Source organism: Notamacropus eugenii, chromosome 1 (assembly GCF_028372415.1).
Source record: "Notamacropus eugenii isolate mMacEug1 chromosome 1, mMacEug1.pri_v2, whole genome shotgun sequence".
In the NCBI taxonomy this organism is placed as follows: Eukaryota; Metazoa; Chordata; class Mammalia; order Diprotodontia; family Macropodidae; genus Notamacropus; species Notamacropus eugenii.
Genome location: NC_092872.1, coordinates 431,415,246 through 431,656,850, shown reverse-complemented (window position 1 = coordinate 431,656,850; position 241,605 = coordinate 431,415,246). Strand labels below are relative to the sequence as shown.

The window sequence follows — 241,605 nt, the reverse complement described above, 5'->3', positions numbered from 1 at the left end:
GTCTTCTGTTATCCAATTCTCTGTGTGCTGTACCCTCTGATGCCCTTGAGCTGAATGGCCATTCCCCTCTCTACCACTATTTCTTTGCCAGGAGAATAAGAAGAATATTTGCCAATGATTGATGTGATGAGAGTTAGTATTTTCTCATTCCTCTGAAAGGATCTGCAAGACTTGAGTAAAGAGGAAGGGCTTGTCTGCCTTTCCCAGATAAAGACAGACACACACACGGGAAAGGCGGGAACAGGAATTTGGCCAAAAAGCTGAGCCTCCATCCCTAGGGACTCAAGAAGAGGGAGTTCCAGGACTGCTGCTATGCTGATGGCAAAGAACACCTGTTGGAAGATTAGCACTGAAAACGAGGACTCCTTCGATGTGGATTGTGGGAGAGCCTGTACTTACTTTATTCTTGTACTCACCCCTGGCACGACCTCTTCCCAAGGGAGGTAACAGTAACCGATCCCTCAGAGGGGCCCCTCCCTTAGGATTACAACCAACAAATCCAGAAGTAGGACTTGAAACATGGCAAAAAAGGGGACCTGAGCTGTTTCTTTGAGGCCTGGATGAGAGAATGACTGGAGGGATCCTGGATTCTGGGGAAGCGGCCTCTGGAGGAGCACTGGGTCAGGTGGCTGGCACAGGGCTCACATAGGGTTATGGTCTATGAGTTCCAGATGTGGGGCTAGCTGAAAGGGACCCAGAGGTATCACCCAGGAATCCTGAAGTATAAAGTCAGCCCCTGAAGCCAAGGCCTTTTTCTGTTGGTACCCCTAGTGCTTAGTATGTAGTGGGTGCTCGACATGCTGCCCAGACTGGATGTCCTCTGCCCACTCTTGGAGTTGGTATCAGTCTATGACTAGAACTTACTTGGGTGTTGGGAGCCTGGCATGATATAAGACCATTGCAAAGTAGGAAGAGCATTAGACTGAGTCAAAGACCTGGGGTCAATCCAACAAGCATGCTCTAGACACTGGGGGTACAAATACAAAATCTAATTAGTCCTTGCCTTTCAGGAGCATATCTTCTACTGGATTCATGACCTAGCGTTAGCTATCTAGCTGTATGATTGTGAAGACGTCACTTGCCCTCTCTGGGCCTCAGATTCCTGGTCCTGCCAACTCTGGTCTCCACCACCCCCCCCCCCCCCATCCTGCTGCTTCATGCCAAGTTGAGGAATCTCTTGGCCAGGAGTGACAAACCCTGGAATGAGACGAACAACAGTTAATGTCCTCCTGGGCCCCTCTCTTCAAGGAGGTAGATAAGGAAAGGAGCCAGACCCCCAACAAATCCCCAGCCTCTGTTACCCACCCCCACCCCAGCAGCAGCCCCCCAAGATACCTCAGTCTGCCAGAACAAACATTCAGCAGAGAGTGCTGCCTTGGCAGCTTGGCCTGGCTCTGGTTGTCCATCCACAAAAGCCGTATTGAAACAGCTCTGCCCCACGCCGGCTGCGGCTGCTCTAAGCGGCGCCTCGCATTCTGCCATCTAATGACCCCTTGCAGCCTCCCCCAGATGTTTTCTATGACTTCCAGCCCAGCTTCCAGCAGGCCTGTCCGCAGGAACAAGGGAGGCCACTTTAATTCTAATTAAATACCTCCAGCTAAGCAAACAGTGTGGAGCAGGCCAGGCCAGGCCCAGCCTGGAAGCCCAGCCCACAGAGTCTCTGAGTCTAGACTCCAGATGTGATTTCACCAGCCTCCAATGTCCCATGGAAAAATGACACTCAGGCCAGGAAGGGCCGTAAATGCTGAGGAAGATGGGAAAGGAAGGGGGGAAGGCTGCAGAGAGCAGCCATGACCCACAGCAGCTTGCTTAGGGTGCCCAGTGGCCTTTTAGAGTACCAGGCAAGGGATGGTATACAGACTATAGGGCATCTAAGCAGCCCCATCTTTACCAGCTACTGGGGTCCTAGGAAACATTTGGGGTAGAGGTATCTTTGGGAATATTCAGCCATAACTTCCTCTTCCTTCCCCACCTAATGGCAGGCTGAGTCAGGGAAAAGGAGTTCATGACAGTGCCTTCTGGTAGCTGTGTGGGTATATACCTTACCATCTCTGGACCTCCTCATTTTCCTTTTCTGTAAAATAGGAATAATGCTTGTCCAGTCTACCTTGTAAGGGGGGGGGGGGGGGCAGAGAGAAGTGCTTAGTAATCTATAAAGCCTGGAGAGAGCAATATGAACTGTTATGTTCATTGGAATCTGTGTCTTCCCCTCTGCTTTCTACATCTACCTACCTAGGCTTCCTGTTCCTCCTTCCTTCATCCAGTCCACAATGACTGTCCCTAAAAAGGGCCTCTTACTGCCCTTATGTACCATTTGTATTTACTGTACAGTAAAGGCTATGGCAGAAGTCAGAGGGAGGAAGCATCATCTGCCTTCTTGGGATAGAGACCTGGGAGGTAGGAGGGGTGGGGAGGCTATGCCAGACCAAGGGTAAATTCTGTTGGATTCTGTCAGACTGGAAAAACTTCAAGCCTGGGACAACTCGAGGGATTGTGCATTTTGCCCTGTGCCCTGACCTCCAAGAATCATCCTAGCCAAATCCAAAGGAAGCTCATTGCCAAAAGGTTGCCTGCTACAATACTGACATTTTTTAATCCAGTGATTTATGAAGAGAGTCTGTAGAAGAACTGGGAACTGTGGCAGAGGACAGAGTAATCACTTGGATAAAGGTCTGGGTCCTTAAAGGATCAGCCTTGCCCTACAACACACATCTTGCCAGGCCCTTGCACAGCTGTTCTACAGAATTGGGTCACGCTGCCCCACCACTGCCACCAGAATGGAGAGTGAGCTTCCAGGTCACAGCTCCAACATCACCTAGCTAATCTTCCCTCATCCTTCCCCCTACGACCTCTTTCTGCTGCCCAACTATCCCTCCACTCCAGAGATTCTTAACCTTTTTTGTGTCCTGCATTGCTTTTGGTTAGGTGGATAGAACCTTCTCAGAATAATCTTTATAAGTGCATAAAATGCAAAGAAAGTTATCTTGAAATAATTATGAAATTTTTTTTTTGAAATATCAAATTTAGGCTATAGGCTATAATCTAACTGGATCCCAGATTAAGAACCCCCACTATGTCTCAGCCTGGCTAGGAATCAGATGACAAGATTCTATTCTGACTTTGCTTTTGAAAGATAACATACCTTTGGGCAAGTCGTTCCCACCTTTGGTTTCCAATAGATGACCTCCTCAGCTGTTCTTTCAGTGGTGCAGGGAACTAGCCCATGGTGAGGAGCATCTGTCAAAGCAGGCTAGGACCTTCTTTTTGATTTGCTGTCTTAGAGACCTGCTTCAGGTCCCACAGCCACTATATATTAGACAGGACTTGAACCAGGCTCTTCCTGATGGACACCAGCTCAGCTGCACCACAGATGCATCCTCTAATTGATGATAATAAGAGTACGTTAATAATACCTAATTTATGTTGCACATTTATGGTTTCTCCAAGTGCTTTTCCTATAGTTGATAGAACCAACTGTGAGATAAGTGCAATAGGCATTCTTCTCCCCATTTTACAGATGAGGAAACCGAGACACAAACTGAATGACTTGCCATAGTCAGTTTCAGAGATGGAATTCAAATCTGAATCACAGCTCCCAAGGCAATTACTATCTGCTACCTCACACTTGCCTTTTAACGATCTAAGGTCTTTTCTAGCTCTGACATTCTATGTTCTGAGAGTTCACCAAGAGGGCATAGTGTATTAATTTACACTCCTATGCTTTTGGGCAAGATAGACCTTCTTTTCCACTTCAAATCCTATCCTCTCCTTCCAGATACATTTAACATCCTGTCTTATGTTGAACAGATTCCCCTGATCCCAACTCACAGTGCTCGTTCCTTTCACTTAGTTCCTACAGTTTCATGCTACGCTGAAGGAGATGTCTTCACTCTGACTTGGCATGGAAGCCTGGAAATGACCCCTGCAAGAAGGTAAGGCTGTGGGTCTGAGTAATCCATTCCAAGATGGCTCCTCATCCCCTACCTCGCCACAGCCAGCTCCTTCAGCCCTCCGATTTTGGTCCTTGGTCACAGTCTTGTATTGGTCACTCTTTTCCTATGAAAGAGGTTTGTCTTACCCCAAGCCAGTGAGCTCTCTTTTTGCAGTAAGAGCTTGTTGATCAAGTGACCTAAGAGGAGACAATCAGCATCTGGAGATTTCTCTTTGTGTAGCACCCAACACAATGGAATGAAGTTCTTCAACCATGCTGAGTTCCCCTACAGAACCCCAGAGAAGTGCTTTTACCAAGAACACAGCTAAAAAAGATTTGATGCTGAGCGTGCACTGTGGGTACCCACACAGAGACATGGCCTGTAAGGATTATACTAAATAATCACTAAGGTCTCTTCTAGCTTTGGTCTTCTGTATTCCAAGGTCCTTTCCAGCTTTGCCACTCTGTTCTCAGTCCCCTTCCTGTTCTGACATTCTGTATGCAGGTAATCAATCTGGGACTGGGAGGATTTCTGGATTTGAATGGTTTGATGCATCACATCCCAGCTCTGTCATTCACTAGCTATGTGACCTTGGATATGTCACTGAAATTCTTCTTGAATCTCAGTTTCCTCATCTGTAAAACTGATTTAAAAAACAACCCTCCTACCAAGGTAGTTTTGGGGAAAGATGGTAAAGCCCAAAAGCTCTAAAAAAGGGCTCCAGCAGCTCGGACTCTCCTCGTGCCCAATAACCACCACTCCTCCGGGAAGGAGGTTGAGGGAAGGGGGAAGGTCAAGGGTTGAATTGCCCCCCAGCCCTCGGACCTTATCGACAAAAACTTGCCCAGTTCCTGAGCGAGTCTTGCGGGGAAACCGGCTGTATCCTGCCCTTGGGGAGGGGAGGGACAGGATGGGATAGGACTGGGCGAGGCGAGGTTCAGGAACCCGAGGAGATGTCCTGCAAAAGAAACGAAAGCCGCCTCCCCCAGCCGGAGCCCCCTGCTCTGCCCCGGCTTCCTTTCCCCACCGCAGCCGCACACCTGGCCTCCTTACAGGCGGCGCGGCGCCCCCTCCTCCCCTTCCCGCCCCCGCCCCAGCCTGGCTCCAGTGAGTCTGGGCAGCTGCGGGGACCGCCTTCCTTCGCCCCGTGGGGTCCGCCAGATGGGAAAGCCGGCGGGCTGGGGAGGAAGCTGCCCAGCGCCTCGTGCAGGAAATCTCGGGGTGGCCCTGCCGGCAGCGAGGAATGCGGCCCCGCCAGAGGAGGGGAGCGGGCCAGAGGCCGCCGCGAGGCCCCCCCTTCTTAGAACGTGCGGGAGAATGGCAGAGCACGAAAAGAATGTGTCCTGGGACGCCGCGCCGGAGGAAGGGCAGTCCGGCCGACGTCTGGCACACCATCTCCTTGGGGCCCTCTCCCCCTCGCCTCCGAGCTAGCGCCCGCCGCTGTGGGCGTTTGCGTGCCCCTAACTGTGAGCCCCTTGAGGCCAGCAGCTCTATTTGTGTTTCTTTCCTTCCCAAAGCCCCGAAGTACCGGGCTGTGCGCATGGGCTCACTTGATGAATAGTTGTTCCACGGCATTAGAAGGTGCCCTAGAAGCCAGGATGGCAGAGCAGGGGGGTGCCCGTCTCGTTCAACCCTCTCATTCTCCAGTTGGAGAGGAAGGCCCACAGCCAAACGGAAAATTAATGACAGCTGAGACTAGGCACCAACTCTCCTGCCAGCCCATCTTTCTCTCCACCGTATCCCAGCAGCATCTAGCATTTGGACTTTCTCCGGGAAGTGGGAAGACACCAGGCCCTCATCCCTTCTGGCTCTTTGGACTTGACACCAACCTGGGCCTCCCTATTCTCAAGTCTCCCTGCCCCCTCACCTTCCCTTTCAGTTCTTTGTCTCCCCCCCCAACCCCATAAGTAGTAGCATCATGTTATAACGATCCCTTACATGTATGCAGGGCCTCATACAGTTTTCAGGACCTTATGGTACAACGGAAAAGCCAGCTGGCCCTGGAGTCGGAGAGGGAGTGGGTTCAAACCCTGACTGCCATTTACTATCTGGGTAACTTTGGACAAAGCACTGTGCCTCAGTTTCCACATTTGTAACATATGAAGGTTGAACCAGAAGGCTTTATAGCTCCCTTCCAGCTCTAAATCTAGGACTAATGACTGTTTAATCTTCACATCACTTCTGTGAGGTAGGAATGGCAGAAATTCTCATCCCTATCTAGCAGAGGAAGAAGCTAGGATCCAGAAAAGGGCAATGACTACCCACAGTTGGTGTTTTACAGTGTCCACCAGGACTGGAGCCAAGGGCTTCTGCTCCGCAATGGCAGGTTTGTGAGAAAATCATGGCCCTTGTGTCAATTTCTCCCCTTCCTTCTTTTATCTGTTGCCTTGGATCCATTTCTCAACTTGCATTTGGAAGCTTATGACCAGGCTGGTGGCCTCTCAGGACACTAGTGGCTGATGGCACCAATGTGCCCAGAGGACTCTGGCTGGGCCAGGAGTCTTCCACCCACCCTTCAGGTGGCTGCTCACTCAGTAAACACCTATTTGGCCTCCTGCATGCCTGTCCTGAGCTAGGTGCTAGAGGAGACAGTTGTAAGCAACATCTTACTCCTACCCATACAAAGCTGTCTAGTTGGAGAAGCAACATGTACCCAGAGTATTCTACTACAATAAAAATATAATTTAAAAAATCTGAATTTGAATCAAATTTCTGCCACTTATTACTACCAGGGTGACTGGTAGTCTGTCACTAATCTGAGTCGCTAGTTTCTTCTTCCTTAAAATAAGAAGTTTTCATATTTTAAACACTTTAATTATCTGAAGGCTATGTAGTTTCCAAGGTTCCTTCCAGCTCAAAATCCTATGATCCTAAGAAATGTCTACTGAGTGACAGAAAATTGGAAATATTGATTTGTTGGATAACGATCTTCCCAGTCACTGAAGTGTTCAGGCAGAGGCTGGTTGGTAGTTTCAACAAACACTGTCGATACAGAACACTAACCTATTTTCTTTTGCAAGAAGCTTTTCCCAGTCTTCCTTAAGTCTAGTGTCTTCCTTCTTGTAATTAGCCCCAATTTGTCATATACAGATCTTGTTAATACATAGTTGTTTGCATTATCTCCTCAGTAACTGTGATCTCTGAGAGCAGGGGCTAGTTTTTTGCCTTTCATTGTATCCCTAGTCTGAGCACCTAACAGGTAAGTGCAATAAGTACAATTTGACTGAATGACTAGACTGACTAGACTTACAAAAACACAAATTAAAACAGTCTTCCCTCAAGGAGCTTATTCTTTTTTTTTTTTTTTTTTTAACATTTTCGTAGCTATCCATTGTTTTTCTATCCCCTACATTTCTGAAGATATCTCTCTTTCCTCTATCCAGTGATCCATACTACCACATCAAGAGAGTGATGATATTCCATACCCACAGTCCCATCTACCTCTGCAAAGAAGATGGAATAGGACATTTTCTCAATTCTTTGGGGTCAAGCTTGGTCCTCCAGCATTCAGTTTATTTTTTGTTGTTATTTCCTTTCACCATTGTCACTGTGAATATTGTTTTCCTGGTTCTGCTTCCTTCACTCTGCATCAGTCCTTATAAATCTTCTCTTGCTTCTTGGAATTCTTAGTATTCATTCCTTCTTACAGTCTGGTAATAATTCCATTCCATTCATATACCACAACTTTAACCATCCCACAATGGGTGGACATCTACTTTTATTTCCAGTTTTTGCTCTCAGAAAAACTGTAGCTTGCATTGTATTGTTCAGGACCTGTAGAAAGAGTCCTTTATTGTGAACCAGGTGACCTAGCTTCAGATGTCTTCCATTTATGACATATTTAGTTCAAATTCTAGCTTAGCTACATAATTGCGATCATAGATCCAGAGCCAGATGAGATCTCAGAAGCCATCTAATTGAATCACCTCATTTTACAGATGATGATACTGAGACTTATGCTGGGTAAGTGACTTGTCCTTGGTAATGGTGGGATTTGAACCAGATGCTCTAAACACTGTATCACACTACCTTCTTCCAGATACAGCTCCTGTGATTCACAGTCCTTTGAAAAGCAGATTCCTATATGACATGCGAGTTTGGACTAAAAAACAGTGACCTCTTCCAACCCTGACAGTCCATATCCTTAAAGTTCCTTCCAGTTCTAACATCCTATGTTCTAAATCCCCTTGCATCTCTGACATGCTGTATTGTATTATACTGTGATCTCTCTTGCTTTCAGGATCTTTTAGTCTGGTACCAGGGATGAAGATTCGTGGCCGCCAAGGCCAGGGGGGGACCAGAGTAGAAGCAGCCTGCTATATGAGAAAGCCTGAATTTCAAACTAGGAGACCTGAGTTCTATTTCCAGCTCTGCTACTTGTCAGAGCCATAACTAGGAATTTTTTTCCACTGGGATGTGAGGCAGTACGAAAGATAGTCTGACCGTAGTACAACCATCCCAGGAGAGTCTGGCCCACAGTTCCAGTGGGGGTAGAGGAGGCATGCTGTGTGGAGAAATAAGGCCTTAGGAAAGGGCTACTATGACAGAAGACCTCTGGGGGATGCTGGTCTGGGGCCAAGCCAATAGAAACATGTCTTGCCCCAAACATAAACTATCAAAAGACTGGGCAGTATGAGGGTAGAGGTCTTTGGACCACCACAACTAGGAGGCCTGCTTCTCCTGCCACAATGAACAAAGCCCAGTTCTAGTCCTGGTCTCCTCACCTATAAAACGACAGGGTTAAACTCTCTACTGTCTAGGGTAGCCATGCTTGATCTTCTGATTCTCAGGGCAGAAGATACTTAAAAACACTCCTCAGAGCCTCCTGGGTCGGAGCACACTAGAAAGGTAGTTTAGTATTGGGCAAGGAGAGCCCTAGAAAGGCAGGCAGCTGAAAGAACTGATTCTAGCTCTGTCTCCACCCCTGCTACCCTGAATGACCTTGGGCACATCCCTTTCATTATTTATAAACTGTAAAGTGCCAGGAAACCGTGAACTATTATTACTAAAAATCAGTGCTCATACTTTGAAAACTCCCTTTTACCTCCCAGGCCCTCAGCCTCTACATAGGGTTCCTGCCAGTTTGACCTTGAGCATAGCCCTCAGAAGGAAAACTCCAGCCCCTAACCCAGTCCTCTAGGAGAATGGCGGGGAAAGGCTAGAGTGGACACAAGGTGTTTGGAGTCCATGCCTGAGTCCTATCTCCCTTCCCTTCCAGCAAACCAAGGATCCCCTGTAGGGTGGAAACAAGGTTAGGAGACCCAGACCAGGTCAGAGCTGACAGCTAGCCCAAGGAAGAACAGGGAGCTGCCTTTAATCTCAGGAAGGGCAGAACGGCTCCAGTCAGTCTGGGCAGAGGGAGCCCAGAGGAAGGGAAAGGGAAGTTAACTTGAGAAAAGGGTGGTCAAGAGGGTGAGGAATGGGGGGTTGGGGGGAGAAGAGAAGAAGGGCCCCCTCCCTCATCCTTCTGCCTCTGTCCCTTTCAATCTTCCAAGTAGCCCCAGGAGGCTGGGCCTAGTTTGGGGACCCGGCTTTGTGCTTGGCCTGATTACCAAGGGTATTCAAGGGTATATAGCAATCCACCGAACTATTATTGTCCTCATTTTACATAGGAAGAAATAGAGACCAAAGGAAGAGTGACTTGCTCAAGGTCTCACATCAAGTTAGTGCCCCACCTTAGACTAGAACTCAAGCCAACTTCCAGGTCAGTGTTATTTGATCTATTCTGCACTGACTTGCATACCCTGAGGGCAGCTAGGTGATGCAGTGGTTAGAGGACCAGTACAGGAGTCAGGAGGACCTGAGTTCACCTCACCTCAGACACTTGACACTAGCTGTGTGACCTTGGGCAAGTGACTTAACCCCAATTGCCTTATACTGGGTCATCTGCAGTCATCCTGATGAATATCTGGTGACTGGATTCAGATGGCTGTGGAGGAGAAGTGAGGATGGTGACCTGCACAGCCCTTCCTCGCTCCAAACAAAGTCAAGTGCAATAAATGTCATCATTTCTCTGATGACATGGCCTTCTTCGGCAACAAAGAACGAACACACACGCGCGCGCGCACACACACACACACACACACACACACACACACCTACTGTTATGTATCCTTGTTTCCTCTGGAAAAAAAAAAGATCGATTGTTCTACAGAGGAATCCCCACCTCCCTATCAGTCCCCAACAGAGGAAGAGAGTCATGACCTTCTCTCACCCTCAGTTTCCTCATCTCTGAAATGGGGACAAAACTACTGCACTTCCACCGGCCAAAAATTGTTTTCAGGAAAGTGCTTGGAAACATTCAAATTCTGTACTAAAAGGAAATGTTATTATTATCATCCTTCTTTAATGATGGGGACGCATTCAGGTCATGATCGACCAAGGAATACAGATTAGGCCAAGTTCAAGACTCACCTCTTCCTCAAGCAAAATATGTCCCTCTGTGGATATGGGGCAGGAACAAGGTGGCAGGGAGCTTGCTGAGACCAAGTCTGTGTCCGGTTTGCTAAGGCCGAGGACAGAGGGCCCTGTGCTCAGTTTATTCAGAACCCAGGGAGGGCTACTGCCTGTAGCAAGAAGGGGTGGGGCTCAGCACCCCTGGGCTCTCCTCTTCCCAAGCCTAGGTTCTTCTAAGGCAGCAGGAAAAAAGGGTGAGTTTAGAACACTGCCCCCACCCCAGCCTCAGTGTCACATTCTGCACAGACACGAAGACCTAGAGGCCCCCAGAGCTCACCAAACCCACCCTTCCCCTAGGATGGGGGAAGCATCACCTCCCAAGGCAACCCATTCTACACTGGGATAGTGAGTAGTGGGGAGGAAGGCTTTCCTAATACAGAGCTGGAATCTGTTTCCTTGTAAGTTTTCCCTCATTAGTCCCAGCTCTGCCCTCTGAAGGCCTCTGAAGACACACTTTCCCTCAGATACAAATGGCTCTAGTCTTGTCTTCTTTTGTCTGAAGGCCTTCAGTCCGGAGGCTCAGGAAGCCTTCTCTCCAGACCTCTCTCTGTCCTGTCTACCCTCCTGTAGCTCATGTTCTCCAGCTTGTTAGAGCCCCTCCTAAAACATAGTGTCCTGAACTGGACAGTCTGACCCAAACATGGCTGGGGGAGCGGCATTGTAGGGTAGATGGAGCTATTCCCATCATCATTTCAGATGGTCTACCTACACAGACACAAATCTGTATATGCTGTGACACAAGAAGCTCCAGAGGCAGGGATATGGAGGAAGATGCTCATATTTACATCTGTGTAAATTAATCCACAGACATGCCTGCACCAACAGTCAGCATAATCGCCCCTTGCCCCCCAGCCTGGAGCCTTACAGACCTGAGAGCTGACTGGGCATTTGCAGATACACAGGCAGAGTTACATACACACACATACACACACACACACACACACACACGAACCAACTGAACTGCTCCTGAGCAGCTCTGACACCCAGGAAGCTACCTTTATCAGGATTCCCCTCCCCCCAATCCCTTGCTGGAAAAAAGGAAGTGGGGCCTCCCTTACCTCTGTTCCTTCACAAAAGGAAGGAGGGAAGGATGATGTCCCTCAAGCTTTGTCATGCTAAGGGCTGCTGGAAAAACAGACCCAAAAGCGACATCTGCATGAGAAGGAATCTCCACATCTGAGCATGATTCCCTCCCCCTCCCCCCCCAGCCCCTTCCTTTCCTGTCTTCCTTGGGATTAACTGTGAGAGGGGGTTTTCCAGAGCTGATCCAAAGGGACCCAGGCTCCCCTCTCCCTCTCACAAGCACAGGCCCCCTCCCCGCCAAGGTGGACAGTTATGGGCATGGCTGTCAGAATCATGGAACATAAGGGGCTGTAAGGCTAGAAAAGTGACTGGCCCTGAATAACATGGGAAATCAGTGACTCTCTCAGATCTCCCAAATCCTTTCCACTACCCCTTGGCAGCTTCCCAGTAACCAAGACACAGATCTCTTGTCTCCCAGGCTCAGAGAACCTCTCACTACAACAAACAGCTGGAATGTGTGGATGATTTAGCCTGTCCCCATTGCTGGAGATATGGCACCCCAGGTACATATTCTGAGGGTGCACCAGGAGTATTTCAGCTCAACAAATATTAATTAAGCCTATCATATGTGTTGGAAGCTGTGCTGTGAGCAGCAGGAGAGATTTTAAATTTCAATTCTGCCTCTGCACAATGTGATGGGGTTGGACCCTAGGCCTCTCCCAGCTCCAGCGTTCCATGTTGTCCCAGGTTCTGAGGTCCCTTGTGGGCCCTGACACTCCTCCAGTTTCAAGATTCTTTGCAGCCCTGATATTCTAAATTCCAAGATCCCTATCAGGTGTGCCATTTTGAGTTCTAAGTACTCCCTGGGACCAGTTTGGAGGAAGAGACTGGAAACTGTCAAAAAAAAAAAATAGATCATTTGAAGGAAATGAAGTTGTTTAGCCTGGAGAAGAAAAGACTTCTGGAAGCACAGGATGAGCTGTCTTCAGGTCTTTAAAAAGCTGTCCTGTGGAAGAGGGATTACATTTGTTCAGCTTAACCTGAGGGCAGAGCCAGGATCTGGCTGGAAAGGGCCTGAGAAGTAAACTTCTGCTCACCTCAACAACAAGCCTCCCTACATTAGGGCTTCCCCAGAGTGGAATGGACTATCTGGGAGTATCTGGCGCTGCCCACAGCTGGAAGGTTTCAGGCCTCTCACTGAGCAGTCCATTACTTGGGGTGGTATGAGTTCTGAGCAGATACGAGCAGACATAGATCTTAAGGGAGATGTTTAAAGTGCTTAGCACATAGTAGGCCTGTAATAAATGCTTATTCCCTCCGAGGGTTCTTCTGATTCTAAAGCTTATCGATTTTATGGCTAACCCCTGTGTTTGCTGCTGTGGAGGATGGCAGAGTTGGAGACCAGCTCCCTGACCAGGGGAAACCTCTGGGTAGCTTGAGAGACACACAGAAACCGAAATCAGGGGAGGCCAGAATATGAAGTTCAGACAGAGGGGCAGAGAGTGCCAGCCTTGTGTGGGCTAAGGGAGCTGGGGAAAACTCCCCTGGAGCGGGAGTCCCTGATTGGGAAGCTGAAGGAACTTGAAACATAAGGACTATTGGTGATAGAGACAGTTGTGATAAAGTCACAAGCAACCATAGGCTGGTAAATGTTTAACAGGCCCACCCAAAAAGTATGTAAGACACTTTTAAATTTAACCTGCATTATTAACATTTTCTCTTTCACCTTAAATCTAGCTAACAAAACAATAAAACAAGCCCTGATTTGTAGTGTTTGCAGATCTCCAAGGTATAAATGCTTACACTGAAAATTTAACAAACAGCTATGGAACTGGTTCCTAGAAGTCCCAGACATAAGGGATAATAAGAAGTAGTTAGATGGTCCAGTGGTTACAGCACGAGGCCTGGAGTAAGGAAGGTCTGAGTTCAAATCCAGCCCTCAGACACTAATAGCTGTGTGACTTGGAACAAGCACCTTCCTCCCAGATCCCTCCTGAGAATCCAATGAGATGATAACTGTAAACTGCTTAGCATAGTACCTGGCACACAGTGTTAAACAAATGTTAGCTCTTATCATTACCCCTGAAGTAAGACACTCTTGGCTGAGAAATAAACAGTAAGAGCGGCAGATCCATGTTAACAGTTACAGGCCAAGCCTTAAAGGTGGGGCAGCCTAGTTTGACAGACGAGGAAACTGAGGCCTTGCCATGTTTTTCCCTATTTGTGGCTTTATCTCCGGTGTCTCTCATTTTGTCTGCCCCTCAGATGATTTTTTTTCTCATCTGTTTTTATCTCCCTGTGACTCTTCCTATCAGTCTTCAATCTCTGTCTCGTCTCTCTGTCTTCTTTCTCTCTTGCTTTCTCTGTGGCTGTGTCTCTGTTTCCTGCTCTCCCAGCTGTTCTCAACTTCTTCACCTCCGAAGCCCATTCAAGCCTCCTGACTTGTCTCCCCCAGGCCCCAGGGCAACCCTGGAGTTGGGGAGCACAGCCTCCCTTCCCTCTAGGGTTCTCAAAGGACCATAGCCCTGGGTTGAACGAGGGAGACCACAGGCAAGCTGTGCCCCAAGGTCCCTGTGTGGTCTGCTGGGCCCTGGGAACCCTCTGTAGTCCCAGCCTGGCCCCTTTGATATCAGGGAGAGCGGCTCCCAGCCACTCAAAGGGGCTACTCAGCCTGTGCCCCCCGCCCAGCTTAGCCCCAGCCACAGCACCATATGGCTGCGACAGTGTTACCGGTCTGGCCTCTCCTTTCCCAGAATTCACATGGTAATGAAGGCATTTGTCTTGGCCAGAGACACCAAAGCCTGGGCCAGTCCAAGCTTCAGAGAAGGAGCAGGGATCCTGCCATCCGCGCCCCCCCTACTTTGCCACACAATGGTCCCCAAAGTACAACCACCTGTTTGATTATCCCACGGACAATAATGGAGAGCAAAGGGAATTCAGTGCTCTCCCCAACCCCAGCCCTTTTCTCCTGCTGGCCTCCTGGCTTGCATTGGCTTTGAAGCCCCCCAGGGAGAGAGGTGGGGTGGGAGGACATGGGACAGACAAGAGATTCTAGATCCTATGGCAGGCAGGATTAGATTCCGCCCTTCTTTCCCCATTAATCTCACCCCTCTGCTCTAGCAAACCCAACCCAGACTTGGAATTGCAGAACCTGGGTTCAGGATCCTGGTTTAAGAGAAATAACTTGCCTGCCCGACTAGGAAGGGGAGCTCTGAGTCTTTTCTTTGCACTCTCCCATGATCCTCCTTGGTTCCTACTTCAAACCCACCACACAAGGAATTTCGAATGTCTATAGTGAAAATGACTTCGGTTGGGTAGCAGGAGACTTAGGAGCTGCTGCTGGTTCTGTGACCTTGGGCACATCCCCTGCTACCCTCCCTGGTACTCTACTGCCTCATCTGTAAAAAGAGAAGTTTAGGTAAGAGGGCGATACTCCCAGTTCTGTTTTGGTATAGTTTTGTAACAGGGACCCTTCCTAAGGAACCTCCAGGGAGTTAAGAAGAGTATGGCCCCTGGGCTGGCAAACTGATCCCAGTGGGGAGAGGGCCCCTTAGGGGATGACCTATGGCCTCAGGGTCATGAGCTTTGACCTTGGGCGAATGAGAGCTTTCGGAGGACTCAGACCCAAGGAAAGCTAAGTGGAGCCTGAGCTGAGCTAGGACTTGAGTTGTGTCCCCTTCCCCCTCCTTTCCTCTTAGCTTATCCTACACTGAAAGACATTCCTATGTACAATCTCCCTGCCTAACCAACCTCAAAAGAGGGCCAGCCCCCGCCCATTGGACAGCAGATGGGGCCCACTTGCTGCTGCTTCCCAGCTCGTGGGAACGGGAGGGGCATCCACTCTCTGCTGCCCAGGCTAGGGGGTTGGGGCTGGAGACTGAGAATAGCCACCAAGGGCTGCTCACCCTGGGAACAGCCCCTGGGAATGGTGTGGACAGATGGGATGGGGCCAGCAGATGGGTGCAGGGGGCCAGGCCCCAGGCAGGAATATAGCTCCAACCAGATGTTCATGGCCAGATGTTCATGAGAAGAGGGGGAATTGCTCTGGGGGGGGAAAAAAACATTCCTCCCTTACCCCTGAGGCTGCCTAGGAGTGCCCAGTATCACAGACTCCCAGGAGTAGATGGGGCACATCAGGGTCCTGAGAAGGGTGAAGCAGGTATGAATACCATCAAGGGCTGGGGCTTTCACAGTGGTCAGGGCATCATTTCCCAGAGGTCTCCAATGTCTCAGTAAAAATGAATCTGAAGCAGTAGGGAGAGCACAGAATTAAGAATCCTAAAGTTGGAGGAGGACCTGGCTCTCCAGGAACCCTTGGGACTGAGGGGCTAAGTGAGAACTGAATTAGCTCCCTTACCCGCCAGACAAAGTGAGGCGGGTAGAATTAGAAAAAGGAAGGGAGAAAGAAGCAGAGAAAGAATAAGGGAGGAGTAGAGGGAGAAAGGAGAGAAGAGAGGGAAGGAGAGAGAGAAGGAAAAAGAAAGAGTGGATGTCATGAGGGAGTGGGGGGCGGATAAAAGAGGAGGGGTGGAAGAGGAGCTGCAGAGAAAGGGTGGTTAGACTAAGTAACCTTCAGGAAGTGGGTCAAACTCTTCCCCTGGCATTCCCCCAGCCTGGCCCAAGGCTGCATAGGTCCATCCCTCAGCACACCTGTTTGGCCCAGCTCCGCCCCCAGCCCTGGGCCAGGGTAGGACTGGCTGCTCTTTTGGGTGAGGAAGAATTGGGTAATGAAGAAAGCTCCTGCTCTCCAGCCCTGGCCAGGAGACTTCCCTGAAGGGAGCTTACCACCGACATGCCCAGAGATGTGGCATGTCACCCACTCACCCTCAGGCCTCCTCTCCTCTCTCCTCCTTCCCCCCAGCCCCACCCCCAGCTTTCCTTCTTGATAAAAGTAGAACACTCAGTGCAAATGTGTACACCACAGGCAGTGTGGGATAGTGGAAGGAGCACAAGGCTGGTATTTGGTTATCTGTTCAGTCATTTAAGTCGTGACATGACTTCTTGGGGTTTTCTGGGCAAAGATATTGAAGTGGTTTGCCGTTTCCTTCTCCAGCTCATTTTACAGATGAGGAAATAAGACAAACAGGGTTTGTGAAGTGACTTGCCCAAGGTCATACCACTAGTGTCTGAGACCACATTTGAACTCAGGTCTTTCTGACTCCAGGGATTTTGGAGGTCACATTCTAGCCTAAGCTGTCCTACTAACTAATTCTACAACACTGGGACTCAGTTTCCCTATCTGTGAAACAAATGACTTGGACTAGATGATAAGCTCCTTCCATCTCTGACCCTCCAGCTCTCACATTGTATGAGTCCAGGATACGTGTGTAAAGGGGGACTGGCCAACGTCCCCTCCCCACCAGCCTTAGAGCACATGTATATCTGTCTGTATATATATTTGTGGCCAACAAGGAAGAGAAGTCAGGGTGACAGGGGCATGTTGGCACTGTGGGGAGAAGGTGTAAGGAGACTGAGGTGTGACCTGAGACAGCAGGGATAGTGGGGGTGGTTGGGGAGAGGAGGAGGAGAGGGTGTGGGCTGGTCCCAGAGGGGTGCTGGCCTGAGGCAGGGACTTGGGTGGTGCTGGTGAGAGCTACAGAATCATCCAGTTCCCCAGATTTCTAGAGCCCCCAGGGCAGGTGGAAGCCAGGTGTGGGGAGGCCTGTGAATCAGGCCAGTGGAGGAGGCTGTATCTTGAAGCTCTGGAGGGATAGGCCAGGGGCTGGGAGCCAGGTGGGAGGTGGAGGAGGCTGGGAGGAAAAGTGCTCTGGGAAGGAGAATTATTACAGAATAGCAGGTCTAGGAGGGGCCACTTAGTCCAATCCTGTCATTTTACAGGAAGAGGAAAACTCAGTCCAGGGAAAGGAAGTAACTTTGTCCAAGAAAACACAGTGAGTGATAGGGAGGGCCAGAACTTGAACCCAGATCTCTTGACTCCCATGGGGCCCAGCACCCTTTTCATGGCTCCAGAGGCTTCCAGGCTCACTCCCAGTTCTACCATTCCATATTCTAAGGAATGGCCTGCTAGGTTCTAAGGTTCTTCTCAAACATCCTATGTTTTGAATGACCTATTTGCTGAAAATGAGGGAACTGGAGCTAGGAGGAAAGGCTGAGTTGGGAAGGGGGATGCTATCCATCTGGTCACTCCCTCACCATTTGTGAAAGCAGAGGCTGCGCCTGGTCTGCTGGGCCATCAGGGAGGGCCTAAGAAGAACAATGGGAGATCAGTGCAGGGGCTTGTGGGAGGGAGGGCCCGGCTGGAGCCCGGCTGTCTAGGACTCCCCAGCCCAACCTACCCCTGGCTTTGTTCAGCTGCCGAGGCTATCAATACTTCCTGTGTCGGCCAACAATACCTCTGCACAGCTGGGGCCACTGCCTGCAGAGGGGTTACCAGGCCACACAGCCAGGGGAGGGGGAGGGGGAGAGGGAGTTTGCTTCTGGTCCCAGGCGCCTTGGCTCCCTTTCCTCACAGGCCAGAAGTAAGGAGAGCAGCTAGGGGCTGGGGAAGCAAGAGAGGGCCTGGCTGTGGGCCTTAAAGTTGGGGTGGGAGAGAAGGATATCAGGCCTAGGTTCCCCAGGACTGGGCAGATCCCTGGCCTGCCTTTGCACCCACCTGGGCTGATAAGGGGAGGGGAGTAGAGTGGAGGTGAAGATGGGGGGAAATCAAGGTGGGGAGAAGATTAAAATAGAAAGGGGGGTGCCTTTGCATGCAAAGGCCCAATTCACTAACACATACAATCCAGCTGAGCAGCTGTGAAAAGTTCTGTAAGGTTCAGCTCTGGACCCGGCTCTAGATTCTGGTGACCTTGTGTAAATCACTTAAACCACTCTACCCCTCACTTTCTTCGTAAAATAAGGCTGGAGGAGCTATCCTCGAAGTTCTTTTCCTGCTATTACTGAACATGTACACATACTACGCCTATGCTACCAACACATACCCTATAAAGTCACACGGGTCTCTAATACACACATAGGCCAACACACATCCCCAACAAGTCACATACTGACACTGTCTATAAACAGGACACAGTCATAATAATAACTGAGATTTATCTAGAACTTGAAAGTTGTCCAAGTACTCTAGCTAGCAGTATAATCCAAGGCTCACAACAACCCTGCAGTGAAGGTGCTGTGGGCTTATTACAAACAGGCACACAGTGGTAACACGAAAAACCTAGTCAACACCCAAACACAACTTCCACATCCAACCACCCTCTACAAAGTATAATAACATCTGAACTTTACACAGGAAGTCAAATAGAGACTATTGATCACTTACTGTGTGCCAGGCACTGTGCTAAGAGCTAAGGATGCAAAGAAAGGCAAAAGACAATCCCTTACCATCAAGGAGCTCCCAGGCCAATAGGGGAGATATGCAAAAACTGATGTACAAACAAGCCAGCCCCCCACCACCATATATCTTTATGAGATAGAGGGAATTTGCTCGAATTAAGGGGGTCAGAAGAGGCTCTTCACAGAAGATAAGACTTAAAGTTAGCAAAGCCTCTACTGAATTTGATTTGAGCCATACTTAAACAGCTAGGTGTTAACAGTGGATAGAACTCCAAGCCTAGGATCAGGAGTCAGAACCTGAGTTAAAGATCTAACCTCAGACATTTACTAGCTCGGTGACCCTGGGCAAGTCACTTAACTTCTGTCTGTCAACTGTCAAATGCAGATTATAATAGCACCCACCTCCCAGAGGTGTTACAAAAATCAGATGGGGTATCTTAGTATTGTGGCTGGCACATAGTAGGTGTTTATAAATGCTTTATTTCCTTGTATGAACTAGTTTTTAAAAGTATGAGTGGACCCATTTTACAAATAAGAAAACTGAGGCTCAATCACACAACTAGGTAGTGTTGGAGGTGTGTAGAACTGCTATCCAGCCCTCTGTCTAATTCTTCATGCTGCCAGCCCAAAACGCATTTACCTGGACCTGGATTCATACACATACGCACACACCACACACTTTCACACAGGTATCCCAAGGTCCAGATTAGAATTGGAGACCATGAGTATCCTGCAGCTCAAAGTTCCCACACAGGGAGTGAGTGAATTCCTGCATGACAGAGTGAGCCATGACTGGTCCCTTCAGAGGCTCTCCAGAAACATCAGGGCCAGGCCCAGGCTAGTGAGTGTTAAGTGTGTGTGACTGCATATTCGAGGTTAAGTGTAGTTCTGCATGACTCGAGGGGAAGGGGGCGGGGAAGGGAGGTGAGGAGGGAGTGAACTATATTCCATATGTGTGTGAGAGCTGAGTCTAATTCTCTGTGACTCTGTGTGTAACTATGTAAGGGGTGAGTGCAGATGTCTATGACTGTGGGAGTCAGGGAATAAGTGTGATTCTAGGTGACTGTATATAATACACAGACATACATCACTCACAACCAACACACATACATGAACAGCCAATATATAGGGTGTTCCAGAAGTCTCAGTGAATGAAGTTTTAGGTTTTAAGTTATTAAAATTTAAAACTTTACTAAGAAATCTGGGATACCCTGTATATACAACCAAGCAGGGTGAGTGTCGGTTGGGAAGTTGTAAGAAGAGCCTGCCCACTGGTTTCTGCCCCTAACTCCCTGGTGGCCACTGAATAAGATCCAGGGGGCCTCTTCCCCAAAGCCCTGTTGGTCAGCAGCTGGCCCCAGGCCTTGAGGCGCCTGCTGGGCGGGTGAAAGAAGATGTGCTGCCCTAGAAATGTTGGCACATCTGGGGAACAGCTGGAAGTAGAGAGCTGTGTTACAGAAAGTCACGTGGGTACTGAATGGCCCCTTCAAAGACTTAAAGACATAGTTCCTCTAGGGTTATCAAGAGCAGGGGCTGTTAGAAAAGTGGATTGGGGATGGAGCATGGGGGGCAGAAGGGACAGTACTCTCTACCTACTACTGATTGCTGAGAGTTTGGTGGCTTTAAGTAAGATGCAAATTCCCCAAACCACACAAATATCCAATACTACACACACATGCCCAAAGTAACATAGGGTCTTCCCTCAACTTCCATGCACACACGTTGACATGCATTGGTATGTAAGCACCCCCATCCACAATGAATAACAGTTCATATTTCTATCATGCTTTAAGATTTACAAAGGGCTTTCCTCAGGACAAACCACCCTAAGAGGAATGGAATACAAGTATTTTTATCCCCATCTTATAGATGGTGAATTTGATGGTCAATGAGATCCTACAGATAATAAGCTGAAGAAACCATGATTCAAATCTAAGTCTATTCTGACTCCAAGTTCAGTACTATTTCTAAACACACACACACACATATTGCTTAATGGGGTTCAGACAGCCAGGAGTCAAATCCTGAAGGAATCCTCCCATTGGAATGAGTCTTAAGTCTTAGGTTTGATTTACGGCTCTCCCACTTACCACCTGTGACACTAGGCAAATCCTGTTCCACCTTGGAACTTCAGTTTCCCCATTTGTAAAAGAAGTGTATTGCAGGCCCTTTTGTCTCCCTTCAGTCTGTAAAGATCCATCTTTGAGACAGGATCAGGATCCTATCAGTCACCTAGTTCCATTCACTCATTCTACAGATGAAGAAACTCATGAAGAAACTGAGGCCCAGAGAGTAGTTACTTGCCTGAGGTCACACAGTAGGGCCAAGACTCAACCTCAGGTTTTCTGACTCTGAAATACAGTGCTCATGCTATGTACCACATTGACTTTATATTCTCCCCAGTAGGAACCAAAGCTATTGGGTTGAGATCCATCCATATGTATTTTGTGAGTGTTTGTGTTCCTTAATACTTCAAAGGATCCATGATCTTATCAATAGTACATCCACAAATTCCTACCCTATGCAACTCTAGGTAGTTAGGTGGCTCAGTGGATAGAGTGCTGGATGTGGGGTCAAGAAGACTCAAGTTCAAATCCAGCCTCAAACACTTACTAGCTGTGTGACCCAGGGCAAGTCATTTAACCTCTTAGAGAAGGAAATGGCAAACTACTCCAGCATCTTTGCCAAGAAACACCCCCCACTCCCGACACTGTTAGCGTGCTATGGCCCCCAAGGTCACAAAGAATAGGGTAGGAATGTACAACAACACACAATTCTTTTTCATGTCCTCCTGTAAATTTCTTTCTAGTGATGTCTATTCAACTTGCTGACATATCAAACTGAAAATGTCCCTCTCCTCATCTGTTAAGAGCTCACCATCTATTCAGTTCCCCACACTTCTAACATGGTGCCATCCTTGACTTCTCTGTCACACGTACCCTACATATCTAATCTGTTGCCAAGTTTTGTCTTTTCTACCTCCACAACATTTCTTAAACATGTCCTCCTCACTCCTACAGCTGCTGTCCTCTGGGATGGGACCCTGTCATCTCTCACCTGGACTACCGCAAGAGCCTTCTAACTGGTCTCCCGACCTCAGGTCTCATCCCACTCCAATCCATCTTCCATTCGGCTGTCAAAGTGATTCTTCTCAATCTTCTTAAGTTCTGATGGTGTTGCCCCCACCTCACTCAATACACTCCAGTGGCTCCCGATTATGTCCAGGGTAAAATGAAAATCAAGCCTAGGTTTAATTATTAAAGTCTTTCACAACCTGACCCTTTCCTACATTTTCCAGTCTTTATTCCCCCTCCACATATAAAAATACAGTGACACTGAGCTTCTTGCAATTCCTTGAGTGCCATACTCCATTCCCAGTTTCATGTCTTTTCATCTTCATTCATTCTCCATGCCTGGAAGGCTCTCTTCTCTTCTGCCTCTTGGCTTCCCTGGCCTTCTTCAAGGCTTCACTCATATTCACTTCACCTTCTACAGGACAAGACCTGTCCCAATCCATCGTGCTCATGCCTTCTCTCTGAAATTACCTTCGACCTAGACTGGTCAACAAACGTTGATCCCTTACTTCATGCCAAGTACTGTGCTAAATACTGGGGATACAAAGAAAGTCCCCCCCAATATCCCTGCCCTCAAATAGCTCACAATCTAATTGTGAGACAACATGTAAACAACTATGTACAATACTCTCTCTCTGCATGTATATATATACATGTGTACAACTATCTCTCTATAGATATATCTGTATATATATATATACAGTATATGCATAACTATATAGCTATCTAACTACATCTATCGCTTCCTCTATATACATACATGTACACACATACACACGTTATATATGTCTATATCTTTATATGTGGATATATAAAGATACATACATACACACACTTAGAGAAAAGAGTAAAAGGATTGGAAAGGTAAGGAAGGGCCCAGGTGATAGGTAAAGAGTTTTCATGTTGTCTTCTCTATTAGAATGCGATGACTTTGAAGGTGGGGGCCATGTTCTCGCCTTTCTTTGTATCCCCAAACAGTGCCTAGCACATAGTGAGCACTTAATACTTATTGACTGACTATGGGAGGGGAGGGGTGTGTTCAGGGAGGCATTTCCATTCATTTACCATGCATTCATAAAGTGAAATAGTGCCTCCCCTAAAGAAACTTACATTCTATTAAGAGAGACAGCACACACGTCTATGTATGCATGTACGTATGTATATATGCACATATATATTCATGCAGACACGTACACATGCATGTGTGCATCCATACATAGATATGCATGCCTATGTGCCCCATGATAACATATATAAAATGGATTCTTATTCTGCAATGTATGCATGCAGAGTGCACACACATACATGTACATGTGTGCATGCATACACGTACATGTATACAGACACACAGGCATATACAACACATATATACAAAATGACTTCAGTGTAATCTGAGAGAGATGGCCCTGGTATCCAGGAGAACCAGTCAAGGGTTCATGTAGAAGATGGTGCCTGAGTTGAGTCTTGAAGGAAACCAGGCATTCCCAGGGACTGAGGTGCCTTCCAGGCATGGAGGACAGGACAGGCAATGGCCTGAGTTGGGAGAGCTATAGATTTCTTGACATTACCTGGATATCAGTGGAGCATGTCAGCTGTCCATTGGTGATTCCACCTCCTTGTGCCAGGATCAGTCTGCTTTTCCTTTTTGCTGGCTGTACAATTCTCCAACAATACCTTATCCACGTTTTTCCTGTGCACATTTCACTTCTAATAGCCTGCAGCCTGCTCATGCCCACTATGCTTTTCTGCTTTGCATTCTGGGTGACTCAAAATTTTTAATTCTTCAGAACCTGGTGTTGCATGACTGGAAGCTGAAGAGCAGCCCTGGAAGAATACTGATATTTACAAGATGTGCATGTTTGGGGGAGGGACAGGTGGGACAAATGTCTAGTGCCCAAGAGGATACCACCCTAAGAATGACTACCCTGAAGGGCACGCCAGCAAATGTTTGAGCCTCACAGAAGGGGTGGCTGAAGAAAGCCTCACTCTGCCTGGTAACTGGGCCATTTATTGGCAAGGACTCAGTTCCTTCGGGTTGCCCCAGTATATTCTGCCAGCAATCAAGTAATGATGGTCAGAGGTCCTACTTCATCAGAAGGTAGGTGTCCTGGGTTCTACTCTGCTGACTTTGTGAATGTGGGGGTGCCACTCTACACTTCAGACTTTTGTCTGCCTTATTAGTAAAATGGGAAAAAATATCTTACCAAAAGTGGACACATGGCTAAAACTCACTTTCCCAGGCTTTGCTCCTGGAGCCTAGTGATGACTAGAGGTTGAAATTTAGAATACAGAATATTGTTACCAGAAGAAGCCTTGGAAAACAGGGTGTAAGCGCAGGATACCAGTTCATGTTCCCAGTGGCCTTTCCCTCCCCCACACCTTTCTTCTATGACCTGAGATCCCCAAGCTTAGGCGTATGTGTAGAGTTTGAGGATTGATGCTACTCATCCTTCATTCTCAAAGGGAACCAACGACATCAAGAGAGTAGTATCTTGACTTGCAAGTAAATTAGATTTAAGTGAGGCAGGCTGTGCAAAGACATCAGCCTTACTTTCTCCTCCAGAGTCATCCAGGTCCAGTGGCAAGACATGGGTCAGGACAATTGGCAATGGCCCAGGATATAATGGGAGAGCCTGGCCTTTTTAAGCTAAGGTCCTTCCCAGCTCTCTGCTTATCTGAGGCAACATCCATTCAGTGATTAAGGCTAGGTAAGTATTGAGGCAAAACATGGCCTATTTGACTTCCCAAAAGAATAAGCCTGAGTGAGGAAGACCCTCAGATTTTCTGGCCAGAACAGAGTTTGGGGATGGGGAGGCTCTAGAGCATGTAGGCCTCCCCAAAGGCCCCAGCCCCATCTTCTAACCCTGACGTATTTTGCCAAGAAATTTGCACTGGGGTCAACCAGAGGCTGGAGAGAGTTGAAAACATTGAATCATCTACAACTGCAAGAAGAAAGACGAAAATGCCCCCAGCCTACAAAAAGATAAACAGTGTCTCTGTATTTAAAATCCCTGTAATGCCCCCAAAATGCAGTAGATAAAACCAGGGAATGTAAAAATGTGATCAGAGAATGAGCCTGTGCGTTAATTGATGAAGAGATTCTGCTGTCTTGGGTCCTCCCAAAACATTTCAGTAGCGTGTGTGTGTGTGTGTGTGTGTGTGTGTGTGTGTGTGTGTGTGAGAGAGAGAGAGAGAGAGAGAGAGAGAGAGAGAGAGAGAGGGAAAGAGAGAGAGAGAGAGAGAGGGAAAGAGAGAGAGATTTCAAGGAGAGGAGCTGCAGCTCTGGGAAATTGATTTGAGGGTAAAATGACGTTTGGAGTCCTTCTCCAGGGGTAGGGAATTTATGGGCTCAGGCCACATGTGGCCCTCTAGGTCCCCAAGTTCAGCCCTTTGACTGAATCCAAACTCTGAAGAACAAATCCCCACCCCTGTTCCATCCCACAGCATCCATTTGGGACCTCCCAGATAGATAGGTGTGAGAACCTTCATCCTCTCCCTTAAGAAGAAAAAGGTCCAAGGCCCAATCAATCAAGATTCTACAGGTATATTTTATTTTTTTTGTTCATTTATTTGGTTTCACTTTTCTACAATCACTTCCATAAGTCTTAGATTTTCTCCCCCTCCCTCCCCCCTCCTGAATCTACAGGTATATTGTCCCTGGCCACATGCATTCTCCTATTAACACTCACAAAACAAACTGAAGGGAAAAGGCATGAAGAACACAACCTTGGGCTAGGAGTCCAGTAGATCTGGGTTCCTGCCCTGGCTGTCCTCTGCCTCTTTAATTCCTAATTATCTTTTAAAAGTACAAGTAAAATACTGCCTCCCCCAAGCAGCCTTTCCTGATCCCTCCGGGGGTAATAACCTTACCTGTGTACTTCACATGTACATATGGGCTTCACAAATATCTACAAATGTACAATGCTGCCGAGCACAGTGTCTAGCAGGTGCTTCATAAACGCTTAACTGACATAGAACTTTGTTTGCCCTTTCCTAATGTACTTAATGTAATGTAACACCGAGTGAAATGGCTGTCTGTGTATCTCACCTAAACATTGGTGTCTGGTCCAGCACTCTGCACAGGCATATCTCTCTCAATACTTTTCAGTAGATCCACGGTCTCATAGGAGTGGCTCTTGTCTCCATGGAAGCACAGCCACATCCCACATTTTCTCATCCTGCGCAATGTACTTACTGTCATAGAATCATAAATAATCGGTTAGAGCTGGATGGAATAGGAGAGGTCATTTAGTCCATGCCCCTCATTTTACAGATTTGTTCATTCATTCACTTAACTAGTACATGCCTACATGGTGCCAGGCACTGTGCCACATAGGGAGAATACAACGACAGAAAAAGACCCTGCCCTTGTGGAGCTCAAATCCTATTGGACAGAAACACCACAGACCCAGCAGAACAAATATAATATATATACACAGTAATTTGGGGGCAGCAGGCAACAGCTTTGGGGGCAAGGGATAGGGGGGAAAGGGAAATCAGGATGGGATTCCTGTAAAAGGTGGATGACCTTTGAAGGAAGTGAGATTCAAAGAGTTGAAGGTGAAGAAGTACATTTCAAACATGAAGGACTGCCTGTGCAAAGACAGATAAATAAATAGATGAGGAAGAAGAAGAAACTACTGTGTGTCAGGCACTTTACAACTATTATCTCATCTGATCCTCAAAATATCCCTGGGAGACAGGTGCTTGTTATTACGATACACATGTTACAGCTGGAAAAAACTGAGGCAGACAGAGGTTATATGACTTGGTCAGGATCACACAGCTTGTTCATCTAAGGCCAAATTTGAACTCAGGTCTTCCTGGGTGTAGGTCTAGTTCTCTAACCACTGCACCACCTAGTTGCCTCATGAGTGGATAAAGACAGATAGAGAATTTCTTAAGAGTTTACTATGCTGCAGTCATAGTGCTAAACACTAGGAATACAAATATAAATAAATAAGCCCTTTCCCCTCAAGGAGATTACACTCTAAAATGGGGAAAGAATGCACATAAAAAGAAACTGGAAAGCGGATAGATACCCACCAAGTAAGCAGAGAGGCTAGTGAGGAGAAGTCTGGTAAGTAGAGGCAGGAGTGAGGTGAAGTATGGAGGAGCCAGTTTGTTAAACCTCCCCCGCCTCTTTCCAGGGTAGTAGCATTGACCTTATCTCTCAACCTCTACATGCCACTCAGGGTAATAGGATCATAGATTTAGAGTTGGAAGGGGCCTTTGAGGTCATCTAGTCCAACCCCTTGAATTTTATAAAGACAAGGAAAACAAGGCCCAGAGAGTATAAGGGATTTGTTCAAAGTCAAAGGGATTCTCTGTGGCAGAGCCACATCTGCGCCCAGACTGTCTATGTCCAATCCCCATTCCACCATGTCACACAGTTCATTGAGGTCACACCATTTCTCAATGATGTTGACTATACAACTTTCTGAGTGAAAATCATCACTGGCAATATTCTGTGACCTATTATATCCATCATGTGTCTCTGCATTGTCCTTTGAGTCCTCTCTAATGAGAACCTGTAAGTCATTTAGCTGAAAAATACATTCTGGTTTATTTGTTGTAATTTCAAGAATATTGACATCTATAAGGTTCAGTTCTTCTAATAGACCAAATAATTAATCACAGGAGAAACATCTCACATTTAGAGGACCTACAGCATCCTATACCCCCCTTTTTTTGCCATTCCACTACTGCATAGGACTGAAGGCCATTAACAGTTTTTCCTTGCATTAATGGATTACTATGACCAAAAATTCATCTCCACATAGATGCCAAAGTGATTTTCCAAAAGCACAGTTCTATGCCATCCTTTTGTTCAATGAACTCTAGAGGCTCCCTATTACCTCTAAAGTTGAACTCCTTTTTGGCATTTAAAGTCCTTTACAACCTGGCTTCCAACCTAACTTTCCACCCTTGTTATACATTACTCTCTTCTGGTCTCCAAGTCTTTGTACAGATGGTCCCCCATCCCTGGAATGCACTCACTCTTCTTGCCTTTTAGAATTCCTAATATCCTTTAAAGCTCAATTCCGATACTACTTTCTAAATGTCTCCTTTCCTGGTTCAACAATGTATAGCCAAAAAGACCTGGTTTCAAATTATGACATTGGCTGTGTGACCCTGGACAAGTCCCAAGCTCTCAGTGCCTCAGAAAACTGTCTTAGACTACATAAGAGAAGATACACACAGTGCTTTGGGAAGCCAGAGCTCCCTCCATCCAAAGAAATCACTGTTCCAATTCCTATCTCTATACTTACAGCAATAGGTGTTACCTTCTCCTATAGAACGTCCCATCAGATTTTCTAGTATCATAGAATTTGCCAAAGCTTACAGGCTTCCCACACAAGGTAACCTTCTACAATCCAGAGTCAGGCATCTGTACTCCACAATGGAGCATCTAACACTCCCCGCACAGTAGGCATTTAATAAATACTGTTGAACTGAAATGGCTTTACCTGTAACCTCAGGTTACTTCCCCTTTCAGGGCCTCAGTCTCCAACATTTTCAAAATGAAGAATCATAGTTATAGAGCTGTCAAGAGAAAAAATTTTATTTCTTTTTAATTAATCTTCATTGTTTTAATTTTCTTACAATAGAGCTAGAAGGGCGTTTAGAGGTCATCTAAGTCCAGCCCTTCCATTTTTACAGGTACGAAACTGAGACCCAAAGAGACCCAAAATCACAGCCAAGAAGGGACACAATGGAGAGATCGCGGAGATCTGCTCTAACACTTTAGGTGCTGAGGTCCCTTCTGGACCTTTCTATGAACTAGGAGTTGCTTCTACCCCCAAAGAGATCAAAGAGGAAAAGGACCCGTACGTACAAAAAAAATTCATAGCTCATATGGTAGGGGCAAAGAACTGGAAAAGGAGCCCACGGTATGAACAGTGCTCTTGGGCTCCCAGCTGGCATTCAGCAGTGTTTCTGCGCCCCTTTCTCTCCCCCTCCCCTCGCCCTGGAAGAAGTGGTTTACAGCTTCCCCCCAACTTTGCAGGGAAGTCTGGGGCTCTAGGGGCACGCCGCGGCGGCCGGCGGGGACCGGGGCTGAGCCGGGCTGAGCAGAGCCGAAGCCGGAGGAGGGCTACGGCGGGGCAGCGGCACATCTGCAGGTGCGAGATGTAGCTAATCTCCACTCCGGAGTGGTAAGGTGATAAATGACTGGCTGGCTCCGCGCTGAGCCCCTGCCTTTGCACTTCTGCAGGTGACTAACAGGGAGAGAGTGTGTGAGTGTTTGGAGCGGCCGGGGGAGAGGGAAAGGCGCGCGAGCCCCTGTTTGCGGTCTCCATGGCGACCGCCCGCGCGGCGCCAGCCTGACAGCCCGTCCGGGTTTTATGAATGGGTGACGTCACGGGACTGGCGTCTAACGGTCTGAGCCGCTTGTTTAGACACTGACACAGGGCTGGGCCCGCCAAGGGGGTCGGGGAAAGCTGGAGGAGGGGGAGGGAGGGCAGCGGCTGGCTGGGAGTGGAAGCTGGGGACCCCTCAATCAAGATCTGGGGTACGGGGTGCTTAGAATTCCCCTCAGGAAACACAGCCAAGGAATATGCACGGATTGGCGACAGCCCCCGGGGGGCGACCTTAGAAGTCGGCAGCTAGAGATTGGGGTGCGAGGGACCAGAATCTGCAGTGGGAAGCCCACACCCTGGAGGGAATCCCCGAGGCAGTAGCTGCATGAGGCTTCTGCCGGAGGAATGGACACAGTCCCTCCCAGCTCCCCAATCCCCTCGGCCTGAGGTCCTCGCCTAGCCTCAGCAGTACCGAGAAGCCCCGAATCCAGGGGTGCAAAGACACCCAAGGAGAGGAAGACTTGAAACTCCCGACGTTACACCTAGGCTGTCTGAGCTGTCACTAAACCACTTAAAGAAGTTGTCACATTCCTGCAGTCCTTCCCCCCCAACCCAGTTTCTCTAAACCCCCGGATTCCCGTCCCGTGGGGGCCTTGGCTCCTTTAACTCCCTTTACGCTATGCCGCACGTGGGGAACAGGGGGCGTGTCCCTAACAAGGCGGCAGGCCCACCCCCGGTCTATCATTGGCTGCTTTTGAACGTTCTGGCTCCGCCTCTCCCTGGCTCCCACTGGTATATAAATAAGAAATCAGGCCGAGGACTTTGCACAATTGCGTGTTTCTTTCTTTGCTACAAATTTACCTGTTGTCCTCGCACTTTTCCTTCCTCCCCCCCCCCCCGCCTCGCGGACCCAGCTCTCACCCAGGTCTCGGCTCTTACTTGGTTCCTTGTTCGACTGCTGAACCATGAAGGTTGCGAGTGGTAGCTCCACCGCCGCTGGCCCCAGTTGCGCGCTCAAGGCCGGAAAGGTGGCTGGAGGTGCCGGGGAAGTGGTGCGCTGCCTGTCGGAACAGAGCGTCGCCATCTCGCGCTGCGGCGGGGCTGGCACCCGGCTCCCTGCTTTGTTGGACGAGCAGCAGGTGAACGTGCTGCTCTACGACATGAACGGGTGCTACTCGCGCCTCAAGGAGCTGGTGCCTACGCTGCCCCAGAACCGCAAGGTCAGCAAGGTAGAGATCCTGCAGCACGTCATTGACTACATCTGGGACTTGCAGCTGGAGCTGGACTCTCAGGCCGCCGGCACCCCCGGGAGCCGGGGTCTCCCTGCCCGGGCGCCCCTCAGCACCCTCAACGGCGAGATGAGTGCTCTCGCGGCCGAGGTGAGTTCGCTTCCCTGGTTTTTGGACTCTCTGCTCATAGTAGAAGAGGCGCCTGCCCTGGGTGGGTGGTGGGAAAGGCTGATTGGGAAGTTTGGGGGGGGGGGGGTCCTTTTTAGTACCTCTCACTTCGGGCTCTGTTAGAAGGGGCGAATCGTACGTATTTGACCCTTCTTTTCAGTGCTGGGGCGCATTGAAGCTTGTCGCGGTTCTTGGGGATTTGAACAGCCAACTCATCACCTCCCCTCTTCCTCTCTTTCTCTTAGGCTGCCTGCGTTGGTGCAGATGATCGTATACTGTGCCGCTGAAACGTGCGTCAGACCACCACGGAACTCTGGAAGCTGGGGCGAGGGGAAATAGCGCCCGTGGGTTTCCCAGATTTCCCCATTCCCCTCGCGTCCTCGTGAGGAAATGGGCTGTCGGGAGACTTGCTGTCCTGCATAGGAGAGTGACCTCCCACGAACTCCGTGGGATGAGCTGGCCCATCCCATCCCAGCGCCCGGTCGGGGCTAGGGGGCATGGAGTCGCTGCAGCCCTAGGGGCCAGAAACCTCCGGGCCCCAGTGAGACTCTTGACTTCTCTGTGATCGGGGGAGACTTTTTTATTATTTTTTTAAAGACACTCCTTGAAAAAAATGTAATTTGTTTTTTGCTTCTCAGATTTCTGAGAAAATAATTGCCTGTATTGTATATTACAATGATTTATTGAGAATATTGTTTTTTACAATAGTGTGTGGGGCGTTTTGTTATTAAACAAATAATTGATAAATTGGAGTCTTCTTGCCTGGTTTTGGGATGGAGCCTTGGTGAATAAGAATCAGTCCCTTGGGCTTAGAAGGGGGGACATTGACAGCCTGCGGTTTTGACACTATCTTGAGTTGTGAGCCCTTGAATGTTAACCCTTATCAGACTCAACCTTCCTGGATCTTTAAAAGTCCTCCCTCCCCTTTTCCTCCTCCCTCCCCTTTTCCTCCTCCCCCCAGCATAATACTTCAGCTCTGCCCTTTTACCCAAGCCAACTCATGACCCAGCTGGCCTGGAACAGTCCAGAGTCGGGGGAGGCAGGACCTTAGTACATAGCCTGGAAAGAGCCCTAGGTTGAAGAGTCAGGAGACCTGGGCTTCTTTAGCTCACCAGCTGTGTGACCTTGGGCAAGTTAACTTGGCCTCCCTGGGCTTCCCCATCTGTAAAATGAGGGGTCTGGCCTGGACAGTCTGATCACTAAGTTTACAACCAACTCTGATGTCTGCCAAAATCATCAGAGTGGCCTTGGGCAAGTAGGTTCCACTGGAAACCTGTTTCTCTAATTGTAAAAGGAATGACGTACTAGATCTCTAATTTCCCTTGCAGCTCTGGCATTGTGATAGCATTCTGCCATCAATCTGCTATGTGCCAATTCTCAGTTTTGTTAACTAAAATGAAGAGGCTGGACTGGTTCTCTTCTAAAGCCCCTTCCCTTCCCGCCCCCCTCCCCCATGAAAGGGGTACAGCAGCCTCATGAGAACAAGAGGATGCTGAATAAAAAGCTCAACCTGCAGTATGGGCAAGAGGGTTGGAAAGGGTGGGTGGGTGTTCCCACCTGCAGCCCTACCCTGCCCTGCCCATCCCACACACACCTGCCCAGAGCCTTGGTCTGTTGGGGAAGGGGGATGGTGCAGCAAACTGGAGGTGGTTTTATCTGGCCTTGGTGGCCAGGCCTGTGGGGGCCATGGAGGCAGGGTGAGCCTGTTCAGAGTTGGCATGCAGCCTAGCAGCTGACTCCTTCCTGCCCCTGCCTTGCCCTGTCAGCCACCCCACTGCCCACTGGTCTCAGCTGCACCAGCCACCACCTGCCTAGGAGTTAAGAGATAGGTCCTTTTCCTGGTCTCCAGGCTTCACCCCTGGGGCCAGTGCTCCCAGCTAGGGACAGGGGGTTGGGGGCAGGCACACACTGGGTTCATATGTGGGAGGAGGAGGATTTGGCTGGGAGAGCCAAGAAATAGGGAGTGGAGGCAGAAAACTAAATGCCCAAAGAGAAGTCCTAAAACCAGGGATCTGGTCTAGACCCTAGACTGAGGAAAAACCCTGATGTGTATACCCTTGTATATTTAGGAATGTTTTATTATGGGATAGATATGTGATTGTACACGTGTGTAAAGATTTGTTAACTATAATATGCCTAAAAGTATATGGGAATATGCATATTACCATGTGTCTACTAGACATCTGTATAGGTAGATGTATGTATGTACATGTGATTCTTTGATTATATTTGTATGTATTTACATGGTCTCATAATGGTTCATAGGTCACATTTCTATAGTACTTTACAGTCTGCAAAGTATTTTCCTCAGTTCCCCTATTAGAATTAGTGCAGGTATTTTATCCCCATTTTACAGATGGTAGATAGAGGTTTAGTGAAAGTGAATAGCTCAAAGTCACATAGCCAGGAAGTGATAAACTGAGTGCTCCAACCCAGAACTAAATCTCAGGCCAGTGTTCTTTTCACTCTATCAGATGTCTCTTTCCAGTGTATGAAAAGCCAATGACTGTCGCATATAGCTAGAAGGAAACCTGGGGGTCATCAAGTCCAACCCACTCCTTTAACAGATGGAAAATCTGAGGTCTAGAGAGGAAAAATGACATGTCCACAGTTTGACAGCTAGTAAATGGTACAGTCAGGATTTGAACTTTCATCCCAGTCCTCTCTCCTATACTACATTGTTCTTTTGTTAGAGGTGTACATATGCACACATACAGATGTGTGTAAAAGTATATATGTAGATAGAGATATACATACATATATGTCTATGTATATACATGGACATGGCAACACTGTCTCAATATGTATATATTCATGTACATATATCCATGTAGAGGTCAGTGTAATAGGATTTTGGAATCTAAAGGGTTCTTAGATATTATCTACTCCACCCTACCCCCTTCATCTATAAAAGTAGATGAGGAAACTGAGACCCAGAGAGGAGATGCCACTACCCCAGCATCACCCAGCTGGGATCAAAACTCAGGACTTCTGACTTGCATTTCAGGGCTAGTGCTCTTTCCACTATACTATCCTGCAGATATAAATGTGCATGCACATATGACGTGTCTCTGTGTGCATGTCTGTATATATACGTATGTATACATGTGGTGTGGTCTTTTACAAGTCCCCCTAATTCTGGGAGGGAGGGGTGGAGGTGGGGGTCCCTGGACCGCGGACCCTCCCTACACAGCTCAGCCCGCCCGAGCAGAGCTGCTCAGAAATCTCTCTGTTTCTCTCTTTTCCCTTTTGGCTGGGCCCCAGCCCATCTGGAGCCTGGCGCAGCCGGCCTGTTTGTGAATGTTTCAATCAGCTGGGTGCAGAAGAATGTGTAGTCATTTAACCTGAACATCCCCAGGTGTACAGAGGCGCCTCTCTGTCTGGGGCTGGGAGGCCTTCCCAGGCAGCCGGCAGCCTGCCTTTGGCACCAGTGTATTAGACAAACATGACTCCCTCCCACCCTCCCTCCCTTTTCCCCTCCTACCCTCCCGCCCTTCCACACTGCCTGCTGGAGCTAACCACCTCTTCCACAGCTGCATCTCCGGCCTGGGAACTGTAGCCCAAGAATTGCACAAGAGACTCAGAGAAAGAGAAGGGGGGTGGAGGGAGAGAAAGAGAGAGAGACAGCCCCTTTTCTTTTTTTTCAAAGCACACAAAACCCTTCTCCTTTCAACCATGGCTTGGGAAATCATTAGAAAGTTAACCCTTTCTGGGCTGGCTCTTTGGGAATAGGAGCTTGTCTTGGAAGAAGGGAGCTCTGAGGGTCCAGTCTCCTGAGTCCTTTCCCTAGCAGCCAGTATCTCTAGACCAAAAGTGGAACCTCCCCTCCCCCTATTCAGGGGGAAAGGGTGAATGGAAACCTGCAGGCAGAATGTTGGGGAGGATAGGATAGTTTGTTTGTCTGGGCAGAGTTTCCTGGGACAAATCGATGGGTCTCTGAGTCCCTTGGGTGCTACTTCGGGATTGTGGATATAGAATGATTTACTAAACCCTCTGGTGAAGATAAAATCCCAGACTCCAAATTCCAGTGCAAGAAGGGGCCTTGGAACTTAGAAAACAGACTCTTAGGGATGTAAGAGCACTTAGCAGGAGAAATATTAAAGCTCATCTAACATTAGATCATCTAGGATTCTCAAGCCCTTCATTTGACAGATGGGGCAAAGAAGGCCTAGGAAGGAAAATGAGATTTCACAGCCTAAGATCTCACAGAAACAAATGGAATTACCAAACATGGGATCCAGGACCCTTTCTACTACTCCCCACTATAGGGATCCATTTTCTTATTTGTAAGGTATGAACAGGTAGTGCTTTTTAAAACAGTTCCTTTCCAAAAGCAGCTGCACCCAACAATGAAGTGAATTGAACCTGGAGGCAAAAGAGGTTCTCATTCCCCTGTGCTGACACTCCCTCCCCCATACACATATTTCTGTGTCATCCATTGTAATAGCTTATCAACAAGCCTGGGAAAAACCTTTAAGAATTCAAGGAAACAGCTATCATCCAGTCCAGGGGTTCTTAACCTAGAGTCCATGAACTTGGCTTTTCATTTATAATTAAATTTTAACATAACATAAATACAGGTTTTCCTTGTACTCCGTGTATTTTGTAAGTTAAGAACCCCTGCTCTGGTCCAGCTGCTTCATTCTGGAGCTGAGGAAACTGAGGCCTAGAAAGCTGGTCCAGTGCTACACAGCCAAAGGGAACAAGATTAGGACCTCTACTTCAGTTTACTAACTGCAGTTCCAGGCTCTTCCTCCACCTGAGGGCCCTTCCCCAGCACAGTGGGGGTACTCTGGTTACTGATCCTTGGTGGGGACAGCAGCAGGGTTCTGCACTCTCGCTCCCGTTCCCTACCTAAGGTCCAGGACGTGAGATGGAGGAGGAGGCAGCAGTTCCTGGAATTGGGGTGTAGGGCCTAGCTGGAGCCCAGGCTCGTCCCGCCCCCCAGTTGGGAGGCGGGGCTGGGGAGGGACGCCCTACTCCTCCTTCTCCAGGAGGGAGCAGCCCCAGAGCCTCCCTCTTGCCCAACTCCCCAGCTGGGGAGGCTCCAGTTCCAGGGGTGGAGTAAGGGAGGGTGGTGAAAAGGAGTGACTCAGGACCCAAGGTCCCATCCGGGAAAGGGACAGGACCCGAGGAGGGAAGGGGCCGGGCCGGGCCGGGCGGGGCGGCCCAGGGGAGGGGGTGCTCTTATCTCTCTGGGAACCCAGCGTCGCATTTCCTGCTGGCCAAGTTGCAAAACTCATCAGAGGCTCAATGCGGGGGATTCTGGACTCCCGCGCGGGCCCCCCGCTTTGTGCACTATAGGGGTGAAGGGGCGCCCAACGAGGACCCTTCTGGGTCCCCTCCCATTCCCGAGGCTTCCCGCGGACTCCTTATAAATACAGAGAATGGTCCAACTAGCAGTGACCCTCGGGATCGATCACCTGATGGGCCAGTTTCCTCATTTTACAGAAGGGGAAACTGAGGCCCAGAGAAAGGAAATGACTTGCCCAAAGTCACACACAGAGCTAGTGACAGAGCTGCGACTAGATACCCATGTCTGAGTCCAGGGATCTTTGGGGAAGGGAACGAAGGACTCCTGAATTAATGGGGGGGAAAGAGCTGTTAGCTCGGTTCGAATCCTGGAGCCTGAGGAAGAGGAGGAAGGATGTTGAAATCCCTGCTTGTCCACGCTTAAAGCATAGGCCTGGAGCCCTATTTAAAGAAAAAAAATGTGGAAACTGGCCCAGAGGTGTGGCTGCTTCTGGAGGCCCCGCCTCCTAGGTCTCACAGCCAGAGACGCTACAGTGATGCTCCTGACCCGGTGCCCCTTAGATAATCCCCCTTCAGAAGGCACCTCCTGAAAGCGCCCTTCTCCAGGGAAAAAATCCCCTGTACTGGCCTGACAGAACCTGGCCAGGCAGCCCAAGCTGGTGACTTGGTGTCCCCTGGTGGACAGTGTTAGCTGTGCAGCCCTGACGTCTCTGGTCTGAATGGGATGAGAATGGGAGGGAGCAAAGGGAAGGAGGTTGAAATCCCCATCTCAGGGACAGAAGCGTTTGTTATCTCTGCTATCCCTGATGCAGGGATCCTCTCCTCTTGGACACTTCTTGTGACATAGGCCTTTCTTTATCTGAAAAATTAGAGGGTTGGACCAGATGGCCTTGAAGGTATACAGCCCACATTTCTCTGGAACAGGGTTTCTTAACTTGACGTCCACGGGTCCTCATCTGTGACCTTACAAGGAAAAAAATTACATCGTTATTTTCACTTATCTCAAACTGAAACTTAGCATTTCCTTCGATTATTTAAAAATCATTCTTCTGAACAGGGAGTCTGTAGGCTTCACCAGAATGTCATAGGGGTCCATCCTTACACAAAAAGAGGAAACAACTTCCATAGTACTGTGCCATTTACAAAATACTTTTTTCTACAGCCCTGGGACAGAGAGGGTCCATTGACAGATGAGGAAACTGAAATTCAGCCAGATGAAGTAAATTTCCCAACTACTTCAGATAGTGGACTAAAAGGGAGGTTTTCTCACTGGTTTGATGTTCCTTTCACATAACTGGCTGATCCTTAAACTTCTGGCTTTACCATTCTATATTGTACGCTCCCTTCTAATTCTAACATTCCAAGTTCAGTGGTCTCTTTTACCTCTAACATTCTATATTCAGAGCTCCCTTCTAACTCTAATATTGTTCAGAGAGGTTCTGTCCATCCCTCTTTGTACCCCTAAATGCCTAGCACAGTGCCTGGCAAGCCAAGAAATGATCACTTGGCTGACTGCTTGAAGCTTCAATGTCTCTTTGAGCCTCAATCATTATATTTCACCCCCCTTTCACCTCTACTACTCACTAGCATTGTCCTCTTCTGGGGTTCTGGTCTAGATCAGGAACAGTGGCTTGTAGAGCAAAAAAGAACAGGAAAAGGAGAAGCTTCGGAAGTGTATTTTAGACTAAAAACACCCAGAAAACAGACTGGAGGGCACAAGATCTGTTTTTGTGAGAAACAGATGTAAAATGAATGTTTCTTCTGTGCAGGAAAATGAAGCCCTTGCACAGGGATGGGTTCTGACTCAAAGGAACTTGGACATGGCTGTTGGGAAAATTCTTCAGAGGCCTCAGCACTCCCCTTGAGTGCTAGGGGCACCAGGCAGAGCTCAGCCTGCCTTCTCCTAAGATTCTCCTTAACATATAGACCCACAGCCCTAAGAGTCCCAGCTGCCCACTGGTACCTGGTTTTTAGGTAAATGGGTCCCCAAAGAGGAAAACCCACAGGAATGGACTACAGAAGAGGAAGCTGTCCATATATCTGGCAGAGTCATTCTCTGGCAATACCCTATAGCATTCAGTTGAGTGAGCTTCCTTTCATACTCACCCAGCTTCCAGCCCTTCCTCTTGGAGCAGCTAGGTGGCACAGTGCACTGTGAGCACTGGGCAGTCAGGAAGACCAGAGTTAAAATCCAACCTCCGACACTTAGTTATGTGACCCTGGTCAAGCCACTTAACTAACTTCTGTTTGTCTCAGATTCCTCAACTCTAAAAAGAGGATGATAACAGCACATACCTGGAAGGGTTGCTGTGAGTATCAAATAAGGTAATACAGTAAAGCATTTAGAACAATGCCTGGCATTTAGTAGGTGTTTATTCCCTTCCCTTGTCCCCTGCTCCTAGAATCTACCTTCTCTGCCACCCAATAGTCCCCTTTCCTCCTTTAAATCTTGGTTTCAAATCCACACTTGTGTTTTACAAACACACACACACACACACACACAAGACACACCATAAGTTTTCCTTTCATCCCTAAGACACTTTCCACTTTAGAACAAAGGTAGAGCCAGACCTCCCCTAGATTCTCCCTAGTCCTACGGACCCTTTTTGTTGCTTAACCAACAGCATTTGAAAGGAGAAAGAACAATGACTGTCCGTCAGAACTCTTGTGCTTAACCCCAGTCTCTGCTATAGACAACCTAGAAGGATTTGGAAAGGTCGCGTTAGTCCAATACAACAACCAGCTATTAAACACCTTCTCCGTACCAGGCACTGTGCTAGGCTCTAGGGCTTCAAAGACAAATCAAACACCAGTCCCTCCCCTCCAGGAACTTTTCAGATCTAAATTCTACAAAGTCCCATGACTCTTCTTCTACCTCAGATCAATTCAACAAGCAAGTTTTAAACACCTACTTATAGGCAAGACTCTGTGCCAAGTGGTAAGGATACAAAGATGACTGAATGAAATGGCATTTATTTAGTGCTTACTTTATGCAAATACACTATGCTAAGCTCTGGGGATGCAATAGAATAGGAAGATAGTTCCTGCTCTCAAGGAGCTAATTTTCTTTAAAAAAAAAAACTTTTCTTTTAAAAATGTATATAATATTTTATTTTTTCCAATTACATATAAAGACAATTTTCAACATTCATTTTAATAATCTCCCTCCCTCCCTAAAACAGCAAGCAATTTGATATAGGTTATACATGTGGCGTCATGTAAAACGTATTTCCATATTATTCATGTTGTGAAAAAAGAAACAAAACGAAAGGAAAAACCATCAAAAAAAAAAAAGTGAAAATAGTATGATTTGACCTGCATTCAGACTCCATCAGTTCTTTCTCTGGCTGTTGAGCATTTTCCCTCATGAGTGTTTTGGAACTGTCTTGGATTATTGCAGCAGTGCTGAGAAGAGCTAAGTCAGTCATAGCTGATCATCACGCAGTGTTGCTGTTACTGTGGACAAGGTTCTCCTGGTTCTGCTCACTTCACTTTATATCAGTTCATGTAAATCTAGGTTTTTCTGAAATCTTCCCACTCATCTTTTCTTATAGCACAAGAGTATTTCATTACATTCATGTATCACAACTTGTACGACCATTCCCCAGTTGATAGGCATCCCCTCGGTTTCCAGTTCTTGGGCACCACAAAGAGAGCTGCTATAAATATTTTTGTACGTGTAGATCCTTTTCTCTTTTTTATAATCTCACTGGGGTATAGACCTAGTGGTGGTGTTGTCTTAGAAAGGGTATGCACATTTTTATAGCCCATTAGGTATAGTAAGAAGCTAAATTTCTAATGGGAGAAATAATACATATGGAAGGTTTCAGCTACAAGTCAGAGGAAACAGTCCCAAGGTGCTTTGGGTTTAGTGGCAAAGTAGATGGTAATATATCTTCTTTTGCGCTGTTTCCATTAATAAAATATCTCTTTCTGACGTAGAACCATTGGAAACATTGCAACTATTTCAAAGTGCCAAAGACTTTGTTGACAAGAGCTTTCTTTTCCACTGAAAGGCAATTTAGCAGAAATTGAGTATGTAGACCAATATCTCACACCTGCATGCTGGCATAAATTCAAAATGGTGCATAGATATAAAAAAATCACATCCTAAACAAACTAAAGGAGCAAGGAAGAAATTACCTTTCAGATCTACGGACTTCAGAGCTATATTTATGGCTAAACAAGTAAGAGAGAGGGTCACTGAAAATAAAATGGACAATTTTGCTTTTATAAAATTGAAAAGTTTTTCACAAACAAGTCTAATATAAAGTGAGAAGGAAAATGGGTAACCAGGAAAAATCACTGTAATAGGTTTCTCTGATAAAAGTCATATTTAAGATATGTAAGAAATTGATTCAATTTTATGACTTATGAGCCATTCTCCACTTAGATAAATGATCAAAGGAGGTGAGCAGGCAGTTTGCAAAGGATAGCGAAGCTATCAAGTATGAAACAATCACTAATAAGTACTAACGAAAAAATAACCAAAAAATACTAACAAAAAGTTACTTTTACAGACTTCTACCTCTTATCTATCATACTCACAAAGATGACAAAAGAGGAAAATGACGAATGTTGGAGAGGCTGTGAGAAAACAGGCACACTAGTATTTTGCTGGCAGAGCTCTGAATTGGTCTGACCATTCTGGAAACAATTGGGAACTATGTTACCCATATTACTAAACTGTGCATACACTTTGACCCAATGATACCACTTTTATTGTTGTGTCCAACTCTTCATGACCACATTTGGGGTTTTCTTAGCAAAGATACTGGAGTGGTTTGCCTTTTCCTTCTCCAGCCCATTTGACAGATGAGGAAACTGAGGCAAACAGGGGTAAGTAACTTTCCCAGGGTCACAGACCAAATTTTAACCCAAGAAGATGAGTCTTCCTAACATCAGGCTGGCGCTCTATCTAGTGCACAACCTACCTATGTGATACCACTACTACATCTCTACCCCAAAGAGATAAAAGAAAGAGCAAAAGGACCCATATGTCCAATAATATTTATAGGAGCTCCAAACTAGAAACTAAAGGGGTGTTCACCTATTGGAGAATGCCCAAACAAATTATGGTGTTATGAATGTAACGGAATGTTATTGTGCCATACTAAATGATGAAATGGACCGTTTCAGAGGAAGTGGAGGGAACTTTTATTAAGTGATGCCAAGTGACATGATCAGAATTAAGCTAACAATTTACACAATGACAAAAAAAATTACAGATAAAAATAACTGAAATTCCTTAGGACTGATGAATGAAACCACGTCTAGAAGAACAAATATGAATTATACCACCCACCTCCTACCAGATAAGTTATGGACTTAAAATCCAAAGTGAGACATGTATTTTTTGATATGGCCAATATGAGAATTTGCTTGTTGGACTATGTATGTTTATTATGTGGGTGTTTTTTTTAATTTTTATTTATTCAGTGTGGTAGGGGAAGCAGTGAGAGGGGAAGATATGGAGAAAAAGAGCATTTTCTGGGTCTTCAGGAGGTATGGCTTCTGAGGAGACGGGGCTAGAGCAGATACAGAAGTTGCCAGATCACATCTCCCAAAGATGCTTCCTAGGATAATAGCTGAGGGACTGGCCTGGAAGCAGGAAGTCCAGAGTCACTGACCAAGATAGAACACTTCCTCCTTAAAATGGCAGCCTCTTTGTGGTCCCCTTCTTCAGTGCCTAAAGCTGGCTTGTGCTCTGTTAGGTTATGAAAAAGGCAGAGAAGAAGGAAGTTCATACCCTACTCCCACTGAACTCAAACAAGATTCACATGAAGGAAACTATGACTTCTACAGCACGGCAATAGTAAGTATATCCATCACTCCCCCCCACCTTCCTCCCAATGGAACCTGTGATTTCACTGCTGTAGACTGGTCTCTATCAATGTAAACTGGCTGCAACCACCTGAAGACCTGCAAAATGTTTCCTCACTGATAACATCCCTATTAGCCAGTTAGTAAGGCTGATTGGGGGGGGGAGGGGGGTTGGTTTTTTGGTTTTGTTTTTTAAATGGATCAGACCTGTGGTTTCTTGGGTATAGGAAGTTCATGTTCAGAAACTCCCTCTCGTTGCACAGACCAGTAAAGTGTGGGATCCTGCATCTTGTCGAGTTTCCTGAGGCACTAAGAAATTGTAACTTGCCCCTGGTCACAGAGGACCTAGTTGAGGCAGTTCCACATGTGTAGGGAAGTGGGCTAGTCTGAGAGGGAAGCAGTATAACTATTACAGGGAACTGAGGCTTAACAAGAATAAATGACTTGACCAAGGTCACAGATTTAGAGATTTGAACAAGCCTACTGATTCCAAACCCAATTATTCTTTACATTTCACTAGACTATCTCTGCATACAATAACACTTAGTACTGCCAAGGGAAAGGTCCTGGGGATACAAGGCCAAAAAAGTGAATGAATTCCCTTCATGAAGGCAAAGAAACAGATTAGATAATCCTTGGAGATTCCTTCCAAATCTAATGTTGGTGATGGAATTAAAGTGGTTTTTAAAAATACGTATATTTTTAATTTTTGTGGTTACATATCCCTCTTTATTGATGTAATGAGTGAGTAGATGAGACAAAATGGGAAGAGGTACAGGGGCAGCTGAGAGAAGAGTAAATTATAAGGCAGAAGTAGAAGAGAAAGACTCTAGAAATGCCTATGACTGGCAATACTCCTGACAGGGGGGACAGGGAGAGAGATGGGAAGTGGGGGGCCTGAGCACTGGATGCCTCCACCTTATGGTTTAACTCCACCCTTGACCTCATTCATTCATTCAATGACCGTTTAAATACCTACTATGTAGAGAGCCACTATTGTGCTAGATAATAAAGGAAACTTTCTGCCAAAGATGGCTTCCTAAAGCAGAAGGTGCATTGTGAGCTCCCCCATACCAACTCAAGCAAAAACCTAAAGTTTGCATCAGACCAAATAATAATTTTAAAATCCAATGAAAAACTCCATGTAGTAAGTGATTTTTTTTTTATCCTAGGACTGTGCAAGAGATCTGAGAGAAGCCTGAGTGAAACATGAAAGAATGCAACCAACAAAGCCAAGGTCAGTGAAACATGACCTACCAGCTTGGCCAGAGATAGGCTAGAGTTATGGGGAGCCTGCAAGAGGCCTCTGTATCTGAAAGCAGCAAGAGCAAAGGTCAGAGAAAGACCCAGGGTGACAATATTGGGAATCCTAGGGAGTAGTGAATGGCAAGGATCAGCATGATATCTGGGACAGTTCTAGATGCCCAGGGGCTCTGAGATTCCCTAACATTCTGTCTTGGAAAATGAAATAAAAGTTCTGGACAATAGAATTAGAAGGAGAAGAAATAGTTTAGAAGATAAAATGGTCAACTTTATCCAAAAAATGGACTCTCTGAAAACTAAAATAGACCAAATAGAAATCAATGACTTCATGAGACAGCAAGAAATAAACCAGAACAAAATCAAGAGCTTGAAAAAAATGGAAGACAATGTAAGATATGTGATACCAAACACGACTGACCTAGAAAGCAGGTCAGGGAGAACTAATTTATGAATCTCTGTACTTCATGAAAACCATGATAGATGCAAAGGGAGAGACACGGTCCTTGCTATCACCAAGTTCACAGTCTAGTAAAGGCTTCATAAGCCCCCAATACAGAGAGGTATAACAGCAATATTACCCAGTGAATGAAACTGGCCTCAACTACCCCCTCATCTTTCCCCTCCCCTTCCATCACCTCTAAACTCACTTCTCTTCTAAACTTTCCCATTTCTGTTGAAGGTACCATATCCTTGACTTTCCCCTTTCCCTCATCACCCATTTCCAATCAGTTAACAAATTCTGTTAATTCTACTTCCACAATAATTTTTGCATCTGTTCCCTTCTCTCCAAGCCCACAGCCTCTTACCTAGTTCATTACCTCATTACTTTTTGCTTTAGACCAAGATAATGCCAGTATGGCAGTAGGCATAATAGAAAATATGCTGATCTTAAAGACAAGAAAGCCATAGGTTCATTCCTGCTGTTAGCAATGTGAGCCTGTGAGAGTTACCCTGAGCCTCTACTTTCTTATGTGTAAAATGGGAATGTGTAGTAGCATCCTTGACTACTGGTATCTGCAGTAGCTGTCCCATAGGCTTGTTGTGAAAATCCAATGAACTAATATGCCAACTGTTATTATATCTCCCGGTTGGTTTGGAAGTCTCCAAACAAGTCTGATCATATCGTTTTCCTGCTCAAAAACCCTTAGTGGCTCCTCATTGCCTCTAGGACAAAATAAGATTACTCACTCTGACACCTCAGGCCCTCCATCAACTTTCCTGACTTTCTACCTACCTGCCTTACGTATTTTTCTTGACTTGGTTCATATTATTCCCCATTCCAGCTAAGATGGACTACTCTTCTGTTCCTCATTCTTAGCATTTCATCTCCAGCCTCCATGACTTCCCACAAGCTGTCTCTCCAATCAGCCCTATACCTACACCACCACCACCACTACCACCACCACCACTCTCCCAACACCCATGCCTGGAACCACCGACTGCTTCTTCATCTCCACCCATCTGAAACATCATGTGCATTTTCTGTGATTCATCCCAGGTCGGTGCTTATCCTCTATGTCCTTAAATATTCTGTTTCCTCATTGTCTTTGGGTACTGTCTCCCCACCAGAAGAGAAGCACTCTAAGGACAGGGGCCATTTCATTTTTATTTTTGTATCCTAAGGGCCTAGAACAATGCTTTACACTCAGTAAGAGAGAGGCAAAGAAAAGTGTTATTTGAGGTTGAAAGAGAAAGATTGTTACCGTGGGACTTTGGGAAGTATTGGGTCAGAGAAAGCTTTCTGGAGAAGGTAACATTGAGCTGGGCTGTAAAGGATGAGATGAGAACAGGAAGGAAGAACATTCCAGACATAGGAGGTGGTAGGAAGTATGATATGCTCCAGGTGCACAGTTGTTGGAATGCTGAAATAGTGGAAAGAAATCACAAGAGATAATAAAGACTGGAACAACAGAGAAGTGCCAGATTGTAGAAGGCATTGAATGCCAAGAAAAGTAAAGCTTGAACTTTACTTGTTAGGCAATAATAAAGTCAATGAAGGATTTTGTGTTGAGCGATATGACCAGACCAGCAACTAAGGAACAATCTAGCAACATGTGATGGACAGATTGAAGAGGGCAGAGAATGACATTAGGAAGACCTTTATTGGAAGACTGATTTACCTGGAGGGGCCAGAGCTAAAGTTCACTCATATATCCAGCTCACTCTCCTCACTTTTCTTTAGCTCAGCCTCTCTTTCACTTCCCCATTATTACTTCCTATCTTTACAGACCATTCCTCTACTTCCCCTTCCTCAGCATTACTCTATATAACCCAAGAGTGAGAGAACAGACTCCTGCTCCCTCTCTGAAACAGCCTACGGTAAGGAGAAGGGGAAACTCCAGCTGAGCCCAGGGGCCAGGGCTGGGGCCTCTTGTGGGTATGTCTGGGTATGTGTGTATCTGTCTGTGAAGGGTGAAGGGTGGGGAGAGAGGGCAGCAATGCCTTCCTGATCAAGGTCAAGCTGCAACCAATAGCAGATGGTGGGTGGGAAGTAGAAAGCTAGCCAAGGTTGGGGAGAGAAAGCTACACTCAGCCAAATAGAAGCAGGAAAAGTGCTTTGGGATCCTCATGGGTAGTTTGGATAGGAAGGGAATTCTATAAGTGGTTTAATACTTGACCGTTTAGCTCAGTCTTCTTCCTGGAATCCTCTTTGTGCTGGGCTGGCAGAGATTAATCCTAGGGGTAGAGTCTGGTCTAAGTTCCCCCCAGGGCATGACCCAGACACAGGCAGAGGGCCCTGTGAAGGACTTCAAAGCACTCTCATACCTGCACTGTCAATGAATGTTGGTGAAGGTGGAGACACAACATTCAATGCTCAGAGAGAAAAAGACTTCAACCAAATTCAATAAGCATTTATTAAGCACTTTCTGTGTGAGGGCCCTGTGCATGGAACTACAGTAGACACAAAGGTATCTCCTTGAATAGTGTTACACAAACCATGCCCTGGGTCATAACAGCTCTCATTTCTGCACAATAACAAGGTCTTTAAGATTTTACAAAGTACTTTCCTTACAGAAGAAATCTGTGAGGGAGAGAGTCCACAGATTGTTATCCTCATTTTATAGATGAGAAAACTGAAGCTCAGGAAGAGAAATGACTTTCTTAAGGTCACTAGAAAATAAGTAAAAGAAGTGCAACTAGGCCTCTCAGCTCTTTGGAATCCAAGGTGAGGACTTTGATCCAGCTAGGCATGTACATAGATGAACATTGAATGAGTTAGAATAAAAAAAAAGAAGTCAAGCAGAGATGTTTGAATAAAAAAATTAAGGAAGGATGGACCATTTGTATCTGTGAACCTAGGGTGAGAGCTTTCCACCCCTCATCCCACTCAGTAGAACTCATGCTCCCTGAGAACTGAGACTGTCTTTTTATCTCTAGATCCTAGTATAGAGGCTGACACATAGTAGGTACTTAATAAATGCTTTTTGATTGAGTAATTGATGGATTAAAGGAAGGGGAGAGTTTTCAAGAGAAATATAGAATAGAACTGGGGTAGAAGTCAGGTGCGGGTAAGGACAAGGGAGAGATGGATGAGAACAGGGGACAAAGCAGTCCAATTTGACTGAAGCATATGAAGGGAATGATGGGAAACATAGCTAAAAAGGTAAGGCATAAAGGACTTTGGATAATAGGTTCACTCTAAAAGGGGGTTACAAAACAGAGTATATGTGAAGGACTGTGGACCTGTCAGTCTGGGGGGTGGGGATGTCCCTGAACATTTCTTGCATTTTCCCACCTCCAGTCTTTGTTCAGGCTGTACCCCTCAGCCTAGAAATGCTTTTCTTTCCTCACCAAATCCCTCCCACCCTTCAAGACCCAGCTCACATCTTATTTCTTTCCCTGTCCATCTTAGGACAGTGTCCTGCTCTCTTCCATCAATGGAAGGACATGCTTCCTATATCCAATTATGACTCTGTACTCAGCTAGGCTAGCCATGTGACAGCCCATTGCTGGGCTATGCGCAACAGCTTTCCAGCTTGGTGGGATCTACCAAAGGTCTCACTCTACTGACAACTTTGAGAGCCCAGGGTCACTTCACAAAATACATCAATGTTTGTTGATTAACTGACAGATGGAGAGAAAAGAAGTCATCCCACCCCATTTGCTCATGTTCAACCCTTCCCTCCTCAGGGCCTGGAGAAACCTTAAGATGCTGTGGTTCCTAGTGGTGTTGTTGGGGGTAGGAATGGAGGCAAGAACTCCTGGAATAAAGATGAAGATCACCCAGAAGGGCCTGGATTATGGTTAGTGCTCCATAATGGGTGCGGAGGTTGTGGTGCTGGGGAGGGGAAGTAGAGGTGATGGTCCTGTTGTTCTTTGTTGCAGGGAAGCAGGTTGGGATGGAGTTTCTGACGTCTGCTCTACTGCAGCTGCCCATCCCAGACTTCCGGGGCTCCTATTCAATCCCCCTGGTGGGCCACGTGGAGTACGCAATGACAGGGTAAGAGAGATGAAAATCAAGGGTCTTCCCATCACCTCAGCCCACCAGGTGACGCCCTTCCCTCCTGACCTCCAGCCCTCTCCTTCACTCCACTCAGATCCCTCCATGGACCTCTGATTTTGCTCTCAGTTACCTTGCTTCCCCCCACCTCCTACTTCCCTCCCAAACCCCTCCAACTCAGGCTTTCATTACAGACTCAGAAAATGTCCCAGCTGGAAGAAATGTTTGAACAGACAAGTTCAGACAAGTGGTGTGAACAGGAAACTGCTGAAATTAGAGTTGGGGACACCAGCCTCCTACACTTATTTGTGTGAACAGGGGCAAGTTACGTAACCTCTCAGAGCCTCAGTTTTCTTATCTGTAAAATAACCATAACAAGATAAGTGCTCCCTAGGGTTATTGGGAAGAGAGTGCTTTGCAGACCTTAAAGTACCATATAAAGAGGAGTTATTACCTTCTAGTCTAATTCTTCTTCCCCCCTTCATTTTACAAATGAGGAAACTGAGGTCATCAGAAAGCAAGAAAGCAAGCTTTCTACTACACCAAGAATAGGATTTTGAAATCTCCAAGTCTTAGGTGTCAAAATTAAATGAGATAATATTTGTGAAGTGCTTAGAACAGTACCTGGTACATAGTAGGCATTATATAACTGCTTCTTCCCCATTCCTCTTCCCCTACCAAGACACCTGGATTATACTCCATTATGTGGCATATAAAGTGCCATTAACTAGCTTTATATCCCTTCCTCTCTCTGGGTCTCGGTTTCCTCAACTATGAAATGGGAGTTTGGCTTAGATAATCTCTAGAGTTCCTTCTAGTTCCAATATTCTATGTTCCCTAGTCTAAGCACTCTTTCGATTTTCCTTGTTCCATAACAGCTCAGGATACTTAATGGCCTCAAACTCTCTCCCCAGGGATTGTCTCAAGCAGGGGTCTGTTAGTGTTTGAGGAGACTTCCAACTTGGAAATAATGGGGGCTGGGTAACGGGGAGACCCTTGAGGGTGGCTGGGCCGAGAAAGTGAGCTTCACTTGGTACTTTCCTACAGGTTCCAGGTAAAGACTATAAATTTGGGGGAGTCTTTGGTTGCATTTGTTCCCAGCTCCAGGATCAAACTGTCCATGGGACCTTCGGAGGCCCAAGTCAACGGTCACTGGTCTGTGAAGGTATCCTTAATGTAAGGATTTTGGAGGGATGTTGGAAAGGCACAGCTAAGCCACCCCAATCCCCCCTCCCACTTTGATCCTTGGGTCCCTCCTTTTCCTGATAACAGACACATGCCTAACTTCCCCATCAGAGCCTTCCAGATCCTCAAAGAACAGAGACTTTTAATACTGTGGACTAAGAACCATCTTTTCCAATCCCCTGCCCCCCCATTTAAGAGATGAGCAGGTGAGGTAATAGAGGCCTAAGGAGGAGAGACATTACTAAGGTCACACCTTAAATAAGTGGATCCAATATTTTAACACAGGTATTCTGTGCCCTTCTTGTGCCCTGGGACCTCAAATTCCTAAACTTCCCAAGCCCAGCCTTTTGAAGGTATCCCCTGCTTCTACATTCTCTGTAGGGCTCTGGAGCTGGGTTCACAGTTTCATAGGATTAAGAGCTGGAAGACATTAGAAATCCTCTGATTCAGTCCCATCACTTTACAAAGAAAGGCCAGAGGACCGTCAAACATGAGTGTTTTAAATGACTTTTTACTAGCTTTGGCCAAATTCAGTCCAGCCTTCGAGGTCCAGCTCATGCTTCACCACGTCTTAATGGAAGCCCTCTCTGGGCACTCCAGTTATCAGTGAGGGTTGCTACAACACAGTCTGGCCAGAGATCCTGCAGAGTGGTTCCTGTGAGAATCTGGCCACCCCAAAATTGGGTGAAAGCCATTAGTTAGCTGACTCAGTGGGCAGCTGCTGCTCTCTGGTGGCCATGGGTGGTACTGCTCCCAAACTATTTGTACCTATGGGTGGCCTCCTTGCCCTCTCCCGTACCATCCACTCTACAGACATGACAGCGGAACCTTCAAACTGAGTGTGGGGGACATGATGTTGACCATGCTAATAGAGGTGGGCTGGGATGGCGCTGGCCGTCTGTCCGTGAGCCCTGCAGGCTGTAGCTGCCACATTGGGCACTTGGATGTCACCTTCCATGGAGGAGCCAGGTAAGGACAATGTTGGGGGGCTGTCTCAGGGCAGAGAGAGGGTGTCAGACTCACACATCCCTGTCCTCCCTCCCCTAGCTGGCTCTATAACATCTTCACTGGAGCCCTGGAGGATCCCATTCAGCGGGAATTGAACAGCAAGGTGAGGTTCTACTTCCTAGGTCCCTACCCCACAACAATAACCATCCCAAGCTCTTCCTCCTCCCCACCCCTTCAACCACCCGCCCTCTTTCCCCTCTCATCTCTAGACCTCTGCCCCCTTTTTGTTTTCTCCTCATCTAGGTGCCCCCTTCTTTTTCCTCCCTTTTCAATCCTGTCCCCTCTCTAAACCCTGTTCCATCTCCCAAGCCTCACCCAGCCCCTTCAGACTCCCTCTTAGCTCTAGGCCCTCCCACCTCTGAGCTCCTCATCCCTCTAACAACCAGAGGGCATTCTAATATACATATCAATGGCTTGTTATGTCAGTATTGTGAGGTCCTTGATATCATGACACTAACAGCACGGATCATGAGCCAGGTTCTGGGGCTTTTGGCATACTGGATGGTTGGTGCTGAAACTCAGAATCTACCCAGACACCCTGAGTATGCCTCAGAAATATCTTTTGTTCTTGTTACCCCCAAGGAAAGACAGTCAGTACAAAGGCTAGTTTTGTCAATTAATAATTGGTACTCTTGGTCAAATCACTTAACCTCCCTGGGCCTGTGTCTGCCTTTATAAAATCAACAATTCAATTGAACAAACATTCGTTCAGCAAAGTCCTGTGCTGGGCAAATGGGGAGATGGAGACAAAAAAGGCAACAGCCCTTGGCCTCTTGGCACTTACTTTCTGGAAGAGGTAGGGAGGCTAGAGAAGAGACTGCTATATGGTTACATAGAAGTAACCACATAGCATATACCCAGGAATACACAGAGACAGAGACAGAGGGAGACACACAGAAAGAGAGCGGACACAGACAGCCAGAGAGAGAGAGAGAGAAAAGAAGAAGATGGAGGAGGGGGGTGAGGAGGAGGAGGGAGACAGAGACACAGACATAGACAAACAGATAGAGAAGGCACAGAAAGGCAGAGAGATGGAGACAGAAGGGAAGATCAAATAAGACAAAGTATATAAAGTATTTTGTTAAGGCAAGAGAGTAATATTCATTTATGTTTATTATATTGCGCTTTTATTTTTATTGTATATTATATTATATATATTTATTATTATTCCTTGACAAACAGTCAGGCCACACCCTCTCCCTCCCCAGTGATCACATGTGGAAGCCTCCCCACTACTCTCTCCCATCCCTCTCAACCACCCCCCCTCCCTCCAATCTCCCACCCCAGACAAGGGAGATGATGTATGGAAGAAAAGACTGAATGGAAAAACTCATGGCTCAGAGCTCTGGAGATGGTATTCTGGGGACAGGAGGGATCAGAGCAAGGAGACAGAATGGTATCCTGGCACAGACTGATGCCAGGGAGGGGTGGAGTCAGTGAAACTACTTCACAGTCACCCTCCTTAAGATGCCCCTATTCCCTGACTCTCTGGACCTTTCTCCTTGTCCAGGTTTGTGAAAAGATCCAGAATGCAGTACAAGCTCTAGAACGAATATTACAGACCATCCCAGGTCAGGAGGTGACACCAAGAGCCTGGATCTGGGAGGGAGACATGAGCTGTGTGGAAGTCCTAAGGTGGGTTGGGGTCTGGGCTCACAGGCGCTCCCTCTGAGGACAAGTAGCTCTTATTGCTCTGGTCCCCAGAATCCAGCCACATAAGCTCCATTGCAGACTTGAACTATTCTCTGGTGGCAGCACCCCTGATTACAGAGCAAAGCATTGAAGTGGACCTTAAGGTAATTTCCCTTCTCATACTCCTTGCTATCTTTCCTTCCTACATCCTCCTCATTCTTTTCATCCTTCTCCATCCTCCTTCTGCCTCCCCTTCCTCACTCTCCCCATCTTCAGTTGATCATTAACATCTTCCTCCCTCCTCCCAACCCTTGGTTTTTTTTCTTCCTCCTCATTCCCTTCCTGCTAAGCATCACGCTTCCCTACACCCTTTCTCTGAGAGTCCAAGGAAATTGTCATTCCCATTTTGCAGATGAGAAGCCAGACAGAACCAAGGGACTAAGGCAAGGTCCCACAGCAGATCTGTGGTATATCTGGGTCTCCTTGGCCATTTGTTTCTCTTCTGAGCGTTCTTTTCCCAAGGAGGCCTTTTATCACACCATCAAAAAGCACATGAATACTTGCTTTAGTTGACTTAAGTACTCTAAGACCCTAGTTTTATTAACTATAAAATAAGGGGGCTGGATTAAAGTCCCTTTCAGCTCTGGTCTTCTATATTCTATGTCCTAAGGTCTCTCCCAGATCTAACATTGCAGAATTCTATTAACTATTAACCCCTTATGCACTGTCCAAGCAAAGGCTGAATGACCCACAATCAAGAAAGCTTGTAGAGATTTCTGCGTGGGGTGGGTGATAGGGGTGGGATTTGGTGCCTGCTCTGGTCCCTTCCAGCTCCAAGAGTCTATGAATCTTAAGCACTTTGCATTTTCTCCATCTGTTAATGCTGTTTGGGTTTCATGATTGCAAGGTCAGGGATAATTAGCATTATTTTATTGAGAAGAAAAATGATGCCAAGAAAGAAGACACACAGCAAAAGAATGGCCCATCTGGGACTAGACCGTCCTCGAAGAGGGCTTGATTGGGCACTTTGAGGGTTCCTGACTCAGTTTCCCTGTCCTGTCCTTCCTTTCTCCTCCCCATAACTCTCTCCCACCCCAGGGTGAATTTTACAGCCGGGACGGCCACAGAGAAGCCCTAGTACCCCCTACTCCATTCTCGCTCTGGGAACAGAACGACCGCATGCTGCTCTTGGGTGTCTCGGACTTTGTGGCCAATTCAGCTGCCTCCGTATACTATAGGGCAGGAGCCTTGTCCTGGAACGTCACGGATAGCACGGTAAGGGGGCGGAGCCTGGTGCAAGGGGCGGGGCCTGAATGCATGGGGCGGGGCAGAGCCAGGAGAGGAGGGGCTAGAGAGGCTTGCATGGCAGCTAGAAGAGCTGGGGGGTGGAGCTAAGGATTATTGAGAAGAACATGAGTGACACATAGGGTCTGGGGGTAGAGCCAGAGCAGCATCTTACTGGTACTGGAGCTAGGACTGGGAAGAGGGGTGGGACCAAGGAGTGAGGCTAGAAGAAAATAAATGCCAGCCAACTGAGGGCGGGGCTAAGACTGGAGGCAGGACCAGGCTGTAATAGGCGGATGAGTGACAGCCAAGTAAGGTGAGGGCCAAGACTGGAGAAGGAAACAGGCAGACAGTAACAGTCAACATTTATTGAGGGTCTTCTATATGCCAGACACAGAGCTAAGCGCTGGCGATACAAAGAAAACCGGTCTCTGCCCTCAAGGTGGTGGTCGTTTACCCTTCATTCTCCAAGAGGGCCATGGCATCAGGAAGGAGCTTGTAGTCCAAGGATGAGAACCACTATAGACAAACAGGAGACGTACAGGATAAACTGGGGGTGGTTTCTGAGGGAAGGCTCCAAGATTAAGGAGGACTGGGACAGGTTTCTTGCAGAAGGTGGGACTCTAACTGGGACTTGAAAGAAGACAGGAGAGGTTAAGGGAATCTAAATGGCATCTAGCTAACCCTGGGCTCAGAAGGCTAGAGGGTTGCCTTGCTTGTGAAAGGGGAGGGCTGGGTAAGGCTGAACAGGGGACCTTCCTCTGTCATTCCAGATATCCAAGAAGTTTCCCATACATATCAACACCAAGATCTTCAAAGGCTTTGTGCCTGAGGTAAGGGTCATCAATTTTGCCTTTCAGGCTGGAAACTGCCTGCCCACATCCGCTTGCTCTCTGTAGTCTCACTTAGGTCCAAATATGTAAGTCTGTACCACATACACAATTCTCTGTTAATTCTCCCAAAAATCCTGTTTTGTTTTGTTGTGATGCAGACAGGAAAAACCAAGTACTGTACCTGGCACATAGTAAGCACTTAATGGGAAATAAAGAAAGGGGGAAAAACTTTTCCTGCTCTCAAGAGCTCACAGTCTAATGGGGGAGAAAATATACCAATAACAATTTATAAGCACAAACTGATAAATAGAAGTATGTATAGAATGGTTTTACATATATATATATACATATATACATACATATTTGTGTCTAATGGTAGCCATCTCTAGAGTGGGGATGGGGTAGGGAACAAGAAGAAGAAAAAGAAAATGACATGATAACTTGATTATATATTTAAAAGGAACAGCAGGTTGTACATAATAGATTGTAGTTTCATGTACAATCATCTATGTTATTGAAATGCTTGTTTATTTCTTAAGTTCAGAATAAAATAAAATTTAAAAATATACAAACAAGATATATAATACTGGATAAACTGTAGATAATTACAGCAGAAAGGTGCTAAGATTAAGAAAGATAAGGAAAGGCTTCTTGCAGAAGGTGAGATTTTAACTGGAACTTGAAGGAAGCCAAGGAAGCGAGGAGGTAGAGATGAGGAGGGAGATGAGGAGGGAGCCGTGGATGATGGGTAATGGAAATTCCCAGAGGAGGGAGATGGAATATCTTGTTTAAGGGACTCAGTAAGGCCAGTATCACTGGATTGAAAAATATATGAGAAAGAGTAAAGTATAGAAAGAATAGATAGGAAAAAGGTCAAGTCATAAAAGACTTTAAAAGACAGAAGTGAAAGGAACTTTAGAGACCATCTTCTCCTACCACCTCTTTTTTAAAAGAGGAAACTGAGGTCCTGGAATTCCCTGAAGTCAAATAGTAAGTGTCAGAACCAGTCTTGAACCCTGTTTTTCCTGTCTAGGGTACTCTTTGCTAATCACACACTTCCCTTTATTTGACAGAGAAGGAAACTGAAGTTCAGAGAAAGGAACTAACTTGTCCAAGGTTTGAGAATCATGCCATATAAGGTTTGGTTGAGGGAACTGGGACCTGAGAGAGAGAATTTTAGGGAATATGAAAACTGGCTTCAGGTGTTTGAAGGGCTTTATTTTTTTTTAATTTCAAGGCTATTTAATTTTAAAACAATGTATAGTTTAGCAATTAAAGTAATTTAGCTCAATACTTCTGGAGAATTAAGTTTATTCTCTCTCAGATATTCCATTGCCATATGAAGCTCAGCATGTCCAAAACAGAACGCATTATATATCCTTTTTTTCCATCTTTATTCTTTTATTACTGTTTCCTTCCTATTTTTCTCAATTACATGTAAAAAAAATAACATGCTTTTAAAAAAAAAATCTAAATTCTAAGTTCTCTCCCTCCCTCCCTGCCCCCTCCTTGAGAAGGCAAGCAATTTGAGAAAGGTTATATGTGCACAGTCATGCAAAACATATTTCCATATTAGGCATGCTGTAAAAAAAAAACAAACAGACAAAAAACCCCAAGAAAAATAAAAAAAATTTAAAAAAAAAAGGAAAAAGTATTCTTTGATCTGTGTTCAGACTCCATCAGTTCTTTTTCTGGATGTGGATAGCATTTTTCATCAAAAATCCTTCAGAATTATCTTGGATCATTGCATTGCTGGAAATAGCTACTCACAGTTGGTCATCATAGAATATTGCTATTACTAGGTACAATGATCTGGAACTACTTCACTTTGCAGCACTTCATATAAGTCTTCCTATATTTTTCTGAAAGCATCCTGCTTGTTATTTCTTATAGCACAATAGTGCTTCATCACAATCATATTCCACAACTTGTTCAGCCATTCTCTGATTGATGGGCATCCTTTCAATTTCTAGTTCTTTACCATCACAAAAAGAGCTGCTATAAATATTTTTGCATATATAGGTCCTTTTCCCTTTTTTAAAAATTCTCTTTGGGATATAGCTCTAGTAGTGCAATTCCTGGGTCAAAGTTTTAGAACCTTTTGGGTATAGTTCCAGATTCCTCTCCAGAATGGTTGAAGTGGTTCATAATTTTATCAACAATGTTTTCCAGTATTTCCAGATCCTCGCCAATGTTGGTCATTTTCCTTTTCTGCCATATTAGCCAATCTGATAGGTATGAGGTGGTACCTCAGAGCTGTTTTAATTTCTATTTCTCTAATCAATAGTGATTTAGAGCATTTTTCATATGGCTATAGATAACTGATTTTTTTTCTTCTGAAAATTGCCTATTCATATTCTTTGGCCACTTATCAATTGGGGAATGACACAGATTCTTATAAATTTGACCCAGTTCTCTATATATTTGAGAAATGAAGCCTTTATCAGAAAAATGTATAAAAAATATTTTCCTCCCAATTTTCTGCTTTTCTTCTAATCTTGTCAGCACTGGTTTTGTTTGTTCTCTTTATCTCTTATTTGGTCATAAATTCTTCCCTTATCCATAGATCTGATAGGTATATTTTTTCCATACTCTCCTAATTTTTTTATGATATCACTCTTTATGTCCAAATCATGTCCTCATTTTGACCTTATCTTGGCATATGGTGTGAGATATTGATCTATGCCTAGTTTCTGCCAAATTGCTTTCCAGTTTTCCCAGAAATTTTTGTCAAATAGTATGTTCTTATCCCAAAAGCTCTGGGTTTATCAAACACTAGATTACCATACTGTGTATTGTGTGTCTATTTACTGACCTACCACTCTATTTCTTAGCCAGTACTAGATTGTTTTGATTATTGCCACTTTATAATACAGTTTGAGATCTGGTATAAGCCACCTTCCTTCACATGTTTTTTCATTAATTCCTTTCTATTTTGTTCTTCCAAATGAATTTTATTATTCTTTCTAGCTCTTTAAAATAATTTTTTGGGAGTTTGGTTGGTATGGCACTGAGTAAGTAAATTAATGTAGGTAGGATTGTAATTTTTATTGTATTGGCTCTGCCCACCCATGAGCAATAATATTCTCAGTTATTTAGATCTAACATTAAAGTGTTTTGTAATTGTCTTCATTTAGTTCCTAGGTTTGTCTTGACAGGTAACCTCTCAAGTATTTTATATTAGCTCCAGTTATTTCAAATGGAATTTCTCTTTTCTAAATCTTTTTGCTGAACTTTGTTAGTAATATATAGAAGTGTAGATGATTCTTAAAGGTCTTTAAAGAGGAATAGTGGTTAGATCTGTTGTTTGTTGGGGGTGGAGGGGTGAAGAAAGGGAAAGAGATTGTTATAGAGAGGCAGATTTCTCTTCCATGGAAGAAGTGGAAAATTTCCTATCAATTACAGCTATTCAGAATTACTCAGAATTGAAATGGGCTGCCTCAGGAGATCATGGGTTTTCTCTTCAAGCAGAGTCTGGATGACCACTCAGGTGTGCTATAAAGGGGATTCTTGTTCAAGGAGGCTACATGGCCTCCAAGGTCCTTGTCAACTTGGAGATGCTACACACAGTAAGTCAGTGTGTTAGTAGGGCCTGGGTCTCTTGGCTCCTAGTAAAGTCATCTTTCCACTGTCCCCATGAGTCAAGATTATAAATTTTTTAATAATTCATCTGTACTAATAGAGGTTATTCATTTGCTTCAGTTGTGTCCATCTCTTCGTGACCACATTTGAGGTTTTCTTGGCAGAGATATTGGAATGGCTTGTCATTTCCTTCTCTAACTCATTTTACAGATAAAGAACTGAGGCAAACAGGGTTAAATTATTTGTCCAGAGTGACATGGCTAGTAAATGTTTGAGACTGGGTTTGAGCTCAGGTCTTTCTGACTTCAGGCTTGGTACTCCATCCACTGTACCACCTAGCTGTCAACAGTAATATATATTTGCCACTAAAATTGGCCTGTATGTCTGTTCTACCCCTCAAGCCACAGCTAAAAAAATCTCATTTTCAAGAAGACTTTTCTTATCTTCCTTAATCTTAGCACATTTCCTCTATGATTATCTCCAATTTATCCTGCATTATTTCAAAATTTTTGTATAAAATTTGTATAAAATTTTGATAATTTACATAAATATTACAAATGGGCATCCCATAGAATAATAGTGCAACAGGGAGGCATGTGTCAGGAGAAATAGAGGAAGGCCTCTGACACATTGGGTGGAGCCCCTTATGGCAGACCTTTGGGAGGCATGGACAAGAGTCGTACAGCCTGGGCAGGAATGTATGGGATGTGATAAGTTGGAGAGAACTCTCAAATCTCTCTGTTCCATTTGAGTATTTGAGTATCTGAGTAATTAATTATCTGAGATATTAATAGTTCACATGTATGGAGTGCTTTAAGGTTTACACTTTATGTATACAATCTCATTTGTGCCTCACAATTCCATGAGGTTTGAACGCCAGGCCCTGGACTAGCTGTATGACCCTAGGCAAGTCAATTAACCTCTCTGTACCTCAGTTTTCTTATATGTAATGAGGACAATCATAATATCTATCTCATGTGACCCTCTAGGTTCTCAGTGCAGCCCTTTGACTGAATCCAAACTTCACAGAACAAATCCCTTTAATAAAAGGATTTGTTCTGTAAAAACTTGGACTCAATCAAAAGGCCACAACCAAGGGAAGGAAAGAACCCCTTGCCCTGGCAGGACCTGCAGGTGACCAGAATAAAGCAATGCCCCACCCCTAGCCTAACAATGACATTCAAATGGTATGTAAACCATTTAGAAGAGTTATGACATTTGAACCTCATAACAGTCTTGTGATGTAGGTATTATAAACATTATTAGCATTGCCATTTTACAGATGAGTAAACTGAGACTCAAGCCAAAGAATTTACCCAAGGTTTCAAAGCTAGTGTCAGAGGTGGGATTAGAATTCAGGTCTTCCTGACACCAAGTCCAGATCTGTATCTATTCCACAATGTCTTTAAGTGAAGCCAGAGGGAGGAATTTACCTGACACTGTTTAAGGGACTCTGGAAAGTGCTTCCCTGAAGTCAAATCTCAGGCTCCAACTATTAGAGCTTTATGCTTTTGGATCATAGCATCACAAAATTTAGAGCTAGAAGGGACCTAAAAATCATCTAGTCTGACCCCTTCATTTTACAAATGAGGAAACTGAGGTCTAGGGAGGTGAAGTTATTTGCCCAAGGTCACACAGCCAGTAAGAAGTGGAGCTGAGATTGGAAGTGAGTTTAGAGCTTTCCCAACCAAGATGAGGTTAAGAGCAGCACCTTGAGGACCATGTGCCCCTATGTGAACCCCAGGAGGTTCATTCACTCCTCCTGGGCCAGGAGTGGGAAGATTGGGGGCACCAAAGACAAACTTGACCTGTAAGGGCTGTCCCACCCCCCACTCCCCACCAATGACTTCCTACCCTTCTGGGACCTAGTCTGATAATTCCCCATTCAGCTCCCATTCCCCTACCCCCACCCCCAGACAGTGTAGAAGGGGAAGGAAAGGGTCACTATGACCTCCCTTCCTGTGTGTCTTTCTAAATGTCAAAATTTATTAACCTGCTTATCTCCCTTCTTCCATCTCTGTACCCCTGCTCCAGCTCCAGAGGAGATTCCCGGATACACCTATGGCCCTGCAGATCTTCGCTCGACTTCCCCCCAGCCTCCAAACTCAGCCAGCCACTTTGCAGCTTCTGTTGCCTGGGGCAGTGCAGGCCTTTGTTCTGCCCAATGGAACCTCACCTGTACCAGTCTTCCTACTGCATGCTGTGAGTGGGCAGCTCCACCCTCTCTAGGCATGGCCTCCCTTTTACAAATTGACCCCAAGTATTGGTTTCATTCTCTGCTTAGGCAGGCTTTAGATTACTCTTTGAGTTATGGTCCCTGCTTTGGGCTCATGGGTACCAAGGGCTGGCGCTCCCTTACCCCGGTTAACTCCCAGACTCTGAACCAGTGCTCTGTAGCAACCTGGAGGTTCAAGTCAGATATCAAGCCTAGGGAACTGTTCTGTGCCCTAAGTCCTAGCTGCAGGAGATCCAGGCCAGAGGACCAGACTCCCTTCCCTAGGACCATGTTCTGCCAGTGACAAGTGACAAGATTGTGGAAGGCTCTGCACAGAAGGGAGTGCAGCAATGCCTGTCCACTATGATTTTCTGAGCCCCCGCAGTGTACCTAGACAAGCTATCTATTGACTTAACAAACATTTATTGGCTGACATCAGAATGGGGGCCTGAATATAGAAACAGAAAGCACCACATACCTTAGAACATTAGAACTCGGGGGAACTTTGACCATGCAATGTCAGTGATAACAAGGATCTTAGAACGTCCAACAGAGTGTGAGAACTAGAAGGGTTTTAGAGAATATCTAGTCCAATCTTCTCATTTTACAGATTTTACAGATGAAAAAACTTCCAGAGGGGGAAGTGACATACAGCTTTCCCCATTACAATGGATCATAGACCAGACGGTGATCTCAAAGGGTCCTTGGAAATCACCTGGTCAAACACCTTCATTTTACAGATAAGAAAAGTGAGGCCCAAGGAGGTTTAAGTGACTTGTATATGGTCATACACAAGTAGTTAGTATGGACAGGATTTGAATCCAGATCCAGTACTCTTTTCAGTGTATCATACTGCCTCCCTATTTCTCTGTCCAGGATATTTTCCACAGCACAGATTAATTGGGACAACAAGATTCACACAAAGGAAATGAGGCAAAAACAAGGCAGAATAGAGAGGAGGCATAGAAAGGTTCAGGCTATAAGAGCTATAGGAACTCTGCAAAGAGCTTCCTGAGACCTTGACTGGTCCTCCCTCCTGGATGAGGTGGAATGGGAGTCTGGGGCCTGAAGTCTGGTTATCTGTGAAGAGGCAGAGAGGAGAGGGCAGGGAATTTCTTGTGGGATGAGAAGAATGTTTGGAAAGGCCTAGCTGTAACTGAGGGTCAATGGAGGGAAGAATTTGGTTTCTCCTGTCTTGCCCCCAGGCCAATCCTCCATTCCTGGTTTGGGCTAAATCCCTAGAGTAGAGGTTCTTAACCTCAGTTCCATGAACTTTAAAAAAAAAAAATTGATAGCTGTATTTCAAAACATCAGTCCTGTATATTTCATTTTAAGTGTCTTCCTTCACCAGATTGTCAGAGGGGTCCAGTGACAGGAAAAAATTAAGAAACCCTGCTCTAGAGGAACTCCATTTCCACTGAGTTCATGCCCCTGTGGAACCCACTTGACTGGGGTGGAAGGGGCAGGGGCTAGGGATGCTTGGGGAGGGGCCAGGCTTTGAAATAGGTTCTTCTTACCAGGATACCAAAGCCTCAGCCCAGATCTTTACTTCTGGAAAGAATATTGGGGCCTCTCTGAAACTGACTAAGTGAGTCCTCTCTACTTCCCCTATCTCTAGTTGCTTCCCCCATTTTTGAAGGGGATGGTTCCAGGTTTGGGGGGAGGGTGGGAGAAAAGAATAGGTTGGTTTGGGGTTGGGAAGCAGAGGGTACCCACCCTACCCCCTTGCCCTCTTGCCTTCCCTCAAGGGGGCCCTCATAACCCTTTAAATCTAGGATATAGGGCAGCTCTCACCCATGCCCTCTTCCTACAGCTTCAGCCTGACCCTGGCTCATTCAGCAGTGGGGCCCTTCCAGGTAAGTGCCCTATGTCTCTGAGTCAGAGAATCAGGATGAGGATCTATGGTTACTCCACTTGATTTCTCAGGGTCCAGCAGCCACTCATACACTGTCCCATATCCCACCCTCTCTGGGCAATTTCTCCCCAGGCAAGTAGGGAAAGATTATGTTTCTGAAGGGAGGGAACTGGGGCAGTGTGAGGCCTGGTGTGCTAAGGGTAGGGACATGGCAAGACCTATAAGACCCACTTAAACCCCTTCCTTCCTCTCCTGCTTCTCTGCTTTCCCCTCTTTCTCCCTTCTTCCTAGACTCATAGGTCAGAGCTGGAAGGGACCACTGACAAGCCCAGCCCATTGCTCTTACATTCTACTCTCTGTCCTCCTCCACTTCTCATCCCATCCTTTGGTTTCTCCCCTATGGCCTCTCCCATCTCCTCCCCAGGTTGATAAATTGGAGACTCTGCTGAATGTCACTCTGAAGTCAGCCATAATGCCTAGGATCAACCGTGAGTTTTCACCACCCCTAACCTCTCCCCCCCTTCTAGGAAAATGTTAGTAAATAATAATAAAAATAATATCGAACCACATCTGAAATTCCCTGGAGACAGAAAGGCAAGGGACTGGAATAAATCTTCACATCTGTCCTCATCCTCGCAATCCTGGGAGGGAGGCCAGTCAGAGTTTATCATTAATTCCATTTTACAGATGAGATGGAAAGAGAAGTGACTTGCTTGGTGAAACTTGGTGGCTCAGTGGCTGAACTGGGATTTTTGCCCAGGTCACTTTTCTTGCAGGAGGTTTCCAGGGAGCAGGAGTGGAGGGAGATTAGGGATGGAGAGATGGAGGATCACTGAAGACTAAGCAAAAGAAGAGAGAGGACGAAAGCTGGATGGGGAAATAAGAGTCCCTAAATATACCTGATTAGAAGTATAGCTCTCTCAGTACAGAGAACCTTCTCCTTGTATCCTCATACCAGGGGAAGCCCCCTGAGAAGCCACTGGGGCTGGGAACTCCATAGGTAGGTGGCAGAACTCAAGTATATATCAATTAGGTGCCAGGCTCTGGGTTGAGGATGGAGAGGTGAACTCAACTCATAGCCTTTCCCCAGGAAAACTCAAGGAAGGCTTCCCTCTGCCCACTCTGCCCAAGACCAGCTTTCAAGATACAGTCATCAAAATCCAAGAGGTGGGTGTAGTCTTAATTTCTTTATAGGAACCCAATTCCTGTATCATGGGGACTAACAACTTGTTCCCAGAGCACTGCCTCATCATCTCCTACCTCCCCTGCCCTTAGGTTTTCAGCAGTATTCCTCCATCCCCTTGCCCCATGTCCCCTCCCTCTTCAGTCTCCAGTGCACTGTATAGTAAAGAACTGATCCCTTTATTTGCTGCCTCCCATTCTTGCCTAGCCCTTCTTCTGTTTTGGGGTAAGTGTCTTGTCCTTTCTGGGCTTCCTTTTCCCCATCTGGGAAATGAGAAGGTTTCGATCACATCTCTAAGTACCCTTTGGCTTCTGGCACCCTTGCCCTCTGTTCTAAATCTCCCTCCAATGCTGTTTTCAGGTCTCTCCAGTTCTGATGATACTCCGCGTTCACCATTCAAAGACCCCTTCCAGTTGTAACATTCTCTGTTTGATTCCAAAGTTCCCTTCTAGCTTTGATATGCTGCCAGCTTGGAGTACGAGGTTCTCTTCTCTCTCACACATTCTGGCTCTCCCATACAGAAAGAACAGAGAACAAGAGTGAGACCTCTAGGAACAAGAGGAGGTCTATTCTTGTCATCAAGCTCTAGGGAGACCTTGATAAATAAGCAACCCTTCTAATGGCATGCTTAGCACAAGAAGTACGCAGTTCCTTGCTATGGGAAATTTTCAAGTGGACGCTGGGTGATCCCACCCCCATCCTCGTCCTTGCCTAGTACGGCTGTAGAGAGCCAGCCCTGGGGGAAGAGGGTGGAGGCTACAACTCCCCGAGGGTATTTTCTGCTTCTGGTAAGAAGAGCCAAGGAAAGTGCTGTTCCCTTGAATGACCACAGAGTAGCACTGTGACCACCCTACTGAGAGCTAGAGCTGGGAGAGCCCTTAGAGATCATCTCATTCAACCCTTTGATTTTACAGAAAAGGAAACCGAGGTTCTGTGAGGTTAGGTCACTAGCCCAAAGTCACACAGGCATCCATCCAATCTTCAGGAAACTGAGACCCTAAGAGGGGAAATAGCTTGCCTAATCTCATGTTGTTGTTCAGTCATTTGTCGTGTCTGGCTCTTCATGAGTCCATTTGGGGTTTTCTTGGCAAAGATACTGCAGTAGTTTGCCATTTTCTTCTCTGGCTCATTTTAGAGATGAGGAAACTGAGGCAAACAGGGTTAAATGGCTTGCCCAAGGTCACTCAACTAGTAACTAAGGCCTGATTTGAATTCAGGTCCAGGGCAGCTAGGTGACACAGTAGATGGAGTGCTAGGCCTGGAGTCAGGAGGACCTGAGTTCATATCTGGCCTTGGACACTAACTGGCTGTATGGCTGTGGGCAAGTCCCTTAACCCTGTTTGCCTCAGTTTCCTCATCTGTAAAATGAGCTAGAGTTGGAGATGGCAAACCACTCCAATATCTTTGCCAAGAAAACCCCAAAACAGGATCATGGAAAGTTGGATACGACTGAAACAACTCAGCAGCAATTTTCTGACTCCAGTATCTCACAGGGATTCAAACTCAGGTCTTCTGACTCTAAATCGGATCCTCTTCCAGGGTGTTTTCTACTCAACCCTTTCAGTATAACTTAGCCTAGGACCTGTGTGTCCCTCAGAAAATTGGCTGGTGAATCTGGAAGCACTTAGAACTTCAACGACTAAAGAACTTTTGTTTCTTCAGGGCTTTTTGGCCATTGCCACAGATATCCAGTATGGAGCCTGAACCAGGCCTGCTGCATGCTCTGGAAGACCCATCCCCAAGTGGCCCCTGCGTGTGCTTGGTCCCTATCCACCTTCAGCTGTGCCTGGTCCCCTCCCTCTTTCATAGGGTATCTGATTCCTACAGAAGCCAACTTTCAGGGCTGGAGGTGGGAGAGGTTATGGGGGCCTCAGGCTTTACTCCAGGCAGTTCCCCATCTGGAGTTCATGCCCTCAGTTATCTATCAGTTGCTGCTCTTGGAAATAAACATCTCACCAAACTGCTGTTCTCCTTGAACTCTTAATTTAAACTCTTAAGGGGCCATTATGATACTGGCAACCTTGTGTTTGGGTGTCTGGAAGAGGATATTCTGGAATGCTCATGGCCATCAGCCTGAAAAGGACTCTAGGGTTCATACTTGGGACAGCAACTATCAATCCATTGACCAGTCACCATGTGACTGAGTACCTAGCTCTATGTTAGATCATATCAAGGATATGAAAAAGTGTATGACCCAGTTCACTCCACCATGAAACCTTCCTTCTCCCAACCCAAAGGGATACCTCTCCATAGTCCTCTGTCCTCCTCCTAAGCACAGTGTTCCTGTGCTATGTCCCTGATCTTTGTTTTATTTAAATTATCCCTTAGTGATCTCATCTACTCATGAAGCTTCAATTATCACTCTTAGGAAGATGACTCGATCTAAGAATCACTCCTCTGAGCTCTAGTCCCATATCTTCAATTGAATATGTTTGGAAGGTCTGCCAGTAGCATATACAACATATCCAAGTGGAAACTCATTATATCCTCAATCCCCAAATCCACCCCTTCTTCTAATTTCGCTATTTCTTCCATCTCCTCAAACTTATCCTATATCTTGTCTTCGTTTCTGTTTCTCACTTCCCCCTTACTCCTGAAACTTCTCTTTTCAAGGTACCAGTGATCTTCTAAATCCCCTCTTCTTTTCTCAGTCAGCATCCTTATTGTGCTGCCCCACCTCTCCATAGGTTTTTATGATTCTCCTCTTACCTTTCTGACGGATGTTTTTCAGTTTCCTTTACTGGATCATCATTCATGTCCTGTCGTCCATCTTCTATAGGTAACTAGGTAGAGCAGTGAATAAGAATGATAGACCTGGAGTCAGGAAGTTATTCTTAAGTCATTTTGCAGTCATGTCTGACTCTCTGGAAGTGGTTTGCTATTTCCTTCTCCAGCTCATTTTACACATGAGGAACAGGGTTAAGTGACTTGCTCAGAGTCACACAGCTAATAAGAGTCTGGGGCTGGATTGAACTCAGAAAGATGAGCCTTCCTGATTCCAAGCTCAGTGCTTTATCCACTAAGCCACTTAGCTGTCCAGAGTCAGAAAGACTTGAGTTCAAATCCTGCCTCAGACACTAGCTATATGACCTTAGGTAAGTCATTTAACCTCTGTCAAGTAAGTTTTCTCATCTGTGAAATAGGGATAATAATAACAGGGCTGCTGTGAGGATAAAATGAGATCTTATTTGTAAAACCAACCTTAAAGAATCATACAAATACTAACTATCATTATTAATATTTCCTTTCTGTAGGGACACTCTAGAAATCTATCCTAGGTCCTCCTCTCTCACTACAATAACTTTCTTTCAACTTTCATAGGTTCAGTTATCATCTCTATGCAAATGACTTTCACATCTTTAAAATACATCTTAGCTCTTACAGAGTTGCTCTTACAGAAGACCTTTCCTGATCTCTTCATAACATTTATTTGCACATGATCCCTTAATTATAAGCTTTGTGAGAGCAGGGACTGAGTCTTATTCTTCTCCAGACTTACCTTAATAGCCATAGTTAGAGTTTAAATAGCACATTAACACTTGCAAAATATATATTATCTCAAACCTCAAAACAACCCAGTGAGATGTCATTATCATTCCCATTTTAGAGATGGGGAAATTGAAGCTGAGAAGGGTTAAGTAATTTACCCAGGGTCAAATAGCTAGTAAGTGTCTGAGACAGTGTGTCTTCCTAGTTCTGAATCTAGCAGTCCACTATTCCATAGCTGCTTTCTCTCATGTGCTCAGGCCTCTGCTCAGCAGCCTTGGGAGAGACAACACAATTCCAAAAATATTAAGTTCTAGGCACTGGGTTCTCTGTGGGAGATATAAAGATTGAGAAAAAATCTAATATTTGCCCTTTGGGAACTTATATTCTAATAGTCAAATAAGTGTTCTGTAGACTTAAATGTTTGGTATACATAACTGTTGAATACTTGGGCACAAAGCAGATGTCAATCAACACTTCACTGGAGTGAGTAACCTTCTCCACTTACTACGTAGTGTCAATGAGTTGTTGTAGCTGAAAAAATTCATTGCCCAGTAGCCAACAAATTGTTGAGCTTTTCTGAACTTAGCCTGGTCCTTGAATAACAGACATATAGTCCACCCTGGCTTGTATTTAAAGTCTTTCCAGCTTGATAGGACCTGACTTGGCTTGTGCTTGACTGACATGTTCTTTAGGAACCCAGGACCTTATGGGAAAAAAGTGACTAAAATATCCATATACTTTGACCTAGAGATCCCTATGCTAAGCACATAACCAAAGGAGGTCAGAGGCAGAAAGAAAAGTCCCACATACATAAAATATTCATTCAACAAAAAGAAAAAGCATCTATTAAATGCATTGTTATTAAGTACTTATGTACTGTGCTAAGTGCAGAGAACATAAATATAAGCAAAAAGAAAAACAGTCCCTATTCTCAAGGACTTTACATTGTAATAGAAGAAAATACACAGAAAAGGAAATTGAAAAGGGGGGTAGGCAGGGAGAGAGAAGTTACCTTCAGAGGCATGATGGAGAAGACCTAGAGAGTTGGGAGTGGAGACAAAGAGGAATGAAGATGTGAATGGTCTGGACATTTTCCTCAAATGGAGATTTGGGAAGAACCAACCAATCCGGTAAGATGAAGTAGCAAAGAAGTAAACTGCTGGGATGAGCACTTTTTGTAACAGCAAAGAATTAGAAACAAAGTGGATGTCCATTTATTGGAGAATGACTAAATGAAATGTTGCAAATGAAAAGAGTATAATTGCATGGTAAGAAATGATGCATATGATGAATTCAGAGAGGCATAGGAAGATTTATGTGAACTGATACAAAGTGAAGGGAACAGAACCAGAAAAACAATTATATAGAAAGACTACAGATGATAACAACAAAACAAAAACAAATTGTGAGCTCCTCAGGCAGGGACTATCTTTTGTCTTTCTTTGTATCCCCTGCACTTAGCACAATATCTGGCACATAGTAGGCACTTAATAAGTGTTTATTGATTGACTGTTGGCTAAAATGAAATGTTGTGACATTATAATAACTAACTGTAGTGTCAAAGAAGACATGTGAGAAGGTACCTAGCTCTCTTCTGTATAGAGGTAGAGACTGTGGGTATGGAATATTTGACTTTTTGATGTGGTTGATTAGTTTTGCTGGACTTCCTTCAGTCCCCTTTTTCTGCTCCTTACTGAGAGGAATGATTCTTGTTTGTCTGTGTTTGTCCTTTGTTTCCAAAGAAGACCATGCCATCAGAGAAATGATGACATGACTTGCACTTGACTTTGTTTTGAGTGAGGGAGGGCTGTGCAGGTCACCAGCCTCACTTCTCCTCCAGAGCCATCTGAATCCAGTGACCAGATATTCATCAGGATGACTGGAGAAGGCCCAGGATGCAATGGGTTTAATGAGCAAAAGAAAAAAATAAGTAAATCAAGCTGGGAGGGAAAGAGCTACAGTTCCTATTGATAATCCGAATCCTAGTCTGCTATGAATTAGCTGCATGATTTGGGGCAAGTTCATTTTCCCTCTCTAGATCTTATTTCCTTATCTGAATGATGAAGGGGTTGGTCAGGTTGACTTTATGGTCCTTTTAGCCCTAATCCAAACAGTCAAAGGGCCACACTTGAGGACCTAGAGGGCCACATGTGACCCCAAACCCACAGGTACCTCACCCCTGCCCTTACAGTCAGGGTAAGGACTAGGAACCAATTCTCTTGTCTCTCCATTCAATGACACTGCAGGTCCCCTGCACCATCAGCCCAGTGGTTTCAATTGCTCTTCAGCTTATATATGACTGAACAATCCTCTGGCCCTTATAACCTAGTTAAAGAACATGCAAGGGAGGAAAGAGCAGTAGGGAAGGCCCTGCCTTCAGGACCAGAGCAAGAGACTACTACTTTTCCTTCCTCCTCTACCACTCCCTTTACATGTGAAAATGCTAGAAGGAAGGAAGGGACAAAGGGAGTGAGGGAAAAAAGGAAGGAAAGAGGAAGGGAAAGAAGGAAAGGAAGAAGAGAGGGAGGGAAAGAAGGAAGAAAAGAAAGAAAGAGGGAAGGAAGAAGTGAAGGAAGAGAAATAAGGATGATGAGGCAGGGAGAGACACAGAAAGAGGGTGAAGGAGAAATAGAGAGACAGAAGCAGAGATGGAAAGCAAGTCAGAGATTCAGTGAAAGAAAACAAGTCCTCCTGGTCCAGCCTGTCCCCATCAGAAGGAAGCCCAGGCCCAGCTCTGCCAAACCCACCAGCTAGCAGAAGGCCTGGAGAATAAACATTTCACAGTGAGCAAAGCCACCAAGGAGTCAAGAACCACCAGAGGCCTGTAAACAGTCTCTCCTCTCTTGGCAACAGGGTGGGGGCCCACCTCACTCAGGCTGGGAATTAGCAGTTTGTCTGCCATAAATAAAGGGCAGCTTGAGACTTGGGGAAAAGAGGAGGAGGAGTGGATAGGGGTAGGAGGAGGGAGAGGAAAGGAGGAAGATGGGAGGGGAGGTTGAGAAGAGAGAGGACAGGAGCCAAGGGTCTCCATCCCAGCCCTGGGGGCTGTGCCTTGGTGGGTTTTTTGGGAGGTAAAAGGAAGATAGATATATTGGGAAATATAGATGAAGTTAAAAAAAAAAGATAAAAATTTATTTAAAAAAAAAAAAAAGAGTTTTCGGCTTTTTTCCCAAGCTCAGTGCCAGGACCTGTTGCTGTAGTTGCATTCCTGAAACAAGATGGTAAAGGTTGGAGTCAATGGATTTTGCCATATTGATGCCTGGTGACCAGGGCTGCATTCACCTTAAGTGGAGTAGACATTGTGGCCATCAATGACCCCTTCATTGACCTCAACTACATGGTTTATATATTTCAATAAGACTCCACCATGGCAAGTTCAAGAGCACTGTCAAGACTGAGAATGGGAAGCTGGTGATCAATGGAAAAGCCATTACCATCTTCCAGGAGCAGGATCCCCACCAATATTAAATGGGGAGATGCTGGAGCTGAGCATGTTGTAGAGTCCACTAACGTCTTTACCATCATGGAAAAGGCTGGGGCTCACTTGAAGGATGGAGCCAAATGGCTCATCATTTCTGCCCCTTCTGCTGATGCCCCAATATTCATGATGGGAGTGAACCATGAGAAATATGATAATACCCTTAAGATTGTCAGTAATGCTTCTTACACTACCAACTGCTTGGCCCCCTTGGCCATGGTCATTCATGACAATTTTGGCATTGTGGAAGGACCCATGACTGCAGTCCATGTCATTACTCCTCCCCAGAAGACAGTAGATGGCCCCTCTGGTAAACTGTGACATGATGGGCATGGTGCTGTCCAGAATATCATCCCTGCTTTCACTAGTGCTGCTAAGGCCATAAGCAAGATCATACCTGAGCTGAATGCGAGGCTTACAGGCATGGCCTTCCGTGTTTCTATTCGCAGTGTATCTGTTGTGCATCTGACCTGCCACCTAGAGAAACCTGCCAAATATGATGACATCAAGAAAGTGGTGAAGCAGGTATCAAAGGAACCCCTTGAAGGGCTGCACTGAGGACCAGGTAATAAATATCCTGTAACTTTAACAGCAACACTCACTCTTCCACTTTTGATGCAGGTGCTGATATTGACCTCAATGGTCATTTTGTCAAGCTCATTTCTTGGTATGACAATGAGTATGGTTATAGCAACCGTGTAGTAGACCTCATAATCTACATGACCTCCAGAGAATAAAGTGGAAATCCATGTACTTCATCCCCAGCCAAAAAGAGGAGATCCACCACTGGGGAGCCTACATTCCTAATCTACATTCCTATAATGGAAATCTCATGTCCCATTCATATCCTTGTCCCAAAACACCCCTGTAGTAGGGGGAAGAAGCCACACAACAATGGAGTGGAGGAGACTTCTGTTCCAGAGAGACCTGAAAAACCAATGCCAAGGGTCTATCACGCACTGGACCAGAGCAGAGCCCAGCCCTGCCTTGGCCGTGTGGCACCAAGAGGAGCAGATCCAAGCAGGCTTCAGGGACAGAATCTCCAGCAGCCACGCAGGTCCCTCCACCCACAGGCACCAAAGGTCAGGGAGAGGGTCTTTTCAGCTTGCTGAGAGGGGAGCGGGGTGTCCCCATAATTCAGGCCCCCTCGGGAGGCAGCAGCAGAGGCAGCAGCAGACAAGGGCTCCCAAAGCAGGCAGGAGCCCAGATCCATTGTCGAAGGTCTCCACACAAACTCCCTGAGGGAACTGAGCCCCATGTGGTGGCCCTGCCCCCACCTGAGCACCTGAACTTAATCTCACACTGAATAGCAGCCCTGCCCCCGCTGAAAGCTCTGAGGCTGGGAAGCAGCATTTGAATCTCAGCCCCCAAGCGCTAGCTGGAACAAATTGGAGTCGAGGTGGGTGTGGAGAAGAAACTCAGAAGTCAAGTAACTGGCTGGGAAAATGCCCAGAAAAGGGGGAAAAAAAATAAGACCATAGAAGGTTACTTTCTTGGGGAACAGGTGTCTCCTCCCATCCCTTCAGATGAGGAAAAACGAGGCATACTGTCAGAGGAAGTCAAGGACCCTCCCTCCAAAGAGGACTTAAACTTGGCTCAGGCAATAGAAGACCTTAAAAATCAAGTTGGCAGCTTACTAAAGGAGAACCAAAAAAACGCTGAGGAAAATAGCAGCTTTAAAAAGAGGCAACTGGAAAAAGAGGTCCAAACAGCCAACAAGAAGAAGGAGGTTTTAAAAAGCAGAATTAGCCAAATGGAGAAGGTTCAAAAGCTCACTGAAGAAAATAGTTCTTTCAAAATTCGAATGCAACAGATGGAAGCTAATGACTTTATGAGAAACCAAGAAATCACAAAACAAAACCAAAAGAATGAAAAAATGGAAGATAATGTGAAATATCTCATTGGAGAAACAACTGACCTGGAAAATAGATCCAGGAGAAATAATTTAAAAATTATTGGACTACCTGAAAGCCATGATCAAAAAAAGAGCCTAGACACTATCTTCCATGAAATTATCAAGGAAAACTGCCCTGATGTTATAGAATCAGAGGGCAAAATGGATATTGAAAAAATTCATTGCTCACTCCCGAAAGAAACCTGAACAGAGAAACTCCTAGGAATATTGTGGCCAAATTTCAGAGTTCCCAGATCAAGGAGAAAATACTGCAAGCAGCTAGAAAGAAACAATTTGAGTACTGTGGAAATACAATCAGGATAATACAGGATCTGGCAGCTTTAATATTAAATGATCGAAGGGATTGGAGTAGGATATTTCAGAAGTCAAAGGAACTGGGATTGAAGCCAAGAATCACCTGCCCAGCAAATCTGAATATAATACTTCAAGGGAGAAAATGGACATTCAGTAATAGAGACAAATTTGAAGATTTCATGTAGAGGAAAAGACCAGATCTGTATTTAAATATTTGACTTTGCAAGACAAGAATCAAGAGAAGCATGAAAAGGTAAACAGGGGAAAAGAAAAGAAAAATCATAAAAGACTCTCTAAAGCTGAACTGTATACATTGCTACATGGAAAGAAAATATTTTTAACTCTTGGATCTTTTCTCAGTATTTGGGTAGTTGGAGAGATTGTATACACACACTCACACACATACACATAGATAGATAGAGAGTACAGGGTGTGTTATATCAGAAGAGATGATATCCACATACACACACACACAAAATAAAATAAAATAAAATAAAATAAAAATTAAGGGGTGAAGGAGAAAAATTCTGGGAAGAGAAAGAGAGTAATGAAACGGGGCAGGCTATAACTCATAAAAGAGATAAGAAAAATCTTATTCAATGGAGGAGATGAGGGAGAGGGGAAGGGGGGAATAAAGCTGCTCTCCCTGCATGTAGCTGAAGGAAGGAATAACATGCTCACTAAATTTAATATGAAAGTTTATATCACACCACAGGAAAGTAGGAGAGGAGGCAACAAATGGAGTGAAGGGAATGTTAGAAGTGAGGGCAAATGGGAGAACAGAGTCACTAGAAATAAACACTTTCGAGAAGGGACAAGGTCAATTGTAGGGGGGAAAAATAAGGGGGATAGGGTAGGTCAGAGGGCAATATAATTAGTATTACACAGCATGATTACTATGGAAGCTTTTTGCAAAACAAAACATGTTTAGTCTGCATTAAATTGCTTCCCTTCTTAGAGGGGCTGGGGAGAGAGGGTGGGAGGGAGAGAAGTTGGAATTCAAAGTAGTAGAAATGAATGTTGAGAATTTTTACTGCATATAATCAGGAAATAAGAATTACAGGGATAGGGGTATGTCAATTTATCTTACTCTACAAGAAAAGAGAGAAGATGGGGATAGGACAGGGGTGGGGTGTGATTGAGGGGAGGGTACACTGAGGGAAGGAGCAACCAGAATGCAAGCTATTAGGAAGTGGGGGGAGGAGGTGATGGGGAGAAAAATTGGTCATGTTACAAAGTGAGGTAAAAGCAATTAGTATTAAAACAATAGACTGAATTAATTACTGAGAATAAATCAATGACATCTTTTGTTTGGAGAAAAGAATTTCAGTCTAACTTTCCAAGAGAACGGTAACCTTGGATAAAACTTGGCTTTGATGGAAAAGTCAAGGTTTTAATGGTAAATTTGATTTTATGATTGCCATTTAACCAGCAACTAGAACATGTATAGAAAGACATGTAAGCCACTTAAGACTTGCCTCAAAAGATGTTCCTTAGCCAAAGTGAAACTATAATCATATTTGAAACCTGGTTATAGGAACTTGCCATTTTTAGATGCTATGGGACTATTAAGTGACTGTTCTTTTGAGTCTAACTCCAGGTATGGGAAGCAAGAAAGCCGGTCTGAGCCTCCATTACATGATGCCAGTAAGCTCATGAGATGCTGGTATGAACTGCATAGGTGATCTCAAGGGAAGGGTGGGAGAGCAGCTGTTCAGCATGGGCTGAGGTGGGATTCTCCTGACTCAATTTCCCCACTGACACCTGGTAGACTTTAAGCCTGACTGAATGCAAGTGGACAATCTAATCCTTCCTGGATTTGACATGAAGTTGGGGAGATGTTGTTTCCCTGCAATGTCCCTACTCTTGGTGGCAATTTTCTATAGTCAAAAGGTTTGTAAGCTTAATACCAGATCTATTAAATTGTAGATTATGGGTAGAGGAACATCCGAGGCTGTCTAAAATTAAGCTATTAGGCATAGGACTTTAGACCAACAATATTAAGTTAGGGTCCTTTTATTCTTAGTAATACTGTGGAGACAATTAGGTCAAGAGCCTGTGAAGTTAGCAACATAAATATTATCTGTGTCTCAGTTTATGTTTAAAAAAAAATTCTTTTTGTGGTCCATATTGTAAATGCTTTAAAAAGATGTATTACCTGACCAAAAGTTTGAATTGCTTTATCTGTTATAAACTGTGTTAAAAATTTAAAAAAGAGAGAAAATTAAGAAAAAAGAAAAAAAAGAAATAGGGAACAGGCAGAATGGAATTATCAGTGTCATGATACATTCAACTGGCTTGGTGGAAAGTTCTCCTGTTGAGGATGTAGGAGCTCTGAGTTCTGATGCCAGTTCTTGTTGTAAATTTTGATTAATATTTTCTTTCCCCCCAATTACATGTAAAGATAATTTTTAACATTCATTTTTTGAAAATTTCAAATTCCAAATTTTCTCCCTCCTTCACCTCTCTCCTCCCTGAGACAGTAAACCATGTGATATAGGTTATACATATTTAATCATGCAAAACATATTAGTCATGTTGTGAAAGAAGATACAAACCCAAGGGAAAAAACAAAAACAAAAAAAATAGAGTGGGAAAATAGTATGCTTTGATCTGCATTCAGACTCCATTAGTCTTTTCTCTGAAGGTGGATAGCATTTTTCATCATGAGTTTTTTGGAATTATCTTGGATCATTGTTTTGCTGAGAAAGTCAAATCATTCACAGCTGATTGTGTGATGACACAATGTTGCTATTACTATGGAAAATGTCTCCTGGTTCTGTCACTTCACTTTTCATCAGTTCTGGTAAGTCTTTCCAGGTTTTTCTGAGAGCATCCTCCTCATCATTTCTTATAGCACAATAGTATTCTATCAGAATCATATACCACAGCTTGTTCAGCAATTCCCCAGTCAATGGGCACCTGATGCCAGCTCTAATTAGAGTTATCTCTATGTTCTTGGACAAACCACCTTTCCTCACTAGAACTCTAGACTTTCACCAAATGAGGAGTTTAGATTAGATGATCTCTAAGGTCACTTCTACCTCTAGCCTTCTAAGTTCTAAGACCCAGTTATTTCACCTTTGAGATTCTATGCATAAGGACTCTTCCTAATCTAATATTCTTTGTTCTAAGGGTCCTTCCTGCTCTAACATTCTATGTTCTAAGGCCCCTTCCAATGCTAACATTCTATTATCTAAGGCCCCTCCATTTAACATTCTATGAGCTAAGGCCTCTTCCATCCAACATCACACATCCTAAGGCTCCTTCCAACGTTAACATTCCATGTTCAAGGCCCCTTTTCTACTTTCATATTCTGTGTTCTCTAATCCTTTCCAGTTCTGAAATTCTGTAAGGTCTGCTATGGCTTTATCCCAGATCCTCAAAGGCCTTGGCTCATCCTCTCCCCGACGTCTCCACTTAGTATACTGGGGAATGGGGGTGGGGAAGTGCTTACAGGCCTAGGAAGAGTGGGTAGGAAATGTGGACTGACCACTACTCCTGCCTCGGAATGTCCATACAAAACTCTGTCACTCCCACAGCCCCTGCCCCAAGCTCGTTCCCACGTGGGGGAGGGATGGGAAGCTCTGTCAGAGTAGAGTTCTGGGACTTGTCCCTGACACAGAGGAGTAGGAGGATGGGGTGGGGTGGGGGGAGAGAGGGAGGGATAGAGAGAGAAGAGACTGGTCTCTAGTTTTTGTTATACCCGCCTCCAGGAGCAGCTGCTCTTCACCTCTATCTCTCCCTGGGCGAGTAAGCTGAGGGGTCCTGCCCTGATGCCAAAAGTGGTGAGTTCAGAGCCCAGCTATGCACAATTTGGGGGGTGAGGAGAAAGGAGGTAGAAAGGGAGACCAGTCACCTAATCCCAGGATGGAGGTAGTGGGAATTATGGGTTTCTTCTCTCCAACTAAAGATGGCTAACCTTTCTATTTCTAGATGTTAAGAACTGTTCCTAGCACCCAGACATGGAGACCCTCTCCTAGTCCCTGGAAATGAGTCTTTCTGTCCACAGATGTGGGCATTTCACCTAGACCCCTAGAAGTAACAGATATGATAGCTCCTCCTGACCCCCCAAGTAGAGGGAGCCCTTTTTATCCCTTTTGAGAAGACCTGTAGAATGAGGAGGACCTAAAAATGGTTTGGGTTTGGGCAAGCTTGAGAGCTTCTTTCTGGGTACCAGGACGTGTATGTGTGTGTGTGTGTGTGTGTGTGTGTGTGTGTGTGTGTGTGTGTGTGTGTGTGCGCTCTGAAAAGATCTGCTAAGCCCAATAAATGTCCCCCTCCTCTCCCATGCTGCATTAAGCACGTAAACTGACAATTACCAAGGACCTGCAGGACCAGAGACAGAACAGATGCTGGGAGCTCAGTGGTGGGGGAGGGGTCACGAGCCATCCCTGGGTCTGGGAGTTGGGCATCCAGGCCCAGGCAAGCACCTCCCATACTCAAAACCTATTCCAGATAGGAGTCAGATTCTTAGAATATTAAAGATAGAAAGGCTCTTAGGGACCATCTAATTTAATTCTCTCTTTTTAGAGGGAAGTATGCTGAGGCTGAGTGGGGAAAAGGACTTGCTTAAGCTCACATGAGTAACTGGTATCAAGAGGCATAAAACTCAGATCACTGAACATTCTGTCCCATGTACTTTCCCATCATACCTGGTTACCTCAACTACTCTCCTGGAGTCAGGACTCTACCTATTTAAAAGAGGGGAAACTGAGACCAAGAAAAAGAGAGCACATCTTTTAAGAACCAATCTGTGGGGAACCTTGTGTCAAATTTAAGAAAGCAAGGGAAATTTTGGTGGGAGAGATAATTAAAGAGCCTTAGCTCTTGGAAGGACTGAGATGGGATGAGGAGCCTCTCCCCTACAAAGACTTCTTTGACTAGCAGGGAGTAAGACAAAAGAAAGGTGGTCTGTCCCTAGAAGGTATGACAGGTGCTTGGAGTCCCTGGGCTTCAGAATGGATTTTCATAAGCTCAGAGCCCTGCTGCTCCTTCCCCTAGGTCACAGATGGGAGAGCATTCCAATTGTGGGGAGGGGTGCCTCTTTTCAGGTGTGTCTCCATGGGGAACAAGCCCTGGAGTAGACATTCCTAGGTCTGTGTCTCCTCCCTTACCCCCTATCTTCCTTCCCACAGATGCTCACTCTGCCCTACTGTTCCTGGATCACTTTGGTGAGGAGAGGAACCATGGGGATCCAAAGTATCCGGCAGGCCCATGGCTCAGGGGATACTGGTAAGGTCCACATCAGCCATCCCACAGATGGTACCCGGGGTCCCCTCCTCCGGGGGCAGGGAGGGACCATGATGAAGACAAAGAGAGATTTAAAGGGATAGACTGAGGGTTAGAGTTTGACAGAGAAGTTTGAGGTAATGCAGTTGAGGCCACGTCTGTCTAGACTTTCAGACTTCATTCTCTCCCTCTGGCCCTTCCCTCCATTCCTCCTTCCCCCTTCCCATGGGGCCCCTAAACTTGAAAAGTTCAGTTCCCAGGGCCATGAAAGCAAGATCAAAAAGCTGAGTTCCTACAGGAAATGGACAGTGCTGTGCAGTGGACTTGGGAAAGTGTCAGCCTCAGATATCTTGATCTTATTTGTACCCAGATGTCTTGGCCACCATTTTGGTCACAGGGTTATGCCAAGTCACTGGACCTGAGGTTGTGGGAATCTCACTTAGCCTGTCACCTGTTTCCAGCACTTAGTATGGTGCCTGGTACCTAGGAGGCACTTCACAAATAAATGCCTGTTGACTTGCCCAGGAGAAGGGCATCTGGGGTTGGCATAGCCCAGATGAGCTGAAGGGAGGCGACCTTTTGAGCACACTATAGTGAGCCAAGAAGTTGGAACCTGAGTCCTTTTTTTCTGGGACTCAATAGGAGGAAGGAGGCACCTTTCTGGTTGTCTTTCTCCACATCCATGGAGGGACAAGAGGAGGGGGCTTGCGTGAAAGCAGGATAGGTCTTCATTCACATACTGATTCTTAGCATTATTAGGACTGAGGAGGTCATGGAGTATTTCTCCCAAAGAGAGGCTAGAGATAGCAGCACTTTGTCCTGAAGGATACAAGTATTTCCTGAAGGCATGACCCTAGACCAAAGGAGCTCTCATGGTTCCTTCTTGGGGATGCTTAAGCATCCACAGGAAACCTTACTGGAGTGAGGAGGTGACACATCCAGGGGGCATCTCAGAGATCAACCAAGGGGTAGGGCCAATTTTCTCCTTGTCTCAGAATCTCTTCTACTATACAGTGACTCAAACAGGTGCTTATTAAGCACTTATTATGTGCAAGGTATTGTAAAAAGTAAAACATTTTTCCTCTTGAGGAGCTAACTTTCTAATGGGGGAGACAATATGGGCATACATAGGTACTTACAAAACAGGTGCATGGTAACCAGTGGGGGGAGAGGCTCAAGCAGTGAAAGAGACCAGGAAAGGCCTCATGCAGAAAATAGCACTTGGGCTGAATCTTGAAGGAAACCAGAGATTCCAAGGGGTAGAGGTGAAGAGAAGCTGTCTTCCAGGCTTGGGAGACACCTGGGGTAGAGGCTGAGAGACAAGAGATGGAGGGTGTGGATGAGGAACAGGAATAAGGCCAGTAGATCTGGGCCACAGAGTATGGGAAGTAGGGTAACAGATAATGAAAAGCTGGTGAAGTTAGGGGAGGTTGGGAAGAGCTTAAAATAAACAGAAAACTATAGAATCACAAAATATAAAACTTGGAAAAGATCTTAGAGGTCATCTAGTTCAGTTATTCATTGTAGAAACAGGGCCCAGGGAAGTGATTTCTCTAAGGTCACATTGCAAATTAGAAACAGAAACAGGCCTAGAGCCCAGAGAGCCTGACTGCTAGATGCTTTGTACTACACAATCTTTCAAGAAATATTTGCTGAGCACTGATGGTGTCCCAGGTTTCATGGAAAATAATAATAATAGCAATAATAATAAAAAAGAATACTTAAAAAGCTCTCTTTTCTACACTGCTTTCCAGTTTGCAAAGCCCTTTCCTCAGAACCACCACCAGCACTGTTAGTTTCGAGAGAGATCTTTGTACCAATTGTCCTAACTAGACCTTAGTAAATACACAATTCTAAAGTTCTAAAACCTAATTAGGTCTGGTTGACTAATTGATATCAACTGATAATCATGGGTGAGAGCTCTGGAACTACAGCAAGAGTGAATGTCATGGAGAGAGTATTTGATGAAGAGGAAAGAAGATTGGCTCTGACATCAGTAGACCAAGGTCCAAGTTCTGGTTCAGATATTTACCAGCTGTGTGATACTGGGTATATCGCTTCATTTTTCTAGTCCCAGTCTGTTTTCTCACATATAAAATAGGTATAATAATCTTTGTTCTACCTTCTTCTTAGAGTTATTGGGAAGAACTTACTTTGCAAACTGTAGAGTGATACAGAAACATGAATTATCAGTATTGTTATGTGTGAGAATGGTAGAAGACAAAGGATTCCACAGACCTGGAGTTGTCAGTGAAGGCTTTTTAGGAGAGTTGGGACACAAGGTAGGATTTATATGCAGAGACAGAATGGTGGAGAAAGAGAACCAGGAGGGGAAGGATCATAGGATTCATAACCTGAAACATAGAACACAGAATGTCAAAGCTAAAAAGGACCTTAGGACAAAGAATGTTAGACCTAAATGAAACCTTAGAACACAGAATGTTAGAGCTGTACAGGACCCTAGAACACAGGATGTTGGAGCCGGACAGGACCTTAGAACACAGAATGTTGGAGCTGGACGGGACCTTGGAACACAGAATGTTGAAGTTAAAAGGGGCCTCAGAACTTCAATATCAGGACTGGGAGAAACTTTAGAACATAGAATGCCAAAACTGAAAGGGGCCTTAGAATTTAGAACAATGTTAGAGCTGGAAGGGACCTTAAAGACTTTCTAGTCTAGACCACTGAGCGATAATGTGACCTAGGAGAAAGCACCCTGGACAGCATCAGGCAAGGTATGGTGAGATAAGGTTCTGGTTTTATTCAAACATAAGCAAGATATTTCAGTCTCTAGGAGTTTTATCTGTATAGTTGGGACAGTAAATGTGTGTATCCTTTCCTTAACTCACAAGGCTGCAGTGAGGAAGGCATTTTGTAAACCTCCAAGTGCTATAGAAATGCTGGCTACTATTAGTGCAAAGTACTCATTTTGTAGATGAAGAGACTGAAACTAAAGGGGTGAGGGTCTGAACTAAGATGAGGAAGGAGGAGTGGGTTTGGGGGGCAAGGAGGTGGGAGAGAGAGGGCAGGAGATGTAAAGGCTCCAATGATCAAAGGCCTCTGAGGGTCTAATGTTATGGATAGGTGGGGAGCAGGGCTCTGAGTCTTGTTGCCCCTAGAAATAAGGCTCTGGGAGGGGATGGGACTTCTGTATATGAAAGGAAAGCTGGGGCAGACTCCTCCTCCCCTGCAGCTCAGCCTCCTTTTGGCCCTAGCCTGCAGCCAGAAGATGCCTCCTTACACAAACTACCACGCAGAGCGCAATTACCCCATGCCAGATGAGCCCTTCTGCAGTGAGCTGAGCCCCCAGCAGCAGGCGCTGAAGGAAAAGGAGAAAGGGCCATGGAAGCAGCTTACAGATGCTGAGAAAGTGGCCCGTAAGTTCATGGAGGGGTGGGAGTGTGGGATCTGCCTGGAAGGGGTGAGAGAGGAGTGAGAGAACCGGGCCTCGTGGGATGGAGGTATTGGCTTAGAGCTGAGTATGGTGCTGAGCCCAGAAGCTCATCAATGGCGTGGGAGAGTGTTGGTTGGCAGAGATTAGGGTGGGCCTGGAAACAGCTCTTCTCTCTATATATGAAGTTGAAAGCTCTTTTTGGGACAGAAGAGAAAACTCCATTCCCCTGCTGGGATGAAGGGAGTAGGAGTGGTGGATGGCAGTGTGGAAATGAACAGTGCTAGGAGCCAGGTGCCAGGAGTCATGGAAAGCACACAGTGAGAAGAGCTCAACTGGAATTCTGCATCAGCCACTTAAAATCTGTGTAGATTTGGACAAATCATTTTCCCTCATTGGGGCCTTAGATTCCTCCCAGAAAATAATGAGGTGGGATGGGGTGGATTAAGTGGTTTCTAAGGTCCTATGGTTTCTAAAGTCTATGATTCTGTCTGTTCACAGTAATATTCCAAAATAATAGCAGCTCTCATTTCTATGACACTCTAAGGTTTACGAAATGCTTTCCTTACAACATGGCTGGAAAACCCAGGAATTATTTTGCCCATGTTACAAGGGAGCAAACTGAGGCCCAGAAGGGAAACGATTTGCCTAAGGTCACACAGCTACAAGCATCAGAGCTGGGCCTTCAGATTCCAGGCTACCTGCACTGTCCATTATGTGATCATAGACTTAGAACTAGATGGGGGCTGAGAGATCATGTAGTCCAACCCCCTCACTTTACAGAAGAGGAAACTGAGGCCCAGAGAGGCAGTGACTTTCCCAAATAAGCAGTAAATAGTACAGTTGGGATTCCAACCTAGGTCCTCCTCTGACTCCAAATCCAGTCATCTTTCTCCTACAGCTCTATCATTCCAGAATGGCTACCTGGACCCAGCCCTCTGTCTAATCTTTGCCATCAGAGAGGAGACAGGGGAATAGAGTTGGAAATTAGGAAATCTACACTTAGAGTTGAATGAGATGATCAGGAGTGGGGAACTTGCAGTCTTGAGGCCACATATGGCCTTCTAGGTCCTTGGGTGCCGCCCTTTGACCAAGTCCAAGTTTTATAGAACCAATTCTTTTATTAAGGTGACTTGTTCTATGAAGTTTGGATTCAGTCGAAGGGCCGCACTTAAGGACCTAGAGGGATACATATGACCTTGAGACTGAAGATTCCCTACCCCTGGTAGACAGTGACAGCTGTAGGAGCTGCAGGGAAGACAGATCCTCTTGGGCTTGGGTAGTCAGGGAAGGCTTCTTAGGGGAGGCAGATTGTAAACCTTGAAGGATGGGGAGGGTTTGAAGGTAAAGAGTGAAGAAGTAGTATATCGTGTTTGAGAGATTGAGAAAAATGGAGAAGACAGGCAGAGGTACCTACTTGCCTTAGGGGCTCCCCCTGGATAACTCAGAGAAGAGGGGAACAGAAGGAGCCATGGTGGAGGCTCCCTGACCTCTACTCCCTTGGCCATGGGTTGGAGGAGTGGTCTTCAGGGTATGCAGAGCCCTGAGAACTCAACCCCCCTTACCCTTTTGGTCCCAGTTTATCGAATGCAGTTCCATCAGACCTTTGCAGAGATGAACCGACCATCCAATGAATGGAAGACGGTGTTGGGGGGAGTCTTCTTTTTCTTTGGTTTCACTGGACTCCTGATATGGTGGCAGCGGCTATATGGTGAGTGGTTGGTTAGACAGGGACACAGTGTAGTGAATGACAGTTTTTACTTTCCTGGTACTGGAGATTTTTGGGACCTTCTTTCAGGCCAGCAAGGAAGGCAAAGCTATGGGGAGGTTTGGGGAGCTTATCTATGAAAATAGGGATTTATTCTTAGACATTAGAGAAGTATTTTACAAGGGCCTTAACCCATTCCCTTCCCCTTGCCCAAAAAGCAGTTTAATTCCTAGGGTTTAGAGATGGGTGGATAAGTCATTGGTTCATAGTACTGATGGAAGAGTTCTTAGAACATAGAATGTTAAACTTGGAAAGAATTTGAGGAAGGAAAGGAACAAGCATCTATTAAAACGCCTACTGTGTCAGGCAGGCACTGTGCTAAGTGCTGAACAAGTACTGTCTCATGTGATCCTCACAACAACTCTGAAACTTAGTCACTATTATTATCCCCATTTTACAGTGGAGGAAACTGAGGCAGAGGTTAAATGGTCACAGAGTTAAGTGCCCGAGGCTAAATTTGAACTAAGGTCTTCCTGACTCCAGGTCCGGCACTCTATCCACTGTGCCACTTAAATGCCACCTTCTCAAGTATGAGGACTCTTTTTTAATGTCCAAAAAATATCGTGCATCCCCACATGATAGTAATCCCATTAATTCCACTGATTAAGAAAATACATGATAAAAAAGCATAATATAAAGATGAATAAAAATCAGTAGCAATTTAAATCAATTTGTATTTTATTTAATATGCCGATAACAGACACTTGGAAAATAACCATGTTTGAAATATTCAGCCTACGGAAGGCATAGCCATTATTTACGTATTTGCAGACCCCCTGCGGTTAACTCCAATTGCCAACGATCGGGGCCTTTGAACACAGAATACCCACACTGGATAGACCCGTAGAACACAGAATATTAGAGCTAGTAGGTGTACTACTAGAGCTAGGAGTTAGCGCTCAGGTTTCTGAAATCCCAGTCCACTGCTTTTTTCTTCTCATGGTAAGAAGAGGGAAAGGGAAATATTCCGGAAACACATGTGACCGGTCAAGGGGCTGGAGAGAGCGATAGGCAGATGTAGAGAAACCCGCTCCTCCCCCCATCTTACTCCTAACCCCATTTGAAGTCAAGTCTGGAACTTTCTTGGAGAGCTCCCAGCTCATTTCCCACCTCAGTCAATACTGTACGGCCCTGGCCCTAGGGTGGCTGAGGTAGGAGGTTCAGGTAAGGATGGTCCCTCAGCAATAATACCAACTACTTCTCCCCTTTGCAGTATTTCCGGAGAAGCCCATCACACTGTCTGAGGACTGGAAGTCAAAACAGTTGCAGCGGGTTCTGGACATGAAGGGAAATCCAATTCAAGGCTTGGCTTCCCGGTGGGACTATGCTCAGAAGGGGTGGAAGAAGTGACTTTCCAGCCTGAACTGTCCTGGCTCATCCTTTCCAAGATGACAAGCCCGTCCCCACCTAAACCCATTCTTGGGCTAGCTCCCACTGGAAGCTTTTCTTTATTCCCTTCACTCCCTTTCCTTTCCTTCCTTTTCTCTATCTGCATCTCTCTTCCTGAAACCTTTTCCTTTCAATAAAGAAATATCAATCCCGGTACCTGGCTTTCTTAAAGTACAATTTAATTAATGGAGACGACACATATGCAAGATAACCAAATTGGCTGGATCTGAGGTTCATGGAGAGAAAAAGAATCTTAGGGGCTCAGTGACCTCAGACAAATTACTTCTCCCTCAGTTTCCTCCTTTGTAAAATGAGGGCGTTGGACTGACTTGCATGGTCTCTTAAGACTCTCAGGTATTCAGATCTGTTGATGGGCCTAATCTGTTGAATGGAAAATGGAATAAGATGGCATGAAGACAGGTTGATGAATGAAACGTGGCATTTGCCTCAGTTCATTCCAGCAAGAGGGCCTAGTTGAGAAGGCTCATCAGTTCAGAATTAGGGATTTTTAGAGATCAACAAATCTAAACCTTTCATTTTTACAGATGAAGAAAGTGAGGCGGAGAGAAGTCGTGACTTGCTTAGCTAAGGCCACACAAGTAGCTAGTAGGAGAATCAGAATTCAATGCCAGGTACTTTGGTTCTCAATTTTAGCACTCTTTTCACTACATCATACTATTTCAAGTTTGTGCAAAGGCAATGAATGGGCTGAAGGAGGAAGGCTGAGGTCCAGTAGGTCTGGATGACAGTTCCAACAGTACCCACAAGAGGGCAGCTGAATCTTATCCCAGACAGAAATGTGAGTAGGGACTGGACATTAAGGTTCGAATTAGGAGATAGGGATCAAACCCAAAGGGGAGTGAGTCTCCCCTTAACCTCCAAAACATTCCAGAAAAGAGAATTATGCTATGAAAGGCCCATCCCCATGGCCCTGGGAGTGAGATGGTAGAAGGGAAAATGCTTGGTTCCCACTGCCATTGTCTCCCCAACCCTGGACCTCCCTTTCAGACCTCCCCCCATTACACAAAAAGCACTCACTAAAAGCAAATCAAACACAGTTTATTAGTTGAACTGCACTTCCACCATCACACAGACTACTTCAAAGAGCCAGGATATGGGAGAGGGAAGACCCCCTAGGCCTGGGCTGGGGAGTAATCAGTCTCCCCTGCCCCTAGGGGCACTGACGAGGGAGGGTGGGGTTAAATGGGGGAGGGGGAACCATCTCCCCAAGCGTTCACCACACGGCAGCCCTGCAGAGCCTCACATAAATACAGACACGCTTAACAAAAATAGTATATCATCTTCACAAGGAATAAAAACTAATCTCAAATATATACAGCAAAGACAAGACTATAATACAGGGGCAAGGTGGCGCTTGGAGGGTCAAGGGGTGGCAATGGTGAGAAACTGGCTGATCCATCAACTGGGATAACGAAAGCATTTTTAACGGTAGGGTGGTGCCACTTACATGAGAGACTCAGATCCATGAGAGGTCACAGGTTGGCAGGCTGTGGGAAGGGACAAACAGCCTGGCCTGGCTAAGCAGTCAGCACCCCGAATATGAATTCTGAAAGCTCAGGGAGGAAGGAGTTTTGGGGTATGGCCTGAGAATTAAGTTAGTGTGGTGGAGTCAAATATTTCTCAGACTAATCTCCCTTTTCCCACCCTCACCTTTTCTAGTCTCCAAACAGTCAGGCTCTCAGAGATCAGCAAGTCCATCCCCTCATTTGACAGAAGAGAAAACTGAGGCTTAGAGAAGAGATTTGCTTAAGGTCACAGCTCCTTAGGGGTGAAGTTCAGATTTGGGCCCAGGTTTTCTAAGTCTGAGATACAGCACTTACTCCACTAGAACATGCCACTTTAAATGGGCCCTGAGAGCCCCTGTAAGCACCCCCAGGTATTGCTAGGCATCCTGGGGGCCCCCTTCACCTTTGGGTCTAAGTTCCATTTGTTTATCTGGGCAGTGGTTGAAAATGATTCGGGAGAAAGGCAGGTCCACATTCTCCTGGGATCTCCAAGAACTAAGATGACTAAGGAATACAGCTGTAAACAGCTCTCAGCTGCTACTTTTCCTGGGTCTCTCCCTGTACCTCCTGTTTTCTCTTGATGTGCAGGAGCTAAATGGGAGAGGGGGAGGGGTGCTACTCAGCAATTCTAGGACTCAGATATGGTGCTGAACTGATAGCCTTTCTCCTGCAAATTTACTAACTCCAGCAAGAAATATTGGTCCAATTGACCTGCCAAGACAGTCAAAGCCAGGGCAGGTCATTTTCCTGAGACACTTTGGGTCACCTGTATGACTGGATTCCTAGGCTACTTCTAAAGGTGGTGGGTGGGGCATGGTTTGGAGTTATCAGAAGGAGCAGTATGTTTGGAGAGGTGCCTGAGGCTGGCCAAACCTGGTGATCTGGAACCTGTGACAACTAACTACAAGGTTACACAAGCAAGCCACCCACCCCCTGCTTCAAGCAGGAAGTTCTCAGGGAAAATCTGTCCTTAGTAATAATGTAGAGGCCTGGATCTGAGAATACCTTTTCTTGGCCCTTCCCAACATTAGGAACTGCAAGGGGAGTAAAATTATCCATTCTCATAACACAAGAATAAAAATGAAGTTGATTTATTCTTTTTTTTTCCTGGAAAATTCTATGGGTGTTTTTAATAAGCTTTTTTTTTTTTTTTGATACTTCTTGATTTGGTCAGGTTGGGGGAAGGGCTCAGCTCTAGGAAGTCTGAGGGAGGACAGAGGTCATGACTAGGCAGCCAGCATCCCCAGTGTGGCAGAGGTTCAAGAAGTTGCATGTTTTTGTGTTTTTGTTTCTGGAGGACTTAGAGATTGAAAAGAAAAAGGGCCTAAGGGTCTCAGACTGCATACTTGGAGGTGGGAAGGGGATTAGGACCATAGGAGAAGGCTTGGTTTAGTCCCATGTAATAGACGTCAGCTCCATGTAGTGGATTTCCTCTGTATCGGGACAGAATACAGGCCAAGATGAGTTGGAGTGGGTGGATGAGAGAGGTTCCAAGGTAGATTCAGTGTACGGTCACTTCCGGCTGAATAGGGATCCCAGCAGGACTACGCCAGCCACTGTCATGCCAGTCAGTAGCCATCGGTTGAAGCGTTCCTGGCCCTTCCGACTCTCTGCAGCTGCATCGTTCCCATAAAGCTCCACGAAGGTGTCCTACAGGAGAGAAAGGACTTGTTGGAGGCAGTTGCAACTAGTAGTCAACAGAAAACTGACCCAGACAAGAGCCTAAAGCACTATCTGGGAAAAAGGAGAAAGACTAAGGACTTTCTTGCTACACAAATATAGGATTTCTGGCCAGTCTTCAATAAGGTCCATTTTTATTTTCCAATCCCAACCCACAAAATTAACTATCACCAGTAGCAAAGTGAAGAAATGCAACCAAGTTGTTCCTGCAACACCAAACTGAGGATAAAGGCCCAGGGGGTTATTTTCTAAAGGCCAGGAAGGACATCACTCAATTATTAATCATGAAACACAGTGTAGAATCCTAAAAGGAACACTGGACTGGATAAACTGGGTTCTGCCATCTACTAAGTGTGACTCTGGGCAAGTCATTTAACCTCTGTGTTGGTATCCTCATTTCACCGAATGCTAGAACAAGAAGGTCCTTAGAACATGTTGGCACAAAGAACACAGAATATCAAAACTAAAGAGGAACTTTAGGACACTAAATAGAATAAGAGCTAGAGGGGACCATAGAAGAGAAGGAGTAGAGAAAGGAGAATATTGGAAATTGTCATAGAACACACAGAATGTTAAGAGTGCTGCTGAAGAGCTGAAATGGATGTCAGACCCTAAACATAGAACAGAAAATGTCTAAGTTAGAAACAACCTTTGAGAACATATAGTCCGACACCCTCATTTTACAGATGGTAAAACTGAAGTTCCAAACTGGCAGAATGACTTGCTTAATGCTACAATGAGGTAGACAGGAGAACCTAGTTCACCACTACTAATTTTACTCTTCTAAGCTGTCCTTCTCTTTAAAAATGGGATAATAATCCTGTCCCACCTCCCCTGAAGGTAGAGTCGTGAGATGGACTGCACAGTGCAATACAAATCCAAGAATTCAAGGAGGCACTGTGTGGTGCTCCTTCCTTCTCATTCTTGAAGAGGACCAAAATGACATCACTATGCTAGAGTTAAGTTTCAGTGTGTCTGACTGTGGCTGATCAGACCAATATGGAATGCTCTACCACAGGTTGGGCACAAATAGTCCGTGTGAACATTTGTGGTAGATTCTCTAAATCTGCATATCCTGCATTTCCTTTGAGCTGTTCAATTCTGCTTTGCTCATAGAGCACAGCACCTTTTCTGATGTGGGCACACCATGCTGAGCAGTCCTGCGCCACTGTCTCCCATGTCACACAATCAATTCCAAAGTTCTTAAGAGAGACCTTGAAAGTGTCCCTGTATTGCTTCTTCTGACCACCATGAGAATGCTTGTCTTGTGTGAGTTCTCCATAAAATAGTCTTTTTGGCAAGTGCATGTTTTGCACTGTGGCCAGTCCATTGGAGTTGTGCTCTCTGAAGCAGAGTTTGAATGCTTCCATGCCAGGAAATGGAATCGCTTCCATTTGAAATATCTTAGGAAGATTCTGAAGATCACCTGGCAGGGTAAGGTACCAGACACTGAGGTCCTTACTCGAACTAAACTGTCACACATTCAAACTCTGCTTCAGAGAGTGCAAAATGGACCTTAGGTGGAGGAGGAAAGAGGAGGAAGAGAATGGAAGGGCTGTGTAAGGCCAGGAAAATAGGGCTGGAGATCCATGGGGGGAGTAGGGAGTGTGCCCAGGAGAAGACAACTGTTTGGTGGTTCTGCTGATGGATGTACTCTCGAGGAAGGCATGTGTGATAGGGTGGGAAGGCATACAATTCACCAGGTTTAGAGGCACAGTTATGACAGAGCACGGTTTGCTTTGCTCCAAGGGAAAAAGCAGACTGTCACTATACTAGTTAGTAACTAGTCAATAACCCTATCCTAGTCAATGACACCAACCTCCTCCTCTAGCACAACTCCAAATAGCCTGAACTCTAAGGATCTGGGCAGGGGCTCCTCCTCCTCAATCTATTTCTTGCACTTTCTTAAATCTAGCTCAACACACATTCAATAAGTCTTCTAGGACTGGCCTCCCCAAAAGTATCTTTGTTGAATCCCATCCCAGCACTTAATCAATTTACACTAATCTACACTTGTACCTATCTGCCTCAGAAATTTATTAAAGCATTTTTCCAAAGCTATTGGATGACAGGGTCCATAACTTGGCTCTCCTCTTATCCCCATCATATATACTCACAGGATGATTGGATGTGAAGGGATGGAAAGGATCCGAGAAATCATTTGAAAAAGGAAGAAACTGAGGCCTGAAAAGGGGACATGATTTGCCCAAGATCACACAGGCAGAAAGTAGCAGAGGCAAAAATTGAACTCAAGTCTTCTGATTCCAAACCCAGTGTTTGAGCTCTCAAATGTGGACATCACATGGAGGCTTGGATTAAGAAACTAAGGTCCCTTCTAATTTTTAGATTTCAAGTTAAGAGGGCACAGCAGACTGACTATCCATGTCCAAGAATCTCTTTCTACAGGATGACACAATGTTAGACCTGGAAGGAACTTTAAAAAGCATCTAGTTCAATGCTGTCTTATAGAGAAGGAAACTGAGGTTAACAAAGGGGAGGAGACTGTTCAATCATACAGTGAATCAGTGGTGAAGCAACAACAGGATTCCTTGTCTCCTGATTCTCAGTCTCACTGACTCTTTTAATATAGATCCTAGACCAGTAGGCACATTGAGCAGCTTGGGGCCAGGTTTCAAGCTGATCTATTGAGACTGAGCCTACACATCACCAACAAGCGTTTATAGAGCCCTACTATATGCACTGCCCTCTATTTGGTGCTGTAAGATAAACAAAGATATAAAAGATACATTCCCTAATCAAAGCATTTATAAGGTACCTGGAGACACAGGATATACATGGAAAGAGCAAGAGACTTGGAGTCAGAGGATCTGGGTTTCAAAGCCCAGTTCTGCCAATTACTACCTATCTGCATACTCCTGAGGAAATCATTTAATCTCTCTGGGTCTCAGTTTCCTTCTCTGTAAAATGAAAGTACTAAGATCCTTTCTAGTTCTTAAAGCCATTTCATCATAGTGTAGTGGAAAGAACACTAGGATGAAATCCTCCCTCTGCCATTTATTGTTACCTATGTGACCTTGGGCAAGTGACTTAATTTCTTCAGGTTACGTGATCCACTTAGGAACCCTAAGGGTCTCAAACTCCAATCCTTCCTAGCTAGAGGGAGGCAAAAAAAAATATCAAGTACAGATAGGCAGGAAAGGTTACTGGATCAAAACCTAGTTATGTGGTGGGGGCAGAGGAGAGTACCCAATATCCCAGTGAAGGTTATTTCCTAACCAGAGGAAGAGATGCCTAGGTTCCTAGTAGGGCCCAGAACTGAGCTGGGAACCATAGGGAATTTTAGGTCTTTGCTGGGGCCTAATGAGTAAATAGGCTCTTGTCCCCACAGAGACACAAAGCACATACTGTCCAGAACAGCCACTCAAAGAGAGCAGAGAACAGTAGCTTTGATGCAACAACAAACAAAGCTCACATATTTTCCTCTCTCCTTCCCTGACTTGCTCCCCACTCCACTCCCACCCTTCAAGCTCTGGTGCATTCCTGTTCAGCTTCTGGGGAGGTGGATAACAGGAATTCATTCCTGGTAAAATATGCCAAGTTCTCCCTGGAATTTGGATTCTGGGCATAGGTCTATACCCAGAAAGATGGGCTGTTTTTCTAATGCAGCAGAGAGGCAGTGGGGTGTGGGTATATTTAGCCACTGGTTCATAACCCCCTTGGAAATAACCACAGCCATTTTCTCTGCTGGCCCAGATAAACAAACAGGGCTGCCAGTCTGGAAAAGCAGAGATAAGCCCTGACCTGCCCCCTTCCCCCCAGGCCTCCCTCATCACCAATAGCTTAGGTGCTATGTTATATTAGAGTTAGGCTTATGTTTGCGGGTGAGGGTTCTGAAGTCACAGGGACAATGAGAATATTAAGGTTTCTGGAAAGCTCCTAGTGAGGAGGCCTTTGGCTTAGTCCAGAACAGAAGAGGGACACTGCTAAGCTAATGGTAATAGTTGCTATGGGGAAGTATTCGGGGCTTCTACTTCCCCCTAGCAACAGAGTAATGGAGGTCGTCCTTTGCCAAAAGCTTCCAATTGGGCCACCCTGAAGACAGGTTACAGTATAACAGAATAGTAGGGCTGGGAAAACTTTAGAACGTGGAATGTTAAAACATATCATTGCACATACAATGTCAGGGCTGTTAAGAAACTCAGATCATCTAGTCTGATCCCTTCATTTGAAAGAGGAAGAAAAAAGAACCTGAGCACTTGCTAGAAGCAGAGCTTAGCCTCGAATCCAGTTCTCTGGGCTGCTAAGCCAATATCTACCTAAACCCTCTGCTCCTGCAAGACTGGTCTAACTTATGGATCCTCAATTCCTGCCTTTATAGCTTTCCTCACATCTTTCTTCCTCCTCTCTACTTAGTCAAATCCAGCTCATCCTTGAAATCACAGGTTCTTCAGGAAGTCTTTCTTGGGTATGCCAGCTCAGACATCTCTTCCTTAGAACTCCTGATGTTCTTCCTGCATGTGCCACTCACTAAGTCCTTGGCATAGACTCCTTGGAACTGTCAGTGATTTAGCTCTCTAGCTAGACTCTGTTGCTCTGCAAGGCTTGTGTTTTGTTCCTTTATCTATTCTTAACATCACGCAGCCAGTGTCTTTCCAACTAAACTCACAGTAAGTCTCCAATAACACAGGGTGGAGTGTGGTACTTACTATATAGTGAAAAATGCAATCAACGTGGAGGGAGAAGCTGGGCTTAAGTTCTGATTCCAACATATTCTAGCTATGTAATTCTAAAGCCACTTCAACTGTGAGCCTCAATTTCTGCCACTGTAAATGATAATAAAACCTGCACTATCTACACCTCACACATGGTTGTTTTGGTTAAGCATTTTGTAAGCCTTCAAGATCTACAGAAACATGATTTAATCTTAACCTTTTCCTGCAGGAAAGAGTGTAATGCTCTTGAGTGTGCAATGCCAATGAATAAGAGCTGCACTTGAGCCAGCTACAGCAGCCTGGCAGGGATGTCAATGAGCGGACCAATGTTCAACTGTCCCAGCTTAGACACTGAACTAGAACTGCTTCCTGAATTATTTTCCATTTTTCAAGGTCCTGATGAAGGCCCACTTCATTGATGAAGCTTTCCCTAACCACCCAAACCCAAGGTCAACTGTATATACCTCTTCTGGCCTCTTACAGCCCTGCAGACACAGAAACACAAGGAATAATCCCAACTTCAAAAGAATGTGTGCCTTTATCCTGTCTTCCCAACCAAACTGTAAACTCCTTAAGGATAAAGGCTATGTCTTGTATCTTGAATGTATTCCATGTAGCTCTGAACACAGGACTAGGTACACAAGTTAGATATGAAATAGCCACTTGATAGAACATACTTACACTAGCTAAAGGTAGGAAGAACAAGCGACAGATCCCAGACTCCATTAAATAGGAAAGTGGTGAGGAAGGAAGGCTTGTTGCTATTCATGGACTACACTGCCCATGGAGTATTTTGGACAAAGATCCTGGAGTGATTTGCCATTTCCTTCTCCAATGAATTACAGTAAACAGAAGTTAAGTGACTTGCAAACGGTCACACAGGTGGTAAGTGTCTGAGGTCAGGTTTGAACTCAAGTCTTTCTGACTCCAGGCCCAGTGCTCTATCCATTGTGTCACCTAGCTGCTCTTCGTAGGAAGGGTAGAAGTGATAAATAGTTAGATTTCAAAGTGGTTACGGGATCTAGAGCAAGAGATCCTACAGACTACCAAGCCCAGCTCCTCCATTTTACAGATGAGGCCCAGGAGAAATGATTTGCCTATGGTCATACAGGTGCTAAGCTCCTCTTCTTATCTGCTTCCCTTTCCCTCTCTCTCCATTTTTATAGCACACATTTCTGTAACTTTACAGAGTGTTATACATACATCCATGCATGTATGAATACATGTGTGTGTGCCAATCCTCAAAAAGCCCTGTGAAGTAGAGGTATAAGATTATCCCTGTTTTAGAAACAGGAAAACTGAGGCATAGAGAGAAGTAATTTACTGTAAGTCACCCAGTTGGTGAGTGGATGAGTCAGAAATCCAACTCCAATCTCATCTACAGTCCAAGGCTCTTTGCAGAACCATTGAGTATGGGACTTTCCTTACCTGGACCAACACCTGCTTTGTTAGTGGGGATGATGAAAAACAAACAACTTATCTGGTAGGCCTCATGATCTGTTGAATGTGGTATGTTCTCCTGGTATCAAGGCTCAAAGTAAAGTCAGGCTGGTGATAGTAGGAACAAAGTTGATTGACTAAGCCTCAGTAGGCAGGGAGAGAATGGATGACATAGAAAAATACATAATACAGTAATGAAGAGGGAAAATAAAACGCTGCCTTCTCCATGTCACTGTCAGGGAACAAACTCCCTCACCAAACCCAACCTGCCCTTCCTTGTGGGTGGTTCCAGAGGGGGCTGGGTCCACTGCTTCCTTCCGAATTATTTTAGGAATAGGAACAGTATGGGGGAGGCAGGGAGCAGGCACAAAGCTCCCCCACACCCTTCTAATCTTAAGTCCAACATGAAGGCTGTGTCACTGACTGAGTCATTTCCCCTTTCTGTGCTTCAGTTTCTCCTCTGAACAAAGGAATGATAATGTCCTTTGGCTTTAAGAACAAGACTATGTTAGGAGAGTCTTGGGAGACAGCAGGAAGAGAGTGGAAATGGGGGAAATGAAGTGTCTAATACTCCTGGCAAATTAAAAGGTCAGGGATTTCACCAACTGACTCACTGATTCAAGAGCTGTTGGAAGGGACCCTCGACACCATTTCGTTCAATATGATCATCATTTTACAAATGAGAAAACTGGAGCTCAGAGAGAGGACAGGACCTATTTGAGTTCACATAGCTAGCGAGAAGGAGAACTGGTACTCCAATCCTGGTTGGTAAAACCCCAAGTTCAGGGCATTTCCCACTACACACACACATCTCTGAGTCTCCTTGTTTCCTCTTTCTTCAAGTGAACACACCAACTTCCATATCCCAGTAGGACTAGAAGTTTGGGGGTTTTCTGGAGGTGGGGAGGAGAGAAAAGGAGTTAGAGAGAAGGGAGAAGCTTTTCTCCAGAGGACTGTTATCGAGTTGAAGATAAAAAAAAGAGATTTTGAGGAAAGGGTTCACAGAGATTACTATGGAAACTAGGGCAAACAGTACCTGGAGAACATGAATAGGTGGGTTTCTTGATATTGGAAAGTAATGAGACAGGTCTCCTCTATGGCTATCTTTCCCTAGCTCTGAGGTTAGCAGCTACCCTCCCTTCCCCCTACCTCAACCCAATTAATTCTGAGAAGCCACCCACACTTGGCACTCTCATTTCTTGGAAAAGGAAATGGGGGAGGGGACAGGGAAGAGAAAATACAGAGCTACCAGGCACTACAAACTGCTCCGAATCTGCAATAGGTTTTCAAGGCTAGCTTGACAATCTTAGGGTCTTACTCCTACTCATTCCAGATCCACATTTGTCATTGTCCAACTCAGGAAGTAGAATTAAAGAAGGGCACCCTGGCTTGGGAGACACAGGGCAAGCAAGTTATGATGACATGGTATGAGGGCCTGACCGGATGGATGATAAAAATGGTTTCCTCTCTGGCCTTGTTTCTTCATCTATACAATGAGGTAGCTGGATTAGACATTCTCTAAGGCCCCTCCCAGCTGAGGCATTTTACGTTCTAAAAACAAAGTGATTTGCATTAAAGTAAGAATTACTTTTGTCCTTCTTGGGTCCCTTCTATGGCATAGACAAGGGCTCACTCTTATTAGTACTTAACAGGCAGCATGTAGTAGGATGAGCACTGAATCTAGAGGCAGAGGATCCGAGTTCAAATCCTCACTCTGATACTTATTGCTTGTCTGACACTGGACACTAATTGTTTCTCCTCTAGGCTCTGTTTCATCAACTATAAAATGAGGGATTTTAATCAGATTATACCTAGGATCCATTCCAGCTCTAAATCCTATGATCCTGTCAATTCACTACTTTAGTTTCTCATGTATCTTGTTTCCTCAATTTGAGAAGGACTTGGTCTTAAGCATACTTCCCACAATAAAAAGACCTGTTCTTTCTCTCTTCAGTTCTACATTCCACCAAACCACCTTGCCAACTTGGGAAAGGTAAGAAGCCCAGAGATAACCGTAAACTCATGTTCTTAGCAAGATTTCTAGACAACCAACAGGTAAGGAAGAAAAAATGGTACTTTCTCACCTTTCCTTTTTAGGCATCTCTCACTCCTGGGGTCTTCTTACCTTACCACCCAGGGATCCAGGGGCAATCAAAGTGATTCTAAGGCTGGCTAGGGCATCCTCTGTGCTATTGCCTCTCCCTGGTTTAACCTTTTCCCAATCCCTGCTCCAACTCTCCTTCCCTTACTCCATTTTTATTATAGTTGATCTTCACTGTTTGTAACAAGGTAAAACAGAAGACTAGCTGATATGACCTTGAACCAGTCCTCTCGAGGTCTCAATTTCCTCATCCCGAAAATAAGTGGACTGCAGACCTCCAAGGTGCCCTTCTTCCAGTTCTAAATTCTATAATCTCTGGTTCTGAGTCCTAGTTCCAGATCTATGATTAACTAACTCCCTGTGTAACTTTGGGCAAGTTGCCTCCCTTTTCTGGGTCTCAGTTTCCTTCTCTGCAAAATGAAGGAGGCAGACTAGTTGATTCTTTTAGCTCGAATATTCTAAAATTTTGTTTAAAGTGTTTCACGCTAAGGTATGAATGACTAATAAATGGCCTAAAGCTTCCCAAGGGCTCTTGGTAATCCCAAAATAAAAGAAGATTCATTAATTAATGAAATGCATGGAAGAATACATCTGTCCTGCTTTTCTGTTCTGCTTTCTCTCCACGCCCCAGCAAAATGAATGTCTTATATTTGGCAAACCCTTCCCCACCCCACAAAGGTTCATTATAACCATTTAATGTTAGAGTTGCAAGGGACCTTAGGAGAGACAGTACTGAATAATGAGAAACTGGGTGGTCTGGTGGAAAGAGCACTGAATCTGGGATCAGAAGATTGGAGTTTTAGTTAAAAATCCTAGCTCTGATACTTAGAAGGTATGCTGCTTTGGGCAAATTATAGTCTCCCTGGGTCGTTTCCTCATTTATAAAATGCTGATGTGGGACCAGATGGTTTCTAAAAGTTCCTTCTGACTCCATCCTAGTATTCTTGTGAGATTCACCAGTGTCTAGTCTAATCCCTCCTTTACAGATGAGTAAACCTGAGGCTCAGAGTTGAAGTGACTAGTAAGTGGCAAAGCAGGGCTCAGAATGCAGGACTCCCTATTCAAGAAATTACAAGTACTATTTCCTGGAGTCTGAAGCAGGTCGTGGGAAGTTGCACTTCTCTACACAGGCTGTACATGAGGCTCCCCAGGGTGCTCTGGACAGACGCCTGGCTTGCCTGTGTCACTGAGACCTTTCTGCCCCAGCACTAGTTCAGACTAGTCCAGGCAAGTCCAGATATTTTCAGGAATCTTTATCTGATAGAAAATGTTTGGAATTCGTGAGCTGATGGCAACAGCCTAGACCCTCCAGATACCAGCAAATCTCTGTAACATCCCTTTCTCCCCAACCCCAAGCATTTCTCTTGCCAAACAAACAAAAAACCCCTCAAAATTAGGGGCCTTGAGAGAGGCTCAAAGTATTGCATTTCCTACATTCCAGTCTATCAACCTTCTGTGTTCCCTCCCCTATGGTCAGTCTCTTCCCTAAAGATACAGAAACCAAAATGTCTAAGATAAAAAGGAAAATCCCCTGTCCATCAAGAGCTTGCATAATCAGTATCCTGAAGCCAACCAGAGTGAAGTTCACTGTTTACAGACCATCAGCAAAAAGAACAACTTGTTGATGGTTTTCCAAGGCTATCTTACAAGCTCCCTGGTCATGCATGGTATCCCACTGTACCCCATGGGTTGACACAGAAATGAGAGATCAATTTGGATTTACAGATGAGGAAGCTGAGGCACAAAACTGTTCAGGAATTGGGGGAGATCAGGGAAAGCTTCCTGACAATGAGAATATTTAAATTAGGTCTTGAAGAATAGTCTTAATGGAAAATTACTAGGTCATAAAATTTAGATTCTACTTTCATCTCCACCTCTGAGTGAAATGACCAAATGACCTTGGACAAGTCATTTCAGCTATTCCAACTCCAGATTACTCACCAGTAAAACAGATGTAAAATACTTCTCAGGAAAGACTTTCTTGGTTTTTTTTGCCTTTGTATCTCTCCAATCTCATGACATTGCCTGGCACACAGTCAGAGAGCTCGCTCAGTAAATGTTTGTTGAACTCACATGTACAAAAATATTTATAGCAGCTGTTTTTGTGGTGGCAAAGAATTGGAAATTGAGGGGATGCCCATCAACTGGGGAACGGCTAAATAAGTTGCGGTAGATGATTGTAATGGAATATTATTGTGCTATAAGAAATGATGAACAGGTGGACTTCAGAAAAACCTAGAAGGACTTATATGAACTGATGCTGAGTGAGGTGAGCAGAGAACCAAGGAAACATTGTACAGTTACTGCCACATTGTGAGATGACTAACTGATAGACTTAGCTCTTTCTCAGCAATGCAAGGATCTGAGACAACTCCAAAAGACTCATGAGGGAAAATGCTGTCCACATCCAGAAAAAGAAGCGTGGAATCTGAATGCAGATTGAAGGCATACTATTGCTCTCTCTCTCTTTTATTGTTTTGCTTCTTCTTTCTCAAGGTTCATCCCATTGGTTCTAATTCTTCTTTACAACATGATTAATGTGAAAATATGTTTAATATGAATGTATATGTAGAGCCTGTATCAGATTGCATGCCATCCTAGGAAAGAGAAAAGGGAGGCAGAGAAAATTTAAAACTCAAAAGCTTGGGGAACTGAATGTTGAAAACTAAAAATAAATAAATTAATTAAAAATTTTAAAAATGTTTGTTGAATTGATCATAATGGATCATAATGGTGAGGTGGAAAAAATACTTAAACCAGAAACCAAGAAAACCTGGCTTTAGCCTCAGTTCTGTTACTAGACTCTCTACTTAGCTAACTTTGTAAACCTGAATAAGTCATTTTTCTCTGCATCTACATTTCCTTTTTGGCAAAAAAAGAAAAAAAAAAGGGATTAGGAGTAGCTCATTTCTAAAGAATATTCTAACTTTAACAATCTATGACTGTATGACAGTGATGGATGGTGGAAAGGAACCAAGGATTTCTGATTTCCAATCAAATTTGAAATCTACAAGCCCCAGGTATTTACTCTTCTTTGTTGCACATAGAAAATATTGGCTTCCCATACGTCTAAAGAAGGTGGTAAAATTTGGGTCAAATTATGAAAGTGAGAAGTTGATGGCAACACAGCAGCAAGTGATCCTCTACTGTCTTGCCTAGCCCGGAAATACAGAGCTACTCACAGGCCCAATTTTGCTGGGATGGCAAAGGAGCTTTGACCTGCTCCATTTCTGAACTGGATTGATTTTGTTCCTCCTTAAACTACCCGATGGCTCCCAACACCAGAGGCTGACTACATTAATGGGGAATTTAGTGCAGACACCTATCAGCTTAATTCACTGCTGCTCAGAACTCCAAAACTCAAGAAACTGGCCAGCTTCCCCAGCAGCAATTTTATATTACATCTTCATTCATCAGGGTACACTTCATGCCTCTTGCATGGACTAATGCAATAGTTTAATAAATGACCTCCATGAACCCAGTGTCTCTCTTCTCCAATCCATCATCCTCACAGCTGACCAACAGATATTTGTAAAGCAGAGATCCAATCACGTCGCTCCTTGTACGTGCCATGCCCAAGGGTAGCAATGTACCCCTTCCACTGCACGTCATGGAATCCTTGCATTATTAAAAGCTCTACTTGGGTGTCACTTCCTCTAGAAAGCCTATCCTGAACTCCTACAGTAGACAATCATGGTACTTCTTCTTTACAAATTATTTGATATTCAGTTGTTTGTGCACATTATTTCTCCCCTGATGAAATATAAGCTCCCTGAGAGCAATTATTATTTCTCTTTGCCTGTGTGTTAAACCAACAAATGCCAGTTGAATGGATTGTGCAGATGTTTTAAAATTCTTCATTCTAAAGGGTCCTCTGGCTTTGATACTCTTTCAGGTCCAACATTCTATGAAGCTGAAGGTACACTGAACACAACAGGTGACAAATGCAGGTAACCCTAGTGCATATGAAAGTGGTGACTTTTAGCATGTAGTGACAACATATTTTCACTCAATTCCCACACTTTCCCTGCCTTTTTCCACGATATTCAGACCAACTCTAAGGTAAGTCACTGATTGTCTTTCTCAGAAAGCAAACAATAGAGGGTAAGGCTATTAGCTATCCCTTCTGGGACAGGAATTTGCCCTTAGCTGGTCCTGTCTATGGAGTCACAGGAAGGATTATGCAAGCTGCACTGCTTGGTTTTCAGACATTTCCTCACAGCCCCAGCAAACTATGGAACATACAACAACACAATTCCTATTAGCTTCATGATGGCAAAAAAACAACTTGCCAGCTATGCTTCAAAGTCACCAAAGAAAAGAAAGGATCTAGCAGGCAAGGGGACAGCAAAGATTCATCTAAGACATAGCCGACCCCTTTGATGGTTCTCCACCATAGGGCTCACAAACTCCTACATAGGTTTATCCTGATTGTAAAATTTAAAGGCTGGAAAGTCTTTAGAAATAACCTAATAATAACTCTTTTGACTCTCTCCACACACACATTTTCTCCTTTAACCTGATTCATGAGAAACAAAAGAGAACTCTCCTGGTGGGGATATGTGGGTTAAGTGACAAGGAACCTAAGGGGCTGATAATGCCCTCCTCCAAGCTAGGCAAGGAGCCAGGGGCATCACCAGAAAGAACAAAAGCCTGCCGAATTAGTACACCAGGACTGCTGAGTCCTATGAGGCTCCTGTTGTGTGGGACGGGCATGCACAAACCTGCAGGTGAAGTCCTGGGAGGCCAGACAGCTGAGAGCAGAAATGAAAACAGAGTTGATCCCAAAGGAAACCATCTTCCATCCCATAAACACTAGAGAGTTGTAGAGGGATGGGTATGGGGGGGTTAGATTTGGCCCAGAAGGGGTAAGGAGGAACGGAAAGAGTCCACAGGGAGAAGGACTAGCCCTACATAAGGATTTCCTGTCTATCTGCCACTGAGCAGCGTCCAGGAACCCGCCTGGTTTCTCCCAGTTCACTCAGATGGCTCTGACTACAGCTGACAGGCAAGTCTACCTTTGCAGTTATAGGTATATTGGTTAAAGTTACCAACTGGAAGCAGAAAAGCCTAAATATACCATCTTCAACAATAGTCCAGACATTCTAGAGGGTCTCTTGTACCTCTCTGTCCCATGGCAGAGAAATCAGATTCTTGCCTATTCCTGATAACCATCTGCCTGCTTGACCCTTTCTTTGGTTGCTTAGTACAGAGGCAGTGTCTCCCATGGGTTTTAGCCTATGTTGCTGCAGGTGTGGAGGGTTATTAAGTTGGAGTAGTTATAACTGTCATGCCCACAATGGATGACTTCTAACTCCACAGTTGACTAACTACAAAGATAAATATCAGGGATTTCAGTTTCCTTTTCCTCAGTACCTCAGCCCCCAGGGAAGGTTGGGATATTTAACAATCCTAGAACAAATGTAATAGCAAAGAAGCTGAGCTAGGTTTCCACCTGGAGGAGGGGGTAGAGTAGGTAACCCAATGACCAACTTAGAAAAACTGACAACTTCCTATTTTTTCCTTGCTTTAGGGGACTTCCTCATTAAAGAGGCCCACTGATTGGGGAATTGCTAAACAGGTTGTAGTATAAGGGGGAAGGGAAAAGACATACAGCACCTACTAGTTGCTAGGAACTGTGCTAAGTACTTTATAAATATTATCTTATTTAATACTCACAACAACCCTGGGAGGTACTATTCTCTTTTTGTAGTTGAGGAATCTGAGGCAAAGAGAAGTTAAGTGACTTGCTCAGGGTCACAGAGCTAGTAGTAGACCTATTTTGAACTCAGGTCTTCCTGACTCCAGGCCCAGAGCTCTATGCACTGTATCATTGGCTACCTTGAAGTAAAGGAATGTAAAGGAATATTACTATAAGAAACAGTGAATGTGATGAATACAGAATATGATATGAACTGATGCAAAGTGAAATAAGAAGAGCCAGAAAAACAATTTACATGATGACAACAACATAGATGGAAAGAATAAAAATATCAAAAATGAGTATTGTGAAATTATCATAACCAAATTTGGCTCCAAAGACATATGAGAAGGAAGCTTTGTCTCCTCTTTTCAGATGGAGGACTATGGGTGCGGAGCACGGCAAATAAGGTTAGAGTTTTACAAATTGCTTGGGGGGGAAGGCACAGGGCCTCTTATGACCCACAGATGATACCATGAGAAGTATGTGCCTACAGCACATGTACGGAAGATAGAAGAAAGCAGGATGAATAGAGGAGGTGTGTGTGTGTGTGTGTGTGTGTGTGTGTGTGTGTGTGTGTGTGTGTGTGTGTGTGTGTGTGTGTGTAAAAAGTGGATGGAAGAAGGGACAGGACAATATCATGGGGGGAAGGGGAGAATGAAATGAAAATACCAGATAATGGAGAATACATACCTACTTGACTCATTTTGCTACTTATTTTCTTTACCAAGAATAATCTTTGAACTGGAGAAAGGTGAAAACAAAAATGGATAACAGTGTTGAAAACCAAAATAAGCTGGAAGAGCAAATACTGTCCCAATTTTCAAAAATGGGAAAAGAATGGAATCTATAAAACTGAGGAGTTGCACTTTGCTTCTAGGTACAATTATAAAGCATATTGTTAAAGAAGTGGTTCACATATATACAGAAAAGGAAATGATCAGAGTCAGAAAAAACTTCATCAAGAACAAGTTAGGTCAGACTAGCCTCATTTCCTTTTTGACCAGATTATTAGACTAATAAATCAGAGGAATGACACGGCAATCTTTACCTAGATTTTAGCAGAGCATTTGAAAAAAAAAATCACAAAATATCACTGGAGAAAAGATAGAGACAGGGACTAGAAAACAGTAGAGACGATTCAGAGCTATTTGAATGGGGAGTGAGGGGAAGTCATTAATCCAGTCATAAATGTTATCTTGGCAGGGAGCAGTTAAGTGGAAGGCTCCAGGGTAGCCTGGGCTGAATGCAGTTGGGCATTTTTATCAATGACCTGCACAAAACACAGATTACATGCCTATCAAATTTGCAAATAACTCAAAACTGGAGATAAGTCACCATGTAGTTTTATAAAAATGGCTACAACTAGGAATTTCAACAACTTGAGCAAATTTCAGTTGAGCAGAGCAGGTTTAAGAGATCGTGAGATTAAGGAAATTGTAGGCCAGAATGTTCAAAAGGAGAAGGGATTGGGGTAGAGAAGACAACTGAGAACCAGGTGCTAAATTTATTATGAAGGGAGGAGAAGAAACCTGAAGCCTACAGATGAAAGCACTGAGAATATTAATAGAGAGAGTACACTTTAAAAGAGGTGGTTATTGAATGACAGTGGCACAGATAGGGTATGAAAGCAGCAGTGGGAAACAGGGAGTATGCCAACTCCTCTTCTTGGCCTTGGGTTTCAGGGAATAAGAAAGGAGAAGCCAGCTTTTGAAATGGTGCCAAGAAATGTAGTATCTTCAGAAGCTGGGTTTCAGTGAGCACCACAAGATGAAGGGAATGTGAGAGGAAGTGAACCAGTATCCAATGATAACAGAGGTTTCCAAAGGAAGAATAGAATGGGTTAAAGCTAAATTTACTTTATACATATTTGTCTGTGCATTGTAAGGGAAGAGATTTGTGCAGCAGCACCTGGTGTTCACTACCTTTTCTGATAATCCCTGGCATCCTTCCTTCTATACCAGGTGGTATGTTGGGGGTAATCCTGGGGGATGGTAGCCTGGAGGCCAGGTAAGGGAGTAGGACAGTAAGATTTCTCCACGCTGGGGGATGGAGTGCAGAGAGGAGGGAGGAAATACACTCAACAGATGTCATCATGTGGGACAAAATCCTGGCTGCACTGTTCTGGCTCTGTCCAAAAATTATCTTTCCAATCTAGATTTGGACCAAATTTAGTAAGATGAAATTTAATGTAGACAAATGCAAGCAAGGTCTTGCATTTGGATCCAAAAAGTCAACTTTACAAGAAAAAAAATAGTGGAGTTGTGACTAGATAGCATTTCATCTTAAAAAGAGAGGGTTTAATGATTTAGTTCAGTATGAGTCAACAGTGCATTGAGAGGTATAATATTCAGGCTCAGATTGGGACTGTCCTATAAGTTGCCCTGGTCAGACCCCATCTAGAATACTCTGTTCAGTGTAGGGTATCACACTTTCGGTAAGACCTTAAAGTTCAGGAGTATTAAAAAGAGAGCAAGAGGATGGTAAAGATCCTTTCTGTCTTATGAGAATGGTCAAAAGACTTGAAGGCCTTGGGTGATCAGTGTCTTCAAGTGTCTGAAAGACTATTATATAAAAGGCTTGTTAGACCCTGTAGTGCAGAACTAGAAATAATGGGTAAAAGCTGCAGAAAGGTTTTCTGTAAGGAAAAACTTCCTAATGACTGGAGCTAATCCAAAGTAAAGTGGGCTGCCTTAGAAGCAAATGGGTTCCCACTCACTACAGGTCTTCAAGCAAAGTCTAAACTTGTCAGGAATACAACAGAGACAATTCTTGTGCAGGTGAGGGTTGCACACTGTGACCTATGTGGTCCTATCCAACTCAGATTTTCAGCTCTGTAGGAAAGGTGCTCTAGACAGCAAACCTTTAGATTATATCTACAGTAGGTGCACACAAGAAGTGCTCTGAGAACTTCTACAATCCCACCTCCATCAGGTGGGTCAGCTGCCAGGTAAAGAAGGAAGTTTCCTAACCTCTCTGGGCTACCCATTCCATGGAGCACTTGGCTTCCTACAGTGCTACCAATACCAGTTGCCTTTCTTGAACTTGCCTGTGAATGGATACTCCCCCCCTCCTTTCCAGTTCAAGGTCAACCCCCTAGAGATGATGATGATAATGTCACCTCATTCCTCAATAATTTAGAAATAACTACCTCATCATGTCCCACATTCCATGATTCTGAAACCTAAGCTGTCACTATTCAAACCCAATTTTGTCCCCTCACTACCCAATCTCTTATTCTCATCTCCTTCAATTTCCACTTCTCCTCATACTGTCTCACTCTAAAACTGCCCACTCCTTTCCCTGTGCACTGTGCCATGCTTTACCTGTGCCTGCTCCACAGGTAAAGAATTTGCTTGCATCTTGAACTTTGTCCTTTCTCACTGTTTTGTCTTCTTCCATTCACTAAGAGCTGGCTCCCTCCTGATGGACGACATAACTTTCCCGGTAGCGGTTTCTGGCACTGGTTGCTTCTTCACCCACTCTTCCCCACACTAGTCCTGGAGGAGGAGTTGAAATACTCCTTCCTTTCTATAACTACTTCCAGGCTCTCCCTCTACCACCATCATTCAGTAACCACCCCTCCTTAGAGATTCATTCAATCCATACTTATTACTCAATCAAGACTGATCTTTGGGTCACTCCCTTTTCTTCCTCAATGAGTATGTGGCTCACAAGCTTTCTCTCCTTTCCAACTCCTGACTTCATACTAGAGGTCTTTAATGATACTCCTTCAAATCCCTCCACCTCCTAGTTCCTCAACTTATTCATTTACCAACAACCTCTGTGAGAAGTAGTAGGAGCTGCCCCACTGGGGACACAACTGCAACCTAATAGCTGGGTCACACACCTGTCTGTCTGTCTCTCTTTTGATCCCTGAATCCTCATATACCTTAGGGTTTACACAGGCTAAACTTCTTTCTTAAGGACCATGCCTTAAATCCAGATCATTCCGGGGTGCTCACTGGTTGGTCAACAATAAGTCCTAATGATCAATACAAGCCCTATTTGGTCATTGTTTGGACCTGATTGGCTCAGAGTGCATAGAAATAGCAATTGCTTCTGTTTTGGTCAGAAACCCTGAACGTCTTCCCCTCCCAGACTGATTTTTTTTTTTGACTATGTAAAAGAGGCCTTTCTCTTCCCTCATTTTTTACCTAGTCTAAATCAAGGATTGGGCACTGCATCAATCAAACTGAGACTGGGGAAAAAGCTTAGCTTAAAAAGGCACCCAGGCCATCTCCAATCATCCTGATCTATATCAGGTCACTGGACCCAGATGGCTCTGGAGGAGAAAGTGAGGCTGGTGACTTTGCACAACCCTCCCTCACTTAAATCCAATTCACTTGCATGTCTTGGTATCATTTCCTTGACGTCATGGTTGGCTTTAAGAATGAAGGACAAACAACTACTCCTTCTTCCATAACCGGGCAGCTAAGTGGCACAGTGGATAGAGTGCCAGGCCTGGAATCAGGAAGACTCCTCTTCATAAGTTCAAATCTGGTCTCAGACACTTTCTAGCTGTGTGACCCTGGACAAGTCACTTACCCTGTTTGCCTCAGTTTATAAAATGAGCTGGAGAAGGAAATGTCAAACCATTCCAGTATCTGCCAAAAGAAAACCTCATATGGGGTCATGAAGAGTTGGAAATGACTGAACAACAACTCCTCCACACCACTTCAGCTACACGATAGGATCATAACCTTTACTTTGCCATCACCCCAAAGCGTTCCCCTTCCCAGTTCATGAACTCTGAAATTTCTTTCTGATCACAAACTTGTCATTCCACCTTTTCCTTTGACTTGCAATCAACCCTTAACCCTGTTATCAGTCCTTACCAAGCCTTCCAATCTTTTCATCTCTCAGTTCCTTCCCTGCGCTAGCTACACTCTCCTTCTTTCCCCATTCTGACCCCTTGGTGAACCAGTTCAACTCCAGAATGTTCTCTTCTCCAGTCCCCTGCCCCTTATCCTACTGCCAATCTTGCCCTTTCAAGCCTCACCTTTGGATTACTACTCCCACCATCTGCTGCCTTCACTCCTTAACAATATGCTGCTGCACAGAGCTAGAAAAAAATCATGAAAATCACTAGGTCTACCTCAAAATTATATAATCTCACCTGGATCCTCACCATAGCAAGGCAATCCTTTTACATTTTCCTGACTGACTCACTACATCCTACTCACCATAGCAGCTTTTCAAACCTTCCCTTCCCTCCCCAAACTGCCTACGGCTCTGTTCCTCTCATTTAACTCAGAACCTTGCCTCATATTCAACTGAAAAAAACCTAAGCCATTTGTAGAGAGCTCCCTCTTCTCTCCTCAACTCATATCACTTGGATGCCTCTGCCAGTATCTCCTCCTTTACCCCATCTCACATGAAGTGGCCCTTCCCCTTGCCAAGGCTAACCCCTCTACAGTCATCCCACTCCATCTTGTCTTCTCTTGCAGACTGTCCCTTTTACCACTCCTCACTCCCTCACCTGTTCTCAATCTCTCCCTGTCTACTGACTGTTTTCCAGCTACCAACAAAATGCCTATGTCTCTCCATCCTCTCAAAAAACCCTTACTTGATTCCAGCCATTCCACTAATTATTGCCCTGTATCTCTCCTCTCTTCTCCTTGAGAAGGCCATCTGACAAATGATGTCATCAGTTCCTTTCCTTTCCCTTATCTTTATCTTCATCTTTCTTGACCTCTCCTCCCTAGGGTTTTGCAACACCACCCTGTCCAGATTCTCCTTCCTTTCTCAATGTTCCTTCTCAATCTCCTTTGCTGGATCTTCATCCTGGCCACACCAGATAATCATGCATCTCTCCCCTAAGGCTCTGTCCTTAGTCTCTTCTCTTCTATATGTTATTTTGTTTGGTGATCACATCAGTTTCCATGGATTCAATAATTATCTCTATGCAGATGATTTTCAGATCTACTTAACTAGCTCTTAAATTCTCTCTAGATCTCTGGTCTCACACCTCCAAATGCCTACTGGACATCTTGAACTGAGTGTCCACTATACATCTTAAAACTCCCAAACTAAACTCCTCCTTATTGTTTTCCTAAGTCCCCTTCTTTCCCCAACTTTCCTATTACTGAAGAGGGCAACACTATCCTCTCTGTCATCCAAGCTTCCAACCTAGGTATTATCCTCACTCTCACATTCCATATCTAATCTGTTGCCGAAGTCTGTTGTTTCTACCTTCAAAACTGCTCTCACATATTCTCCCTTCTCTTCTTCAACACTACCACCACTCTTGTGTAGGGCCTCATTATCACACACTTGGACTACTTCAATAGCCTGCTTCTCTCTCTCTCTCAGTTCTTTAAGTCTCTCCCCATTCCAATCCATCCTCCATTCCGCTGGCAAGCTGACTTTTCTTAAAGCATGGATCTGACCACATCACCCTTTACTGAATAAACTCGAGTGGCTCCCTATTACCTCTAGGGTCAAATATAAAATTTTTGTTTGGATTTTAAAGCCCTTCGTAATTTCTTGGTCTTCTTACATTGTACTTTCCTCCATGTATTCTTCTGTAACACTGGCTTCCTTGCTTTTCCTCACACATAACACACCATCTCCCAACTCTGGGAATTTTCACCAGTTATCTCCTGGAACTTTCTCCAGGAACTTTTCTTCAAATCTGTGTCTCCTGGCTTCCTTCAAGTCCCAGATAAAACTCCACTTTTTATGGGAAGGATCTCCTGATCTCCCTTAATTCTAATGCCCTCCCTCTGTGATGAACTATTTGTCTGATACATATCTTATTTGTACAGTCATTTGCATGTTGTCTCTCCCATCAGACTCCTTGAAAACAGGCCATTTTTTTTAGTCTTTCTTTGTATCCTTAGCACCTGGCACAGTGCCTGGCACATGGAAAGTGCTTAATAAGTGCTTCAGTTGAGTTACCATGGTAACTTTATTGTTGGAGTTGTTACCCCCATCAATCAAGAAATTAAGTCTAAACTCTTTGGCCAGAGGTGCAAGACCTTATAAACCCTTGTAGACTTATCTCTCAGCTCTCCCATAAACATTTTTATATTCTGGTCAAATGAACCAGATGAACCACTGTCTTCCAATATGTATGAATTTTCTTCCCTCCTTGTCTTTGCACATGCTATCTTTTCCAACCTATAGTCTTTTCTGTTCATTTTAGGATTAGATTTTACAGCTAGAGGGGACCTTACAGATCATCTAGTCCAGAAGGTCCCAGAAATGAAATGAACTGCCCGAAGTTATTCAGCTAGCAATCCCTTAAGTCTGAGATCAAATGCCACCTTCTCCACAAAGTCTTCCCTGATCCCCCTAACTAGAGGTATCGATTTATTTTCCAAATACTCTAACACTCTGTTTAGATTTGTCCTGCACTATTTGTGTTCATGTTTTGTTTTCTTACTAACTCATGCACTCCTCAAGAAAAGGATCTATATCTAATTCATCTTTGTATTTGCTTCACTATAAGAATGTGGCCCTAAGCATCTCAATATTTGCTGAATTATCTCTTTGGGGATATGGACTGTTACTGCTGCTGAGCTCTAAAGGGTTAAATCTACCTCTTCCTTCAAACAAAACAAAACCCAGCAGCTGGAGCACAGGGGGAACCCTTGGCTGTGGATAGATCTGATCTGGATCAAGCTCAAACTCTAGGCAGCAGGCCCCCTGAAGAGCCTCTGGACAGGTGGAACCTACACACCAATTAACCTTTGGTGAACCACAGCTGGCTACTAGGCATAGGGGAAGGTTTTGTCCAAGGTTTAAGAAATGGGTCCCCCAATGGGTCTTGCCTAGTCCTCCCCATAGAAATGGGGAGCAGACTATAGCTCTGGCATAAAACAGGAACAGTAGGATTAGCACCTGCCGGGAATGGGATTAGGATTCCTGGGACGAGCCCTTTTAATGCTCCCCAAATGCTGTCTTGCTACAGCTTTTCTCTGCCCAACAGATGGTGTCTGAGCTGCAGGGAAGAGAAGAGTGGGTTTGCTTGGGGGATGGGAGCTCTGATAGTCTGGAAACTTAAGTAGTATTGGGAGACAGGAAAGAACTGGACTGAAGGAACCAGAAATCTTGCCTGGGTCCTTCTATCTCTCTTATTCACTGAGGATGGGTTCAATGTCCCTTTATTATAACAAAATGTCCTAGATATCACATGCAGGGTCACAGGAATTGGAACAGCAGGATGCTGAAGTGAAGCGGATGGAGTTCCGTTAGAAGGCATAGACCATCTCCTCATATAATGGGAAAAAATATGGCATTGGGGAAAAAACACTGGCACTGAAAGTGGGAAACCTGATTCCAAAGTCTGATTCCAACTCTGCCAATAACAAGGTGTAATCTCTGGAAAGTTACTTCCTTCCTCTGAGCCTCAGTTTCCTCATCTGTAAAATGAGTTTGAGATAGATGTTTTCTAAGGTCTCTTCCAGCTTACGTTCTATATTTTAAGGACCCTGCCATCTCTGACCTTCAATGAATGATCTAAGGTCTTTTCTAGCCCTAACATTCTACATTCTAAAATCCCTCCTAGCTCTTAACATTCTTTATTCTAAGAGCCAGTTCTGGAATTTTGAGTCTAATATCTCATGACATTTGTAAAGAAAGGATACTACTGTTCATGAGCTCAGTTTGCTTGATCTTATAAGCAATTTCCCCTGAGTCTTTGCTCCTGTCAGTTTCTCCTGAACTCTAGCCTTCTCTCTTACCTTCTCTAGCTCCAACTCATTCTTGAAAGTCTATTTCAAACCCTATCTCCTATGGGAAGCTTTGCCTGATTCCTCCCCCCTCCCCCATTTCCCTGAACTAGACTGTAACATCCTCAAGGACACCAACCACACATTATACTTCTTGCTACTTCACAGAGTGCTTGATACACAGCAGGTACTCAGGAAGTTTATTAACTGATCTCACCACACAGGCTCCAAAGAAAATGAAAGCTTTATAGCTCTTGGAATTTGAAGGGAGTTCAAGCGGCAATCTAGTCCAATCCCCTGCTTTAAATAAGCAAAATACTGTAATCCTATTTTATAATGAGGCACTGAAGATTAGAGAAGCAAATGTAGAATTGTCTTACAGTTGTCTAACATTGTAGACACTGCCTACAAAACATCTTACAGTAACAGTGGTGTGGCAGCGGAGAAATAGAAGGTAAGTCTTTCTTCTGGTGTAGTACTCCTATTATATTATTCTGCTTCTCCTACAGAACCCTTCAAGCCTAGAGTTTCCCTTCCCAGGCTAAGCTGAGTCTCCAAATTTAGCAACTAATATGATGGTATAATACAAAGAACACAGGCCTGGAAATCAGACCTGGGTTCAAATGCTTGTTCCAGGCAGTGGCAAATTACTTACCTAAGTCACCTAAGTCTTTGTTTTCTCATCAATAAAATGGGATGGAGATAAAAAAAAAAAATCTGTATTTTCTACCCCAGAGAGTTGTTCCATAAATTATAAAGCACTACAAAAAAGAAAAGTTACTAGGATGGGGGAGATGTGTCGAACAAATGCAGCAGGCTTCCTCTTCTCCAACTTTTGAGGAGAGAGGGTAAGAGAGATTGCTTTCTATTCCTGTTAGTCAGCAGTACAATGATGTTAATTCAGCTCCATGATGTCACTTTCCACAAAATTATGACTAGCAGCTGAGGGGCTGGGGGTGGGGGGAAGGAAGGAAGCTGTGCTCTACAAGATGAGCCTGAACATGCCTGTGGAAAGATACTAGGGTAACTGAGTAGTGTCTGGGTAACCCTTGCTGGAATCAAGGATCATACTCCTACATAGAGTCTCCTCTACTTTACTTTAGGCCATGGACTTAAGAGTTAGGGAACAGGAACAAAGTGGTAGGCTCTGCAATCCCAGCCTAAATTAGATGCTATAAAAATGACACAGACTTTCAGAACTGATTATAGTCAATGTTACTCCAAGGTGCTTCCCTAACCCATGCCCCTTTCCCCTAGTTTCTTTCTTCAAAGCAAGTATTTTAAGGCATTTAACCAATAGTATCTCAGGGAACATATAAAGGGCCATTTCCATTTAACAACTATGGTATAAGTGAAAAAGCACTGAACTTGGAATCACAAGACCTGGTTTGAGTTCCAGCCCCATCACTAACTCCTGGGTGGCCATGGCTAAGTCGTTTAACCTTTCTAAGCTTTAGTTTCCTGTCTATCACACATAGGGAATGGATTAGATGGCTATTATGTTCTGGTTCAACTCTAAAAGTCTATGATTTATATCTTAGAATGCATTCCTATACTATCTTTACTACTTTTATCTTTAGCAATCAAGTTTCTGACACTGAAAAAGTAATTTTTTAAAAAGCAGTAATTGTTACTATAGTACCTTAAGGACTACCCTGTAAAGTAATTCTGCTCCTATTAAAGAGATGAGGAGATTGAGGCCCTTAGAGAGATAAAGAGTAATTTGTACAGGGTACTGGACTAAGATTTGAATCCAGTTCTCCTGATTCTACATCCAGGGCTTTTTCAATGATACCACACTGGGAAGTTGTCTTTCTCACAATGAAGCCTCGCTATGAACATAAAAGTCTTATTTCTTAGTGGAGGTGTTACTGTATTTCTTTTATGTTATCGTGTGTCCAGCATACTGTCTTGCACAGGGTACATTTATTTACATGCATTTAATAAACATTTAGTGAGTTCAATAAATATTGGCTGGCTGACTGGTTAATGAAAGGAGAGGTGGGGTCTTTCCCAGAAGAGGAACCTGTAGGAAATTCTGTCCTATGGTACTGGGCCTGGAATTCCCCAGGTTTCCCTCCCCATGGCTTGGGATACTAATGTGGAATCCCACCCCCACCTGTATCTGAGACATCCCCTCCAGGTGTTCCACCAACTTCCTCTGGGCTGACTTCCTGCCTGTTCCTGTCCATCTCTCTCAGTTTCACTGAGTGGCTGCCAGCCCCACTCCTGCCTGCACCTGCTGCTTGCCAGTATTTGAACATCCCCTAATTGCTCCCAACATTTGACCTGGAATCCTTTGACAAAGACCAAAAGTTCTACTTTTGCACCATTCACTGGGATTTTTGGCTGATGTGGAGATACACGGCATTCTATCTGCCTCTGGGAAATGCAGGTAGAGTGAAATTTTTTTTAGCGTGAATCAAGTGGTGCTTTCAATTCAGAGTTAAGGTCAAGCAACCTAGCAGATGTAGTCTGGAGGCAGCATTGATAGAGTCCATGCATCTGGCTGGCCTGGGTGGGAAAATCTAAAATTCAAAATGCAGCATCCAGAGAAACCTCACATCTCAGAGTGCCTATAGCTGAGATACATTAACAACAGTACCATACATTTGTGTAATGCTTCAGACTTTCAATATGCTTTTCTATCTGCTCTCATTTCATCTTCTCAACAGTCCTGTGAGGCAGGTATAGCAGGGACTTAATAAATAGGAAAACAGATGCAAAGATATTACATGATTTGCCTCAGATCCCTATAATGGGCAAAAATATTACTCTCTCACAACTCTTAGTTCAGTGCAATGAACTGGGAGATTACTTTTCCCAACACCAAATATCAATCACTCAAAGCTGGTCTTTATTCCTTGAAGTAGAAATCCGCTTTGGAAGTAGAAATCTGAGCGAGACACACTCAGACAAAACAAAACAAAAACCTCCTTGAGGGCACAGGGACCACGATGTTTTTCACTCTTCTATCTCCAATATTTAACCCAGTGCCCCACAAATAACAGGAACTTAAAAACTACTTCATTCATCCAACCTGGATTAAACATTAACTGTATGTAGAGTACTGTGCTAAATATGAAGCCAGGGGGAGAGAACACCAACAATATTAAATGCTGAAAGGTGAAGGAGAATGAAGATTGAAAGATGGTCCCTATATGGGATTTGGGGATTTGAGAATCTTGGAGAGAGCAGTTTCATTTGGGTGCTGGAGGAAAAAGTCATACCACAATGGCTTGAAGAAAACAGGCAGAGGTGAGAACATTTACCTGCCAGTCTAATCTCACACTACTTATCCTTCACAGGCCTATATTCTAACCAAACTAGGCTTGGTACCATCCCCTGAACACATCAAAGCCTTTCAGCTATAGAGTCTTTGCTCATGCTTGTCTCAACCTAGAATTTCATTGTCATCCTCTACAGCCTAGCTCAAATAAAGCTTTCCCCAATTCCCAAAGTTCTCAATCACTTTTTTATCTGAATTACTCTGTACTTCTCTTCAATACTTACATTTGTATTATATTTATTGTGTCTTATTTCCCAGTTAAACTCTAGGTTCTTTGAGGACAGGCCTGTTCTCTTTCTTGGATCTCACTGCCCAGCTCAGTGTATTTCACCTACCATCTTACATTTCTCTACTGCTTTACAATTTGAAAAATATCTCAAATATGTTATTAGTTGGAGAACCTGGGGCTGTTTAGCCCAGAAAAGAGAAGACTCAGTGAGGATAAGATAGCTGTGGTCCAATAAACTGATGAGTTACTATGCAGAAGAGGGACTAGACTTCTGTTTGGCAAAAGATGGAAGAACCAGAAGGACTGAATGAAAGTTGCAGAGGGGCAAACTTAGTCTCAGTACCAGGAAAAGAAACTCCAATTAGAGCTGTCCCAAAGTGGAAATGGCTGGTGTGCAAAGTAGTGAGTTTCCTTTCATTGGAAGTCTTCACTTCTCAAAGATGGCCACTTGTCAAGTTATAACAGGAACTCCTTTTGGCTTTGAGATGGCCACTGAGGTCCCTTCAAATTTTAAATTCTATGATCTCATTTGATTCTCAAAAATTAGAAATATTCTCATTCTTTTACAGATGAGGAAATGGACTCAGAGAAAGGAAGTGACTTGCTAGTAAACTGAACCTATGTCTTCAAATCCAATAATATCCTTTCAATACACCTTGCTCAAAGGGAAGGATGGATGGAGGAAAACAGACAGGCATGACAATAGTGTCCTGAACATAGTAGGCATTTAATAAACATTTGTTGACTGACAGGAATTAGCAAATAAGGCTTTGAACAACAGCGGATCTTCCTCAACAGAGTGCTGGAGATAGGCAATTGGGAAAGAGGGATCAACAGTAGCTCGTGAGGTATAGGTCCTCATTGCACTAGAAAATGATCATTCATGGGATCTTAATTTTGAGCTGGAAGGGGCCTTACCTAGAGGCCATCAAGTCCAACTTCCTCATTTTACAGATAGGGAAATTGAGGCCCGGAGAAGTTAAGTGACTTTCCTAGGGATTAGAACCTAGGTGTTCCTGACTCCAAATCCAGTGCTCTCACCACTGTGTCATTCACAGTTTGCTGAAGTCAAGGCAAAGGCTACTGTCACCCTCAAGGTAGTAGGAGTCCTTCTGTTAAAATCTCAAGGGATGAGACTTGTCAGCTGTGTTGGCTTCTCCTTAGAACTAGAGGGGACCAACTGTGCTGGGAGGGAGGGATGTGTCTGTTTTTTCCTCCGGGGGGAGACGGGGGACCAGGGACAAGAGGAAAGAATAGACAGAGTGGATCACACAAACTACCTACAGGGAGTTCACTCCTGTTAGGTCCTGTCCTATCCTCTGAAAGATGGCCAATCCTCCACTGACTACGACCTCTTAGGACCCCAACACCCTTTTTCAAACTTCAAGACATAGGAAAGGAAAGATTAAAATGAACAAACCAAGCAGGCGGTTTCTAAGCACAGTAACTAGGTCAGTTGACTGCTTGGAGAAGGCAGCTGGGGGGTTGGGGAGGGGAGAATTCTGAGGCCCCCCCCAAGGGCTCTCTGCTTCCCTTCAGGCCCCGCCCCTCTTGAAACCTACACCTGTTCCTCAACACCCCCAGCTGTCAACGGCTGCCACCCTCCTCTCCCCACCCCATGGGCTTGCCTCACCATCAATGGGCTGGAACTGTTTTTGCTTGTATGGCAAATTACAGTTATCTTTATGTGAGCCCTTCAAAGTCTAAGCTGCTTGTGGTTACTTAACCCCTAGAGGACTGGGCTAGCCAAAGAGAAAAGGTGGTAGACAAAGACTTTAGGATTTCCTCTTTAGAATGTAGGGTTCAATTTAACATATGTACCTTCTATGGGACAGGTATCATACTCAGTGCTAAAGAAGTGGAAATAAAAACAACCATAGCATCCTCAGGGAGTTTACAATCTAATGAGGTGGGATACAACATGCATACACACAGATACGATTAGAGTAGAATGTTATAAAAGGCAATGTGGTATAGTAGAAAGAATGCCAGGCTTAGAATAAGAGGACCCAGGTTCAAATCCTAGTCCAGACACTACCTATGTGACATGAAACAGTAACTTAATTTCCGTTTAAGTATCCTCATCTATAAAATAGAGGTAATGATTCTAGCACTACCTACCTTATGGGCTATTTTAAGGAAAGTATCTTGTAAATAAAGAGCTATAGAAATTTGAGATGTATATTATCATGGGACAAAGAAGAGATTCATGCAAAACCTCCCAGGAAAACCAGAGGAGAAAATCACTTTCAGTTAGGGAGATTCATGGAAGAGGTGGCACCAATTGCCAGTTTGATCTCACCCAAGGGAGCAAGCAGGTTGGGGCACTTTAGGGACTGCCAAGGCCTCCATTACTACCATTACTGCAGGTGGCAGGAACCAGGTGATGTTTACCCTTCTTTGGCCAAGTCTGCCAAAGGGCTACAATCCAGCTTCTGAATCTGCACCTGTGATTAAGGGCCCAGAAATAACAACTTCAGCACCCTACCTGATCTGCAGGTGTCTCTGTTTGCTTCCCTCTCAGCAAGCCAGAGCTAGGCAGGAGCCTTTTCACTCTAAGCCTCAGGCTGCCCATGAACTGACTCCAATGCAAGAGTATGCCAGGCCCATATCCAAATCTGCCCACCTCTATGCTAACCCTCTTTCTCTACTTCTAAACCTACCTATAGGATTAAAGCCAAATTCCTTAGCTTGGTATTTGGTTCCTTCCAGGACCTGACCTCTTCACTCCTACTACATGTATCCTTCCTACCTGTTCTCCCTATATTTCTCTCCTATGCCTGGAATGCCATCTCTCCTCCTGATCTATCATAAATCTTTGCCTTCTTCTTGCCTTTGTACCATGACTCACTACTTCCTAGATTGGTAACATCCTTTCTTTTTCTTTCTTCTTTTAAATTCCTATTCATTCTTTAAAGGCTAATTCAGATCACACCTCCTCAGGAAGATTTCTTGGATACTCCATCAGTAATGAACATTCCTCCCTGTTCACACTTCACACAGCATATCTCTAATGCTCTCAGTGGGCTGTGTCTGTCTTATTTAAATTTTGTATCTTTATGAGTGCTTAGCATAAGGCTCCATCTAATACAAGTTATTTTTTGGGGAGGGGGGAAGGGTTTTGAAAAAAATTTATGAGGCAGGGCCTCAAGTCAACTCTCTTCCAGTAAGCCGCCTTTGGTTGAAGTGTCAACCCAGCACATGGAGCTCAGCCCTTCCTGACTTCTTCAACTACTCAGGAATCTATATTATACATACGCCTTTTAATCATCAACCTACATTCTCTAATTAAATTATTAACTCTTTGGTGCAGGGATTGAGTCTTAAACTTCTTTTGGGGTCCACATGACAAGTACTCTTTCAGTCATTTTTCAATTGTGTCCGACTCTTCATGACTCCATTTGGGGTTTTCTTGGCAAAGATCCTGGAGTGATTTGCCATTTTCTTCTCCAGCCCATTTTACAGATGAGGAAACTTGAGGCACACAGAGGTAAGTGACTTGCCCAGGGTCACACAACTAGTAAGTGTCTGAAGCCAGATTTGAACTCAGGAAGGTAAGTCTTCCTGACACCAGGCCCAGCACTCTCTCCAATGTACTAGCTAGCTGCTCCCTAAATCTACCTAGTACAGCGTCATGGAAATGCTTGTTTAGTACACATGTGGTAAACTACACTGAACCTGTCCAGCCAAAACTGAGTTTTAGGCCTCTCTCCTGGTTCTCCAACCCACTTGACTGGTCATTCTCAGTCTCCTTTCCTGCATCTTCATCCAGGTCACATCCACTAAATATGGGTTTCCATGGGGCTCTTTCCAGACCGTCTCCTCTTTTTCCCTCCATACTATTTCACTTGGTGATCTCATCAATTCCCACGGATTTGACTCCATTCTCTATGCTGATAATTGTCAAATCTACTTACCCAGTCCTAACGTCTCTCTTGACCTTCAGTCTCATAGGAAGTTGTCCAGTGAACATTTGGAACTGGATGTTCTGTAAACATCTTAAGCTCGACATGTCCAAAACTGAACTCATCGTCATTCTCTTCTTCCTAATTTCCCCATTACTTTGGAGGGCACCACCATCCTTCTAATCACTAAGACTTGAAATCTCTGTGTCATCCTAGACTCTTCACTCTCAGCCACACCCCCACATCCAATCTGTTGCTAATGTCTATCGATTTTACCTTTATCACATCTCTTACCTAAGTCCCTTTCCTGTCTCTGACGCTGCCACCACTGTAGTAAAGGCCCTTATCAGCTCATGCCTGGGCAGTTCCAACAGCCTGCTAATCTGTGAAGACCACTTCAAACTATCTTCCATTAATCTGTCAAAGTGATTTTCTTAAAGCACAGGTATGATCATATCACACACACCATGATGGCGAACACAAACACACACACACACACCTTTAACCACTTACTCTGTGAACCTGTGACACTAACCTTCTTGTTCTCTGAAAGAAGACACTTCACCTCCCAACTCCAGACACTTTTAATGGCTGTCTCCCATACCCAGAATCCTCTTCTTTCTCATCTCCACCTCTTAGGTTCCTTCAAGTTCTAGCTAAAATCCCACCTTTTATAGGATGTCTTCCTCAACACTCCTTACTTGCAGCTTCTTCCCTCGATTGATTATCTCAAGTTTATTTGCCATATTGTTGCTTGTACATAGTTGTTTCCACGTTGTCTCCCCCATTACATGGCAAGAATTCCTTGAAAAGAGGGAACTATCTCTTCTATATCTATCCCAGCACAATGACTGGCACATAATATTCTGTACTCTCTGTATTCTGTACTTGAATTTAACCTACTATATCTGATACAGCCTGAAATGATGTCTTTAAATTGTCTCTTGCAGGTACAGATATCTGATGATACTTATAACCTCTATGAATGGCCCTGAAGTAATGCAGCTAGCCTTAGAGAGAGGAAGTAGTGTAAGGTAAAGTCACCACAGCCCAGAGAAGTGAAAAAGTTTTTATGAGTATGAATGCCTTTGCAGATTCAGTTAGCATCAGAGCTATTAACCAAAGCTGAACAAAAGAAGTAAAAGGGACACTGTTTAAGGCCATGAGTGTTCTGTAAAATTATACCAGTGTCATTTCTACCCCTTAACTCACCCCAACCCATCCTCAGCATGTTAGCAAGTTTTCAGCAGTGAAAGGGGTGAGCTGGCCTCTAAAAGACACTCCAGAACCAAAGGACTTATTGGGGACAGAGACACTTGGGGACTCTGAATCAAAGTTTCAATGGGACCAATGGAAAAGACACTACTTCTGAACAGCGCGCCTGGTCTACACTGAACAAAAATATATGAGGGCAGGGTGGGAAGGGAAGTTTCCCTTTCAAATAGATCAAGGGATCTGAGAATGGTGTGAATTCTAACACAGTCCACAGCAGCAGAATTTGCTATCATCCATTAGCTATCCAACAGACAAACTAACTCCTTCAGCCTTTCTAACCCACTTGTGGGGAGCTTGGGAGAGGGTCAGCAGACTAAGTTGTATGTTTTCTTTGCCCTCTGTACAAGGAGGTCTCCTGACTTAAATAGTGTTTATCTTCTAAATATAACCCTTAGGTGATTCACTATCAGGGCATTTGGATGATTGATTAGAAGATTTAGGAAGATACAAATGGCACATGTGTCTCTCTTGGATGAGCACAGTACAAATTGAAATCTCCTGAGTAACAGAACCAAAGAGAACCCATGAACATTGAACCACTTGGCTACACATACCCAGGCAATGTGGCTAGGGGCCTCTGGAACAAAGGTTTCAGCTAGAACTTTTCTCAAAAGAACTGAAAGAACAGAGGAGAGTTCATTCACTGGCTCATTAGTCATTCAACAAACATATACTGAGCAATAACTAACTATTCACAAGGCCTTCTGCTTGGTGTGGTGGTGGATATAATGATGAATATAAGACAGCCCCTGCCAGTAGAAGAATACAAAGGAAAAGAATCACAAAGGACCATGCACACACCAGAGGGGGAAGCAGAGGGGGCAGAAAATACTTGGGCCAGGAGGAAAGGGCTGGGAGGATGGGAAGGGAAGAGATGCCAAGTACCCGGAAGAGAGAGTGACATTCAAGGCACTACTTTTCAGTTTCCACTTTCTCATCAGAAGGAATCCTGCCACTTAGCTGGGACAGGAAAGTGGTTATGGAAGTCACTGCAATGGCATTTCCTGACAGGCTACAGAAAAAAACCTCCCATTTTGGAGCCAGCTAGCAACAGCCTTATATAATGAGCCCAGTTTTCTATCACAATGACAGACAAGCCCAAGACTTGATTCTGGCCTGATAATCTCATTAGGTACTGGCAGTAGATAGACAGGGATTCTAAGTCTAAAGAAGCAAGACAGATCTAGAATCTGGGGACAAGATCAAGAAAGCTGCCCTCCCTGAAACTTCAAAAATCACACTTGTAGAGTTTACGCTTGGAAGGACCTCAGAGGTCTGATCCAACTCCCTCAGTCCTTGGGAGTTAGGTGATTTGACAAAATCACACACTTAGTTATTGATATATCAAGGACTAGTTAGTGATTTATCAAGGACTAGAACCTTTTGGCTCCGGCTTCAGGGAACTCTTCCACATTGATGCTGCCTTAATGTATAATGAAACATTTAGTTGTACTCTACCTTGCACTGTAATTTGGGGATAGTTTATTTCTGAGATTAATAGAAAACATAAGTAATATAAATTATGATTTAAAAAATCATATTATGTTTTGAGTGACGCAATGCTCACCATCAACAAGAGTTTGCTAAGTTCCTACTATCCACTAGTCACTCTTAACACTGTAATGGCAAATACCACAAGGTAAGTGATAGACAGACAAGGAACCTAAAAAGATTATGAAGAATGTGTTGCTACCTCCAGCACCATCTTGGAGATCAAAATGGTACTGGTTAGAAACAAAATGTTGAAAAGTTCAACTGGTTAAGTCACATTAGTTTGATAGAAATGTGGGAAGAATATCTGGGAAGAATATCTAGCTCCAGGAGGAGTGACAGAAAGATAAGAACATTCATACAATTTTAATAGAATGTGAATTGATCCAACCATTCTGGAAAGCAATTTTGAATTGTACTATGAAAGCAACTAAAATGTTCATATGCTTTGTTCTAGAAATACCAATATAGGCATATATACTATAAGGTCAGTGGTAAAAGGAAAGGTCCATATTTAAAACAAAATATTCATAGCAGTACTTTTGGTGGTTAGCAGAGAACTGGAAACAAATTAGAAGCCCATCAACTAGATAATGGATAAAAAGTACGCATGGATGTAATCGGACATTGGTGCACAGAAAAAATGACGACTTTGGAAGCAGGTAGGTGGAGCAGTGGATAGGGCACTGGGCTTAGAATCAGGAAAACTTATCTTCATGAGTTCAAATCAGGTCTCAGATACCCTTTAGCTGTGTGAGCCTGGGCAAGTCACTTAAACCTCAGTTCCTCATCTGTAAAATGAGCTAGAGAAGGAAATGGCAAACCACTCCAGTATCTTTGCCAAGAAAACCTCAGACGGGGTCATGAAGACTTGGACACGACCAACCACAACAATAACAACAACAACAAAGTAAGCAATCCAGGAAAATAATATCCACAATAATAACAACAATGGTAAATGGAAATAAGTGTTATGAAATCATAATGACCAAACCAGGTACCAAAGCAGTCCTGCCCCCCACCTTTGCAGAAGGGGACAATTACGAGGACTGAATGCTGTGTGTCAGATTTCTGAGACATTAGTCTTGCTAAAGTACCCCAATTCTTTTCCTCTTTTTAAATTCTTAAAAATCATTTATCATGAAAGTGGATCTTGGGAGGGGCATACTGGGAAATATTGCTAACAGAAAAACAAAAGCTAACAAGAATTTTTTTTAATCAGACAAAAAACATATCATTAACTTTGTTAATTAAGGATCCTTCTGATTAATCTATTTTGTTTCCTAAGTGAACTTCCCATGGGCGATGGGAGTTTCTAGACATGGGTTATTTAGTCAACCAGTATCCACCAGCATAAATGAATTGGCATTATTATTATTAAAAAAGTTTGTCATGAGCTGATCAAGTAAGGTGAATCAATTCTGATCACCCCTGGGAGAACCTGCAAAGCTGGGGATCAGATCCTGGAACCTATGGTGGCTTTGTAAAGAGGCAGCTAGTCTGTAACAATTCAAAATGACCTGCCTTACCCTTACCCACTACATTACAAAGAGGAGGCCCACCCACCTGGTGAGATTGCAGTAGGATGGGCTTGCTTTCCTGAAAGCTGGAGTAAGGGGGAAGACAGCCTAGAATGGGGAGAAACTAAAGTCAGAAGTGGAGAGATTCCTTCCAAAGACAGCCTTGTTGGGATCATGCTTGTGGGTATTAGATTGTGAGTTCCTTGAAGGCAGAATTGTCTTTTGCCTATTTTTAGGGGCATGGCACATAGTAGGAGTTTAATAAATACTGATTAGTGGTGGTGGTGTTTTAAGTTGCGGAGTATATTCAAGTGCAACGATTTGCTTCTGTAGAACGATAGTTCATTGGAAATCACCCCTAAATCTATCTAAAACACCACAGTTGCTTGAAGAAACTCTAAGGAGACACAATGGGCAATAAATGTGATTGAAGGGAAGTTACCTAAATTATGAGGGTTCTTAGAACAAACTGGTACTGATATGGAGTAAGAGAAAAGAGAGGGAAGAAGGAGGAAGGTGGCAGGAAAGATCAGTCATTTAAACCAATCTGCTGAAAACCCAAACCCAAGACCAAGTGATTCTTACCAACTCCTCTGGAGAATCCCTAAAAAACTTTTTCGAGGATTTTCCAAAGGCATTTAGGAAGAGCCCACCTGGTAAATTAGGTGTTGAGGGGGGGTTCTGTGGAGTTCAGAAAACCCTGTGATGCTAACAGACTTTTAAAGAGATCTCTCAAACACGAATGCCCAGCAGTCAAAGGGGAAGCACCAGCAACACTTCCGCTTCCATCACAGAACCTGAATGAGATGTTCAAAATTTCCAGGTTTGGGGTTTCTGATGGGGTTTCCCTGAGAAAACCACAAAATTACCAACAGCTGCCAAGAAATGCAAGCGTTTGCATCATAGCACTAAAGCAGGGAAGCCTATAGAAACTGAGAGACCACAAAGCCAAGAAGCCCAAGGGCAGGGTTCTAATTTCTCTACCCAAAACATCACTTTGAATGAACAATAATCACTCATATTTACATAGAGCTTTATAATGTATAAAGCTCTTTCTTCACAACAGCTCAATGAAATACAACTTAATACTTAAGTAGTTTTATCTCCATTTTACAGATAAGGAATTGGCTTCAAAGAAGTCAAGAGACTTTCTAGATTAAGGTCATAAATAGTAAGTCTCAGCAGCAGGGTCCAGAACTCAGGTATTTTGATTCCAAATCCAGAGCTCTAGCAACTACACCCAGCTGGGTCTCACAAAGGTCTGTTAAGCTGCAGAATGTCCCCAAGAATCTCTACTTACTTAAAAAGGTGGAGTTTCCCCTCCCTTCAAGTCTCAGATCTCCACCTAATCACTGGTCCTGGGCATATACAGCAATGACTCAAGTTGCTTTCTGAGTAATAACTTCAAGGGCAAAACTCAGTTTCTTTGGGGAAGCAGGGTAGCCAATTCTATTCCAAGAAAGGCTCTTACTCCATAATTAAAGCAGAAGCATTATCCCTTAATCTACACCCCTTTATTGGAGTCTTCTCTCTGCCCTGGATGCTGGGTATTATTATCCCATCTTACAGGCAGGAGAAACTTACTCACAAACAGGTTCAACATCTCACTTAGGTTACCAAGCAGAGAGGCAGTGGGATGGCTAAGAATAAAACCTGAAGAATACACAACCCTTGGCCCTCCACTTCCTGACCCAGTCACAATTAAGTACAAATATACTGAAGTTTTCCTCCTCACACTACCCCCACCCCCATCCTCAAAGCCCCCTGCGCAGAACTGCTGGTTATTCATGGGGATCACAAGAAATTTTGGAAAAAGAAAAATCAGTTCAAATGAGAGTATAGTCCTGATAACTAAATGCTACCCCTATTCTTCCTGAATTAGACAGAGTATTATTAGTGGCATGGCTTTGGGCTCTTTCTGACTCATAATGTAAACATTATAGGATTTAAAGCCAGAAGGGATCTTTGAGATCATTTATGCTAATCCTCTGGATTTTACAAGAGGAAACTGAGGCACAGAGATGCAGAGCACTATAATGTAAAGAACAACAGATTTAGCCAGAAGATTTGGGTTTAAATTTTAGGCTTGCCATCCATTTACTACCTGTGAGGCCTTGGTCTTTTGGACTTCAGTTTTTTCATCTGACCTAAAAATTGGCCTAAATGATCTCTAAAGTTCCACCCAGCTCATATCCCACCTAAAAATGACTTATTTAAGACATAATTAGAGGTAATAACTAGCAGAGGAAAAATCTCAACCACGATCTTGGTTATAACTCTAAATTCAGTGTTCTTGAATCTTTGTAAATTCCTTTTACAGTATTTTACTTGGTTGGTTTACCTCCTTCTGTCCCTAGGGGCTCAATGCCCTGATACTGAGTCCAAGAGCAAATGATGGATCTGTACAATACACTACAGCTCAAGAAAGGTGTGATGATGTGATGAAAAGGGCACTGGGAGTAAAGAGACCTAGGTCTGTTTTCCATATTCTGGCACTTACTGTATGACCTTAGGCAACTTGCTTACTTTCTCTGAACATCAGTGTCTTTTCTCTGTAAAATGAGGCTGGCCTACAAAATCTCTAGGGTCCCTTCCAAGTTTAAATGCCGGGTCCTGGGGTGTAATGACTAGCACTCTAGCCTCTCAATGAAGCAATCTTAGTTTAAATCTTGGTAAGACTTTAGTTTTCTTCCTAGAGAGTGTGGTAAAGTGAAAAGAACATTGGTTTTGGAGTCAGAAGACCAGACCGTGGATTCTAGGTCTGCTACTTATTACCTGTATGGCCTTGGAAATGTCAATTTACCTCTTTAGGCCTCAGCTTCCTCATCTACGGAAAAAAATTATGACGGACTTCTAAATGGCCCTTTTAGCTTATGGTTCTGTGCCTCAGATCAAAATGACACCCTAAAGACTAGATCTCCAAAGCTCAGACGAACCCACAGCCAACTTCAGTCTTCAAGATTGGTAGGAAAAATAGGCTTGTGTCATCTTGATTGACGTGATAACCTAGGAGCAAACGATTCTTTGGAAGGTAAATATCTGAGTAACCTTTGTCCAGGTCTGAAAGTTATAAGTGCTCTAAATAATCAACTCATCTTCAGCTCACCTCTTACCAAAAAAGGTCAGAAATGATGCTAAAATATCTTACTGCAGCTCACCCATCCCCTTTCTTATGGAAATAACATCTGAGGTATTGTACAAAGGATTCAATATGACTTACTAAATAATTATAATAAATAGAATTTCCAATTTCAACAGAAGAGAGAAAAGGAAAAAACAAGACAAAACTGGACTTTTCTGCAGAGGGGCATCATATAGCCTTCTCAATGCCTTTGGGCCCTAGATCTGAGATTATATTAAAAGGACACAGTGCTTGTCACTTAGCAGAGTGCCTGGCACACAGTTAGGTGCTTAATAACTGCATATTGATTGACTGACTACTTAGCACAGTGGCTGGTACATAGTTGGCACTTAATAATTGCTTGTTTCCTTCCCTTCCTTCTCCCCACATAGATCCTATTGGTAACTTATGTACCCTGGCAAGCCTAGACAGAGCTCTACACAGCCAGGGATCCAGGTGATCCTTTCTTAGCTGCTGAGTGGCTACAAATGGCACAACTCATGGGGCCATGTCACAACAGGACAAAGGTCAGAAGGAAATGGTGCACATTTCCCACCAAGAGTTGCCACAGAGGATGAATCTGAGGCAGTGGAATCCTGTCCCTCCTGTAATCAGCTGAACAAATATTTGCCCCCAAAGACAAGCTAAGCAGGAAGGCAAGCTGCACAACCAACAGGAATCATTTAATCATTATCCCCAAAGGAGTTCATTTACAGAGTAGATTTCCAGGGCTGGGTCAGCCAGTCAGGGAGAGGGTCACAGAGTCAGCTAGGCCCCAGTTCAATTCTTTCCCTTTAAGTTGGAGGTGGAAACAGGATTATGGAGAAAACAATGGATACCTATGTACTGACCTAGGGAGGTCCAGGACAAACTGAATAGAGATGAGTGATCCCTTTAGCAACTTCTGAAGGCTCAAGCTATAGTTCTGAGACTGCCACACCCTGGGCACAGCCTAGAAACAATCACATTCCTCACATTCCAGAGTCCACGGTACAGTTACTCCCTTCTACCTCAGCTCCTACAATCAATCTCTTATTCTTGAAAATTTGCTGGATTTTCTGGGATTCCTGAGAAGCCAGAAAGCTAATGGAAGACCTGTACCTGCTCCCAAGCAATGAGAGAAAGGAAAACAAACTGGGATAGGCCTTTGGTCCCACACACATCCCCTTCACAACTTTATGACTTACTAAAATGTGTGATGTTTCAATCACCTAACCTGTCTGGGCCTCTCGTACATCTACAAAACTAGAGCATTATATTATATACTCTTGAAGGTCCCTTCTAGCTCAAAAATATAAGATCCTATACTAAATTTGGATTTCACTCTTCTTAGGCAATACAAGGATAATAGGTAGTGAATGAAAGTTAGTTGCCTTTCCCAGGGAGAAGAATTAAGTGTTGCTTCTGGGTTCTTTGGCCTTGGTCCTAGGCTCAGGAGCAAAGAGTACTCTGGGCAGAAGCACCAGAACCCTTCCTGAAAGATGAAATTGGGGGATGAGGTAGAAGAAAAAAATATGGGAGTTCAGCTGCTGCTTACTGACCTCAGGCAGTACTCAATTTATACAGCATGACGCAGCAAGAGCTCAGCAAACTGACAGATCATGTGAAAAGTTGTACATAATGAATTACAGCAGTGCTAGGCACAACCAGAATCCTGAGGACAGTGCACTTTACCCTAAAAAATCTATACCTATCTTTGGGAAGCTGAGTCTCCTATGTGGCCAGGTCCACTCTGCTCTAGTCCCATGTCTAAAGGCCCCTCTTCTGCTCTGGTGGGGAAGTATTGCGTAGTACAAAAAACAGTGGTGTTCCAAAGTCTTGGATTTGTATCCTGAGTCTGTCATGAATTAGGAATGTGACTTTGGTCAAAGTGATTTGATTTCAATTTTCTCATCTGTGAGACGATGGAGTATAACTAGATTATACTGGAAGCATCTTACAGCTTTAAATCTTATAATCAGTCTATGAAAAGGACAGGCCAATTGTCGGGTTTACCTGTGAAGTAAACAGAACCTCAAGTTTCCAGAGGGAAAAATTCACCAAAGTAACTTCTCTTGTCCTCCCTGACACTCCCCAGCTCTTGAGGTTAAAGGAATGAACCAACTAACTTCAATTGTGAGACAGTGTACCTCAGGATGAGCAGTGGACTACAGAGGCTCTCAATCAAGAGTTTCAAAGTTTAGCCAGCCTATCCATTAAGGCATGAGGCCTGGTTTCCAGATAGCAACTCCTTAGGATAAAGACACTAAAAATAGAAATGGTGTTTGGCTATTCATTGGTATGTGGTCCTCAATGTTCACAACGATTACCCAACACAACAGTTTAACTTGTACTACAAGTCAGAAAAATTTGGGGATGTCTCTAGTCACAGTCTAGGGAGAAGAGAAAAGCAGAAAGAGGTCCCTGGTCCTTACCCAACCGCCATTTTCTTGGATCCAAGGGTCTAGGTGGTCATCCAAGTAAGTGGCCATCCAGGAGGTGATGCGTCCTACCAAGACTTCCATCTCCTTATCCACGCTTTCCACACACAATGCCCCTCCGAAGGAGAAGAACGCCACAATTCGGCCCCAGTTCACCCCATCCCGAAAGAGTTCATTCACTACCTGCTCAAAGCTCTGATAAGCCGTCCCTGGAGTGATGTGGAGCTGGGATGTCAGGTCACTGAAAGCCCGCCGGTACCGGAGTTCAAATTCATCTCCTGCCTCTCGCAAAGCTTGCTTCACAGCAGCCACTGGTATTGTCTCATGGGCATCCAGGCTGCTGCTGTGTCCTGTCGCCCCACTTACGGCACGGCTGTCAGCAGGGTGCCAGGAGGGGCTGCCATTCACAGTACTAGGTATCTCTGTCCCTTCTGGGGCCTCAGTCCTATTCTCATCTTCAAACTGACTCCAACTGTATCCTTTCTGAGATAGCTTGTAAGAAAGAAAGTCAACCACCAGCTCCCGGTTACTGTGAGACATTTTTACATCAGGACTGGGCTGATGCAGTTCATTGTCCAAAGCACCTGCTCTCTGGGTCTGGGATCAGCTTGACAACCCTCTTCTGAGATTCAGGGCAAAAATGCTGGTTCTGAACAGAGAGAGAGAGAGTGAGAGAGAACTTCAGGGGGGAAAAACGCAGAGGCCCCATCCACCCTACTGTATCTTCTTCACTCTCCCAAGGTTCTAGGTTTTCTTACACATCTCAGTAATTTTCCATCTATCTTTCAAGAGACCAGGACCTGAGTAAGACTGAAAATCCACACCTAGGAACCGAGCCTCACTGGGCTTTTTGCTGATTCTCACCTCCTCTCGGAAATGCCCCTTCCACCGCACCACCCCCACCCCCCACCCCCCACCCCAGGAATAACCTTGCATTCAAATCAGCTGTCTGAGCCCGGTCGGGGCCGCGGTCGGCGCCGGCCCCCTCCCCCCGGGCTGCAGGCTCGGACCCCAGGAGCCGGTGCAGGGAGGGCAACGCCGAGCCGCACTCCGGGCCCCCGGGAGAGAGCCCGGCCCCCTCGCGGATCATCCCCGCCCCTCCGTGCTCCGGCCTACCGGCGGGGCGGGCAGAAAGGCGCTCCGGCCCAGGCCCACAGGGCTGAGGTGTGCGCGGTGGGGCGGGTGCTTAGTTTGTTGTTTGGGGATGGGCTGGTTTCGGGAGCGGGTGTGCTTTTAATTGAATCCAAAGGGACTAGCCCCGGGGGAGGGTCCTCAATGGGAGCCGGCTTGGCGAGGGTGGGTGCTCAGCTCCGGTGCCTGAACCCTCTTTCCCTTCCCCGAGGCCGGGGAGGCGCTGGCGAGTCGGGGGCCAGCGCGCTTTCCTTGTCCCTGCGCCCCGCAAACGTCCCCGCGACCGAGGGGCGCCCCGGGTGGGCTCGGGGCCCGCTCCGCTCGCCCCTGGCGGAATCCGGGCATCATGGCTGCCGGCGCTTCAGGACAAAGGAGCCGGAGCCCGGGCCGGGGGGCGCGCGGACCCCCACTTCTCCCCAGCTTTTGCTTCGCAGGGGTCCCGGCAGGGTTCCCAGGGCTCCTTCCCCAGCCCTCAGCTCCACAGCGCCGCCCCCCGGGAAGGTGCGGCCGGGCCCAGCCCGAGCCACCGACGTTGCCGGGCAACCGCCTTCCTTCCCTCCCGGCGCCCCCTGGACCCCAGCACAGGCTGGAAGGAAGAGAGGAGGGGGTGTCCCGCCCCTCGATCTCCCGGCGACTCCGCCCCCCGACGGCCAATCAGAGAGGTGGTCAGGGCAGGGGGCGGGACACGAAGGCCTCCATGCCGCCCTCCGATTGGGCGCGGTGCCCGTCACGTACCCCCCCCCCCCCGGGGCGGCGCGCTCACCTGCAAGCCCCACGAGTAAAGGGGGGGCGACATCCCCTCCCCCGCCTGCGTTGTCCCAACAGCCGAAGGGCTCTGTCGGCCGATCTCCCGGCAGCGAGCTGAGAGCAGGGGGCCTGCGCGCCTCCCCGTTTGCTGCCTACCTGCCTGGCCTTCTCTCCCGGAGTTTGATTCCAGGCGGACCCGGCCTCAGTTTCCCTTGAAAGAGGCCGGGGGAACTTGCGAGCTCAGTCACTTCCGGTGCCTCGGCAGCGCGCGCGTGCCCGAGACGTAAATCGGAGCGCGCACTCCGAGGCCGCCCCCCCCCCTTGGAAAATAGAGAGAGAGCTCCCCCTGCGGGCCATGTGGGGTACTGGCCAAACAGCTCTTTGAATTGGGCTGACTTCCCATTCATTCATTCCATGTATTCATGATGGGTGTCCCGGAAGGGACCTTAGAAGTCATAATTCATTTCACTAACACTAAAATTTTTTTTGCTTTTTACTTCCATTAAATTCATCAAACATCTATTAAGTGGCTACTATGTGCCATGCACTTGGTGATTTTATTTGAATTCATATTTTAACGTTGGCATCGCATGGCTTGTTTATAACTTACTTTTTTCAACTATTTCTCTTTGATGTGAGGTGGTCCAGATTTGAGTAGGAAGAGCTCACACAGATCTACACTGAGAAAACTGCAGTACCCTCAATGATGCCAAGGTGCCACAGCTGCAGAAGACCACCTTCTTAGCAGCAGCACTTCCATTTATAAGGTATGCCTTTGTCTATGCATGACCAGGGATGTGGCCAGTCACAGTGAGTGCAAAGGCAGGTTAACAGGTCCAGGAATTTCACTGGTGTACACAAAATATTAACAGAACTGCTCTGGTCCCTTAATCTAGCTTATTGACTCCTTCCATGAATTGGAAAAAGAATCATACCCAATGAAGCATGTAGGGATCGGAATCTGCACAGCCAAGGAGATACACAGACTGATGAGATCCATCAAAGTGTTACTGGCATATATATATGTAGATATATGGAGGGACAGATGCATAAATACATTTTTAGTTGTTGAGTCATTTCAGTTGTGTCCGACTTTTTGTGGCCCCATGTGGGGGTTTCTCAACAAAGATAGGGCAGTGGTTTGCCATTTCCTTCTCCAGCTCATTTTACAGATGAGGAACTGAAGCAAACAGGATTAGGTGACTTGCCCAGGATCACACAGCTTAAGTATGTGATGTCCTATTTGAATTAGGGTCTCCCTGATTCCAAGCCTATCACTCTATTGACTGAACTACCTAGGTGCCGCACACTTACTTAATTACTTCTGAGACTTGGTTTCCTCATTTGTAAAAACAGGGATATAAATTGCTTTACAAATCTTAAAGTACTATACAAAAATCAGCTGTTATTATTCCTCCTCATCGAAACTTCTCTTATAATAGAAAAAGACAAATATGTAAAATCAGCCAACAGAACTACCATATCTGAAAATATATTAAACATTTATCATTCACAGGCTCACACTTTTCTGTGGAAAGGAGGGAAATATATTTCAAAATCCGGGAGCAAAATTGTTCCGACTTTGCCTACCTTGATTCAAATGCGAAAGGGGCCTCAACTTTCTCTTCCCACTCCAATCCATCCTTTGTCCAGCCACTAAAGAGATACTCTAAATGCATGTCAGCTCCACTGGCCCCTGCTCACTAAACTCTAATGGCTCTCTGTCACCTTCAGGGTCAAGTACAAAATTCCTTGTTTGATGTTCAGAACCCTTCATAACCTCCCCCTGCCACAGCTCCCAATTTTTCTGGTCTTCTTACACTTTACATTTCCTCAGATACTGTTCAATCCAGTGACACTGGCTTCCTGGCTGTTTCAAGAAAAAAGCATTTTCTGTGCCGGTCTCCCAGGACCAGAACAACTAAATAGTGCCTACTAACCTCCCTGCCTTCCTTTAAGTCCCAGTTAAGATCCAGTCTTTTACTGGAAGCCTTCCCCAACCACTCTTAATTCTAGCGCCTTCCCTCTGTTGATTATTTCCTATTTATTCTGTATATATTTGTGTGTATGTTGTCTTTCCTATTAGACTATAAGTTCCTTGAGAGCAGGGAATCTTTTGCCTCTTTTTTTATTCCCATAACTTAACACGATGCCTGGCACACAGTAGGCACTTGATAAATGTTGGCTGACTGATTGATAATTTCTTTCTGTCTTTGACCCCTTTGAAATATATGCCCAATAATGGGACCAATAGGTCAAAGGGCATGAAAAACTTCATTACTTTTCTCACATAATTCCAAATTGTTTTCCACAACTTTTGGACCAATTTACAACTCCCCCTCCTCCCATTTAATTAAATCAGCAAGCATTTATTAAATATCTATTATTAACAGGATCAAAAGATAAAAATAAAACAGTCTCTGCCATCAAAGAACTTACATTCTGTTGATCATCCTTGTATCTGTCTTCCTATAACCCCAATAATATTATTTCTATATTTTAATATCTTGACCATTGTGATGGGTTTGAGGTGGAACCTCAATTATTTTATTTCAGTTATTTAATTATTTTAATCAATGCTTATTGTTAGTTATTTGGAATGTTTTTAATGGTTACCTACTGCTTCTAATTCTTTTCAAAATTTCATATTCTTTGACCACTTCTCTATTGGAGAATGGGTCTTATTTCATATTTCTTGGACAAATCGTGGATAACAGGTTTTATCAGATATTTGATGCAACATTTAACAGTTTTATTATAACTTTATTGGTTTAGTGCAAAAGTTTTTTTGATACTTTGAAATGGTCTATTTTGTCTTTTATGATCTCTACCCTTTGGTTATAAACTTTTTCCCTAACTATGACTGTGAAAAAGTATCACCCTCTGCTCTCCAACTTTTTTTATGATATAACTTTTTTATATTAAACTTGTTTATCCATTTGGAGTTTATTATGTAATACATATGTCTGTGGAACATATACTATAAGGTGTTTATCTAAACCAATTTTTTGCTAAACTCTTTTCCAGGTTTTTTTTTTTTAAAGCAATTTTACTAATATATTTTATTTTTACATTGCCTAAATTTTCCCTTGAGTCCCCTATTCCTCACCCAACAAGCTATCATATAGAGCATGGAATGCTTTCTAGGATTTTTTTTTTTTTTTTAGCATTTTTTTGTCAGATAGGGTATTCTTTGCCCAGTGCTTTGCATTTAGGGTTTTATCAAACAGTGGGCTACTATATTCAATTGCTTCTGGATCTTGCTGGTCTAGGCTTTTCTACTCTCTGTCTGCCTTCATTACTCAGCAACTACTACTCCTTTGACCTTCACTGTATCCAAATTTATCACTCAATCCAGATTCTAGTGTCAGGTATCTACTAGTCTCCCAGGTCATGCTTCCTCCTTGCTCAAAGACTTCAGTATCTAGCTCACAATCTTTCTCTCCATGCATCTCTTGACTTTATGGTAGCTAGGGAGCTTTAACATACATGTTGATAGTTCTTCAAACACACCCTAGCCTTCCAGTTTCCCAGTCTCTTCTCCTTCACTCTACTTCTGTCACACACAGGGACAATGACCCCCTTGAACTTACTGTTGCCCACAAAATTATACATTCCCTTCCAAGATTAAGAATTCTGAAATTCCTTTATCCAACTACAAACCCCATCATTGCAACTCTCTCAATGCTTTATTTCTCCTAAATTTGTTCTTCATCCTCATCCTGATCTCCAGTCCCTCCACCCCTCACCGTTCTCCCAGGCTATCACCCCTGCTCTGGTTACACCTTTCCTCCATTCTGGATCTTGACCCTGTAGTTAACCAACTCAACATTGTACTTCCATCTGCTCTTGAATCCCTTGCCCCTTTGTACTACTACTATTCATGCTTTGTTAAACTCTAAGTGTGTAAACTTGTATCATCTGCCTCTTCCATTCACATGTACTACTGAACGGAGTTAGAGAAATCAATCAACAACACTTTCTTAAGACTCTATTATGTAGAAAGCACTGTACTAAGTGATGGAGATCCAAAGACAAAGAATGTTAAAAATCATAATCTTAACATCTGAGGAAACACTCTTGGCTCAGTTCCTACCTAAAAGTGGTCCCACCAAGTTCATTTCCAAATGACTGCCAGACGAGTCCTTGTCTTAGATGTTATTAATGGCCTGGATCTCTTAGAAGGTCACTTCTTGCTCCTGGGGCATCAAAGTTGTACTAACGACAAGCCTGGGTTCTGAAATGTTGGGGTGCTGGATTACTGTCCTGACCTTTTGAAACTCACATGGTAGGAACCTTCATTCCCTTCACCTCCAACAGAAAAGAGTAAAAGGAGTGACCAAGGAACAATGCCTATTTCTCAGCCAAGAGGCCAAGAATGAAGAGGTTTAACTATCAACAAGGCAGCTGAAAGGACTGAGGCAAGATATACAGTGGAAGCTTCCTCATCCATTCTAAGAACCTCCCATTCACCCACCATCAAGCTGACCAGAATTAGGCTTCCCAGAGCTTCAAGGCATTAAACTTAACCCTTCATCCAAACTCTCCCAGAATCAAGCTCTTTAGTTCCTCCACTTGGAGAGATTACATCAACTGAGCAAGCTGATGTACTCAGTGCATGTGCCATGCCCCCATTACATCAGGGCTTTCATTTGGAGACAACAGAGGGGGAAAGGCAGAGAAGAAATTCCATGGAAGGTTTGAGAAGACAAGTTTTGGACCAGCCACTGTAGAGACTATGACAGAGAATCAGGGAAGAATGAAGAGATGACCTTATAACATAAATTTATAATGGATTAAGTTAGCATGGTTGTGTGACTTCCCACATCCCAACTTGCCTATGTAGATTTATTATGCGTTATTGTTCCTTGCCCATTCCATCATTCAGGCAAACTTGCCTTTCTGAGATTCTTTACATAGAACCCTCTACCTGTTCTGTCTGTGTCTTTGCATTGCTTGCCCCCATATCTGGAAAGCACCCCCCCTTCCCCCTCCCTCCTCCCCTCCCCCCCACCTCTGGGCATCTTTGAATTCTGAGTCTCCTTTAGTGCTCAATTCAAGTACTGTCTTCTACATGAAAACTTTTTTAATCCCCCCAGCCTTCTTACCCCTAATTTTTTTTTTTGCTTAGTTGTTTCAGTCATGTCCTACTCTCCATGATTCCATTTGGGGTTTTCTTGACAAAGAAACTGGTGGTTTGCCATTTCCTTCTTCAATTCATTTTACATATGAAGAAACTGAGACAAACAGGGTTAAATGACATGCCCTAGGTCACACAACTAGTAGTGCATGAGGCCTGATTTGAACTGAGGAAGATAAATCTTCCTGATCTCAGGTCCAGCATTCGATCTTCTGTGCCACCTAGTTGTCCCTCCCATGAATTACCTTGTAATTATTTTGTATACAGAGAGAGAGGCAGCATAGTGTCGTGGGTAACTAAATGGCTCCTGGGTTCAGATCCTGTCCTAGTCATGCATTGGCTATATTTCCATAGACAAGTTTTTTAACCTCTTAGTCCCCTAAACAAAAAGACTAAAATCTCGATTGATAGATGGATTTTCCTTAGCTAGGAGTTCTCAATACCAATAAAATCATTGGACCTGTTCCTTTCCCTGCTCTTATATTTTATATGTACTTATATACGTTCATATCGTCTGCCCTAATAGAGTTGAGGAAAAAGACAATTTCATGTTTTGTATTTGTATCCCCAGTGCCTGGCACATATTAGGCTCTTAACAAATTCTGGTTGACTGATTTATTTTTTATTTATTTTTAACCAATACTAAATAGTATTGATATTTTTTTACTAATATAGTTTCAGATCTAGTAATTGTATACCTACCTTGTTCATACTTTTTCACTATTTTCCTTGAGATTCTAGATTTTTTGTTCCTCTAAAGTAATTTTGTTATCATTTTATCTAGTTCTATAAAGTAATCTGTGGCACTTAAGGCACCTAGGTAGCCAGAGTGCTGCTTTTCTTAAATGTTTGGGAAGACTGTGTGACTGTGCTAATTATCCCAATGAAGAAGTATAAATTCTGACTTGCCCATTAGGTGGTGTTCTATTTGAGCTACCAGCCCAGGGGCCTTCTGAATTTCTCTCTGACTATGCCTAAAAGAATTCAGTTTACTCACTGACTACCAGAAGGCTCTTAGCTTGAGATACTGATACTTGTTACTCAATCCACCTGATTCTATTGCATCAGCACTGGCATTACACAGTTCAGTTCAACCCCTGCTGGCCTGATCTGGAATTAATCTTGGAGAGGAAATGGAATGTTACTCAAGATACTAAAATATAAAATCCATTGTCTGTACATAGATCACGAATCCCCAACCTAGCTGGTTTCCCTTCTCTGTTCACAATCTCTTGCACTGATACATTCAAAAACTTAGTAAACTATAGTCATGGTTTATTGCACAAAGGGTAACTGAAACGAAGAAAAATTCAGAAGTTCCATTTGTACTCATCTGCCTCCAATCTACTTCTCATGTACCTCTCAGTTCTCTAGATGTGGAAGGAGAATTCTAGAGTACATGCATCACAAAGCTTGTGGCAAGGAAGAATGGAAAGCAGTATTTGTAATTCATGCCAGCATTATGGACTATGAACAAGAAAAAATGGGGAGGGGGGAGAAAGGTGATGGAATTCAGTGTCACCCTCCCAGATTATTAGCCTATCAGGATTCATAATGTCTAGCAGTCTTGGCAGTTTGGGGTCCTTTTTTCTCTTTAAATCTCTGACTCTGTCTCTGCTTCACAGTGTTAGTGTCTAGCTATCTTGCTCTATGGCTTGTTACATCTCTGTAACAGTCTCAGCAACAGTGTTGCTGCAACCATAGCTCTGGTCATTCTCATCAGACTCATGGAAACCCAGTAGCCTGAAGCCACAATCCCCCATTACCTTCTTGAGAGTCCAAAACTCTTAATTCAAGGGCACTTGAAGGAATAGAAGAAGCCAACTCTGGAGAACCCTCAGTGAAGAAGGAGGGACAAGAACGATTAAAAACGGTTCTACCAGTGTCTCTCTCTCTTCTCCCTCCCTCCCTCTCTCTCTCTCTGTCTCTCTCTCTTTTTCTTTGGGTTGTCATCATCACCCTAGGGCCAGGATAAAGTAATAATTCAGAAAGAAAGCAAAGAACAAGAAAGGCAAAAGTTGTATGTTGTTTGATAGCTAAATCTGTAAATTTATTTAGCATCATCAATAAATCAACAAATATTTATTAAGTGTTTACTATTTGCCAGGCACTGTACTGGGAACTGAGGATGCAAGTACAATGAACGAAAGACCCTACTCACAAGTAGCTTACATTCTAATGAGAAAGACAGTAACACATAAAAACACTGCTGACAGCAGCAGCAGTAGCTAGCATATATATAACACTTAGTGCTTTATAAACATTACAACCTTGGAAGGTAGGTGTGGTTATTATTTCCATTTTACAGATGAGGAAACTGAGGCAAATAGAGGTTAAGCAACTTGCTAAGAGTCACACAGTAAGTGTCTGGGGAAGGATTTGAACTTGCTTAATCTAGGTCAGGTGCTTTACCATGCCATTTAGCAGCCTCTAGAATACCTGCAAATTCTCTAAATACAGTTGGGCCCCTCCTTTTGTGTCATGCACTTCTAGAAACCAATTACCCAGATGGCAGTGGGAAGAGGCCCCTCCCATGATCTGAGGATTGGGCTCCCATTGGCCAGACCTCTGTAATACACTAATAGAAGAAATGCATATTAAAACAATGGTGAAGTTCCATTTTACCTTCCTCTTTCCCCCTTCCCCCCATCAATTGGTAAAAATAACAAAGGAATGACAATGGTTGGAGAGAATGTGGGAAGACGTGAATACTAGTACATTCTTGGTGGAGCTGTGAATTGATGGAAAAAAATTTGAAACTAGACCCTAAAAGTCACTAAATCATGTACTCCTTTTGACCCAGTGATTTGCAATTTGACAGTGATAGCCCAAAGAAATCAAAGGAGGAAAAGGATCCATATGTACAAAAATATTTAAAGCAATACTTTTCTTGCAGCAAAGAATTGAGGAATGACTGAACAAATTATGGTATGTGAATGTTCTGACTTATATGTATTATGTATCCCATTAGAATATAAGCTCCTTGAGTACAGAAACTATTTTTGCTTTTTCTTTGTATCCCAGTGCCTGGAATATTTAGTAAAGGCTTGTTGATTGATTGGTTGATTACTTACTTACCATCCCTGTAGTCTAAGTTGAAGATGAAAGTCATGGAAATTAAAGAGGATGATTAATTGGGAAGCCAGGTACATCAATATCTGTATTTAAGTCCGAGTGTTGTATGGTTTGGTTGTTTCAGTCTTGTCCTGACTCTTCGTGACCCCATGTGGGGTTTTCTTGGTAAAGATACTAGAGTGGTTTGCCATTTCCTTCTCCAGTTCATTTTACAGATGATGAGACTGAAGCAAACAGAGTTAAGTGACTTGCCCAGGGTCACCCAGTTATAGTGTCTGAGGCCAGATTTGAACATAAGTATTCCTGATTCCAGGTTTGGTATTCTATCCACTGTGCCACCTAGCTTCCCCTACTAGCTGAGTATTGTAGGGCCCATTAAAACCTGACTACCAATATTAATTTCACAGTGTCTGGTTTGTGGGTTTTATGATCCTTAATTATATAAGGATAAGGATATGTTTACTTCTTAGTGCTATATCCTTCCTTTAGGAAATATAAATGAATTTTGATATTATTTATTAATATATGTGTATGTATATACAGTTATACATAGCTATATTAATAATTAATGCCTTTCTTCTTTGTGAGATTTTTGTGGATTGGGAAGTTTATTCTCATATCCCTTGTATAGACTGAATTAGCATTCATGTGTAGAATTTCAAGGGAAAACTCCAACAAAGCACCTCTGCTGGAGGGCTTTTGATCCCCCCTTGAGTGAACAACCTAAGACTATCCTCTTGGCAATGGATAGGCAATTTAGAGACTAGACTCCCAAGGAAGACTCATGTACATAATAATTGGCTTCTATCTTGCATAACCATGTAGTTTTAGTTACTTCTGGCTTTCTTATGAATTTGCCCCTCAAACCTTCAAAGAGATAAAGTCTGTACTTATTCCCCTAATTATAACTTCATAGCTAAGTGTCCACTCGGGTCCACACAGCTCCATAGCAACCAGAATGATATTCCATTGCACCCTCCACCCTTTATTTTCCAGCCTTGTTCAATTCCTTATTCTTATTCCTCTCAACCAATTATTTTGATTAAAGATCTCAAAGTGTAAATCTGGAAATGGAGGTAACAGATACATTACACTCCCTACCTATCATCATCCTGGAATCCCTGAAAAACATGAAGTAACCCTAACACACATCAAATATGGGTCTTTTTCTATTCAAAAGAGAAAGATGGGAAGCCATTTGGGGAGCTGCCATACCATCAAACCACTCTGAATGCAGGTTTGAAGGACTCCAGAATCGCCCTCTTGTCACCAGCCTTTCTGAGGCAGAAATATTAGGCAAAATATCCTTTAATAAGCCCCATTTGGATGCATGTTTAAAAAATTTTTTTTTATTAATTTATTTGTTTTCAGTTTTCAACAATCACTTTCTTATCTTTTAAATTATCTCCTCCTCCTTCCCCTCTCCCTCCCTGAGATGGCATGCAATCTTATATAAGTTCTACACATGCATTCATATTAAACACATTTTCACATCAGTTATGTTGCATAGAAGAATTCAAATGAATGGGGAAAACCATGAGAAAAACCAAAACAAAACAAAACATAACAAAAGACAAAATAGTCTGCTTCATTCTGCATTCTGACTCCATAGCTCTTTCTCTGGATGTGGATGGCATTTTGCCTCAAGAGTCCTTTGGGAATGTTTTAGGTCCTTGCATTGTTGTGAAGGGCTTAGTCTATCAGTCCTCACGCACTGTGGCTGTTACTGTGTATAGTGTTCTCTCGGCTCTGCTCATTTCACTCAGCATCAGTTCATGTAAGTCTTTCCAGGTTTTTCTGAAGTCTGCCTGTTTGTCATTGCTTATAGCACAATAGTATTCCATTACATTCACATAACACAACTTGCTCAGCCATTCCCCAACTGATGGGCATTCCCCTGATTTCTAGTTCTTGGCTACCACTAAAAGGGCTGCTATAAATATTTCTGTACATGTGGGTCCTTTTCCCAGTTTTATGATCTTTTCAGGATACAGCCCTAGAAGTGATATTGCTGGGTCAAAGGGTGTGCACATTTTTGTAGCCCTTTGGGTATAGTTTGGACATGTAAGTTTTGTGTATACATTTTTCTCCTTTTCTGAGTATGACTGCTGAATTACCACATTATCACTCATTTGGTAAGGCCTTTGCCACCGAATACAAGAATTGAAGTGTTAAGAGAAAATAATCATCTCCTCATTTAAAAATTTCTTAAACTCTCCAGAAAGTTTAAGAGAGAGCCTTTATTCAAAATACTATGAGTGGCCCTGATTTACTGGGTGTGCAGGTAGGGGAATGGAGTAGTAGAGATACTGAACCCCTTCTTCTTCTCCTCCTATTTGGGTTATCACAAAGCTAATAAGTATCAAGTGTCTGAGGCTGGATTTTAACTCAGGTCCTCCTGACTCCAGGGACTAACTGAATTTCTTAAGAAAGGAGAAATGACCTGGCATCTGGAAGATAACTCTTTCCCATATCTGAATAGGGTAATATGTCTGGATGGAGTGAAGTTCAAGTAAGGAGAGGGTGCTGAGTGATGGCCAATATTTGGTCTAGAAAGGGAGGCCGATGCCTTCTTCTGACAGTGTGTTGGTATTGGAGAAGGTCATGGATGCAGTGTCTTTTGGGGAGAGCCAAATTACCCTGATTGCAAGAAGGCAGGAGTGTGAGAAACAGAAGCTTAATGGGAAGAGAATTCCAAATGACACAGTATATGTAAGGGTAGAGCAGAATGGAATAGGGATCAGAGACAGGCAGAAAGGGCTGAGAATTCTGGGGTTGAAGGAGAATGATAATTTAATAGTAACAGAATGAGAATAGGATAGAAAGGAATTTTTACCTAGGCATCCTTCAATTCTGAATCTCAGGGATTCAGAGAGAAGGAGGAAAATTTTGATAGATGTAGTTAATAAGTCAACAAACATTTATTAAGTGCCAGCAACTGTGCTAGACACAGGACCGTAGATTGTCACACCTTTCTCAATTAGCAATCAGTGATAGCTAGGTGGTGCAGTGGATGGAGTGCTGGTCCTGAAGTCAGAAAGATTCACCTTCCTGAGTTCAAATCCAGCCTCAGACACTTAGCTGTGTAGCCCTGGGCAAGTCACTTAACCCTGTTTGCCTCAGTTTCTTCCTCTATAAAATGAGCTGGAGAATGAAATGGCAAACCACTCCAGAACCTTTATCAAGAATAGCCCAAATGGTATCACAGTGGGTAGGACAAGACTGAATAACAGCATATATACTTTGGCCCTAGCTGGGATGTTATGATTTTCTCATCCTGGAGGGGAGCTAGGACTCTTCTTTTGGTCCAGTCAGGGTGATCAGATGGTGAGAATCCTGGTGCCAAGGGGCTTTTTTCTGGTTGTTGAGGACTAAGGCATGGTTTTATGTTTTCCCTCATCAGCACTGGCAGCTCAGCTCCAATTCCTAGCTAAGATGTTGATTTGATTGGGGGTGTGTTTGAGCTATTAACTCTCTGGGCTTCAGATTTCTCATCTGTAGGAGACTCTTCAGCATCTCATCATTTATTTCTGTAGCTGTGATATGCTGGTAAAATGCCTAACAACTGACTGGATGGGTTGGGAGGGAAAGACATGGCCACACTTCTAAGTTTAATTTGCATTGTTAACATTTTCTTCATAAGCTCTTGAGAGTCAAGTTTGAGCTGGCTCCAGCACATATCTGATAGAGAGGCTCTGATTCTAGACCTGGTGGTAGTGGGACCTAGAGTAAGGAGCTGGTCTGGATGGGTGGGTGGATGATATCAAGAGTAGCAAATTCCAGAGAAGTAAGTTGGGGTGGGGAGTTGAAGCATCATTCACTCACAGTTTTCCACACCACCTGGCTCCCCTGGTATGGACTCCCAGAATTGTCATTCCTTATTTTGCTCTTCCAGGTTGGCTGATGGGCCATGTAGTAGAAGTTTACTCTGGGAACTAGGGGATGGAGGTGGGGTAGGGAAGGAGATAGTTGCTAGGGTAGGAGCCCTGGTATCAGCACAGCCCACCCTACCTGAGTGCTTGACAGTACAATGCTTATGTGGGAGGTTATAATTTTTTTAATGTAAATTTCAGCTTTAGATAACAATATCCCACTAGCCCCAATTTCCCCTTCTGATCTCTTTTTCTTTTGTATATTTTTCTTCCTTTTACATTTTGAACAAGTCACATTTATATAGCACTTAAAGGTTTATAAACCTGTGAGACATGAATGCCAGTGATATAATCCTGGCTTATAGAGAGGCTAACTGATTTAAGCTCAATTGATGGGATCACACAATTTAAAGCTAGAAGGGATGCTTGAAATTGTAACCTAACCCTTTTCAAAATTTTATAGATGAGAAATCTGAAGCCCAGAGAGTTAGAAGTAACTTGCCCAAATAACAAAACCAAGAAATTCTGACTCCAAATCCAAGGCTCTCATATGCAATGCTGCTTCTTTCCTCATGGTCACCCGATATGAACAAAGGCACACATCTGAAAACCTGAGAAGTGTTCAGAGCTGGTGAGTCTTATTGGAGTGTGGGCCCATGAAGCCCACAACACTCTCCTTCAGTTGGAACCAGATTAAAATGTAATTGGGAAACATTTAACAAAATAAATGAAAAGATATTTAAACCTTGATGGTATTACATTTTAAAACTTAGTTGATTTGTGGCCACAAGGATCTTCATGTATGTATTAGTGGCCCCTGTTTCTATTTGAGTCTGACACCACTGATGTGACTGGGAACAGTGTGAGGTAAGTTTGGAATGATGGGTTCAAGATTAATTGTGAAGGGTCGTGAATACCAGTTTAGGAGTTTGTGGTTCACCAGATAGACCTGTGCTTTTGGAATGTAGAGATCCTATCTCTGTGGTGGGCAGAAGTAAACACAAAAGGATTAGTGTTTTTATTGCTGGTTAATAAACATTGTTTTTTGTCCTTGGTTCTCCAAGAGGATCATTAGAAGGGATTTCTTGACTTGCAAGTGAATTGGATTTACCGTGAGGCAGGGATGTTCAATGTCACCAGCTTTGCTCTCTCCTCCAGAGTCATCTGGGTCCACTGGCAAGATATAGATCAAGACATCTAGAGATGGTCCCATATGCTGGGAGAGATATTAATAAAAGAAGGAATATATTCCCAGTGCTTTACCTGGTATTTGTGTATTACTGATTTCATTTTCATGCCAAAGAGGATGTTGCAAGTTAGAAAGGATTCTTTTTCCTAGCTTCTATAAAACTCCAGTGGTTTTGCTTGGGAGGAGGTAAGAGTCCCTGAAATATGTTTGTTTTGTTTTTTTTTTGGTAAATCATATTTTATTTTTTTCCAATTATATGTAATGATTGTTTTCAACATTTATTTTTTTATACAGAATCAAATTTTTCTTCCTCCCTCCCTTCCTTCATCCCCAAGATGGCAAGCAGTCTGATTTGGTCACACATGCAATCATGTTAAACATATTTCCACATTAATCATATTATGAAAGCCTGAAATATATTTTTAGGATGAAGGCATACAATCAGGGACTAAAACAGGTTAAAGGGAATTTTCTAATCCTAAATCAGATAGTTGTCTTTGACTACTGGATCTCAGTACTATCAACAAGAGAAGAGAAAAGGGTGGAGTCAATTATGCAGATTTTTGTTGGTTGTCTGGCTAGGTGTGTATTCCTGTTCAGTAGTCAAAAAGTGGCTTGCTCAGGGTCACACAGCTAGTGTCCGAGGATAAATTTGAACTCAGGATTGTTTCCACTGTGCCACCTAGCTGCCCATTCTATAAGGGAAAGAACTTTAAAAGTGCCAAAGGCTCATTGCTCATCAAGCTCATCAAGTTAAATGGGGGTCCCCCCCATATCCAGAACTGAACATAATACCCCAGATATGGTCTGACTAGAATCCAAGTACTCCAAAATGATCACTTCTCTTATAGACACTGCCTCTTTTAATCAATAAGCATTTATTAAGCACTTACTGTGTGTGAAGCAGTAGGAAGACTCATCTTTCTGAGGTCAAATGTGGCCTCAGACACTAGTAGCTGTGCGACCCTGGGCAAGTCACTTAACCCTGTTTGCCCCAGTTTCCTCTTTCGTAAAACGAGTTGAAGAAGGAAGTGGCAAACCACCAGTATCTTTGCTGAGAAACTCCAAACGGAATCTTGAAGCGTTGGACGCAACCACAAAATGTATCCAGTGTTCAGCAATGAAAACACACGCAAACCCAAATGACCCTGAGCTCCCTGGACCACGGAATCCTGGGGAGCAGGGGTAGGCTTTTGCATCTTCTTCTAAACAAATGTGGATTGAAAACCGAGGTTCTGCTGGGAGGAGACAACACAGATAAGGGGGGGAGGTCATTAAAGAGAAAAGACCTCTGAAGCAGGTGGCCCCAGAGCTGACTTCAAGGGAGCTAGGGAAAAGAAATGTAGGGAAAAATAGGGTAGCACCTCCCACAAACGTAGGAGGAGGAGGCCACAGTTGGAGGGGGTGGGGGGGTGACTCAGTTTCCCTATCTGTAAAATGGGAATGAAAGCATGCGCAGCGGCTGGCTCGTAAGACCACATTTCTACAACACATCTGGGAAAGCGGCTGGATTACCGGGCCTCCTGCGTGGGAGGCGTGGTCCTCGAAGGCGCCAGCCATCACTTTCACTCGGGATATCCCGAGCAGGAGCGCCATCCGCTCCCGGTCTTCCTCCGAGAACCAGAGAGCCAACACCGGAAACACCGCCCGCACACGGATTCCTAGGGAGGCAGGGAAGGACTAGGAGGAGTCGGTCCGGGGCTGGGGGGAGTAGTCCGCGTCCCAATATGGAACAATCCAATCGGTAGCGTCCGAGGGAACTCTTTGAATCAACTCAGTAATGAGTCTAGAAGCAGGGGCAAGTTCACATTAAATATCAGGAAAAGGGATGTTTTTATCCGAGACTACAAGGATGTACCAGAGCTTCACAGAGGTTAAAAAAAAAACTTAAACAACTTGGGTTTCCCCTAGTGAGTAGAGAGTTGGGAAAGTCCTAACTCTCTTTCTTCTCTTAGAAAAAGCGGCTCGAACGGATCTTGGCGCAAGGCCTTTTGGGTGATGTAGTTTCCTTTGAGTCTACTTCTCCATTGGTCGAGGCTGTCCAGGGACAATATTTCCCTGCAGGCTCCGAAGGGCCATGACTGGGTGGCGAAGGGGGCGGGTGTATTTATGCTCCCTTCCTTCTAGTGGGCTCTTGGCCTCTGCCGCTGCCTCACTGGCCAATCGGAAGGCGCAGAGCCCCGCGCTCTCCGTACTCTGATTGGAAGATTCGGACTCAAAAGTCCGCTTTCAAATCTTTAACGGGTAGCGAGTTGAGTTGCGGTAGCTGCGGGGGTGTTGCGCCGGCTGGACGGACTGGAGGTGAGTGAAACGGCGGCCTGGCCCCGCGGTCCCCTCCGTCGTTCTCCAGCGTCAGTCCCTTCACTTTGTTCGGAGTCCCGCAGCCTCCCGGGGGCACTCGGGCGGCGGTGGTGGTGCCGCGCCTTGTGGAGGTCGCCTGGTTTCCCGGGGCTTCCAGCTGGAGTCTGGGTGGGCCTCGTTCCCTACCTCCTCCTTTCCTCTGCCTCATTTCTCGGGAGAAACCGTGATGGGAACGTCGAGGAGTCCCGCCGCCAGCCCCGCTGACTGGGGGAGGGGGAGCCCTGGCACAACAACAGCAGCTCCCGTTTTCTTGTTCCTTCCTCTCCGCAGCCCCCCAGATAGGGAGAGAGTGGGCACCGTAGTCCGTCTTGTGCAGCCCTTCCGGGCTGTGAACCCGCGTGAGGCCCCGGGGAAGTGACCGACCCAAGATCACTCAGTTACGGAGAGCTAGCATTGACACTCAGGTTTTCTGATTCCCAGGAACGTGGGTGGGTTTGTTTTTTTTCTCGTATTTATTTAAGGGGTTTAAGATTTACAAAGCACTTTTGCTTCCGCTCCTTACTCGTTGGGATGTTAAATATCGTTCTAGTTGTACACTTGGGAGAAACTGAGGCTCAGCCGGGTGAAGTGATTTTTTTTCTCCCCAGAGTCACAATTAAAGTCCGAAGACATTGAAATACCTACTACGTCTTCAGCCCTATGATGGGAAGTGGTGATGAAAGAACTTATGTTTCAGTGAAAAGTGGATTTAGAGTCGGAGGAATTAGGTGTGAATCGCCACTGCTATTTCAAACCACTGTGACCTCAGCAAATCTCTTTACCCCTCTTGGTCTCAGTTTCTTTATCGGTAAAACTGAGGGAGGTGGGATTGGATGATGTCTGGGCCTATTCAATCTATGCTCAAATCCTACATCCTCAAGGAACTTGCTTTTTATTGGGCAGACTAGAACAACATGTAGGTAGAGTAAGAGTGGTAAAAGACTACTAACTCACAGTGGAGTTGGGAACCAGTTAGTAGTTCCCAAGCTGGTACTCCGATCTATGGATATTCTTTCCACTAGGAACAGGTAGCATTCTTATTTTAAACAGTGGAAACCAAACATTAGAGAGGGAGTCATTGTGGTAGTCAAGGTGTCTTGTCAGTTACTACCCATGTAACCTTGGATGGAATATTTAACCTTTGTACGCCTTAGATGGCATCTCTAAAGTGGGCACCTTCTCTTCCTCCCCCTGGCAGTACTTCTCCCCCTTTCCTCTTCCCTTGAATGAAACCATCCTGGTGCTTCTTTTGTAAACACTAAAAAGAGGCAACCACATTAATTTAAAGATGGCAGGGGAAGATGGTTCAGGTGGTGAAATTTAAGGTTGAGATACACACACACAGACACACACAGACACACACAGACACACACACACACACACACCACTTAGTAAACTAGTGAAAGCCTATTGACAGGGTTTGTCAGTGAGGCAGATCAGATTCCGATTTGATGGGCAACCAATCAATGAAACAGACATACCTGCACAGTTGGAAATGGAGGATGAAGATAAAATTGCTGTATTTCTGTAGCAGACAGAAAGTGTCTACTAAAAAGAGAACCTGCAATTACACTCCAGAACTGTGCTCTCAAGGAAAACAGCACATTCACAATTAGAAAACCAAGATTTGGTTCATCCACATCCTGACTACTGCAGTATAGTTTTCTCTCTTTATTGATTCTCTGCCTCCATTCCTTTGTTGTACATAAAGTAACAGATCTATGTGCACAGGCATAAGGTGGATTTTTTTTTTTAACTAAGTATGTTTTGATCAACATCAAATGAAGATGGGGAGGGGAAAAACAAACTGGTTCTGTGAAAATAATCCCTTTTTCCATTAGTGGCATGCTCATTCAACTTTTTTCTTTATATTCCAGTAAGTTATTTCACTCTCACTGTTTAACTACAACAACAACAACAAAAAACCCCACAAAAAAGTCCATGCATACTTTGATTGGATAATTTTCAATGTTTTTCTTTTATCATTGCAAAACCAAGGACAATTTTATAAATTTTTTGTATGTAGCTGTTATATATAGGGCAATCTCTGTCTCTCAGTAGGGATAAATTACTATAAAGAAATTGATCCTAGATAGTTTTCCTTTCAAGTCAGACATCTTGTTTAAATAAACTTGTTTAAAATAAATAAAATGAGGGGGGTTTACACTAGAATCCCTTTGAAGTCCCTCCTTGCTCTTAAGTCTGTGAACCCAAGTGACTTAACCAGTCACACAGCTAGGGAGGACCCAGGTCTTGTAGGCTTGTATCCACATGATATAATGGAAGGAGCATCAGATTTGTGGTTGGGAGACCTGGGTAAAGTTTAAAACACTTTAGAAATAAAAGCTATCAGTCAGTGAGTATTCATTGATCACTGTGTGTCAGACATTGGTCCAAGCCTAGAGATAAATCTAGCATTTTTTGCATGGCATCATTTCTGACTTCATTCTGTTGTATTGATGTTGCATCTTTCTCTCTTGGATATCTTTTTCCTGCCTCCCTAGTTCTTAGTTATCCTGAGGGCAAGAAAAGGTTATGATTCCCCGGTGCTTTTCCTAGAACATTTCGTTTGTTTAGGTGGTAATGCCCAAGTACCTATTCTGGAATGGACTTTCCTTCTCTCACAGTGTTCCCATTGAATTTCTCTCATTCCTCATTGTAGGCGGGGCCTCCTATGTTGTAGACACTTTGGGAATACAGAAGCATGAAATCTAACACCTACTCCAAAGGCGCTTCCTTTCTTTTTAAGGATGTACAAAACATTTTGAGACTAGTAAGTTATTTTCCGATATATCTTTCAAGGAACCTCGAATGATTTTGATGTATGGATGGGAGACATCTTGTTGGAAGAGAATCTTTAAGGTGCTGTTCTCAGGTTCAAATTTTTTTCCACGATCAATAGATAGTAGATAGATCAAGAGATAATAAGCCCGTTGGATGTATTCTCTACATGTTTCAGATTGTTCATGATGTGGTTTATTGTGCAATGTAACAAAAGTCTGCCTGTTTCCTGCTAAAATCCTTCATTGAAGATGATTAATTGTGTGCTGATGAGTCTCATAGAGATTTTGTATAGTTGTGGCACAACTAATGCAGTCTTTTATGTATTATAACTATCACCCAGAAGGCAATGGAGGCATGCATGGTGAGTGTGAGCAGGTTTATAAAAGTCATCAGTGAGGAAGAAGAACAGGAGTAAAATAGTCAAAAAGGAAGACATCAGGAAAATGCAGGATAGAAAAGAATATGGACTGTTGGGGATAGTTGGACTATCAACTGGTATCCTTTTTATGTCAAGAGAAAGCAAGAAAAGGCATTCAATTTATGTATGTCTTGATCTAATGTATCTTATCTAACATCTTAATCTTATCTAACATGTGGGTTGGCAGGAATGGTTCGGGATCTGTGTTGTTGGAAGGAACATCAAATGAATGAGATTACAAATGCATCTTAGTATAAACTGGTTTATCATTTAGTGCTTTATTGTGTGGTGTATATTGTAAGGTGTAATAGTAGCTAGGAAAGAGGTGCCTGGAGAAGCTAAGAAGAAGTAGTGAATTCTCTGTCAATAGTGGTCTTCAAGCAGAGCCAGACAAGCACTTTTTTCATAATGCTTTGGAGATGTTTAATGCTTCAGGTATGAATTGAACTAGCTGACCTCTAAAAGTCTGATCATTGAGGGACGGAGTAATTTTGGGAATGCTTTCATAGAGAGGATAGAAATGATTTAGACTCCTTAACTAGAGGTCCGTGAATGTAAACATTTGTTTAATAACTGTATTTCAGTATAATTGGCTTCTTTTGTAATCTCACATATTTTAATTTTATTCATTTAAAAACATTTTTATGAATAAGGGTCCATAGCCCTCTCTAGGCTGCTAATGGAGCCCATGATACAGAAGGGGTTAAGAACCTTTGATTTAAACAGAAGAGATAGAAGAAATGAGAGGAATGAGCATATCTTGTGCCCAGGGACTATCTCTTAACTGGTGTTTGGACTTTGACCTCAACATGATTAAAATAACCAGTTAATTATATTCAGCTTTTTTGGAAAGTTTTAATCTTCTATTTGAATTATTTGGATTAAGAAGTAGTTGCTTTCCTTCAGTAAATTCATCCTTCATGAAATTTACTTTTTACCTCACTAAAAAGGGAGATGTCCAGTAGAAATTCTTTGTTATCTTATTTGGTACAAGTAATTCATTTCTTTTTTGAAATGAACACAGTTCTTGAAAATCTCTGTGTGTTTGCCAAAGAGCAGGGAGACACCTTCAGCACCATTGATTTCTGCCCAGGGTCTCAGATATGGGAAGGTGTTAATTCATTAATATGAAAGAGTTAACTCCATTAATGAAACAAGAATCTGTGATAATCCAAGTTAAAGAAGATGACTTGTCACCAGGAAATACATATCATTTTGTAAAGGGGGTCCACAGAGTATTATTCTCCAGTAAGAAATTAAAAGTTCAGAGAAACATGAAAAGATCCGTATGAAATAATGCAAAGTAAAATAAACAGAACCAAATAAAAATATGCACAGTGAAATAAAGTATACAGTGTATAACATAATAAATAATGTTCAGTATTGTAAGTGAAAAGATCACTAAAAGGAAGTTGAACTCAGAATAACTGAAAAACTAGTGAAGGTTTCAGGAAGCAGATGGTTCACATACATTGGGATCTCATCTTCCTTCACCTAAATTCCTAAGGGCTGGGACTGGCTCTCTTATATTTGTATCCTTGTACTTGACAGGTTGTAAGAGCTTAACTGTGGTTTTCATTCATTCATGTTGGCAGTCTTGCCAGGGACTTGGGTACTGACCTTCTTCTAGCTTTCCTTCTGGGAGGAGAAGTGAGGCTGGTGACCTGTATAGTCCTCCCTCACTCAAAACAAAGTCAGGTGCAAGTTATGTCATCATTTCTCTGATGACGTGGTCTTCTTCGGCAATGAAGGACAAACACAGTCCTGTGAGTGGACACAGCTGGCTGAATGGAAACCCAGCTAGCTGGGTAACTTAGCTCCTCCTCTCATGTCTGCCTCCCCTTCCCCTTCCTTCTCCTCTCCAAAGGAAGGTAAATTTGGATGACCAAAAGATGCCTAGTTGACTGGGTTTTACTAGCTAATTCCTCTCCTCCCCTCCTCTCCCAAAATCTTAAACCTACTGCACTCTGAAGCTGAGACACCAATGGGCCCCTGCCTAAGGGCTCTTCTGGACCCTCCTGGCTTCACAGTGATTATCAGTAGTAACTGTTGCTGTTTCCCTCCCAGCCTGATGTCTTTCTTTTTCTGGGCCTTATTAAAGGGGCTATGCCCTGGCTACTTCTTAAACAGTCCTATTCAGTGAATGGGTGTTGCCTCACCCTAAGTGAGTACCTGCAAAGACCTTGGCCTAAAGGGGTCAGGGTCTCCCAGTGCATCCTAGGTCATCTCCAGTCATCCTGATGAATTATCTGATCGCTGGATTCAGATGGCTCTGGAGGAGAAGTGAGGCTGGTGACCTGCACAGCCCTTGCTCACTCAAAACTAAGTCAAGTGCAAGTCATGTCATCATTTCTCTGATGGCATGGTCTTTTTCAACAACAAAGGACGAACACAAGCTTTTCCTTCTGTATCTCCTTTGGCTTCCCTCATTCAAAAATGTCTCTTTACCAGAGGTGGATCTTTTTGAAAGTATGTTAATCTGTAATCATCCACTAACATTTCTTTAGCGCATTAAGGTATACAGAGTATTGGTATTTAAAACTGGTCTCAAAGGAAGGTGAGGCAAGTGTTATTTTCACTTTACAGATGTAGATCTTAGACCGGGGGAAGTTAGGAGGCTTGCCTAGAATCACTTAGCTAGTAAGTACCAGGTGTGCTGACTCCAAGACCATTGATATTTTTTTCCTTGATATACCAGTCTGCTAAGTAAGCCTATTCTTCCCATTTCCACCTTCCAGAGATTGCAGAAGTAGCTAAGCTAGGTGGAAAAGTGCACAGCTATTGCTATAATAATGACACTAGCAAAATTTTTTTCACAATGAACTATTTACTTGTTGCGTTGTCATTGCTTCTTCAACCCTCACGAGGTTTTCTGTCCAACCATCTACTCTGGGTTTTTGCCTCCTGTTCACTATCTCTTCCTTTGTTCCCTACCTCTTTTACTCCCTCTTGGTACCTTAAGACGACAAGAACTTATACCCATGCCAAACCCTACTTGTTTCTTCTAGGACGGCTGTTGGCAGAAGGTTGCGTTCCAGTGTTTCAGATAATTTGGGAGAGGTTACGTTGGGCTTTCACTCCCAGCCTGTGGGCAAGTGGACTGTAGGCTGACAGGTAAGCTGGAGATCAGGGTTTGTTTTTAGAATAAAACACACAAAAAATAAGGGGTAAAGGGAAAATAACTTAAGCTTATTTGATAATTTTGTTGATAATCTCAAAATTTGTTACTAACTTTGATATGAAGAGAGAGAAGAAGATGGTTGATATTTTGCTACCTGTAATGTGGTTAAGCAGATAGCTGAACCAATGGATTTGGAAGGAGGATTTAGAGAGAACTTGCTTGCCTGACCAGGTGTCCCAGCTAGATCATAGTATAATAAACTAGAAAAGGTAGACACTTTTTTTTTAAATGTAGTGCTACTATTTTAAGCAAAATGAACTGATTTTTGAAGGAAAATAGCAGGTGCATAGTCAGACAATTAGACTATTAGAGTTGTCAGGGACCTCATAAAAGTCTATGAATAACAGTCTGTTTTCTGATAATTTTATTTAGTCCAACTCCCTGATTATATAGATGGGATAATTTGAGATTTAGAGAAGGAAAGTATTAGTGGGGGACCTGCCTGTCCTCAGCTTCCTGAAACTTTTACATAATATTTAGTCTTGTTGGATTAAGGGATGGCATGGTTATTTAAAAACACACACAAACTAAATAAGTGCTTATTAATGGAATGTTAATTCAGTTGAATTTGATGTCATTTTGAAATTTCTCTCAGTATTTTTGTTTTGTCTCTTAAGTCTCTTGAAGATTTAATTCTCATAGATTATTAGAACCAAAAGAGACCCTTTGAGCTCAGCCTAGCAGGTTATTCATTCAATATCTGATGTACCTTCAACTTGGTATTTTTCTTCATTTCTAGTGAGTCCTGAGACAAGAAAACTTGTTACTTTGAGTACCAGCATCATCAGTTTCCACTTAGGGCCCAAGGCATGACTAAAAGTGGACTGTTACTCATAGACTTCTGGAGGCAGTGGTCTGTTCCCTGAGGGATAGTAACATCTCTGAATTCATTTGTTTTCTCCTTAAGAGAAAACTTCTTACTTTTTAAGGATAACATATGAAATAGTCTAGAAGGGGTGGAGTGAGGGAAATGTTGGAAATATTATATTTGCTTCATGTTTCTTGACAGTGATGGATTAAAACAAGTGTTCTTGTGTCCTGTGCTGACTTCTGGGTGTTTGGACGCTGCGGAATTGTCATTGGATTCAAAATTGACCCAATTTTGGAAGCTTCTTAGATCTGTTTCTGTAAACAGATCTGGTTTCAACATTGAAGAAGGTAGCAAACTTAAACATGGAAACACAAAGTCCATTAAACTTCCTTCAGACTTAGTCTGTGACTTTGATTAACAGTTAAGACTGCATGCTGGATTATGTTGCCATTTACTGGCTGCTGCTAATCCCTTATGTACAAGAAAAAAATATGTAGGTGTTTTCTCCTTGGGCATGATGAAAATAACTTGACTCCGTTTAACTTGTGGTGCTGTAACTAGAGCTATCCTTACTTCTGAAGGGAGGCAGGGGTGTCCCTTGGGAAATGTCACTAATCGGATGGTCCAGCTCTTGGTACTTGCTACTTTGTTCTTTTCCTAGATTATTTTCTAACTTTGATTTAACCTCAAGAAGTGATTCCCTACCTGCTACTCACAAAACTTGGAACATTTCATAATTTACCTGATTTATTTTCTTCTACTGTTTGAAGCGGCAAAGTTAGTTGGGAATCTTATCCTAAAGTCCCTTACAGGAGAATTTGCTGAGGTACTTTATGATTTCAGTTTTAAAACACAGAGAAAAGTAATCCTTTGAAAGCAATTAAGTTTTAACTTTGAATTTTGCCTCCTGCATCATGTAATTTCATTTGCAATCTTTCCCTCCTAGAGTTGAGGCCAACATAAGTTTACAAGCTGGATGGAGGCTAGGGGGCATCCAAGACTGTTTGTTTTTCTTAGAGTATTGCAGCGACTTGACCAGTCTCAACCCTGCTTAGAATGTACTATCTTGCAACTAACTACCTTCCACAAGCTGTACCATTTGATTTATGGAACTTGTCAAGTCTAGTCTATTTTTGGATGGAGAGAAGAGAGACAGGAGGCTGTGAGTGGCTGATATCAGGAGTACATGGAAATTGAGGGATTATGTTGCAGCTTCTGCAACTCTTTCTTATAGATACTTATTTTTCTGGTTCTTCTTTTTCCGTAGTCCTCTGAAGCCCATGCAGAAGAAGCTTAAAGTTTGTTAGAAACCCATGGACTTTACAGCTCACTAACACTTTCTTTTTTGCCAAGAGCTTTAAACACTTACAGGTGCTCATTACTCATAAAGTTGCAGGAATTGCATTTAGCAATAGGAACGGGATTGCAAATATAAACAGCTCTAATCAGGGACCAGATTTTTAACAAATATTTGAGTGTGTTGTGAGCAAAGTACTGTGCCAGGCATTCTAGGGGACATATCCAAAGACATATGTAGATGCTATTGTCACAAAACTTTAAGTCTGACAGAGAGACAACCATTAAGTTTTAAACTGTGTTGCCAGATCATAAGTACAATAGAAGTTCATGGAATGGAATGTGATCTCATTGGCTGGTGATCATGGATTTAGAGCTGGCCCAGGGCATTAGTACATCTAGGTCATCTAGACCAATCCCCTCATTTCAGAGATGAGGAAATAGGCCCAGAGTTGGTTAGCCATTTGCCCAAGGTCACAAAGGTACTATTGTAGTCATAGAGCTGGGATTTGAACCCATGTCATCTGACTCCAAACCCGTGTCTCTTTCCACTCCACCACCCTACCTATGGGTTCATTCTAGGCTGGGATACTCAGAGAAGACTGAGAGAAGAGGTATGGGACTTGAACTGGGCCTTGAAGAATGGGCAGTCTTTAGGGAGGGATAGGTTTTGGGTAGTGATAACATAAGTGAAACCATAAGCATACTATAAGCAGGGAGGAATATGTATTCCTATCCATGTTGCAGGAAGGATTGAGAACATGGATCTGACAGGAGAGAAGGCTGCTTTTTGGGGCGGCCTGAGGCTAAGTAATGAGCTGTGGAGAGCCTTGAAAGGCCTCAAGAGCCTGAACTTAATATAACAGTGGGCCTGTTATAAATTCTTGTCAAGAGAGTGACAAACATTCTGTACTTTCAAGTGAAGAGGTGTTTATTAAGCTCCTTTGTGCCTTCTATGCCAGGCATTCTGGGACTTCCTTTAGTGAGCACACATTCACACTCTTGTACTGTTGACAATTGAAAGTCTGAAGATAGAAACAGGCATTACGTCTTGAGTGCTGTGGACCAGCATGATGATTTGGTTTTTCTGACACTTTTGTTTCAGAGCATTTTGTCTTGTTTCCGTTACTCATTTACCTTGCATTTCAGTGACAGAAGTGTTACTCTAAAGTTATTTCTTGAATGTTGCCTGAAAGTTAAAGAAAATGTTAGGTAATTATGGAGGTATATAAAACCATTTATTTGGAGCTTCAGCTTTAGACACATCTAGTCTAATTACTTTATTGTCTAGTCTAATTGTCTTACTTGACAGATGAGGAAATTAAGGTCGTGGGAGGGGAAATGTCCTTGTGCACTTAGTGACAGAGGCCAGAGTATGATTCACATCTTCTCACTGCCACTTTAGGGCTCTTTTTACTACATTGTGCTTTTTTTGCATTTTCATGACTGGCATTCACTTGAGTCATAGCATTTGAATCCTCCTTCATGTTAGTAGATGTCAACTCTTATAAGCTTTCAAAGCACAGTAAAGCATTTCTCCTTTCACACCTGGTTAATAGCATGGCACTAAATAAAAACAGGCAGACCAGTATATACTTCTAGAGAAAGCCTGAAGCTGGAATGGAAAGATTCTGAAGGTCAGGAAACCTAATCTCATCTTTTCTATTTGGGTAAATTATTTCTCTTCTGGTCTCAGCTGCCTTCTGTGTCTAACGGACTAGATGGTGTCTAAGGCTCCTACTAGTTCTGAACATGTACAGTTCCCTGCATGAAATAAATTCCATGCAGTTACATTCAAACCTTGGTTTAACAGAAATGCTTGGACAAGTGGGGAATATTTGAGCTGCAAGAAGCCTTAGATATTCTCCCATCCTTTCTTCCACATGAGATCCAGAGGGGAGAACTACCTTGCCTAAGGTCACACAGCTAGTTAATGTCAGAGCTAGGATTAGAACCCAGTTTCCTAGCTTATAATTTAGTGTTTTTTTCTCATTGGTCTGAGTTTAATAGAATTTACCAGTAAAGGCAGGGCCAGGCACCAAAGCCTTTTTGTTTTAGTTCTTATTGAAAAGCCTTTCTAAAATCCCAAAGTCTGCTCTTCTGCATTAATAAAGAATAGACAAATAAAATGAACAAAATTGGATTTTTACTTGAAGATCTTGTTGGGACTCAATTATCTTTCCATTTATTAATGTTTGGAACTAGACAGAGTGGAAATGTAGGAGAGAAAAATCCTCCTTGTTTTTCACCTGGATTATTGTAGGTGTAAGAGAGAGAAGTCCTTGTTGCTTCTCACTTGGATTATTTTAAGTAATAGTTTACTAACTAAATTGCTCACTTTTTCTGTGTTTCCCCACTTCAAACTTTCCTTCACATTGCTGCCAAAGTAATCTTAATGCACAGTTCTGATCATGTTACTCCCCGTTTGAAAGTTTCCAGTTGCCTGATAAATAAAATTTCAACAGTTTAGCTTGGTACTTAAGACCCTAGATAATGGCTAGCATTCATTTCCAGTCTTACATCTCCATCACTAGTCTACTTCACTTATTCCACAGTACAACCAATTGGACTCTTCACCATTCCTCAGCTTCCTTCAGACCTCTTCTGGTACAACTTTTGTTGACCACTACAGTGATAGTCTATCTCTTCCTGTTGAAATCCTTCTTTTTCTTTAGGACCTAGCTCACTTCCTTTTTGAGTCTTCTTTGGAGCTTTACCCTGGTCACTTAGCTAGAAGTGATTCCTGCCTCTTCATATCTCTATTGATCTTTTCTATGTTTTTATATCCTTATTTGCACTCTAATTATGTGTTCATGTTTTATCTGATACCCCAACCCACCCCACATTATGAATTCTTTAAGGTAAAAGATTGTGTCATTGTTCATCTTTTTACCCTCAAAGCCTAGCACCTTGTGTTGGCTTCTGCCATTTTCCTCTTTCCCCCCAGCCTCTTGAAAAATCTTCCCATTTCTTAAAACTCTACTCACATGTTATCCCTTCCACGATGTCTTCCCTGATCTTTCTGTTCTTGGGCCTACCTAGGATTTGCCACTCTCATTTATGCTCAGTTTTGAATTGTAGTCTTTTGTGTGTCGTGTACCCTACTAGATTGTAAGCTTGATGGAGGCAGGGACCATTTTTAAATTGATCTTAGTATAAGTGCTAAGCATAACTTTCTGAGGGTCATAGTACCTTGAGTTAAAATGTTACTATGCTATTAGAGAAGATGTTTTCTCTTGCTTTTTTACAGGGTAACTATCATAAAAAGCTGCCTTCTGATGAAGGAGTTCCTGATTTTGCCTGAAACTCTGGCTTTTTGCATCAGAATCAGCTAATTTTGAAATGTGATGCTGAATCTCTTACTTGGCAGCTTGGCTTGTTTGGGGGAATGTGATGACGCATGTGCCTTTTTTTTTTTAAAGTGAGAGGTGTTGACAGAAATTCAATCCTGATTGAAGGGTAAAGGAAAGTATCCAATTCCCACCATGCCTGCAGCTCTGTTAACAGTTGGTTTTGGCCTTGTCTTATTCCATTTCCCATTTAGCTCCTGTGGACTTTAAAAAAAGTTCCTGACCTGAATTTGCCCAAGGTACTTACCTTGGTTGGAGTATTGGTGTCATTTCTGTACTTAAATCATTTGACCTCAGTTTCCTCATTTGTAAAGTGAGGGGATTCTCTTGGGCCTTTCTACTACTCTGATCACATTTCTGATATCTCACTTAAGCAAAACAGTTGTTTAGTTGAAGAGGGTCAGGTTAGACTTTTGTGGAAGCAGAGGGAAGAAATGAGTCTGGTTTGCTGAGCAAACTGGCATATGAGTGTAATGAAATATTTTTTAACACTAAAAAATATGAGGGATTCATATTCAAGGAAACATGAGAAAACTAAGTTGTGACATGTTCAAGGTCTCCTGCACACCCCGGGTCCAGTGTGCTAGAAAAGATAGCAATTCAAGAAAACAGGTTAAGTTGGCTTCAGGGCAACACATTACCATAAAAGTCCATCTATAAATATTTTGTTATATATTAGAACTTTGATTTTGTCTTTAACTTCCTTAGGGAGTATGTGCTGCCATAGAATTTCTAGGTCAAAGAATGTTAACAATTTGGTTACTTTTATTGAATAATTCCGAATTGTTTTCCAGAATGAGTGGGCCAGTTCACAGTTTCACAAACATATTAAGATTCATTTTTAAGTTTCACCTAAATATAGGTTAAACATTCTCTCTGTGGGTCCTTTCTTTTTTTCTCCAGAAGCAATTATCTTTCTGGGAGTTTATAACCTGACTATAAACCTGGTATTTGGTTTTAGGAAAACTTCATGTATAAAAATCTGAAAGAAATGCATTTACTCTACAGGAGGTTACTTTAAACAATGAGATACTTAAAATGGGATTTCATTGATGAATATGGTTTATGGACATCTTTCCTTTAAATGCGCAGGCACTAAACTTAAATTATGTTAGAACTAATAGGTCTACATTATGAGGTAGTATTGATTTAGCAGGAATCTAGGATCTGCTAAACTATGAAGTGTGTTTAGGGCGATCCAAAAATCTGTCTTTGGTTTTGTAGCTCTTAAAAGGTTTAAAAGAAACAAAACAAAATCAAATGATATTGTATAAGGTGTTTTGCAAGTCTTAGGATGCTGTAAAAATCTTTTCACCCCTCCCACCTTGTTTCAGTCCCATAATCTAGTTGAGTTGCTGTTTTCAAAATACTATGAGAGGTTGATGGATTACATTTTCTCCTCTTACCTCCTTCCCTTTTCCCTTTGGTCTCTTCTATCACATTCCAGCCTGGGCAGCATGCCCAGTGACCTGGAGTAGGCATTAGATCATGGAAATTTTAGATTTTTCCCATGCCCACTAATGTTTGGTTTACCCAAGTAGGAAAACTGTATAAGATTGTTGGGTACAATCCTCCTCCAAGATTGTCCCAGGGGCACTTTAATCACCATCACTGAGGAATAGTTTGAGAGCCAGTCATATCGTGCTGAATGGTTTCCTTGGGAGAAGTACTTTGAATGAAAATGGGGGGAGAAAACCACCAGTAGTTTGACACTAGGAATAAAGACTCCAGTTTATCTTTCCTCCAGTTAGAAAGATAAAAAGAAAGGATTAGAGTTCTCTTTTATACTTTTTTGGGATTTCCTTTTCTAGCTCTTTTGGAACTTAGTCTGTAGAGAGACTTTAAAGTAGAACAGAAAAAGTATTATGTATAGATTTGGGGAATCTGGGTTAAAATCCGAGCTTTGACATTAGTTGTGTTACCACAAATAAGTCCTTAATCTTTCTGAATCTGCCTTGTGCCTTCTTCCTCCACTTCTTTTTCTCAGGATCCCCGTTTTTCCCTTTCCCTCTTCAGTGTCTTTCTTTACTCCTGTCTCTCACCCTTAGCTAACTCTGTCTTTTTGCCTATTCTGCCCCTCACTCTACTTTAGTCTCATGCTCTCTTGACTTTTCTCTCTCTCTCTTTCCTTTTCTCCTTCCTTCTGCCTCCCAGCTGAACCAGGCTCCCTCATCCTTTCTTCCTGCCCATCCTCTCCAGCTGCCTTTGGGAGGCCTCTGGGTACAGGGCAAAAGGTACTTAGGTTCATATCTCACCTGTGATACTTAGTCTCTGTGTGACTTGGGGGAAACCATTTAATCTCCCTGTGTGATTTGGGGAGTAGACAAGGTGGCCTCTGTGGTCCCTTCTGGCTCTAGATCAATGATGCGGTGGCCCTATTAGCTTTTCTCCCTTTCATAACTAAACTCCTAAAAAGAGTTATTCATGCTTGTTTTCTCCATTCTCCTAAATACTCTCATTTTCCGTGGGATCTGTGATATTACCTTCTCTTGATCTTGCCTACTTCTCTTCTCTTCCTGTATTTCCTTTGCTGGATCACCACTCATCTCCAACCTTTTGAACATTAGTGTTCTTCAATGGCCTAGATGCCCTCTTTCTTCCCTACCTTGGTGACCTTGTCAGCCCCGTGGATTCAGTTATCACCTCCATGGCAATGACTTCCAAAAATGTCCCTCCCAAGCTCTCTCCTGAACTGTGATCTGATAGCCCTGGCTTCCTGCTGGATGTCACTTGCATGCCCCTTCAGTATTGCTGATGGAATTTTCTTTTCAGACAGCATGGCATAGTGGGAAAAGGCCAGATTTGGTGTCAGAGGACATGGGCTTGAGTCTTTGCTCTCATACTTAGAGTTCCTTGTATGACACTGCACAATTCACTTGACCTTTTTGGGCTTGAGTTTCCATGTCTATAAAATGAGGGAGCTGGACTGTCTGACTTCTACCATCCCTTTCAATTCTAAACTTGTGATCGTTTCCAGAACCACCCTTTTGTCAAACTTCCCCTTTCCTGTTTAGTGCACATCCATCATCTCTGTCACCCAGGTTCATAATCTTGGTGTTATCGTGAGTCTTCGCTCTCCATCTGCATATCCTAAAACTTCTCAAGTCTAGATTCAACCTCTGTGTTGCCTCAAATCAGTCAGTTTTCCACCATCCTGTTTGATGCTAATAGTCTTTCTTTCACTATACTAATAGTCTTCTTGGTTCAGTTTTCTTCCCTCCTCCAAGCTGTCTTTCTCATAGCTGCCTAAGTAATTTTCATTAAGCCTGGGTCAAACTATGCCATTAAACTGCCCTCAGTGGCCCCTAAGGGAAAATATAAACTCTTCATGCTGACCCGACACACAGGAGGGTTGCAACCTCCTTGACTAGCTAGACTTCATATTCCCTCCCCTTTGTGTATCTGTGCCTTCACATGAACTGTTCTCTTTGCCTGGAATATATTTCCCTTCTCTCTGCCCCAGAATCCTTCCTTTCTTCAGGGGGTCAGCTCCTTTGTTAAATTTTTAGGAAATCTCTACTAACTTCTCTCTGTCCTTTCTCACCCTCATCCTGCAAATTGGTTGGTTCTCTCTTCTGTTTCAGCTTACCTTAAATTTACTTCTTGGTTAATTTTGTATCTTAGACTATTATTTCTTTGAGTTCAAGGCTTATTTTTTAACTTTTAAAAAAATTCTATCACAGTGCCTTTCACATAGTACATACTTAGTATATGTTAATTATATTGAATTGAATATATTGAGAGCAAGATTCCACTGCATCACCAGGTGTTGAAATACCTCAGAGGTCAGAAAATATCATCTTAGATCCTTGTCTCCCAGACTAATTTGACTGCAGAATGTGTTGTGGAATATATTCGCTAAATAGAGGGATTTGGAAAATTTGAAGGCAATGTGGAAAAAATCAATTCTATTTTATACCAGGAAGTTACTGTATGGATTAAGGATTTTTGACATAAACATATTTAAAATTTAAATTGGAAAAATATTACAAGCATCATCATAATTTTCTCATGCGACCTTTTCATCGAGTACATTTTGAGCATCATGCCTTAGACTACTCCATAGTCCCACTCACAACTTGTTTCTTCCTCAGACAGTGGTTGGCACCAGCTAGAAGGACTTGCTTCTCAATAAAGAAGTGGCAGCAACGATGTCCCAGAGCAAAGCCTCTTACACCTTTGATGCTCCAACGGCCTTCATCAATTTCACATCTTTGAATAATGAGGATATATATAATGTGGACTCCTGGTTTGGTAGGTATCTGCTTTCTTTGGCAGCTTTGAGGACTGTCTGTGTGCCAATTGGCTTCCCTTTCTGCTTATTTGAGGTATTCAAGTTGTACCCCCTTTGTTTATAAGGAAGGATTATTTATTGCCTGTGAAACTGAATTCTCAATCAATCAGCAAACATGTTAGTGCCTCCTATGTGCCAGGCACTGTGCTAGGTTGCTGGGGATAAGAAGATAATTGTGCTCAAGGAGCTTATGCTCTATTAGTAGGAACAGTGTATACGTGTGTGTGTGTGTGTGTGTGTGTGTGTGTGTGTATACATACACACACACGTATATATAGGAACAGCATATACACATATGTACGTATATACACACAAAAATATATGGTAATTTTTTGGAGAGTGAGAAAGCATTAGTAGCTGGAGGAGTCATGAGGAATGAGGCATTTGAAAGAAACTAGGAATTTAGCATTCCAGGCATGGGAGATACCCATATAAGGGTATGGACATGGGAGATGGAGCATTGTGTGAAGAACAGCTAGAGGGCTGGTTTGGCCAGACTGGATGCACGGAGAGGAGTGGTATATTATAAAGCTGGAGGTAGGTTGAAGTAAGGTTACGAAGGCCTTTAAAAATGCAACCGAAAGTGTTTGTATTTGATCCTTGCAGTAATTGGGAGCCAATGGAGTTTATTGAGCAGGGTGGTGATATGGTCAGACCTGTACATTTTAAAAACATCATTTTGGCAGCCATGTGGAAGATGGATTGGAGAGGTAAGGTCTTGAGGACAGAATAGAATTCTACTTTTATTTTGGACCCTGCTGAAAGTGCCAGATGTGAGGCCAATTCTTACACTGTTATTTATTCTTATCTTTAAACAAAGAGCTCTTTTTATCGGTACCTTGCTCTGTGTATGTGTCAGGCTAGATTCTTGGAAGAATAAGTGCAATGGTCATACCATGCTTTTAATCAGAGAAAACAGAGGTTTGGGTAGGGAGTAAATATTGAAGCATAGAGTGCAAGGGTTGTGGTGAGACAGCCATCCATGTGACCTAGCGCAAGACCTAGTGTTATAAAGTCATGGTGAATGCAGTGTGATTACTTAAAAACCAGCATGATCTTACTCCCCATGAAGAGAAAAGGAGAGGGTCCTTTATGGGTCCTCTGTCTGTCCTCTGCCATGGTCAGATCATGTCTGCAGCATTATGCGTAGACCTGTACTTCACATCTTAAGGCCGTTGACAAGCTTGATCAAGTTGGAGTATACTACAAATCACCTGGACAGAAAGCAAATACATAAGGAAATAGATAAGAGCCAGGGAAGGGGAGGGAATAAGCATTTATATAGTGCTTACTATGTGCCAGGCACTATATTAAATGCTTTACAGATGTTTTCTCCTTTGATCCTCACAACAACCTTGGGAGGTAGGTGCTATTATTATCCCCATTTTATCCTTGAGGAAACTGAAGCAGAGAGAAGTTACTGTGACCTGCCCAAGGTTACACAACTAGTAAGCATCTTGAGTCTGGATTTGAACTCAGATCTTCCTGACTCTAGACACAGTACTTTATGCCCTATGCCACCTTAACTGCTTGGCACTGGGATATTATTACTATGTTGTAGTGATGTCAGTTATTTTGACTTTGTCCAAAGTTATCTTTCTCTTCAAAAATAGAGCAGCTAATGATCTCTTGACTTGGTTGTAATTTTATCCTTCAAAAAGTGGTGGATATAAGGGATATAAGTGAGAGGGATTTCTGTTCTGAACCTGATTGTCACCAGGAATAAAAGAACCATTGTTGGGATTTTCATTCATTTTCATGATGGAAATCTTGGAGGATACACAACCACTCAATTTTAGAATTTGTAATAGGGGGGAAGAAAGCAAGGTATACACCTTCAGTTTTTAGGAGAGCACATTTCATGGAGTTTAGAAAAAAGAGGTGATCCTGTGATCCTGTAGACTAAAATTCTGTGAGGGAAGCCATCCCAAGAAGGCCAAAGAGCTCAGGAATAGAATCCTGAAGACACAAAGAGAAACTATTCCAATGAAGAGGTAAAGGGGTAGTTGTCTATAAAGACCCATGTAGATACATAAGCTCAAACAGCTTAGACTATTGAAGGCCGTGTACAGAGAATGGAAGCAAAGGCAGGAAATGTCACAAATGCAGAAGTGTTACACAGTCCTGCAACCAATGATGGAGTGTGCTGAAGTTCAGAATGAGCTGAAGGTGGTGAATAAAACAAAGGATAATGGGGAACGTCTGTAAGCAGTGTTGGGCTGAGAGGTGGAAGACAGGCAAAGAAGGGTAGTAAGACTGGTTTTGTAGGGGTTGCTGTGGAGTGGCATGCTAATGGATAACAACACAGAGCTTGCTACTTGACTCTTATTTTTCTTCTCAAGGAGAATGATCTCTCTCCTAGGAAGGACAGAAAAATGGCTAATAGGAAATTGATACCCAGTACACCTTTAAGGAGATAATTGGAGAGCACCTCGGGCTGCCTTGGAATTTGCCACCAAGATGAGATGAACTGTGTTCTGTGGTACTGAAAGCACTGGCAGATATGATTACTGAGACACTGTTGGTGACCTTTTGAAAGACCATAGAGTTTGGGGTAGTACCCCAGGCCTGGGCAGCGACAGATGTCATGATTTTCAAAATAAGAGGAGAAAGACTACAAATTGTTGGCCAGTGAGCTTAATTTAGATTCCTGGGAAAATTCTAGAGTAAAGAGATCTAGAAAAGGGCATCTAGAAAAGGAAGCAGTGATTACAAAGAGTCAGCATAGTTTCACCCAAAACAAGTCTTGCCAGACTATTTCCCCTATTTGAGGGCATGCTTATTTGGTGGGTAAATCAAGGGAGTGCTGCATATTCAGTTTTACTCATATTTTAGCCAAGTATTTGATAGTCTCATGCCATCCTATAGAAAAGATGTAGGAGATAAGCTATAATATAGATAGGTGATATATAATGTGTAATCTATTAATATTATATTACATGTAATATAACTGTAAATATCATATAACTATACCATACTGTACTTACTTTACAATGTTACTATTCTATACTGTGTATCTACATCTGTATCTATATCTATATATAACAGGTGAATCTGGAGGTATTTGAATGACACAACTTAAATAATTTAGCTACTAGTAGCTCAAATTAGGAGATTTTTAGTGCAGCATTATGGAGTCTGCCTTCAGTTTTGACATTTAATATTATCAGTGACTGGGATAGGTCCAAAAATGGTGTGCTTATCACGTTGGCAAATAAGATAGCTGGAGAGAAAGTGCGTTGAATGACAAAGTCAGGATCCAAGAAGGATCTCTACATGCTAGAATGTTGAGCTGAAGCTAATTTAAATGAAATTTCATATCAGCAAATGTAAGGCTTTACATTTGGGTCCAGAAGAAATTAACTTAATGAGAACAGGATGGAGATGAGGGTGGGAAGGATTCATGGCCAGCTACCAATTTGTCTGTGAAATATCTGAGTTTTTTAGTGGACTGTAACCCAATGATAGTTAATAACTGTGATATGGTAGTCAGAAAATTTTAATACAATCTTAGAGTACATTGAGAAGCACAGGATATACTACAAGGGAAGGAAGTCTTATTGTACTCTGCCTTGGCCAGATTGTGTGATGAGTTTTAGGTACCTCATTTTAGGAAGGGCATTGATAAGCTGAAGAGCATCTGAAGTTTGTTAATCTAGACGATGAAGGGCTGCCTTGATGCCTTGCCATATGAAGGTATGTTGAAGAACCTTGGAATGTTTAGCCTGGGGAAAGATTGAAAAGATTGGAGAGGCTATCATGTGAAAGACAAATGAGACTTGTTCCATTTGACCCTTGAGGGCAAAATTGGGGACAGTGGGTGTGAATTGCATGCACTTGGCTAAATTTAAGCTTGAAAGTAAGGAAAAAAAATTCCTAAAAATTTGGAGCTCTTCCAAAGTGGAATGGGTTGCCTTAGGAGGTAGCTGATTCTCCCTCACTACAGCTCTTCAAGCCAAAACTGAATGGCTATTTGTTAGGAATGCCCTACAAGGAATTGTGTTAAAGCATGGCTAGACAGGGTGGCCTCTGAGTTAGTTCCCTTTCCAACTTAGAGTCATCCATGTCCATAGGAGACCTACCAGGAAGTTAGGAAGACTGAAGACCAATGTCATATAAGCATCAATTGATTAGCTTAGAGAGGGGAAAATATAAAGCATGGTGATTATTTTCAAGTGTTTGAGGAACAATTATATAGACATTGTAGACTTATTTTGCGTATCATTTTGTTGTGGTTTAGCCAGTGATGCCAAAAACTATTGGGGTTTCAAGATGTGTTGTGGTGGAACTGTCTCTAAGAACTGAGTCAGACCATCTCTAATCCAAGTATAGGCATTTATTGAGATTGATGCCTCTTACAAAGTGGGCTAAGTTCCAAGAGGAACCAGCGACTTCAGAGAAAGCAAGATGGATTTTTATAGTGTAAAGATGCAATTGCATAACAGAAATTATGAATATTAAAAAAGCAGGAGGAGTTTGTTAAGAGATTAGGTAATAAGGAAGGAGTCCCAGCTTCAGTGGAACTGTGCATGTGATCACCCACAATGCATACAGAAAAACTCATTGGGGGGGGTATGTATGTATGATAATGAAATTATAATAAGCATCTCTACGTCATCAGTTCACTCTAGATCAGTTCTTTACTAGTACTGTGCAGGTGCCTACTTAGGGAAAGTTCCTTCTATTGTTTTGGGGTCCATAGCCTGCTTGGGCATCCTGGTGATGCTGCTTTCTGATTGACTGAATGTTGTGGTCCTGTCTGAGACTAGATGGATGTGATTGTAGTTGAGTGCAGAGATACACCTGCTATTTCTGTGGGAAATATGAGGAATGGGTCTGGGGGCTGTGGCTAGCTAGAGGTGGTGGCTGGGATTCTATCATATGGACATGCCTGCTATTCTGTGAGAAATGAGTTCATGGACACACCTGTTGTTCTAGTGAGCAGTGTATGAAGTAGTTAGGATATTGAGGGGAGGGGGGTGAGGTGGTGAGTGGATAGGTAGGGGCGGTGGGCCGGCTCTTCAGTGGGACCTATAAGGAAGTTATAATTGGGGCTGGGGGTGGCTTTATTAAGATTCCGTCAATTTTACTGGAATAGATTTCAGCTCAGTCTAAGGAATGACTTCCAGATGACTAAGGTATTAATTATCATCAGTATCCAGGTGACCAATCAATTTGAGCTAGCTTTTGTATCTGCTTCTCTTAAAAGGGATTTAATATTTTTTTGGTCTGAATAATGACCGTACTTGTTCTACCCTAATATGACTTGTCTACAACCTGAGTGTAACCTGTGATTGGTGTAATTTTTCTATTTGTATGTATTTACTTCTAAAGAGATCTCATTTTAGGCATGTCAACAATAAGGAAGAGCCCATTAGTAGTGTAGAGAGTGAATGAAGGTGTAACTTGTAGTAGGGTTATCTCCTTCCCTATCACCCATCCCTTCATTCCATGTCCTTGACCTCTTAGAATATGCTTGTATAAAATACTGAGAGAGCCTGGGGGGCTGTCAGAAAGTCTTGGTTGCTTTTTGAGAAGTTGTTGGAGCTGGGTTTCTTCTTTCCAGCAGAGCCCTGACTGCCAGCCCTTATTGAGTTGTGTTCTCAGCTGCCCCTGGTAACACTTCTTAATTCTACAAAACTTTCAGTGACAGCCACTGGACCCAAGGCCTAAGAGAGGAGCACTCTTGCAAAAGACCTGCTATGCAGCCAAAGATTTGGAACCTCCTTGTAGATGAAATAACATGACCCTTGGATAGTTTATAAAACCCTTAGATATTAAATAGCCTTGCCACTACATTTTCTTAAGAAAATCACAATCTAGTTAAGTTGTAGATAACACCAGGACAGGCCTATAAAACGTCCATTGGTTTACATTGCTGAGTCCTTACTTTCACTATTCTCCAGCACTTTGTGAAGTATCTTCAGTATTTTGGGTAGAAATTTGATCCTAAGCAATTCTTTACCTTCCTTCTGTGGGATCACATTGGGATTTGTAGTCCCTACAGTCCACAAGATTCTTATTTTATTTTGTTTTATTTTTGTTTTTATTTTATTTTTGTTTTATTTTATTGTTTTATTTTCCTTTTGGAGTGTAAACTGGTAAGAGTTTTGGGTGCCTGTCTAGGTGAGTGTGCATGCGTAACATGACATTGACTTGTACCTTTTTACCTGTCATTTGTTCCAGCTGTGGCTTAAAAATTGCCACATACCTTTCATATGACCCTGGGCAAATCACTAACCTGTTAGAGGCTTATTTTATCTATAAACTGGGAATAGGTGATGTTAATAGGGTTGTCACATAAGTTGGTTGTGAATAAAGGGTTTGGTAAACTTTAAAGTGCAATATAATTCTGAGTAGTTATCACGGTGATCTTGCTTTTCTACAGAGGAGAGGGCCAACTTGGAGAATAAGCCTCCTGAAGATGATGAAGCCCCAGGGCCTTCCTATAGAACGACACCTTTGAGAAAGGCTCATGTCCCCCAAGCAGTTGTCATGCCTCTGAGATCAGGTAAGTGGGTAAGAAAAGATAAAAGAGAGATGAACTGGTAGCCTAGATGAAATGGGAGTTCAGATCTTAGCTCTCTTGCCTTGTAAGTGATCTGGAGAATAAACTAAGTGCTCTGTGTCTTGGTTTCTTCTCTGAAATGGTTAAATACTTATAGTATAATGGATATGAAACCCGTGAAAATTCTATATACATTTTATTTTAAAATTTTATTTCATTTTATTTATTAGTTCAATTTTATTTTCAATTCCAAATTCCCTCCTTTTCCTCTCTCCCCCCCACCCAGGAGAAAGCAAGAAAAAACCCACTACAAATAATTATAGTCATGCAAAACACATTTCAGCATTAGTCATGTTCTAAAAGGGAAAAAAAGACAAAGAAAAAAATATACTTCAATTTTGAATCAATCAACTCTCATTCTGGAGGTGGATAGCATGTTTTATCATCAGTCCTTTGTAATTGTGATTGGTTATTATGTTGATCACAGTTATTACATCTTTCAAAGTTGATTAACTTTACAGTATTGTATAAATTGTTCTTCTGGTTCTGCTTACTTCACTTCATACAAGTCTTCCTAGGTTTTTCAGAAACCTTAATTTAGTTTTTCAAGGCTTGACATATCTATATTGGCCAAGCTGAAAGTTTAGGAGCCCATTCCTACTATGGAAAGGCACAGGAATTTTTAGCCGCCTGTTTCCAGCCAGAGCTGGTGTACCTTCTTTAGGTAACCTAGGGGGCTCTCACTCCCAAGGTCTCTCTGTATTAATGCTAGACTTGGTGCAGGCACCCAATTCAGCAGAATGTCCTACAGCTCAAAACTCCCAAGCTCAAAACATCTGTCTGCCTTGGTATTCCCACGTGTTGACTTCTGCCACCATATCCAGCTATATTAATTTAGCATTGTGTGTGTGGGGCAATTAGACTGCTATGGAATATTTAACTTTCACTCCTTTACCTTACGTATTTCCTATAATATTGCTAACTAAAAAAATTTATTCATTTCAGGTTTTGAACAAGCATTGTAACCTTGCTCATGTCATTTGGTTTGATAAGAATAGGACATTAGGTGTAGTGTTAAAAGGGAGAGTAAGTGCTAGTGGAACAACATTTTTGAACACACAAAATAAGCAGGATGATTGTAATTAATTGCTCTTCAAGGAAATTAATCCTCATGGTCCTTGAATACTAGAGTTGATCATTGTGAACTGGATAAGTATTACTACTAGTATAAGACCAACTTTATCCCCCAGGTAGAAGGTGTCTCAGGGTAGTATACTTCTATGGTCTCTGTTATGTTCTCACTTGAAATGGTTCATTGAAATGAGGAAAGAATTACATAGTGAAAGCATATTCTTTTCCTGAAAAGTGGGAATTGCATCTCAGCTTGGATGACATTACAGTGGAATTTGGTTCTAAAGTATTATCGATATACTAGCAAATTGTCATTTGTTGGCATAGTAAGGTGTACCTGTATTATGTGGTTTAATTTTTTTCCTGTTTGGTTATCTGTCCAGCCCTAAGTTTAAATCAGTTTAAATCTTATTATAAAACTGTAAAATACCCAGTGTGCATGCATACTTAGTCTGAGTCATATATCTAGTTTCAAAAGATGACCAGTGTCTAAATTGCTGGTTACCAAATACATGCTCAGAATCTTGTCCATTTAAGAGGTCATAAATCATAAACATCAAGAGCTTCCTTAAGTGTAAATCTGAAACTGACCCTAATCACATCATTAACTAGATCTGTACTGTCACACAAATGACTGTCCTAATGAACCTGTCTTCCCTACATGGCCTGAGCTGTTAGACTGACTTGCACATAATTAATTTGTGAAGATAGGCAGTATCATCCATCCAATAAGTGTTAAATTAAGTATAGACTTCCTGGGTAGTGTGTTCTACTTGGAACTGGAGGAGCAGCAAAGATTAAATAAGACTTGATCCTTCCCTTCAAGGAGTTTATAATCTCCTCTAGTAGACTATAAGGCATATATACAGAAAAGGGTTTGATTTGCATTATTTTTATATTTATAAGAAGTGAATATTCTACATTCTTATGGCTATTTGTATATGTCTTATCTACCTTACAAGACTATCAGCTCCAGAATGGGCTATTTTCTATTGTTTTTAAAATCTTCCCATAACTCCTGGTGCAGTATTTTTCCTATAGATGCCCCTCAGCAAATTTTTGTTGAATGACTTTTGGACTTTGCTTATTTGGTCTTTGTGTTTTTTTGATTAGAAAGAGATGTAATATTTGCCCAGTCTCTCATTCTTTCCCTCTCCCCCTCTCCCTCTCTTTCCTCTGTTCTTCTCCTCCTCTACCTCTCTTCTCTCTCCCTCTTTCTCCCTTTAAAAAAATCCAAGGACTTGCACAGAACAATAAAAGGTCTGAAATGAGTAGCAGTAATTAATAGAAACTCCACCCTCAACTCCAGTTGTAGTAATACTTTTCCTCATCTAAAGATTACTTACTTAGCAACCTCAGTTATCAGGAAAATGAGAACATGTGGAAAGAAGATTTCTGAGCAACTAAAATACCAGACAGCAAAGTCTACACATAAAAACTCATATATGTTATTCATAATAGAAACCTCCAGACCCTTACTCTCAGACTTTCAGCTCTTGTTTTTGAACAATTCTAGCAAGACTCATTGCTTTCTCACTCTGTAGTAAATTAGAAGTGTGTGTGTAGGGGGCATGGCAGAGGGGATTAGCTGAAAGAAATGAGAATTGACAACTTAATGGTTAGGAAGAAAGAAGGTAAAAATGGTAAAAAGCTTATATAACTTCAAAAATGTAGCAATGTGGGATAATTCAGTGTAGGGACAAAGAGTCCTATATACATCAAAATTCCCCAAGGGCAGTATTATGTTATAGTACAGTATTTGTAATGACAACCCTTGAGGCACCAAGAGAAGTTTATATTATGTTAACTATGCATAATTTAAGAAGACAGGATAGTAAGCTTTGGCAGTAATCTAGACATGACCTTTTTTTAGAAGTCCCCATTTCCTGACTACAGAGAAACTAGTTTGAGTTTTTAAAAACTAAATCATGAAACAAATAAATCCACAAACTCCCTTTGTTGCTATATCTATACTCTATAGAGAAAGCGTTTTGGATTTGGAGTCAGAAAGTCAAGACTCACGACCATGTCACATCGTTGAAGTTTTCTGTGCTGCACTTTCTTCATCCATAAAATGAGGTTATATTACCTATCAGAAAGGCTTATTTTGAAGGATCAGATGAGCTAATAAAGTGTTTTGTAAAACACAAATGCTATATAAATATAAATTGCTATTTTTATGGCAAGTATTGAATGGTAACATGAGCATTTTTTTCCAACTGAATAGTCCTTTGCTCTGTCTAGGGGTCTATTATATGGGGTCTGTGATTTTGTTATTTTCATATTTTGATAAGTGCATTTAAATAATGATTAATTTCCTTTTGCAATCCTATATATTTAACATTTTGCATTTAAATGACTTCTTCTATGAAGGAGGTCCAAAATCCTCAGCGGACCACCAAAGAGGTCCAGGGGCCCATACACAAAAAAACGAGACGAGCCCCTAGCCTAGAACACATTTTTACTCTTTTTTTTTTGCCTTATGTCTTTGGTTTCATGTGCTGACTCTGTGCAATACATACACAGATAGATATACATGACTCTTTGCTTTTCCATTTCTCACTGTAGTTGGCAACACGTATGTGGAAACAGAGAATTCATCAGAAGAATCTGCTCCATCAAATGCTTGTGACTTACCAGGCTTTCAGGAAACTACGTCAAAAAATGCCCCTGGGTTGGGATCCTTTGTTCCAGGCCAGTGCCAAAGGTAACACTAGTGTGGAGGGCCAAGAATGACTTTGGTAGTCAAAGCCAGGCTTAAACTGACAAGAGGCAGCACATCTCTGCTGAGCCCTGGACACCTGGGGATTGCACTTCCTAACATAGATAGTGATTCTGTCCTCTTCTCTGGGGCTGGCTCCTGCCTCTCTTCCTTTGTTCCTTCCTTTTCTCTATACTTGGAATGGATTCTCCCCATCACTCCTTGCCCCAATCTTTCTCTAAAATTCTTGTCCTTCAAAACTTAGTTTGTCTGACTTCTCTATGAAGACTTCTTTGAATCTCTTCTCCCAGTCCCCAGAAATGCTTTTTCCCTCCTCAAATATGCCCCGATTTTGTTTTGTACCCTGTTTATTTGTAGGTGGTGTTCTTCTTTCCATTATCATTTGGTCCCTGAAGGCAAGAATTTGAAGGCAAGAACTGGGGTATCCTTAGCACTTAGCACAGGACTTAAAACATCTGAGAGACAATTAATTAAATGGTTATTTAACTGAATATCATACTAAAATATTAGTTTTTTGCCACAAGAATTAAGCTGCATTTAAAGATTCTTTATGTATTGAGTAATGTAATTGAGTGTCTACATTCAGATTGAATTCTGGTGTCTTGTTTTCTGCCTGGTAATAAAATCCCCCTGCAGTTACAGGTCCAAGGCCCTGCTTATTGAGTCGTGTGAGTGGATGCCATCCTAACTTGCCCCAATATATTTTAAAATCTCAAGGAAACAGGAGAGCAGAACATTTTTTTTTTATTTATAGCATAGCTGGGTGGAAGAAATGACAGATTAATGGTGTTGGGAACCGATGACCTCTGGGCAGGTAACACTGTGACTGCTTTTGCTTAACCACAGCATTTACTACCTCAGAACAATTATATTTTGGGAAGGCAGTCTCAGTCTTACCTTCTTTCAAACTGAATCAGAGAATGCCATGCAGACTAGAGTACACCGAAGCAGTCTGATCATTCTATGTTGAGATGTTTCATGGGGCTTTTTAGAATTATGATGTCATACACCTAGAAGAAGCTCCTAAGAAGCCTTTTGGTCCAGCCACCTCATTTTACATATCAAGAAGCTGAGACTTATAGGAGCTAAGTAGTTTGCCCATGGCTATAGAAGTAGAAAACATCAGAGGCTGGATTTGAACTCAGGTCCTCTGACTCTCAAGCCAGTTCCCTTTCTACCACAGCTGCTGGTTTTCATGTTTGGTTTGTTGTCTTGGATAGGCTGAGACTCAAACCTGATAGAAAGATGCAAGGAGCAGTTCTGTTGCTCTGTTGAGCAGTTCTCTTGGCATCTTTAGCTCCGTCTTACGTGTTTCATTTTATCTTGGAGAGAGATCTGTCATGTGGTTACCATGAAGATATTCCTCTTTTCTAGTCATATCCTGGAAATCCTTCAAGAAGGGAGCAGGGAGGCAGGAAGGATGGCACATACAAACAGACTTGTGTTGTTGGAGGGGAGAGGCAAGGCATTTGGGACTACGTGACTTGCCTAAGGTCACACAGCTAGTAAGTGTCAAGTGTCTGAGGTCATATTTGAACTCAGGTCCTCCTGACTCCAGGGCTGGTTCTCTATTCGCTGCGCTACTTGGCTGCCCCTTTTACTTTATTTTCTAAAAATAACTAAAACTCTGTTAGCTACAATAAAGAATGAGAGTTTTTCTTTCAATATCACCATAGGAGAGGTTAGTTTGTACCTAACTCAAGCTTTACTATGAATGTAGTAGGTTTTAACTTTTAATTAGTTAATTAATAAGCATTTATTAAGTGCCTCCTATGTTTCAGGCACTGTACTAAGTGCTGGGGATACAAAGAGTAACAAAAGACATTCCCTGCCCTCAAAAATCTTACAATCTAATAGGAGACAACAAGCAAACCAATATACAAACTAGCTCTATGCAGGATAAATAGAAAATAATCAGCAGAGGCACTAGAATGAAGAAGGGTTAGAAAAGACTTCCTGTGGAACATGGGATTTTAGCTGGGACCTGAAGGAAACTAGGGAATCTAAAGGAATCCAGGAGGCAGAGATGAGGAGGGGGAACGTTCCAGACAGCTGGGGACAGCCAGGGAAAATACCTGGAGTCAGAGTTGGAGTGCAGGGGAGAAATGGTCAGATTGATGAGTGGGTGGGAGTTGTATTCAGGAGGTGTTGCAAAGGTGAAATTGACAGAACTTGGCAGTAGTTGGGATATGGGGGTGCAGAGATAGTGAGTTATCAGGATGACTCCTGGATTTCAAGCCTGAGGGCCTGGGAGATGGTATTGCCCTGGACAGTAATGGGGAAGTTAAGAGAGTGGAAGTTTTAGGGAGAAGGATAACGAGTTTGATTTGGACATGTTGAGTTAAGATGTCATAGAATGCTTTGGGTGCACATAGCTTTCCTAGCCCTGCAAGGGGCTTTCTTTGTGTCACCTGAGTAGAGCCTCTACTGTGTAATTTTTTGCCCCCTTATCCTAAGAAATGTTTCTTGCTGATTATTTTACTTCATTGTATCACCTGGTATTCTTTTAAAATGTATTTTATAAATATCATTGTCATTTCTTTCTTAAACCCTTCCCCACCTCCCAGTAGAGCTCTCCTTTGTGGAAGATAAGTGTAGTCAAAACAGATTGACACATTGGCTAGTCCTGAAAATATATCCTGAATTTTCTCACTCTTGTCTACCTGGGCTTCAGTGGGCATACTTGTCCCTAATAACCCTCAGGGCCCTTGTGGCTGTGGTATCCTGGTATTAATCTCTTCCACTAATCCGCTTTATTACGTTAAGAAACCTCTATTCTATCATGGAATGTGCAAGTTGTGCAGTAAATATTGAAACCAAGAAGAGATATAATAAAGCACTTTGGTATTCCAGGAGAATTGTGAACTCTCTGATATGCATGTAGCTTTTTTCCTCTTTTTGAATATGTTTTTTAAAACTTTTGAACATTTTGTTTTTTCCCAATTACATATTAAAACAATTTTTAACATTTATATTTTGAGTCTCAAATTGCCTTCCTCCTTCCCTTCTCCTCCTTAAGACAGCAAGCAGTTTGATATAGATTATCCATGTTTAATTAAGCAAAACATTTCCATATTAGTCATTTTGTGAAAGAAAACAGACCAAAGGGGAAAACACATACACAAAAATAAAGAAGGTGAAAAATAATATCCTTTGATTTGTATTCAGACTCCATCAGTTCTTTCTTTGGAGGTGGATAGCGTTTTTTATCATGAATTCTTTGAAATCATCTTGGATCATTGTATTGATGAGAATAGCTAAGTCACAGTTGATCATCGTACAATATTGCTGTTACTATGTACAGTGTTTTCCTGATTCTGCTCACTTCACTTTGCATCAGTTCATATACGTCCAGGTTTTTCTGAAATCATCTTGCTTGTCATTTCTTATAGCACAGTTTTATTCCATCACAATCATATACAACAACTTGTTTAGCCATTCCCCAATGGATGGGCATCTCTTCAATTTCCATTTCTTTTCCGTCATAAAAAGAACTTCTATAAATATATTTGTACAAATAGGACCTTCCCCCCCCCCCCTTTTTTTTTTTTTTTGGTCATTTCATCTCTTTGGGATACAGACCTAGTAGTGGTATTTCTGGATCAAGGGGTATGCAGTTTTATAGACCTTTGGGCATCATTCTAAATTGCTTTCCAGAATGGTCTACCACTCCACCATCAGTGCAGTCTTGGTATTCTGATACCCCTGCAACATTTATCATTTTCCTTTTCCTACCATATTAGCCAATCTGATAGGTATGATGAGGTGGTACCTCAAAGTTGTTTTAATTTGCACTTCTCTAATCAATAGTGATTTAGATAATTTTTTTCATGTGTCTATAGATTCCTTTGATTTCTTCATCTGAAAAACTACCTGTTCCTATTCCTTTGACCATTTATCAATTGGGGAATGACTTATATTCTTATAAATTTGACTCGGTTCTCTATATATTTGAGAAATGAGGCCTTTATAAGAAACATTTTACGTAGTTTCCCCTCCAGCTTTCTGCTTTCCTTCTAATCTTGCCTATATTGGTTTTGCTTGTGTAAAATCTTTTTAAATTTAATGTAATCAAAATTATTTATTTTACACTTCATAATGCTTTCTATCTCTTGTTTGATCATAAATTCTTCCCTTCTCCATAGATCTGATAGGCCCCTGATTTGCTTATGGTATCACCTTTTAAGTCTAAATCATGTACCCATTTTGAACCTTCTCTTGTTATATGGTATGAGATGTTGGTCTATACCTAGTTTCTGCCATACTCTTTTCCAGTTTTCAAACAGTTTTTGTCAAACAGTGAATTTTTATTCCAAAAGCTTGAGTCTTTGGGTTTGTCAAATACTAGATTATTGCACACCCAATCTATTCCGCTGATCTACCACTCTATTTCCTAGCCAATACCAGATTGTTTTGATGATTACCACTTTATAATACACTTTGAGAGCTGGTACAGCAAGGCTGCCTTCCTTCACATTTTTTTTTTCATTAATTCCCATGCTATTTTGTTTTTCCAGATATATTTTTAATTACTTTTTTCTAGCTCTATAAAATAATTTTTTGATAGTTTGATTGGTATGACACCGAATAAGTAAATTAACTTAGGAAGAATTATCATTTTTATCATATTGGCTTAGCCTACCCATGAACAGTTGATATTTTTCCAGTTGCTTAGATCTGACTTTATTTGTGTGGAAAGCGTTTTGCAATTGTATTCCTATAGTTCCTGGTTTTGTCTTGGCAGGTACACTTTATATTGTCTGAATTTTAAACGGAATTTCTCTTTCTATCTCATGCTGCTGGACTTTGTTGGTAATATATAGAAATGCTGATGATTTACATGGGTTTATTTTATATCCTGCAACTTTGCTGAAATTGTTAGTTGTTTTCACTAGTTTTTTAGTAGATTCTCTAGGATTCTCTAAACATACCGTCATATTGTCTGCAAAGAGTGATAGTTTTGTTTCCTCATTGCCTATTCTAATTTATTTGATTTTTCTTCTCCTATTGCTTATATAGCTAGCATTTTTAGTATAGTATTGAATAATAATAGTGATAATGGGCATCCTTGCCTCACCCCTGATCTTATTGGAAAGGCGTATAGCTTATCTTCATTACAGATAATGCTTGCTGATGCTTTTAGATATACTGCTTATCATTTCAAGGATATCTCCATTTATTCCCACGTTTTTAATAGGAATGGGTGTTGTATTTTGTCAAAAGCTTTTTCCGCATCTTATGAGATAATCATGTGATTCTGTTGGTTTTTGTTATTGATATGGTCACTTATGCTGATAGTTTTCCTAATATTGAACTAGCCCTGCATCCTTGGTATAAATCCCACCTGGTCATTGTGTATGATCTTTTTGATATATTTCTATAATCTCCTTACTAGTATTTTATTTAAAATTTTTGCATCAGTATTCATTAGGGAAATTGATCTGTAGTTTTCTTTTGCTGTTTTCATTTTTCATGGTATGGGTATCAGTACCACATTTGTGTCATTAAAGGAATTTGGTAGGACTCATTCTTTGCCTATTTTTCCAAATTGTTTATATAGTATTAGAATTAATTTTTAAAAAATTTTTTAGTAGAATTCACTTATGAATCTATCTGGCCCTGAGAATTTTTTCTTAGTGAGTTCACTGATGGCTTGTTCAGTTTCTTTTTCTAAGATGGGGTTAATTAAGTATTTTCTTTTCTCTTAATTTTGGCCATTTATATTTTTGTAAATTGTCAGATTTATTGTCATGTAATTGGGCAGAATAGCTCCTAATAATTACTTTGATTTCCTCTTCACTGGTGATGACTTCATCCTTTTCATTTTTGATACTGATAATTTGGTTTTCTTCTTTTTTAAAAATCAAATTAACCAGTGGTTAATTGTATTAGTTTTTTTATTTTATAAAACTAGCACCTAGTTTTATTAGTTTAATAGTTTTCTTTTAATTTTATTAATCTCTCCTTTGTTTTTCAGAATTTCCAATTTGGTGTTTAATTGAGAATTTTTAATTTGTTCTCTTTCTAGTTTTTTAGTTGTATTTGTGATTCATTTAGCTGTTCTTTCCCTGTTACACTGATGTAAGTGTTTAGAGATATAAATTTTCCCCCAAGTAGTGCTTTGGTTGCACTGCATAGAGTCTACATAACTTTTAAGAACCTAGATTGTATCATGAAAAGTTTCATTCAGGAAGCATAAAGGGAGAAAAACAAATACAAATAAAAGGTAACCCCTTTATACCCTTCATCAGTGTTGACAGGAATATCTTTGAAATTAATAGCCTGTAGTTAACACATGCCTTGTATAACTGTGGCCCTGGGCTGATGCATCTTGGGACTTCTATTCCCTCATTGTCAAAAAGAGATCATTGGACTAGATAACTTCTAAGGTCTTTGCAGGCTCTAAAATGTTATGATTTTGTTGTAGAAGCCACTGTTAAAAGTAAACAAGAAGTGATTAAATTACTAGGATAAAAACCACATATGTCTTCACTAGGTAAGAAATAAATCCCTATTCCTGGGACACTTGGGGCAGCTAGGTGGCTGGGCCTGGAGTCAGGAAGACTCCTCTTCCTGAGTTTAAATCCGGCCTCAGACACTTACTAGCTGTGTGGCCCTGGACAAGTCACTTAACTCTGTTTGCCTCAGTTTCGTCATCTGTAAAATGTTCTGGAGAAGAAAATGGCAAACCACGCTGTTATCTTTGCCAAGAAAATCCCAAATGGAGTCACAAATAGTTGGATGTGACTGAAAAACTACTGAACAATAACAGTATTAGTACACCGTATCAGTTGGTCTTTCTGATTTCTTCTCCAGGGTGACCAGGAACTTGTCTGCTCAGAAGAAATCAGAACAGCGACAGAAGCAACAGCTCAGAATGAAAGCAGAAAGACACCTTGTTCCTGTAGGCAGTGACGAAATGCCGTCCTCCAAGAGAATGAAAGTGTGAGTAGCCAGTTGGTTGGGTTTTCCTACTTCGGGTGACATTGCTTATCCTTTAATCTTCTCATACCAAGGCAAGAAATAACCTTTCTTTTGACTACATTTTTTGGCAGGGCAATTGGAATTTGCTTTTGTATTTAGTAAGTATCACTGCCAATGTAAGATCAACTTGAATTAAGTAGGCTTGCTGTATGAGTGTTCTGGGGACACTCATGAAATGGTAGCTAAACTGAGAGTTAAATGAATTATTTGGTGAAGACATATCTGTTTTCTAGAAAATGGGAAGTTCAAGGCATGCCTAGCTATGCATGCACTGTTGACTGCCCTCTTCTGCATCTCCTTTTGTCTCTGGATTTTCATGTCAGACAGTACTCTCTCTTGCTTCCCTTCCTGCCTCTCTGACTGCTCCTCAGTCTTCTTTGTTGGATCATTATTCATGTCGTGCCTACTAATAGTATGTATACTTGCAAGGCTCTGTCCTGAGCCCTCTTCTCTGGTTGTTCTATATCTTCTGACTTGGAGATCTCATCATCTCTCATGAGTTTGCTTTTCAGATGTGTGCACATGACTCCTAGATCTGTATATCCAGTTTTAGTCTCTCTGCTGAGTTATGATTTCACATTATCAACTGCCTATTGTATATTTCCAACTACTAGATGGTTCTACAAGCATTCCAAATTTGACGTGTCCTAAACAGAGTTCATCTTTCCTCCTCAAACCTCTCCCTCTCCTGAACCTCTCTTCCATGGAAAGCATTATCATCCCTCCAGTCTCCCAGATTCTTTTTTTTTACTTTTTTATTTTTTATTTGTACATTTTATTTATTTGTTTTCAGTTTTCAACAATCACTTCTATAAATTTTAAATTTTCTCTCCTCCCTCCCTGAGACGGCATATAATCTTATATGGGTTCTATACATACATTCTTATATAGAAGAATTAAAACAAATGGGAGAAACCATGAGAAAAACCCAATTTGGTGCCATTCTTCACTCTTTAGTCTCCTACACACAGCCCATGTGGTCATTTACCAGACCTCATTGCCTGTTTACCTCCCTAGAGTGTCTGCCTTTTCTCCTCTTCTGTCTACTCACACAACCTCCACACCAGTGTCTGACTCACATCTTCCTCAGGGTCCTCTGCCTCCTTACCTGTATCTCTTGGAATCCCTAGTTTTCTTCAGGACTCATTTCAAACTTCCCCTTTTACATGAGGATTTTCCTCCTCTCCCTCAGGGCTTGCTTGTGTTCCCCCCTTCCTCTCCCAGGGTTGCGTTTGATTTGTTTTCTGTGTGTCTTATATAGGTTCTTTTCCAATACCAACATTATGACTTATGTTCGGAGGTACTTAATAAAATGATCGTTTATTTTTGAGTATGCTTTCACTGATGTTATGCATTGCTCTGGGAATATTGAATACATTGTCTGCTTTTATCCTTTTAAACTCTAGCAATGAGGGCAAAAGTAAGCCCATGGAAGATAGTGCTTCCAAAAATGGTGCTCAGAAGACTGAGCCTTCCTTGGGACGACCTGCAGGCAGAGCAGCTGTGTCTTCCACGCCACCCATAAAGTAAGGATCTTCCCTTGCTAGTATTTGAGCTGTATATCAGGTTCATGGATTCCTTTAGCAGTATAAGCAGTTGGTGACTTGATAATTTCCCAATGAGCCTTGACCTAGTTATGGTGACCTTAATGAAAATGTATCTGGATTCATGTTTCAGGATTTTAGAAATGTCCCTTTTGGATCATTTGAATGTTACCATCCTTTGTCCTCTCTCAGTCCATCTTCATTTCTGACTAGCTTGATTTACCCTTCAGGAAGAAGGTTCTGAAAAGTACAGAGGAACAAGAATTGGAGAAGAGACTCAAGATGCAGCAGGAGGTGGTAGAGATGCGTAGGAAGAATGAAGAGTCCTTGAAAATAGCCCTAGCAGGTATAGATCAGCTCTGCTTCAATCTCATTTATGATTGCTTCTGTTCAGTATTCCCCTAGTATGGATGGAGATTTTTATAATAAAGGCTTCCTATGGTATATAAAGAAGGGGTGGGGAACCTATGGCCTCAAGGCCACATGTAGCCTTCTAGGTCCTCAGGTGCAGCCCTTTGTCTAAATCCAAACTTCACAGAACAGATCCCCTTAATAAAAGGATTTGTTCTATAAAACTTGGACTCAGTCAAAAAGCTGCATCCAAGAACCAAAAAAGGCCATGTGTGGCCTTGAGGCTGCAGTTGCCCACCCCTGAGTCTGTATAAGTAAGATATGATTATTAAAATACTGAGACTAAGTGTGTTGTATTGCTAATTGTAGTACAACGATTTGCCATCTACACTGATCTTCCTGAGGATTTGTTAGGAGCTGTGGTCTAGATGAGAAGAGGAGTGAAGCTAGTTCCTGGAACAATTACCAGTAGTGTTACCTGGTAATGGAAATCTGATGCTTTTTCAAGAATAAGGCGGGTTTGGGAGGATTAAAGAAGGTATTTTTTTCTGTCCTTTGGCAGTATCCACAAAGACACTGTCCACAAAGCTGAGTCCAACCTCAGAGTGCCAGTGGCACGTTGTTTCTCTGGGTCAGCAAGTTGTGTGTTGGTTGACCAATATTCTCTGCTTATGGTAGTTACCTTTCCAACGTTTAGGTTTGCTTTTTTTGTGTAATCCACCCAGGGCAGCCTCTGAAGAAACCTGTCAGCCAAGTAACCAAGTCCATCGACTTCCACTTCCACACAGATGATAGGATCAAACAGCACCCAAAGAGCCAGGAAGAATACAAGGAGGTGAATTTTACATCTGAACTTCGAAAACATCCTCCTTCTCCGGTAAGGCGATGGGCAAGGTGAGCCCCAGTTACTAATGTATTCAAAGGGACATTGGATCATTATTCTAGTGATTATTGATTATCGCAGGGGATTTCTAGGAGTAAAGGTAGAGATATGTAGGTTTAACACTATGGCCAGCCATTCTGGAAAATAATTTGAAATTTTGCCGAGCACTATGTACCCTTTGATCGATCAGGATTACTACTGGGTGACTTGAGCATCCTTGGTACAAAGCATTGGTCAGATGGAGGGAGGATAATGATTTTAGTAAGAATGGGGCAGAGACCCACCTGAGGCTGGACTCCGATGACCTATCTTAAATCACTTTTCTCTAGACTTCAGTTTCCTCATCTATAAAATGGAAATTATCCTTTTATCACTTTACTCATGAACAGGTTTGCTGTGAGAAAAGTGCTTTATAAACCTCAGAGTGCTATAAAATGTGGGATATTAGTAATAATATGATAATCCAAGAACATATTAAATCCATGTAAACTAACTTAACAATTACAGGATAGAATGAAGACCTTGAGTACATCCAGACCAGATATAGTTAATTAGAAATAAGTTCTATGGAGTAAGTGAATCTTAAATCAGTTGCCTTATGTAGTAGTTTGCATCATTTATCTCATGAGAGCCTCTATAACAGTCTCATGATCTAAGTAGAACAAATGGACTTTATGTTCATTTTACATGTAAGGAAAATGAGTCCAAAGCCATATGTTAGTGAATGTCAGAGCTGAAACTTGAGTCCAGTTAGCCTGAGGACTCAATTATTTTTTCCCACAAAAGGAACAGCATTCTTGGGAAAGGAAAAGAGAGGGTCATGCAGAGGCTGTAATAAATGTGGTTAGGATTTCTCTCTCTCTGTAGATACTGATAGAGTGTGTAAAGTGATTGACCTCATTTTCTTTTCTCTGAATATATCTTACCTAAGAGCTCCAGAATTAGAGTCAGAACAGCTACAGTTGAGCCCCTAGCTTTGATGCTAGCCACATTACCTTATGAAAATCACTTAAACTTATTTGGACTTGTTCCTTTGCCATAAAATGAAGATAATTTTGTTTGCTGTGGCTACCTCACAGTATTGCTATGAGGATAGGGCTTTAGGGTTTGTGCTAATCTTATTTTTGAGCGTAGGTCTTATAGTGCCAGGTCAGGGGTTAAGGCTGCAGCAATCACAGAAATCTTTTTTAAAAAATGCTTTTCAAACACTGAAAGACCATTGCTATTGTTTTTGTGGAAAAGTTCTCAAAAGAGATTTGTCATTTTGCATACATCTTCCCTGTCCGCAGGCCCGAGTAGGCAAAGGACCTACCATAGCCAAACCCTTCAATTTGTCCAAAGGAAAGAAAAGACCTTTTGAAGAAACAACCTCTACTTATGTCCCTCTTGCACAACAAATTGAGGCTTTCCATAAACGAACACCCAGTAGGTACCACCTGAGGAGCAAGAAAGATGATGAGGGTAAGTGTTCCCCTGCCTCTAAAATTGGGTGAAACACTTTTAATTGAGAATTTTCCTTTGTTGTTCATATCTGAAGCATCTATCTGACTTCATAAGGAACCAACAATACAGATCTAAAAAAAAAAAGCCTGCCACTTTGTACACGTAGCAACAAGACATATAGCACAAGGTCTTTCTGACTTCTTGAGTCTGTGACACATCTATAAACTTGTGGTTTGGGGAGGACTGGTGGTGCAGAATGGTTTCTACCTCTTCTTCCATAACAAGTTCATTTGTTCATAATATTAAGTCAAACTTCTATAATGCTTTAAGGCTTAAAGAGCATGTTTATTACAATCATTTTATGAGTGGGTAGTGCAAGTATTTATCCCTGATTGATGAAGTGGAATGTGTCTGGTCCATATAAGTTCAGTTGAAGGTCTTGTGACTTCAGAACCAGCTCTCATTCATGTACCAAGTCTCTAGTCTCCACCATTGATACTTCCTCTTTTTATCCTGGTCATTCCCCCATCTCCACCTCATTGTAACATTGACCAAGAAGAATGAAGAAACTCAGGCAATAATCAATTCGGTTTCTTAATGTATGACTTAGAGAGCTAACAGTTTGGCTAAATAAGTTAATGTGGGATCTTGAGTCCTAGAATCTCATTGTACTTTTTTGTATAGATAACATATAGACTTTATAGCACCATTGAGTAACACAGACAAGGAGAGACTTGTATGGTTTGATTGTAAACTTCAGTGCATCTCTGACCTTAGCAGTGTGGGTATTCATTAGAAAGGGATGCTTGGCAACCCACCTGCATTTTGTGGGCCTGTGAGTTTCTTGTTGCGTCTTCCCATAACTCCTATCGGATCCTCTGGCATGGGTGTTATCAAAGCGTTCCATGAGTGTCATTGTAGTCCTTAGACTTTTACCTTTCTCTCACTATTTTAAAAGTTTAACTCCTTTCCTAGTCATAGATTAAAAATAACTGAGATTCATGTAGTACTTTAAGTTTTACAGACACTTTACGCAGAACTCCTTGAAGTTTCACAACAGCCCCATGAGATTGGCCTACAGGTAATAGTGTCTCCCTCCTATGGAAGCTGGGGCTTGGTGAATTCAGTGGCTACCTGTGGTCACCCTGCCATAAGTATCAGAGATGAGATTCAAGTCCAGCTCATCTGGAGTGTAAATCTGCTGTTATTAATCCACTGAAACATATTGCCTCTCTGTTTCCTTACCCCATCCCTTTTATTCTACTTCTTACATGTAAAGCATCATTGCCAACAGCCCACTGTTAGCCTTGCTGTTGTTCTCGGAATCACTCTTCACTTTAATTCTTTAAAGAATAGTGTTAGACAGTTCTTCACTTTATGTAAATTCACATTACACAAATTCGGCTTTACATAATCAATTCTGAAAGAAATCCACATTCTGAAAAAAAAAACCTGTGATAGCTTTACTGTACAGTACTATGCTCTCTTGCTCTGCTTCTGCCCCTCAGCTTAGCACTCCACAGTGAAAGTAGAAGAAAGTAGAAGAATGGGCTTGTGGAGAGACCACTGCCTGTCCCCATCCAGCACTAGGAAGGTTGATTTGAGACCTCTGGTGCTCTTCCCACACACCTGTGTGTTTGCTGCTGTCTGTCTGCCATCTGAATTGTTTGTATATGACATTGCTGGAAGAGAAATCAGTGTTAAAAAGAGAGTTTTGTGTCATGGAGCAATTAAGGATTGTTGAAAGTGCATTATAAATTCCCAAGTGTAATTCAGCTGACCCTCTTCCCATTCATTTCTGGGCCTAGCTCATTATTCATTTACGGTGCCTGTCCAAGATTCACATTCAGATGGACTAATTCATTGGGCTCTGTCCAACTTCATATCTTAGTCTAGACAATGAGGACATCTTCATCCATTTAACTCTTGTGTAAATTCTTAAACATCACACGTGAGTAGTCTGGGATCAAAATGACAACTTTGTGTGATGTCCTGGACCTATCTACAAATAGGTATGTGGAATTACCATATCACGATAATCAGTAAACAATTATTATGCTTCTGTTATGTTCCAGATACTTTACTAAGGGATGAGGATACAAGGAAAGGCAGTTTCTCAAGAAATTCACAGTTTAGTCAGGGAGAAAACATGTGAATAGTTACATAAAAGCAAGATATATACAAGCTAAATTGGAGAAGGCACTGGAATTATGGGGGATTGAGAAAGACTTCCCATAAAAGGAGGGGTTTTATCTGGGACTTGGAAGAAGCCAGGAAAATTTGGGGGAGGAGATTGAAGAAGAGCCTTCCTGGCATGGAGGACAATCAGTAAAAATGGCTGGGAATTAGGCCAGACCAGTGTTACAGGACTGCAGAGTATGTTCAGGTATGGAAGGTCTTAGAAGTCTGGAAAGCCAGTGGGGGAACTTGGATATGAAGGAATCAAATTTGAACACCAGATTTCCTTTTTTTTTTTTTTTTTTTAATTTTATTTTTATTTTTTAATGTTTAACAATCACTGCCATACAATTGAGATTTTATCCCCCCCCACCTACCCCCCACTACCCCCCTCCCTCCCCGCGACTGCATACAATTCTGTATAGATTCTACATATACTTTCCTATTGAGTATATTTTCACTATAGTCATGCTATGTAGTCAGACTAAAATAAATGAAAGAAATCGTATAACAAATCAGAACATGATACACAAACACATACACATACACAAACATGATCTGCTACATTTTGTGAGTGACTTCCATATTTCTTTCTCTGAGTGTGGAAGGCATCTTGCCTTGAGAACCACCTTTGGGATTTTCTTTTTTTATAAGAAGTTTTTGCATTATTACAAAAATCCAAGTCTACCAGAAAAAACTCTCACACACTGTGGTTGTTGCTGTGCACAAAGTTCTCCTGGTTCTGCTCCTTTCACTCAGCATCAGGTCATATAAGTCCTTCCAGGCCTCTCTGAAGTCTTCTTGTTCATCATTTCTTATGGCACAATAGTACTCCATTACATTCATATACCATAATTTATTCAGCCATTCCCCAATTGATGGACATCCCCTTGACTTCCAGTTTTTGGCAACTACATAGAGTGCTGCTATAAATATTTTTGTACATGTGGGACCCTTTCCCATTTTTATGATCTCTTGGGGATATAGTCCTAGTAGCGATATTGCTGGGTCAAAGGGTATGCACATTTTTGTAGCCCTTTGGGCATAGTTCCAAATTGCTCTCCAGAATGGTTGGATGCGCTTGCAGCTCCACCAACAATGAATTAGTGTTCCAACTCTCCCACATCCTCTCCAGCATTTATCATTTTCTTGTTCTGTCATGTTTGCCAATCTTATAGGTGTGATGTGGTACCTCAGAGTTGTTTTGATTTGCATCTCTCTAACCAATAGTGATTTAGAGCATTTTTTCATATGATTATAGATAGCTTTAATTTCTTCCTCTGAAAATTGCCTGTTCATATCCTTTGACCATTTATCAATTGGGGAATGACTTGTATGATTATACATTTGGGCCAGTTCTCTATATATTCTTGAAATGAGGCCTTTATCCCCGAGCTTAGCTGTAAAAATTCTTTCCCAATTTACTACATCCCTCCGGATTTTGGTTGCATTGGGTTTGGTTGTGCAAAAACTTCTCAGTTTAATGTAATCAAAATTATCCATTTTGCATTTCGTAATGCTTTCTATCCTTTAGTAAAGAATTCTTCCCTTCTCCATAGATCTGATAAATACACTATTCCTTGCTTTTCCAGTTTATTCATGGTATCAATCTTTATACCTAAATCATGTACCCATTTGGACTTTATTCTTGTGTACGGTGTCAGGTATGGGTCTATGCCTAATTTCCACCACACTGTTATCCAGTTTTCCCAGCAATTTTTGTCAAACAATGAGTTCTTATCCCAGAAGCTGGGGTCCTTGGGTTTATCAAACAGAAGGTTGCTATATTCCTTGCCTACTGCATCTTGAGTGCCAAGTCTATTCCACTTGTCTACCTCTCTGTTTCTTAGCCAATACCAAGTGGTTTTGATAATTGCTGCTTTATAGTACAGTTTGAGGTCTGGTAGTGCTAGGCCACCTTCCCAAGCATTTCTTTTCATTAGTCCCTTTGATATTCTGGACCTTTTGTTTTTCCAAATGAATTTTGATATTATTTTGTCCAGCTCTAGAAAGTAATTGTCTGATAGTTTAATTGGCATGGCACTAAATAAGTATATTAATTTGGGTAGAATTGTCATTTTTATTATATTAGCCCGGCCTACCCATGAGCAACTAATGTTTTTCCACTTACTTAAATCTGACTTTATTTGTGCAAAAAGTGTCTTGTAATTGTGTTCATATAATCCCTGGGTTTGTTTTGGCAGGTAGACTCCTAAGTATTTTATACTGTCTACCCTAGCTTTAAATGGGATTTCTCTTTCTATCTCTTGCTGTTGGACTTTGTTGCTAATATATAGGAACGCAGAAGATTTGTGTGGGTTTATTTTGTAACCTGCAACTTTGCCAAAGTTGTTTATTAATTCAAGTAATTTTTTACTTGAATCTCTGGGATTCTCTAGGTAAATCATCATATCATCTGCAAAGAGTGATAACTTAGTTTCTTCTTTGGCTATTCTTATTCCTTGAATATCTTTATCTTGTCTAATTGCTACAGCTAACATTTCTAGTACCATATTGAATAATAGTGGTGATAATGGACAACCTTGTTTCACCCCTGATCTTATTGGGAATGCATCTAGCTTATCCCCATTGCATATAATGCTTGCTGAAGGTTTTAGATAGATACTGCTTATTATTTTATGGAAAGTTCCCTTTATTCCTACGTTCTCCAGTGTTTTTAGTAGGAATGGGTGTTGTATTTTGTCAAAAGCTTTTTCTGCATCTATTGAGATAATCATGTGGTTTTTGTTAGCTTTGTTGTTGATATGATCGATAATGCTAATAGTTTTCCTAATATTGAACCAGCCCTGTAGTCCTGGTATGAATCCTACCTGATCATAATGTATTAATCTCGTGATAAGATGCTGTATTCGTTTTGCTAAAATCTTATTTAAAATTTTTGCATCTATATTCATTAGGGAAATTGGTCTATAATTTTCTTTCTCTGTTTTGTCTCTTCTTGGTTTGGGTATCAAAACCATATTTGTATCATAGAAAGAATTTGGGAGGACTCCTTCGTCCCCAATTTTCAAAAATAGTGTATGTAGTATTGGAATTAACTGTTTTTTAAATGTTTGATAGAATTCACTTGTGAATCCATCTGGCCCTGGAGATTTTTTCCTAGGGAGTTCATTGATGGCTTGTTCAATTTCTTTTTCTGAGATGGGGTTGTTTAAGTATTCAACTTCCTCTTCTGTTAATCTGGGCAATTTGTATTTTTTAAAATATTCATCCATCTCGTTTAGATTATCGAATTTGTGGGCATAAAGTTGGGCAAAGTAGTTTCTAATTATTGTTTTAATTTCCTCCTCATTGGAGGTGAGTTCACCCCTTTCATTTTTAATATTAGTAATTTGGTTTTCTTCTTTCCTTTTTTTAATCAGATTGACCAAAGGTTTATCAATTTTATTAGTTTTTTCATAAAACCAACTATTGGTTTTATTTATTAATTCAATAGTTTTCTTAATTTCAATTTTATTAATCTCTCCTTTGGTTTTCAGTATTTCTAATTTGGTATTTACTTGGGGATTTTCAATTTGTTCTTTTTCTAGCTTTTTCAACTGCATGCCTAAGTCATTGATCTCCTCTTTCTCTATTTTATTTATGTAAGCATTCAAAGATATAAAACTTCCCCTAATAACTGCTTTTGCAGTATCCCATAAGTTTTGGTATGTTGTCTCACTATTGTCATTCTCTTGAATGAAATTGTTGATTGTTTCTGTGATTTCTTCTTTAACCCAACCCTTCTTTAGAATTAGATTATTTAGTTTCCAATTGATTTTTGGTTTCTCTTTCCATGGCCTTTTATTACATGTAATTTTTAATGCATTATGATCTGAAAAGGATGCATTGATTATCTCTACCTTTCTGCACTGGATTGTGAGATTTTTATGTCCTAGTACATGGTCAATTTTTGTAAATGTTCCATGTACCGCTGAGAAAAAGGTATATTCCTTTCTATTCCCATTTAATTTTCTCCTTATCCAGAGTTTTATTTACCTCCTTAACCTCTTTCTTGTTTATTTTGAGGTTAGATTTATCGAGTTCAGAGAGGGGGAGGTTGAGGTCCCCCACTAGTATAGTTTTGCTATCAATTTCTTCCTTCAACTCCCCCAACCTCTCCTCTAAGAATCTGGATGCTATACCACTTGGAGCATACATGTTTAGTAATGATATTGCTTCATTGTCTATGGTGCCTTTTAGCAGGATATAGTTTCCATCCTTATCCCTTTTGATTAGATCTATTTCTGCTTTTGCTTTGTCTGAGATTAGGATTGCTACTCCTGCCTTTCTTACATGAGCTGAAGCACAATATATTCTGCTCCATCCTTTGACCTTTATCCTATGTGTATCCCCCCGTTTCAAATGTGTTTCTTGTAAGCAGCATATTGTTGGATTATGGCTTTTAATCCATTCTGCTATCCGTCTCCATTTTATGGGAGAGTTCATTCCATTCACATTCACAGTTATGATTACAATCTGTGTATTTCCCTCCAACCTCTTTCCCACCATTTGTGCTTTTAGCTCTCCCGTCTCCCTTCCCCTCCTCAATAGTATTCACTTTTCTCCCCCTCCTCCTGCAGCCTTCCTCTCCTTCTTTTAGCCCCCCTCCCTTTTACTCCCCTTTACTCTTATTGCTTCTTTCCTCCCTTTTAGCCACCCTTCCCTTTCTTCCCCCTTCCCCTCCTACTACCTATAGAGCTACTTAGGATTATCTACTTAAGATTATTGTTCCCTCCTTTGAACAAATCATATGAGAGTACCTCTCAAACAATGCTCATCTCCCTCCCCTCCTTTCCTCTACTATAGTTTTGTACTTCTTCCTGTGATATAATTTGCCATTTTCTGCTTCCCCCTTTTCATACCTCCTATTACAATCCCTTCTCATACTTAAATCATATTTTTGACATGACATCATTTACTTTATGCCCGTTCCCTCTACATATATCCCTTTTATCATAATAGCTGCACAATTCTCAAGATTAACAGGTATCATCTTCCCTTATAGGGAGGTAAACAGTTTGCCCTAATTGAATAGCAAGTTTTTATTTTTGTTTTTTCCCCTCTGTTTACCTTTTTATGATTCTCTGGAGACCTGCATTTGAAGCTCAAATTGTCTATTGAGTTCTGGTGTTTTGGTCAGGAAGCTCTGGAAATCCCTTATTTTGTTGAATGACTTTCTCCTTGCCTGAAATGTTATGCTGAACTTTGCTGGGTAGTTGATCCTTGGTTGAAGTCCCAACTCCTTTGCCTTACGGAATATTGGGTTCCAATTCTTTCGATCTTTTAATGTAGAAGCTGCAAGGTCCTGTGTGATCCTGACTGTGTGTCCTTGATATTTGAATTGTTTCTTTCTGGCTGCTTGTAGTATTTTCTCCTTCACTTGATAGCTCTGGAATTTGGCAACTATATTTCTTGGGGTTTTGAGTTTGGGATCCCTTTCGGGAGGGGAACGGTGGATTCTTTCGATGACTATTTTGCCCTCTGAGTCTAGTACTTCTGGGCAGTTTTCCTTGATGATTTCCTGGAAGATATTGTCCAGACTCTTTTCTTCATCATGGGTTTCTGGCAGACCAATAATTCTTAAATTTTCTCTCCTGGATCTATTTTCCAGGTCAGTTGTTCTTCCAATTAAATATTTTACATTTTCTTCTGTCTTTTCATTCTTTAGATTTTGTTTGACTGATTCTTGTTGCCTCATTGAGTCATTAGTTTCTACTTGCCCAATTCTAATCTTCATCGTGTTGTTTTCTTCAGTTAGCTTTTGCATCTCCTTTTCCATCTGACCAATTTTTCCCTTTAAGGAGCTATTTTCTCCATTTAATTTTTGTAGTTCTTTTTCCATTCGACCAATTTTCCCAGTTAGGTTTTGGGTTTCCTTTTCCATCTGATCAGTTTTCCCAATTAGGTTTTGGGTTTCCTTTTCCGTTTGATTAACTCTTCCTTTTAGGGAATTATTCTCTCCAGTTAATTTTTGAACTTCCTTTTCCATTTGTTCAGTTTTCCTTTTCAGAGTGATGTTCTCATCAGTGAATTCTTTTTTTATAGTTTTAAAATCATTGGCCAGTTTTTCTTTTATATCCTCCTTCAGATGTAATCTAGTTGTGCTTGCGAGAAATTCATAGTCCCATCTGAGGTTTCAGATGGAAGTACAGTCTCAGCTCTGACCTCTTTGGTGTTTGTGTTTTGGTCCTTATCCCCATAGAAAGATTCTATGGTTTTTTCACTTTTTGTGTGCTTTTTCCGATTCATGATGTTGGCTGAGTGTTGTAGCTTCTGGTTCTTTCAGTCAGAAGATACAGATCTTTTAAATTGAGCTGATGTGTGTCTAGGCTAAAAGCAGGCTTTTTTTGTTGTTGTTGTTTCCCAGATCAACCCTGGGGTTAGCTTGTTAGGTGTGTGGGAGGGGTGGTCTGGTCTCAGGAGATCTCCTCAGCTGACCTGAGGCAAAGGCAAGGTCAGGGGATGGTGATCCCAGCTTCCCTATTGTCTTCCCTTTTCCCCTGGAGGGCTGGGGCATGCCTAGAAGCTAATGGGTGTTCCCGCCCCTCCTGGGGCTTGTCTCCCATCTCTGAGGCTTGCCTGGTTCTCAGTGCGAATTTTCTCTGCCCTGGGTCGTCTGTCCTTCCAGATCGCCTCCACCACAGTAGGAAGTATCCCCCTTTGCTATTTTTCTAGCCTCTGGTGTTATGAGACAATTTGCCCCCTTCTGCTGTTCACGCTGATCCAGAATTTATCTGGGGAAGAATTTTATGGTTTTTTCACGGTCATCAGGGGGGAGGAGAGAGCATTTACTGATCACTCTGCCATCCTAGCTCCTGGAAGTTCAAGTAGTTGACTTACCGAAGTTTAGTCTTTAGGCTGAAGGTTTCAAGGGCTGCTGCGCTGATGTCTGGCGCTCAGCGGCTCTCACCGGCTCAGTTTGGTTTGTCTCCTGCTCCGCTGGTTTTGCCCGCCACTCTTAGGCTTCTCAGGTCCCTTCCGCCCTGCTGCGCTGACCGCGCTGCACTGTGCGCTGGGGGCTTACCCCCGCAGAACAGATCCTTCTCGTGGACCTTCCAGTCTAACCTGGGCTCCGAATCTGTCAAAGTCTGTCACCCACTGGATTCTACACCTCCAAAGTCTGGTCAGATTCTCCTTTCAGAGATATCCAGAGGAGTTTTTCCAGGAGCTTAGGTGAGTCGTTGCTTTCACTCCGCCATCTTGGCTCCGCCCCCCTAGCCCAGATTTCCTATTTGATACTGGAGGTGATAGGGAGTAACTGGAGTTTATTGAGAGAGAATGTGTGTGTGTGTGTGTGTGTGTGTGTGTGTGTGTGAGAGAGAGAGAGAAAATCAGACCTACACTTTAGGAAAATTACTTTGGCAGCTGAATGAAAGATGGATTGGAGTGAGGAGAGACTTGAGGTAGGCAGACCCAATAGCACCCTGCTGCAGTAGTCCAGATGTGAGGTGAGGAGGGCTTGTTCTACACTGATGGCAGTGTTGGGAAAGAAGGGAACATATGTGAGATGTTATGAAGGTGAAACTGAGAGGCCTTGTCAACAGATTGTATCTGAGGGATGAGAAATAGTGAGGAGTTGAAGATGATACCTAGTTGTTCCCTAGGTGATGCCAGGTGACTGGAAGGATAATGGTACCTGGAGATCTAATATAAAAAGGGTAAATAGGTTTGTTGAGGATATTTCTCTTTTTTTTTTTTACATCCTTGATATTGATAATAGAAGATAATTGTTATTTATTAACATATAAAAGTGGCTTATGCATTGGAGAAGACCCTTTAATGCTGTATTGTTCTCTAGAGTCAAGTACTCTTAGTAAAACACAATGGATCTTTTGTTATATGTAGACATATACGTACATATATACACACGCTAGTGTGACTGGAGCTTTGACTCTGCCATAGAAAATCATTCATCAGTGCCTTATTATTCCCTTCTGACATTTTCTTTAAAATATCCTTAAATTTAAATTTCTTAAAATGCATGTATTGACTCTTCTCATGAAGATTTTATAGAGATTAGAAAATAGGCTTGTAACTTAGTAGTTACTGATTAGTTAGCCTTTTTTTGGATAAATCAGATTGTCCTTGATTTCCCCACTCATTCATTTAGGATCTTCTAGGTGTCTTGAAAATCAGTGCCTCAAAACTGTTTACCTTTCAGCATGTTTTTTTTTTCTGAGTATACTTGATCTGATTTAGCTATTCTTCCTATCTTTATCATCTTTAGTTCCATATAGTTTCTTATATATTATTAAGATTGAATTGTCCACTGTCAGTAGTGATGAGAATAATTTGTTACAGAATAGATGACAATTGGTTTCATTTTTCTTTCTGTATTTTTTTCTTCCAATTTTCATTTATATGTGATCCTAGAATCATAGCTTTAAAACAAGAAGGGAACTTAAAGGTCATCTTGTCCAATGCAATCACATTATTGCTGAAGAAACTAAGAAGCAAAGGGGTTAATAACTTGCTCATATATATACAATTAGTAAATTCAAAATGGCTGAGTTGAGTCTTACTTCAAGTAGATGTTTTTCTTCTCACTGTTCTTCACTGTTAAAAGGGGCGATAATAACAACAACAGTCCAATATTTATGTACCGCTTTAAGGTTTGTAAAGTGTTTTATAAATGTTCCCTCATTTGTTCCTCAAGACAACCCTGGGAGGTAGCTGCTATTATTACCATACCCATTTATTCAGTTTTTAGTAGTTATGTTGGTTTATTGATTGGTACAGTACTGCACGTTGGAAATTAGCAATCTATAATGTGCCCCATTGTCAGTAAGTCATAAGCTATTTTGTTTGGAAAAATCAAAGATACTCATTTGAAAACCTTTCAGTGGAATTTTTCACAAGAGAAATGAACTTTAAAAAAAATTAATGAATAAATTGATTTTTCTTTTCTAATCTTGTCCTTCCCTTTTGAATAAAAAGAAAGAAAAGGAAAGCCTTTGTAACAAATATGTACAGTCAGGCAAAAACAAATTCCCTCATTGCCCATATCCAAAAACTTTAGGACTCATACTGCACCCTGAGTCCATCTCCTCTATGCTAGCATGTAGGTAGTGGTTGTTTTCACTGGTTGTCAGGAATCATGGATGATAGTTGTATTTGTCACAGTTCTTAAATCTTTCAAGGTTGTTTCTCTTTTACAAGCTGTTATTGTATAAATTGTTCTGCTCACCTCATCTCTGCATCAGTTCATAGAGGTCTTCCTAGGTTTCTCAAAAGCTGTCCCTTTCCTCCTTCCTTACAGCACAATATACCACAATTTATTTAGCTCTTCTCTGATTCCTGGGTAAAATTTCCCCTTTCCCCCCTTAGTTTCTAGTTTTTTTGCTATCATAAAATGAGCTCTGAAAATAAAAGAAAGTTCTCTTAGTGAGGCTAGGATTCATAGCTATCCCCCCCACATATTATTTTGTTCATGAGCTTAGCAGGTTAGTCTAACTTGGAAATCTGAAGGACATTTAGTTTTGATTTCTAAAATAAATTAGGATTAAAAGAATATTATCTCTTGGTAAATATGTAGAAACTTTCTTAAAGGAGACAATGCATTATAGTTGAAAGATCATCGTACTTAGAGGACCTGGGTTCTAATTCTGCCAGGTGGTCTGTGACCTTGAACAGGTCAGTTTATCTCTCTGATTGTCAGTTTCCTAAGGAGATTGAACTAGTTGACATGTAAGGTTCCTTCCATCACTGCATAATCATGTGACACTTGAAGATCATCCTGGCTACTGATTTTAAAAGCACTTACCTTCTTTGAGCTGTTTATCAGTATGTTAATTTGTTTCATTTATATTATCCCCCCATCACTTGTTTCCTAATGTGAGCTAATAGAATAAAAGCTTCTTGAGGGCAGGGACTAGTGTGTTTTTGCCTTTGCATTCTCTGGACCTAGCATGGTACATAGCACATAATAGAAGTTTAATAAATGTTTGCTGAATGAATTAATAGAAGGGCACTTTGTAAGGTGACTGACTTTGTGTGGGTTTTAGTTACAGTGAAAATGTCTCCCATTCGTAGTACCAATACTTAACCTTAATCTTTATAGGTAGTCTTAAAAATGTATTCTTAGCACTTTCTACTTCCATTTTTAGTACTTTGCTGCTATCACTGAAGAAATAGAAAGGGACTGCACAGGACCTAGGGATGTTTTGTATTTTTAATTGATTCATAGGTTGCTACAGCCATAAAATTCATCACTCAGTGGCCATTCTAGTGGTGACAGACCTCTACTGACTTAGGCCGATCCTCAGACTTGTTCGTTATTTCTGCAAATATTTTTATATTTTCCAGTGCAAGAGCCTTTAAGCTAGTGTAGAAGGTGATACTTAGGCAGAGTGGTAGTTTTAAATAATTATGAAAATGGAGGAACCACTGAATTAAAAGAAAAAAGTCCTGTATTTGATTTTGGAAAATTTAATTTTTTTTCTCTGATATGAATGTCTATTTCCTGGGAATTCACAGTACTAGAAATAGTCATAGTCATTGAGCATTGAAACACCTTTTCTTGAACTTGAATGAATAAACATATTGTTCGTGGTGATCATAAGCAAAGTAGTAGAAATTGTTGATAAATATGGAAACCTGTATTAGCTACTGGGGGGGGGGGGCAGTGTCTAATACAAGTGACTCTTGTTTGTTTTATAGTAAAAAGGATATTGATGTTTTACGTATGTCAGAGAAGCTTTTCCCCCTGAGTGGAATGATAGAGTGGATGGTAGTAAAGACAGTGCTAAAATATGCCAAGGCATCATCTACTCCTTACAGTTATCTATAGAAAGATGGTCTATATTGTGACCTAGGCATCACCTACCTAGAGACCCTGTGATGACAGAGGATCCAATGACATTTCTGTGGTTTCACTTTCTAGGTCTGTTACCTTCCAAACCATCAGTGCTCAAGATAACAAACCCGCAGACTCCTGTATTTAAAACTAAGCAACGCACAAGGCCTATAACATGCAAGAGCACGGCAGAGTTGGAAGCAGAGGAACTTGAGAAAATTCAGCAGTAAGTTTCCACAGAACAGGGAGAAATCTAGCTCTAACAATTGATGTCCTTCCTTAGCTGGTAGTTGCGAGAATCCTGTTTGTAAGAGTCACACTACGTGACCTTTCCTCAGCCAGCCTCAAGGTGAGGAGACAAATAACGGAGGCAGCAACTGGGGAGTCAGGTTTGAGTTGGAGGGATGAGGGAAAAGAAAAAGCTAGATGTTACTTAAGAAGAACCCTTGGTAGTCTTCCAGCTTAATTTGTGTAAATTTTACTTTTAGGCAGCTATATCAGTAGCTTACTTTTGTGTAGTGCTTGGCAGCTACAAAGTACATTAGAGAGGTCTTATTTGATTCTCATGACTCTGTGAAGCAGATAGGACAAATATTGTTGTTCCCTTTTACAGATAAGAAAATTGAGGCTTAGTGAGGTTAAGTGACTTTCTCATAGCTATTCAGCTATCAGGAGGCAGAACAGGTCTTCTAGTAGTCTTCCCACTTAACTGTATTTCTAATATCCAGTGTCTTGTTATGGCTAATGCCATCCAGTCAGCTAAGGTTAAGTGTTGTTGAGATGGAATATAGAAAATGTTTTATTTTAGTGTTTATGGAAAAGAGAGAAGCATGTGTTACTATGAGTAAAGAAGAGTCCCATTCTATGGAGTAACTAAGTGTTAGGACATTATATGATAGTTTCTCCTTTCTAGCAGTATTGCTAGTTTATTAATTATCCATGATTATTAATACTTTAATGAAATTTAAAATGTACTATTTATGAAATCTCCATGATTATTGTTTCCCTTTGACACAATCTTATTTTTTTTAACTTTCTTGAAATCCCATTAATCATTTCACAGATACAAATTCAAAGCACGGGAACTTGATTCCAGAATCCTTGAAGGTGGGCCCATCTTGCCAAAGAAACCTCCTGTAAAGCCACCCACTCAAGCTATTGGGTTTGACCTGGAAATTGACAAAAGGATACAGGAGCGAGAGGCAAAGAAGAAGACAGAAGAAGATCACTTTGAGTTTCATTCTAGGCCTTGTCCTACCAGGATTTTGGAAGATGTTGTGGTAAGAATTTTTTTTACTTTCTTACATGTAAATAAAGTGTCTGAGAACCAGAAATTGAATAAGATAATAAGATTGGGTGCCAACTTGGTAGGATTTGTATTTATGTTTTAGTTTTTAACAATGTGGGAACAGGTTGAGGTGCTTTTGGGGTATAGTATTAATTGGGTCAGGTTAATTGTAATTCCTGGTAGATTTTTTTAAAAGTATGGTAAAGAAAGGCCATTCATTCTCTTCTGATTTATCATTCTAACATGGAGGTATTCTCAAAGATTATGACAACAATTTATTAATAATCATGATAATGATGAAGAAGAAAATGATTATATAACAATGAACAATAAAATACCTTATAATACATTATATTAATGTAATTATCTTGTGTATTGTATCATATTTATAATTGTTATAAATATATAAATAACCACATTAGTATATTATAATTCTTAAATTATAATTATTGTAGCCAGCATTTATGCTTCTCTTAAAGGTCCCAAAATGTTTTACATACATTATCTCATTTGACCATTACAACAGACATATGAAGTAGTTGCTATGATTAGTTCCATTCTATAGATGGGATAACTGAGAGAGAATGAGGTTAAATGACTTCTCTATGGTCTCATAGTTTGTATGTATTGGAGCTGGGATTCACACTCTGATTTTCCTGACTCCAAAGTGCAAGGGTCTGCCCAAGGTGTCGCCTTCCAGCCCCAAGCCCTGACTGTTCTTGCCGACCTAGAAAAACAAACACTTTCTAGCAGATTCATAGTTTTGTTGATTGTACTGACTTATAAGGCATTTATCTCATTTTTTTTTCTTTTTTGGTAAATTTATTATGTATTTTTAACATTCTTTTAAAGTTTTGAATTCCATATTACCCTTCCCTCACTCACTGAGAAGGCAAGTAATATTATGTCAGTAATACATGTGAAGTCATGCAAAATATATTTCCATATTAGCCATATTTTTACAAAAAATCAGGAAAAATTCTTGAGGAAATTATATTTTACTCTGCATTTAGAATTCATCATTTTTCTCTCTGGATATGGATACCAGTTTTCATCATTTGGAATTGTGCTAGATCATTGTATTGATCAGAGTAGCTAAGTCTTTCACAGTTGATCATCATTACAGCATTACTGTTACTGTACAGAAATTCTAGTTCTTCTCACTTCACTTTGCATCAGTACATATAGGTCTTTGCTATGTTTTTCTGAAACTACCCCACCTTGTTGTTTCTTAGGGTACAATAGCATTCCGTCATAATCATTTGCCATAATTTGTTCAGCCATATCCCAGTTGATGAGCATCCCCTTGATTTCCAGTCTTTGCCATCACAAAAAGAGCTGCTTGTAAATATTTTTGTACATATGGGTCCTTTTCCTTTTTCCTTGATTTTTTTGAGATATAGACCAAGTAGTGATATTGCTGAGTCAGAGGGTATGCACAGTTTTATAGGTCTTTGAGCATAGTTGCAAATTGTTTTTCAGAATGGTTGAAACAGTTCACTGCTCCACCAACAATTCATTAGTGTACATCATGCCTGTACAACCTACGGTCTGCCAAAGGCTTTCTGGTGGCCTGTGAAAAATGTAGAGGAAAACATCTTTTGCATGTAGAGGAGATCATTTGGTGTGCCGCAAGCAACCCACAGACCACAGGTTGTGCAGGCCTGGTGTACATATTTTCCCCTTATCTCCTCCAGCATTTGTCACTGCTGATTGGTTGAGATGGTAGCTCAGAATTGTTTTAATTTGAATTTTTCTAATAAGTTGTTATTTATAACATTTTTAAATATGATTATAGATAGCTTTGATTTCATCTGAAAACTGCCTATTTATATCCTTTGGCCATTTAAAAATTGAAAAATGGCTCTTATTTTTATAAAATTTGACTCAGTTCTATACTTTATATATTTGAGAAATGAGGCCTTTGTCAGAGAAACTTGTGTAAAAATTTTTGATATTACTTGCTTGTCTGTGGTACCTTTTAGCAAAATGTAGTTTCCTTAATTATCTCTTCTAATTAGGTCTAGTTTTGCTTTTTCTTTGTCAGACCTCTTTCAAAGATGTGCTCTTGTGGCTGTGCAGTGATCTTACTTTGACTCTTTGTTCTTGGCCAAATTTCTGTATATGATCTGCAGTGTAAATATTTTAATTTTGACGAATGCAGGTAGACTCGAAATCAGAAGGCTTGGGCTCTAGTTCTGACTGAGTGACCTTGGGTACATAATTTTTCCTTTTGGGGTCCCTTTTCTCTTCAGTAAAATGAGAGAACTGACTAGATCACATAAGGCCTTGACAGTGCTAAGAGTTCTGTTTTTTTATTTGTTTTTTGCCTACCAAATCTCTTAGTTCTCTAGCAACTACTGTCTTTTGTTGTTAAGGGGTCCTTTGAACTTGTTATTTTGAGTTGCTGTATTTTCCAGAGACACTGGACCCAGTAAACTGACCTTTTCTAATCCAACAACCACATACACATAAGGGATGTTATTTAGGTTAAAAAACTACATGGTCTGATAGTTTTCACTACTTTTTTCAACTTAAATCTAAATTTTGCAATAAGCTTATGATCTGAACATATTATACCATATTCCAAAAGAATCAAACCCCAAATGGGTAAGAACCTAAACATAGAATAAAATATTAAAAAAAAAAATCAAAGAAAATAGAAAGAGATGCCTTTTCGATTTATGGTTTTCAGGAAAGTGTATGTGGGATAGAGGATATGTTTTATTTATATTTTTATATACCTTTCCAAGTATACAATAAGCTTCTTAAAGGTAGGAGACCGTTCTTATTACTTCTTGGTATTCCTTATAGCCAGTTAGGCTAAGGTACAAGCTCAGAACCTTATACAGAGACCCTTGGGAACATGTTTGTTGATCAGATAACAGTTTCATAAAACTAGGTACATATACTGATTAACTGCTTTATACGTGGGGTTGAGAGCAAGGGGTACAAATAGATAGATGGCTAACATGAACTGTTAATTAAGGTGGAGTGTTCTCATTAGCATGATTCTGGATAACTGTATTAGAGCCATGGACTAAAAAAATACTACTTAAAAAAGGGAGTAGGGGGGAGACGTGGAGCAAATATTACCTCAGGGAGGTATGCAAGAATGTACTTGCTATCCCTAGTCTTCCTACATATCACTCCTCAATTCAGTTTCAAAATATCTCTACTAAAATTATCCCTTCCCTTCACTGATACTACATGTCTGCCCATATGTACCCCTAGATTCCCATTAGGTTTCAGAATCAAGTTTAAATTTCATATTCTTACCTGCAAGGCTTTTCAGCATTTCTTGTTCCCACATTCCTTCTTTACAATTTTTTACTTATAGCTCATTACTCAAGCCCAGAAGAAATGAAATTTTAAGTAGAGAGGAATAACACTTTAAGGTCATAAAAAGAACTCAAACTCATAGTTGAAGACATAAGTTAAGTTGAAAGAGATGGAGTTGAAAATGCCTTCAGTTTATTATATCTGAATCTAAACTGTTGTTTTGTTCACACACAGTATTCCATTTCCTTGCTGACTGTCTATCCCCCATGCCTGGAAAGTACTCCCTCCTCACCTCACTAGTTTCCTTCAAGGCTGTAGTCAAGCTTCATCTCCTATGTGGAGTTTTCTAATCCCTCTAGCTGCTAGTGCCTTCTCCCTCTCATCATCTTTTACCTAGTTTTATGTACTGAGATACACATGTTGGGTAGATTGTAGGTTCTGGAAACTTTCTCTTTTGTCCCTGTATCTCCTTTGGTTAGCACATACTATGTTTGTTGGGTAAGTGATAGTCTTTTTAAGCAGTACCAAATAGCTTATTTCTTAGACTGTTTCTTCTCCCACTCACACCCAGAGAGCCATCCCTTGTAACTAAGAATAAAAAAGAGAAAAGAAAAAAAAAACATCCCAGTAAAACTGAGTCCAACAGCATATTTAGTGTTTCACACTAATAGTCTCTCACCACTGAAAGAAGGACATGGTACTTTCTCATAATTCTTCTTTGGGACTCAAACTTAGTTATTATAATCACATGGCATTCAGACTTTTGTTCTTTGCATTTTTTTTTTCGGTAGTTATTATGTGTATTATTTTCTTGGTTCTCTTTGCTGGCTCATACTGAAGTACGAATGAGTCCGTATAGCACCAAGTAATTTTGATTACTACTCTTTAAATTTGATTTGAGGGGGGTGAGCCAAGGTGGTGGAGTAGAAGGATGGACCTGTAGAAGCTCCTCCTCATAGCCCATAAAATACTTGTAAAAAATGACTCTAAACAAATTCTAGAGCAGCAGAAGCCATAAAATGACAGAGTGAAAGAGATTTCCAGCCCAATGCAGCCTGGAAGGCCAACAAGAAAGGTCTATTGCACCCGGCGTGGAGCGGAGCACAGCTCAGGCTTGGCCTTGTGGTTCATAGGGACCAGACTGGACTGGAGCAGGCTCAGGAGAAGAATCCCCGGCTACAACTGTGATTCCCAGATCCCTCAACCCACAAATGCCAAAGGCAGCTTCAAAGGTCAGTGAGAAAGCACTTTCACCTGTGTGAGAAGGGAACTTGGTCTGGCCCCAGCAGCCCAGGGCAGCAGCAGCTGCTGCAGCACAGCATTCATTTTAGGAACCCTCAGCCTAAAGCACCTGGGGGAATTGCACCACTGATCTGGATCTCAGCCCTGAGTGGCGGCCCTGAAGTGAGAAGGAGTGCTGGCTGACTTGGTGGAGCTGGTGGAAGCTTTGGAAAGGGAACCCTACTGGCAGATCCTGGACAGAACAGAGTGCTTGTGGTTGCTCACAGACAAGAGTGCAGGCCAGGAGAGCAGTAAACTCCTCTCCTTTGATTATGCCACCTTGGAGGAACTGAGAACTTACAGGTTCCCAGAGTATACCCTCCTCTTGACAAAGAACTCAAAAGTCAAGTAACTGGCTGGGAGAATGCCCAAAAAAGGGGGAAAAAAAATAAGACTATAGAAGCCACTTTCTTGGTGAACAGGTATTTTCTTCCATCCTTTTGGATGAGGAAGAACAATGCATGCCATCACAGGAAGATCTAAAAGTCAAGTCTTCTGCATCCACAACCTCCAAAATAAATATTCAGTGGTCTCAGGCCATGGAAGAGTTCAAAAAGGGTTTTGAAAATCAACTAAGAAAGGTGGAGGAAAAATTGCGAAGAGAAATGAGAGCAATGCAAGAAAATCATGAAAAGCAAGTCAACAGCTTGCTAAAGGAGACCCAAAAAAAGTTCTGAAGAAAATAGCATCTTTAAAAATAAGCTTAACTCAATTGGCAAAAGAGGTTCAAAAAGCCAGTGAGCAGAATGCTTTAAAGAGCAGAATTAGCCAAATAGAAAAGGAGGTTCAAAAGCTCACTGAAGAAAAAAATTAGAATGGAGCAGATGGAAACTAATGACTTTATGAGAAGCTAAGAAATTATAAAACAAATCCAAAAGAATGAAAAAAAAGAAGAAAATGTGAAATATCTCATTGGAAAAACAGCTGACCTGGAAAATAGATCCAGGAGAAGACAATTTAAAAATTATGAGACTACGTGAAAGCCATAATTAAAAAAAGAGCCTAGACATCATCTTTCATGAAATTATCAAGGAAAACTGCCCTGATATTCTAGATCCAGAGGGTAAAATAGATATGGTAAGAATTCAGCGATCATCTCCTGAAAGAGACCCTAAAAGGAAAACTCCTAGGAATATTGTAGCCAAATTCCAGAGTTCCCAGGTCAAGGAGAAAATATTGCAAACAGCTAGGAAGAAGCAATTTGAGTATTGTAGAAATACAATCAGGTTGACACAAGACCTACCAGCTTCTACATTAAGGGATTGAAGGGTTTGGAATATGATATTCCAGAAGTCAAAGAGCTAGAATTAAAACCAAGAATCACCTACCCATCAAAACTGAGTATAATATTTCAGGAGAAAAAATTCAATGAAATAGAGGACTTTCAAGCATTCTTGATGACAAGACCAGAGCTGAATAGAACATTTTGACTTTCAAACACAAGAATCAAGAGAAGCATGAAAAGATAAACAGGAAAGAGAAATAATAAGGGACTTAATAAAGTTGAACTGTTTACATTCCTACATGGAAAGATAATATTTGTAACTCTTGAGACTTTTCTCAGTATTTGCGTAGTTTGAGGGATTATATACATATGTATAGACAGAGAAGCACAAGGTGAGTTGAGTTGGAAGGGATGATATCTAAAAAAATAAAATTAAGGGGAAAGAGAGGAATATATTGGGAGGAGAAGGGGAGAAATGGAATGGGGCAAATTATCTCTCATAAAAGAGACAAGAAAAGCTTTCTCAATGGAGGGGAAACGAGGGAGGTGAGAGGGGAAAAGTGAAGCTTACTCTCATCACATTTCGCTTAAGGAGGGAATAATATGCCTTCTCAATTTGGTATGAAAATCTATCTTACACTACAGGAAAGTAGGAGAGAAGGAGATAAGTGGGGTAAGGGGGATGATAGAAGGGAGGGCAAATGAGAGGAGGGAGTAATTAGAAGTAAACACTTTTGGGGAGGGACAAGGTCAAAAGAGAGAATAGAGTAAATTGGGGGCACGATAGGATGGAGGGAAATATAGTCTTTCACAACATGACTATTATGGAAGTCTTTTGCAAAACTACACATATGTAGCCTATATTGAATTGTTTGCCCTCTCATTGGGGATGGGTGGGAAGAGGGAGGAAGGGAGAGAAGTTGGAACTCAAAAGTTTTAGGAACGAATGTTGAGAATTATTTTTGCATGCAACTGGGAAATAAGAAACACAGGTAATGGGGTAGAGAAATCTATCTTGCCTTACAGGAGAAGAGAGAAGATGGGTATAAGGGAAGGGAGGAGTGTGATAGGAGGGAGGGCAGATTGAGGGCAGGGGGAGGGGAGAGATGGGGAGAAAATTTGGAACTCAAAATTTTGTGGAAATGAATGTTGAAAACTAGAAATAAATAAACATAAAAAAAATTTGATTTGAGATCTAATAATATTACCTCCCACCTTCTTTGCTAGTTTTTTTTCATTATTTTTCTTGACCATTATTATTATTATTGACATTTGTTCTAAATCAGGGGTTATTAACTTGTGGTCCATGAACTTTTTTTTTAAAAAAAGTATTACCAACATACATTAAATTAATAAATAATATTCTGTAAATTAACGTAGTAAAAGCTGTTTTAATACAATGAATCTTTTTGGAAATTTTTCATACTTTGTTTTATGCCTTTAAAGACATTCTGAGAAGGGGTCCCTAGGCTTTACCAGACTGCCAGAGGGGGAAGTCCATGGTACAAAAAAGATTAAGAACCTCTGCTCTAAGTAAAAGGTTTTACAATTTTTGTCTAATTCCATAGACTAGCTCCTTGCTAGCTCCTCTTATTTGCAATATGATCTATCTAGTATTTGTAGGTTTTCTCTAGGAAGCGTAATGATACTTTTCTGGAAGTCTCCCTCAGAGTTATTTTATAAACTTTGTATTAGTCTTGATGAAAGGCTCTATTATTTTAGGAGGGAGGAATGATATCTTTTTGTTTTGTTTTGTTTTTTTGAGGCAGTCAGGGCTAAGTGGCTTGCTAAGGTCACTCAGCTAGTAAGTGTCCGAGGTTGGATATGAATTCAGGTCCTCCTAACTTCAAGGCTCCACCTAGCTACCCCGCAGGGAATGGTACCTTAATATATGCATTAGGACCTTTTAAGTATAAAAATATTTTGCCATTGAGTTGTCATCTTGAATGCCTACACTTCTTGGCACTTTTCCCCCATACCGTCCTTAAGATGTAATTTGACCCTCAGTTTCCCATTGTGGCAAGTTTCCGAGTGCAGCCTTCTATCTCCTGTACCTTTTATTTCATCAGTGTCACTTTTGCTCAGAATTGTTTTAGGAACTTCTCTTGGAATTGTCTTTAGGCCCAGGGTTACTTTTTATAAAGACCTTTTTAAAATTTGGCTGGTGGCTTTTGTTTTTAGATTAGTTCTCCTTACCTCTCAAGAACCTTCCCTTGTAACTAAGAATAAAGTTTATAACATTTCTTTTTGGTAAATTCTAAATGATTTATGAGCCATGACTGGTGAATACAATGAATGAGTGAACCACGTGTGTCAGTAAAGTAATGAGACTGATTATCTTGTGTGTATTTAATGTTGAAGGAGTCATTTAATTCTGTAGTGTCTGGATGTTAGTCAAGGTTCTCTGGGTAGGTACTTAGGAAGGTGACTAGCTGGTATGTAAGCATCAGGGCACAATATTTTCCTGGAAGACCTTGTGGTAGGCTCAGCCGCTTAGCTAATGTACCCTTTTTTCTCCCCTTCCAGGGCATTCCAGAGAAGAAGAAGCTCCCTACCACAATCCCCAGATCTCCTGCCTTTGCCCTGAAGAACAGAGTCCGTGTATTCACCAGAGAAGAAGAGGTGATTTGGAGGGGGTGGGCAGGGATTCAATCCACTGACTTTTTCTCCTCAAACATGTAACCTTCCTATAGTTGCTTGAGTTCAGAGTTTACCATTGTCTAGAATTGACTTTTCAGAAATGAGTTCAGAAATTCAAGCCCCTGGTTTGCTATGTAGAGGGCTGTTGTCGTGAGTATACATATGTGCTCAGCTCTGTATGTACATGGCCTCATCAGGTCTTGAGAGAGTTGAGGGGACTGTACACAATGGATCAATTTACAACTCAGCAAGGCACTCAGAGATGTAGTAGTAGAGATTAGTAGAGAGAGAGTAGTAGAGATTAATTGGCCATTATGCGGTCTTTGGTACATGGTGTTCTAGGTTTCTAAACCCTGTCCTGGAGTATACACAGACTGTTACCAAGCTGCAGTGGACTCTTAAAAGTCATATAAAGGGGTGTCATCTGTCTGATCTCTTTTTGCCCCAGGGGTCTGAGTTCCAACAGATGTACTGCGTGGCAAAGTTTCATGAAGTCAGTATGTGTACACTGTCATTGATCAGGCTAGTTTCTTATTTCCTGTCCTAAATTGTCTATAAATATCTCTACGGATAGGGTAATTTTATAGCAGGTATCAAACATAAGGGTTTTTTTTAGGCACATTTGTAACTAAAATACTTGTTAAGTCTGAATCAAAGCCATTCATATGGTCTCAGTCTTGTTTTGGAAGAGGGAGCATGGCATAGTGGATAGGGCCTTGGACATGGAATTAGGAAGCCCAGGATTCAAGTCTTGCCTCAAACACTTATTAACAGTGTGTAGGGCAGGTCACTGAACATCTCTGGGCCTCCTTGTCCTCATTGGTAAAATGAGAGGGTCATTCTGAATAGTCTAAATGCATGATCCTGTGTACCTTAAAGAAACACTTTTGTATGGTTTGACAGTGAAACAAAGGTAGACTTCTTGTTACAGTGAGCCAAATTGGAAGATAGTAGGCTACAGGATTGAAAATAAGACTGAGATGTTTCCTATCTGTGTTCAAATGTAAGTAACTTTAATGCTCACTTAATGGAATGCTTTTATTCTACTCAGAATCTTTATATAGTCAGGGAGTTTTTATGGCTCTCTGAGATTTTCAAAGTCCTTTTATGTAAATTCTCTCATAGTAGGATAGGTATTATTCCCATTTGCTAGGTCAAGAGAGGGTGATTGACTTGCTTCTGATTATATTTTGTAGCTAGTTAGTGGTTAGGCCTAGCCTTCCATCTTTAGCATTCAAAGTTCCTAGTATGGAGGAGCTGTATTTGTGATTGGACTTTTTCCTCTTAGGAAGAAGAAGAACCAATGGGGATCAGATCTAACCCCATGCCACACTATGGGGTGCCCTTTAAGCCTCGAATCCCAGAGCAGAGAACTGTGGAGGTTTGCCCCTTCTCCTTTGATTCCCGGGACAAAGAGCGACAATTACAAAAAGAGAAGAAAGTAAAAGAGCTGCAAAAAATAGAGGTAGCTGTTTGAATTTTTGCTCTAAGACTGAATGATGAATATAGTGAGCCTGTCAAAGGTGGGGGTATTATCTTTCAATTGTTACAGCCTAAGTATTTTCCTTTTGCTCATCTCATTCAATACTGGAACTATATGGGCCAATGGTATGACATAACTACCCAGAAAAGCCAATGAGATCTTGCACTCAATATGTGGTATCCAGAATGAGTTCCACTATATTTTGTGTTAGATGAGATTTAGATTATTGTGTGCTCTTTTGGGCTCCACATTTTAGGAGGGATGGTTACAAACTAGTGCCACTAAGATGGTGATATGTCAGGGGATATGTCCTAAGTATTGGTTTAGGTAATTAGGGAAGTGTAGAGAAGATGGTTTGAGAGAATGAGGTGATAATCACATCTTTCAAACATATGAAATGTTATTTTTTGGAAGAAAATATCTTGGAAAAACTGAGGCCAATGTGTAAAAATTATATTGAGCAAACCTGCTTAACCTAAGTAAGAGTTTCTTCACAATTAGAGCTGTCTAGCAAAGGACTGGGCTGCTGGTACAGCTGGTGAATTCTCTGTCATCTTTGTAAGGAAGTGGGGTGAGAAGACTCAATGAAGATCACATGAGATGTTGTAGAGGCAATTCCTACAGGGAGTAAAGTGTTAGATTGCTTTACCTCCAAGCCAAAGAATCCTAAAATTCTTAAGGGATTTGATAGACTGGTCATCTAGTCATGCTGGTACATGAACAGATGTCTAATAAAGTCTACAATATTCCTAACCAATATTCATTTAACTGCCCCCCTCAAACATCATCAGTGATAGGTATGGGAAAGGGGGAGGAGGAATGTGGTACTGTTTAACCAGACAGTCCATTCTCCTTTTGGACAGCTTGGATTATTAGGAAGCTTTTCACAGGCTGAAGACAGCTTTCTACAGATTCCAGGCATTTTTCTTTTCTTAATACCCTAGAACTTCTGCACTAGAGAAGAGCCATCTGACCTCATCCACAATGAGAACTTCTCATTTTACAGGAAGGTGCCTAGAGACACGAAGTTGGTTACTGTGACTTCCAGTGACTTTCTTCAGAGCCTGATTCCCTTTTTGTGTCATGAAGGAATCTTCCAGCTTGATGAGCTTTGTTGATTATCCTTGCTGTAGGGATCATTCTTGAGTTCTTGCAGGGGAGATGCCACTGAGAACTAACTAAAGCTTAATTATGGGTATAGAAAGAACAGATTAGCCCACGTAATTTTAAACCCACAAAATCTGTGAATTAGTAACAATATACATTCCTTGAAGGCAGGGACTCTTTATGTTTTTTTAGTCTGATGGCCTAGCTTAGTACTTGACAGACATTAGACACTTAATAAGTGCCTGTTGAATTAAAACATGGACTTTGTAATCCTATTTATTTATTCATTTAAAAACATTCTGAGAGTAGGTCCATAGGCTTAACCAGACTGACCAGTCTGCAGCACAGAAGAGGTTAGGAATCGTTGTATGGGACCTTGTTGCTTTTAACATCTTGACTTGCCTTGCTTCTCTGGACTTTTGGAAATGTAGACAGTTCTTTTACTACACAAATTTGACTCCCCTATGGGCTCTGGCTCCTGACACGCTGTTGCAGCTTCACCTAAGCACAGAACGGGGCAGCCCCATGCTGAGGGAGTTCAGCCACAGGGAGCCCCATGAGGGGGCAGGTGGGGCAGTCTGTGGAATGATGCACTTAGCATCCTTAGATTTTCTTGGTTATTGGGGTTGCTAAGTAGCAGGAGAAGCTTAGGAATCAGAGGTACGCATTTGACATGTTGTAAATAACTGCTTTTGGACCCATCTATGGTCTCATTTAGAAACTAGTACTCATTTCTGCTGCTGATCTGACCATCTGCTTCCCCATCTTGGCTGAGGAATCAATGTAGAATGAGGATTTGTTTATATACAGGGTGAGATCATAAAGAAAGTCTACCCCTTCAGTGTTCAGCCTGGATGGATGTGGCCTTGCTTAGAAGTTCTTGCTTCTGGGTCAGAGCCTTGGCCTAAGAGAGGAGAATCTCATCCAGTGTGCTAGGGCAACATATGAATCTCTCAGAAAGTCCCACTAGTCTGTCTCTCTGTGTATTAAGAAGAAACTGGGTATTATAATTTGAGTTAGTCATATTACTCTCAGTAGTAATCACTGATGACAACCAATCCTTGATCAATTTGACTAGGCATATCTGAGATTTTTGCTCTGAGGCCCAGTCTATGTCTTGCAGTAAATCATGTCTCATACTCACTTATTTTTGTCTTTTTCTTTTTTTAGGATCAGGTGCCTAAATTCAAGGCACAGCCCCTGCCTCAGTTTGACACTGTTAACCTGCCAGAGAAAAAAGTGAAGACTCTAACCCAGGTTGAACCTTTCCACCTGCTGACAGATGAGAGGGGAGCTCTTAAGGCTCAGACCTGGAAGCAGCAGGTGGGGACAGGGAGAGCAGTGGGGAAAATTACTAAGAACAGACAGACCCATTGCACTGGAAGTTTATATGTCTGATGTAAGGATTATATTTCAGAGAGCAGCAGTCTCAGCAATTACCTGGGACATCTCACTCACCATTTACCAGATTTCATTAAAGGGGAGATATCTTTAAGAACTTAACTAATTGGTTTGTTAGAATGATTTATTTCACATTCTGGAACTCTGTAAAGCTGGTTGTCCTTAATGTATTATATTGGTGCATTGACATCAGAGTATGATAGATGGTAAGAATGCTTTCTCAGTAGAGTGTGCTGTAACTGTTAGATAGTAGATAACATGAAAATGGTGAATCACTTGTCAATCAAATGTTGCCTTATTTGAGAGCTGAGTCCTTAGCTTATCTGGAAAAAGAAAAATCTCAGAGAAACCCTAAATCCCCTATTGTTTTCACCAATTATTTAGAGCTTCTGTCTAAAGGCAGCTCTGCCCTCACCCCTGTTTGTAGGAAATCCTCTCCCCTGCACCAGAGAGCTCTAATTCCCAAGAACTAGCTGAATGCCTACCACTGGAGGTGTTTTCTGGCAGAATGTCTAATTTGATTATCGTTTTGTAATTGCCGATTGTCTCTATGCGTTTAAATCAGGCTTCTGTAATCTTCCTTAGTGTAAGAGGTTCCCTTCCCTTGACTGATGAGAAGTGAGCTGGAGAAATGTAGCTAATCTCAGTGGATGGTTGATTTTTTTTCCTCTTTATTTTCTAAAGGTTGAAGAAGATTTAAAGCAGCAGAAAGAAGCAGCTTGCTTCAAAGCTCGTCCAAACACTGTCATCCATCAGGAGCCCTTTGTTCCCAAAAAAGAAAAAAAACCAGCATCAGGTGGGATTATTGTGACTACTTCCATAGTACTTGGGTTGGTGATTGAAGAAATTGCAGTGAGACTCCCAGGGTCCAGGAAACTGCTGAGACCTGTAGTTCAACTCACTCAGTTGTGTTAGTGTAATATTGTGCCACTAAAGAACAGGCGTTTTTGCAGAAAGGGGGAGTTTCTTCCTTTGCCCTCAAGGGAACATGGCAGCTGGGTTCAGTCCAGAGAGGCAGAATGTGTCTGGGGCCAAGAGCTTGGATAGATATAGCTGGCACTTCAACAGGAATTATAGATTTTCTGAGTTGTAGAGTGTTGGATAGGTGAGGGCAGTTAGAAATGTGTTCTCTTCTAGGATTAGGTCTGCAGGATATTTCCCATACAAGTTATTGTTAGAAATTGCTTTAATGGAATTGTGGTGTAGGTGGTGCTATCTTTGACCCCTGGCCTGGTCCTCAGGATCCCTAGGCCCCAAGGGCCAGCTCCTCTTCTTTTCCAAGGGCCCTTCTGCTTCTGTGGCGTTGTTTAACTTTCATCTTCACACATAATTAGGCATTTTATGGTGCTGAATTTCTCGGGTTAAGTGCATGGTTCTGTCTGCCTACGACTTAACAGTTCTCTTGTCAGACAGCATAGGGGTAGAGATGGGGTTTGGAGTCACATGACTTGAGGTTCAGATCCTGCCTCAGCTTCTTCTGGTGACTTGCCCAAGTCACTAAAGTTTTCCACATCTTAGTTCCCTTGGTTGTAGATGGTGCAGGTTAAACTAGATTATCTCTTAAGCCATCTTCCAACCCTAAATTCCAGTGAGATCTTAGAAACCATGTTTTCTAAGTTTAGCTTTTGGCCTTCTCGTTGTCTTAATATTTTCCTATCTATTTTGTCTTCTTTTTCTTCCTTGCTTGTTTTTTTATTAATAAGCAGCAAAAGGTAAGAAAACCAGTTGATGTCAGTTATTTAAGGATTTTTTTTTTTAACTTGCAGGGAATATTTTGAGGCCTACTCACATTCAACCTAATTTTCTATATTTATGGTACTGCACAATGATGCCTGTTTGTAAAGATGACCTGAAGCACTGTAAAGTAGTCCAGTCTTACCAAGATAAAATGATCTCTAGTATTTGTTGTTATTTAGTTGTTTTTCAATCACATCTGACTCTTCATGACCTCATTTGGGGTTTTCTTAGGCAAAGATACTAAAGTGGTTTGTCATTTCCTTCTCTAACTTATTTTACAGTTAAGATACTGAAGCAAACAGAGTTAAATGACTTGCCCAGGATTGCACAACTAATACGTGGCTGAAGCTAAATTTGAACACAGGTCCTCCTGACTCCAGGTCCAGCACTGTGCCACCTAGCTGCTGTCATCTCTAGAATACCATGTTTAATAATTTTGCATAAAAATGCAAAAGCTCATTTAAGAAAAATTTTTTGACAATTGTGGGCTGAAATAATCATTTCTTTGAGTACCTGTACTAATCAAGTTATTGCTATAAATAAGCATTTTGTATACTTTATAAAATTACAACCTTTATTAGATGGCACAGAATCTAGACGTAAACCTTACATTATTAAAATTTTTGTAGATTTTTGCTCTGTAGTTGGTAGACAAAGTAATTTTGACATAGGCAATTGTATCAAATTTTAGAGATCAAAAATATAAAAATATTTCTGGTTCTCACTGGGAAGGCCAACCCTCACCAGCCATTTCATAGGCCTCCATGGATAATCATTCTGTTCAGATCTTTTCAAATGCAGAAAAAACCAAAACTATTCCTTTTTTGCTATTGGGGAGGGCTCTCCATGCAGCAAGTCACCCCTTCTTTGTAGAAAGCAGTTCCTTCCTGGAAGTGGGATGCTATCTCTGTGCATTCAAGCCTAGCTTAGTGGCATTTTCCTGTAGTTTGAGCCCAGATAAGTCTAAATGGATAATACTCTCTAGCTCATGATGCAATATATAAATCCATAGGCAAAAAGTAGCAACTCATTTATATTATATTTGACATTCATTATCTCATTTGATCTTCACAACAATCCTGTGAAGTATTTTATTAGACTGTTAAATATCAGTACAGACTTAATAATTATTTACTTCTAAGTTAATTGATTTCTATGCATAAAGCATCAAAACACTTTTAGTTTTTCCTCTCAGTCTGCATCAGTATTTTCCATTCATTAACATTCACTTTTACGCAGATGATTGTAATTCATGTATAATCCAGTTGTCAGATTCTGCTTTTTACTTTGTATTATTTTGTAAATCTTTCCAGATTTCTTTGTACTATCTTTGTCTATCATCATTTCTTTATATAATGTTTCGTTGCATGAGTATGCCACAGTTTACTTAACCATTGATGATAATTAGATTGTCTTTTACTCTTTTGCAGTTTCATATAATGCTTCTGTGAAAATCTTTGGAACAGACAACTTTTTTGTTTATTTTGATGATACTTGTAAAATAGTTTCCTAACAAAGGAATTATTTGGTTGAAAGGTGCACTTAAATTTTGTAACCTTTATTACCTACCTCCTGTTATTTTGCTTTCTAGAAATATTATACCAGTTTTTAATTCCACTGGCAATGGATGGTCATTCCTGTTTTGCCACAGTCCTTCTTCCAGTATTGAGTTTATTTATTTTTACCAATTTAATGGGTGTGAGATGATGCCTAAAAGCTATCTTGATTTATATCTTTTTGATTATTAGTAAAGTGAAGCATTTTTTCAACTGATTATTAATAGTTTCTGCCTCTTTTGAAAATTATATACTACTGAATTTTTAACAGTTTCTATTAACAGTTGAAAATATCTAATAAAGTTTTTATGTCATATTTGCTATAAGTATTTTCTCCTGGCTGTTAATTTTTCTTCTACTTGTTTTTAGTTACATAGAAAATTGATAACTCTTTCATCATAGTCATATACATTAATTTCTTTTATTCATTGATGAATTAAATTTGTCCACTTTACAGTTGAGATCAATATTAAATTCCATTTTCTTAGAATTCTTTTTTTATGTTTGTGTCTCACTTTGCTGAAAATCACAGACATTATTTGATATAAGATGTGAGTCTAAGTTGCTTTTCCACCAGACTGACAACCGTCTTCCCAAGTGCATTTGTTAATAAATAAGAATCTTTTCCCTAATTGCTATTTTCTAAAAGTTTATAAATTGCTAATCTTTTGTGCATATATTTGACTGTTTTTGTGTACCCATTCAGTTCTGTTGATCTCTATCTTACTTTTTTTTTGCCTAGTAGTAGTTTTTTAAAATTTATTTTCAGTGTTCCATAATTACTACCATATATCTCAGATTTTTTTTTCCTTCCCTCCCCTTCATTCCCTCCTGTCTCCATGCTCCCTCCCCCCAGACAGCATACAATTTTATATCAGTTCTACACATACATTCTTATTAAATACATTTTCACCATAGTCATGTTGCATAGAAGAATTAAAATGAATGGGAGAAACCATATAACAAACCAAAATGTAATACAAAAGAAAATGATCTGCTACATTCTGCAATCGAATTCCATAGTTCCTTCTCTGCATGTGGAAGGCATTTTGCCTTAGAAGACCATTGGGAATTTTTTAAGCCCTCACATTGCAATGAAGTTCTAAGTCTACTAGAAAATATCCTCCCACACTGTGGTTGTTGCTGTGTACAAAGTTCTCCTGGTTCTGCTCCTTTCACTCAGCATCAGATCATATAAGTCCTTCCAGGCCTCTCTGAAGTCTTCCTGTTCATCATTTCTTATAGCACAATAGTACTCCATTACATTCATATACCAACTTGTTCAGCTATTCCCCAATTGATAGGCATCCCCTTGCTGCTATAAATATTTTTGTACATGTGGGGCCCTTTCCCATTTTTATGATCTCTTGGGGATACAGCCCTAGAAGCAATATTGCTGGATCAAAGGGTATGCACATTTTTGTAGCCCTTTGAGCACAGTTCCAAATTGCTCTCTAGAATGGTTGGATCCGCTCACAACTCCACCACCAATGAAAGATTGTTCCAACTCTCCCCTATCTTCTCCAACATTTATCATCTTCCTGTTTTGTCATGTTAGCCAATCTGATAGGTGTGATGTGGTATCTCAGAATTGTTTTTATTTGCATTTCTCTAATCAATAGTGATTTAGAGCATTTTTTCATATGACTATAGATATCTTTAATTTCTTCCTCTGAAAACTGCCTGTTCGTATCCTTTGACCATTTATCAATTGAGGAATGACTTGTATTGTACATTTGACTCAGTTCTCTCTCTATATATTGGAGATGAGGCCTTTATCAGAGATACTAGCTACAAAAATTCTTTCCCAGTTTTCTGCTTCCCTCCTCATCTTGGTTGCAGTGGGTTTGGCTGTGCAAAAACTTTTCAGTTTAATGTAATCAAAATTATCCATTTTGCACTTCATAATGCTTTCTTTCTCTTGTTTAGTCAAAAATTCTTCTCTTCTCCATAAATCTGATAAATACACTATTCCTTGCTCCACTAATTTGTTCATAATATCAATCTTTATACCTAGATCATGTACCCATTTGGACTTTATTCTTGTGTATGGTGTCAGGAATTGGTCTAGTTTCTATCACATTGTTATTGAGTTTTCCCAGCAATTTTTGTCGAACAGTGAGTTCTTATCCCATAAGCTGGGGTCCTTGGGTTTATCAAACAGTAAATTGCTATATTCATTGCCCACTGTGTCTTGAGTACCTAGCCAATTCCACTTGTCTACCCTTCAGTTTCTTAGCTAGTACCAAGTGGTTTTGATGATTGCTACTTTATAATACAATTTGGGATCTGGATAGAGATAGGCCACCTTCCTTAGCATTTCTTTTCATTAGTTCCCTTGATATTCTGGACCTTTTATTCTTTCAGATGAATTTTGGTATTATTTTTTCCAGCTCTAGAAAATAATTATCTGATAGTTTGATTGGTATGGCACTGAATAAGTAGCTAGTTTTGATAATCTCTGTCATGTATTTTAAAGTCTGATTACCAGACTGTTTTATTAGTTTTCTTTTCAGTAGGCTTCTTACTATTTTTGTCATAGCTTTTTCCATATAAATTTGCTTATGGTTTTGTCTAGTTCTATAAAGATTCTCCTTGTCTGTCTCTATACTCAGAGGACCTTTCTGGTTCCATAGTTCAGGAACCTTTTCAGCTGGCCACAGAGAGAAGAGCCAGAGAACGGCAGGAATTTGAGAAGCAGATGGCTGAGGTTGAAGCACAGAAAGCTCAGAAGCTTGAAGAGGCCAGGCAGCGAGAAGAGGAGCAGAAGAAGGAAGAAGTAGCGAAACTACGACAAGAATTGGTAATGGAGTAGATGCCTTGTAAAGGGAGCCTGGGAGGGTCAGTGCTCTCCTCTGTCCTTCATTCATTAGGTCACTCCTTTGGTGTATGTTTCAGAGCAAACAAGGGAATCTATGATATAATAAGCAAGTCACCAGATACTTACCTTTGAGCACTTAGAAGGGCAGGATTTAAGAATACCTCAGAGGACTAACTTGCATCAGTTGATACAGTGCATTTGTTTTTATTTTTTTACTTAAATTATTTTATTTGTTTTTAGTGTTCTACAACCACTTCCATATATCTTAGATTTTTTCCCCTCCTCCCTCCCTCCCTCCCTCCCCATTCCCTACCTGAGATGTCGTATAATCTTATATAGGTTCTACACATACAATCCTGTTAAATACGTTTTCACCTTAGTCATGTTAGTGCATTTTTGGGGTCATCCCAAATCTGATATGGGCTGCTTGACTGTTACTATAGCTAGAGGAGGATGGGTCTATCTAAGATGTATGGAAGTGGTTGTAGAACACTAAAAACAAATAAAATTATTTAAATAAAAAAATAAAAATAAATGCACTGTATCAACTGATGCAAGTTATGCAAGGCATGCTGGTAGACAGTCTTCCCCCTACCTCTCCATCTCAGATAGTTACTGTAGAATAGGAATAATGATATATGATTTACCAAAAGGGAGATTGTAAGGAAAGCATGTTTTAAATTTTACAGTGGTATAAAAGTATTAGTTATCATTATTTATTACTACTACTACTACTTACTGAGAATTGGCAGAGTGTGTTTGAAAATACTAAAACTATCCCTGAGGACAAATATGATATTATGTCTTGGCGTATAGATTACTTATTACCCAACTCTCTTTCCCCCTACTTTTCAACTAGTGCCCACAATTGTGGTCAGGTTAAAATTCTCCTTTTCCTTTGTGTTGTTTAGTCATGTCTGATTCTACTTGGCCCCATGGGGTCATAGTCACGCTTACCTAACCAGACTTTGAGCTCCAAGAGGAATGGAACAATAACTTAAATTTTTTCACTTACCTAGCACAATCTTGGTTACAAGAGGGCCCATTCGTCTTCCCCTATGTCTCCTCCCAAGATGATTTTGTTACTATCTCTGCAGTTTCTAATGCTTTGTAGTTTATTTAATGACTCCTTTTTGGTGAAGGGAGTGTGCCATACTTGTCATCTATTTATACATAAGGAATGATTTAGTCTGAAATGATTCAAAATTGGTGTGGAATTCATTGGTGGTGATTTTTTTAGCCTGTCCATTAAGTTACCAAAGAAAGTTGAAAACTGAATGTCAGGTACGCAACAGATGATTGCTATTTCTTTCTTTTGTACCCTCTGTAGGTACACAAGGCAAATCCTATCCGGAGATACCAGGGTGTGGAAGTGAAGCCCAGCGAGCAGCCCTTGACCTTACCAGTATCTCCCAAGTTTTCTACTAGATTCCAGTGTTAAACCACATCTTCCTGTGTTTATGTGTTTATTTTTCCCTGTGGGAGGCAGAGGCACAGTTCACTATAAGTTAAGAATCTTTTTCTACTATACCACTGGGCATGTCGGACACATTTCTATCAACTATCTTAACTGTGCCTCACTCTTGAAGACTTCCAGGGTGTGTAATTAATGCAAGGAAAGCATTATGTCCATAATGGATTTTATCTCATCTAGCCACATAGTTGCTTCTTTTTAGTTTGGGTTAGCCATTAATATAGGTCTTAATTCTTCCAATATAATTTTCAGCAAAGTGTATGTATGCTATTAGTCCATTCTTTTTTAAAACAAGAAAATAAAGATACTTATATTTAGAGACCTACGGCTTAAATCATAATTGGAGGTGAGGATCTCTGTCTCAACTAGTTTCCTTTTTTCATCCTTTCTCCTTTCTCTTCCCACCCTTTGCTTTCTTTCAAGAGAAAGTTGGTTCTAGAGATAAGTAGTTAATCATGAACTCTTAGCTTTCAGTTGCTAACAAAGACAAGACTAACCTAAGCAAATCTTTATTTATACTAATGAGTGATAAGGCCAGATGGATAAATTAAATTTACAAGATGTTCCAGAAAACTTTATTATAGCTATCACTTAAAGCTCTTATACCACATCTTTGCCAGCGCTATGATAAGAAATATTTAATGGATCTGAACTCCTTTCCATCTTTTTTCTCCATTTCCCCAAACCCACCCTCTACCCCCTCAAACATACACACATTTCTTGTAGTGTTGCCACAAACCAAAATTTTGGGAAAAAGATGAAAAGAGCCTGGATAGAATAATAAAATCTGTGTAAGAAGAATTGAAAGGACCTGAGAGATCATCTAGTCCAGCTGCCATACTTAATGGAGCATTTCCATCTACAAAACTACAAAAGGTGGTTATCGTACCCTTATTTAAACATTCTATAATGGGGATCCCATTACATTCTTGAATAGCTAATCATTTATATTGAGTCTTAATTTGCATACCCCTGAAATAAATTTGTTTATACTCTGTCTGTTTGTATTTGAGAAAGAATTTGTGAAATTGCAGTAGAGGTCTCTTCTTTTTGGTAAGTCTAAACTGGGCCTGGGGAAACTCTGAAATAGTTTGGGGTATTCATACTGGAGGAAAAATTACTTGTACTATTCTTTGTTGGTTATCAGCTGGCATTGATAAATAGTCATTTAAGTCCATGCTAACGACAAGATTTTCTAACAGGTTAAGATTCAAGAAATTATTGTCTGTAGTTGTACAGCCCTGTCTTGGATACCATGCAGGATATAGATCTTGCAGCTTTGTGTTTATATGAACAGATTAAATTTGAGCACAATGTGATTCAAGAGCCATCTTGGATAGGTAACTCATAGTGTGTCTCTGTGAGTTGCTGAAAGCCTAATGGGAAAGAATAATAGGATGGATGATGGGAAAGTTGACTATATTGTTATCCAAACTATGGGCTCCATGGGACCTCCCTGGTATTTGATAGTTGTGAAGAGGGATTCCATGAGAGAAAATTTCATTACTAGCATTATTTTCCCCTCTAAAAATAATAGATTAGCCTCCTCACCATGGCATATAGATGTGGCCCAGAGTTCTCAAGGCTGTGGCAGTAGAGCATCACTTCTGGATAGTCCTACTAAACATGAGACCATGTTGCATTGCATGTCACCAAAAACTGGGCTAATTAAGTGTGAAGAGGCTCATTACCAAATTGGCCACATCAAGACCTTTTTTTGTTTTAAATGTTTAAAAATTGATGTTTTTAGTTTCTGCTGTCCCATTGAGTCTTCTCTTAAAAAAAAAGAGGAAACTTTAGCTCAGCAAAAAATCAATGAATAAATAGATTGGCTCTGGCAGTAATTTGTAATCTTTCACCCCTATAACTTATATCTCTCTCATCCTGCAGTGAAGAAAAAGAGATGTATTTTCTCTTCTCTGGGTCCAGACTTGGTTATTTTAATCACACAGCACTCAGTTTCATCTTAATGTTCTTTCTGCTTATGTTATTGTAGTCATTGTATGTATGACTTTCCTTGTTCTGCTTACTTTACTCTGCATCAATTCATGTGAGTCTTTCCATCTTTTAATTCTTCACGTTGATTATATCTAAAATAATTTCATGTACCACAATCTGCTTAGCCATTTCACAATTGATGGGTATCCTATTTTGTGTTCAGTTCTTGGCTACAAAAAAAACGAAAAGTGCTGCCGTAAGTATTGGGAAACAATTAATTTGGAGAAAAATCTTTGCAGCAAGTTTTTCTGACAAATTTCTCATTTACAAAATTTATAAGGAACTTGATTCATATTTTAAGAAGAACCATTCCCAGGTTGATAGTCAAAGGGTATGAACAAACAGTTTTTAAGGGAAGCAATCAGGCTATCCATAGCCATGTGAAAAAATATTCCAGTCATTAATTATTAAAGAAATGAATATTAAAGCAATTCTTACTATTCCACCTCACACCATGATGACTGGCAAAGTTGGGAGGAGCTACCAGAAAACTGGTACATTAATGCACTATTCCATGAATTGGTTTAGTTATCCTGGGAAGAAATTTGGCACTGTGCTCATAAAGTTATCAAACTATGTATGCCCACTACTAGGCCTGTACATCCAAAGAAATCAAGAGAAAGTGAAAAAGTCCCTTTTTTTGTGGTGGCAAAGAACTGAGGATGAGTGTCCACCAATTGGAATGGCTGAGCAAATTATTATATATTAGCATGAAGAAATACTGTTACACCATAAGAAAAGATGAAGAAAAAAGTTGCTAAGAAACCTGGGAAGCTTTGTATGAACTGATTCAGAGAGAAGTAAAAACCAAGGGAAACAATTTATACTCTAATAACATTGTTAAAATGTTGAATATCTTTGATGCACTGATGAATATTCAGTGATTCCAGAGGACTGGTGGAGAGGAGTGCTTCCCACCCTTGACAGATATGGAACTAAATGAAGCATCCCTTTTTGAATCTGGCAAATGTGGTCATTTGTTTTGTTACAAGTTTTTTTCTTCTTGTCTGTGGGGAGAGGAGCAAGTACTAAGAGATGCTTGATAATTAGAACTAAACAGTGTACTAATGTGACTGTCTTTCCCTAGCCTCACCCCATGGACAATTTTGATCTTTTGTCTATCTTTGCCAATTTACTGGATGCGAGACGAATCCTCAGAATGGTTTTGATTTGTGTATCTCTTGTTAATGATGTTTTTCTTCCTTATGGCTAATGGTGTGCTGTTCTTTTGAGAACTGCTTGTTCTTATCCTTTATCTGTAGGGGAATGACTCAGATATTTTTGTTAACTGGTATATATCTTAGATACCATACCATTAGGAGACATGTTTGATGCAAAGAGTTTTTTCCCCCTCCAATTTATAGTTTTTCCCTTACCCTAATGGATTTTCATGCAAAAGTTTTTAAATTTCATATAACCAAAATTATGTCTTAAAGTTTTGTTGTTTCCTTTCTTCCTTATTTAATTAAGAATTCTCTCCCCAAGCTATATGTAGGAAAAATATCTTAATCTATTTTCTTCCAGGGTTTTTTTTTTACATTACCTTTTATATTTGAATATCCATTTGGAACTTATTGTCATTTGTTATCTAAAATGCTAGTGGCTACATCAACTCTTAAAGACTGTTTACTAAGTCAAAAGAGGGGCTGTGACTTATTTTGGGGGAAGTACCCATACTGAGAAAGCCACAGGTGCTTGACATATCAAAAAGCTTTTAGCCAATGTATTTACATGTAACAGTTTTCCATCTAAAATGGCTTTTACATTCTCTTATTTTGCTCCTCAATTTTTCCCAGCTTCCCTTAATCCCAAGGCACTTCCAGTGCCTTGGGACCAAAATGTGTGTCTGTCCAGTACATTTGAGTCCCCTCAGTGTTTTGTGACCAAGTTTAGTTTGGGAAGTACTCACTTGGTTCTGAGACCAGAACACAGCTTTGTTTGCTATAATACAGTTTCCCTTTGTAGTCACCTCTATGCCTCATAGCTAATGACCTGAGGACCTGACCAACCTCAAGGCAATTGTGTAACAGCTGCCACGGCAAAGGTGGAACTCACGTAGACGCAAGTGAGCTAGCCAGGGATTGGGGGTTAGACCAATGTGCCCCCTGGGATAATGAGGACTTGACCACCTTTTCATTTCCTTTTGCCCATAACAAACTGAGGCAGGTTGGCAGTATCCTGTTATAGTTTATTGTCAAGGAAGTCCTTGGTGCTGAGAGAGGCAGTTAAAAAGCAGTCAGCTCCATGACTGTGTTTCTCTCCTTTTGAACAGGCATGATGGGTGAGTTACAGCCCCAGTGGCAGGGATTCAGGTAGGAACGTTGTTAACATTCTGAATCTGGAGCCACAATCTGCCTTGCAGGCTGCTGGGACACTCAATTTAGACAACATATAAAGTTTCCTGGAGATGGGACAAGCCCTGGCTCTGGGGGTGAGCTTGCTCAAACCTATGGAAAGAGCCGAAAGGTTAAAGTGTGTTCTGCTCTGGGCAGTGACGAGGGTGTAACCAGGGAGCTGGCATGCTTGATCGCCAGCCAAGTATTCCAGGACAGTTTGTTATCCAGCTAAAGCTGGTGTCGACGCTAGTTTGAAATTCAAGGGGCAAAGTCATTTGTGTTTTTTGTTTGTTTCCTTCATTCTCTCAGATGACATCTCTCTACAAGTGTCAGGGGAAATGTTAGCATCCTTGAAAATGCCAGAGCTAGCTTGCTTCCTTCATTTCCCCTGGGAGAGAGGCTGGGCTTTGGTTCAGTTGTGACCATTCTTGTGTGCTGAAGGCATCAGCTTCCCCGGGGGGCCTGACAAGGGCAAACATCACTTCATTCTGACCATTCACTGCAGGGGGAGGGGACAGCAATAGAGAATGTTCCATTCAGTGGGCATTTGTTAAAGCAGAACACTGCTGGATTCAAGGCAACAGTGGGTAGTGGAGAAACTACTGATTTTGGAGTCAGAGGAGCTGGATTTAAATCTTTGCTTTGCTACATGTAAAGCAAGACTGTGAGCCTTTAATTTGTAAGGTGAAGAGACTTAGACTATGTCCCAGAGGCCTTTTAGCTCTCCCTGACACCTACCTTCTAGTAGAGGAGGTAGTGCAAAGTGTTATAGAATCCAAGGTAATAAGCAGCAGGGCCAGTATTCAAACCGGTGACCTCTCAACTATAAATCCAGTGTTCTTGCCACAATGCCACAGCTTTGCCAGTGAGGAAGAAAGCATTTTGGGCACAAGGTACTGTGGTGATAAAAGCAGAAAAATGAGTGTAATAGGATTCTCTTTAGCTTGAACTCAGAATATGTGGTGACAGCTAGTGTGAAGTAAGAGCAGAAAAGGTAGGATGGGGCCTGCCTGGTTTGATTAAGGGCCTTAAATGTTAGGCCAAGGCATTTGTTTTCCTTTGGTAGGAAAAAAAAATTGCCATCATTGAAAGATTTGGAGCAGGGGAATGTTTTGATCAGCTAAGGAAGATTAAGTCATGGAGTCTCTAAGAGGATAGCAAGTAAACCACTTCCTTCTTCCTGAAGTTCTCCTGAAAGAAGACAATCAGTCCAGCCTCTTGACCCTATTGCAAAGACACCCCCAGCCATGTGAGGGTAAAAATACAGCTGTGTATGTGCTATTATTATATTCTTTAGTTTTCTATTTTCTGTTCTATTTTCTAATATTTTCTTCAGTGAGCTTTTGTACCTTCTTTTCCCTTTGACCAATTTTGCTTTTTAAGGCATTTTCCTCATTGGCTTTTTAGATGTCTTTTGCCATTTGGACTAGTCTATATTAAAGGTGTTTTTTTCTTCAGTATTGGTCTCCGTAACAAGCTGTTGACTCATTTTTCATGATTTTCTTGCATCACTTCCATTTCTCTTCCCAATTTTTTCCTTGGTTTTCAGAATCCTTTTTGAGCTTTTCCATGACCTGAGACCAATTCATATTTTTCTTGGAGGCTTTGGATATAGAAACTTTGACTTTGTTGTCTTCTTCTGATTGTATGTTTTGATCTTCTTTGTCACCAAAGTACTTTTCTACAGTCAAGAGTTTTTCCTGTTGTTTGCTCATTTTCCCAGTCTATTACTTGTCTTTTTAACTCTGTTAAAGTAGGGTTCTGCTTCCAGGGTGGCGGGTGCACTGTCCCAAGCTTCAGGGGGTTTGTGCAGCTGTTTTCAGAGATACTTCTAAAGACCTGTAAGTTTCCAGTTCTTCCAAGGTGATATGATCTAAGGAGACTTAGATCTATGTTTAGTCTAATCTATGTTTACTCCTCTCCTGGCCTGTGCTGTGGTCTGAGTGTGACCACAAATCCTCTTTTCTGCCCTGGTACTGTGAGGGGGGTCCCCTGTCGTCTGCTGCCACAAGCTTTGCTAAGCTACTGCTCCTCCTTGTCCCAGGACTGTGACCCAGATCCAAGCACGGGCAAAGCAACAGAGTCCTGATTTGGTGCCAGCAGAGACCCTTATAATCTTCTGACCAGTTGTTCAACCCTTTTACTATCTGTGGGCTGAGAACTCCAGAAACAGCCACTGCCACTGCTGATGCTGCCATAAGAATTTTTGCCAAAGGGGCAGCTAGGTGGCTCAGTGAACAGAGCACTAACCCTGGAGTCAGGAGAACCTGAGCTCAAATCTAGCCTTAGGTACGTACTAGCTGTGTGACCCCGGACAAGTTACCTAACCCCAATTGTCCCCTTCCCTGAACCCCCTCCCCCAAATGAATTCTAGCCAAGTATTGTACCTTAACATTAACTCATCTACATGGTTTAATGTTTTTAAAGCACACTTCCTCCCCACCCTCAATTCTATAAGAGATATTAGTGGATTCTCTCCATTTTTACAAATAAGGAAAGATGCTTTGAGAGATTACATGATTTACCTTTTGTGACATCGCTAGCAAATGTCTGGAGGTGGATTTTGAGCTTAAGTCTTCTGATTTTGTGTCTGGTTCTTTTTCTTCTATACTACTATTTTCACCTGCTTCCTAGTTTTTGTTTTATTTATTTTTTTCCTGAGCAGCATAAGATTTTCTGAGCTGGCAATAGGATGACCTGTTAAACTTCGTAGAGATTTTTTAAACTGCAGTGTTGTGAAAAACAGACTCAGGTAGTGTTTCCTCTTGTTCTATGATTAAGTGGACTGCAACATCCTTAGACTCACACCTTACCTAGGTGACTTAAAAGTGAATTTGAGCATTCCCTCTGACCCAGCGATGCAAATTCTAGGCCTGTAAGCCAAAGAGATCAAAGGAAAAAGAAAAGGTGCTATATTGGTAAAAATATTTCTAGTAACTTTTTGTGGTAGCAAAGAAGTAGAAACTAAGAGATTGTCCAACAGTTGGAACAACCGATCAAATTATGTTATATGAATGTAATGGAATATTATTGTGCTGTAAGAAATGTCAGAGGAGAAGATTTTAGCGAAACCTGGGAAGACTTGGATGAACTGAAGGAGAGGAAGTGAGTAGAACCAGGAAAACAATTAAAATGAACAATTTAGCCTTAAGAACCATGATTCCAGAGGACTGGTGATAAAGAATCCAAACTACCTCCTGACAGAAGACATTTGTGGACATGATCAACATGAGAATTTGTTTTACTTGACCTTGCATATTTGTTACAAGGGTTTCTCTCTCTCCCCTCTCTCTCCCCCTCCCCTCCCGGTGTGGGAGGGGAAACATGAAAGAAAGAAAAAGTGCTTATTAATTGAAAAAAAAATTTAACTTTAAAAATGAATTTGAATTTGCCCTGTACAAGGCAGCCCGATGTAGTGGAAAGCGTGTTAATCCCAGGGACCTGAATTAAAATCCTAGATCTAAAATTTATCATAGATAAGGACAAGTCCCTTAATTTCTCAGTGCTTCTAGGTTCCTGATCCATAAAATGGGGATGATAGTTCTTGTATCACCAAGAAGACTTGTTTTGAAGAAACCATATTCAGTTTGATTTTTCTGAACCTGAATTCAAAATCTACCTCAGTTATTATGTGACTCTGGGCAAGATACAGCTTCAGTTTCCTCATCTGTAAATTAAGGATGACAGTGGCACCTACTTCACAGTATGGTTGTGAGGATCAAATAAGAAAATATTGCCAAAGTATTTGGAAACCCTAAAGGGCTTGTATAAGTACTAGCTAGATGACTAAGCAGAGAGAGTGCCTGACTTGGACTCATGGAGACCTCAGTTCAAATCTAGCCTCAGATACTCCTTATCTAAGTGACCCTGTGGGAGTCATTTAACCTCTGTTTCATTTTCCTCATGTATAAAATGGGAATAATAGCATCTGCCTCCCAGGATTGTTGTGAGATAAGAAGTGCAAAGCACTTGGGACAGTGCCTAACATATTGCTGAATCAATGTTAGGTCTATTATTGTTAATAAATTATTGTAGCCTTCACTTTAAATTCTTGCCTCAGCTACCAGTTCTGTCCATCCCTGGGGGAGGATAGCTAATAAATTCATTCAGTCTTTTTATTTCTATTTGGACTTAAGTGTGAGATCTGTAGCAAGTCAAATGTTTCCCTAGATGACTCCTTAAGGACTACTCTAGAAATAAAACTCCAATCTAGATCACTTCAAGGATAAATTCTTGACTATCATCTGCCCCCCTGGCATGCAAACGTGTTTCTCAAGGTCTCTTGACCTTGGGAGATTTGAAAAACTTCAAAATGTTTGATGCTTTTTTTTTTTTTTTTTAAGACTGATACTTCTCCCCTTGCCCAGGCTGTGCAGTGACCACTTATTGTCCCAGTGGTCCCCACTGATGGCGATGAAGTTTTGATGTGCTCTGTTTCCGACCTGGTGTGGCTTAGCCCTCCTTAGGTTTGGTGCCCTCTTCCTCATAGAGATTAACCATTTTGGTGCAGGATTTAGTACAGATGCTCACTTTGCTTTGCCTGCTGCAACTCAGAATTGCTGAATTCAAGCCATTCACCAGCCTCAGCACCCATGATAACAGGGATTTCAAGCTTGCACCTCCACGTCATCTAATTCGATAGGGCTTGTTCACTGCAATCTTATTAATTGGTTACAGAATCGCTTAGTTGGGTCCTTGGCTTCTTGACTGACTTGGATAATGCTGTGACCCTCCATCAGGACAGATTGCAATATCTTCATACCTTTCCAGCCTGTGCAGTTCTTGTTCAAGTGTGACCCCATCATACAAGAACTCTTCCTTAGGTTCTTTTAATATTTCATGGATGCCAGTTCAGCATTTGGAATGTCTTTTTCTTCTGGCTAGATCAGTAGCCAACTTCCAACCATTCATATTTAAGGACAACAATGGGATAATAGTTCACGTTTCCTTAGCACTTTAAGATTTACAAAGCACTTTCCTTACAACCTCGGAGGCAGTAGTGTATTCTATAGATGAGAAAGCATAGGTTTAGAGAAAAAGTGATTTGTTTAGGGTCATCTAGCTAGTGCGTGTTAGAGTTGAGGTCTTTCTGATTTCATACCATTTGTATGCTACCCATAGGACTGGTACCTTAACTTGCTATTTCTGTTTTGCTCCACAATTTGACTCAAATATGATCCATGGCAACTAGGGAATAAGGACATTTCCCCTGGTTATAGAGGGGAAGAAAATGAAAGTGCCTTGGGTAGTGAGGATGACTAGGAGCAGGTGACTATTAAATTGGATACTTGTGCATCCCCCCGGCTGGCTGGGGTAAATTGGATATGACCATAGTTGAGTTATATAGACCATATTAACTGTCATTGGGTATGTGTCACCAGAGGTTGCCAAAAGCCCCTGCTGATTTACCAAAAGCTGCATAGTGCAGGACAGTGCCAACCACAAGAGGCTAACAACAGTTAGCAAAGCCAGGAACAGAACTTCTGGTGGGATTGATACCTTGTATACATGGGGAACTTGACACGGGTCAGAACTGAGCGTATTAAAGCAGAGTTCATTCTCTTTATGTAGGTTGGGGGTGAAATTTAGACAAATTCAAATTGAGCAGATGTAGATTCACGTGCTCACTATCCTCAGATGTTCTGTGCTGGGCTTACAGGATATTTAAATAAGGCTCTCAGGAGGCCTATAATTTATACGCGCTGATATACGAATGAAGAAATGAGTTGCCAAACTATCTAGAATGACCAAAGAAAGTATTCTAGAGAAGATGGCTGTTGAGCTTGAAGGCTGAGTAGGGTTTCAACAGGTTGACAAGGGAAGGGAAAAACTTTCCAGATTATGGAATGTTGTCCATAAAGGCCCAGGAGTGGGAAAGAATAGGCAGTGAGTTTGGGGGCAAGATGCGGTGGTACAGCAAGGAGTTCAATTTGGCTGAAGGTGTTTTGGGAAATAAGGATAGAAAAGTGGGATGGTAGCAGATTGTAGAGGACTTTAAAATCTGGAGAACCTTGGATTTTAATTTTATCCCTCAGGTCATCAAGAGTCATTAAAGAATTTTGAGCTATTCAGTTGTCAACATGACATTTTCTCCTTAACAGGATGTTTCTTTTACTCAACATGTAGGCTTGTTCTCCCGTGACGTTTTTTAGTCTGCAGAGAGTATTTGCATCCTAGGGGTAAAGGGGTGGGGTGTGGGCTGTAGAGAGAAGTGAATGTAGGCTGTGAACACTCTCTAATCTTTATTTTCTGTCTCCTATTTTATTTGTTATTGCCCTTAGACATGTCCAACACTAGTCTAAAAAACACCTTTTTGACTCTATCATCCTATATCCTTGATTTTACAGCCAGAATTCTAGAAAAAGCTGTGTGCTTGTGTGGCTTCCGATTTTACTTCCTTTCCTCTCATTCTCTTAATGTCTCTGCAGTCTACTTTTCGGCATCATTACTCAGTGGAAACTGCTTTCTTCAAAGTTACCAATTATCTCTTAATTGCCATATCTAACGGCCTTTTCTCAGTCCTTATCCTTGATTTCTCTGCAGCATACCCAATTTGACTAATCTTTCTTCCTGAATTCACTTTCCTCTCTGTGTTTCCAAGACACAGCTTTCCTGTTTCTCTTCCTGTATCAGACCATTTCTTGGGCTCCTTTACTGGATCTTCATGTCGCACTGTCTGACTGTGGGGATACCCAAGTTTCTGTTCTGGATCTTCCTCTCTATACTCTCAATGATTTAATTGATTCCTATGGAGTCAATTACCTCTTGGCAGGTCACTCCTAGATCTTGATTATATCCAATCTCTCCTCAGCTCCAGCCATAATTCACCAAAATTGCTTCTTAGTTTGAACTGGATTTCCTTTAGGTATCTCAAACCTGGGTCCAAAACAACTCTTGTTTCTCCTTAAAACCTACCCCTCTGCTTAACTTCCCAGTTTCTGTCAAGGGCATCACATCCATCCAGTCACACGTGTTCACACCCTGAGTCAACCTGCATTATTCATTCCTCTTCACCCTATATCCAATCAGTTGTCAAGTTTTGTTTTTTTTTTTCCCAATTAACTTTCCAGTGAACAGTTAACAAATTGGTATTTGTTCCTTTCTTACAGGACTTCGAAGTTCAGGCCCTCATCACCTTTTACCTGGGCTATTATAATATCCCCCCAATTGATCTTTCTATACTATCTCCTGTTCCATCCACACACGGTTAGTAGAGTAATTTTCATAAAGCACGGATCTGACCATGTCACTCCCTGCTCAGTAATCTCTAGTGCCTCCCAATTATCTCCAAGATCAAATATAAACTCTTCTGTTTAACATTTGAAGTCCTATTCCAGACTACCTTTCCAGAGTTATTAGATATTATTCTCCTTCCTGCATTCTCTGATCCAGCTAAACTGGTCTTCTTGCTGTTGCACACATACAATGTTCCTCCTCCCATCTCTCTGCCTTTGCTTATGCAGGCTGTTTGCCAGGTTTGGAAAGCATAACTTCTTTCCTCTGCCTCTTAGAATCCTTGCCTTCCTTCCAAGCTTAACTTGAGGATACTTCCTACATGGTTTTCCTATTCCCTCCAGCTGCTTGTGCCTCTACTCTCTATCCCCCACCCCCCTAAGTTATCTTGTATATGCTTGGAATCAATTTTGTATATATCTGTGTACTTGTTATTTCCCCCAGTGTAATGTGAACTCCTGAAGGGCCCTTTTATTTTTGTCTTTGTATCCCCAGCAATTGGCTCAGTGGGTGTCACATAATAGGTTCATAATAAATGCTGATTGATTGATTTATGTGTCCAGGGACCGTACCAGCTTGCTTGAGCAATTTTCTGTGATGCCAGTTGAGAAGCCTGTCTGGGTTCTGTTTGCATCAGAAACTAAAAGGTTCCTATGGTTTCCAGAGCCAGGACCTATAATTTCTGGCATGGCCCAATGCTCAGAGCAGAGTTTAGATAAGGCATGAATCCTGCTTCCAAGGAGCTTACTTACATGGGATGTCTTGGTACGACAGGGCATGGTCACATCTTTCCATGGCTAGGTTCCTTGCCAGTCCTGCTTTATTTATTCCACAGAACTTTTCAGGGACTTAACTCATCCAAGTAACCTGTTCTTATGACAATAGAAGTGAGTGGCATTCATTACTTTTAAGTGTGTGTATACATATATACATATATATGTAAGTATATGTATGTGTGTGTGTGTGTGTGTGTATATATATATATTTTATCCATCTTTTATTTTTTACATTATCAGAATTTTCTCCAGTATTCCTCTCCTCTCCCCGAGAGAGCCATCCGTTACACCAAATGATATTTTTAAAGGAACAAGAGGAGAAAAATTGGCAAAACCAATTAATTCATCAAAAAAGTCTGAAAATACCATGGAACTCCTATCTCTGCAAAGGACTTGGGTACGGGTGTCCTCTCATTGCTCCCCTTTGGAGCCATGCTTTTTTTTTAAAAAAAATTTTGCAACTTTCACTTTTGTTTCTTTGGTGTTGTCATTATGTGCAGGTTTTTTTCTCTGCTTACTAATTTCGCTCTGTGTCAGAACCATCATGTTTCTCTTTATTCCTCGTACTCACAGATTGAAGCATACAAGGAAACCAAGATTGAAAGAGGTTAAGCAACTTCCCTAGGGTCACCCAGCTCTATCTGGGTATCTGAGACAGGATTGATGGTGGAAATGCCATTCTAGCCTTGAGGAATGATATAGGTATGGGAGAGGTAGGGATGAAAACTAGTTCAGATGATTGGAAGACAAGAATACAGTGAAAAGAATTAGTAAATGATGCTTTATCTCTCTCCTAACACAGTGCTGTGCCGGCAACCAGTGTTTGATGAACGAGGCATATTGGAGACATGCTGTGGAGGGAGGAGACTTTATGCCAGGTTTGGCATACTCTTGTCAGTAGTCAAAGGGTGGTCAGAAAGGTACCTTTAGGACACTTACTTGAGCAGCCTTTGTAGAATGGATTGGGGAGGTGAGGGATTAAAGGTGGGAAGACCACCTCTTAGACCACTTCTTAGGCTCTCTGCCTGGCTCCCGATTTCAGCAGGGCCCATGGGCACCAGCTCAAGCCTGGCTGTGTCCAGCCTGGTTCTTATGGTAACGGATCTAAGCAAATGGTATAAATAGCACAATGGCAGATAATCCAATGAGCCATCCTCTGCAGCAGCACAGAACATGCATTCCTCACTTCTTGGGCTGTTTCCTGGGATCAGGTGTCCCGGCAATGCCTTTTAGTCCAGGTAAAGCCAAGTTGGTTGGCCTGTACTCCCCACCCCAACTTTTTGGCTACTCTCTGCCTTCTCCTTCCATGATCTCCCTATCCCCTGACCCCAGACTTCATATCTTCATATAGTGATGCTTCCAAGTCTATTCTTTGGACATTTCCTGTCCTTGGAACAGCTGTACTGAGCCTGCCTGGTCTAGGGTATCTTCCTTCCAGTTGATCCTATAGGGAGATGTTCAGTAGGGTGTGTCAAGATGACCTTGGCTCCCTGATGTCACTGGAGTGCTATGTTTGGACATGGTCATTAGATTGCAGGAGTTCTGAGAGGTGGGGGTGGGATATGAAGAGGAGATATAGGAATCTGCTTGCTTTTGTCTGGGGTTTCCCAGTGAGTGTTTGCCCCTTGTGTAGGAGGGATTATCCCTTAGGACATAGGATTTAGAGTTGACCTTAGAGAACATCTAGCGTACTGCCTTTTTTTCCCTAGTAGATGAGGAAACAAGACCGGAGAAGGTAAGTTATTTGTCCAAGGTCACTCAGCAACTAAGTGGCAAAATTGGGACCGTAACACAGGTCTTCCAATTGCTTCTAAGTCAATGACTGACGCTCTAGGGATGTACATAAGATCAGAGTAAGGGGTAGGAATTTAGTACCTGAATGCCAAATGCCCATATCTCAGGATTGATGTGGTCAATAGGTCAGTGGCAATACGTCTATTATCTGCTCAGTTCCTGACCTCAAAAAACTTACACTGTTAGTTCAGAGACAAGACCTACTCATGAATCCATACAGAGGTTACTGAAGGTATGGAGATAGGGTACAAGTCAAAGATGATGGAGTTCTGGAGTCTCAAGGTTTTGAGGGATGATGGTACCATTGATGGAGACAGGGAAATCAGCCTGGTAAGATGGAAAGGACACTGAACTTGAAATGGGAGAACCTGGTTTTAAGTTCTCTCTCTATTACTAGCTGCTTGACCTTGAATAAATTATTTCCCTTCTCTGGGCCTCAGTTTCTTCCTCTGTAAGATGAGAAGGTTGACTTAGAGTTGATCTCAAAGTCTATTCCAGCTCTAAAACATGAATCCTAAGTCAGGAGGAGCAGTAGATTAAGGGGATGGGTTAAGTTTCAACTTCTCAGGAAGGGGAGTAACTCTAGTTTTTGTACCTATGTGAGTCACAAGACTCTCCCTGTGGCCCTTCTTCCTTCCTCTAGGGACTAAACCATTACCATGGATCATTCATGTTTTTAACTGATCTTCCTTCCTCCTGTCTTTTTCCTTCCCTAGTCCATTCTTCTCACAGACGCCAAAGTAATCTTCCTAAAGCCTGTGTCTGACTAGATATCACAGGGCTGTTCAAAAACTTTAAGTAGCTCCCTACTTTGACCTCCTTATCTTGGTATGTTAAGCTATCCAGAATTGAATTCCGCACCATCCCCCCCTCTGCTCTCAGGCTTTTGCTTTTCACTTCACTGTGTGTGCTCCATGGTCACATCATCTCTCTCCCCTGCATAGAATACAAACCCTCTTCATCTCTGCGTGTTGTAATCTTTCCGTACCTTCATGACCCAGCTCAGATGCCACCACTTCCATGAGTTCTTTCCTGATTGTCCCATTTCCTTCCAGCCCAAACTTGTCTCTTTCTCCTTATTTTCTCCTAAAGCATTTTGGATACTCTTTTGTCCCCATTACATTCTACCTTTACTTGTCTGTGTACATGCCATAGCTCCCAGCTCTCTCCAGTAGATTCCAAATCCCTTGAAGGTTGGAAGCCTCTTTGGATTCCTGGAGCTAAGCACAGGTGAGTAACTGACATTCACCATGGCTTTCTGGGTCCCAGTTTCATCATCTGTACAATGAGGTTATTTTAGAGGTTTCTTCCAACTCTGATAGGTACTGGGAGAAAAAAAAGAAAACATGCATGGTGACCCATGTAGATGAGGGAGAGGGGAAGAGAGCTGAGGTTTCTTTACTTGGGTACACATCTATATTGTCTACTACTTTAGGGCTCTGCATAGGGGTGGCAGTAACAATGTTGATTGCTTGTTGAACCTATTGGGAGGTCTCAGGGGTCAGGAATCAGCCACACTCCTAGGATTCTAAGAACATACGATGAGCCCTAGACTGCTCACAGAGCAGAGTAAAAACGTGGCCTGAAGCAAACATCTTTGGCTTTTGTAGCAGAGCTCAGGTCATTGTCTCTTCTTTGCTAGTGTTCTGACCCCTATCAGAAATCATCTACTCCTTTCTTGATCCTTGACATCCATCGGCCTGAACCTTCCAGACATGTCTGCCTGTCTGGGCTCTGCCCAGTACCTGGTTAAACCAAGATACCTTTCTGATCTCTTCTGGATTTCCATCTGTTGCCTACCACCCCTTCAATATTCATCTGACTTCTTGCTGTGCACCTCACTGACATAGGGTACCTGCCTGACTGTTGGCTGGCCTTATCCTGTTGCCCACCCCTTGACTGGTGTGACTGTCTACTGTTGGTGTTGGAGAGGGGAGTGTAGGCTGTGTGAACAACCAGCGCTGGCACTGGGAGGGTTGACCTCTCCTCTCCAGCTTTGGGTTGAGGTAATGATTTTTTGTCTGGGAGCTCAGAGACTTGGGTGGATCTCATCTTCTAACCAGTGTCTGTAGCTCTACTCTTTTTTTTCTTTTTAAAGTGGATTATGTGTTAATGAAGTTGAATGAGATCTTGCTCTGGGGAAGAGCCACAAAGACCCTGTATGCACTCTCCCTCCAAAAATAGCCTGATGACAGTTTCATGCTTGGTTCTTACTATCCCATTTCTGGGAGGCCACACAATGTGACAGGCAGATCACCAATCAGGGAGTCAGATTTGGGTTCAGGTGCCAGCTCCGTCACTCACTGTTAGACCTTGGGCAAGTCACTTGCTCTTTTTATACTTCAGTTTCCTCGGGAGCCAAGATGGCAGAGTAGAAAGATGCACATACACTAGCTCTTCCCCCACAGCCCATAAAATATGTGTAAAGAAAAGACTTGGGAGGTGGAGCCAAGATGGCGGAGTAGAAAGACGCATATACACATAGCTCTGAACCCACAACCCATAGAACATCGGTAAAAAGGAACTCACGGCGAATTCTGGAGTAGTAGAGGCCACAGCACAGTGGAGCAAAGGAGATTTCTGTTCCAGAGGGACCTGCAAACCTCTCGCAAAAGGTCCGTCGCGCTGTGGACGCGGAGCCCAGCCCAGCCCTGCCGCGGCCGCGGCACGGAGAGGAGTGGATCTGAGCGGGCTTCGGGGACGGGATCTCCAGCGGCCATGCGGGGTCCCTCCACCCACAGGTGATGGGGGTCGGTGAGAGGGTCTTCTTGGCAGGTCGAGAGGGGAGTGGGATGCCCCCATGACTCGGGCCCCCTCGGGAGGCAGCAGCTGAGGCAGCGGCAGACCAGGGCTCCCCAAGCGGGCAGGAGCCTGGATCCATTGTTGAAGGTCTCTGCATAAACCCCCTGAGGGAACTGAGCCCGAGAGGCGGCCCTGCCCTGACCTGAGTACCTGAACTTAATCTCACACTGAATAGCAGCCCCGCCCCTGCGGAAGCCCTGAGACTGGGAAGCAGCATTAGAATCTCAGACCCCCAGCTCTGGCTCGGAGGATCAGGAGGTGAGGTGGGTGTGAGGAGAATATTCAGAGGTCAAGTCACTGGCTGGGAAAATGCCCAGAAAAGGGAAAAGAAATAAGACTATAGAAGGTTACTTTCTTGGTGAACAGGCATCTCCTCCCTTCCCTTCTGATGAAGAAGAACAATGCTTACCATCAGGCAAAGACATAGAAGTCAAGGCCTCTGTATCCCAAACATCCAGACTAAATATTCTGTGGGCTCAGGCCATGGAAGAGCTCAAAAAGGATTTTGAAAATCAACTTAAAGAGGTGGAGGAAAAGCTGGGAAGAGAAATGAGAGATATGCAGTCAAAGCATGAACAGCAGGTCAGCACCCTGCTAAAGGAGACCCAAAAAAATGCTGAAGAAAATAACAACTTGAAAAACAGGCTAACTCAATTGGCAAAAGAGGTTCAAAAAGCCAGTGAGGAGAAGAATGCTTTCAAAAGCAGAATTAGCCAAATGGAAAAGGAGATTCAAAAGCTCACTGAAGAAAATAGTTCTTTCAAAATTAGAATGGAACAGATGGAGGCTAATGACTTTATGAGAAACCAAGAAATCACAAAACAAAACCAAAAGAATGAAAAAATGGAAGATAATGTGAAATATCTCATTGGAAAAACAACTGACCTGGAAAATAGATCCAGGAGAGACAATTTAAAAATTATGGGACTACCTGAAAGCCATGATCAAAAAAAGAGCCTAGACATCATCTTTCATGAAATTATCAAGGAAAACTGCCCTGAGATTCTAGAACCAGAGGGCAAAATAAGTATTCAAGGAATCCACAGAACACCGCCTGAAAGAGATCCAAAAAGAGAAACTCCTAGGAACATTGTGGCCAAATTCCAGAGTTCCCAGGTCAAGGAGAAAATATTGCAAGCAGCTAGAAAGAAACAATTCAAGTATTATGGAAATACAATCAGGATAACACAAGATCTAGCAGCTTCTACATTAAGGGATCGAAGGGCATGGAATAGGGTATTCCAGAAGTCAAAGGAACTAGGACTAAAACCAAGAATCACCTACCCAGCAAAACTGAGTGTAGTACTTCAGGGGAAAAAATGGTCTTTCAATGAAATTGAGGACTTTCAAGCATTCTTGATGAAAAGACCAGAGCTGAAAAGAAAATTTGACTTTCAAACACAAGAATGAAGAGAAGCATGAAAAGGTGAACAGCAAAGAGAAGTCATAAAGGACTTACTAAAGTTGAACTGTTTACATTCCTACATGGAAAGACAATATTTGTAACTCTTGAAACTTTTCAGTATCTGGGTACTGGGTGGGATTACACACGCACACATGCACACACACACACACACGCACATAGAGACAGAGTGCACAGAGTGAATTGAAGAGGATGGGATCATATCTTAAAAAAATGAAATCAAGCAGTGAGAGAGAAATATATTGGGAGGAGAAAGGGAGAAATGGAATGGGGCAAATTATCTCTCATAGAAGAGGCAAGCAAAAGACTTATTAGTGGAGGGATAAAGAGGGGAGGTGAGAGAAAAACATGAAGTTTACTCTCATCACATCCCACTAAAGGAAGGAATAAAATGCACGCTCATTTTGGTATGAAAACCTATCTTACAATACAGGAAAGTGGGGGAGAAGGGGATAAGCAGGGTGGGGGGGATGATGGAAGGGAGGGCATGGGGAGGAGGGAGCAATTTGAGGTCGACACTCATGGGGAGGGACAGGATCAAAAGAGAATAGAAGTAATGGGGGACAGGATAGGATGGAGGGAAATATAGTCAGCCTTGTACAACACAACTATTATGGAAGTCATTTGCAAAACTACACAGATTTGGCCTATATTGAATTGCTTGCCTTCCAAAGGGAAGGGGTGGGGAGGGAGGGAGGTAAAGAAGCTGGAACTCAAAGTGTTAGGAACAACTGTAATGTTCTTACCACTAGGAAATAAGAAATACAGGTAAAGGGGTATAGAAAGTTATCTGGCCCTACAGGACAAAAGAGATGATGGAGACAAGGGCAGAGAGGGATGATAGAAGAGAGAGCAGATTGGTGATAGGGGCAATTAGAATGCTCGGTGTTTGGGGGGGGAGGGGACAAAAGGGGAGAAAATTTGGAACCCAAAATTTTGTGAAAATGAATGTCAAATAAATAAAAATAAATAAATAAATAAAAATTAAAAAAAAAGAAAAGACTCAACAAATTCTAGAGCAGCAGAAGCCACAGAACGGAGTGGAGGAGATTTCCAACCCAGGGTGATCTGAAAGGCCAGCAGGAAAGGTCTCTCGCACCAGACAAGGGGCAGAGCTGAGCTCAGCCCAGCCTTGGCTTCACGGCACCAGGAGGAGGACCAGAACAGGCCTCGGGGGTGGAATCCCCAGCCTCAGTAGTGGTGATTTGCAGATCCCTCAATCCACAGGCGCCAAAGGTTGGTGAGAGTGTTTTTTCAGCTGGCCAAGAAAGGAGCTGGGTCTTCCCATAGCTCTAGCCTCAGGCTGTGGGGCAGAGGTGGCAGGCAGCAGCTCCCACAACAACCCCCACGGCAGCCCGCATCCATTGTTGGATTGTAAAACCCCTTGGGGCACTGAGCAACTTATCCTTACCTCAGCCCTGTGTGGAGGCCCTGCCCCCACCTCATGCTCCTGGAGGAATTGAGCAGTTTATCTTAATCTCAGCCCCCAGTGCTGGCTTGGAGGAACTGGAGGCCAGGTGATTGTGGAGAGGAAACTCTATTACTCACACATCCTAGGCACAAAAGTTTCTGGTTGCTCCCAGACCAGTGTACACGCTTGATTGTGCCACCTTGGAGGAACTGAGATCTTACAGATTCCCAGAGTATACCCTAGTCTTGACCAAAAAAAGGAAAAAAATAAGATCATAGAAGGTTATTGTCTTGGTGAACAGATATTTTCTCCTATCCTTTCGGATGAGGAAGAACAATGCTTACCATCAGGGAAAGACATAAAAGTCAAGGCTTCTGTATCCCAAACATCCAAAATAAATATTCAGTGGTCTCAGGCCATGGAAGAGCTCAAAAAGGATTTTGAAAATCAAATAAGGGAGATGGAGGAAAAATTGGGAAGAGAAATGAGAGACATGCAAGAAAATCAGGAAAAGCGAGTCAACAACTTGCTAAAGGAAACCCCCAAAAATGTTGAAGAAAATAACACCTTTAAAAATAGGCTAACTCAATTGGCAAAAGAGGTTCAAAAAGCCAATGAGAAGAAGAATGCTTTCAAAAGCAGAATTAGCCAAATGGAAAAGGAGGTCCAAAAGTTCACTGAGGAAAATAATTCTTTAAAATTTCCTCTTCTGTAAAAAGAGGGAGCTGATGTAGATTATCTCCAAGGTCTCTTGTGACCCTGCATCCTAACGTTCTTTTAAACTCCACTAACATTTTATGATTAAGTGGAAGTTGGTTTGTGCTTGTGGGGAGAAGATTGAGATGGCAGTAGAGAGGCAAGAAAAGAACTGGATGGAAGAAAGAAGAACCAGCAGTAATGTAAATACAAGACAGAATTCAGATTATGTGTAACAATTGATTTAACTTGAGTCCTAAAGCCCATCAGGCTTTGGGGATTCTTTCCTCAGTGTTCTTTCTTGCATGTGATAGATTTTGACCCAATTCCTGCACACTTGACATGCAGAGGATAGAGGTAAGAGGTTGCAGTGAACATTGTAGGAACCCCAACTATCTGTCCTCTGAGCTGAATCCTGGGTATTTGACTTTGAGATTCCATAGTACAAGAGGGGAAGGAGAGGTTGAGGCCAGAGCTTAACAAGGACAGAAGTGTTCTCATCAAAGGATGTTTGAGGCACAACCCACAGAACCCAGCTTACCAATTCTAGACCAATCAGAGAAAGGTCTAGGAGGATTCCTCCATCTTTGACGGAAGATCTCAGAAACCATCTCAAAGACATACTGGTTAATGGCATTATCACTGAATCTAGCAGCCCTTATACATCCTCTACAGTAGTGAAAAGATGGAAAAGTACAGATGTGTGTTAACTACCAAACTTTGAGCATAAGGACTAACGTAGACCAGTACACTGTGCCACAGGGGCAAGATGCCCTGAATTGTCCACTAGGCAGCCAGAGGTTTTTCAGTCTTGGACTTGCACTTGTGGATACTACCAGATTCCTATGTCTAAGGAAGACAAGGGAAAGAATGCTTTTATCTGTCCTGCTGGATTTTACCAGTTTGAGAACTTGTGAATCTTGCCTGTTTACAAAAATAGTCCCAGAGGTATTCTTCCTATAATCTTCCTCTTACCGTACTGGGGAGGCTACCCGTCCATTGAGGGGGAAATGGATGTAAAGATAAATAGAAGCCTTCCTGATTTCACAACATAGCCTCTCAAACACTGAGCTAGCTCTGGCAATATGAGCATCAACTTCATTGTCAATGTGTACATCCCTGGAAAGTACACTACCAAGGACCTGCTTCATACAATCCAATTTTCAAGACATCTCCTAAGTCGTCCTTATTTCTTAAGAAAGAAAAGCACTTTGTAGAACCTAAGAGTATAAATCCTCGTTCTGGAACTTATAAGCCAAGTCCAATTTTCAGAGACACTGTGCTGAAAGAAACCTTTAATGCTACCCTACCGAATTCCTTATTGTGTGAGGTGGAAAAAGTCTTTATGACTCAGGCAAAATACAGTTCCATGTGGGAAGCAAACCTGTGCTTTTAAAATGACATGTTCCATGCTTGTCCCACCTATTACTAGAAGCAAGTTGAAGGTTCTTTTTTTCACAAAGAAGTCTTTTAATTTTGATGATGTTATCTATTAGTTGCTCAAAGAAACATAATTGCTCTTCTAACCTTGAAATAGAAAACCTGGTCTTTCAAGGGATCTAATTCTTTCGTTTTTCTGAATTTTTCCTCTTCCAGAAGTAGCACAGATATCAATTTCTGTCTCTCTTAACATATATCTCTGATGCTTTCTTCTCAGATTTAACACTCAATAAAAATATTTGATGGAAAGTCCACCCCAGTGTTTCATCTTATAACCACAGAATACAATTAACTCTCATATGCCAGAGGCTAAGTAAACTTGATAAATGATGTAAAAAAAAAATAGTCCCAGAGAAAGGAGGGGGCTCTATCAGCACTATTCACCACAACCACCTGTTGCCCATAGGAGAGCTATTTGAACTTTCTAATGAGCAAGTATAGAGAATTAATGGACAATCACCTAGGCAAAGACTGAGGGAAAGAGATGATTTACCAGCTGTGCCAAGACTTTCTGACTCAGATATGGGCAATGAAAAGAATGTATCCAATGAAGGAAATGATGTGTATTTTTACAGGGCAGAACAAATGAACCCTGGGACAGCTCTTTTCCTGCCTCAAGCTGCTATCAAAACTCCTGGGGAATAGATTCAAACCACAGAGCTTGAACGCACTGACAGCCAAATTCATATGGGTGCCAGCTCAGGTATAGACAAACAAGTCCATAATGATGCTGATGTCAGCCCGAGTCAACTACTAGCTCTGATACAGGAGCAGAGAGATCAATGACAGGAGAATTAGCTTTATTGGACCTGTCACCAAGCTAAGTTATGTTGTCACAAGTAACCTTGAAGATATTGTCCATGTGAAATGTATCTTGCATGTAAATGCATGTAAACTGGACATTTGAGTACACTTGTTTTTTTATTTTACTGTTTTGTTCCTTTGACCAAGTTTTGTGCTATGTTTATGCTATAGCAGTGCTAGTTGTTAATTGTTTTCTGTTTATGTTATTAAATATATATAGGCATATGGCTGTTGCAGCTAGCTAGCTTCCCTTCATTAGTTAGCTATGCTTTTGATTGATTGCTGTGTACTATGGATATGTGTGTTCTTTCAAAATGTGCATGTATTATATCCTGTATGTAATTACGAATTTTGCCACTGTAGTATTCTCCCAGGTGATGCTTTGAATAGTGTGATGTCTACTGCATGTACTGTTAATGTGCATTTTTCTGTCTTCATTTCAATAATATCAAAGGTTGGTTACCTAGGACACCAGGAAAATCATCCTTGTTGTTTTAAAACACTAATGCTTGTGTTTATACTATATAGTTAAAGATTTTGGACTTGCCTCAACTGACCTTTGCAAGGGACCACAAAGAGTTTCAGCCTAGACGAGGAATGTTACTGAACCTCAAAACTCATTGGAATGGAAATTTCTTCTCTTTGGTGGAGGTCAAGGTCCCAGGCAGGTCTGAGGGGTGGGGCAGAGTTGATGAGAGCCATAAAGAAGAGAGGTTCAAGTTTTTCAGGCTCTTGTGTTACTTTGAGTCTCTTTAGGTTCTGCAATTGGTTCAGATGCTTATGGTTTTCAGCTTCAAGAGAGTGGATAGACAATGCCAACTCCACTTCAGGCTGCCTCAAATTGAAATATAGAGCATTAGGACAAACAAAAGTTTAGGTGAAACAATTTTCTACCTCCAGACAACTTAGAAGGTTGGCAAGAAAGGACTGTCTCATCATGATGGTGGTTGGCCTGGAGTGTAGCACAGGCCACGTCATGGTGCCAGCCCCAGGCCTTGGAGGCAGCTATCTCAGTGGCAGCAACAGCTTAGGGAGCTCTCAGCCCATGGACAGTAAGGGGGTAGGACAACTGGTCAGAAAGAGGTCACAAGGGACCCTTTGTTGACATTGAGTTCAGAACCCTGTTGGACTGACCATATGTAGTTCTAGGCCACAATCCCAGGGTGAAGAGGAGCACTGGCACTTGCAGCCTTAGGGGGACAGGGACCTTGATCGCAGATTCAGAGTGGAGAGGGGCACAAGAGAGTAGGGATTCTGGTCTCAATTCCAAGATAGAAAGAAGCTCAGATGATTATGGTTGTAAGAAAGCAAGTGACCTGGTCACAGTTGAGGACCAAGAAGAGTACTAACACTTGTGGCTACAGGGGAACAAAGTTCATTCCTGGGTAAAGATCAGAGCAAAGACCAGGAGAGCAGTGACCACACCTCTCCTTAGACCACACTACCTTATTACCACCAAAAATCTACCAACCCCCAGAACTAACTCTGAAAATAGCAGCACAAAAAGCCTAAAGCTTGGGACAGTGCCCCTTCCACCCTGGGAGAAGAGTCTGATTTTAATAGAAAGTTAAAAGTCAAGAAGCAGACTGGAAAATGAGCAAACACCAATAACCAAAAAAAAAAGAACCTGATCACAAAGTTAGTATGGTGACAGGGAAGATCAAGATGCAAACTCAGAACACAATGATGTCAAAACAGCTGCAAGCAAGACTTAAAAGAAAAATGTGAATTAGATACAAGTCAAACAGGAATTCCTGGAAGAGCTCCAAAAGGATTTTAAAAATCAAATAAGAGCAGTAGAGGAAAATTTGGGAAAAGAAATGTGCCCAGGGTCACACAGCTAGTAAATGTGTGAGGCAAGATTTTTCCTCAGGTCCTCCTAACTCCAGGGCCAGTGCTCTGTCTATTACACCATTTAGCTACTCCTATGCATTTCTATTAAAAATACTAGTGGGCACAGGAATAACTTAAATAGTATGTATCTATCTAAAAACATCAGCAAGCATTATCTATAATGAAGATAAGCCAGAAGCCTTCCCAATAGGATAAGGGTAAAGCAAGAATGCCAATCATTATTATTCAATACTGTACTAGAAGTGTTAGCTATAGCAATAAGAGAAGAAAAATAAATTGAAGGAATTAGAACAGGCAGTGAGGAAACAAAGCTATCACTCTTTACAGACAATATGGTGGTATACTTAGAGAACCCTAGGGAATCAACTAAACAGCTAGTGAAAATAATGACTTTGGCAAGGTTGTAGGAGATAAAATAAACTTTTACAAATCATCAACATTGCTCTGTGTTATCAACAAAAGTCCAGCAGCAAGAGATAAAAAGAAAATTCAATTTTAAATAATTGTAAACAATATAAAACACTTGGGAGTTTACCTCCTAGGACAAACCCAGAAACTGTAGGAAAACAATTACAAAACACTTTAAATTCAAATAGTCAAATTTAAACAACTGGAGAAATGTTAATCGCTCATAGGTAGGCTGAGCCAATATAGTAATGACAATTCTACCGAATTTACTTGGTGCCATGCCAATCAAATTACTAAAAATGTATTTGAGAAAGTTAGAAAAAATAATAACAAAGTTCATCTGGAAGAGCAAAAGGACAAGAATATCAAGGGAATCAATGAGAAAAATGTGAAGGAAAGTAGCCAAGTTGTACCAGATCTCAACTGTGTTAAAAAGGATTTACTGTTTGACAAAAACTGCTGGGGAAAGGGAGAAATAGTTTGGTAGAAACTGGGTGTAGATCAACATTCATACCATATGCCATACACACACACACACATATCCGAAATAAGTTCATGATTTAGACTTAAAACCAATACATAAGCAAATTAGGAGAGTATGGAAAATTTTGCCTGTCACATCAGAGAACAATTTATGACAAAACAACAGGTAGAAAGCATTATGAGATGAAAATTGGATAATTTTGGTTACATCAAATTTAAAAGGTTTTGCATTAACAAAACCAATGTAGCTAAGATTAGAAGGAAAGTAGAAAACAGGGTAAATAAAATTTACAGTAAGTTTCTCTGAGAAAGACCTCATGTCTCAAATATATAGAGAACTGAGTCTAATTTATCAAGATACATGTCATTCCCCAATTCATAAATAAATGGTCAAAGGATATGAACAGACAATTTAGAGAAAAAGAAATCAAAGCTATCTATAGTAATATGAAAAAATGTTCTAAATCATTATTGATTAGAGAAATTAAAATTTAAAAAAGTCTGAAGTACCACCTCAGATCTATCAGATTGGCTAATATGGAAGAAAAGGAAAATGACAAATGTTAGAGGGGATGTGTGAAAATTGGGGCACTAATACTCTGTTGGTGGTTATGAACTGATCCAACCATTCTGGAACGAAGTTT

At 42.3% G+C, this 241,605-nt stretch overlaps 5 protein-coding genes, 2 long non-coding RNA genes and 1 pseudogene across 26 annotated transcripts; 6 read left to right on the top strand and 2 right to left on the bottom strand.

Annotated features, from left to right (window-relative positions):
• Nucleotides 1-16,277: 16,277 nt before the first annotated feature.
• On the bottom strand, nt 16,278-29,723 carry LOC140519008 (uncharacterized). The gene is made up of 3 exons (XR_011972068.1): nt 25,827-29,723; nt 23,347-23,602; nt 16,278-22,256 (listed from the first exon to the last, which is right to left on the bottom strand). It is a non-coding gene; the product is annotated as an uncharacterized lncRNA (long non-coding RNA).
• Nucleotides 29,724-29,896: 173 nt separating this feature from the next.
• On the top strand, nt 29,897-31,223 carry ID1 (inhibitor of DNA binding 1). Its single transcript, XM_072631662.1, has 2 exons — nt 29,897-30,458; nt 30,722-31,223. Exons 1-2 carry the CDS (start codon nt 30,045-30,047, stop codon nt 30,761-30,763), a joined length of 456 nt encoding a protein of 151 aa, XP_072487763.1. The 5' UTR covers nt 29,897-30,044; the 3' UTR covers nt 30,764-31,223.
• A 13,826-nt stretch (nt 31,224-45,049) lies between these two features.
• Nucleotides 45,050-63,993, top strand: LOC140519002 (bactericidal permeability-increasing protein-like). Of its 3 annotated transcripts, none has more exons than XM_072631654.1 (16): nt 45,050-45,134; nt 46,947-47,059; nt 47,142-47,256; nt 48,304-48,432; nt 49,255-49,410; nt 49,489-49,552; nt 50,960-51,020; nt 51,154-51,245; nt 52,180-52,356; nt 53,139-53,198; nt 58,815-58,982; nt 60,516-60,583; nt 60,809-60,851; nt 61,275-61,338; nt 61,941-62,017; nt 63,696-63,993. In XM_072631654.1, exons 2-16 carry the CDS (start codon nt 46,966-46,968, stop codon nt 63,735-63,737), a joined length of 1,410 nt encoding a protein of 469 aa, XP_072487755.1. In that variant the 5' UTR covers nt 45,050-45,134; nt 46,947-46,965; the 3' UTR covers nt 63,738-63,993. The 3 variants fall into 3 exon arrangements, with proteins under 3 accessions (XP_072487755.1, XP_072487756.1, XP_072487754.1); XM_072631655.1 differs by having other exon boundaries at nt 45,125-45,192; XM_072631653.1 differs by lacking the exon at nt 45,050-45,134 and having other exon boundaries at nt 46,924-47,059.
• Nucleotides 63,994-68,859: 4,866 nt separating this feature from the next.
• LOC140526498 (glyceraldehyde-3-phosphate dehydrogenase pseudogene) lies at nt 68,860-70,047 on the top strand (annotated as a pseudogene).
• A 4,767-nt stretch (nt 70,048-74,814) lies between these two features.
• Nucleotides 74,815-83,145, top strand: COX4I2 (cytochrome c oxidase subunit 4I2). The gene is made up of 5 exons (XM_072631652.1): nt 74,815-74,997; nt 76,348-76,444; nt 79,657-79,818; nt 81,412-81,543; nt 82,814-83,145. The coding sequence occupies exons 1-5, from the start codon at nt 74,986-74,988 to the stop codon at nt 82,948-82,950; spliced, it is 540 nt and encodes a 179-aa protein (XP_072487753.1). The 5' UTR covers nt 74,815-74,985; the 3' UTR covers nt 82,951-83,145.
• An 887-nt stretch (nt 83,146-84,032) lies between these two features.
• Nucleotides 84,033-128,211, bottom strand: BCL2L1 (BCL2 like 1). Of its 8 annotated transcripts, none has more exons than XM_072631647.1 (3): nt 128,073-128,211; nt 126,033-126,687; nt 84,033-86,165 (listed from the first exon to the last, which is right to left on the bottom strand). In XM_072631647.1, exons 2-3 carry the CDS (start codon nt 126,576-126,578, stop codon nt 86,028-86,030), a joined length of 684 nt encoding a protein of 227 aa, XP_072487748.1. In that variant the 5' UTR covers nt 126,579-126,687; nt 128,073-128,211; the 3' UTR covers nt 84,033-86,027. The 8 variants fall into 8 exon arrangements, with proteins under 8 accessions (XP_072487748.1, XP_072487745.1, XP_072487752.1 ...); XM_072631644.1 differs by having other exon boundaries at nt 127,933-128,168; XM_072631651.1 differs by having other exon boundaries at nt 126,222-126,687; nt 128,073-128,162.
• A 353-nt stretch (nt 128,212-128,564) lies between these two features.
• On the top strand, nt 128,565-141,254 carry LOC140519001 (uncharacterized). The gene is made up of 3 exons (XR_011972067.1): nt 128,565-128,683; nt 140,467-140,634; nt 141,162-141,254. It is a non-coding gene; the product is annotated as an uncharacterized lncRNA (long non-coding RNA).
• Nucleotides 141,255-143,185: 1,931 nt separating this feature from the next.
• On the top strand, nt 143,186-216,500 carry TPX2 (TPX2 microtubule nucleation factor). Of its 11 annotated transcripts, XM_072631635.1 has the most exons (20): nt 143,414-143,493; nt 146,195-146,305; nt 149,743-149,848; nt 150,925-151,073; nt 159,467-159,626; nt 166,055-166,177; nt 169,874-170,012; nt 176,844-176,972; nt 178,418-178,537; nt 178,786-178,901; nt 179,632-179,783; nt 181,079-181,250; nt 194,296-194,434; nt 195,272-195,488; nt 203,811-203,906; nt 205,213-205,389; nt 207,685-207,837; nt 208,600-208,711; nt 213,824-214,011; nt 215,360-216,500. In XM_072631635.1, the coding sequence occupies exons 5-20, from the start codon at nt 159,524-159,526 to the stop codon at nt 215,468-215,470; spliced, it is 2,247 nt and encodes a 748-aa protein (XP_072487736.1). In that variant the 5' UTR covers nt 143,414-143,493; nt 146,195-146,305; nt 149,743-149,848; nt 150,925-151,073; nt 159,467-159,523; the 3' UTR covers nt 215,471-216,500. The 11 variants fall into 11 exon arrangements, with proteins under 11 accessions (XP_072487735.1, XP_072487737.1, XP_072487740.1 ...); XM_072631634.1 differs by lacking the exon at nt 146,195-146,305 and having other exon boundaries at nt 143,186-143,493; XM_072631637.1 differs by lacking the exon at nt 150,925-151,073.
• Nucleotides 216,501-241,605: the final 25,105 nt, after the last annotated feature.

What these genes read in the sequence shown, in the direction of transcription:
- ID1 (XM_072631662.1), top strand. Translation starts at nt 30,045, where the DNA reads ATGAAGGTTGCGAGTGGTAGCTCCACCGCCGCTGGCCCCAGTTGCGCG. An exon ending in TGAGTGCTCTCGCGGCCGAG is followed by an intron (nt 30,459 to 30,721) that starts GTGAGTTCGCTT and finishes TCTTTCTCTTAG; the next exon opens with GCTGCCTGCGTTGGTGCAGA.
- LOC140519002 (XM_072631653.1), top strand. Translation starts at nt 46,924, where the DNA reads ATGTTCAACCCTTCCCTCCTCAGGGCCTGGAGAAACCTTAAGATGCTG. An exon ending in AGCGGGAATTGAACAGCAAG is followed by an intron (nt 49,553 to 50,959) that starts GTGAGGTTCTAC and finishes CTCCTTGTCCAG; the next exon opens with GTTTGTGAAAAGATCCAGAA. An exon ending in CATAATGCCTAGGATCAACC is followed by an intron (nt 61,339 to 61,940) that starts GTGAGTTTTCAC and finishes GCCTTTCCCCAG; the next exon opens with GAAAACTCAAGGAAGGCTTC.
- COX4I2 (XM_072631652.1), top strand. An exon ending in CCATGGCTCAGGGGATACTG is followed by an intron (nt 76,445 to 79,656) that starts GTAAGGTCCACA and finishes TTTTGGCCCTAG; the next exon opens with CCTGCAGCCAGAAGATGCCT. An exon ending in AGATGCTGAGAAAGTGGCCC is followed by an intron (nt 79,819 to 81,411) that starts GTAAGTTCATGG and finishes TTTTGGTCCCAG; the next exon opens with TTTATCGAATGCAGTTCCAT.
- BCL2L1 (XM_072631647.1), bottom strand. Translation starts at nt 126,578, where the DNA reads ATGTCTCACAGTAACCGGGAGCTGGTGGTTGACTTTCTTTCTTACAAG. An exon ending in TCCAAGAAAATGGCGGTTGG is followed by an intron (nt 86,166 to 126,032) that starts GTAAGGACCAGG and finishes TCTCTCCTGTAG; the next exon opens with GACACCTTCGTGGAGCTTTA.
- TPX2 (XM_072631634.1), top strand. Translation starts at nt 159,524, where the DNA reads ATGTCCCAGAGCAAAGCCTCTTACACCTTTGATGCTCCAACGGCCTTC. An exon ending in TGTCATGCCTCTGAGATCAG is followed by an intron (nt 166,178 to 169,873) that starts GTAAGTGGGTAA and finishes TTCTCACTGTAG; the next exon opens with TTGGCAACACGTATGTGGAA. An exon ending in AGAAAAAAAACCAGCATCAG is followed by an intron (nt 208,712 to 213,823) that starts GTGGGATTATTG and finishes CTCTATACTCAG; the next exon opens with AGGACCTTTCTGGTTCCATA.